This window comes from Lemur catta, chromosome 18 (genome assembly GCF_020740605.2).
Source record: "Lemur catta isolate mLemCat1 chromosome 18, mLemCat1.pri, whole genome shotgun sequence".
NCBI classification, from domain to species: Eukaryota; Metazoa; Chordata; class Mammalia; order Primates; family Lemuridae; genus Lemur; species Lemur catta.
The window spans coordinates 22,084,002-22,329,552 of NC_059145.1; the positions used below are offsets into that span (position 1 = coordinate 22,084,002).

Genomic DNA, 245,551 nt, shown 5'->3' on the forward strand with positions numbered 1-245,551 from the left:
CTTGCTTTCCTCTTTCCCTTATAAAAACCCTTGTGGTTACATTGGGCCCATTTGGGTAATCCAGAAAACTCTCCCCATCTCAAGATCCTTAACTTAATCACATCTGCAAAATCCCTTTTGCCATGCAAAGGTAATGTATTCAGAGGTTCCAAGGATTAGGACGTGGACATCTTTGAGGAGCCTTCATTCTGCCTACCATAGTAGGCAAAGGAGGTTTTAGCTTCCCCAGAGGCCAACAGATGCTGCTTCTTGAAAATAATTTCAAGCACCATGGTTTCAGTTTTGAATTGTATCTCTCTCCTGCAGTTCAGGCTAATGGGCTGGAACCAGGAGGCTCTCAGGCTCTGTCTGGTAGGGAGCGCAGACGAAGGGTGGAGACAGTTCACACGATCATCCCTGTCTCTTCTGGACAAAAGGTCATATTGCCTTTAACCCAGAGCACTGCTGTTTCTGGTTGCCAAGATGCACTCATTGGGGGGAATTGATTTCATCTGATACTTCCAGAGTACGTTTCCATAGGTCACTCTTTACTGTTTGTGTTTTTAAAACAATATGAATAGTGATTATTTCCCTCTTTAGTTCTGAGATCACTGTGCTTTCCATGCTTCATGATAGCAAGTGATTTATTTGCTTTATGGCCTGTGTTCTTGGATTCCCTCCCAGGCTGTGTTTGAATGGACATTATCAGATTTTCCCCATGTTTGTTTTCTTTGCTACAGCATTAGAGAAATGGAACTGAAATACCCATAGTTTTCTTTCTAGACACTTCTTAACCAATTGACTTCACTTCCATATTAAAAAGTTTTTTAAATCTGTATTCATTTCAGTCTCACACGCAATTCTGGGATCTTGTCACTACCTTAAACTTTGGATTAAACGAAAGCCGTTACGGGTCAAAGTTAGCTTTGTTAAGGTTAGAAATTATGCATACTCTGAAGGGCTAGTACAAAAACCAAACTCTCCCCACCCACATATTAGGGCTAGGCAGAGGAGCCCTAAATTTAAGAATGTCATTGGTCAAACCCTAACAGTAGGTACTTTCAAAGCTTTAACCAAATCTTTGGAATTCAAAGGAGACCTGAAATGGAGTTTTGAGGAACAGCTGGGGAGGACTGCATTTCTCTGCATGAGAAAATTGGGAGACTTTCTGTTTTTGTTTTTTATCTCCTGAGAAAACAGCCGTAGACACTATATAAATAAATGAAAGTAATGGTTTTCCAATAAACTTTACAAAAATAGGTGATGGCCCAGATTTGTCCTGTGGGCCATAGTTTGCTGACCCCTGGTCTAGTTCTTTAAGCCAATAAACTCACCACCACCCCCCATTCTCTTGTCTTTTTTGGCTTGAACTAATTTAAGTTGGGGTCCATAAAATTAAATAGTATTTCAGTAAATTTGGTTTCTTTTGTATTTTATTGTATGCATTTAGAAGCATTAATCTGAGGAGTCTATAGTCTTCACCATAATGCCAAAATGGTCCGAAGCATACAAAAGGTAAAGAACCCCTGAATAACACCCCAAAGTGTAAAAACCAGTGCTGTATATGATCTATCCACCTCTCAGGAGCCAATTATTTCTGACAGATTATGTATGAAGAAATTAAGAGTAGGTTGTTAAGAGGCAGGTGGGGAGGTTTCATAGAAACCCTGAGACACGAGAAGGACATTGATGAGAATAGCGTCCACCCTCTCCTTGGAGCAATTGCAAGACTTTGACAATGAAACAGGACAGGCCCCAGGGCTGACCTGAGGGTCTTGCTCCTGATAAGTGTGATTTTATTGCCTTTGAGAGGCAGCATGGGAGCGGTGGAAACCACATGGACCTGGGTAAGCCCGGGGTTCTGGGTTTGAATCCCACTTCTGCCTCTCATTAGCTGGGGGTCCGTGGACAACTTGCTTCATCTCTGTGAGTGTCAGTGTCCATATCTGTCAAACTTTGCAGGCTCATGAGACTCGCAGTGAAGGAAGGACAGGCCTTCAATCCGTGTTTATATGCTCCTCCGCATGCTGTGGTTATTGGCTTGCCTTGGGTGACTGTTTAAAACAGGAGGCTGAAGCACACCGCAAATGCAAGAGAGTGAAGCTGCTCATTTAGCAGTTCAGGTTTTTATTAAGCAACCTGATAAGACGTGTATTCTGTAATTGGTGCATGTTCTTTTTTTGCCTAATGACACTAATCTGTTTTTATCTTAGTCATTTAACTGAGTTTCGTGATTAGCACAGGCAAGGTTTTAGAAATTTAAATCATGTGTTTGATGTTTTTTGCTCTTAGGCATGTTTGATTATTTATTAAAATCGATAAAATCAGCTCTGTCAACTAGCTATTAAAACTATAATTCTTTTGTTGGCTAATACCAGGAGGGCTGAAGCAAATGAAAAACTAAAACATTACATGAATTCTTGATTATGAAGCAAGTTTCTATAGGGGTGGCCTACATACTTTGCATTAACTGAAGCCTGTTTAGAACAAGTCTGTTCTATCTTTAGTCAATAAGGAAAGGACCAAGTGGGTAAGCATATGTGCAACTCATGTTCTAATTTATGCTTTAAAATAAAAACAAGTTTGAAAGAAGCAATGTGTTCTGGTCTTCAGAAAAGAAATACCAAATACTTGCTAAGGGAAAGTAGGGAACAGTATCCAAAGATGGTTTTTCTCAATTCCTTCCCACCCTGTATGTGAATGTCACTCCAGCCATCAAAAGGTAAATTCACTTTCCCTTCCCCTGAATCCAGGCCAGCCTGTGGCCTGCTTTGACCAGTGGAAAATGGTGAAGGTGACAGTCTTCCAGTTCTGGTCAAGGTCTTCAAGAGCCCATTAAGGGCCTCCACTTTCAATGCGGCCAGCCAGATGCCAAGCTGGAAGAAGCTTAGGACAGAATACTAAATGATGAGACACGACATGACGATGGAGGGACACGTGGAGAAGTGCAGAGATGTGATGCCAGACAGATAAGTAGCGTCTTCCTGTAGCTTCCAGCCCAGCCCACCCCAGATGGAACAAAAGAACTGCCCAGATGAGCTCTACCAGCATTCCTGCTGCAAGTACTGTGGATAATAATAAATTTTAAGCTATTAAGTTTTGGGGTGCTCTGTTAACAATAGATAAGAATAGGTAACAGAGGGGAGAGGGATAAAAGAATGAACAGGTTTTCAGATAAGTCCTCAAACTAAAATATTTGGTTGAAGGAATGAGCTTCTATTGGCCTAGGATCATCTATCTCTTCCCTTCAATGAAATTTCAAAACAAAAAGCTTCTCTTCTGAAACATTGCAGGAAAGACAGAGTACACACCACATCACACAGTTGAAAATACATCGATCTAAGGGTCAGAGTTCTGGCTCCAGCTCTGGCTTTGCCACTCAATGAAAAAAATGCTGGGTAAATCAGTTCATTTTCTGGGCATTTCCATTTTGTCATCAGTAAAATAAGAAAGGACGTTCACAGAGCCAACGCGGTTTGAAACGGCAGCTGATGAGGTCACTTGGCCTGGGGTTTACAGCCACAAACAGCATGAGACGTAGATGCTTAAACATGAGCTCTATAATATTATACATAATCAGAGAAAGATACTCAAGGATGGAAAATAGATAATGTTCTCTGTACAACTTTAAATTTGTGTCTCATTATCTGGACTCACTGCCTGTAATGTGGTGTTAGTATTTGTTTTTAAAAACTATAACTTGTGACCAACACAATAACGTTGCATGGTGTTTTGTATGCTCACTAAGAATTTTAATTTGAAAATTTCAAACTTTAAAAAAAATGTAATTTTTGTAAGCCAGTTTGGGTATTTCGTTATTATTAATATATTGAGAATCTTAGAAGATGGCACTTACCCATATCTTTTTCCAAGCTCTAAGAAATCCTGTGTGTTTAGCTGTATTGTCTCTAGGATCCCTTTTAGTGCTAAAAGTTAAATGTCATCCACGTTTTCTTTCATTACTGCATCTGCAGAATAATAAAGTAGGTATTGAATATAATTTGTAATTTTTCTGACATCTTTTGATACCAAGACATCTTTTTGAGAGGCCAAGACACCTTTCTGAATTAATCAGTTTCATCAAGGAATAAAAGTTTGTCCTGTGAAATCAGAGTAACTGTCCAGAATGGTTTAGAACCCTTGGTGGCATTAACAACATGCTTGCTCACATAAAGGACTAATTTATTAGCCATAGGCAGCTCTTAGACAGGTGTTTTGTGTCTTTGCGTGTGCATGGACATATATGCACAATAAATAAATGTTACCAAAAACATATATAGTACTTTAACCTCAGTCATATGAATAATTTAGCCTCTCTGCCTCTCCTGCAAAAAAAAGGGAAAAAGAAAAGAAAAAGATGCTTTTAACATTTTGGAAATTAAGTACCCAAGAGAAGAAAGAAAAAAGGTAGTAAATATATGAAATATATGCAAATTAAAGCAGTATAATACCATTATCGCCTGTCAAACTGGCAAATTAAAAAAATTAATTCCCAATGAAGGCAAAATAAAGACATTTCATTCTAAAAGACTAAAAGAATTTGTCACCAACAGATACTCACTAAAGAATATATTAAAGAGTGCTCTTTAAGCAGAAGGAAGATTATCCCAGATGAAAGAACAGAGATGCAAAAAAAAAGAGTAAAGAGCAACAAAAATGGTAAATATGTGCATGTGTCAAATGGATATTAAGTGTACAAAACAATAATATTTTTCTGGCTTTTGCAATATGCAAAATTAAAATACACAGCACATTAATCAGTAGGAAATAAATAGCATTAAAATGACTAGCATTAGAGTTCACAGAGAGGTTAAAAGTACTAATATTAGACTTTGTTAAGTCAAAGACAGATGTAATAACCATGTTAAATATCAAAAGAATATAAGTAGAACTTCAAACTCCATTTCTAGAGAAAAATATGAGATAATAAATCCAAAATAATACAAAAAATATAAAAAAGAAAAGAAAAAGAAAAAAGAACAGGCTAGACAGATAAAAGACACTCTCTAATATATCAATAATTACATTAACTATAAATGTACTAAATGCTCCACTTAAATGACAAAGACTGCATTTAAAAGCAAAGCCAAAAGAAAAAAATCCCACCATACACTGTTTTAAAGGGATAAATATAATGATTGAAGGAAAAAGATTTTAAAAAGAGGAAAAATGTATGTCATATAAACTAACAAAATGGAAACTAAAATAACACAAAATATATTTTAAGTCAAAAACACAACTAGAGTTGAAGAGAGGCAATGAAATAATAAATATTTCACTCACCAGTAAAATATAATAATTCTAAATTTTATGTACCTAACAACCTAGCCTCAAAATATATGAAGTAAAAATTGACAGAATTATAACAAGAAATAGATAAATCTGTAATCATAGTAGAAAATTTTAACATATATTTCTGTTATTAACAGATCCAGGAACAAAATCAGTAAGTAAGGATGTAAAAGATTTGAACAACACAACCAGCAAACCCAATTTAAAGCAAGTGCATAGAATATTGCCCAAACTAGAGAAAACACACTCTTCACAGGCATGCTTAAAACATAACCACAACTGACTCTGTTCCATGAACATCCCGGAAAATTTCAAAAAGTGGGAACCATAGAGAGTTCTCTGACCACTAGCAAATAAATTAGAAATCAAAAACAAAAAATGAAGTAGAAAATCCACATACAGTATTTTAAGAAATATATTTAGTGGCCTCTACTTCCAGCTGATGGAGTTGCTAGTTGATAACAATTCTCTTCAAAAACAACTACAAAACTGAATTTAAAGAAATGATGATGAGTAAATGTACTTCTACCTCTGTGGGTGAGAATTATGAGTGATCTAGTGGTTGGGTTTTCTTTGTGTTTTTATGTATTTTCCCCACTTAAAATGTAGTATCAGTTACTTTTTCTAAATTCAAGAAAAATTACCTTTTCACTCAGTGACCATAAAGTTATTACAAATAAACTGTCACTAAATTTTTTTTCATTATTTATGCTCTCCATCAGTAATTACTGTTCTCACATGAAGGCCTTTGACACTGTTTGATGTTATTAAAAAATGTACAAATTCTTTGACCCAGTGGTTCTATTTCTAGAAATTTATCCCCAAAAAATACATTCACACATCTGTCCAAAAGTAGATATGCAAGAATCTATATTTGTATAGATGCATATTATGAAATATTTGTTGACAGAACCCTGGACTTAAATGTCCACTTAGACTGATTAAATAAACCATGATACATCCATGTGAAGGAAAGTCATCCAGGCATTAATAAAAAATGAAGTAGGTCTATATGATATACTATATGTCTTTGGTTAAATGTCTTGGGTTACAAGCAACAAAAATTATTTCTGGCTCATGCAACCAAAACCAAAATGAATTGAAACAATATGAGTTGGTCCACAGAATGGACAGGAGCCTAGCGAGCAGGACAGAAATTGGCAACTCCTGACCACTCAGCATCAGGTGCCACTCCATTATCCTGTGCAGATATTGGTAATGCCTTTCAAATGTTGTTTCTGTCCTCGAGTCACTCTGGTTGAGATTGAAACTAAGGAATTGCATATCTAACCCTCCACTACCAGAGGACAGGGGACTTGATTTACAATCCCACAAGGAGTATGCAACAATGGGGAAGAGGTGATTCCCCAAAATAAAACCAAAGTGTTATTTGGAAGGGACAAAGAATGCTATACAGTAAAAAACACACCCTCTACATACTGTTAACAAGAATAACACAAAAGCATATGTACAGTAAATCACTATTTGTGTTTTTTTTTAAATGAGAAGGAGAATACATATTACACGTGTACCTAATAGAACACATTCTTTACAAAAGAACTAGAAACAACCTAACACCTGCATCTCCCATTGAGCCCTCAGTTCCACAAGTGCAAGAAGTGTGCCTGTCCCATTTATTTCTGAATTTCCAGTGGCTAATGTCTTACCCACAGGAAACACAGAGTAAATAGTGGCAGCATGAATGAAAGAATGTAATTCTATAAGCAAGAACAAGGGAACTACAGACAGAAAGAGAGAGACTGACTTTTCATACTTTAATCTTTTTCAAGTGCCTGTAGTTTTTTGCAATTAGAAAAAAGGTAATGAAAATTAACAATAAAAACAAAATTTTTTTCTGGCTCAAAAATTACTCTCTCTCTAAGAATTTGGGGGCATCATCTGCCTCATCACCCCTTTTCCTAAGCCATCTCATTGTGTAGGTGCCCGTGGAGAGAGACAAACAGAAAATGCCTCACTGTCCCATGAAACAAACCAGCTTGGGCTGGAGAAGTTCCCTTCCCGGCAGTGCACACACTGCAGCTCAGCTTGTCAGGGCCTCGGGAAACGACTTGTGGAAAGATAAACAGTCCAGGGTTATTTGGACATCACAAGGAGATCCAGCTTTTTAGAAGTGTACTCTGATAGCAAAACACCGAGTGTCTAAATAATTTGAATGATATTAGTAGAGAGGCTCTGGAAAGAGGAAAACAACAATGACTTGATGACAGCAAGCTGACAATGGAACAGAATTTTGTGGGCTGAGATGATTGTAAAAGCAAACAATGGGGATATTGTCCTTCTGGTGTTATTGTGCAATGCTGTAATTTATGGATGAAGTCAAATTTCAGACAAAATAAACAGGCTTGAATTTGTTAACTAATACAGTAAGCATAGAACATTCTGTTATGTGAGAAGAGAAATGGGAATGTTTTATACACTCCTGCTATTTGCTAAACAGAAATATGTTTATATTTGGCATAAAGCCGTGCTTTTGTTTTTGCTAGCTTCTTGAGAATATCCTTTTTCATTTAATCTTGAACACAGATGTAAAATGTTGTTGAAGGAGGAATATTGTCAATATATGTAACCATACAATTATGTTATACTTTTGTAAGTTAAAAAAAAAAAAGTATATTTCACCAGGCAGAGAAAACTCTTCTGTAAAGGCATCAATGAATGTACCTTTCTCTTTGAAAACCTGATGCTTCTCTGATTACAAAAACTACAGTGATGCAGTGACAACCACCACAACAATAACTGCATTTCTGTCACAAGCAGTCTATGACATCATGTCCAACTATTTGGTTTCAGTTACACTTATAAAAGAGGAGCCACTTCTCTCTAAACTATAAAAAGGAGGCTTATATCTCAGTACGTGTTGTTAATGATAAATTACCCCTATTTATGGAAGTCTTGGATTCACCAAGAGATGAATCACAGCGGGCAAATTATGTATCTTACATCTCAATGTTGGGAATTGTGCCTGACCCATAGCAGGTAATCCGCAAATAGTTGTTGCATGAATAAATAGTCAATTCTTCTACAGGCAAGGTATTGTTCGAAGTCGTGGCTACATCTGTCCAAGACAAAACTAAGTCTGAGACAAAATGAACAAAGGCTGTTTGTTCATAAATTTGTGGCAAGGGAACCCATCTACTGTCACTGTCGTTTCCGCGGGGTTCACGGGTGCTAGAAAGGAGAGTGAATTTTATAAAATATAAAAGGCATGCCTGAGACAGCCTCTGACTGGCAAGGGTTTTGTGCAAGTGGGGTTTCTGGAAGGCAGGATGCATTTCCAATTGGTCTTTGGGTACATTTGACTGTCCTTGGTGGGCTACAAGGGGGCAAGCAGTTTGTGACGTTCTTAAAACGAATGCTGGCGCGAAAGGTTTTCCGTGGCCAGTCATTTCCTGGAACGCATAGTGTTCGATGGGGTGCACTTTTTATAATCAAATTGTCATGGTGGTCCTTATGAGAAGCTGACTGTCATGATAACCAGTTTCTAACATCGAAGTTTTCTCCCACATCTGTATTCTCTCTTTCTCTCCCCATCTCTCCCTCCTCTTTCTCTTTCTTCCCCCCAACCCCTTTCTCTCTCTCTTAGTTGGCAAAAAAACTCCTAGAAAACTTAAATAAAATAAAATTTATAATTAAAATTTCACTACCACCCCAAAATCCTAAATGCAATAAAAATAGGAGTGATACAGCCTCACCTATTCATGAGAATTCATCTGATGCAAGAAAATCTGCAATTTCACATTCAAGCCTTGTTTAATCATAGCTGTGGTTTCAGGACAAAGGTAAGTTCAATATTTTACTGATGTTTGAGTGATATTAGTGAAACATTGTTCTGAAGATTCAGGAACACACTTCTTTATAGGAGTGATTATATTTGCCGTGCAAAATAGCCAACTTAAAAAAAAAAAAGCCTTCTAAGGATTCACAATCTTTCTACTGGTTTTGTCCTTATTTATTAATTCATGAAACCACCATCTGGGGGGACAGTATCAGTGACCATGGGAAACTTTAAGTAGAAATTAAATAGACCTTTGGCTTCATGCCCAGAAAAAAAATGTCAGTCCTGTGTAGAAAACCAGGCGAAAGATAAAAAAGATTCCATTATATCTATAATACAATCTTCTTATGGCTTTAGTACAAGTTTCTTTTCTGCTAACAGAAGTCCCTGCAGAAGGTTTAAACAATCTCAACAATTTCATTATGTGAGCGTAGCTAAATCCAATAATGTAAAAGGGCCTAGAGAGCCTTCCCATCTGCTCACTTCCATACCCTTTCCTTCTCGGGGAAGTCAAAGAACTTGGCTCTCTGGAAACCGATTCTACTCCAATTTGCCCGGAGCACAGATCTTGCTTTGTTGACATCAACGCAAGCTCTCCTGAGGACACACAAAGAAGAGAAGGAGCCATTAGAATTTCTCGTGACCCTATGCTGAGCCAAATCCAGCTTCCCTTAAATGAATGAAAATGCTTGTTACATGGCCCAAGAAGCTACTTTGTCCATTTGAAAATTAATTAGACCGTAGCTAGATGAACAACCCTAAGATGCTTTCACAATGTTCTTAGATGGATGACCCTGGCTGAGTTCCCGATTTTAACAAGTTTACCCCAAAGCAAAAACATGGCCTTTTGGCTAAGCTACTGCTACAGTTATAATGCTTTCCTGAGTGGTAGCAGCTAAGGCACAACCTTGCCAGAAAAGAAAGTTACAAAGAGAGTAGTTAAAACTTTTACGTGCAGTGGTAACAGAAGATGTTTTTAAAGGAAATGTTTTTTTGTCTCCAGGAGCCAATTTAGTTATTCATTTCACAGCTGGACTTGGAGAAAATGTTGAAATCTTGTGTATGTCATGATCCACTCTAGATTAAAACCCCTCGAGGGCACGGATTATGTTTTTCCTTGCCATACTTTACATATAGTGGGGCCAAAGGGTTGGGAGGTTGACTAGAGGCATAAAACACAGATCCAGATGTAAATCTGTTTTTCAAAGTGTCAGCCTGAGAGTGTGCTCACGGCTCGCTACTGGTAAGAAGGAAACTTTGGGTGGGTGAGATTCCCAGCCGCCCCACTCACAAAGAGACTCACAGCCACTTTAAAAACTCATCTGTACATTGCTACATTTAGGGAGGTCCTTCATAAATGTTAGAGATGACAATATAACCGATGCTTGCCTGTCTGTAATGTGGAGGTGAGGGCAGAGAAAATAGGAGTGGGGTACACTATGTGAAAAATAAAACTCCAGAAAGTACTCAAATATAGAGAAAGTTTAGAAAGGATGCCCAAATGACAATTTGTTTATTGATTAAAAAAAAAAAAAAGTCTCGCAAGGTAACTCTATCCCCATCAGAGCTGATGGGGTGAGGGTAGACATCTGATTCTCAAGGAGCTGATTCAGTGCCTGATGGATGACCAGTTACATACCTTCTCTGTCCTTCTGGGCTCTTAATCTCTCTGCACATGCTCTTTCTGGGGTCTTTATGCATATAGACGAATAAACATGGATGCCAGGCAGCCTTTGTAGAGAAGCAGAATAATAGTTCAAGGGTTAAGTGAAGGACAGAGACAAGAGGCCATGTCAAGTTTTGTTTCTTAATACAGAGGAAGACTGTAAAATTCTGAGGAAGAAAAATGGAGCAACCTGTCTCGTACTCTTAAGAATTCTCTCCTCTTGCCTTCCTTCCTCCCCACAAGGAACTTATATGGTTTAAACACAGAGACATCTGCATATAAATGTACTTTTGGGTTTTTCCTAATGTAGCTAATTGTTTTAGGACAGCTTTGCCTGCCCTCCCAAATTCCAGATCATACAAGATCTATATACTTGTATGATCTTAATAGGGATCAATCACCGTCCCTCCATACATCCTCCTAAAGAAAGTTACCTGGGTCTGGGCTTTCAAAAATATAACACTGTCAGAAATCTTCAGGTGGTGCCGTACCATGGATGCCAGAGAGTGGGTAACTCTGAAAAAAGGGGACATTAGATAACTCCCCTCATGCTGTACATTGATTAGGATTTGCATTGATCTATATAAATCTGAGTCAAAACAGAATCCTTTGAACTGAATTAGAGAAGTCACCTTGTTTCCTTTTGTGGGGTCACAGGACTTCTCCAGGATGAAATCTTTCCCAGGTTACATGACACGATTGGCCACTGCTAGGTGGTCTGAAACCACAGGAAGTCACCCCTGCTAGCCAGGAGAGAGGGTTGTGGGCCCATGACTTGGTTTCCTAAAGGCACGTTTACGCTTGGCTGTTCCAGATTTGCTGAGATGTCCCTCTGTCATTTCAATGAACTCCCATTTCCTTAGGCTCACTCATACCCAATTCTGTTCCCAGACTTTTTAAGTGTTTATGGCCTCTGCCCAAACAGCAAAAAACTTTCACAGAACATCCAACAAGTATCCAAAACTGTAGATGGCTTCTAGTTCCTATCTTCTGTACTTCCTCTTCCCCTGACAGAGGGATCATCTCCAGAGAGTGCACTGAGCACCAAATGAGTAGGGAAGGAACAAGGAAGCACCATAGAGAACCCCAGGCGGGCCAGCAGGTGCTACCATAGCATGACAGAGCAAACAGAAGGCCAAATATGACAAATACGCAAACATGACTCATCACAGGCAAATGAAAGTGGTAAATATAAAAACACAAATCAATAACAGTGATAGCAGCTTATGATTTCCATAAGTTTACAGGCTTCAAAGCACTTTTAAATACCTTATCCAGTTGAATCTCACAACAGACTGGGCGGGAGACAGTCTGGTGTTATCGTGCCCAGACTGCAGTTGAAGAAACTGATTCTCCGACAGGTAAGAGACTTCGCCAGCAGAGAGCCAAGCAGGATGGTGGGTCAGGGCACACACTGCAGAGGCAGACCTGGGGTGGAATTTTGGTTTCCACTTCTTTTAGCTGCAGGACTAGAACAAGTTGTTTCATTTGTCTAAGCCTCAGTTTATTTACCTGTAAAACTGGACCAGGTGCCAAGCACTCCTATAAAAGCTACAAATACATTCAATTATTATTCCCCAAAACCACCCTATGAGGTAGGACCCCCATTTTGCAGATAAAGAAACTGAGGCAAGTAAAGATTAAGGAACTTGTTTAAGATTCCTCATCTAGTAAGTGGCAGAGGTGGATTGAAGGCCAGGCAGCGTGTCTCATGTCTCTGCTGTACATCCGCTGTACGGCTTTCATTGGTTGATATGAAGAGCAAATAGCATCATGAGACGATGGTAAGTCCAGCCTGGTGAGAGTTCAGTACATAGTTACCATTAATTCATATTTTTTAAGAGCCCCTCTTATTTACTGGCTGCCTTTCACTGTAGAATGGAAGCGCCACAAGGGCAGAGATGCTAGATTTGTTCACCATTAAAGCTCTAGAACATAGACTAGTGCCTGGTACAAAAGAGGGGCTCTATTCGTAGAGGGAATGAATAAATGAATGAATTGAGCTTCATGCTGAGAAGTCTTTTTAAGAGTTCTAGGAGGAGGGGGCCAGAACAGAAGCATGAGTTAGTCCTCCTGAGTATATTCTCCAAAAGTGGTGCATTTTCAACAATTTTAAAGAAATATCATGAATATGAAATTTAAGGCTCTCATGAAAAGGCATCTTTGGAAGCAGAGGGAAATATAAAATTGAAACCTCAGAGGTCAGACCTTGAGACAGGAGAAAGGTGGTAGGGGGGCTGTTATATGCATGCGTGTACTTGCTCACCCACCAGTGGTGCAAACCCTGCCTCCCTCTTCTTCCTCCACACCCCCCACCAGCTTCACTCACAGCCCACCACAGACTCTGTTCCCCAGAGTTTAGAATCTGGCTGAATCCCTGGATGCACCTGACCAGTTTCAGGGCTGAATGGAACCCAAACCTCCTGACCCCTATCTGAGTTTTCTATCACCCCCCTATGACCTTAAATGCCCTCCAAAGAATTCCATAAATAGACTAAGATCCACATGAAAGAACTAGATTGAACTTAGGCAGAAAAGTGAGAGTGTCCTTTAAATGCCAATAGGCACTGCCTTTGGCCTAACAAAGGAGTTAAAACATAATTAAGATCTGAAGGCTGATTACAGGAATGTGTATGATTATTTTTATTATTTTTCCTCTTTCTATCTTTGTGATACGATGTGATCAACCTCTGCCATGCTCCGTTGCTTAGTAGCAGACAGTCAGAGTTTTAATTATATACTAAAATAAGCTAAAGAACAGAAAACTGCTTTATGTCTAATACGTATATATCAAGAAAGGCATGTGACAGCATCTAAATTGCTTTAGTGCCTGATAAAGAGCGCCTCCGGTAGGCTTGTCATCAAAAGATCACGAATGGAGTAGGAAAGTATTATTAATAAGCTGCTGCTCTATTTATATGTCCTCCATTGTTTGTGATTCCTTGTTAGAAGCTAGAAATGAATTTTTATCTACCACTAATTTCATCAGGGTTTTTTTTTTTTTTTTTTTTGAGTCTGGGGAAAAAAAAAAAAAAAACTTTTGTCAATTCCACTGCCAACCCTAGTTCTCCAAATAGAATTCTTTTCACTCCTCCAGATCTGCAATTCCCAAAATATTATATCTAGCAATAAAAAATTAAAGAAATAGTTCATTCATTCTTTTTAACATTCAACAGAGCAGTGTTCCAGCAGCAAACCCCAGAGGAGTTCTCTGCCCTCATAGAGTTTAGATTTTAAGGGGAGGAAAAGATAATAAACAAATAAAATGGTGAAAAGATAATCACAGACTATAACAAGGGTTATAAAAGAAATAGTGTGTACTACTTAGGATTAGGTTTAGCTGCAAGTGACAGAAAATTCAAAATCATTTGGCTTTAACCAAGCCTGTGATTTAGCCAATATGTATCGAGGTAGCTAAACAGTTTCTTGGTTTTTTTTTTTTTTATCACTGGCATCTATTCTGATTGATCAGCACCCTATTTTGTTTGGTTGGATCAGGTTCATGTGCTGGACTAGTTGCTATATATGTTGAATATTCATTGTGGCTTAAAAAGTTTATTTCTCTTTCTCTCACATTAAAGAAGGTCAGAGATATACTAAAATAAACTAAAGAATCAGTAAGGCAGCTTCACAAATTTATCAAGGGTCTAGATCATCATTCTCAACATATGGCTTCCGCCTCATGGACCAATATGACTGCTTGGGCTCCAGCCATTACATCTGCATGAAGGACAAAGGTGGAAAGAGGGCCATACTTCCTTCCCTTAAGGATAATTTCATGTTTTTCCCAATAGTCAGAATGTAGTCCCTGGCTGCAAGGAAACTTGGAACAGGGAGCATTCATTCTGGGTGGTCATATGCCCACCTAGAAATTAGGCAGTAAAACTAAGGAAAAAGGTAGAGCCGGTAGGTAGTTAACATCGCCACACAGGGTGATGTGATAGGCAGTAACTGGTACAGAGGGGGCTGCTTTAAATAGAGTGGTCAGAGGCCTTCTCAGGAGGTGACAATTGAGCTAAGCCCTAAAGAACACTGGTGAGCTTGCAATATGAACTGGGAGACGAGGGCTCCAGGCAGAAAGAATGTCTCATTTCAGAATAGATTGGACTGCTGCTCACAGAATGATTTTGGCCTCACTTTATAATAATATTATTCACCTATTAACTTTTCCTTGGCTAGGTTGATAACCTGTTTTCTTCCTAATTTTCAGTTCTCCAAACAGAACTGAACAGAGGGTGTTACACCGTGGGCATTTTTGAGTTATGGAAAAAATCAACTACTGTCAGCCTCTAATTTTGAACCTGGTAGGAAGATGATTGAGAACATATTTAGAAGTAAAATACTATTTTATGTATTATTGAGGGGTGTTTCTATGGGGGTGTCGGGGGAGACAGAGGGAGCCAAGCCAAATAAAGTGTGCATGTAGTATGTCTTTGAAACCACCACAAGTGGTGTAAATAACATGCCAGCTTCAGACAAAACTACTTACAAATTAGGATATTAAATCACAACTCACATTACAATAACGTGATTTGGTTTGGTGTTCACTGGAAATAGAGCCGATCGTATGGAACTAATGTGATGTTTTGTGTGAATGTCACATTAGTTATGCATTTGTTACGTGATTTTCATGGGTGCCAGAACGTAATTCATTGGAATAAACAGAAGAGCCTAGTGGCATTAAAGTCGAAAGCTCTAAAGGGGAATTTGCCTTCATTAAAACTTCCCATACTGTAATTAAGGTGACATTATATCCAGTGCATTTTCTAAATGAATACCTTGCACTGACACCAAACAAAAGAAGAAATGGGTAATACTATTTATTTCTGAAGATTTTGTGTGAACAAAGATCAGTATAAAGTAAGTAGTTTTTGTCTAAACATATCATACAATGGCAACACGCCCTACTAACAGAATACAGACACTGCATGGGTACATACGCATGTGTTTCAAAGCTTTCTCTTTAGTTTGTTGACCAACCCATAGGAGGAAGGAATTGCCACAGAAATTATTGTGTGTTTGTAGGAAGAAGCTCCAAGAGTATACTTTTTCTAAACTGCCCAGATTTCTCACACATTGGCATATGTCTACTTATGAAACTAGGACCTAGTTATGGGACAAAGAAATTATGTCTGTTCTAAAGCTGTTTGAGTGTGAGCTTCATTTTCAAGGGCAAAGACTATGTCCTTTTCACTTCTGTAACTCCAATACCTAACACAATGTTTGACATGTAGTAGGTGCTCAGTGAGGTTTGAATGCATGAATGGCAACTCCCACTTGGAATGATTTCCATTTCCCTAACAGCTCTCTAAGACCCTTTTGATGCATTTGATAAAAATCCAATATATGATAACATTTCAAGACAACAGAAATCAGAATTGGTTATAAAGAAACCAATGCCGTATTGTATTCTATTGTATACACTCACTTCTCTCTGGAAACCTCTATCAATATGAAACAATAAAAATACTCGGTGAATGAATTGCAGTACACACATTTAGGTGTGCAAAACAATTTTACTTGCTTTATTCTTCTAAAACTAGATGATTTCTAATTTAAGCCTACTACCTCTTATTGAGGAGGTTGAAGGTGAATCTTTGTAACTTCCCTTTCCTGTTGCTTTCTATGTTTCAAGGGAGTCTGGAAAGGAGCCGTTGCAGAAGGCCAGGTGCCTGGTCCACAAGGACATTCTCTCCGGTCCTGGTGATGGACCCACGTGGGTTACTGATGAGCCTTTCTAATCCCCCTCTGCAAGGTTCTTCCATGATTGGCTGTTTCCTTCTTTAATTCCAGGTCTTTCTAAGTGGGTGGTTAGGCTGTTTAAGGCCTCATGATGCCTGAATACAATTGTTGTGTTTTTAAAGGTATTCTTGTCTCTCCAGGGACTTTCCTGGAAACAGCTTCAGGTCCTCTCTGCTCTCAGATCCCATCAAATGATGTGGGATTTTGCCATCTCTCTAAGCTTTGACCAAAGTAATAGTGCACAAAGCCCATCTCTCTGGTACCTGCCAATATCTCTCTTCTCATTACTCTCTCTGGTCTTCTCTTCTCCCCTAACTGGGTATTCTTTATGGAGTTTGCTAAGGGAATCTTTGTACCCAAATATCTGTGCTATGCTGTGAGGTTTTTTGCTATTTTCCTAGGAAGAGCTGCCTCTGTTTTCCACTTTTCTGAAGACACATCCCTCCTCTGAGTCCATAAGCATAGAAGATTCGAGCTTCGCGAAGTTGTGGATAGACCCAGGAGGAAGTTATAACACTGAGGGAAGGTCTGGTTAGCATTACAACAGATGTCATTCCACCCAGTGGCTTTTCTGTAGTCAGCTGGAGCTCGTGCAAAGAAAGCGGGTGTGAGGCAGGGTTTGTGGAGTGGGCAGCCACAGGGAATGTTGTGTGGGCCGTGGGAAGAGCAGCAGGGGTTAACAGAAGGATGCTTAGAGTTCCAACCTTAGGGATTAGGGTATGTCAAAGCAGCAGAGCAATTGAGAAAGAACAGGAACCAGTAACCAGAAGAACTTGGGTAAGAAGTGCTGTAGATAAAACAGAGACAGCTATATTGGAGGAAAGTTTTAAAAAAGAAAGAAAAAAGACCTGAAATCTTTGACACTTCTCCCAGCTGGAATAGCATTTGCCTCCCCTCCCCTTGAATCAGAAGAGGGCTTGTGACTGCCTGGGTCAGTAGAGTATGGTGGAATGTTCCCCGATGTCACAAAAGACCGTGCAGCTTCAGTCTGGGTTTTTGGAACACTCGCTCTGGGCTTGCTCCCTCTTAGAAACCAGCCACCATGCTGAGAGAAACCCAAGCCACATGGAAAGGACACGTGTAGGCACTTGGCTCACCAGTCCCAGCACAGCCAAGTCTTTGAGTCATGCCAGCCCAGGCGCCAGACTGGTGAGTGAAGGAGCCTCCAGATGATTCCAGCCCTCTGCCATGGAGTCACCGCTCCCTTGGAGTCTTCCCAGCTGAGGCCCCAGACATCATGGAATCACAGAATAGAGACAAGATAAGCCACACCCCCACCCCTGTGCCCTGTTCGCTTCTTGGCTCACAGAAGCTGTGGGCGTAATAAAATTTCTTTTGTCTTATGCCAGTTTTGGGTTGCTTTGTTATGCAGCAATAGGTAAGTGGAACAGTTGAGAAACAGAAAGAAAAACACTGGAAAACTAGTGGGCTGGAGCTACCCATTGCTAGATTAGAAGGCCAGTCCAAGAAAAAAAAAAAAAAATCAGCTTCTGCGGCACAGTAAGAGCTAATATTAGTAGAATGTTATTCTGTGACAGGCAGAGGTCCTTTGACATGTATTGATTCATTTATCTCACAACTGTCTGAGGCAAGGGGTATTATGTAGCTCCATTTTACAGATGAGGAAAAGAGAGGTTAGATACCTGCTCAGGGTTATAGAATTCAAACTCAATCTACCTACAGCATCTTCACCATAACATTATAGAGCCTGGTGTGGTCCAGAACCTGTGTGGGTCGTGTAGAAAAATCTGCAGGGTTCGAGAATGTTCTATTAGCATATTTGATGAAAGAAAAACAACTACTGGCATTTTCCCTGACGAAACTCTATGTGAAAGCTTTATCTTTTTATCATAAAAAAAAAAAAAAACAAATTTGACATCGGATACCTTTTAAACACTACAACCAAATGCTGTTTGGGCTTTACAGTCTCTAACCAAGATATGTTGGCCAATAAGACAGTTATCTTTGGCAAAGAAAAGACAACTATTGTTTGAAAGAAAACATCATGGTACAAACACAGCTGAAGAGAAAATAACAACAGTCATCAGGTGTTGCCAAGTGTGGAAATAAATGTTTTCTATATTTTCTCTCATTAATCTTCACATAAAGCCTCTGAGACAGGTATTTTTCTTCCATTTTCTAGATGAGGAAACTAAAACCCAGAAAGCTTAAATTATTTGTCTAAGGTTGCATGGTAAGTGACAGACCCTTATAACTCAAAACCCTGTGTTCTACCTATACTTGATGTTTTAACAATAAAGTCAAGCAAACAATGAATATGTAAGATCCAAAGCTCTTCTCACCAGGGTTTCTTCCCTGTCAGATAACCCCTGAGCCATATCTGGAATTGCAAAGGAATTACATTAACCAGGTTGAGGATTCCATAAGTCAATAATTTTTCAAGAAAATCTGGATGAACATTGGCATCCTATTTTTTAAATTTGTAAAATAAAGGTAATTTTAACAACAAAAATGATAAAGTATATTATTTCAGAATACAGCCTAGACCCTTAAACTAAATAGTTTTAGATTTATGGAAAGCTCAAACAATTGTCCTGATTTTTCTCACTTTGCCATAAATACCTGTATGTGAATGTCCTGTTTTGGACAAGCCTTATTTTGTGGAATGATATTTGAGAACCAATTGTTTAGTCGACTTCAATAATTTCTTTTTGTGTTGTTTTGGCACGTGCGTACATGAGTGCTCGTGCAAGGGTGGGGCATGCACGTGTGTTGCCAGAATAGGGAAAAAAATCCATATTTCAGGCTAATTTATATTTCAACTGGTGGCTCATGACACACCATTACCAACCACAACCCAACTAAATGACTAAACTAGTCTAGCCTAGCATTTTCAGTTACATGCAAAGGACTAAATATTACATGAAACCAACATCATTATTGATGAAATTTTTGTATGATCTCATGGCAAAAAACAAACCAAGGAACACAAACACAACCAGTGTTTATGAAATAGAATATCACCATGGTATCATGACAATATTTCATCTTCAAAGTTTACTTGGTTTTTGACAAATGAAGAAAGAGTCTGTATTAGGCAAGAGTTTGTTCATGAGGAAACATGAACGAAAACACTATTTATCCCTGATTTGGATGACATTACAATTATGACAGAGATGAAGGTTTTCCCTCCCTTCTGCTTCCTAACATAAACTTTGCTTCATCCCCCGTGTCCACCCATAACTCGGGAACAAACTTAACCCCTAGAAGCTGCCACCCAAATCCCACTTTCCCATCCACCGTGCCCTCTTCCTCTCCTACACTGGCTTTCCACCCAGCTTCCTGCTTTGCCTGCCCTTGGTAGGATCCTTTTCCCACTAGAAGTTGTGAAGCAATCTTCTCTCTACCTTAAAACAACTGTTCCCCAGCCTAAAACAACTCTTTTGTTTCTCTCTACTTTCTTTTTTCCCCCAACTTTAAAAATTAAGATAAAACTCACAAAACGTAAAATCTGCCATCTTGAAGTGTACAATTCAGCAGAGTTGGGTATATTTGCAATGTTATGTGACCACTGCCACTCTCTCATTCCAGAACATTCTCATCATCCCCAAAGAACCCTGTACCCATTAAGCAGTGACTCCCTATCCATCCTCCCCCCACCCTTCTCCCTACCTTCTTGTCTTGACCGATAGCTTGTCTTCTCTAACCCATGAATCCCAGCGTATTAACCATGTTTCCAGCTTCTTTAACATCTGTCCTACAGGTATAAGCTGGACGTGACTTGTCCTGGACAACCTGATAATATGCCTGAGCCACCATGTCTTGGCCCCCTGCCTCCCTCCTTTTTGGGAAGAGCCCTCCTCCCAGGAGTGCACTTTTCAAATACAAACCAGCCAAGCCAGGCTCCACACCTCCAACTACCACTCTTAGTGAGCTCTCATGCCTCTGGCTACTACCCACCTGCCCCAACCACCACAAGGCCAGCATTAGAAAACTAGGGACAGCTCCTCTGCCTGGAACCCACTGACATTACTCAGACCAGCTGATTCTAAGCCTGTGTTCCCTGCCTTGCCCATCCCTTCCCATGGAAACCACAATAAAGGCTCTTTCCCATCATTCCTCGCTCTCATTCTGTTTTGTAACTCACCCCAGGGCTTCCTTATGCAGCCCCACATGGCATGGAATGCCCCCTGCCTTGATACTATACCAAACTATCTTTTCAGTTGCCATCATCTTCTAATCTGTTGGTCTTACCATACCTCAAGATCTCTAATACACAAATGTTTTAATAATTTTAAAACACTCTGTTGCCATCTCTCATGCTGGCCTCACTAACACAAAGTCAGGAAATAAGGTACTGGTTCAAGAAGAAGCTGTGTGACCTTAGGGAAGCCCATTAACCTCTCTGGGCCCATTTCTTTATCTGTAAATTGATGAGCATTTCTTTATATTTTATAACACATATCCCCTTTTGGGAACAGACGACCCTTATACTTAGAAATTCCACTAAGAACATAACAGATATACAACACATTTTACCAAAATCATCACACATCATCATTCATTTACTCATTCATTCAAATATTTATTGATGGGCCGGACACAGTGGCTCATGCCTGTAATCCTAGCACTCTGGGAGGCCGAGACAGGTGGATTGTTTGAGCTCAGGAGTTCAAGACCAGCCTGAGCAAGAGCGAGACCCCCGCCCGTCTCTACTAAAAATAGAAAGAAATTATATGGACATCTAAAAATATATATAGAAAAAATTAGCCAGGCATGGTGACACATACCTATAGTCCCAGCTACTCGGGAGGCTGAGGCAGGAGGATCGCTTGAGCCCAGGAGTTTGAGGTTGCTGTGAGCTAGGCTGACGTCACGGCACTCTAGCCCAGGCAGCAAAGTAAGACTCTGTCTGAAAAAAAAATAAATATTTATCGAGAACCTATTATATGTCAGGTTCTTGATTAAATACTAGGGACACAAACATGAAAGGCATGTGAATAACTGGTATTGAAATGTCTTGGATCTAGAGTGAGAAGTAACTATGTTCCCCCATATTTGTAGGTTTAACATAGGAATGCTACCTATGACAAGCAAAGGTGTAAAATGTGACACACATTCTTTTTGGGTGTTGGGAGAAGAAGTTATCTACCTGTGATCCTGACACTGGGCCAGGTGACAAAGCTTAGTAGCATCTTATATGGTAAGACAATTTGTGAACCAGATACATTCTCCTAAATACATGCCTTTTTCACCAAGTAGATTAGAGCTGGAAGATAGGTTTCGCTTTCAGAAACAACTGTGATCAATCAGCTGTGGCTGCCAAGAACATTGTTTTTGTGAATTGTGAAGCCACTTCCAGACTGAGTAATACCAGCCATGGAAGTGGCTTCAGGAAGTAGTGACGTGGGAACCATGTTTTGCCACCCTTGAGCTAGATTTTCCATAGCACAGAAAGATTGCTCATGCCACTTCATACTCAGAAACACTTAGAAAGTGGGGATAAGAGAGAACAAAGTGGAAAGCCACGGTGATGTTAGACATTACAAGGGTGTGATCCTTCTTATATATCAGATTTCTGGGGAGATATCAAGCGTGGGGGGAGAGGGGGGACCTGATCTTAGTTATCACATATCCCATAGCCAAAAATTTAAAAAAAAAAATGTTAAAAATACCATTTATAGCCATCTTTTCCTGCAGTGAACCATAGACAACAGCATTTGTGCTAGTTTCATTGCTTCTGATATATTTTTCAATTTTGTACAATGTGCATGTAAAACTCTACCATCAGCAGTTCCTCATCTCAAACTAGATACGATTAAAGAGAAAGTTCACGTGACGACAAAAGAAATAAATATTAAATACTGTTATCCAGTCTTTTACAGTAATCTCAATAAACAGATAAAAATCTGCCTGCAGGTTTCACAAGCCAAAGTAAGATACACTTCCCGTGTTTTTTGCTTCCCGCTATTACAAAAGAACAACTACAGCTCATTAGCTTTGTTTAGGAAACATATAAAATCCTTAGATAGCTTTTAAATTCAAACTCGACTATTCTTATCCAGGCTACAAAGGGGACTTTAATTTGTTTTTGCTTAAGCAGAGAAAACCTCATTAATTTAGATTATCTGAGTTGTAAGACCAGTAGGAAATAGTGAAAATTTGGAATTAATACCATTGAAGAAAAGGACAAAGAAGAGGACCAGGAAAAGGAGGAAACTGAAGGAAAGGGGAAAAAATTCTTACTTGTAAGTGTAGAGAACGTAATGCATTTGTCATCGCAGCTAAGCTGTTATAACAAAAGATCCAAAACACAGGCCTTAAGTAAGATGACTGTTTCCCCGTTTTTCACACAGGCGTCCAGAGACGCAAGGTGGAACATTCAACACAGGGCATCTGTCTCTGCATCCAAGGAGGTTGCTTCAGCTCCCACACCTTCCTGGGCAGTAAGAATTCAGAGATGGAGGGTGCTCACATCCCATTATGCGGAATTTAATGGTATGGTCACACCTAGTTGCAAGGGAGGCCGGGAAACATGAAACCCAGCAGTCTGGCTACATGCTGAGCTAAGAGGGCATTGTATAGCTAAAAGGAAGAAGAGAAAACCTATTGGGCGACAATCACTAGTCTCTGCAACAGTCTAGGGTTAGGAAGCTATGACTTACAGGCCAAACCTAGCCTGCCAATTGTTCTTGAACAGCCTGCGAGTTAAGAGTGGCTTTTACACATTAACATTCACGATCAATTTGAGGGTTGGGAATGCTAACTTTGAACCCCAAATAAGGAAAATGTTATTGCCCCCCCCAAAGAATTCCATTCTTCTCTTTAGTAGATCTGTGTTACAAACATTATATTAATCATACTTTTAATTTATTATACTTTGACTTTCATTATTAAAAATATTTGAAAATTTATTTTCTCTTATTATATAAGTACCAACATAATAATATCCTTGATTTTTGCCTTTTGGCCTGCAAATCCTAAGTAATTACTTTCTGGCTTTTTATAGAAAAGTTTGGCAACACATGTCCTAGTCTGAGTTGAACTAAACTGGTAGAATTCCTGCAAAGTATAGAAAAAATGGCTTTCAAGTGGCTTCACAAAACAGAATGACCCTTTAGGAGTCTGACCTGTGTTTCTAATTATAGCAGAACTTCTTTAACTAGGTCACACATTCAGCAACTGCTATTAGCCAAAGTCCAGTGGAAAATAGGAAATGAGGGGACAGAGAAGTTTCTGAGTAGCCCAAATCAAAGCACTGAAAGCTTATGAATTCATTGCACATCTAAGAAATGCCCGGACATTTACACGGACACGTTTTCCTCCTACAGGACACAATTCTGTTGACTGCCAATGACTGAACTGGATAGCAGTTCCCCCAAGCCCACAGCAGAGCTGCCGCAGTCAATCTGAAGGGGTTGGGATGATGGGAGACAGAGGGAAAGTGCTGCTCTCTGGGGGCCTCTTCACCTTCATTACACCTCTGAAGCCCCTCCAGGTCACCACGGTATTACAGCTCATTGTCATAATGATCTCAAAGATGACCCTGTGCCACCAAGCACAGGAAGAATTATGTTCATTATTTTCTGTTTTGAGTGGCAGAGAATAATACACTTGAGAAAGCCTACTATCAAAAACAGCGAAGATAAAATTTTGGCCATTTAAAGAGATAAGTTCAGCTACCTGTAAGTTAATTCATATGTAAGTTTTATTCTCATGTAAATGAGATGTGATGACATGCTGCTTGTATACAAATATTTCCGAAGTCCTAGCAAACAGATTCTCTCTCTTTTTTTTTTTTTAGACAGAGTCTCACTCTGTTGCCCCAGCGCAGTGGCGTCATAGCTCTCACTACAATCTCAAACTCCTGGGCTCAAGGGATCCTGCTGCCTCGGATTCCAGAGCAGCTGGGACTACAGGCACATGCCACTACTCCTGGCTAATTATTCTATTTTTAGTAGAGATGGGGTCTTGCTCTTGCTCAGGCTGGTGTCAGAATTCTGGCCTCAAGCAATCCTCCCACCTTGGCCTCCCAAAGTATTAGGACTACAGGTGTGAGTCACCATGCCTGGTTGCGAACCTAGGACTTTCATCTATGGTTTTTTAAATAAAATTATATTTTATTGACAATATTGTGGCAAAACTTGCCAGCCCTTGTCTACTGATCATGAATATGAATATTTTATAAGCAAGGGACAGGGAACCAGCTCAAATTGGTTTAAGAAAAAAAGGGTCAGGCACGATGCCTCACGCCTATCCCAGCACTTTGGGAGGCCAAGGTGGGAGGATTGCTTGAGGCTAGGATCCTGTTCGAGACCAGCCTGGGTAAAAGAGCAACACTCTATCTCTACAAAATATAGGAAGAATAATAAAAAAAAAAGAATTATCTGAGCATGGTGGTGTATGCCTATAGTCCTAGCTATTCAAGAGGATTTCTTGAGCCCAGGAGTTCGAGGCTGCCAAGAGCTATGATTGCATCACTGTACTCCAGCCTGGGCAACAGAGTGAGACCCCACTGGCCAATTTGGGCCAGTGAGACTCTGGGAGGAGAGAAACACTCTCCTTCCAAGCTGGTTGATAAGCTGGAAGGGTGTGTTAAGGCCATCAGCCATTGTGCCACCTCATAGGAGAGTCTGCCTAAGAATGAGGCCAACACGAAGGAGAGGAGGTATAAGTAGGAGAGAGAGCAGCCAATTCATGTCATTGTCATTTGACTACCTGAAGTCACCATTCTGAGTTCCAGCCCTGGAGTTTTTGTTATATAAACCAATACATTCCCCTTTTTTTAATTTAAGCCAAATGGAGTTTGGTTTCTGCCATGGCAGCTGAAAACATCCTGACAACCCTGTGGCCTTTGGAAATGACAGAAGTCGAGTCCACTTGTATTTAGAGGAACATGTGCTTGGTGAACCCTCTGAATATAGTCATGCATCCCTTAAAGACGATGGGAATACACTGAGAAATGTGTCGCTGGGCAATTTTGTTGCTGTGTGAACATCATAGAGCATATTTACACAACCTAGATGGTATGGCCTGGGACACACCTAGGTTATAGGGTAGAGCTTATTGCTCCCAAGCTACGAGCCTGTACAGCATGTGACTGTACTGAATATTGTAGGCAATTGTAACATAATGGCAAGTATTTGTGTATCTAAACATCTGAACATAGAAAAGGTACAGTAATGATAAGGTATAAAAAACTAAAAAATGGCACACCTGCATAGGGCACTTCCCATGAACGGAGTCTGCAGGACGGGAAGCTGCTCTGGGTGAGGCAGTGAGGGAGTCGCGAGTGAATGTGGAGGCCGAGGACGTCGCTGTGCATTACTGCAGACTTTATAAACATTGGACACTTAGGCTACACTAAATTTATAAAAAAAATATTTTCTTTGGCAATAAGCTTGACTTACTATAACTTTTTAACTTTATAAACTTTTTGATGTTTTTAAACTTTTTGACTTTTGTAATAACACTTAGCATAAAACAAACACATTGTACTACGGTACAAAATATTTTCTTTCTTTATATCCTTATTCTGTAAGGTTTTTTTCTATTTTTAAAATTTTTTATTTTTTGCTATGTAAACTTTTTTTTACAAACTAGGACACCAACACACACATAAGCCTAGGCCTACACAGGGTCTTCCACCTCCACATCTTGTCCCACTGGAAGGTCTTCAGGGGACAATAACATGCACGGAGCTGTCACCTCCTGTGATAACACCACCTTCTTCTGGAACACCTCGTGAAGGACCTGCCTGAGGCTGTTTTGCAGTTAACTTTTTCCCACTAATAGAAGTACATGCTAAAATAATGATAAATAGAATAGCAAATGCATAAATCTGATAAATCTGTAATATTGTTGTTTACTACCATTATCGAGTATTATGTATTGTACATAATTGTATTGCTAGACTTTTACAGAACTGGCAGCACGGCAGGTTTGTTTGCACCAGCATCACCACAAACACGTGAGTAATACTTTGCCCTATGACATTACAATGACTGCAGTGTCACTGGGTGACGATAGGAATTTTTCAGCTCCATTATAATCTTATGGGATCACCATCATATATGTGCCTGTTGTTATGTGGCTCATGATTGTATTTTACTGCAAAGCTTGGGTCTTCGGATCTCCATCTGGTAGAGTATTGAGTAGGGGTAAGAGGTGGAGAGTTGTTTATGAAAAACTAGCCATGAATGATGAAGAGGAGGGAGATACAGCTATGGGGATTTAATACCTTCCTTCCCTTCCTTTCCATCACCCTGGGGCTAAGGGTAGAGGAGAGGAAGGACAAATCGCAAATCGATATATCTGGGAGGGACAAAAGACTGGCAAAGGTAGTTTGTCCAGTGCTCTTGCCATTTACAACAATGCATGTCTGTTGTCCTGCCTGCCCAGAATCTTCTTCACCCCCTTCTGGGAGAAGTGCTCCCCTTTGGAGTCCGGGTGAGTCCCCCTCCTTTTCTCTTGGTCCACAAGATGTAGGTGCTGCTGAGTGAATCCAGCGGAGCAGACATGTGACCCAGCCCTGGCCAGCTGGCAGGTCCCATCTCTGGGCCCTGGTGACCACACCCAAATAGGCCTGATCAGAACTAATAGAGGGACTTTGCCATTGCAACTGGAAAAGAGGTGCTGGCTTTCCGCTGGACTTGGAAATTGCCAGAGGAAACCTGTGGGGAAGACCTGCCTGCAAAGAGGAGGGCAGAGCCAAAGAAATTAAGAGACAGGCAGATCAAATGCCTTGTTTGAGCCCTTGAACCCAGGCATTCGTGAAGTTACATTTACCACTAGGACCTTATGTTACTATGAGCCAATGAATTCCTCTGTTCCACTGGAGTGAAATTCCTCCGTTCACCATTTATTCTCCGGCAAAGAGCAGAGGCTGAAAAAATGTATTTTGAAAAAGACATTGAATGAAAAAATATCTCCGATCTCATCTGTAAGAAGTGGAAAAGATGTGCTAATGTGTTTTCCCTAGCGCTTCATAATACAGGGTGTTTAAATTCTAGAACGGTCTTAGTAAGTACTATAATATACTGCAGGCATATAATGATTAATGTAGCTTTTGTGGGCTGCCTACAACCAATTAACAACCGAACTTTTGAGATATAACCTGGTCCATCTGTTAGGACTTGCCTGTGTTAAAAAAGAAGTCCTTGACAACACTATGTCAATTGTGAATACTATGCAATTCTTTCTAACGTCCTTCCACCAAAAACCAATAAGTAGGACCTAAAATTATAAACCAATTATGCTGTAGCTGAGATCTCCACTCTACTTCCTAAACACTAGGTTGTCCATATTGAAGGGGGTAGGAGACATTCAATATAAAAGACATTTTATTTTACCATTCATAGAAAAGGTACACTGAATGTGTGCATAACTAGAATTTATATTTTCATTGAAAATAAAAACATGTTATTTTTTAAATTCAGGAATAATAATTCTTTAATGGCAAAGGTTTCCTTCATCAGAATTTTACATTGTCATTGGAGATGAAAACCTAAGCTAATTTGTTTTTTCAGGAATAATAATTTTTTAATGACAATGACTTTTTTACCTGCAGCGTCATAAACAAATGTAAGCATACTTACCTTAGAAAAACAAAAGAAATTATCTTCATCAACTTTACATAATTTCTGCAAAATCACCAGAATTTCCTAAACTATGTTCTTTGGAACCATTAACAGGTGTCTTACACACACACACACACAATCCTGTAGCCAAATAAGATTGGGAAACATTACATATTTAATGCCATTCCCCTGAGAACTCTCAAGGCACATTAGCATACTTCAGAATGTGAGAAGTCTTGCAGTAGAGATAACTGTTCAAATTTCTTTAGCCCAGCATTTCCCAAAGTTAACTTTCTCAAAATTAATGATGGCAAACCTTTTCCCATTCCAGCCCCACCTCCAAACCCCCATTCCTCAAAGCAACTTTTGGAACAATTTGTGGAGCTAGTTCCATAAAGCGAAAGTTTGGGAAACACAAGATTCGTGGTTTCTATCTACACAGATTTTGCTGTCTGAATAATATGTAAGGAATTTTGAGTGACAATTGCACCCATTTGGATATATCTTCAACTGACTCCATAATTAGAAATTTAAAATTCAAATTTTTCAAAAGCAAACTGTCTTTACCATTTTGACGTGTTGCTAAGATTTATTTGGTTTTGTCTATAGTATACTCATGTTACTTTCTAGTATATCTGGTATAGGTAATAGGCTCAAAAGACCTACAAATATGGAACACAAATGCAATTAACTATGTCTAAATTTTATGTATACACAGGGCCTTGACAATTTTAATATGACAGATATACTCTTTCCTTTTTTGGGGGTGTGGGTGGGGGTAACACCTCTTGGGAAAACTGGGATAATGGAAGCTTCTTCATTTACACTCTGTCCAAGATGTACATTATGGATTCATGTTATTATGGGTGAAGACATAAAGCCATTGCTATTGAGCCTCAGATGTGGCAGCAAAGAATTAAGAGATCATCATCACTTCTCTCAAAATATAATGAAAATCTAACTTTACAACACTCCTCTTAAACGAGCTTTCCTCATGCTACTTGGCTATGCATTAAATCTTGGCATACATAAAAAAATAAAAACAGGGTAATTCTAACAGTTCATTTACGTTGGCTGGATTATGAAGATTAACTTCTCAGATGGTGTTCCAAAGTCATCATCAAATGTAAGTACAATTGAAACTAAAACCCTGGAAAACATTTCAATATTGATAGGAAACTGAAGACAGGATATAGTTAAGACACCACTCTTAGCTGCATAACATCAGTGTGTATCACAAAGGATTAAAAAGTTTAATTCTCTGGGGAACATAATAGAGATGTCAGGTTCAGCAAGGCATATTTTCTGGAAATAGTGTAATTATTCTCATGGCAGAAGCACACATGCAGAATACACAGGTTTAATACAATTTCAATTTTAGGTCATCTCTGCTGAAGATATTTTTAAATGTGATAGATTGGGTTTATTATTAATTCTGTAAAGCACTCTAACCCCAGGTCTTACATAGAGCAAGTTTCCTTTCTCCAAAGTAGCCTGTGTGGTTCCTGTCACCTTACCAGTCCATACAAATCTTAGACCTATGTTATAATGCAGTATTTTGCCAAATGTGGTGTGCATGTCACTGCTGATATATATGATGATTTTAGATGGTCCAGGAAGTATTTTCTGTCTTAGTAATGAAGATGATTACGACAATAATATTAAAAACAGATACCATTTACTGAGCACTTACTATGTGCCACCAAGCAAAAACTCTAGTGTACTAACTTGAATCTTCATGAGGCCATTGTGTGGTAGCTGCTCTTAAAGCACATGGAGGCTAAGTAACTTGCTCAAAATCACCTCCCTGGAAATGGGCAGAAATAAGATGCAAACCCAGGAAGTTTGGCAGAGAGGCCATACTTTGGCATTTTATGGAGATAATTTTTGTTAAAAGTGAATGGGCTTAAAAAGTTGTTTTAAATGTAAGTCTGTGGCTATAAAGTCATACAAGTTAGGTGAATGTCTGATCTTCAGGTAACACTGCTGTAACACATAATTGGGGGTGGGGAGGGGGGAGAATCCAGACATTCAGCGTCCTCAAGGGCTGTGAAATGACTGTCACCAGGGAAGTAACAGGACAGAAACTTGGGTGAAGGAGCTGCTGGAGATCTGCAGACCCCTGGAGATGACAACTTCCAGTTTTCAACTTACCTGCTTTTGATTTCACCCAGAAAATTCTCGTTTCAGTTAGAAAATCTTCCTACTTTTACATGTTTCTAAGACATCACACAGTCATATTTCTAGGGGAAATATAAATAATTCAAATAACTCTGAAAAAGAAAGGCCTAGATTATTGTATATTACAACTCGAGAAAAAAATTAAACTTAAGAAAAAGCTGACAGTCAGATCAGAGGCATTATAGGAAGTTTCTTGCTCATTTTCTCCAGAGGTTAAACTAGAATATTTTTTTGTAAAAGGGCAGAAGTTTAAGGTCTAGCTAGGGAATAAAGACATGTTTTGTCTGACACTTTCCAATTCAAATCCAACATTTATCAAATGATTCTTAAGTACTGTATTAAAAAAAAAACAGCCAGGAGCTGGCAGCCTGGGTATATTAAGCTTTCATTATTGTAAATTTGTATTTTAAAAACCCAATATCTTTTCTGTAAATATGCAAGGGTTTCTCTGACAATTTCTCTTTTTGTAAAGCCACCTCTCACTGAAACATTTAAAATAAAACTCCTATATCTAAAATGAAGTCTTGGCATTTGGGAGTTTAAAATCTCCCCAAATTCAGAGGGGGGGGGTAAGCTGCATAATTATAGTTCATCTGAGTGCAAGTCATAAAGTAATAAAAAATGTTTAAAACTAAAAAGTAACATCTTAGAGTAGCATTTAAAACAAAAAAAAAGTACTTACTGGCATTTTAAAAATTTTCATGCAATTTGTTATTCATTAAATCAGAAGAAAATGTGCACTACCGTTTTTTTTGATAAGGCAAATAACATTCAAAATTGGCATTAACTAAACACAATTGGCCACCACTATGTGAAAAACCAAATGCTTTAATGAGGCTATCAAGAACAACAGTTCAATTATTCCATTGGATACATTAATATCGATCCATAATATACAGTGCTATGGACCACACAGAAATTATTGCTGCATCCAACAGCAGGTGACTATTATTAACATTACAGTACCAAGCGTCCACAAGAGACAGTCATTTGTCATTTTTATCAAGAAATAGGGTTTTTTATACTGTTATCGACATCAACTTTTTCCCAGTGCATTTTTAAAAAATATTAATAAGTGCATTCCTTTGTGCTTTATTTTATATCTTTTAACTTCCTATGTATTTTATTTGTTCTTATTGCTTTATTGTTTAAAAACAACCAGAAAGTACTTTGTCATCCTATGTATGACCAGGTTGGTTGTATGGTTTTTGGCAAAGTCAGAAGGTTTGGTATTTCCATTGCCCTACCCAGAGGCAGGTGGACAATTCTGGCATTTTGGTCACTCCAGACGGAGGCCCAACCCCGAGTCACAGTTCTGCACCCAGGGATCGGGGGAGTGGTGTGGATCACTCTCTTGTTACAAACGACAAGCCCAAACCACTGCCTCTTGGCTTAACTAGTCCCTAAAATGATTCCACACTCTATTTGGCAACAAAGAAATAAATAAAACCACCCCCAAGGTTGCAGCATTCTCCTGGGCTTGCTTACCTGCCACTTTCAGAAATTGTCTCTTAAGAAGAAGGGGACGGGGAAGCAGGCATTGGCAAAGTCAGGAGTTGCAAGAGTCAGGGCAGCAGTACAAGATGCCATACTTTCTCTCAACAAAGCTTTCCATGAGGTTGCTTAACTGTGGCCACATTCCCTTGGCCATGGGTCAGTCAACCTTGCTTTATTATTAAAACCCCTCAAAATCAGCTAAGGAAAACTAGCATCATAGCATCACGATCTTTGACTTTCATATCCAGCTCCCTCCCCCCATATAAATATGAAGAGAAAAATAGACAATGCTATGATTGTATCGATGAACACTATGGTACAATTAGCTGTTCATGCAGATTTGCATCACTATTCTAGGAAAAGAGCTGTACAATTAAGGGGGTTGAAAGAATGGGAACTAATTTTCCCTACCCCCTTAAGGAATAAAGCTATAAAACTGATAGCATCATCAATGTTTCCAAGGATTCTCATTGCCCACTGTGCAGTTGATTATTTTCACCTAAACCATCCATTCACACATCTGATAAGCACTCCTTCTCTCTGAACCCTCCATCACCCATCACCAATTCATGTCTGACATTTAAACATTTAAAAAAAAAAACCCTCCTGAATAAGGTTTCCTGATGAAAGAAGTTGGCACTCTGTCACTAAAATATATTTAATATTAAAAAATATCTGAAGGAAAATTGGAAGCTCTTATATTGTCTACATAGGCACCATGCTACATGTTCCTCTTTGACTACAGATACCATCTTGAAACTTTCTCCTACATTACAGTTCAGTCAGTGCTAGTCCGAAAAAGACTACTGCTATATGTAAGGCACTTCATTCTGAATGGATATGCTTTATGCCACTTGCTATTCAATTGTAGGCTGCTACTGAGAAATTCCATTCAACAGCCTGGCTCATAACACTATATGGCATCTGTATAAAACATCTAGGCTTGATACATGTAACACTACTGTTATTGCATAGGACTACACAAGTAGATAATGCACTGAAACTAACTTTACAACGTTGCTGCTCAGTTAAAACATTGTTATCAAGTAACAGTAATTTGCCAATACAGTATTTCTCTCTTTCAAAAAAAAATTCAGCAAGTTTGCTGAAATAAACCCCAATTGAAATGACCATAATGGGCACATTAATGCTATGGTTATCAGTCTCCAAGAATATTGCTATTTGTATATCCTAAAAATAAATATGTAAGTTTATTCTTTCTAGAAAGCTTGGTTTTAACCTATTAATACTATACCTTAAATGTGTCAAAAAACAGTTCCGGAGTGAGACTGCAATATACAAAATATTCGCAAAGCTCTCTTTAAACACAAGACCTTGCATAAAAGTTTTCTTTCGTGGGCGTACAAAGAATGCGGAAAACCACCAGTGAGCTGTAAAAATATCGAAAACTTGCCATTTTAAGATGCATCTTCTTACAAATTAATACAAACATATTGAAAAGAACGATGATATTAAAGAATCTGTACAAATCAAATGAACAGTAAAACATAATTTAAAAATAAAAATAGTAAAGCCAATTAGAAATATGCCCAGTTCAGCTTTCTTATCAAAAGCAAAAATGAAAAAAAAAAAAAAGTAAAACAAAGTTTTCAGTGCTCCTCAATATTTTACTCTGAGAGGACATTCACTTCCATTTCAAAATAAAATATATCTTATGAAAAACTGAATCACACTCATGGATGAAGAAAACTGGAATAGCACAGAGTGAAGATTAGACTCTGTATTTCAGAGCCTTGGTCTAACTAACTCCCTTTAATTTCAGTTGGTATCAGTTACATTTTCTAACCAGACAATCCTCAGGAAAAGGCTGCAGTTTTGTTTTCTCTCTCTCTCTCTTTTTTTTTTTTTTTTTTTTGGTCTTTTACAGAATATAGTATTTCTTTAAATAGTTTGCAGTATAAAGACTAAACAATGCTAGAAAGGTACTGTATCTTTAAGGCAGTACCAATGAATTAATTCATTTATAAAATGGAAAAGGGTTAGTATGGATTTCTTTTCCTCCTTTTTTTTTCTTTTTTCTTTTTTTTTGGTTGCTTTACATTCTTTCAATTAAATGTTACATTTAATTTCCAAGGAAGTCACAGGCATAAAAATCTCAAATCACGTTTCCCCTGAATAAAAATGGACAGACATTTCTCTGATGCAAAATCCTCTTGCTCAGAAAGCTAAAGTCTGTGGTGAATTCAGTTCACAGATACTGCACACTTGCTGTACAATACTTTGGAGGCATTTGTAGTTGTAAAATAGAATATACAAGTCTGTTTCACAAAATTCTAAAAATAAAATATATCCTGGGCTATTGATAAAGCATGAAAAAAAAATTTCATATTAAAGGAAAATTATCAAGAAAACCCCTTCAGGTAAATTATTAAATCTACTAATCAAGAAAGGAAGCAGTCTGGCGAGTGCAGAGCAGGGCGCGTTCGCTAACAAGCATGCTCCGTCTCTTCCATGCTCATGCTGCTCCTCCGGCTGCTGGTTTTGGAAGCTCCCGGGGACACTGACGAAAGGAGTGGGTCAGTTACGCCAACAGGAGAAAGAGTATCGTCCATCAGGATGTCTTCCAGTTTGGATCCCATTTTGGTGGGGACGCCGTAGGCTTGGCCGCCCTCGGTCCCCGTTCCGAGGCTGTTGTTGAAGGTGATGGTGCCATCCGTGAGATCAAGAGTTGTTGTACAAGTCAGGTCTGCGTGGTGCTGGAGGAGGTCTTGGTTGCAGTTCTCAAGGACCGGTTCTTGCTTGATGATCCGATTCACCAAATCTGGGGAGCAGAGACCCGTGGATGGAATAAGGGAAAGTCCATGAGCTCGAGCCTGCATTTCGAGTTCCTATAATAAAAGTAAAAATCAAACACTGAAAATAGGCAGAACACAGAGGATTTTTAGGACAGTCAGACTACTCTGTATGATACTATAAGGGCGGGTGTGTGTCATTATACTTTTGTCCAGATCCATAAAATGTATAACACCAAGAGTGAATGTAAACTATGGGTTTTGGAGGATAATAAAATGTCAATGTGAGTTCATCGATTCTAATTAATGCACCACTCTGGGGGAGGATGTTGATAATGGGGGAGGCCGTGCATGTGTAGGGGCAGGAGGTATATGGGAGATATCTGTAGCTTCCTCCCAATTTTACTATGAACATAAAACTGCTCTAAAAAATAGTCTATTTAAAAAATCAGACACTAAGAGGCAAAACAATAAATTCTCAAAATGAAAGTGTTTTGCTCTTTTAAATGAACAAACTGTATTTCCTTAAGGCCAGGAGAGGCGCCACTGGTAGGGGAATGAATTTTTAGGTGTTTTATGGATTATATTATGTATTGAAAATAGAGACAGTCTCTCAGATATTAATGTTCACAATGAGGATAAGTTTAAAAATATAAAAATAAAATTTTTAAGTGTGAGCTGAAAAAAGGAAAATATTAAGTAAACAGTAATATAGTTTCATGGTCCCTAAACTGTGAACTGAAGTACCCAGGGGTGCTGCAATGAACTCATAGGGCACTAGGAAAATTTTAAAATTTCAAGGGAAGTAGTGATACTACCTCAAGAACTACTAAAGTCAGTTGCAGCATTAGATTGTGCTACATACTTTTCAATCACATCATCACATCCTATCGTTGCAAAGCTGGGCTTTTGTCAGTTGCTGTGATATATGTATAAAAAAAAAACAAGTACTACATGAACATCAGTGAAGAATGGGAAATAAGTGTGGTGGTATCCAATCTGATTTCAAGGCTTTAGAAGTTGTGCAGTGCCCAACAGGCACACAAGTCCTGTTAGTAAGTAATACAGTTATTTAACAACAAAATTAAAATGCTATTTTTCTGTCAACTTACATATTTTATTTTTTCAAATAGCTACTAAGTCATTAGAACCCAAATACTTAATAAGTTGTTTGAACCTAACAAAAATGGTAGGTATTTCTTTTGGTCTGGGGGGCAGTGAAAAGGTTGCTAAGACACTAAGGGCAGCATGAATTTAAAAAGTTTGTATAGTGATGGCAAAAGTTGTGAAGGTCCTATGCAAGTGGCTAAAGTTTTAGAAGCATCATTTAGCCATCTCACCAGAGCAAAGGGAAATTATTATTTCTTTAATTTAACAAGTAAGTTCTCATCTATAAGATAAATAATTTCTTCCTTTACTTTTTTCACACACCTTCCTATTACGGGCTGAACTGTGTTCCTGAAAAAATTTACATATTGAAGTCCTAACCACCAGTACCTTGGAATGTGACTGTGTTTGGACATAGGGCCTTTAAAGAGGTAATTAAGGTAAAATAAGGTCATACGGTGGGCCCTAACCCAATAGGACTGGTGTCTTTATAAGAAGAGGAGACTGGGACACAGACACACAGAAAGGGAAGACCATGGAAGATATAGGGAGAAGATGGCTATCTACAAGCCAAGGAGACAGGCCTCAGTAGGAACCTGCTAACATCTTGATCTGGGTCTACTGGGCTCCAGAATTGTGAGGAAATATAATAACATTCTGTTGTTTAAACCACCCAATTGGTGGTACTTTGCTATAGCAGCACTAGCTAATATATTTCCTAAATGTCAGTGACGCCCCCAGTACCTCATCGCAAAATGCCTTCCAAGCAAGCTCTTTCCCTTTTTCCTTTCTGAGTGTCCCTGGACATGCCTAAAATGAACCATGGAGACCCCAGCTTGTCCCAGACAAACATTCTGCTTCTACATTCCAATGCCGTTCTTCCTATGTTTACGATACGATAATATATAAACATGGTATAAATTTGAAGCAAGTCACTTTGGCTCATCAGAGAGGGAAAGTACTCTCCACATGACACGGCCTCTCAACCTTTGCCCAAAAGCCTAGAAAGTCTGTGCCTGAAAAGTCGTTTCAGTCTACATTCAAGGCTGTTGGATCTGCAAGAGCCTTCTCTGCATGCAATTCAAGGAAGAGCTGGGAGCTTCAGATGCCACACAAGTATCTGCAAGTTCTTTTACGCAATCTCCAGAATCACAAGTCTCTTCAGGCATCATTTTAAAGCCCTGGGCTGTTTAATAAAATGGCAGTTCCACTGATATTAAGGCTTCATGCTCTTTCTTCTGTGAACGTTTTTGCATGCATCACTTAGAGTGAAAATGAAAGGAAGCCCTTAGGCCCAAGCTGAAAACATGGACTCTTGTAAATCTACACCAACATGCTAATAAGAACAGTACCTCCACATATGCAGTTTGTCTTTAAAAAATAATAACAATAATAAATTTGGATGAAGAGAGGCAAACATCTTACTCTAATCCTTTGTTGTTTAATTAAAAATGTTTATCAGCTGATTAGAGCGTTACTTAGATTTCTAAATAAGGTGATAAATCTCATCTGGAGAACTCCGGCTTCACTGCATCACAGAGCTTTCCTAATTAATAATGTTTTCTATGATATGCAAAAGTTCTAAAGGCTGCCTCACACCATCACTGGAAGAAAACCAAGATATTGTCACCATGGAATTTCCAATGCATATATTTCACAATATTCGGATTTCACATGAATATACATGTTTGGAACCTTAAAATAAAACAAAACCTAGCTTCTTTTTCAAAGTAGTTATTACATTTTAATACTTGTGTGAGGAAATGACACATTAGTATAAGCTGCTTTTATAAATGGGTACACTAAGTTCAAGAGATTAAATACCTATGGCTACTTATTCAAGAGACAGAACGTAAAACAAACAACAAAAGCCAAAGAAGGTGAGGGGAAGAGGAAAGGAGGATTTTCAAATTCCATATAACCTCTACTTCACCACCCAGAGTCTAAAACACAGCCCTGGAGAAGAGATGCCTTCTGCCTCCCCGCCCCACGGCTGAGGATCGCTGCAGTGAACGAGCCAGGTGACATCTCGAAATATAACTGCTGTGGAGCATTCAGAAGAATGGAGACCATTATCATAAATGAATTGCTCTGCTCAGTAAGTTCAACGTCCAGGATGGACACCACTAGGCGAAACACGATGGTCTCTAAGGTGTCATCCTTTGCATTATCCTTCCATGAAACTTAACTCCATAAATATTAATGGTTGCACTGGAAATCTGAAAAACAACCCTTGCTCTATGGCAAAACCTAGTAAAAGGTGGGTCCCTCTACTCAAGAAGAAGATAACAGTGTCACTGACTCTTACAGATAGGTTGCACTCAAAGTCAGCAAGTAAGTTAAAATTACCCTTGCAAACCTCTTCTGTCAATAACAGAGTCAGTTTTTGAGGACAGTTGCAGAGGAAGTTGTGTCCTTGTACTCAGCATGAGAGGCTGAACTCCTGAGAGAGGTACCAGGACCTGGTGCTAAAGAGGGACCCCCATCTCCTGCTCACACTGGTGCATATACTCACCGAATGAGATGACAGACGAATTGCACATATCGATAAAATTAATATGTCTCCTTCTGAAGGTGTATAGTTTAAGTTAGAGATACATATGGTATAATTCCACTATCTATAACTATTTCTGAGAATTATATCCTTATATAACATCCTCCAGGTATCCCCAAGGTCCCCATCAACATGGGCTCTGACCATCAACTGCTTCCCCACCATGCAAATACTAAGGCATTTTTTAAATTTAACATGTACAGTCAATGCTCATTATGTTATGTTCTATAAAATCACCATGAACTCTGAATTAGTGAGTACTGAAGCACTGTTCCTAGGGGAAATACAAGGTTAGGTTCCTGAGAGCCTCTGGTCATGACACTTAACCTTGTTTCTGCTTAAAATCATCTTATTTAATATATATTATTGATTTGTAAACATTGAACTCACAGCCAGGAGCACTGTAACTCATACCTGAGTGAAGCTTATCTAACACGTGTGTTTTCTCCGTAAGGCACTTCACAGTCTTCTTGCCCTTAGGAACACTAGCCAGCACTTCAGCCCTCAGCTTGGGGCTCATTTTAAATAGAGAAATCAGCAACAGACCACACGACATTGTAGAAAACATGAGACTTAACAGATAATGAACGAAACACTTGTTTATAGTGCAAAAGCTGAGACAAGAAAGTAGAGCATTCACATCGGCAGAGCTGTTCGACCTCACCTGGAAACCAGCTCAATGGGCAGCTCGAATTTGTACACATCCAAGAACAACCGTGAACAGGGCACAAATATTCATTTTGAGGTTACAAGCAGGCAAATTCTCACATACAGAATCCACTAATACTAAGGATCCACTACATTAGGATCACGTAAGGCAACTCCCTTATGGCTCATTATGTGTTTCCTTCTCTATCTTGAAGTCAGTAGCAGGTTGGGAACTTTACACGACACAGGCCACGTACCTGTATTCTGAGCAGCAAATGCCGGTTGGCATGCTCCAGTTTCTTCTGCCGGTTTTCAAGTTCTTTCGCGCGTTGCTGTTCTCGTTGCAACTTTCGGATGTAGTCCACGGATGCTTTTAAAATGGTTCCCTTGTTCCAGCGCATGTCTCTGTGATAAAAAAAGGAGGAAAATAGACTGTTTTAAGGATTTAAGGCTGAATAAAAATTTAGTCTTCAAAGCATTCAATTTCTAAAGACGTGGTAAGAATTGTACATTAATAATGGCTATCGTTCACTGAGTGCTTGTCACGCATAGAACAACTGTCCACCCATTCTGTATACACTACCTTACTTAACCCAGACAAGCAGTTTGTAAGGTAGAAACATTGTGTCTATGTTGAAACAGAGACAATTCAACTTCTAGGTCACAGAGCTACTATATAGTGGAGTCAGGACTTTGATTACTATGTTAAATAGTTATAGGTTTCTAGAACTATAAAAGTTTACTCACACAGAATAAGCTATGGTAAAAAAAAAATAAAATTCTGTGAGATCTCACTACTTGATGGCTCGTGACATAAAAGTGGCATCCTTAGATTTTTTATTTTATCATGAATTATCTATCACGGGCAGATTATCTCTCTGTATCAATTTCTTCATCTCAAAATGATGATATTATACTTGTATAAGCAGCCTCATAGGTATGATACTGGAATCAAAGGAGGCACTTTATACAAACGTGCTGTGAAAAGTTTAAAACACAATTGAAATAATGGAGCAGGCACTGTGTTAATAATAATTATAACAGCGATCTTTCAATAGCATTTACTATGTTCCAGGTACTTTTTAAAGTGTTTTACAATTCATTTAATCATTACAATCTCAATGGTTAGGTACTAATATGACCCCCATTTTACTGATTGGAAACTAAGGCACAGAGAGGTTAATCCATTTGCCCAAGGTCACAGAGTTAGGAAATAGCAGAGTCAAGAAGCCCAGAGAACCTGGCTCTAGACCCCCTGTTCTAAACCTTTTCATCACACTTCCTCTTGTGTAATTGAATCCTCAAAACATTTAGACTAGGTAGGATAATTCTGACATCCTCTTTTTTAACAGATGTGAAAAATGAAGCACGAGGATTCAAACATCTTCCCCAAGGTCAGACATCTTGTTTCAGAATTCCAACCCAGGCAGCCTGAGCTTGGTGCCTCGCAGTTCTTAATCAGTTTAGCTCTCACGTACTCATATATGAGAAAATTAAGAACACCATTAAAATGTGGGTGAAAGCACTTTAAAAAATTTAGAGCACTCCAGAAAAATAATAAAGAATGAACTATCATTACAACATTAAGAGGAATGTTTTTGTATGGCTTTGAATTAATCTGAACCTTTTTATAGACAATATTCACCATAATGATGGCAATTATGTTGATGAAAACAAAAACAATTTGCTGTACAGAGAACCATCTACCCCATAATCTATAGCTGCTAAAAGCAGATCGGAAGTATCAGGTGGAACCTGTGAATGGAGGGCCATTAAAACAAGCCACCGAGTAATTGATCCTCACATGGGTTAGATGAAGAACAAAACAGAAGTTCCCCCATGACAGGGACAGTTCCAGCCCCTAGAGAATTCCCTGGGGTTAATCCCTGGGGTCTGAGCACCAAAGATGGCAACCCAGGGAAGTGCCCTGAGATACCCAGAGTAAGCACAGAGACTTAATGTTCGGAGCTAAAACCAAGGTAACAGAAACTTTAGCAGCCAGAGAGAAATGTAATTATAATGAATGATGCCTTACCTAGGCCAGCAAGGTGAGAAACCAGTAATGGAACACACAAGCAGTCACTCAGTTTTTAAGAAGTGATTATTTCAAGCATTTATCCTGGGTTTTGCTTCCTTGTGAGACCCAATCAATCAATTATATTTCTGGGCTTAAAGGAAGGGTTTTCAAACTTTTTTTTTTTTTTATGATGAGAGGGACTCTTTTTACATACAGAAATGTACATAGATCTCCAATATATAAAATCAACAAAAGCAGACTTACTCTGGGGGAAGAAAGGGTATGGGGCTGAGACCCTGATCAGTAAGGATGTCTCTATAGCAGGCACATTCTAGAAAGCCAGTATGGGAAAACCACCATATAGATTATAGTCTGTTTTATCTTAAAACAATGCCTACAATTAAAGATCATATCGGTTCAGATTATAAACACGTAAGTATTCTAATACAATGGAGAAAGGAGATATGCAAATAGAGGCTTTCACTGCAGTCCCATAGTTTCATAATATGTTACTAAAGAGATTCACATGCTACAGTTTAAAAGAATATGCTAAAAAGTGAAAGCTGATAAAGAACAGGAAAATGGGAATTCAATTTCAACTATCATGCAAGACTGACTATAGGAAATGAAGGTCACAGCCCTTTAGTAGGATAAATTTGTGCTGCAGAACTGAGAATTTGAATGTTTCGAGTTTGAAAATGCCTTTCCTTGAAACCCGGGGAAGCAAAATGTTGCAGATGGAATTGTGCTTGCACATTCCTCAAAACCACCTCACAATAGGTAATGATTGTATTTTATTTTGTTACACATTCTCTAACAATAATGTGAATAGTACATTTAATAAGCTTTGCATGAATAATGCTTGATTTCATCTTTACATTTTATTAGGTAGCTAAAAGGTCATGTTCAAAGGCTAATTTTATAGAATGCCTGTGGGGCCATTAAAATGTATACATTCTCTAGCCCTTTACTTTAAATGGGCCGATTTCTAATAGATAACGATTTTGTATTTGTTGTCCTATTTGCTGATGTTGTAGGCAACTGTAAGGCTGGTAGGAAAGACTTGAGAAAATTATCTTTACAGCTGTTGTCTCTGAAAGGGAGGGCAGAGGGAGACCAAAAGCTGAAATCCAAATTAGCTGACTTGTACTTAGTAAGAGGATTAAACATTACTGTTTTCCCCTTAGATTGGTAAAACACACAAAGAATACGCAAGTTTTCATAAAAACAATTGACCTTTTTGTCTATTGAATATCACTAAACTTGAAGTCTCCTGTATCTGTTCATCAGTGCCTATTTAGAGATATTATACAAGTTGAAGAGCAAATAGTCAACAAATTTTGCTTTAACAGCTATTGAAATCTCTGTACTACACGAACTGCTAAAAGAAATCGTTTTTAGTAGCTCAGTATTTGTCAGGAATTCTCAGATTTCAGAAAGCCACCTCCTCAAACCCAAAGCTAACCATCTCATATCCAACAATCCTTTTATGCAATTCAGTATATTTCTCTTGAAATTTTAGTTTGATGAGACTAACAAAAAGAAAGGTTTAACAAGCATTTAGGAATGGAACCAAAGGGACAGGGAGACGTCTTTAGTTTCTGTAACTGCATTTTTTTTGCAACATATGAAAAAACATTAAGGTATGAAAAATATATGATGCAGATTAACATGCAATTGTACTCACGGATCATTTGACTTGGGAATCAAAGTACCTAGTTCTTTAATGCGGTCATTTATGTTAAATCTTCTTCTTCGTTCAACTTCAAGAAAAGAGCACAGGAAAGGGCTATTAGTAACAGTGACACGATGCATTTAGCATATCTCATTAAAGGCATGTGCATATTAACTTCACCAGGTCAAGACAATGGAAACTTGAACCTAATTTTTCCCTGTTTTTACCATGTTTTTGGTACTGAGGTTAAAGCACTAAAATAATGAGCTACCTTTGTACAGAGCTTTACCATTTACAAAGCCCTTAGACATACACTTTCTCACTTGCTGTTATAACAACACTGAAATCAGAGTTACTACCCTCAGTTAAGAATGACAAAACTGCCTTGGAGATACAGGTATCAGTGACTTGGCAAGGACACCCAGCAAAAAGTGGTAAATAGCACAAACTTAAAGCTAACCCTATAGGAGCAGGAGTCGGCAAACTTTCCAAAGGGCTGGACAGTGAGTGCTTCTATACTTGCAGGCCAAGTAGCAAAATTGAGGATATTATGTAGGCACTTAACATAAGCAGAGAGACATCAAATTTCCACAAATTTTTTACTGACAAAATTAAAAAAATAACAACTGAGTACAATTTTTTTGCAAGAAAAGTCTGCAAATGAAAGCATTAGAATTTACTTGTGATGTTGACATTTGCATTTTATATAATTTTCACTTGTCACAAAATATTAATCTTCTAATTTTTCTTAACCATTTAAAAATATAAAAAACATTCTTCACTCATGGGCCACACAAAAACCCTCACTCTAGCTCAGTGCTGTCCAGTGAAAACATAATACAAATTACATAGTAAGTTTAAATTTTCTAGTGGCCATAATAAAAAGTACAAAGGGGTGAAATTAACTTTAACATTTTGTTAAACTCGTTCTATCCAAAATATAATTTCAACAGGAAATCAATATAAAAATTTATAAAATTAGATATTTAACATTCTTTCCTTCATACTAAGCTTTTGGAACCCAGGGTGTATTTAATACTCACAGCACATCACAATTTGGACCAATCATATTTCAAGGTGGTAAATGGCTACTGTACTGGATAGACAGCCCTGGAACTTAAGTCTAGCCTTTTTAACTATACTATGCCTCTTCACAGCATTCTCATTTTATAAGTCCAGTTGTAAGTTCAACTAAATTATCATCTTGTTAGGGGAGGATGACATAGTTAAGCATATGAGATAGTAAATGTTTCTATAATAATTTATGTCATCTAGCAAATAAATTCCAAACAACTTAAGATCTAAAAAATTAGATTAAAGTTGTTAATATTTCACTTTTTTTTTCCCCCCCCCGAGACAAGAGTCTCTCTCTGTTGCCCTGGCTAGAGTGCAGCAGTATGGTCATAGCTCACTGTAGCTCTGAACTCCTGGGCTCAAGCAATCCTCCATCCTCAGCCTCCTGAGTAGCTAAGACTGCAGGTGTGTGCCACCATGCCCAGCTAAGTTTTTCATTTTTTGTAGAGAGAGGGGTCTTTCTATGTTGCCCAGGCTGATCTCAAACTTCTGGCTTCAAGTGATCCTCCCTCCTCAGCCTCCCAAAGTGCTGGGATTACAGGTATGAGCCATCATGCCTGGCCAATATTTTACTTTAAATACCCTAATATATATTTATATTTAACCCATAATATTCTGTACACTTAGACAAATAATGTTGTTCACTGCTTTGCCAATATATATTGCAGTTTGTCTTGGCTGCGCAATTATTCCAATGATTAAATCAATTATATACAGTATTAAGTCTTATCTTTAAACTTTTATAAAATGGAAACCCTATGTGATGGCTGACAGTTTTGCAGAAGAAATTTTGGGATCCCTGATCCACTAACTAACCTCTTCCAAAACTCTGAAGCAGGGCATTTTCTTGCTATTTTTTCCAAGCATAGAATAATCATAAAAATTCAAATAATATTGAAATATATGAAGTGAAATAAAATTACCCTATGATCCACTGTTAAGTTTCTTATATATCCCTTACGATGATTTTTATGCTTTGAAAATAACCACACATGCGATGACATAGCTGTACAACCATATACTGACGAATCCCATACTTCTATTTCCAGCCCAGACATCTCCCTGCAACTCCAGACTCACGTCTGACTGATGACTAGCTGTCTCCATATACAGGTCTAATGGACAGACCAAATCATCCCAATGTAAGCTCCTGATCTTTCCACTCAAATCTGCTCCATCTACAGGCTTAAGAGTAACTCGCCTTACTTAAAGGTAACTATTAATACATCCTTCCAGTTGTTGAGGCCAGAACTGTGGAATCAGTACTGAGCCTTTCTCCCTCTCACAACCCACATTGGATCCATTGTCAAATCTGTTGGCTCTACCTTCAAAATATTTCCAGACTTTGTCCACTTCCAACTTCCATGGCTACCCAAGATGCCACTGTCATCTCTTCCTTGGATTATTTAATCCTTCTAACTGGTATCGCTACCTCACTCATGCTCCTGGCTTCCTGCTTCCTTTGGTCTATCTAGAACACAGTATCTAGACGGATCCTATTAAAACATAAGTCAGAGCATGTCAACCCTTTGCTCAAAACCCTCCAAACACTTTGCACCCGAGGCATCCTCCAAGGGTCTGGTGGGCTCCTACCCTGACCTGGTTTTCTATTCCCCCACTCTGACCACAGCTCCTATACTGATACACTGTGTTCTTATCCTTTAGCCCCACCGGCTCCTTGAGATTCCTCAGCCACGCCAGATGCGCCCCCATCTGTGGACACATGGCTGCTCCGGGACTCTCTTCCTCCAGATGCCTGAATGGCCCTACCCTCAACTCCCTCAGGCAGTGACTCAAATTTACCTAACAGACTTCCCTGGTCACCCTCTTTGAAATGGATCCACCACCTCCCGTGCCCACGCTGACACTGTAGCCTCTTGGCCACCCTTTTTCTCCTCATAGAACTTTCTACCATCTAATACTTAACATACTTCATTCATTCATTCATTCATTGTGTTTATTCACTGTTGCGCTCCAAACAACTGTGTGCCTAGCACATAGTAGGCCCTCAACAAATGTGTTGCATGAAGAATGATACATTTAAAGTGGAGTTACTCTAAAAATATTCTGCCTCTCTCTTTTTTTACTCAGCAGCATATTGTTGACATCTCTCACCGTCAACATTTAGATGTACCACATTTTATTTTTGGTTCAGTGACTTCCCTCTCCAATGATCTATTACGAAGGTGATATAAGCTGGTAAATTTTCTCAAAAAATACAAAAGTGTATAAAGGAAAAAGGAAAAGCCAACTCTTTACAACACCCAACATCTCTATGGGGAAACTGTCACTGATGAGGGGTGATGTCCAAACCTTTTCCCATGCACATACACGTCCATATAACACACACACACACACACACACACACACACACACACACACACACACACACACTAGCATAGCCCTGTATAGGATGTTCTTTTCACACAATAGGATATTATACATATTATTCTGCCACTTGCTTGTCTCACTCAGTAATATATAGTAGGCGACCCACGATTCATAGGTAAGCTCCTAAGGGTGGGAAACCCATTTGTCTGACTCCCATTTCGAAAAAAGTGCCTCATTCAAAATGGGGGCTCAACAAATAGAAACGGCCAAATGAATGAGTGGATAAATGAACAACATATTCTTTTGCACATTTTGGAAAATATTCTTACAAAATAAATTTGTAGAAAAGGAAGAGCCAGGTCAAGGGGCAATCTAACCTTGGATATTATTTTCTAACGGTTAGATAAGACTTTCAGATTGTTTTATAGCCCTCAGAGTTTGAACTAATCATGTTTGCACTTCACTGAGAACCCTGAACTTGACAGTTCAGGTGCCTCATTAAAGGTGTCTATTGTTTTTGACAAGATCCAACTTAGTTTTCCACATCCCAGTTAAGTTTTAGATAATACTTAATTATCTTATTTCTAAGGTGTTTTACAAGAAGAAATACCTTAGAGTAAAATTACTTGGAAGCTGGAGGAGGCCTTAGAGATACTTAGTCCATACCTTTTGGTTAGAAGATGAGGAAAAGATGTCAGCTCTCATACCTGACATGAAACTGGGTTTAAAAATAAAAACTAATACCCTCAGGGCCTCAGCAATTCCATTTCTCAGTAACACTAACCTAGAGAAACACACTCTCCTATACACAAACAGGCAGGTATAAAAATGTTCACTGTGGCACTGTTTATAATAGAAAAAAACCAGAAACAGCATGAACACAGAGCAGTAGGGGAATTACTAAATATTATACAATCACACTGTGGAATACTATGCAGTCATTTTTTAAAAGTAGACAGATGTAGATTTCTAACAGTAGAAGATCTTTAGGACATATTGTTTAGTAAAAAAGCACGCAACAGTGGAATATGGACAATACGATATTATTTGTGTTACAACATACACAAAACCATGTTATTTATTTTCTGTGTGTATATTCTTAAATACGTAGAAAAAGGTCAGGAAGAGCAATACCAAATTAAAACAAACCTGCATATTGCTGGGAATTAAAAGAGAACTTTGGCTTATTCTATCACTTTCATAAGGAGAAAGTGTTTATATATGACTCATATTCTTAAAAGTCCATTTAGGAAAAAGAGAATGATGTTATGAGATAAGAAACTCACACACAGACTATTTCCAAACTTAATTCTTTTATTATTATTATTATTATTATTATTATTATTATTGCTGTGTAGTTTCTCTGTCTTGTTTATATTACAAAAAAATTAAGTTTTCATAGGAAAAAGTTTAAAGGTTTTATCAAGAGTAAATTAAACATATAAAAAATATTTTAAATGTTACAGGATTTTTTCTTAACTCTCCAGTAAAGGTAGAAATTCAGGAAGCTACCTCATCCATTTACTCCCCTTCAGATGTGTTTCATTTTTGTTTTCTTTCAAATCTCACTGGAGAAGGTGATCCCATAATCCCCTTCTGTTAATAAGTTCCAGTGTGAGTGATATTTATAATTGGGTAGTTGGGGAGTCTCCCTCTCACTTAAAAATAAAAAAAAAAAAGGCAAAACACCCCAACTCACTACTGTAAACAAGAAAAATAAAAACTCTTCAGACACTGAACACAAGTATGTACATAAAATTCAATTTGATTTGAGATAAAAGTGGGGAAAAATATATATCCTGGTTTCTCTGAAATACAATTTCTCCCATAAAAGTTTCCTTTAATAGCTAGAGAAATCAATTTTCCTCCAAAATTTCTGGACACCTTTTTTGATGTAAGGGAGAATATTAAATCCAATATCAAATGTCATGAACATGAATAAAATCAACTTACTCAAGTTGTGATTGTCCTTTTTTTGCCTCTCTTTAGCCAGTGCTCTTGCTTCAGACTCTGTGGGAAAAATACACGCTGTGCACATGAATGAAGCCATTAGAAACTGGAAATGTTCGGGGTACCACCACATCAACTGCAAAACATCTCATTTCCGAAACACAGGGAAGCCGGTCTGACTTGACTCAAAGTAAAAATATTGTTTTTTAAATGACGCCATGTTAAAAGCTTGCACTTTTCAAAAGTCATATATGTCAAATACACAGTCGGCAAAAACTCGGCTTCCACAAAATGGTAAAAGACCAGTAACGATCCATAGCACACCATAAACAAACACAGCTACCAACAAGAATAAAATAAATAACTAGAGAACTATGGAAATTTGCTGTTGATAGTTTATTATCAGGAGTCAATTTTTCTTTTTAGGCCGTAGAACTTTTCAGTCTTTTTTTGATGCCTTTGTAAGGCTGACATGAAACCCTCCCAAGTCGAAAAGCTCCCAAACGGATCTCTGCATCCTCTGGACTGGTTCATAGGAATGAACTCATTTTTTCAGAAACTGGTACCAGATTCCGTCGGAACCTGCTACCATTTAATGACCCTTAGGAGCAACTATTTCCTAGTTTGAGTGCTATAAAAACAAAAAGAGGAATAGTGCACAGAGGCATTTGGTGACAACTCCATGTGGAAAATTCTTTTAATATTTGCATAGCAATTCCTGTGGGCTCTCTGTGATAAGAGATTACTTTTTGCCTTACAGAGAGCAAAACAAAACAAAATTTAAAAAATAAACATGTTGTTCGATCAATCCTGGGATTCAGAAAGCTCTGTTACTTTCTTTTCCGAAGTGATATCCTTAAGCATTACACTATCATAACTTAGAGTTTTACCTCAAAATAGAAATCTCTTTTGCATAACTTATAGCCACTGAAGCATATATCTACACATATATATTTATTATATGAGTGTTATATATGCATATATATGCATATATCCATGTATATATGCATATATATGCATATATGTGTACAATATATATATAATTCACAAGCTAAATTCTCTCAATTGTGATGGTCAATCCAAATCTTTTTCTATTTTCTTTCTAACACAGAAGCATGACAGGCAGCTTTGACTTAACACATCCTCCACTTCAATGATTCTTAAGTTTTTTGTTGTTATAGTATTTTTCCTTTCTAGTAGGGTAAACTACTAGTTTTTTTGATCTTAAATGGCTTTTACTTATTAATTAATTACCTTTTTTAACCTAAATCAATGACTTTTTTTTAAATGTCTTTTTCCTGGTACAACTTTCTGAAATAATTTTTTTAAAAGGCATCCTTGAATAGGACAGGAATTTCCTATCCCAAATCCATACTCCATATTCTCAGTCTGTTCACCCAACTCTGTAGGATGTGAGGACCAAATAATAAAATGGGGGTGAGGGCCATAAACTTCACCATGGTAGATTGCCAATTCTAATACAGCTTCCGTCATGTTTTAATGACCACATGCCTTCCCTAAAGCATTAAGCAAAGTGGCGAAATAGGTAATTTCACACTTGTCTCAAGAACAAACAATACCCATGCCTCCATTTTATAATTTATTTTTTTCTTTTGTGTAATAAATCTTTTACACAAGATACAGCAGAAATAACAGGAGGCATCTGAAGATGTAAGAAATAATATTCTTACATCCCAACTGTGGGCCTGAATGTGTGTCAAGAGAAAATTCAGACCAGGTTTCTCAAACCCAGATGCCTCTCAGGGCTTGGCAAGAAACATAAACACCAGGTTGGGTGGAGACATTTACAGCTGAAAGTGTTGCCTGCTGCCTCCAACCCAAAGGGACCAGCAGCCATAGACACAGTGATTGGCGACATGCAGTAATGGTGGCCCCAATTCCTGGTATCTCAGGAGATACTGGAAACCAGCATTTGCATCTTAAAATACTGCACAATGTTTTCACCACTGCAGAGACCTAAAAAAGTATGTTCATGAGTTCGATATATTCTGGACGTCTCTATATTGATGACGACATCTAATCTGGAAGTGGACATAAATCTACAGTAGGAGGCACATTTGCTAGGTATTTACCTGTGAGCTCCCTTTTTATGTTGGGAAGGTTGGCTGGACAGGAGTTGCTAATGGCGAGGCCTGGAGGTGGCAGGCCTTGGTTTCCGTAAAGATCAATCAAGTTTCCCGAGACAGGTAACTAGAGAGAGAGAAACAATAACAGAAATGAATTGATGAACAATTCCTAAGTTTTTCAGGTAAAAACCACACCCCATTCTAGGCTTTATTTAAGAAAAATGAATTGATATAAAAAGTTTTTTTTTTTAAATAGGAAAACATGAGATATTTACTTTTTCATTCACTCACAGATATTAGAGTTACATGGTCTCCTTAGTTAGTTCCCTTTGAGACAGGAAAAGACAGAGTCTCACCCCAATGATATGGTTATACTACCTAGTTGATGGGTTTATTTTGAGCATGGAAACAACAGATAATATGGCAAATGCATTGTCTAGTACAACTAGTAGGATACATAAAATAGGATTCTATGTGAGATGACCTTTTTCACCAAATTATTTTTTTTCATCAAAGTTAATGTTCTTCCTTCCCTTTCTTCCTCACTCCCTGATTCTCTCTCTTTCTTTTGTAAGGAAAAGCAATAAAAAAATGTTTTCTTATTGGAAAAGAAATTATTTCTTTCCAAAAGAGAAAAGGCAAGTTTCCTTGTAATTGAAATTTTTCACAAAGCCACAAGAGGGAGCCCAAAGACTTTAAAAAAGAACAAAAATTTACACTTTAAAAAAAAATAAAAAAGAAGAAAAATATTTAGGTTTCTCAAGCTAACTTAAGAGTTTTTTCTCTAGTTCTGAATTGGATGTTTTAAAGCAGTGAACTCGTTTTTTCCCCAACATTTTGGGACTTCCTTTTGTTGTATATGTATTTTCTTGTAACTAGCTGGTTGCAGTAGTTTTATATGCCTGTATTTGTAGAAGAGGTCCAAGATGATTCCTCTGCCCATGTCATGAAATGAAGTTCGAAATATTAACTATGGAGAAAATAGTTAAGTGACCTTTAATTCTGCTTACAAACACCTAACCGTTTCCAGATTCAAACAATTCCTATAACCATGATTATAGGCAAGACTTTATGTCATTTAGCCCTTCTCTTTCTTGATTTCACACTCTGAATTTTACTCTACATCTGAGAAAAGTAAATTCAGAAAACATGTAAGTGTGAGTAAAGTTTTCAGTGACCAAGAGGTATCTAGTAAAGATTGTACTCAATAGAGTACCTTGCATCCTTTCAAATGACCATTAACATAGAGATGAAAATACACCATGAAATAAAAATAGAATCAAATGTGCTTCCCCTCATTGGTAGCCATTTGCAGCTATTCCTACGATGACTTCTAAACGTATACTCTATGAACTAAAGCCCTAGCTAAAGAGATAGGTGGGGGGGGGGGTGTATGTGGAATAAGGTATTTCCCCAAAGGTGAACCTGACACTGGCTCTAATAGGACTGGGAATTAGGCAGGGAGGACAGACACACCAGCACTGTTCAGCTCTCTCTTTTGCTCGTTTTTGAAGGCAGTATTTACAGTATGTGTATAAAACGTAACACACATAGCCCCTACATACATGAAAAAAAAAATAGACATTGCAGTCATTTAAAATGTCCTTGAACCACATTTCAAGGCCTTCTAACTAAGGAACTGATAAAAAGTGACTTTGATTATTAGCTGTCATTTCACTAAGTGGTTTTATTTGAAATAGGTCACCTTCTCAGGGTCAGCCTTACTCTGTGTGTATTGTTTTATTCTTGTCCAATTTAACACAAAAGCGAAAGGAGCTCATGTGTTTCAACACAGCACTATAAAAGGCCAAAGAGACAAAACTTATAAAGCTGTTATGACATCTGGTAACTCTTCTAGATTCCAAGGCTTTATTCCTGTATCTTCCTCGAGTTTCAGATTTGGGGAGACCTTCTGGGTTTGAATAAACCAAGAGCGTGACTTGAAAACTCAAAGCAATAAGCTAAAAAAACAAAAGTATTCCCATAGTTCTAGAAATGCAAATGTTTTCATATACAAATTTTATGCAAAACATGTAATTGTGTTATTATGATTATTTGTTAGGGATAAATAATAGCAAGTGATACATATCTATAAGTTATCAATGGATCTACACTGAACAGACATCTACTTCTAAGCTGCTCTGAAACAAGAACATATTTTCTAACGATTCTAAAAGATAGTGCACAGACAGGGTGGGAAAGAGAGCAGACTGGGGTTGTAGAGACACATAGGCAGAAATGGACTGAGAGGGGTGAAAAACCACAGAGAGGACTGCTGTGATTAGCATGGACTGACAGCAGTGCCACCAATAGGGGAGATGAGTTAAAATCTCTATAACAAGATGCTTCATCAGGCACTCCATGGAGGTCAGACATAGTTATTTCCAGTCAAAAAAGCAGCTTATATATCTCTCTCTCTACTTCTCTAAAAATTTCCTGCATTGGCTGCTTTTCCAATACTTGCTGATTAAGAGCAGGCTGCTTAGAGCATGCCAGAATATTTTGCTGGGGATCATCTAATTTTGTGGGTGCCTACTTTGGGCCAGGCGCAGAACTAGAATGGCATTTTGCACATGTTATCTTACTGATTTCTACAGAAGGAAAAGCCAAGGTTTTACCAAGGCTGCATGGAGGACCTTGGTAGGAGGCCCATGTTCCATGTCCCATGTTAATAGCAATAATGAGGGGTAATGTCAACATGCTGATGTCAACCAGTCAGACACTACAATTTTCAATTTATCTCCAACTGGGCCTGAGGCAATAAATACCCAGTTGCTCACTGGCCAAATATGGATACTTCAATCTACAAATTAATAGTGCAGAGATGAACAGCCTGTGCTCAGAAGTCAAAGACCCAGATAAAAATCCTGCTTCTGTTACTGACTTGCTATGTGATCTTAGGCAAGTTTTCTGACCTCTCTGAGGTTTAGTGTTCCCATTAGAAAAGTGGCAATCATTCACGTACAGGAGTTTGTAAGATTTAATAGAGATAAAGCAGGTAAAACACAGTGTCTCTAAGTGATCAATACAGTAGCTGCCATAATAATACAGTATTATAATTTTCTAGGAAGTACTGGATTCACACTTTACAGTTTGGACAGTTGAGCTATTTTCACTTTGATCCACAAAACTATCTGCCACATTAATTACTAAGTATACAGTCAATCATTGGACCAATTTTACCAGACTGCAATGCAAATCAAAGTACAGGAATCAGGGAATCTGCAGCGCGAAGGTGACCACTCATTATCCCAAATCAGGGCTTCTCCACAGGGTCAATGTCTGAAGACATTTTTTGTTGTCACACCTGGGGGCGGGTACTGCTGGCATCTAGTGGATAGAAGCCAGGGATGCTGCTAAATGTCCCAAAATGCACAGCAGTGCCCCTACAACAAACACTTATCCATCCCAAATGTCAACAGTGCCACAGTTCAGAAACTATGTCCTTATGGTGGCCTATGTGCTTTGTATTAATGGCTATTATTTGCTGAAGCTACTAAAAGGAAGATTGATTAAAATAGTGTAGCTTTCTAATTAAAAACCAGTCTCCTACTTATGCATTATAATGAAAGGATTCTGTGGTTCTTCTGCTGGGTTAAAGAAATTCACCCATAAATACGGTTAGCATCATAATTAGTTCAAAATAACACCTCTGGAGCTAAGAAAGCGGAAAAGACATCTTCCGTTAACATGGATGTCTTGCATCTTTGCTGGGTTTTTATCCAGCACATTAACCTGATGGACAAGATTTTACTCCCAGAGCATAAGCTGCACAGTGGACAGATGAAAGCCACACAGTCTAATCGGGACAAAGAGAAGGTAAACGTGCCTGGCTCTGTGCCCCAGCCGTGGTCTGAATTGACTTCTTCAATGTGGTGCTCCACCAAAATGAATATTTTTCCAAGTAAACGATAATTGTAAAATGTTATTATTTTTTTCTCTCTGGATGGTCCCCTTCTCTGAATATCAATTGAGCACTGTCAACACGAGCAAACTGGGACTTTTATCCTTTGTTTGTGATGGTACAAGAGGGCCCTTGTGCTCTCAGAATAGTTATTTCTAGACTTCAATTCCCTTAGGATAGTTTCCTCTCTAAGTGTTCCTTCTACTTTATTTTTTTTAAGTAGTGAACTTTAAATAAAGCATTTCAAAGAATCAAACAAAAGAAAAAAAATGCCTAACATGAAGAACATTAAACTTAAACTTTACTGTGGGAAAAAGTTAAAATAGGTTGTAGAAGCTTTTTGTTTGACAACTGAAGCCCAAGTTTAGCAAGAGCCAGCAACCAACCTTTAGTGAGAGTTCATCAGGGCTACACTGTTTTAAATGGTTTTTGTGGATTATCTCTTATAATTTTCACATTAATTCTGTTGCAGTAGATGCTGTGGTCATCCCCACGTTGCAGACAAGGAAACTGAGGCAGTGAGGTGAAATAACTCACTCAGGAGAATGCATTCAGATATCTGGCTCAGAGTGTGGGCTCCTAACCTTGAACTTTTATTGTCTTTCCCCAAATAAGAAAATCTTCCCATAATTTTGCTATAAGAAGACTCCAATGGGGCCATATTTAGCCTTTTATAGCATGGCAATATAGAACAGAAACGGATGCTGGTATAAAGTCAGTGACTTCTTAGGGTGGCTTCTGGGTACTCCTTTCCTGTCTAGGAATTTTTTTTTTTTTCCTTAAGGCAGGGGCTCTCTCTCTATCATCTCTGCCTGGAGTGCAGTGGCCTCATCGAAGCTCACTGCAAACTTGGAACTCCGGGCTCAAGCGATCTTCCCACCTCAGACTTCCGAGTAGCTGAGACTACAGGTACATACCACCATGCCCAGGTAATTTTTCTATTTTTTGTAGAGATGGGCTCTTGCTCTTGCTCTGGCTGGTGTCGAACTCCTGGCCTCAAGCGATCCTCCTGCTTCAGCCTCCCAAAGTGCTAGGATTACAGGTGTGAGCCATGGCAGTGCCTGGCCTTGGCTGGGAATTAATTCAACTCTGCCCAGGGGATCTTTCCTATTTGGAAATTCCCTGGAGATGACCTCTCTGTTCCTGAATTATCCTTCTCCACTCGAGGGCAAAAGGAGTCTCCACCTTCTAGACTGGTAAGCCCCATGAGAACAGGGAGCATACCTTACTCACCTTTGCATCCACAGCACCTACCCAGAGCTTGCCATTTTATAGTAATAAATGATAAATCAATCTTTGAAGTAGTTCAGGAGCAGCTAGATAATGAAGGAACAAGACCTCAATGCTAATACGGACTGACTGAAGAGACGTGGGTGCTCATTCTAAAGGAGAGAAGCACACAGGGTCAGGACGACTGTCTTCAGAAGACTTGTCATGTGGAAAAGTTCTCCAAGAAGCAAACTAGGACGCATGCTGGAATTTACAGGGAAACTCATTGTGAGGGATATCTTGATTATTAAGAATGATGTTATTCTAACATAAAGCTTGACACATTATAGTGCATGATGAATATCAACTGCATAAACAAATACTATTAAAATTATTTGAAATTATAATTAATAAATTACATTTAATAATCTAGATAATGTTATTGAGTACCACTTATGTTTCCAATGCTAAATGCTACACATCCTTTATCAGCTGAAATAACCATGTGACATTATTTAACAGCCCCATTTTACAGATGAGGAAACAAGAAACTTCAAGAAGCTAAGCTACCATGCAAGGTCACAGAGCAAATGACAGACTTAGGATTTGAACCTAGGTCTGGTTACAAATTTCTAAATCTGACCATTGTGTTTTACTGCTTCTCTAGGGAGGTAGGGCAGATCCTTCATTGGAGGTTTCCAAGAAAATGGATGCCTGATTTTTTGGTGGGGAGTGTGATGGATATGCAAGAGGAGGTTAATGCATTGAGTACTAGGCTGGATCAGATGACTTCAAAGGTCCTCATAATTGCGCGCGTGCACACACACACACACACACACACACCCAAAGCCAATCAATGATTTTACAAAATCATGTCAATTTTACAGTCTGATCACCCTCACAGAAAAGTTCTTTTGAGATGACTGGGCCATTGCTAATTAATGCTGCTAGAACAGTGAAACATTGTAAATATACCCATGTCTTTGGTTGTATTTATAGATTCCCTAGTGTAAGCTCCCCCAAGTGTTTTGCTCATGTTCACCCTAGGCTTCTGACTGCTGACAAGTAGTTTGTCTCATGGGATGCACCAAGTTGGAAGCAGAAGGGGTCTGTTGAAGTCAGCCAGGGATCCAAGAGGGCAAAAAGAGTCTTGCATAGAAACATTTATCAAAATGGCAGAACATTCGGATCTTCAAAAATCAGGGGATGAGTTTAAATGGGTGGGAAGTAGATAAACTCTAACTATTATAGAAGAAGCTTCGAGGGGAGTCCTCACCCTGCAAGAGTTCAAGGAAGTGAACTTAAGGAACTAAATCAAGATGGAAAAGAAAAGAAAATGCCAACTATAAGACTCAATTTGCTGAAGATTTTGGTGTAAATAAGCAAGGGCTATCTTGTTCCTTGGCCAAGGGAATTTACTATTGGAAGTTAGTCTTCCTTTTAAAAAAATGTTTTATTACAGTAAAAAGTAACCACATAACATAAAATTTGGCATCTTAATCATTTTTAAGTGTACAGTTCAGTTGTGTTACATATATTCACATTGCTGTGAAACAGATCTTCAGAATTTTTCATCTTGCAAATGTGAAACTCCATACCCATTAAACAACAATTCCTCTTCTCCCCCTTCCCCTCAAAAGATGTTAGTCTTTAAAAATTTATTAAGTATTGGTAGTATCACTGCTCTCAGAGAAAACAGAAAACGATTGGCGTGAGCATTCAAAGACCTAGCAAGCAGGCCTGGCTTTGACACATCCAAGCTATGTAATCTTGGGCAAGACTGTCTAACCTAGTTACAAACTAAAACTAAGGGCAATGATATCATCCCAACTTGACTCACTGAATTATTGCAAGGACTAAATAAGATCTGCAGTAGGACTTTGGTAAAACAATAACATCAGAAAAAAATGTAAGGAGTGAAGGAAAATAAATAATATAGGCAAGACTCCAAATTACAGAAAAAAATAAGTAACATACAAGAGTACATATGACCACTGGCTTATGAACTATAATTAAAATAAATTTTGTTGTTGAAGAAAAGTAACCCCAATGGGCCTCTATCACCTATGAATAGTAAAAAAAAAAACACCTTATCTAAAAACTGCATTAACTTTTTCAGGCTAACTAGAATACCACTGTGAATAGTACAATCCACAGTGGTTCCCTTGGCTGCAGTGTATTAAGCCAGGTGTGAGAAGGCAGGGGGAACTGGAATCCTAATGTTCTACTAAAAGTGTTCTTGGACTCCCGGGAATGTTAGAGCTTTATCACAGGGTTACTGATAAACTCATCAAATATTCTTAATTTCCAATGTTAAAGTCACTTACGTGTGATTCTGAGATAACTCTCCATTTTATCATTAGTAAATTTCTTAATGAATATGTTGCAAAGGTAAAGCAAAAGTCTAGGAAAAGAGGACAGAATACTAGAAATATCTCAAGATTTTCTTTAAGAAAAAAGATCAATACCGTATTTGCCATTTGCAAGGCAGGATCCATCAAGCCCAGGATTTCTTCATTATAACTTGATTCTAGGCTAATGATGTCATCAATTACATCATCCATCTGTAGGAAAAAGGGCAATGGAAGAGAGACAGAAATAAACAAAAACCATGCAATGCAACCCAAAAAGAGACCCATGGTCCTTGCTTACCCAAAGCAATAATACTCTTTATTTAGATTCTAAGAACTAACTGTCCTCTTCCCACTGAAGCAAAAATATTACTTAAGACCATTACCACTACTGGGTGATGAGAATGATACTTGCAGCCAGCATTAAATGAATGATTACTAAGTACCAAGCACTGGGCTCAGGGATTTTCATAGGCTAAGTTCTTTCCCCGAACAACAACCCTAGTAGGGCTGGTACTATTGTTATGGTGATTTTCCAGGTGAAATAAATGAGTAGGAGCTTGACTAAAGTCACACATCAAAGGATGGTTGGAGCAAGGATTTAACCCATGTTCTCAACGACTATGCTAAACTGCCTGCCCTAAACAGGAAAGATGAACCGGGAAACTTCATCTTGAATGACAGTTGCCACTTCCTTTTTTCCCTAAACACTATGCCTCGTACCCTTCCCTCACCCTTCTTGGAGAAGGAAAACACAGATGGTAATTCAGTCCTTTGGTTTCATAGGCACGTGTGGAGAATGTGGCTCCCAGGCCACTGGCTAGCCCTGCACCGATCTTACAGTGACTTGTAAAGTAAGTTTCTCTTTGTACAGCTGCCAGTATGCTTGCTACTCCCCAAGGAGTACACAAGGATGAGGTTATCATTACAGTCATGGAGCTGACATTCCCACTAGATCAATTTTATTCCTGAAGTACCAAAACATCAGTTATGATAATAAACAACAGTGATTACATGTGCATTGCAGCAGTTGCAAAGACAAGTCTGTGAAAACATTTCTTCGTAAACACCTTACGTATTTGAGCTAGTTGGTGTGTCTGTGCCTGGGTCTGAATAGTGCTTCGCAGGTATGTGGTGAAATCTCAGGATTCACAGGGATGCTCCTCTGTGTCTTTTTGCCACTTCCATTAAAGAGGAGGAGCTCCAACAGCACAGGGCTGGGGCTGGAATCCTGGTTCTCCCACTTCCTAGCTTAAGGGCAAAGCCTCTAATGGTTAATAGCCTCAGTTTGTCAATCTAGAAAATGGGGCTTAATAATATTTATTGCCTTATTGGATTCTTGTGAGATTTCAGCACAAACCATATAAAGTGTTCACAGTGCCAGGAGTATAGTAAACACTTAAAAAATGAGTCTAATTAAGTGACCCCTGAGAAGAATAATTGGCGACCAGTTAGAAATAACTGCTAGCACCCTGTTTGTTAGGTTCCATTTCTAAGTACACTTTTATTTGTTCTGTTTCTTTAAGAGATGAGTTTCTAATTGAGTTGGTCAAGAAGCAAATAGACCAAGGGACTCAAGAACAAAACCTTTCTTTGTGATTTTTAATTTATTTTGAGGCAAATAAAATTAGTGGGCTTGATGTGTTAGCATTTTTAGAATAATTTTTTTCTCCTATGAAAAAGTAACGCAATTTGATAGGAAATATAGAAAAGGAAAAAAAATGTTTTCTGTTGCTTATTATTCTCTGTCTATACAAACAAATATATAAATGGATACAGCATAATTTTATGTATCCATTAAATAGGATGTTATAGAAGAAACTTTACTTGGGAAAATATCCATTAAATATTATTAAATTAATGAACAAAGTTTCAAAATATATGTTCCATGATATTCCATTTATAAAGCAGCATATAGAACACACACATACTTTTTAGTTTTACTAATATCCTACAAAAATTATTAGCCTACAAATTTGCATAACATACACTGATGATGGTATATAAACGAAACATGGTATTTTATGTCTTATTTATTAAAATTTATGTATTTGAAGCACTTTTTGGTGATTTAAAGCAACTTAGGGGAAAAACACATTTTAAGTTTAATTTCCTTAGTCATTATTTAAGCATGAGATACTATGAAGAAAATGGCCCTGTCCTTAGTTTTCCGATTTAAAAAATTAAAAAACTCAATGGGGGGGAAATTAAGTCATCAGGAAGGTGTGATTAGCCACAAATAGAGATTCTCATCACCAAGTGTTACATCCCTGGGCTGCCAAGTCATTCAGTACCTGCATACACGACGCTCGTGAATGCGTGTTCATGCCTGGGCACTCGCTCTCCGCCCTGCTTTGCTCTTCAAACTTATAAAATCCCTGCAGAAACACAAGCAGAAACAGCCGATGACTTGGATTTGCAAATGGCTTTTCAATGACATGTTCTCACGAGCCTGATGACACAGCAACAAGATGAACTCAGCTTTCAAACAAAGTGGAATCAGACCAAGAGATGAAAGAATGAAGGAAGAACTTGTGTCAAATCATCTTGCTAGATGACAGACACGGACAGAGGAAAATAAGGCGGCTGGTTTGGGCATAGGGGAAAAGACTTAGTCCTTCTAGAAATTAAAATCAATCCAGCCTTAGAAAAGTCACCTCTGAACTTGCATAAACAGTTCAGAGTACAGTAAAATTCCACTGAAATGAAGCTCATCATCTCATAATTTGGAAATAACAGGCATTAAATCACAACTCTCCTCTCAAGTATTTTAATGCTCCAGATTTTGATGCAACAATTAGCTTGAAGGTATGTTTGAGTCTTGTCTCCAATCCAGCCTTTCCAAAAGCAGATTTAATGGGCAGTGGCAATTTTATCATGAAACGGAATGTATCTAGCAATTAAACTTTGGCTTTTCTGTTAAGTCCTCATGTGCTACGGTATTCAAATCCATCCACGTACATTCTACGCTTTTTTTTTTTCCCCAACTCAGGGAGAAATAAAAATAATATTCCAGACATTCACAACAAGCGGAACTTCTAAACCGCCTGTCCCACACCTTTTCTATTTTTGCCTTTCCTTTTCCACCTCCCCTTCTCCTCTCTGCATTTTCACTGCTCCGTAAGCTGAAAGGCATGGACTAGAAGACAGCACTCAGCTAACGAAGAAGGAAGCAAGCGGCAGGACAAAGTGTCCTTGCCTTCACGTTCCACTTAAGAGCAAGCCAGGTCTCCCGTCATAGGCCCTAAACCCAATAACCCAGAGACGGGGACAAGAGGCTGGAATGCCGCAACCACGTTGGCGCATCGGGGACAAAGGCTGTTGAATGTGGCCACGTGGACAGACTCCAGTCCGTAATTAAGTGTGGGAATAATATCCAACAGACAAGTTATTCAGTGTAAGAAAACAGGAGAGGAGAGGAGAGGAGACATGAATTACCTCTTTTTCACAGTTGGAGTTAAGCGTAAGCATAGCCATGGGGCTGTTGGGTGCGCTGCTCCCCGGCACCGGTGGCATGACATGATCGCCAGGCTGGTTTGGACATGGTAAGCTCAGGACTTGGTTGGCATGTTTATTTGCTAAAGTGGTAGAAAGGTACTGCTTTACCTGCTGCCTTTGGGCTTGCTGTATGTGGTACTTGGTGGGGTTTTCGAGGTGGGTCTGCACCTGAACATAGCCATGGGGGGAAAAGAAGACGGTGTTGTTATTTTTGAGATTCAGACAGTTCCTCTTTCAGGCACAAATATGAAACTGACCAGTCTACCAACAGAATAAATTATTAAGCCCCTGTGATGTACCAGGCACTGTGCTAACGGATTTTGATATTATTGCAGTTGAAAGTCTAACTCCTAGGATTTGGGGTAATACTTTGCCCTATTTTATTTCTCTGCTAATTAATTATACATCTCTTTCAAACCTTGTGCCCTTCCTTTCCTATCTAATAATTAAAAGTTTGAAACTATCTGCAGGGCAAAAATTTCCCCAACACACTTGAAAGGGTTTATTAAGATCAAAACAACAATCTAGAAGAAGGCGTTATAACTCAGTTTATTTCACTTTCCTTGGCAAACAGAACAGCTTTCTGTTTAAAAAAAAAAAAAAAAAAACTCCTTAAGAACCAACTGTAAAATGGTTGTAGAAAATAAATAGAAACATTCTGATGATTAAATCAACTAGCTGTGGGTTAATTCCTCCCACTTTCATTTGGACATGATTATTCAACATTTTAATTAAGAAAGAATTCAAGGTAAAAAGCAATTCCACATTAAGCAGTTTCTTTCAAATGCATAACACTTATATGTATGTGTTTTTAAAGGCATAATTATCAGCAAGCCACCAGGATACTTTGTCTCCTTTCCTATAAACATTAATACAGAATTAGAAATGCTTTTATTTCCAAAACCATGATACTCAATTTAAAGTCACTTTTTCCTTGATAAACACAAATTAACTTTATGAGCTATGAACAGGAGCTGATGAAGAGAGAGTATAGCCACACACTGGGGAAAAAACATATCCTTCTAATATTAACGTTCAAAACTACATTGAATTACTTCTTATGTCATCCAACAATAAATAGCATTAGAAGAGTAGATTTGTGCTTATCAAAAACAGTGTGCCTATTACGATAACATAAAAAAGGTGGATTAGTCAATTTATTGCATTATATTTCAGAGACTGAATATGAATAAGAATAAAGCTCACCTGATAGTGATTATATTCTAGCATTTCCAGCATAACAATGTTGTAGGTGGCCCCAATCCAACGAGAAACGGGTAGACTATTCTTCCCTCTACTTTCTGTAATTCCAATTCAAAGACTAACTGGCATAGAGAAGGCACTATAAACAAGGTATCCCGAGACACCACCGGAAACTTTATCACAGCAGCCCTTCTTATAATAACCTAAGCTAATTAGTTATGCATGTAAAAAAAAAAAAAAAGCTCGTTCACACAAGGGGCTTTTTTTTTTTGGAAATCCTACAAGTTTGGTCTTAAATATTGATATCAATTTTTCCCCCTGGCTTGACGTCACGGTTTTTTTCATAAATACAAAAGAACCTTTTTAAGTGATGAGCTATCAAAGTCAAACTCACTGTCAGATCAAGGCCAATTCACTATTCATCTTTAGTTCCAGTATTATTAATAGACAATTGGTATTTCTCTTTCTGTAATAGGTTCCAATAGCTGGATGCCCCCAAAAGCTACCATTACCCTAGATTTTTCTAATGGCCAAATAACTCTGCCACATCCGACTGCAGGACGGCCATCTTTTAGTATGGGAGAGAATCTGTGCTGAACTTTTAAGTCCAAGGCTTCTTCTTGCATCCTGGTCTCAACATGCACCGTACTCTTAGCTGGGTGGATGTGTAACTTGCCTACTGACCTCATATCATGAAGAAGGGGAACGATCCTAAATAGAATGCAACACACACACACACAAACTGGATGCATATTTATGTGGAAAAAAGAAATAAATGTCTCTCCAACTTAACTCTTAAACAAGGAAGCATGAAAATTTTTACTGAAAATATTTACTGAAAATTTTATAATTCTCGGGTCTAGAAAAGAATGAGGTATCATATAGGACAACTGATGCATTTATGTTTGTTCATTCCATTTATTTACTGTTATTGTGTGCTAAACACAATAAAAAACATAGACTAGATATTGTGAACACACAGAAAGCAGATATAATTTCCAGCTTTATGAAACTTATAGTCTGGAGTGAGGCAAAAGCAGAAAAGAGACAAACTGTTAACAATATACATCCAAAAATTATAATAAATGCTTAATACTCACTGCTCAAATGGAGAGATGATATTTTAAGCACAAAAGTCTGAAATTCGATAATTTTTGTCTACATGCCCAGGATAATGAAGTCCTTTAGGTTGACAATCTCAAATTATTTCAAATGACTGATTTAACATGCACACAGAGGTTCACAGAGACGTTTTAAGTTTCATAAAAGGGTCCAGACACGATAATGATGAGGACAATAGACATTACTAAAATAAACATAAAATGAGGGCAATGAGTGTAATGTGCTTATTTCACTATTACACTTAAAAAAGAAAGAGCTACACATTTAAAAATAAATGTTAATTCACTGGCAGATCCTTATTCTTTAATGAATCAGAACATAATGCTTCACTAAGAAAAAAAGCAACTTGCTCCCTATTTGTTGCTGTCAGTGAGGTCTTTACTACAAACAGGATTGGGTAAGCAGAGTGGGATGTATTTTGTTCTTTTATTGCCAGTGTCTTTTTAGTTTTCAGGTAAGTTAGAAGCAGATGGCCTATTAACACTATGCAGCAGACAGAACATCTCCAGCTGTTTCTAACCCAAACTGCTCAAACAAGTAACATAAATGAGGGAAATGAGCTGTGAGGTAATAAGGAGTAGTGAGGTCTGTGGCAAACCAGAGGACACATGTCTCATCTAAGAGGAATAGCAGATCTAAGCTGCAGCCGCTTATGGCCATGTGGGAATACCGGTTCAGTCTAGCTAGATCTCCCAATTTTTCAAGGGTAGCTGGCAATCTGAACTTCTTTTGTAAGTGAAATCCTCTTAAGTTGAGAAAATGGACACCCCATTGTTTTGTTTTTCATACAGTACAAGACTCAGCCCACAAACCACTAGTACATGGTCTCTGTTTTACATCGTCTATGAGGATATTCTTCACATTGACATTCCCGGGGCGATGGCCCAGATTTTCAGAAGACATTCCTCTTCTGAGAAGTTAATGTCCAAATCCAGGCGTTTCTTGGCACTTCTTTGAGAAATAACATGTCTGACAACAGTCAGCAGAGTAGTTAAGAACTGGAAACCTGGGTTCGAATTTTGGCTTTGCAACTTACTACTGATGTGACCTTCTGCAAGTCATTAACTTCTCCAGGCCTTCCTCTCCTCATGCATTCAAGGGGAACAATAATTGCACCTTTTTCATTGGGGTGTTTTCAGCATTAAGTGAGATCATGTCTCTAACAGGCTTAGCAAATATCTAAACAGCTGTTCTCAAACTTTTTTGTCTTAGGACCCTTTTACACTCCTCAAATTTATTGTGTTCCTATGGATCACATCTATCAATAGTTATCATATTAGGAATTAAAACTGAGAAATTTTGAAAACACAAGACTACATACACTAGCACATATCTCACTGGATGTCAGAATGATGACATCTTAACACGTCATATTCCCTCTGAAAAACTCACTGTATATTTGTGAGACGAGAGTGAAAAAGAAAAATAACATCTTAGTATTATTCTGAAACAGTTTCAACCTGGCAGAACCTCTGCAAGGGTCTTGGAAACCAGCAGGGCTCTCTGATCACACTTGGAGAACCACTGACCTAGAATACGGTTAGCAGCATCACTGCCCCTGTGGACAGGTGGCATGTGACAGAGCCTCTGCTGGTCCCACCTCCCTCACCCAGAGGATGCTACAGAAAGATACTAAGCCAGTCTGAACTCTCTCAAAGCATTATTGTGAGGCTGTACAGCCCTTTGACAATTTTAAAAGCCATATAAATATGACTTTCTATCTTCTACCATCCTAATTCATAGATTTTTAGTCAATACTTTGCTCTCATTAATTTTAAAACAGCCAGTCAAACAAGCATGCAAATGAGAACATATATGTAGCATTAAAGAGGACGGAAACATCTTCATGATTTCCTGATAATTTCTGCATGTTTTTGACCTTCAAATCAACCACCCACATTCAGGAATTCAGGTTGCAAAGGTTGGGTGTTGCTGACCAGTTGAAGCACAGAACACAAAATAAAGCTAGGATACTTCATACTCTAATCAGAATACAGCACTGATTGATATAATTTTTATTTCATATAAATTATGTTAGCTATCTGAATTAAAGTGCAAGAATCCAAAGGCTTTGAAACTTTTCTTCTTTGTTACTGCTTCTATCTTTTTGCCTCTTTTCCCTTTTTTCATTCAGATGTTGAATTGATAGCAGGAGAATTGGAACGGATCGCCTCCTAACTGTTACACATTAGCTTCGCCACTTCTTGGATAGCACTGACAGGTTATTTTCCATCCGCCTCATTCTAAAGAGATCCTGGTGCACATCACAATGCCAGTGGAAGATGGTGGCTGTAGATACTACCATCTTGACTGACAAAAGAATTCACTGGGGGAAAAAAATCCCCATCTGAAAGTCCACTGGTCTTCTACGTCCTCTCCTATTTGTAAACAAGAATCTGAATAAAATTGAGCGAAGATTTCCACAATCTTTTTAGTTTATAATTATTTTTTTTTCTTTTTTCTTTTTCTTTTTTTTTTTAATTTCAGCTCTTCATGGGGGTACAAAAGCTCAGGACTCAGTGGGATGGGCGGGACACGGACAATGTATAATTAATTTTTTTAACAAGTCAACAAAGTATTCGGATTTTTTACTTATGTTTAAGGGAGAGAATTTGTTCTTTTGTTCAGTACGTTTAAAGAAAGTGAAAGGGATTATCATTTAGTCAATTGCTATCCACCAGCACCACCACACCAGTACTCTTTTCATACTGTTTCTTAAATGGCAATTTACAGAGAAGGTCAATTATACAATCATAGTCTCTGAACAAATGGTAAAATAGAAAACGCCAGCCCAGGTGCAGTGGCTCATGCCTATAATCCTAGCACTTTGTGAGGCCTACGTGGGAGGATTGCTTGAGGTCAGGAGTTTGAGATCAGCCTTAGCAAGAGTGAGATCTCTACTAAAAATAGAAAAATTAGCTGGGCGTGGTGGTGTGCACCTGTAGTCTCAGCTACTCAGGAGGCTGAGGCAGGAGGATCCCTTGAGCCCAGGAGTTTGAGGTTGCTGTGAGCTATGATGACACCACTGCACTCTGGCCCAGGTGACAAGAGCAAGACTCTGTCTATAAATAAATAAATAAATAAATAAATAAATAAATAAATAAATAAATAAATAAATAAATAAATAAATAAATAAGGGAGGGAGGGAGGGAGGGAGGGAGGGAGGGAGGAAGGGAGGGAGGGAGGGAGGGAGGAAGGAAGGAAGGAAGGAAGGAAGGAAAAAGAGGAAAAAAAAGCAAAACCAGCTTTCGTAAATGACTCAGGCAAAGCCTAGTACAGGGTCATATCTGATAAATGTCAAGGTTCTTTTCAGTCCCACGATGATAATGTAATGCAATGTGTGTATATGCCAGAAAAAACAGACATATGTTCTCAAGAGACATAGTCTTGTTTTCTATACAATCTGTACAAAGGTATCCTTAACAAAAAAAAAGGAACAACAAGGATATGAATCCTGTCCTAAGAGAGAAGAATCAAAATCAAATGCAAAGAAAAAGCAAAAACTAAGGAGTACCTGAATAAAGGAAGATTAGAAATGACTAAGATGGATAAGTCCAAGGCCTTTTCTCTGTAACAGTGGTCTGCCCATCAGCCCAGCCTGGTATGCTGCCTGTTTTTGTATGGCCCATAAACTAAGAATGGATTTTACATTTTTAAATAGTTGGAAAAAAAATCAAAAGAAGAATGGTATTTCATGACCCATGAAAATTATATGATATTCAAATTTCAATGTCGATAAATAAAGTTTGATCAGAACATAGCCACAGCACTGGTTTACACATCATCCATGGCTGCTCTCTTGCCACCAATTGCTGCATCGAGTAGTGGTGACAGAGTCCACGTGGTCCCCAAAGCCTAAAACATCTACTCTCTGTCTTTCTATAGAAAATGCTGACCCCTCTACTCTAGGAAAGTTTTATTGAACTAGAATGGAACTTGCCTACGAAGTAAAAGTTTCAGCAAGGTTTGGAGGAAAGAATGAGGTGGTTTTCATACCAAAAGTTTGTAGATGCATACATAATTTTGTAGTTGTTTTTCCAAATATTGTCTTAACTGGACAAGCATACATGTTAAGAACACACAATGTGCTTAATTATCCCCATTTTAAAGATAAAGAAACAGAAACTCTGAGAAGAAAGTTAAGAGACTTGCCAGGATTGGAAAGCATATCCAGGCCTCAGTTAATCTGCCCATAATGATGAATGACAGAAAACTTTAAAATATTCTTTCATCTTTCCCTTGCAGTACTTTTTCTATGGCGCCTTCACTGTTGATCAATCTCATCTACGGCTTTAACTGAGTAAAGAGGGAAAGATTAAACTGTAAAGCCAGAGGTGTACTTACATACCCTATATGTGCACAAATAAACAGATACGAATTTACATTGCATATTTATGGGTCTGTATACTTGTACACCACTCCCTGTCTTATTACTTTGTAGGCTTCTGAATTCAGAGAAATTCAGAGAAATGAGTTGTAAATATGTACAAAAGGAAACAATAATAAATGTACTTTTCAGAAATTTTGATGTTATAATACAATAAACTAGACCAGCCCTACCAAAAATTCCTAGCACAGTTTTTATCCTTAGCTAATGGCCTATGAAACAGTGTGCATATAAACTGCAAGATGGGTCTGCTTTGGTTTTAGGACAAATGACATTTAGTAGCCTCAGAAAAAAAGGCATCATCATAAGAAAAATCCCAATATATGCATTATTTTTTTCCTCTCCCAGACACAAATAAGCCAAAGATCATGGGAATAAAAAGAATAGTAAGTTTTTTATATCAGTCAAATAGAAGTAGGAGGGATTTAGGAGTGGTAGCTGTCTGCCTGCAGAGTATTTATAATCTGAAAATGAAAACACTACTTTCAGAATCAAATTTCTATGGGAAAGAAAGCAGCAAGACACAAAAAACTTAACCCATCACTCACTCTAAGAGAAAACCATTTCTCTAAAGATCCTACAAGTCATTAATGCATGGATATAACATATTAAACAGCAAGATTTTTTAAAATATAAAAAAAACAGAATTAACATTCATTCTCTCAAATTTGTCTCTATGTACCAGACGCTATACATTTTATATTCTCTCCTAACTTAGGTCAATTCAAAATCAAACTAAGAAAGAAGTAATTTGAATAACTATATAAAATATTTTTTCAAGTCCCTGCCCACAGTTGTGTTGTGTGTTTAAATTATACGATGACAACTTCTGACTGAATACAGAAACAACTATTGAAGAGATTTGGTTTTGATAGTTTTAACTTCTTCGTTTGAGTTGTTGCCACACTCTTGCCATACATAGAAAATTAAATACAGGACTGGGTGCAAATCTTAATGTGTATACAAATCACTTGGGGATCTTGTTAAATGCAGAGTGTGATTCCATAGGTCAGGGCTGGAGCCCAAGATCCTACATTTGTAACAAGTTCCCAGCGATGCTGACCCAGCTGGTCTAGGGAACACACCGTACTCTGAGTAGCAAGGCTACATATGTTCTCACCTGGACTTCTGCTTTCATCAAGAGTTACACGTTCACCATTCATTTTGTAAATATTACCTGAACATCAGCTAGATGCCAGGCAACTCTGCTGATCTTACACTGATTGTTCACGGACTGGCTTCACAGAAAATGTGACATTTAAGCACAGACCGAAAATTGGTGAGATGAGCCAAGCAGACTGGCAGGAACAACATCCCAGCCCAGTGCGAAAGCCCTCAGGTGTGAACAAGCCTTGCATGTTCGAGGAACCGCAAGGAGGCTCTTAATACACGTTCTTTACTTGGCTTCCAATTCAACACACTTGCCTGGTTTTCCTCTCACCTCCTTCATTTCTTCTCACTCTCCGAGAGCTAGTTTTCTCCTCTTCTCTGCCTCTTAAATGTCAGAGTGCCTCAAGGCTCAGAACTTGATTTTTATCTATCTACACTCACGGCTCTGGTGATCTAACCCAGTCTCATAGATTTAAACACCCCAGCTCAGACTTCTTAGAACTCCAAACCCAGCTCTGCCTCTTTATGCAAAAACACCATTTGCAGGCATCTCAAACTTAGTCTGCTCATCATCCCCTCCAAATTGTTTCCTCCCATGGTCTTCTCCATCTTAATAGTTGCCAATCTCCATCTTAATAGTTGCCAACTCCATTTTTTTCTATTAGGATGGAACATATGAAATTGCCATTTTTTTGCAGGTCAAAAAATGGTCTTCATATAGTTCATCCTAGTTACTCATTCCAAAAACTTTGGTCATCTTTGACTCCATTCTTTCCTTCAAACCCTATATCCAACCCTTCAAGGAGTACTGGATCCGTTTTCAGAATACATCCAGAATTTGACTGATTTTTACCCTCTACTGTTACTACCCAATCCAAGCCATCATCTTTTCTCACTTAGATGACTGAAATTGTGACTCTTCTACCTTTTCGATACAATGACTAGAGAGATCCTTATAATACTGTCAGATCATGTCACTCCTCTGCAAAAAAAAAAAAAAAAAAAAAACCAAAAAACCAACACCTCTGTAGTGGTTCCTTATCTCTGAGAAAAAACAAAGTACTTACAAGTCCCTATACCAATGCTATTCACAGTGCTTGTTAGAAATGCACATTCTGGGGCCCCACTCCAGAGCTAATGAGTCAGAATCCCTAGGTGTGGTGCCCAGAAATCTCCGCTAGCTAATTAGGTCTCAGGGTGGATTCCTATATGCACCAAGGTTTGAGAACCCCTGCCCAGTATGCCCACTTCCCTACCCTGCCCCATTCCAGGATCATTACCCCTTTGACCTTGTCTCCCACAACTATCCTAAGGACTTACTTAAATTCCCACTCCACACCCTGCCAGTGCTCCTGGTCCAATGTGGCTGGCACGCATGGAAAAGGGGGAGAAAAGAAACTAAGAATAAAGGGCCAGATTATGTAGGCCCTTGCAGGATTTGTAGGCTAGAATTCTCACAGCCTCTGGAAATGTCCTGAGGAAATGGAGATTTGACAGTCCCTCACTCCTTCTGACTAAGTCAGACAGCTCCGAAGAAGCTAAGTCTCCAGGCCAGGTGGCTGATTGATAGGCTGCCACCCTATTCCACGAGACAAAGCTTCTTGTTCTATCAGGGTCTGCCCCCAAAGATTGCCGATTCTTACAGCTGGCATCTAGGAGTGCTAGAGGCCAGTAAGGCCTTGAGGGTCTCCACCACATGGCCAGGAGCCTGGAGATCTCTAGCTGCAGACCACTTGGTAAGTCACAGTTTAAAGCAAAGGGACCCAAGCTGGTGGCCCACAGATACAGTCCACAGGTATGGCTTACTGGCTACACAATGTTTAGTGTTCTAGAATTTGTCACCAACAATTAAAAATTGGGAGTTTTCACACCAAAATGTGGATTTCTGGTTTTCCAAACCTGCTTTTGGGTTTCTCTTTTTTGGTTGATAAATCAGAAACTCTGGCAACACTGAACTGCAACTCTAGCGGGCCAGCAACTGCACAGAGTTCTGCAAAAGCGGCAGCTCTTCACATGAAGAACATGAGCACATATTCTTCATTTTGCCACATCCCCACCACTCTTTATTCTGACACGGACAACTGGCCTGCTTCACTCATTAACCTGTCTGATTGCTGAAGACACTGAAATCTGTAAGCCCTGCCTGACCCTTTCACACTCCACATCCCTGGAGGGGGCTTCAGATCTGATGGAACGGTAGTGGCATGAGGGGATTCAGAAAGCCACATTAAATGAATAATCTCATATGAGAAAATAAATTGGTAGAACTGTGACATATAAAATAAAAGCCTATAAACTTGTAAAAGGTACACACTTGTCCATCCAGCAATGGTACTTTTCTAAGGAGATCATCAGATATAGGGCAAAGATTTAGCTACAAGCATGTCATCAGAGCATTATCTCTAACAGGAGTGGGCAGGCTACTGCTCTAGGGCATGCTGTCTATTTTTGTCAATAAAGTTTTATTGGAACACAGCCGCTCCCATTTATTTATGTATAATTGATGACTGCTCTGAAGCTATAACAGCATAAGAACCTAATTCAGTAATAGATCTGGTGGCCCAAAAAGCCTAAAATATTTACTATCTGGTCCTTGGGTGAAGTGTGTGAAAAAACATTTGTCACCCATTAATTTCCAATAACAAAAACATCGGAAACAAATATCCAATAACAGGCCATGGCTTAAATTAATTATGAGGCAGCCATATGGTTCAGGCTTTTCAACCTCAGGACTATTGACACTGGAGCCAGATACTTCTTTTTTTGGCCTATGCTGTGGGGGATGATCTGTGTGCTGTACAATGTCTAGCAGCATCTCAGGCCTCCACCCACTGGATGCCAGTAGCACCAATTGAAACAACCGCAGTTGAAACAACCAAAAACATCTCCAGACATCGCTAAATGCCTCCTTGGGGTCAAAATTGCCCCTAGTTGAAAGCCACTACGTATAGATGGATAGATCCTATGCAGTCATTAAAATTCTTATTTATTTAGCAATATTTAACAAGAGGGAAAGTTCATAATGTAAATGAGCATACACAGCAGGTTAAAAACACTATATACACTGCTATCCTAAACTGATTTCAAAGTGTTATTTCTACATACACATAGGCCAAAAAAAGACGAATGACAAATCATTCAGCAAAGTCCTAACAACCACTATCCCAGAATGGTAAAATTACCAGTGATTGCTATTTTATTTGTTCTTTTTCTATATTTTCTATAATGTATATGGCACTAACTTTGTAATTTAAAAAAACCTATATATTCCACAGAAATGGAAGCCCATACATCTAGGTAAATAAAATGATATTCAGGCAGAATTCCTCTATTAAAAATTGTGCAAACAACAAATATACCCATAAAGTGGTTACACAATGGTAAAATTTTCCTTGTTTCAATTTTTTTCTTGAAATGTTTGATCAGATTAAAAGGATCCTGTTATTTATGAAATTTTTAGTCTAACATTCAAGCCCGGGCAGCTTGCGTTTGCACAATATTTGACACATTTTTTATGGTTTTGGAAAGGGCCACGATTACGTGGTCAACGGCGCCCTTATAATGGCCCATTGTGAGGACCGCAGCTTCCCCCTCCTCATGGGAGTTGCAAGTGCAGCATTCCACATGCTAGAACTTTTCCACGTGCCCCAGTTTAGCACTGCTTCAGAATCGCAGACGTCTTTTTGTTTTAGCATTTCCCCCCTCAAATGCCCCCATTGTTTGCAGTTTATCGGGTATTAGAGATGATTACAGCCCAGGCAGAACAACTTCTTCTCATAAGGACGGCCACTCGTAAGAAACTGGCAGTGGTCAAGTTTGTCAGAGATGAAAACATTGCCCTGGGCTTAAGAAAAAGGTCAGTCAGAAAGCCCCCAGTCAGAGATGAGAGCTGAATGCTGCTGGTTTGAAGGTCAAGTCCACACGAGCTGAAAATTGGCAAAAAGTAGCTGCCTCATCTTAACAGACTTCAGGGTCTATATCATGAGACTGAGGGGTCCTCCTGGTTTTTGAGGCACTGCATTGTCTTGGACAATTCTGAAGACCTGCTTTAGAGATGATGTGATGATACAATTCCACATTGGAATTAACCCTGCCAATAACAGCCACAGCTCAGGAGCGCTTTCCAACTGTGTCAGGCACTGTGCTGAGAGCTTTGCACCCAGGCTTACTGCAACCACCCCCATGTAACAGCCCACTCATTCATTCATTCAACCAGTATTTACTATGCACTTGTCCAGGTGCTGAGCGTTGAGCGGCAACTAAAGAAAAGCCCCCGATCATATGGAAATCAAATTTAAGTCAGGGAAGCAGAGACAAACACAAAGTAAATAAACCAACAACGAAATAAGAATCTCATACAGTGACAAGTGCAGTGCAGAAAATAAAACAAAAAAGCCACTGGGAGACAGAAAGCTACTCTGTGGAGGCACATTCTGGCTGGAACCTGAGTGATAAGAGAACAATAGTTATGCTGAGTTCCAGAAGGGCTTAGATCCTGAGGTAGGAAGCAGCTCAGCACATTGGAGGAACAAGAAAGAGACCAACAGCCACAAAGCCAGCACGGCTGAAGCAGTGACCAGGTCAGTGAGTGTCCTGAGAGAGGCAGTTGGGGCCAGATGTTGTGGAGCTTTGTAGGCATCTGAAAGGGATTTGATTTTTCTTCTCCGCTACTTGAAAGATGCCATTGAGAGGTTTTAACAGAGAAGCGATATGATCTGATGATCATTTTAAAAATGTCATTCTGGGGTCAATGTGGACGTTTAGTAAGAGTAGACACAAGAGGAATAATTAGGAATGTCCTACAGCCATATATATGAGAGATCGTGGTACCTTAGACAAAAATGTTAAGACAGTTGGATCTGAGATAGATGGTGCCAGATCTTGTCTCTGGCTTCTTCTTGGCTTGCATGAAATCTAATTTAAAAATAATACACACACTAAAGGACTTTCTTAAACAATGCCCTCAAATGCCTCATACCACCATGAATAAGTTATTACAAATGAAGCACACAGCTGTAAAATATCCCACATCCCTGCTTGGGAAACACACCACTAAGACATGGCCCACTGTGAGAATGAAATGGAGAGAGGCAGTTTAGACTTGTTAAACTTCTGGCTGGAATTGCAGACAGATATGAGTTCCAATCCTGGGCCAGCTGCTTAAATGCTTTGAAACCTCAGTTTTCTATCTGCAAAATGGGCTCATGGATCCTAAACACCTAATAGTTGCTGGAGATGAGGATAAATTTTTAATTGACAAAATGCATGAAAAGTTCTTGGCACACAGTAAATGCTCAATAAATAAATAATATTCGCTATTATTGTTAGTCTTGGAATTTTTGCTCTCACGTCAAAGTAGATCAGTGTTAAATCATATAGCTCATCAATCTCAGGAAAATATAAAGTCACCTTGAAGGAAAGGAGAGAGGAAAAGGGGAGGGGACATATTCAGCCTCTTTCAGGCATCCCTTTATCTATTCTCTCTGTTTTTGTACACATTTGAGACAACCTATATACATTAACACAGGGCATATACATTTATGCATTCAATATTTTATTTTTATTCATTTTCTATCTTCTTTTTCCATAAAAGAAAAGTTCCATCATAGCATATTTATTAAGCAAGCACATAATCTACTAACCTACCACAAGCATAAAATGTCTGCTTGCTATTCTGGACCTGTGCCTGCAATTTTCTTCTAAAAGAGCTGACTTTATGTAGTATGAATTGATCATGGATTCAATATGATTCCTGTGGTTTTATGAGCATGAGTATTGTGAGCATGAGAACTTCTCAGGGAAACATCTTGTTAACATACAAAATAAGCTGGATCTGCCCATGGCTTAGATTTGCTCTCAGTGATCAAATCTCACTGATCAAATCAGGAGTGCACATTTTAGCCACAAATGAAACTTTAAAAAAAAAAAAAACTTGCGCATAGGATACAGAACTGAATTCATATTGACCTTTTCAGATCAAACCAGAGGTCAAAAATCAGGACTACTACTTTCAAACAAAATGACCAATGCATGTATGTCATATAAAAATGTAATCAACCAAAATCTAAGCTTATATAGGTATTTAGGTAGAGTTTTGTTTTTCTTCACTACAAAAAAAAATGATTAATCACACTCTACAAAGCAAATTATCGGAGGGATTTAAAATTTTTTGCAAATCTATAAAAATCTATGTAGGTAGGACACATTTACACAAGATCAATACATGTGGTGTGGATAGTCCCATTTGGATGTGTGTGATAAAAATAAAAGATAAAGGGTATAAAGAGGAAAAGGGCAGAGTATGTCACTGGAGAACAAAGGTAGGAATTTTGAAAGAGATAGGAAAATGGGAATATATTAAGACTTCTCATAATTAAGAGAAAGAATTAAAAAGTAAAAACGAAGCAATTACTGAGTGCTTATTACGTTATAGGTAGTTTTTCTAAAAGTTTCAATGGATTCACTCATTTAATCTTCACTACAATTCCATGAGGGAGGGGATGTTATTATGCCCATTTTCAGGATGAGAAAACTGGGGTTTACTCCTAATCACTTTACCAAACACTGCCATGTTATGAGTTACTATAGAATTCATATTTTCAATATAATATTTCTGGTTCTGAAACTATACACAGATGTACAGTTTCAAATGTACTAATTCAAATGTAATAATTATATCTCCTGAGTATTTCTTTTTGTATTTCTTTATAAATAAGCCTTCTTAAAATACAGTCCTCACATGAGTGGACCCTGGTGTTAAACCAAAGCTCTACCCTGTTTCTAAGTAGAGGGAAGCAGCCCCTCAAGCCCGCAGTGAGTCAACAAAGATAGGACTTAACAACAGAGAAAGTCAAAGTGAACATTTGTTCTGGGAAAACTGCCTTAGGACTTGCGGTAATTTAAGGATTTTTTTTCTTTCTTTCTTTTCTTATAGGGGAGGGGGGGGTTGTCAGTCGGCAGGCAAACAAAATTTTCCAGACTCAATAGGAATTTTTGTTAACCAAAAGCATCTCAGTATCATGGGATTTGTAAAGCAAAGGTTAAAATACTCTATGATTATAGTAATGTCTTTTACAAGAAAGAAAATAGGCTACTGTATCACTGAAATGCCAGCTGCCATATATTCAATTGTAAACCAGTATCACAAAATTAGGGAAGAAGAGAAATGTTCGGCTTGCTTTTTTGTTAAAAACTCACTATATTATGCGACTTGGATAAAAACAAAACCAAAAGCTATGGTCTACTCAATCCCCCCAAGTGTACATACCGTGTAGTAGACAGAAAGAAGGACATCAACATGAAAGAAAACACCTCATTTTTGTCTTCAAGGAGCTTACAATTAGAAGGTCAGGGTAGGGGACCATGGGGAGGGTGACACACACAGAAATTTGCATAAGGTGCTCCTACCCTTTAAGACAATGGCTCAACTCTACAGGCAATTTTTCCCTTTAAGGAACATCATAGGCAACGGCTGGAGACATTTCTGGTTGTCATAACTGGGCGAGGGGTAGGGGTTGCTACTGGCACCTAGCATGCCAGAGGCCAGCTGTGATGCTAAACATCCTGCGATGCACAGGACAGCACCTCACAACAAAGAACTCTCTGGTTCCAATGTCAATAATGCCACAGTATAGAAATCCTACCCTAAGAGAGGCTGTGCTAATTCCCCACTCCTCTCCCCTTGCTGGAAGATTTCAAAAAAAGGCATAGAAACTAGTCAAGCCACAGGAATAGCATAGAAACCTCATGAACTACTGATGTGTTTCCTTCTTACATCTGATGTTCACAGTTATTTCATGTCTAGTCTTGACATGCAAAGGGGACCTTTTTTGTTAATTAGAGGGAGGAGGAAATGTCATCTTCACTGTTAAATAGCCTAATTCAAAACTCAAGACTTCATTTAAACTTGAGTTCTAGACAGTCACATGGATAGGAAAAGCTATGCTATAAATTGAGAATTATCAATTTAACACAGTAATAAACTTTGCCCTAAAATTATACAGAACAAAAAGTAAACAATTCTAATGATTCAAAAAGCATACTGGGAACCTGCTTTTGGTGTTTCTGAGTCATTCTGAACATCAGCTATGAGTGCATGGTTCATATCTGAGAGTGTCACTTAAAAGTCCCTTCTGGCTGATAAAATAGTAAATAAAGGAACATTACTGTACTTGCAAACAAAACCGGAAATTTGCTAATTCTTAGTTTACAATGCTCACAATTAGCTTACAACGCTTCACATACATCTTCCTTACTCTCCCAAATGACCCATAATAAAACAATACATCGTTTTTCGTCTATTCGTTTTCTACATTTTCAAAAAGGAGTTATTTCTTTAAAACATTAATATTTTAAGAACTTTCCAAAGTCATTTTTTTTCCATAATGTTATATAAGACATAAAGACTTTTCCAATTGCAATTAAAAGTATAAATACAAGTGTGGCACATGCTGATGGTTGTTAAAGCTGAGATGGGGGAGGAGGCACGTTGTGCTATTCTTTTGTACTTATTTGAAATCTTCCATAATAAAATGTTAGAAAAACAGAAAAAAGAATAAATAGTTCTTAGACATACATACACACACACACATACACACAAATGTTGGCTTGGTTGTTTACATAATTTAATCCTAACGGCTTCAATGGCAAATTCTTTGGGGTTTTAAAAATTCTAGATCTGGTTTCATTTTGCTATTTGCCTCCCCACATTTAAAAAAAATGTACAAACCACTCAGGAAAAAAAAAGTGCTAAAGTGGTAGAAATAGCATTAAATTAAACAACAGTCTTCCCAGAAAGTTTTGTCTCAAATGATGCTCATGACAGATAAGTATAGACCCAATGACCTTAAATGGACCTCTACTTTTATCAAAATGACAAGTGGATTCAGTTGCCAAACTGAAGCTTTCTTACATTATGTCTGTTATCTAATTAGCACTCTAGAAAATGCTTGCATTGTGGTCACTAAATTGCAGTGTTTTCTTCTCCCCCTTTTGGTATTGAAAGATGGAATGATGCAGTTATACCTTTACTACTCAATGTGCTTAGAAAGTTAACCTTTGATATAAAAGAGAGAGAGGGAGGAAGAGAGAGAGATCCTTAATCATTGCCTTAATAATACAAATGATTAAGGAAAAGCACGTAATAAAAGGCTAAATAACGCAATATTTTTAGTTCATTTTTCCTTATGTACAGAACGTGAGCATTTAATTAACAAGCCTTATAATTTTCCATATTCAGAATGGTTACTGGAGGGTATGAGAATGAGCTGTAACAATTCTCTCCCTCTCTGTTCAGGGAAAAGAAAATTAGAGGGGAAAATTAATTTCAATTGAGCATCTGTTATACACAAGGCATGATGCTCGGGCCTTTGCAGACATTAATCCTACTTTATGCTCACCATAAACATAAGTGCTACAACTAATCTCATTTCACAGATGAGAAAACCGAGGGCAGAGGGTGAAATGACTAGTCCTGATGTCACTTGCCTGCTCTCGTATGACCAGACATCTAAACTCTGGTTTGTTGGACTCCAAACCAACCACAACATACAGGACGCATCACAGCTTCACTTCTCAGGAGTGACCAAGGCCCTGCCACAAGTAATATGGCAAATATGCTTATTTAAAAAGTCCCCAAATTGTTGCCATATAAAAGAACACACCACAGAAAACCTACAGAGGAAAGGGCATTGAACTCACTGCCCTCAAGACCAGGGACAAACAAACATTTTATTACTTTTCTTATGAAAAATGTAATGTATATGGTTGGAGAAAATTTAGAGAAAAAAGATGAGTAAATGGAAGAAAAAATATCACAAATAATCCCATACTGAGAGAGAAATCCTGACATTATGCTATTTATCTTGCTATTGATCAAAGTGTGATTTTAATGTTGTCCCCAGGCAATGTTAGCAGGACTGGAGCAAACGTCCTATTCAAAAAAACCAAGGCTCCATCTTTTCTAAAAGGGGGATTTATACATACCCCTAAAACATAAAACGTACCCACCCTCCTCCCCACTAAGATCCTGCAAGGTTATATCTGATTTATCCTGAGAGTACAGCTCAGATTTCGATTATTAATTTAAATTATATTTTACTACTCTTGACCCTTTAACAATACATTGTAAGATCCCACTCCAGGGGACACTTGGAAGTACAAGTAGCTCTTTGCTAGATTTCAAGGCAGTAGAAGTGGAATTGGCAATGGCAAGGAGAATATAAACAATGCTATTTAAGAAGAGGCTTAATGCTGAAAAATCCTATGCTTTTCCCCAACTCTTCCAGTTTAGTTATACTACTGCCTCTTCTGCATGAGGCCACAAATGCAACCACCCTCACCTAAGAACAGAATTACAGCCCAGAGTGATGTAAACGGCTAACAGCAAAGGAAAAAAAAATTGCAGAAACTGTATCAAACCAAATAAAACCATATTTCAAAGCCAATAATGGTAAACAATACCAAAGAATTTTCCAGACCTCAGTCCTCACCTTGCACACTAACCTAAATGCCAATAACTTAAAGATGCACAAATGAGACTTCAGTCATTCCCAAGAACAGTCTCTTGTGGCTTTTCAAATGCATCCATACACACCCATTCCCTGACTATAACACCACCTACTTGACGGAAGCCCCTCGAAGGAAGGCTAGATGTCCTTCTTGTTCTTGTACTGTTACTTAGTACAATGTGTGACGTGCACTAGACATGCTGAATGAATAAGTGACAATACCAGAATCTTACAGGAGACAGAAAGTCTTCTAAAGATTAGAAATGATAGATTGATAGATTTATCAAGGGGCTGGCTAATAAACTATGGTATGTTCATGTTATGATAATATCATTTAATTCTAAAAGAATCCACTTGGTAAATGCTATAATTGATTCAGAACATCCACAAAGATGACTATCATTCTGAAATATGTGATCCTGATGACATTTTTTACTTTAAAAAATATTGAGGCTAGTGTTAACAACCACAGAACAGTTATAAGCTTATTATACTGCACATCAAATTACTTAGTCCAGCTAAAGGATATTTATGAGGTCATGTATTTGTTTTCCTAATATTAAATTGAAAAGCAATGCTATGTAGTAAATATTTGGTTAACAAACATAGCTTGCCTACATAAAATGTTTTAAAAATTTCTATATAGCCCCAAATTTAACTCACCCACCTCTGTACCCATAAAATTTCACATCAAAGAGAAGATTATGTCTATGTTTAAGTCAATTAATGAAAAGTATAAATTAAACATACTGACTTTTTTACTAAAGAACTGGGGGCTGATAAGATTTCCTTCTAGGTTCTTAACCCTCAAATCCAACATTCAGAGGCCAAAAGCTTTAGATGTGAACATATTCATTACACTATATTTAATATTATAATAATGAAAATGTATCAGCAATCTCTAACATTAGAAGAATGGTCAAGTATATTCATTTGAATTATTATGCAATTATTAAAAATGGTATCTATGGGGTGTATTATAGCAACATAGAAACAAGGTATTAAAAATAAAATGCAGACGTAAACATACACAAGCTATAATTACAATGACACAAAAACATGAATTAGGAAAAACCTAAGATAATTTTATTTTAAAATAGTTTTATATCAGAACAATGGAATATGATATTTTCATCTTCTCTACCTTCCAAATTTTCTGATATAATTATTATAATAACAATTTGATAATTTTTTTGGTTGCTGAGCCAGCCTCCTACTATAGAAGTGGGAAAATATAGGTGTTTCTTTGCCTGCCTCCCTTGCAGCTAGGAAGTAAACATGTAACTCAGGATCCACTAATCAGATGTACCACACAGACTCAGGTGCTAAAGATAAGGGGCAGGGACCACCAAGGGTGGGCAGGGCTGTGGGAAGACTGAGTTCCTTGTGCATAAAGGCAGAGAATCAGGCTTCTGTGGTTGTTCTCCAGACCAATTCTGCAATATGTTTGGAGTACTGCTCCAGGCTCCAAGCATAGTCCTCCTATCTGCCTAGCAATTCAGCAAGTAACCCAATATCTTCCAATACATTTATTTTCCTTTCAAATTAACCAGAGTTGCTTAGTATTGCTAGGTATTAATAAAACTTTAGTCCTGTATCAATTATATAAATTGATATGTATAAATTAATTAATTATATAAATATATGTAATTATATATTCATTTTATAAATCTATAAATGCATGTAATATCTATTTATTTTATAAATATGTACATATTTCAAAATATATATGCATCTATATATAAAAATATTTATTTATATATAAAGGGAGCATTATCATTCATTTATTAATTTTCATGTATTAGGATTTCTTTATACAAACAAGAACTAAGAACTATATGGTATGATTTTTTTTTTTTTTTTTAAGACAAGGTTTCACTATGTGGTCCCGGCTGACCCAGAATTCCTGGGCTCAAGTGATACTTCTGCTTCAGCCTCCTGAGTAGCTGGGACTAAAGGAACGGACCACCACACCCAGCCGTGATTCATTTTCATCATGCTTGATTATGACGTACACTTCTTGTGTTTAATGGGATTCTACTATAGGCTCTGTTTTACAAAAGAATTCTACAATAGGAAAAGCCTCAAATGAATGGATTCTCTCAGATTTCTTCACATTGGAAGCTACTGAAATGAGATTCTAACATTGTTTTCTAGGCTATATTCTACAAGTAAATGTAATATGTGGAGACAGGTAGTATCTCTACTCAGCTTTGGAGAAAAGTATGATTAGTTATGTTTGACACCTACTTTTGTATCTATGTATTGCCCAGTGACTAACCTACAGAAGAGTTATCTGTAATATAAAGGAATACATTCTCTTTGGGTGTTTACATTTCATTACAACGTACTAAACAGGGCTTTATATCTCCCTGCTATGCTCAATACATTACTCATAGCAGATGTTCAATAAATATCTATTCAAATGCTGAATTTATACAAACTGTCCTGAATTGCTCATTATTTTTAATACAGTTTAAGCTCCCCAGTTCCTTGGGAATATATCCATACAGTATAATTGGCCTTAACTGCTAAAGAAAAACGTCAGACAAAAGGAGGTCTCTGGTTGCAAAGGAAGAAGTCAGGCTCAGAATTCCTCTTCTTAATCTCCTATTTTAACAACCAGGCAACTATCACAACCCACTCCCCCTACAGAACTACCTAGCCCTTGGCAATCACCTTTCTGCAGTACTTACTCATCCAGCCCAATGCTGGGGACCTGGGGGAAGGTAAGTGTCACTACTGCCTCCTCACAAGTGGATTAAGTATCCCTAAGCCAGAGCAAGTACTAATTTGGACGAAGACAGACAATAAATACACAATGAAACATCAAGTTCATCTCTTGGGGAGTTTTCACTACATGACTCAATTGAAATATCCTCTTCTGGAACACAAAATTGTTCTTTGAAAACAAAATTGTTCAATACTAATAGCAAGATTTGATGAGTATGAAATGTGTGTGTGTGTGAGACAGTCTGTCTGTCTAGAGAAGGGTGGAACAGGAGGGCGACCACGGCAGAAACAAATGGAGAAGGCCATGAAAACAGCTTCTACTGAGAATAAGCATTTTGTTCATTCATATTTCAAAAAGGAAGAAAATTCCCCTTCTCATTTAAATTGCCATAATCCACTGTGTCACAGTTAATAAAAAGCACAATATCAAATCTATTGCGTTCCCGAAAGCCTGTTACAGCTTTATGTCGTCTTGGATATGGGAAGGTTGAGCAGGCACCACCACCACCAAAACAATCCAAGGGCCTTTGTTTTATCATGCTATTAACACGTTCGTTAGGACGATGTAAAATCACTGGCTTAGTTTACACACCGATGACAACCAGAGAAATACCCCGCTCTCCCGTCCTGTCCAATGAGCTGTGCTATTATTCATATCTGAGGAGCGTCACTGGCACCATCATAAATGAGATGCAGTCAATCACTGTGCATGATGATTGAGCACCTCCAGGGCTGAAATCTGAGTCACCTTCATGCAAATTCAACTATGCACCATCGTCACTGCTCCATTACCTCAGCTTTCTTTGGAGTCTTAGAAAAACCCGAGATTACTAACACAGAGCAAATGAGATCTCTCAAAGAAGAATTCATCTCCTAAAGAAAAATAGCGGTGTAAAACATGAAACACAACACATGACATCCTTCCTTCACATTTTTAGGAGGAAATGTCATTCAAACCTCAGTAATTCTACTGATATTGTTCATTAAAAATGATAAAAGCAGCTCATCACAAAAAATAACAAAGACACTTTTATTTCTACTTTCTAGAAGTAATCAATTTTAGAGTTTACATGTTTTCTCTACATTTATTTCTAGCCTAACACAAATATAATAGAATTAAATAAAAATATAATCACAATTACATATATTCAATACATGCATTCAAAACAAACAACTGGTTATGCAATACATATTTTTCTGTAGCTTGTTTTTGTAAAAATAATAATCTAACATTGATAACTATCCATGTCAATACACCTCTATCTACCTTTCTTTTTAAAAGCAGCACCTAGTAGTGTTCCATCCTATTAGTAAAAATTTATAATCATTCCCAGATTCAAGGGCATTGAGATTGTTCCCAATTTTCATTATTATAAGTAATGTAGAACTGAATATTCTTACATTATGAATGTATTGCATCATTATGTAAATTTCTGTGGGGCAGGGTCTTTGAGGCAGAAAATAGTTGGGCAAAGACAGTACCTGTTTTCTATTTTGATAGATGCTGCCCAAATTCTCTGCAAAAGATTATTCCACTTATATTCCAGCCAACAGAGGATCGAAGTGCTCATTTCCCCACACTTTCCTCCACGCTGACCCCAGCACATTTGTGAAGCTTTGTAACAATTTCTGTGAGTCACTTATAGAATCATTATCACATTTTCTTCAGTAAATAGCATGAGGCTCGGCTTCAAAGAAATCATACGTAAAGTTACTGCCCTGCAAGACAATGACATTGGGAGGGGAACCGGCAACAGAGGCAACTAGAACGCATGCAAAGAAGCTAACCAAGCAAACACAGAGATGGCAAGCTTCTGATGGGCACTTTGGTTGAGCTGCACCTCATGACTTTTATTTCCTTTAAAGTGTTCCCTCCCTGTTTTGTTAATTTTTTTAAAAACATGTGCAGAATGATATAACTGCCATCTTCCTACCACCTAGAATGAAAAAAAAATTAAAATAAAATATTGCCATGCTTGTTCTGGATTAAATACTAGAAATAATAATAAGCTCTGTTAAGTTCACCTCTCTCCCTCCCCAGAGGCAACTGTTACCCAGAACTTGCTGCATATCTATACAGTCCATGTTTTTATGCATTTATAACATAGCATCTATAAAGTGCCTATGTTACTCTGTGTGATTTTCTTTAAAAATTACATAATTGTTGACCATATGTATGTCTGAACAAACTTGCTTTTATCACTTAATATTCAGTTTCTGAAATCTAGCCATGATGATACACACCCATCTGATCCACTTCTTTTCTCCATTTTATGATGTTCCATGTATGTACTGGTGGACATTCAGGGTGATTGCAGTTTGTTGCAATCACAAACAGTGCTGCCTGCAGTGAACACCCCTGTGCACGTGTCCTTTACAGTTTCTTTGGGGTATAAACCTTGAAGTGGAATCACTAGATGGTAGGTTACACACGTTGAAAACTTTATTAAATGTTGCCAAATTGTTCCCCAAGGCATTTGTACAATCTATGCTCCCACTAGCAACGTATGAGGGTTCTGATTTCCCTGTTCTCTCAAAACATGGCATCACCAGGCTCTCTAAATTTTGCCCATCTGATTGTGTATAAAATAGTACCCGTGTGTTACTTTAATTTGCAATTCTCTCATTACAAATCAGGCTGAACTTTTGTGAATTCCCTACCTATATTCTTTGCCTCCTCCCTCACTCCACTGTTTTCTTATTGATTTTCAAGTGTTCTTTATATAGTCTAGGTATCAATTGTATGCCTGTCATTTGTTATCAATATTGTTTTCCTATTTATTGCTTGTCTTTTAACTTTATCTTTCTAATTAATACCATCTCCCAGAAGTGTGATTAAAAACCTAACAGAATTTAGCAGCTGGTAAAGGAAATCATCGTATCCTGTAACTATAAGCATCAAAGATATTTTCTAAGGCCTTATTTCATATTAAACAAGTTTTATCCCATAAATAAACTCAAAAGCAAAAGTGACAGTACAAAGGAATTAACTTCAATATAAATCTTAAGAAATTGTGTTAGCTCATGTAGGAACAAATACTCTCAGATTGCTGCTTATTCCTTTCTCCTAAGGAAAAAAAAATAAATCCCAAGTGGAATTACCAGATAGAAGGATATAAAAATCACTGAAGCTTCTGATGCATTTTGCTAAATTTTCTTCTAGGAAAATTGTACCAATTACATTATTACCAGCAGTATTTGTGTGTTCATTTTCCCACATCTTCATAGGAGACTGAATTACAATGTGGTGAAACAAACACCAATACAAAATATCAGTGGGGTAAGGAAACAAAAAAAACCCTTACTATTATTTTCATATGATTTTTTAAACACAATGATTTTATGTTTGTTAAAGTGCAACTATTTTTTTAATTGTCAAATAAAAACAATCTCTACTATCTAGTAATTTCTTTTTTAAAAAGGTGGGGGTGGTGAAAAAGGAAACTATTAGTTTGAAAACTCAGGCCAAAAAAGGAGTGATACATGCTATAAGAGAGGTTTTTGGTTTTGCTTTTTTTTTTTTTATTAATTTCATCAAGCAGAACAGAAAACGGAAATCATTCTTTACTTTTCTTTTTGTTTTTTCATTTCATTTCAGAATATGATGAGTGTACAAACACTTTGGTTACATATATTGCCTTTGCACCACCCAAGTCAGAGCTACAAGCGTGCCCATCCCCCAGACAGCACGCACGACACCCATTAGGTGTGAATTTACCCATCCCCTCCTCCCCAACACCCAATGAATGTTACTTCCCGCATGTGCACATAAGTGTTGATTAGTTAGTGCCAATTTAATGGTGAGTACATGTGGTGCTTGTTTTTCCATTCTTGTGATACTTGACTTAGAAGAATGGGCTCCAGCTCCATCCAGGATAATATAAGAGGTATTAGTTCACCATTGTTTTTTGTGGCTGAGTAGTACTCCATGATATACATATATTAATACCACATTTTATTAATCCACTCATGTATTAATGGCACTTGGGTTGTTTCCACATCTTTATAATTGTGAATCGTGCTGCTATAAACATTCAAGTGCAAATGTCTTTATTTTAGAATGTCTTTTTTTCCTTTGGGCAAATACCCACTAGCGGGATTGCTGGATCAAATGGTAGTTCTACTTTTAGTTCTTTGAGGTATCTCCATATTACCTTCCATAGAGATTGTATCATTCTTCACTTTTCAACTGCATTAGAGATATATAAAGGCATACCTACGCCCCAGGAAAACATAGCTCCTTTTGGAATGTTTTCTTGATGTTTAAATGGTACAAAGTTTAGTCACACCTTCAGAGTTAATTGGGTAACACAACCAACCACTTTGAGAACATTTCTGTTATCTTTCCATCTCAGGTATCCATCCTAGATTACACAACAAGACCAAAAGGCAAAAGGGTAGGGAAAATACTGCAAGACCTCCTACAAAAAAGTTCTAGAAGAAAAAAGACCTGTATACTTTGGTTCACTTTTCTCACTCTTGAAATAAAACCATTAAAATAACAGATAAATCATTTCCTTCTTCCTTTCAAAAAATCATTTGTGAAGTTTACTGTTTTTAAGCCTCTTCTGAGACAACTTTGAGAAACTCTCTTTGAGCCCAAATGAAATATGTTTTTTCTTGTGTTCATACAGACACTGTTTTTTCCTCAAGAGCAATTACTGTGTTTTCCAGGGTTTGCTCCATACATTTAAAAGGTCTGTGGAGAGATGGGTGGTCTGGGGAAAATCCACTACTGGGAAAAAGAGTCAATGATCTAAGCTTAGGTAAAGCAGATGGTCTACCCAAGCTTAACAGCACTCAAAACTACCAGGGACAGACAGGTGAGTCGCCTATCTGAAATCAAAGGTGATTTCAATGACAAGTTTCGGCACTGTAATACAGGCCATTAGACTGGGATCTGAGGAGGACACACCTCCTGCTTGTGAACTCATTTCATCCACACTATCTCAAAGTTGTCCATCATACGTCTCTCCCCAGTAAAATACAACCTTCATGAAAAAAGGACCTCTGTTTTGGTTTGTTTGCTTATTTTGCTACAGTATCCTCAGCACCTATAACAATGTCTGGCACATAGATATGCAATAGGACTGTGTTGAATTACTCAATGATTAAATGATTCATTTATTTATTCAGTCAGTTTGACCCACAAGGCTCCACCTCTAAATACCACATGACATTTTCATCCAGTGGTTCAGAAGAAATCATATATGGGAAAGTTCTGGACATAGAAAGTAGGAATTCCAGAGACCAATGGACTATTAATATTTCTAGATTGAACCCTTCATTCTTAGTACCAAGGGTGTGATAGCATGGTGATTAGAAACACGAGATTAGGGAGGGAGAGGATCAGATTCTAGCTCCATTACCTCTAATTGTGTGTCCTTGGGCAAGCTGTTAAACCTCTCTCAAGCAAAACAGGTATTTATGGTGTCTATTTCACATTGACAACATAAGTACCAAGTGTGACAATTTGTGTAAAGTATTCAGCACGGTGACCAGCATATGTTAGGCAGACAATAAATAAAAGCTGCTGATTTTATTGCGCACACATGGTCAACCAAAGAAGTAGAAAGGGAGGGTGTTAGAACTCCTATTGTAAGTAGTACTCAACAGTCTATGGTAGTACTCAACAGTCTATAGTAAGTAGTACTCAACAGTCTATAGATTGCCAGTCTCTATTCTAGACACTCTCCATTTGGGCATCTTATAAAATAAGCAAACAAAAACCCAGTCATAATCCTCCTGGATAAATTTTACAATCCACTTCAGAATCTCCCAGGGTATTTTAATCAGTCTTGTCACAAGCACTCTGAAGTCACTTGCTAAATGTTAAATAACTACAGCATTACGGACCATGTAAAATAAGACTCAGAAAAAGTTAAAGATTATACAAGTGCACTTGTACATAACTCATCCCTCTGCTATTTGGGAAAATTCTAAAATGCCTCAGATTAATTACTTTAAAAGAAAGACAACTAGTGGAATGCCAAATCATGGCATTTATTAACCAGAGCAATAAAGCAAAATTTCAGTTTCACCTCTCTAAAGATTGACATAATAAACAAAATCATTACCCATTAAATTTTACTATAAAAACTAATAACAAAAGACAAATTGGAGGTCAGACTATACCTGACTCCAAGACTTACTAGAATGCTACAGTAATCAAGACAACTTGTTACTGGTGTCAAGATAGACAAACAGACCAAGAGAACAGTACACAGAGTCCAGAAATAGACCCACACATTTGATCAACTGATTTTAACAAAGGTACAAAGGCAATGTGAGGGAAAAGGATGGTCTTTTCAACAAATGATGTTGGAACAATTGGACATAGATATGTAAAAAAAAACTTCAATCCATATCTTACAATATATGTAAAAATTAACTCAAAATGAAAACCTGTAAGACTCCTAGAAGAAAATAGAGAGAATATTTACGACCTCAGGTTAGGCAAAGAATTCTTACACATGACATCAAAAGTATGACTAAAAAAACTCCAATAAATTTGGCTCCATCAAAATCAAAAACCTCTGTTCTTCAAAAGACACTATTAATAGAAAAAAAATACAAACCACAAAGTAGGAGAAAATATTTGAAAATCATACATTTGATGGATCCAGAACAAACAAGGAACTCTCAAAACACATTAAGACAAACAACTCAATTTAAAAATGGGCAAATGATTCTCACAGACACTTTACCAAAAGAAGATACAAGAATGGCAAGTACGCTCACAATAATATGTTCTACATCATCAGTGACTGGGGAAATGCAAATTAAAATCACAATGAAATAGTATTATATACCCATCAGTATAAAAAACAAAATTAAAAGACTGACCATACCAAGTGCTAGAGAGGATATAAGGAAATGGAACTGTCATACATTGCCAGTGAGAATATAAATGATAAAATCATTTTGGAAAAAAGTGTGGCACTCTCTTAAAAAGTTAAAGATATGCTTAACGTATGATTCAGCTGTTCTACTCCCAGATATTCACCCAAGAGAAATGAAGGAATGCATCCATACAAAGACCTGTACACAAATATTCATAGGAACTTAACTTGTAATATTCCAAGACTGGAAATAACCCCAAATGTCCATCAAGGGCCAAAAACAGAAACAAACTGTGGTATATCTACACAAAGGAATACTACTCAGCGCTGCATGGCAAATTATACTGAGTGAAAGAAGCCAGGCCCCTTCCTACAAAAAATACATATTATATGAATCCATATTTATTAAACTCTGAAAATTACAAACTCACCTCTAGTGAGTGGTTGCCTGGGGGTGAGGGGAGAGGGCTGAGGTGGGAAGGAAGAAGTTACAAAGAGGCACGAGGATATACACGTGCATTATCTTGACTGTGGGAATCAGTTCACAGAGGGATAATGTGTCCAAATCAGATTTTTCATATTTATCAGATTGTACACTTTCAACATGTGCACTTTATCATATGCCAGTTAGGCATCAATAAAGCTGTCTAAAAAAATAACAATAACTAGTGTGTTTTCTACACTATACTATGAATGTGCTGTGCTAACCCTTCTATTTTTGTGTATTGTCTCACATAGTCTTACCAGCCTGGGAAGCAGGTATATTTACTCCTAATTTACAGAGAGTCAAGAGAGGAAAATATCATTTGTAGACTGAAATTTCCTTTTCTATCTCAATAAACTCTGCATCACACTGACTACTTAATATATACGAGGGACTGTCCTAACAGCCAGGGGCGTGCAAGATGTGGAAGCCATGTGGTCCTACTCTCACGTTACTTACAGTCTACAAGGGTCAAAATAACTAATGGTAGAAGAAAGGATAAATTGCTACGGACCATAAAGGAAATACAAGCAAAATTCTATGACGGAAGTGGGTGGAGAGTGGAGGAGAGAAAGGAGCTGGGAAGAGGAGGAAAAGCTGGGGAACGTCTCACATAAAAAGCAATGTTTGAGCTGGGCCTTATTGGTTGGACAGGATTTGGCCAATAATGGATGGAGACAGAGGACTGACCAAGAGAAGACACATGGAGCAAATTATCAGCATTTCTGCTGCTATGTTTCATGCTGGTCAGTACCCAGTATATGCAAACACACAAAAATCTAAAAATGATAACAAAGTTCTTCGCTCAGTCTTTAGTACGGTTAAATGGTGGGGCTGTTAAAAGGCAGTGAAGTGTCAATTTTTAAATTACCATTTATGTTTTGTCTCTTTTGTTCACTAGTGTATCTCCAGTGCGTAGGACCCTGCTTGGCAAATAGTAAGTGCTAAATAAATATCTATGAAATGAATGAATACACTAAAATTCCAGAGAGTATAGAGGAGGCAATAATTAATAAACAATTATGGACGATATTGCTTCAAGCTAAACACAAGTTGTTTCTAGAATTCTTATTCAAAATTTGTAGTAATAACAGCAGCCACTGACATTTACTGAGGGCTTGCCTTTTTGCTTGCACTGGCATCATCTCATTTAGCCCCCTCAACAACCTTGTATTATTATTGTTGCTTTCTTGCCAACACGAAAACAGGCTCTCAGAGGTTAAGTCGTTTTGCTTCCAAGATCACACACACCTAGCTCATGGCAGCAGCAGAACCAGAACCCAGGCAATCTGATCCCAGTGCTTCCTGCTCGCATGCTGCCAAAACACCTCCCACACCAAGGCAGAATTAGAAGCTATGCCTTCTAGCAGCGAGGGCTGGCTTTCTGAATCCCAACTCCAGGGGATACTGGAAAAGATCTGTGAGTCTCAATTAGTTGGCAATTCAACAACATTGCTTTTGATGACCACCAATTAAAAAAAATAATAATAAAGGACAAATTAAGAAAGAAGCCCCCAATGACAAGGCCGCTGTCTGGCATGGGGCACAAAATCAGTTGCCCTTAGAGGAGATGATCCCAGTTGCCTCATCATCTAAGGTATTTTTTATGGTAGTCAAATTGGATCTAGGCTGAAGGCCTCCCCGGTGCACACTCTCTTACCTACACCCCATCGAGAATATCGATCTCTAAGCTGGTGATCAGGCTCGGATGCAGATCTCCGGTCACAGAGCAGCATACAATCAATAGGCCAACCGATAAATCATACCCATGACCTTGAACTTCCTGATTCCTAAACCAGAATTTGCTCACCATCTGAGACCACCAGGGAGTCTTTTAGAAATACACATTGCAAGACCCTGTCTCTATTTAAAAAAATGAAAATCAAAAATATATCCATTTCATGGATATATGGTATTTAATTTCCAGGACAATTAATCATTTGTTTAATGTTTTGTATTTAATTTTTGGTTTTATGACATTGAGTTCAGACGATATGGCCTATTTATTCCCTTTCTACTTGGGGAAGAACTTCTTGAGATTTTCTTTTCTCAGTATAATAAATTTCTGAAAATATTTCACAAACATTTAAAAAATAAAAATAAATAAAAAAAATAAAAATACACATTGCAAGGCCACTGCCAGACTACAAGTCCAGACATAGCTATTTTTATGCTTAAAAGCTCACCAGGGTACTCCAAAGATTAGCTAATTTGAAAATCACCATTCTCAACCACAAACTATATCCACATCACAGAGGAAAATTGCTCTTATGATATACATTGAATTTTCATCTTTATGGTTTCATAATAATTACAGTGAAAACTCATAGTATGTGGTCAACTTAAAAGGAAGCTCTAGTTCCTAAACTCTTTGAAGTCCCAGAGACTTATAATCTCTACAAAGAAAACTGGAAATAATAAAACATGATAGAAAATGCCATTATTGCATTCTTCTAATTACTCTATATTTTTGTAAAACAAAAATAAGGTAATTTATTTTAAAATTAAAAAACAAACCCATTTGGGTTTCATTTTGTTTGCTTTTTATCTTAAAAAATAAAGTACGCATTAAAATGTTTCAGAGGCCATTCCAACTAAATATTATGAGCTGCCAATAACCAAGTCAAAGACAAAGAATTGAGGCCTGGCATGGTGGCTCAAATCTGTAATCCCAGCAATCTGGGAGGCTGAGGTCAGAGGATCACTTGAGGCCAGGAGTCCAAGACCAGCCTGGGCAACAAAGTGAAACCTTGTCTCTAGAAAAAATTAAAAAATAAACAATAAAAAAAAGTAACCAGGCACAGTGGCATGCACCTGTAGTCCTAGCTACTCAGGAGGCTGAGGCAGTAGGATTGCTTAAGTCCAGGAGTTCAAGGCTGTAGTAAGCTATAATCTCACCACTGCACTCCAGCCTGGATGACAGAGCGAGACCCTGTCTCTAAAAAAAAAAAAAGGGTTAATTGAATATGGTAACAATCTCTGTGTCCTGGAGGTTAAGAGTGTAACTAAAGACTGCACAGTAATTAAAAGTAGTATTTTTGTCTGAAGATCAAACCAGGATGCTATATTTAAAAAAAGAAAGAAAGACAAAGGGCCTCAGACTGGTTTTCAAAGGGTCTATTTTATACCAGAATAACCTATGAGCTGTTTAAACCTTCATGTGGAGGAAAACATAAATCATGTAGACAAGCCCACTGGACAGCAAGGCACTCAGACATAAGAATCAAGGGGGGAGAATGAATCATGAATTAAACTGCACTTTCATTTAATAAGTATCTATTGAGTCTGCGGTATATCCCTATATTCTTTTAGGTGCTGGGGACCCGGCCATAAACCAAATAGACATGTTCTCATGAAGTTCAAACTGATCTTGAAGTACAAATATATATTAAGGAAGGCATTAGCTGTCATGGCCTTAGGCATTTATGTATATGGGGAAAAATTTGGGGCCCATAAGAGATGATAAGGATTGCCCATCATTGGAGAAACAAAAGAAAAACTGAAGAAAGGAACCACCACAAAACATGAATGTTATTTGTTCCTAGTAGATACTCGGACTTTGACATGGAAAGTCTCAAGTCCATTGATGGCCCCCTCTCCATTTTGATTTTCACCAAACACAGGGTTCCCTCTCCACTACCAGTGGGATTGGGTCTACAACTAAATTTCCAATGCAAAGCGAACAGTTATAAAGCAAATGTGCTCCCCCTGGCCCCCCACTCTTCCTGACTGGGCCAGGGCTCCAGCTCCCCCTGCTCTTCCCCCTCTGGTTATAACCTATGCAGAAGTGTGGAGCTACTCAGAGGACAAGACAGTTGTTCTGTCTCTAATGTGCAGTTAGACCATGGGCCACTGGGAAAAAAATAATTAAGCAACAGCAAACTTCTGTGGGCTCAGACTCCATTCATTCTAAGTGCACTCTGACAAAGATAGTGTTCACTGAAAAAATTAATAAGGTTTATACTTTGGAAAAAAAGGGAGCTTTATGTCTCATAAAGAGCAGCAGCCCATTGGGGGGCCATTCCAACAGGCTGGAAAGCAGAGCCCAGCCAGAACCCAGGGACACGTGCTGCAAAGACAAAAGGAACAAGATTCTATACTGAGCAAGGTGGTCAAATAGTACATATTCAACAAGCTATAGGAGGAGTGATGAATATTTATGAAGAGAAATCATGCCCATGTATAATTGCTAAGAACTTGGGTTCTTAAGTTGAAAGGGCTGTTCTTTAGCTCACAAGACTTACCTAAATCTTGGCAAAATGGAAATGGTAAAAATGTATTAAAAAACATAACTTTTTTTCAAAAGAGCCAAAACACTTGCATTATTAATAACACACTATTCATATTTAGCAAAATGGTTCTCAGTGATGCTAAATACTACAAATTTTAACACAGAGGCAAAGTCTGATGAGATATATTGGTTTTTTAAAAAATCACATTAGTATATATTGCTGCTAGCTTGGTTAAAGAGCCATTTTTTTTCCCATCTAGCTAGTCTAGGAGTTTGCTGCTTGAAATTACAACCAAAACCCAAGTCATGGATATATAAAAGATTATACTGTAGCAACTTTCATCCAAAGAGCTCAACGTACTTCACACATATCTCATTCCACACTCACAGGTTTTTTTGTTTTTTAATTGAAAACAACTTTTCCGGGGAGATGTACAAAGGGTGGCTTCTGGTGCTTAATATATTTCAGACCCATTTTTCCTCTCTAAGGTATTACTTTTCCAGCTAAAGTCTTCTAATTTTAAGAGGTAACAAATTCAGAAATTTCAGAAGGTAATATCTCTAAAATAGATATTGTATAATCCTTTTTTACTCTATCCATCTACCTCATTTTCCCTGAATGAGCATTGTACTTCATCCTCTATTTGCCTTAATTATATCACTTTTGTTCTTGAACAAACTATCTAGTCAAATATTCCCAAAGTATTCGAAGCAGAACTTCCTCTTAATATATTTACCTACGCCGCTGCCTCCTTAATAAAGAAAGGGCTGGCTTCAGGCTTCTGTCTACCCTTTTTTACCCTATTCTATCAGCTTTTGTCAACTCCAGCTCAAAAAGAAGGTCACTGGTTTGCCAAGTGTCAGCCAGTGTCACCTCATGAGTCAATCAGGATGAGCACAAAAGAACAAAGCTGTGGGAGGTGTTGGGTTAAACAGGGCCAGGAAGGAGGAGAAGAAATGCAGGTAATTATACCGCAGGTTTTATGCAAAATGAACTAAAACAAAAGAGAAAGAAAAAGAGAGAGAGAGAGAGAGAGAGAGAGAGAGAGAGAATTCAGAAACAGGAAAATGTAGGCAAGAACAACATTGTAATATCATAATTCCCCCTGCCACAGTAATCAAGTCCTCCTACTATGCAAAGACTTCTTTGCATACGTGCAAGTAAGTTACTCTTAGCAAGGCTTTCTTGATTCATCAAATCTGAGGGCAGGAGAGTGCAGAAGCAGAAAGATGTAGAAATGGCTTTTAAAGGGAGAGATCTCTGACACCGCTTGTCTGCCTGTCTGCAGACTCCAAAGAGAGACACTAACCAGAGATAACTCAAGCCTAAAGCCATTCCTCTCAGAAGTCACCTGCAATTTTTTTCTTTTTGCTTGCAGTTGGTTGGTCCAGAAATTCACATCTCCTGAAATTACAGCTTACACAATCCCTGGAGAACATTATTCTCCCCAGGAGAATTTTCTCCAAGTGGGTTTCAGGAGAAACTTTCATGTTCTTCTGCCAAGGCAGGCTTAAGTTATATCTGAGCTGATGGTTCTCTGAGGAGCTTAGGTGAATCCAGTCTCAGAAGATGAAATGAAATTCCCCTGAGATGAGCATCCTTCTGGGGCCATCTGCTCAGGTTGGTTCAGAAAGTTCTCACAGACTCACGCTCTCTCGACAGACAGTAGACTACACTTCTCAAAACTCAAGTGTGGCTCCCTCAGCCTTTACTTTTGCATGGCTCTTGGGACAAAGACAAGAATCCTTAAGATGGTCAATAACACTCTCAGCACTCTGGTTCCTGCCCACCTTTTGCTTTCTACACACCTAATTCTCACCCTCACTCTCCACAAGCAACTACCTTGGACTTCAACTCTTGTTTCCTGGGGCTGCTCAGCCCTCAGACACCACAGGACCTGGGCACCTGCATTTCTTTACTCCCTGAGATGTTCTCTTACCACAGACTTCACCTGGTTAACACCTACGCTTCCTTCGGCTCCCACATCACTTTGTCAGAAAACTCTTCTGTGCCCAAACACTTCCTCCCTCCTTTGCTATATATTCCCCCAGAACATTCTTTCTTTCCTTTATAGCAGCAGTCCCTGACCTTTTTGGTACCAGGGATCAGTTTCATGGAAGACAATTTTTTCCAGGGACCAGGGTTGTCGGGGGGTGGTTTCGGGATGATTCAAGCGCATCACATTTATTGTGCAGTCAAACCTCTCTGCTAATGATAACTGATATTTGCAGCTGCTCCCCAGTGCTAGCATCACCACCTCAGCTCCACCTCAGCTCATCAGGCATGAGATTCTCATAAGGAGCGAGCAACCTAGATCCCTCACGTGCACAGTTTATAGTAAGGTTCACACTCCTATGAGAATCTAATGCCACCACTGATCTGACAGGAGGCGGAGCTTATGCAGTGATGCAAGCAATGGGGAGCGGCTGTAAACACAGATGAAGCTTTGCTTGCTCACCTGCCACTCACCTCCTGCTATATGGCCTGGTTTCTAACAGGCATGGACCAATCCCGGTCCGTGACCTGGGGGTTGGGGACCACCGCTTTATAGCACTTACCATAACCTTTATTGTCCACTCACCTTTTTGGGTGGTACAGGGGGAGATTATTTGACTAAGTACCCATCTCCCTACTTCACAGTAAGGCCCAGGAGACCAAGGACCTTGTGTGTTTTTGCTCACCATTAGATCCCTAATACATAGCTGCTCAACAACTATTTGTTGAATAAACGAACAAATATGTGTTTATTTTCCATTTCCCCTCTGCCCATTCATTCAACAAATTAGCAGCTCCAGCCATCCCCCTCCATTCTCTCAAACCTGCTCTTTCCTTTGGACCATCCAAAGGACCAATCCAATGGACACTTTTCAATCCTTAACTTCCTGGACACATATGCCATAAACTTCTATCTCCAAACTTTCCTGCCACATCAGGTTCTCCAAGTTTTGTTCCTAGTCTTTTGCATCTCTTCATAAGTTCTTCCCCTCTGGCCTACATTCTACTGGCATGCTCCAGAGTTCTTCTCAGGGCCCTCATCTTCTCCCACAACACTCTCTCTGGTGACCTCATACTCTTCCCGGACTACAACACCTACTCTACAGCTGAGTCCCAGACTTGTAGCTCACATTCAGACTTGTCTTGAGAAGCAGACGGATTTCCCTATCCTGATCACAAGACCCCTGCCTATCTCTTCAGCCTCCCTCCTTACCATCATCCCCTTTCTGGACACACCTCCAACAAGGCTATCCTTCTTTTTGATCTTTGCCTACTTTCTCCTGTCACAGGGCCTTTGCACATGCAGTTCCTTCTGCCTGAAATACCTACATCCCTTTAAAGTCCTTCAGATCACAGGGCAAGTGAATACAGGAAAGCCTTCTCAGACTCTTTACATCAAATCCTCCCATCACGAGCTCCCATAACACTGTGTCCCTCTCCTGTCTGGTACCTGTTGAAGCTGCAACTGTACATTCATTTCTGTGATTATTTAAATAACATTTGTCTTCCCTATTAGCAGTGAGTTCCGTAAGGGCACATAAAAATCTGTTTGGCATTGTATCTGAAAACCAAGAACAATAACTTGTACACTTCTGACACTCAATAAATCTTTGTTTTATACACTAACTCCCAATCAACATCCTTCTAAGAATCAGTACAGAATAATAATCAATAGCACAGGTTGTGAATTAAGTAGACTTTATTAGTTTATTCATTCATTCATACTCATGTATTCATTAATTCAATAAATGTTAATTTATGAGGACTTGGACACAAGGTAAAATGTCCGGGATACAAGAGGTGAACAAAGGAGCTATGATCCCAACTCTCAAAAATTTGAGTTCCACATTTACTACTTATTAGCCATGCACACAGACTGGTGGTCAGCACACTTTCCCTAAAAAGGTCCAGAGAGTAATTATTTTCAGCTTTGTGGGCCATGAGGTCTCTGTTGTACTACTTACATCTGCCATGGTAGTATAAATGCACCCACAGACCATATAAAAGTGAGTGAGTATGACTGTATTCTAAGGAGGTGGACCATGGACATTGTTTGTCAACTTGTGGTATAGACTAATTTCTAACTTTCTACTGTGTTCACTTTTCTTCTATGTGAAATGTATATTGTATTATGCCTTCTTCCTTCTCCATTTCATTTAACAATGTTCTATTTTCTTTAGCCCTTAATGTTTTTTAACCAGTGCTTTCTTATCTTCTAAGACTTCTGAAACCAATGCTTTTGTCATTTATTCTCAAAATCTTTTTGATTGACTCCCCACTTCCAACTGTATTTCTCTAAAACTGATACCCTCACTTCTGTCAGCTCCCAGAAACGTCTACCTTAGCATCCCTCTTCTTCTCTAAAAGGAAAATAAATGAACACACAAAGGGCAACAAAAGCAAACACATGCTGCATGTGGCTACCCAACACCAAATGCTTCTAATCCAAGCTCCTGGCCTCTGCTCATGAATCAGCTTCAGTTCCCAAAACCCTCTCGGTTCCACTTTCTATAACACTACCTTGCATTCACAACAAAATCCAGAATGTGTCTTGTTGCTTCATTCCTCTCCTCATGCCACGCTCTCTCAGCATAGTCTTTCAAGTTTCCACTCAACATTAACCACTTCGGGAATATGCCCCTCACCTTTTGAGTCTGAACCGCAGTTCCTCTGTGTGCCCACGGCACTGCCCCTCAAGGGAGACCAATTGCCTTCATCATTGGAGAAGCAAAGAATTCAGTGTTAGAAGAGTTCAATAGTACTAATACTGATTGAGTGCTTTCCTAATTGTCCTTCAAGATTCAGCTCAAAGACAAGCAGCTCGGGAGCTGTGCTAGGTACTTCACAAACATGAATTCATTTAACTGCCCCAACTCTGAAGTTGGTTAAGGTTATTGTGCTCTAACTCCATCTCTAAAGTCCTGAGAAAACATCACATTCTATAAAAATCACATAATATGCATAACAGGGCATATAGGAAAAAAGAATGTTAGGGCAGATCCCTGAAAACCTACAGACCTTTGTAACCAGAGCACGAATAACAACAATCGGTAAACCCTAATTCAACACCAGCTGGTTAAATATCTACTGGCATCTGCAGCCGGCATCACAGACAGCGTTAAACACTGAGACTCCTGCTTCTTCCTCTCTCAAAACGTAGATCATGGATGGCAAGTGCTTCTAATGTTGATCATTTTTTAAAAATTAAAATCTGATCCTGGATTCAGCCTTCTCTACAAGTTCACTGTGTGAGCACAGAGAGCAATGTCTTTGCAGGGCTGCCTCTGCACTCTCAGCTTCTCCAGAGAGCAGAGCCCGTGGAAAGCCAAGTAGTTCCTGAAGCTCAGATCCCACTAAACCTGCAGGCAGGGCAGATGCTTTGTAGACACTAGCTTGTTTTTCTTAAAGCCTTCATCTATGGTTAAGGCCATCTTATCATACCTTTAAATACGATGAAGGTTGCCTCTGACTGCTTCAAACATTAACATGCTGTGGGAAATGAACCAAAAGGAATTTCATGTTGTACTCACAGGACTTTCTTATTTATCAATAACATTTGAGGTTTTCATATTAAAGAAGCACACTACAACAGAACAGGGAATGCCCATTTTACAGATGAGGAAACTAAGGTTTAGACTAGAGACTAAGCACCTACCCAAGATTATCTAAGAACAGAGCTAGGATTCAAAGTCAGGCCGTGTAATTCCAGATTCGTGCATTTAAGGAAGGAACGGAGAGGGAGAAGGAAAAAGGGAGGGATAATATCATCTATAAAGGTGTCCTCCAAGAGGGAAAAAGAGAAAAAGCTGAAAGATCACTGAAAAAGGAAAGCCTTTCAGAGAAAAATAGTGCGCACGCACACACACACACACAAAGTCTCTCTTAAGGAGAGAATTAAAATCAGCGTTAACATACAAGCTCAAAGAAAGTGAGGATAATATATATACAGAAGTGAATCACATTTTAAATCCCCTTTCTCCTGTCCTCATACTCACTGACCAAACATAAAAAAAGAAAAAAAATCCTTAGTCTCTATTTGTTTTCTCCTTAATAAAGGAATAAAGGAAAATAAAAGCTACATCACATCCTGTGACCTCAAATCATGAGGGAGATGAATTTTATTATAACATTAGAGATTTAGCAAACCTGAGAATTAAATATTTAATATGGGTTTTAAGACATTCATATAAATAAACTCATAGCACATTGGCTGACTTCCCCATCTTCTATTCCTAATAAGTCTGTGCTCAATCTCTGCTTAAAAGACCTTCAGAAAAGTCTCACAAATGCAATAAGCGATAGCTAGGCTTAACGCTATTTTTCTAATTAGCAAAATACACTTAGAAAAAAATAATAGAATGTCTAAATAATGATAAAAGAGATTTTCCTGACTCACTTTTTGCCACCCTTAAGGAGACACTGGAAGTATCATGAAGTTCATTATCATGACAACTGTTTTATGCACCTAATACTTAAAACAAACCTAATGTTTCTTTCAAAGTCCTTTGTTGCTTTCGTCTTAACGCCAATAAACTCCAGTGATCTGCAGGTAAGTGCCTCTCAAGGAAAAAGAAAACAAACAGTTCCCTGACTGTCAGGGCTGGGAGGGAAGTCTGAGACTACTCAGATGGAAAGGAAGTTACGTCCCCAAGGTCATACTACAGGGCCCACACAGAGGCATGTTTTGATTCCATGGCTGTAGTGTCAATTTTAAAGTAGTGAATTTTGCAAGATCGGTTGAAGAGAAAGGATAGTATATACCATGGAAGTAAGATAAATGGTTTAATAGCAAAAATAAAGGTCAGCAGAGTAGTTAGCATTGCCTACAGAACACTCAAGGTGACACGTTTCTAAAAGGTAAAAAATAAAAAGGAAAAAATTAAAAGATTACATTTGTACATAAATTATAAGAGATGGGGGGGGTTGGAGTAGGATAGCAGGATCTTAGATCAGAAAAAAATATGGACCTACCATATAAAGAAGAAATCAGGTAATACCAGAGCAAATGAATCAAAACACTGAGAGACTAGAAAACAATGATTATGTAATTTGATTAGGGATGAAAACTCTCTGAACACAGATCATTTGTTTCTATCAGTTGACTGGTTCTGTAATGTGGGCTTAGGGGTGAGAGACTGTGGTTAAATGTATTTGGAACCTCTCCTTGCCTAAAAATGATAATACTTTACCGAGTGAACAATTAAGAAAAGCATGCATGGGCACTCACATTTAACCACAGCTCCAGAATCAAAATTGTTGGCTTCTCAGCTTATAAGTAAAGTTTAACAGGAAATATTTTGATAGCCTGATGTCTGTGAATTTTTCTTGAAAATATAACCCCAATATTTACCACTTTTCCCAGAATTTTCAATAAGTAAGGCTTTAACTATTGCCTAATTTGGCGTCAAACATCAAAACAACTTCTAAGACTTTTAAGTAACGAGTATAATTGTGGGGGAAGTTAAAAACTGTGGCCAAGTATCTCACTATTCCTCTCCCCCCAAAAAATTAGTATAAGAAGAACCTACATAGCCAGGCGGTTTTTAAGAATTAAAATTCCTTCCTGCTGAAACGTAATACAATAGTAATTGGTTAAAAGAATCTTTATATATCCCATGCGTCTCTAGAGAAATTAATTCTAGACCGTAGGTAGAATCAACTTTCCTGACCTTTTGCCAAAGCATTAACCTTTTAGTCATTTCTCAAGAACCCATTATGTGGCTCAATTACTGCGGACTGTAGGTCTCCAGTTGAAATGCTCATGACAGTGATCAGCATTAAAAAGTATTGTGCCAGGCACCATGCTAAGTGCTTTGCAAGCATCATGTCACTTATTCCTCACAGCAATACCATGAGCCGGGGACTTTATTATCCCTGTTATGCAGACAAGGGAACTGAGGTTCAGAAAGGATATGGACACTATGCATCTAACCCTGGAGCCCAAGCCTTTAAACATATATACTACAACCAAATAGCGGGTTGTAGTTCATAATCAAACGCCTTTGAGCAGGAGTTCTTTGAGTGAATTTTGGTTGAAAAATGGAAACCCTAAGAGAAAAGCAAAGTAGGTCTAGAAAACAAGGTTCATGATCTAGTGCAGAAGTCTCCAGGGGGCATCTTAGGGTGGTTTCTGATTTTCTCCTCTTACTAGTTGACTATAAGCATGAAGAGGGAGGTAAGAAGGTAAGAAGGCAATTGGTGTTTTCTGGTGCAAGAAAAGTGTACTCCATGGTTCATGTAGGAGCCGTGCCTCTTCGAAGGTTGGGCTTGGGGTGGCGTGCTGGATGTGCATGTTAAGGACACCAGCATCAGAAAGGGTTGGTCTTTCCCGTGGAGCTTCCTAAAATGACCATTTGTTTTATTCCAACCAGAGGGGCAAGCTGGCCACATGCACTGGATATACTGCCTTCAGGCATAAAACTAATACAAAAAAAGAAAAGAGAAAGGAAGAAAAACACTTTCTCTTGATGTCAATGCTCCAGTGTAAAAGGCAAAGTCAAGACTCTGGCCACGTCAGCAGAAAGACCTTTGATGTCAGGGACTGACCATCAAGGACCTGCTGTCTGTGAAATTATAGATGTCAGGGGTCTGCAGACTCTGAAAGGGCCATTTTGTGTTACCATTTAACTAAATCCAAGTTTTTTAAGAAACAGTAGATGATTCCAAAAGTAGAATTTAAATAACCCCTGATAGTTTAAAAAACAAAAGATTTCCTAAAGAGAAGTGGCTTTTCACTTCGGCGGAGCAGGCAGAGCACAGAGGATTTTCAAGGCAGTAAAAATACTGTGTACGACACCATAATGGTGGACTCATGTCATTATATGTTTTTCCAAATCCATTGAATATACAACACCAAGAGTGATATATAATATAAAGAATGGGCTTTGGATGATGATGGTGTGTCAATGTAGGTTCATTAATTGCAACAAATGTCCCACTCTGGTGGGGATTGTTGACAATGGGGGAGGCTGTGCATGGGTGGGCACAGGGTACATGGGAAATCTCTGTACCTTTCTCTTAATTTTGCTGTAAACCTCAAACTGCTCTTATAATAAAATATTTTTCTTAAGTAACTTTTAACCAGGTTTAAAAATCAAATATTTCAAGGCCCCATTTGGTTGGGAGTTGTGCTTTTGGGTTTTGTTGATAGAGAAAATGCCTAAAAACAAGAAAAAAAATGGAATGTATGTCTTTGGTATCAATTTGTACTTTATTACAGCAGCATCTACATTTATTTGAAAAAGAGATGTGTGGCATATATGTGAAGTATATATCTAATTTACAAAGGTTTGTAGACAAGTGGATTCCTTGACCCCTCAGAGCTCCCAGAAAGGTCCAATGGTTTCAGTAGCTTAAAGCAGGAACCACCAAAACAAGTAAGTTTAGAGTTTCTTATAGTTGCTTTATCCTCAAATTACCTCCTCAAGATTTGACAGAATTAATCTATTTGTTATCAACTTTGCATAAATATATGCATATAATATTATAGAATAATATATCCCCATGTACAAAATGCCCTAAATAGCTATTAGATATTTTACAACTTTCATTGATCAATGAAATTTACATTTCTAACAGGGTCCCAGGTGATGCAGGGCCTACAGATTCTAGACCCACTTTGAGAACCATTGAGCTACAGAATGATACTTAATATCATTTTTTTTTAAGAGATGGGGCCTCACTCTGTCACCCAGGCTGGAGTACAGTGGCAGGATCATAGCTCTCCCCAGCCTTGAATTCCTGGACATGAGCAATCCTCCTGCCTTAGCCTCCCAAGTAGCTGAGACTAAAGCCACACACCACCACGCCTGGATAATTTTTTTTTTTTTTAACTTCTTGTAGAGAGCAGGTCTCGAGGTCTTGCTATGTTGCCCAGGCTGGTCTCCAATTCCTGGCCTCGAGCAATCCTCTGGTTAAATTCTAAACACCTTAGCTTCATGTCAAACTAATGAACAAAGATTTTATATCAAAATAGAGGTCCTTTCAGAATGTTCAATTTGTCTTCCTTGTCTATGGGATACCAGTAGTCCTCGTGTCAATAAAAATGGGCACAATTACCCATAGTCATAACATTGTTATGAATTCTATCAAGATTATGCTAAATAATGAATTGAAAAAATTCTTTAGGTATGCAATTATATTATAATACAAAACGGAAAAGCTACTAGGAAATCAAAATCAACATTGCAATGGACTGAATGTTTATTAACATATTATTTGAAGATAAGAAAATATTAAAATAAATAATGAACACTGAGAAAATATACATGACTTCAAACTAAGAATATCATGATACCTGACAACGTAATCATTTTTCTTTCTGGAAGTCATAGCATACTTAGCATTTTTGTTCTCTTGGCTTTCTTGCCTATTGTAATTGCACAAGAATGTGACTTTATAGGCTCTTAGTATTATGTGAAGAACACATTAAATCTCTCCAACACAGTTTACTAATGCCAATATAATCAACTTATTGTTTTCATTAGAAATGACAAGGTGCCTAAAAAAATATAAATTATCATTTTAGGAATTATTTCTGGCTTCATAGATGATCAAAAATGACTATCAAAACAGAAAACTTGGGTGCCTGACAAATAAGAAAAGGAGAAAAACTATTTCATTGTAGTATGAGCTATGCTGAAATTTCCAAAAAATACACTATAAGTTAACTGAGAAAGAAAATTGCCTCAGCGACACTAGTGCAAATAAAAATCATATATAAAATTCCACCAAAAAAAAAACCCACCCAATTTTCAATATCCTTCATGTTAATTAAGCTACTGTGGAATGTATCTTAAAGAACAGCCTAGGATTAACTAATCTCCTTGTCCCTCAATGTCTGTTTTGCACCAAGAACACGGATGGAATGCTTATATATTTCCAAGGTTTTAGACAACTTTAACACGCTGGACAAGTGCTATGTAAGTGTGATATGTGTAGGTTTGAAAAGAACCTGGATTGAGAGCATGAATAAGACGTGTGACTCACAAGTCAAGAGCTGTCGCCACGCTCAAGCCTGACGGGAAGGCTATCGGCAGAGACAAGTCAAAATGCCATGTTACCAAAGGTGACTCTTCACTGCCGTCTCCTGCAAGAGGCTGTTTTGACAGGAAACATCAACCATACATGAGATAGGTCAGCTAATCCAGGCTCCAAATTATGAGAAAGAAAATAATGACTAAAATTTTGTTTGTTTTCTTTGAGGGGCCAGTAGGAAAACAATAGTATTAGGTAAGTATAATAGTGGCATATGAAGATAGCAATTTGGAGCTGATGATAATAATTACTATATTCAGATTATTAATAATTATAGATTATTATGTTATTATCAACAATAATAAAGCAAAATTCTTTTCTGAGCACTGTCCATCCACCCAGCACTAGCTCTGGGCTGCCCAGGGCAAAGGCCACAGGCCACGTGTGGCTGTTGAGCTCTGGACATGTGGCTAGTTCAGACGAGGAACTGAAATTTTTTTATATATTATTTAATTTAAATCAAAATTTAAGAACATAGGCAACTTAGTTATTAGAAATCTTTTAAATATGTTTGAAACAACTTTGGTATATGAATCTACTTTTTCAACTGCAAATTTTATAAAATCTAAACATAGGTCAAGTAATTCTGATGAAAATTTAGCGTTCAAATTGAGACGTGCTGGAGTTCTAAAATGCACACCTAATTTTGAAGATAGTATGAAAGACCTAACACAAAGACTTAGCATGAAAAAAAAGAAATGCAAAAAATCTCGGTACTATCAATAATTCTTATATTGATTACATGTTGAAACAATAATATTTTAGAGATACTGTGTTAAATAAAATGTACTAAAAGTAACTTCACTTGCTTCTTTTTACTGTTTTTAATAAGAGTACTAGAAAATCTGAATTTACGAACATGGCTCACATTCTATTTTTATTAGACAGCACTGCTTTAGTGAATTATCTCATTTAACTCTCAGGAAATCTCCCCAGAGCAGGCACTATTACCCCCATTTTATAGATGTGAACACTGAGGCCCACAGGGAATAGGAAACGTGCCCAAGTTCACACAGTGAAGTACCAAAGTCAGCCTAACTCCTAGATTTTCAACAAGGACACCGATTATGGTCACATCTCAGAGCATAATGAGGTATGTCACTTAGCATTAATGGGAATTTGGAATCCAAATTATAATTTACTATGGTGCTTGGATACCAGGACTACAAGGCCAAAGTCATAAGGTTCTGTGCTTCTCATAAATTCAGTCTTTTAAGATTAACCTGGCTGTCATAAATATTACCAAATATTTAACAATGCAAAAAAAAAAATCCCAAAGGCCATTACTACAGCCTGTCTTACCAGACGAAGGATTCAAATTAAATTCCATCAAACCACACTAAGCCAACATACTTTGACAAGCACCTCACATCCAAACCTCTAAGAGACTAGATTTTTGTTTTGTTTTGTTTTAAATTTGCTCCCCCTTTCTCTTCACCAAGACACAAAAGAAAGCCCAGTAAAATGCTGAATGGGGGTAAAGGAAAATGCAACAAAGTTAATAGGGGATGATAGATGGCCCTTCAGAATTTGTAAAAACACAAAAACAAGAGGGCGCATTTCCATCACTGCACAATATTGCTTTTGTTTAAGAGCCAAGTCCCAGTCTTGAAACGTGTGGGTAATAAATCAGCAGGCATTATTTTAAATCAACCGGTTTTATAAAATAAGCCAAGAGTTGAAAGAGGCAGGACTAATTACCAACATTCCTTGATGAATTACTTAGCGGCGTGTGCTAAATCAATGTACGTCTACGTCTTGATCCCCAATTTTATCCTGTACTTATTTCCCAGGAGGTAAAAAGAACATGTGGCTAATTAAGGCACCACTCTCCACAGCCAGAAGTACTCAAGGTAAGATTTCTTTCAAGAAAAAAAGAAAAAGAAAAGGTTCTTTGCCTGGTACTTGTTAATCTAATTTTTACTACTTCACTAGAAAAACAGAGCTAATCTTGTCACCTTTAGGCAGTCTGAACTACCATGCAGTGTTCAGAAAAAATGTTACATATTTGTAATTTAGCCAATAAGAATTTCTTAAGCCTTTCCTAACCGGCAGGAATGTCTCTGGTTTGTCACTTCTAATTAAGTCTCAACAAAATTTCCAGCCCCTAAATTTTAATCATACAAAACCTAGAGCCAACAGGGGAGATTACAACAAATTTATGGGTGGTAAGGCAGTAGAAATTTGAATTCTGCTTTTCATTGTGGGCCTCTTAACTACTTTTTAAAATTATTCACAACTGGGTGGGTGGTTCAAATCCTTTTGCTTATTTTTAATTTTCAGGATCCCTATACCTTGTTATCTCTCTTCTAGGAAATACCACCAGAGTTACATAATGTGCATAAGCTACCTGACAAAAGAATTGTGCTCCTCAGAAAGTTGTGGGTGACTCTTACATAAAATGCATTAGAGACATCCACTTTAATTACATGAAGAACCCAACCATATGCTCTCCTAGTTAAAAATAAATAAAGCCCTTTGACTATACCAGCACCTCCAATCCTAATACTCATTCCAGAGATAACTAGTGGAAGCAATTTGGTATAGATTCATTTAAATTCTTCTCTAGAACATTCTCCATTGCTTAAAAGAGTGATTAAAACCATTTCTTTTCTAGAACCATTCTCTAACAGATCCCAACTTTATCTGATTCATACGTTTCAATTTTGGTCCATTTTTTCACAAAGTTATAAATTAATTACACAAAAACATCTAATTTTATAAACAAGATCTGAAAGACTGACTTATTATTGGGAGCTAAATTTTTCTCAAAGTTCAGGCTGATACTCTGAGAAGTCAATAAAAAGAGACACATTCAGGGCAAAAGCCAATATTCCAGTACTGATTGCAGCCATAACCTTGAGCAAAGCTGCTGCACTGATTTACATGGTTTTTAACACAGATCCTACCCACTTATTTTAGTAGGGCAAAGTTAAAATTAGATTTTGCTTACATATGTCCGCAATCTCTGTCAAAAGCATACCTATAGAAGGGTAGCCAATCAGTGCTCTTTCAAACCTACATCCTTTCTTTAATTATTGGGATTAAGTAGGTAACATTTATGAAGGAGACTCATGACCTTTACATAGAATAATGCAAGATTTATTACCACTGACATTCACTTACAAGCAAATAGAAAAACAGCCAAATGTGTAGGTCCAGTTTAAGTGCTAAAATATGGCAAAAGTTCAGGGGTGTGCAGGAAGAAAAACTAAACATGCAACCAGAATTTCAGGAGAAAATTCATATTAAAAGTGGTGTGTGAGTCTATTAAATTGAACCTTTCAAAAATCATTTACAATACAAATATTATTATTAAAATATGCAAAACTGTAAAGCATATGAATTGTGACGGCCTGGGCCATCGAGATCTTTAGAACATAAGTGATCTTGAGTTACGATTTTTGGATGTTGTTAGAGAAACTTTCACTAGAGTGCTTCTTAGCCCACAATGATGACTATCACTAAGCCATAAATCCATGTGGCCAGGCAGTCTTTTTACACAGTAAAAACACATCCAGTTCTTTTATCTGGCATATTATGGAGACTCATGGAGCTACTTTAATTATTCCACAGAGAAGGCCCTTACTAATTCCAAATGCCTAAGATCTTGTATCTTTCCATTTTAAGCCGGTGAGATCCCCTCTGCAGTTTCTCTCTGACCTCCCACTTGCTCTAACACATTCTGTCACATATTCTGGTGAGTCTTCAGAAATGTTTGGAGCATATCCTTAAGCTCTGCAGAAAACACAGGCGACAGCAGGTGTGTGGCTGTAAGTAAACAGGTAGGGTGTGCAGTCTAACTATGTTACCAGGGGCCAGTGATAACCTCTCTATGCCTCCGTTTCCCTATCTGGAAGATGAGGCTTATTCTCCCTGTCCCATAGTGTTGCTAAAAGGATAAATGAGCAAGAGGATATGAAAGTGTTCATCCTACCACCCCAAACACCCCATAATTAATGTCCATGCAGTCAAGGAGGCACCATTGCCTTTTCTCTTCCAAGTTGCTTTAGGTGGAACCACATTCACACCAGTAATTCCTACAAAAGTTTTAAGCCACGGCCTGAAGCTCTGTAATAAACATTTGCTATAGGCCCCAGGCTCCCATGTCGTTGGAGAGGTTGAACATTGCTACCTCTCCCAAAAATTTAGGCAAATTTGACCTTCTTCAGCCAGCATTGCATTACTAGTCACTAAAAGTAGCGGAGACAGAAAAATCAAGTCTAACATTAATCACTAAGCACTCCCTGAGATTCTTGTACTACCGAGCCTGTGTTCAATTTGACTTTACCAATGGAAACCAACTCTAGGGAGCACCTTCTTGCACCAGCCCTGAGATAACTAAATCCTTAACCACACAGGGTGGGAAAGCAGCCTGAGAAGCAAATGGGCTGCCCGTCAGTGCCCTGCAGGCTGGTACACACTTGTCCACCAGAACAATCAAACTGCTTTCAAGACACAGAGCAAGAAGTCCCCACTCTGCCTAGGGAAGAGTGAAGCCTGAAGCAGTATTCTCAAAAGTAGAGACAACCCAGTAGGAGAAAAAATTCTATTTCATTTGTTCCATTTGCAAAAGTGAATAAAGAGAAATAGAGGGTTTATGTCTACCTGATCAAAACTGCCTAATACATTTCATCAGACCTCACTCCCACAAAAGGCAACTGTAAGGCTGGAAAACCGAACATGCCAGGAGGGCTGCACCCTCCCTGCAGAAAGCGTGATGTAGAGGCGGCAGCCGTAGGCAGGAACAGTTTCCTGTTGGATTATTCTTCTGCATTGTTCGAATCTGTTAAAAGTTAACAGGTATTGTCTGCAATTAAAAAAATCAATAAAATCAGTTTTAAAGAGAGAGCAAATTACCTTATGTGTGACACTGAATGATTCTGAATCATTCAAAGACTGCAAGGAAAAGAGGTCTCTGGTAGGATAAAGAGCTGTTTGTGGGACCTGGAAACTGAGTCCCTTTTTCCCCCTGAATGAAACTGTGGCCTTGCAGACACCAAATCTGATCAAAAACAAAAGCACACCAATGTCTGTAAATGATCCCTGAATTCAAGGCTGGCAGACTGTTTGCGGAAGTCACACTACCGGGGACACAAGTGTATGGTGGCCCATGTATGAATGGACTATGCATGGTATTAGAAGAACTCTCACACGTAGCAGGTCCTTATCTTCTGGGGACAACACCTATAGCAACATATCCCCCAACCAAGGGGACCGACGCAAGCTGATCTGAGACATGCTGCATCTGCTCTGGCTTCTTGCAGCCACCGTGATGCTATTCAGGATTTGCATTCCTGGCTAAATAAATCAGAAACAAAATCTAAACATTGGGGTGGGAGAAATCCTTTCTGCCAATCTGTAACCCATCAACCTACCTGTAACTCTATATGCTCTTTTTCATGTTTCTGTATTATAACAAAAAAAGTCACACCTTGAAAATTCTACTCCATGTAGATTTCATAATTTACAGAGAGAGACAAGCAATTCAGCCATCAACCCTTTCCCTCACTCGTGAAATCTCACTGAATGCCGGCTGTGGAACAGGGTGACAAGGATGCAGAACTTTCATTCCAACCCACTAGAATCTCTATGCAAACAGGGTGCAACACAAATGAAGTCACCACCAAATAAATGCCCAAGTAAATTTAGTTGACAACGTAGAAGGTCCTGGCAAAAAGGGTTTCTGTATTTGGCAAACAGTAAACATCATTTCTAACTGCAGAGCAATTTGCCCAACTCTTGAGATGATTTGGAAAAAAGGGAAAATTTAAAAATAAATTTCTTCAGACTACTTAAAATAAGATATCCAAAAGTAAATTCATATAACCAAAAGTTAAACTCATATAGCCTTTCTCCTTAGCAGAACAGAAAAATTCAACGTACAATGTCTTCCAGAGAGAGCACCTTGCCTTTAAAATTTCAAATTCTTAGGAGGAAGGAAGGAAGGAAGGAATGAAAGAAGGAAGGAAGGAAGGAAGGAAGGAAGGAAGGAAGGAAGGAAGGAAGGAAGGAAGGAAGGGAGGGAGGGAGGGAGGGAGGGAGGGAGGGAGGGAGAGAAAGAGGAGGCAATAGGAAATCCTTGGCAGTTCTTTACAAATTTCTGAACAGAGAAGCATTTTCAAACTGCAAACTAAGGTTTTCAAGCTATAAACTGTCAGAGTCCGTGCTGGGGAAGGGAGTAGGGAAAGAAATCTTGATGAACTTGGCCAGTCCAGAATCTGAGCAACCCAAGTGCTTCTATAATCAGTCAAAGTCAGAGAGATGAGACCGTGAAAACAGATGTCTGAGGAGAGTCCAAATGATAACACAGTGGCTGGTACCATAGTGCTGCTTTAGCTCTCAGGCCCGACACATTTGCAAGGTCTGTCCCTGGTTACTCTGCTTTTGTTTGAAAGCTAAATCAAATTTCAAACCTCAGGTTTGTATGACTCACATGTCCACAAAATCTACCTGTAAAAGAAACCACTTCAATTAATAGTTCCTAATGATTTTCTTTTTTAATTCACAGTTCAAAATACAGAGTGTGTTCACTACTGAGGAAAAAGGCATTACACACTCCAAATGTTGGTTAACTTATGGTAAAGAAGCATCCTTAAATTACTATACCCAACTAGTTAAAGTTGCTCTTAAGAAACTTAGAGAAATAGCTTTAGTATGTAAATATACGGCAGTAAGATTAGGCATTCCATGTCACTCAAGATAAAAATCAATAAGAGGAATAAATCTATAAATTATGAAATCAATATAAGAACCAGAGGCCAATCCTGCAAAGCTTTACAAGCTTACTGACTGATGACCATGTATTGAGGAATGCGTGATGCAAATTTCTGACATCTAATACGAATTCTGACTCGTCCTAAGTTTGCCAGATTTCGACAATTTTTAAACATGCTTTATAAAGCTTCATATTTTAAGTTTAACTCTGCCAAAGAAAGAGATTAACCTGAAAATACTAATTTAGCTTTTCGAAATCCATAGTTCAACCCACAGAGAGTGGAATGCAGGTAACTTAAGTGTGTGTGAGATAGTAAGAGAGAGAGAAGGACAGAGAGAGAGAAAACTAAACTATGACCTTACTTCTATCAGGTTCTTGCAAACCAGTTGGCAGATGGAAGGATTTAACCAGATTTTCTAGCACATGCTAGCGTGTCTAATTGTACACATCTTCCTCCATTGAGAAGCAGGTATGCTGTTTTAGCAAATTAAACCTTTAGAAATTAAATGAAAAATTTACTCAGGCTATATTATGAGAAAATATTTATTCAGTATAATCTGCATGATAATGCACTCAATTAGTATACTTGGTTTTACCATTTTTGGAAAATGTGTATTCATGGAAAAATGGTCCAAGATTAAGTAAATTAACTATTTTGCTATTAACTATTTGTTTAATAAAACTGCTTATGATTTTAAAACTATAAAAAAGGAAAGAAAAAAATGACCTCTCATTTATCTTTCTATAATAAGTATTCCATAATATTTTTATTATACAAAACTTTTGAAAATATGCAAACCATTTTTATAAAGTAGTAAGTCTTTAAGTATCTGAAGCAATCACTTATCCTCTCTTTTAAAATGTTACTTGAATTTCTTAGAATATCATCTTATATTAAATCATATATTCTTCACTTAAGGGTACTAAAATTTGTCTAAATAGCTTTCAAATATGGCTATGCCAACAATTCTTTTTTTTTAATTTATATGACATGCTTCACTAGTTTAAATAATTGAAGTATAAAGAAGCAAAAGTTAAGCAGAGATAAACTATATTCGGCAGAAAATATAAATTTACCAATTACTTATTTTTAGTTAGGGTATGTATTCCAGCTGTAATAATTTATTTGTGTTTTAACTTTAGACATTTTTCTGGCATACCTAAATTGGGGATTGCAGCTTAGTCCAATGACACCAGGCCAGGGTAACATATAAAGAAAAATGGGCATGTTATTCAAACCATTTAATGTAGATTTTAATTTTAATCATTCTCAAAAATAATATATTTAAAGTAATAAAAACATTTAGAAATTCTGCCCATTTTTAAGATGATATGGAAATGATGTTTCAACACATTTGTATTTGGGTCATTTCCCCACCATCAGATGTAACTGCCTTAATAGGAATATTGATTTCACTTAATATACTTAAATATAGTTTCAAACATTACCTTCATATTGGACATAAACCCCTACTCACCCGAATCCATGTCAACTCTTTTAAAATTTGCCCTTCAGATTAAAATAGTAAACTATTATGACTAATAAAATACATATTTCTCTACCTCTTACTACTATTAATTCATACAACTTTAAACGACCTAAAGTATAGACAGAACATTTATGATTCTTACAAACACAGGACAACTTAAATCTTAAATAAATCTTAAATCTATAATAACTTCATGACTGTCAATTTTCACCCAAGCAGAACAGGAAGATTCAATGTATAATCTATCCCAGGGAGAAAAACCTTGGCTTTACTTGAAAGGGGGGTTAAAAAAAAAAAAGGAGTCAAAGATCCATTAATTCTGGCAGTATCCAGAATTTCAAACAATCACATTAGAGTAAAATTTTATGCTAAACCATATGGAACATTTTTGCCCTAACAGAATTTCAGTTGGTTTCTCTATCAAAAAGTTCCATTTGTCCGTCACTACATTTTAAAAGAATCTTTACAAAGAATAAATAATTGACTTTGAATTTGTTTTTAAAGAATCCCTTTCCTACTTCCTGGTAAGGATTACATATTGATTTCTGATTATAAAACATCATCTCTCTATTTGCTTTAGTAGTAAACTTTAAATAGTGGGAGACGTTTTTTTTCCTGAGCACCCAAATCAATGCAAAGATCAATAAATAATGAATCACAGGCATGTAAAGTTCACATTGTTTAATGAACAGTAACACTTGGGGCTCTTCAGAAGGAATCCCCTGGGTGAGTAGGTAAAAAAATTAAAAATGAATAAAAAGTAAGGAAGTCTCCCTACTTTAACTTTCCTTGAATCAGTCATATTTAAGAATTGAAATGTTTATCTTTAAACAAGGAGTATCTCCTTCTGTGATGTGGAAGACATGTGTGAGATGGAATTATATTCTTAGACTTGTTACTATTTTCTCTAGTAATTAGGAAGCTATATGTCCCTGATAGAATGATGCTAACAAGCTCCCGCAGTTTCTACTCTAGCAAGAAATCAAAGAGACCCAAAGCAGACTACTCGCTTCAGTAAAAGGATTATGCAGTCTGGTTATTAAAGCGCAGAGAGCTCTTCTCCAGTTTTACATCTGAAGAGACTTTCTAAAAGACTTTCAGATTCTATAGTCAACATTATCTGCCAAATAAAGAGAAAATTAAAGAGTCGTCATGGAATGTATTTAAGAAAAAAATATATATAAGTTATTAGAAGAGGTCTGTTTCAGGTAACTTGCACATTTTGAAACTTTCCCAAAGAAAGATTGAAAGATGTCATTACAACAAACATCTATCTATTCCTTCTTGCAATTCATCATGGAGCACTGACACTTTTCTGCCATTTGTTGAGGGTTACTATTACAGTTACAGTTAGTTTCTTTTAAAATACAAAGCCACATAGGAATCAATGGAGTTGGCGTTTAGAAATATGATTCTGATGGGTCAGTATAACCAAATACATATTCAGATAAACAAAATACCTTGCAAATGGGAAATGGAAGAAGGTTTGGTCCAACCAACAAGAGCAACACTCACATACCTTAAGGACTTCCATTGGCACCTGGGTGGCAGAGGGTAGGGTGGTGGGCACACTGACGTTGATGGCTGGTGTCTGACTCACGGGCACTCTCTGTTGCATGAACTGGGCCGCCTGCAGCTTCTGCTGCTGCTCCCTGCGCTCCTGCTCCTGCATCTGCTCACGCATGAGTTGCTGGCGTAGCAAGATGCGTGATGTCATACTGGAGGAGCTTATCGGAGGCTTGGAGGCCCCAGGATGCTCCGCGGAACTGCTGTGGGAAAACCAAAAGGCACACAACATTTAGTTTCCTAATGAGACCCTTCGCTTGCACTTTGGGGTATCCTAAATTGCACCAAAGTATAAAATGAGCCTGTGCAAATATAATCAAGGCGCAGAGTGGTACTCCATATAATTGAAAATCAAGAGGTGACAGGATTTCAGTCATTAGTAGTTGAATTAAAATAAGTCAGCTTGATTGCACTAGGCATTTTTATCAGGCGGCTTAATTTTTTTTTGACATTTTATCCTGCACACTACTCATCACCACCAAATATAGCGCCGCCATATGTACTGCCAAGAAGCAGTGTGTCTTAATGGCGCCCAAATTTCCACATTTAAAAATAAATTGCTTGATTTGCTTTTTTTTTTTTTACAACTGAATCTAACCAAATAACTACTCCTACGTGTTATCTAAATTCCTTAAAGATGTCTAAAATGTTTACTAACAAGGAATTATTTAAAGGTAAAGGTGAGTTTTGCCAAGAAGAAACTTTTCTAAGATGTGGGAAGTAAAAATCATTAGTGAAGGAAGCAATATTTGGACCAGAATGTTAACACTGAACTCGACCCCAGTCTTTGGGCAAGGGGGCAAAAGACAAGCTGGTTTGACAACCCAATTCTTCTCTGCCTGGTTTTCTTTGTGCCATCTTTTCTTCTGATTCACCTTGGCATGCCCTCTACTATGCGTTCTCTGCACCTTGCCCATGAGAGCTACCCTCTACTCAAAATTCTTTAAAACGCTGAAACATTAGTCATGAGTTAGGAAAAAAAGATTTCCTAATTTTCCTAAATATGGTTTCTGATTGCTTATCTTGCCAGCTCTATGATGTCAAAAATAAAATAAAATAACAATAATTTTTTACCCACTTACCTGTTTACAAAAATAGGAGGCATTTTTAAAAATTTCTATCTATTGCATCACTTATATTTTAAGGCCTACTTCTGGGGGATTTTATGAGGGTTTAATAAAACAATGCACATAAATATTGTAGTACAATGAGTACCATGTAGTACTGCCTCAATAAATGTTTGCTGTTGAGCTTATTATTGTCTAGATAATTTCATTGTTTATTTCTCCCAATATAATTTTTTTTTAAAATCTCTGTTCGGGGCAAACAGTACCAAACCTTAGCATCTGGAAATAGAAAAAGAAACATTTGAATAAATATCTGCTCTTGAGAAAGTCATGCTTCAAGGGCAGTATTTGTACCTTGAGCTTCCTTCCTTGAGTATAAACCCCAGTATTGTGTTGATCTTCTAATGAAAAGCAAAATAAAGCCTATAAATCATTGACCATTTTTATGAACTCCTTAAAGATAGGAACCTTCAAACTCTACAGGTAACAAAACATGCCAGAATATGAAGAAGTGTTAGTTTCACCCTCACATCTTCCCAGAAAAGCTACATAATAACAATTATACTAGCAATTCACTTATTTTCACAACAGGAAATTGGTTCAGTGAATTGTGATCAGTTCATATAATGTAATGCAATGCAGTCATTAAAAATGGTGTAGAATATATTTATTTATATTAATAAAACTACACAACATAATGAACTTAGAAAAGCCAGATAGCATACCATAAAATAGCATTTATGGTATGATCTAAGTTTAAAAAAAAAAAAACATTCAAGACAAGAAAAAGTACAATGATAATGTTACTCTGGGCTATTGCTGGTGTATATATTATTATAATCCTTTAAGAAAACAACAATGTTATCAAAAAGCTATAAAGTTGTTCATACAATTTGATTCAGAAATTTCATTTTGATAGACAAGTTTCCGAAGTACATAAATGTGCAAAAACTGAGATTACAAAGCTCTTTACAAATTTCAAAATATTTGAATCATCTGCGTTTGCCCCATAAGAATGGTTAAGTAAATTATGATGCTTGAATTCAATAAAATATTACCTGTTTTTTAAAAAGACTGCACAACTACAGAGCACAGTGGGAAATGCATGCAATAAGAGTAAATTAAAAAGTATGATTCAAAAGTGTATTTATATTCTGATTTAAAATAAGTACGGCGTGTGTATGTACACAAACACCCAAAATGATGAGCAGGGAATCTATAAAGATGATCACAGTTGCAAGAATAAGAATGGAATTACAGGTAAATTTATTTTTATTTCCTTTTTCTCTCCTTAACTATAATAAAGCCATAATATTTTTTTTCCAGTGGAAGAATATATGCCACTAGACACTAACTTAAGAACACGGAGACATGACTTGAATGATCAAAGTCACCATTTGGCTAGAAGAAAGGAGACTACACCATAATAGACAATATTTTGACAATAAGATGGGAAAGTGATGACTGTATCCAGCATATTGGTTCTCCTGGAAGTCCTCAACAACCCAGAAAACACAAACTCTCTTCCCTTTATTTTTTTCTTCCTACATTTCCTACAGACACACACAAAATTGAACAATGTTAATACAGTGCTTATTATTTTAATATCATGCACTCATCCTCACGATAAGAATACCTAGCCACGACTCTATTCACTTAAAATCATCTATTCACTAGCTAAGGCTCTACTAAAAGAGCATCAAAAGAAAATGTATTTTCCCACTTTTGAGTATGCGTTCAAAGTTCAAATGTACTTTCCTAAGCCAAGAAAAGAAGGTGGGGGGGGGCGGCTATTTAAAAATAAATAAATAAATAAGCGGCCTCACTATTCAAAGCCTGTCAGGTTAAAACATTCCCAGAGAGACTGATCCTTTTGATAAAAACAGGAGCAAACCTTTGTGCTGTAGCAAATGCAGCTGTGGAATAATCGTACTAATTAGCTGCTCAAGACAAGTCATTGGCTGTGATACTGGGGGGAAAAATCCTTTCAATTAACAGTAAAGCATTCTTGAGACATCTTAAATTAAAATTGCTAGTTATCAACCACGCTAAGGCTTCCCTTTAAAGTCGACAACAGTATCATTTAAAGCATTTTCTGAAATATCCTGTCGGGGGGGCGGGAATTACATATTTATACAGTATACCAGTATAAATTCAAATCCCACTAAAGAAAATATAGCAAATATATCTTTATATTTATATACATATAGCAAAGCTCAGCTAATTGACTGTTTTTAACACATCTTCCCACCAAAAAAAAAAGTGCAGAGGAAGCACTTGGAGTCGCTTGATCGCACACACTCTCTACAGGACGTTTCCATGTTGTTAAAGATCACTCCCAGATTCTCAGTTTTGCTCCATATCTTCTAAACATCCCTTTCTCTTAGAAGTAATTGAATCTGCAATTATCACCTTATAGACAAAAATGAGGATGTCTACACTTCACAGTGTTAGCAGGACAAATGAGCGTTAACGTTTTAAACTCAAAATTGAGGTTTCCGTGATAATATTACAGGTGGCTACAGAGGTTATTTTTAAAAACAAGGACCTGATGCTGAAGCTACTAATGATACAGCAAGGAGAGACATCCAAAGGCATTTAATTTTAAAAGCTAACGGAACTCATCCCAGGCCCATGAAGCTCAATCTTTGCTAGATAATCCTAATGCCATGAGTCTGATTCCTTTTAATCAGATTATGTAAAGGTCATTTATTCAACAAATAGTTATTGCCAGGTGCTGGGAATACCTGGTTTCTAATCTCATAGAGTTTAAAGCCACGGTCACATAATTCTTCTGAGATGCCTTAAAATTAAGTCAATTATCTAGATTATAGGACTCGGATGGAGTTCCATGTGGGAAGGTGTGCATCTTCCCATCAGAAATCACCCTTTGAAAGCCAACTGGCGGAGAGGCAAATGCCTTTATTGGCACTAACCCGAATCACTGGAGTCAGACACACAACACCCCTGAGAGCTGGGAATCGCTCAACACTGACTTAAGAGGAACCCCATCAACTGGACTCAAGTTCTAGCTCAGTCACTGCTGAGCACAGTCATTTTTAATGAGCCACTTAACCTCTCTGAGCGTCCCCAAAACCCAGCCCCTAAATGCGCCGCAGGGATCATGTGAGCTAATGTAAGCTCAATTAAAGTGCTCAGAACCACGGCTGGAATGCAGTATATGGACAATAGGTGGTCACTAAATACGACCTGAGTCCCTACTTCTATGGCTGAATTTACATTTTTTGTTTTTCTTGGCCCCAAAAGATTCTTAAGAATTTCTTTTTGCTGATACAACAGACTGCTTGGGGGCAGTTTCTATAGATTCAGCCTATAAGTTCCTTTTTATTTATGACAAAGTAGTTTTGCTAAAGATCCATTGGCAGCTTTTGGACAGATATTTTTGTTTGGTTTCATAGCCCATTTGGCAGGAGTGAATACTCCTTCCTGTTCCATCCCATCTAACATGTTGAATCCAGCATAAGAAGGACTCTTCAGAATTGTGGTCAGGCCCATTGGGAGGGAGGAATGGACTATGGAGTTCCTCAGACATGGAAGTAAGTGTTCTGGTCTGAGAGTTAGAGATGGGGGTTCATGTTCCAGTGCTCCTGCTAAACAGGTGGGTGATCTTGGGTGTTTTAGTATTAGCTTCCAAACATGGCCCAGTATCAGAATCAGCTGCACAATTTTGTAGACATATTGATTCCTGGGCCTTACCTAAACTAAAATCAGAATTTCCAGGAATGAGACTGGGCATTTTTATTTTAGACGAAGTCCTCAGCTGATTTTTTTTTTTTTTTTTTTGCAGCCAGCCTTTTGCATCTGGAAACCCATGTATCTTAACCTATCCATGACGTAGCTTTCTTCTCTGTACAAGAGGTTAGTACTGTTGTACCTTCCTGTGTCCCCACTATGTATTTGACCATCAGCCACGTGCTTTCCTGGACATAAGTAAATTGTACCCCACTGCAAGCGAATGCTAGGCTTTGAGTTCTGTCACCCAAATGACCATAATGAAGATTATTTTTCAGGGAAAAATGCTACGATTTTTATTTTATGGCTTGTGAGAGAATTGCAGAATAAATTATCTTCTCTCTCCATCCCTACAAAACTTTGTCAAATTCTCTGAATCAAATAGGGATTGCCTAAAATTTATAAGACGTATTTTCTATGGTCCAGACTTGCATATAAGCTTATAATAAATTGATTCCTTATATCAAAAAGAAGTAGCATGTTTATGGTTAAATATTATTTTTACCATTCATTTTTGAACTATATTCCAGTTATTGGACCATGCTCTAGTCATTGTACTAAACTTTTTATATTGAGTACAAATTTTAATCCTCCCACAATGCTGAGAGGCAGGTGTATTAAACACCCTTTATAAATAAGGAAAATCAAAGCTCAAAGAGATAGACTAACTTGGCCACGGTCACGGGTTAGTAAACGGCAGAGCTGGACTGTGTCTGAGAAATGAAGAGAAGAAATGCAGGGAAAAGTTTGATAATTCCTTCAGCCTCTCTAGGTTTCAAGTGACGACCAGATTCCTGCCTTGGAGGACTATGATAGTGAGACCAAAGACAGATTCATATGGGCCAGTAAGGGGTATTGGCTTTAGTGTCAGGGGAAGGGTGGCCAGTCAGATGTTGTTTGGATGCCAGGGCACTGGATTTAATGGAATTTCTGATGTATTTAAGTGGTTGATGAAGGCAGTGGAATAAACTATTTTCATTTAGGAATACGCCAGATAATTCAGAGCCTATGTCCAGAATATACTTATACCATCAAAGAGAAGGAGGCAGCTTTGGAGCTTAAAAATGTAAATTCAGGCTGGGTGTGGTGGCTTATGCCTGTAATCTTAGCACTTTAGGAGCTGAGGCTAGACAATTGCTTGAGGCCAGGAGTTTGAGACCAGCCTGAGCAATACAGGGAGACTCCATCTCTACAAAACTTAAAAAGCAAAAAAAACTAGCCAGGCTTGGTGGCACATGCCTTTCCTACTCAGGAAGCTGAAGCAAGAGATCCCTTGAGCCCAGCAGTTAGAGGCTGCAGGGAGCTATGACCGTGCTACTGCACTCCAGCCTGGGCAACAGGGTAAGTAAGGGCTGTCTCTGAAAAAAAGAATCTTTTGAAACAGCTTCCAAGTGCACAAATTGGACTTGGTAAATGGATTTTTTTTTTTAAATGGTAGTCTGGGTATCTAACATTTCAGAGTGATAAGCACTTCTATTATCTCAATCTTTCCATTCCTTCCAAAGTGATTTGGGATGACTTTTTCACTATGTACGGCAGAAGCAAGTACCAATAAGGAACTGTATTATCCCTTGTACTTAAAATAGCTGGCAGTATAACCTATATAAATGTGAAAATACCAGATATCACAGTTTGGCTTTAGATATTGAGATCTTCTGGACCTCTATCATCACCAAACTTGGGTTTTAGTGGTAAAAAATAACTAATAATAATAATAATAATTTGCCAAAATCCCATCTTTTTCTGGTAGATAATTAGAAGCTCAGATAATAGATACTCCAGGTTGCTGGCACAGAGAAAATAAAAAGGCTTGCAGGACACGCATGTCTTTCTACTCTTCTTTCCTTCTACAAATATTTGAATGCTTTCTAAAGGCCAGGTGCTGCTAGACATTCAGAATAACCTGGTGTCCAAACTGCACAGTGTTCCTCTATCCATCGAGCTTTGTACCTTTCATTGTACAAACGGAGACAAATAGTGTAAAAATTAAGAACCACCAATCATATATAAGATAAAATCTAAAATCTTTACTTTCTAACTTTGATACCCCAATTAGTTGGTAAAAATTAGAAACTCTCCATATCTCTTCAGGACTTTCCATATGCTTTAAGCTGAACCTTCGGCAGGTACCAGATAAGACTAACCTCAATAACTGATCAGTTTGAAATCAAAGAGAACCTTAATAAGACTGCCAATATATCAGTATTTTCCAAAAGAGGGTACCAAAGATGATACCATACAGGAAGGAAAAAAAGGAACTTTTTTCATATTTAATTTTATCTCAACAGTTTTATTTTCTTTTTTGTACATATTATATATGTAATATATTAGCACAATGGCATATTTATTTATAAATAAAATTGCTTTGAAAGGGTTTGCTGGAGAAAAATTAACTAGGAGGGATGATCAAAAATGCTTAGAGACCTCTGGAATATAAGAATAATGCTCTTTTAGGCAACCTGGTGAAAAACATCACCAGATTTTTTTCTTAACTTGTTTCTTTTTACCACTCCCAAAGTGTCTCCCAATTCTATATACTCCAACTAAGGAGAATTTCATGTTCTTGATAAAAGATATTTTAAACCAAGGATATGAAATTTGCCATTTTCTCACTTTATGACCACGACAGAGCTTCATTTTCCACAGATGCCACTATGGGTTGGCACACTCTTAACACTGAATTCCTTTCAAGGAAATCACTTCTAAGAGCCAGTTCATCAAAAGGTTATAAGGCAGATAAAGTTGAAGTGCCCCACACTCAAGTTTTCTGTCTTTCATATCAAGCTTCCTTCCACTAGACCACACTCTAGAATTCTTGCTTCCTCTCTCCAGCTATGGAATCCCATTCACATCTAGCTACCATGTTTTAACACATTAACTGCCATGTGAGTTGTATTTAACTCACGGTAGTTTTGAGCCTAGGGCCTTATGAAACATATGTAACTCATACATCTCTTCATCTTGGGAGCCGCAAAAACTATTTTTAAAGTTGCATATAACTCACTTGCAGAAAACAATAAAAAATAACAAAGTTTTCATTAAATTAGAAAGGATCGTTTTGTTTTTGAAGTTTTTATTCAGTTTTCATAATAAAACACCGTGGCCACAAGGAAAAAAATTTTTTTTCTAGTGTGGCAGTCAATGTGTTAAAAAGCTCTGAAAAATTCATCTCCTGTAAGGTATAAGTAATTGATATGGCATGGCAAGATGCCCCACACACCAAGAGTATTTTAAAAGAAAGAGCATTTTTTTAAATCCAAAACTATGACAATCTAAAAACATTATTCAGACATGAGTGTGAAAGTAAATGGAAGCAACTTTTTAAAGGCAGAAAGCCCTTCTAGCCCTACTCAAATAATTATTCCAATCACAAGCCATGCTTTATCTACTTGTCTAGGCAGCACTGTAACAGGTCGTAGAAGAGCAAAAGCCTTAGACTACCATCACTTAACAATCACTGCATGTCTAGGACATATCTGCCAAGATGCGAAGTTTGCAACATTGTGTTGAAATCAAAACAAAAGAAGGGGGTCACATGGCATTTATATCTGCCCAGCAGCCTGTCCCACTTCTTTGGTCAAGTACCCTGATTTAACTTTGAAGAACCAGCCTCCCTCACTTTCAGTTCATGAGGTTATGGTGTTGCTACTACCTCCAGACATGCAAGGACAACCCAGGCTTGGCCAATCAGTATATCCATTCCTCTAGTCACAAGGACTAACTCAGGAATGTCCCCAGGATTGTCCACCGCTATGCCTCTGACTAGAACTACTGAAGTAAAATAACTCCATACTAAGGTTTGAAAAGCTGGTAGAATATAAATCTGAGAAGAAAGCCAAACTAGATGAAACAGTAAAGAAGGGAGAGGGAACTGAGGAAGAAGAAGGACAAAGAGGAAGCCAGTGTTTAGATGACTTTGAGCATCTGGATCAAGCCATACCTGAAGCCATGATAGCCCTGGACTGACCCTGAACAGTGATTCAAAAGGACCAATCAGTCTCCACTCTGGCTCAAGCCAGCTGGATGTACCCTGGGATACCACAGCTGGGTTTTGTGACATTTTAGAAAGTATCAGTAATTCTGGGGGGAAAAAAATCAAAGTGTTAGCCTAAGAACTACAATTTAAACAGTCTAGCACCCATTCTCCTATTTTCTCCCCACCCACAACATGTCCCAGCTTTCCAGAAGTAGGTGGGCCACATGCTAAGTTTTGCCAATGAGATTTAAGCAGAAATGTGGTACTTCCAGGAAATCTCCTTCAAAAGATAACTTTCCTTGAATCCTCTGCCATCCACTGGCTGGAGCTCCAGAAGCCACTCTGGACCATGAGGATGAGGTCCAGACTTAAAGAGGAGGCAGGTATGTACCTGGTCCTTCATGGTACATCAGCTCCATGGGGGCAGAATCAGCTCCATGGGGGCAGAGATATTTACATATTTCCTCACTCATATATTCCCAAGCACACAGTAAAACAAAACAAAAGTTTGTTCAATGGGTAAATTCGGTGTCTCTCTCCTAACAAAGACTCTACCTTCATTGAATCAAATAATACTAGAACATCAGTGTTGGAGAATCTTTATTCAAATCATTTGCTCGAATCATCCAGGGATGAAGAACTCTGAGCTCTAGGGATCTACCCTATTTCTTTAATTCTAGGAGGAACTTTCCCTCCACATTTTAAGATTTCTCAAGTTAGAAGAGATAGTACAATTAATATATTTTAATATAGTTTTCTCCTGCTCTAAACAGTTGCCTTATAATTAACAGTGAATTGGACTCAAAGAAATACATTTGATAGACAAACACCACGGCATTGGGACTAACTGTGGCCCCTCAAAAGCTCAACTGAGTTATTTATGGTTTGGTAATTCAGAAATCTAAGGATAAGAGAAACCCATTCAAAAAAAAAAAAAAGCAGAGGAAGAAACATAGATTCATATAGTATCTTAAGTGAAAATCCAGAGAATGCAACAGATAAGAGCATAAGCCCTGGAGCCAGAATGCCTGGGTTGAAATCCTAGCTCTATTATTTCTTAGCTGTTTGAGTTCGGCAGGATTTTTTCACCAGCCCAAACCTCAGTTTTCTCATCTGTAAAACAGGGGGTGTGCCTTCCTCACAGAGCAGTTGTGAGAATTAAATGTGTTAATACAGGTAAGATGCTTAGAATGATCCACAAACAATGGAGACAATGAGTAAAGGGCAATGAATTCATCTATACTGGGTTTTGATTCCTAAAATGGTATCCTCTCAACATCTTAATATCTAAAAACTAGTGAAAACTGACAAGTTACTTTCTAGGGAGCCAACATTCTAGAATGTTGCCTTCTGCTATCCTATTCCTTTGCTTTCCTAGAGGAAAATACAAAACAAACAATTCACAGTGTGTGCCCTCCTAAAAAAAAAAACAGGTGCAAAGAAGTTAATGGGCAACAGCCCAGTGAGCAAGCTTTGTCAAAGATATTTGCCAAGAATTTCATTCTGAGAGTTTATAAGGGAAGCAAGCTCCTATGATAAGTATTTTAATTAACTAAAAAAAGAAATTTAAAATTAAGAATTAATTTGGGTGTAAATTCAGGTTTGACATTACTACTGCTCTTATGCCGTATCAGAATGGCAAGTTTCATCCGTTCATGCCATCCATTAAGTAGCTTAAAATTAATATTTAAAAAACCCAGTAAGTTATACAGTACATTCTTATAGGGTATGAATCACAAAGAGCAGACATCATCTCCCCAACTCTTATCTGATTTATATGGCAAAATTTACAACATTTCTAGCATAATGACATTTTAAATACAAAATTACAGATACTTTGTCCACAAAATGCTCCCTCATTTTATAGAAATGAGTAATTAAACTGTTTTAAAGACACACAGAATGAAAAAAAACTGAAGCATCTATTAAAGCACACTAAATACAGCAAACACAGAAGCATAAGAAATTAGAAATCATTTTTAAAACTACCTTTTATAACACCTTTTAAAGATGTATCTACTGAGAACGATGAACCCATACTTAAACTTAGGGGAGCTTTATTTTTTTAAGAATCAAATTCTAAAAATAGTTCTGCTACACCTAGTATTTTTCCATTATTCTTGCCGTCTTTAAACACACCTTCACAAGCTGCTGAACATAATGCTTTTCTGCCTTAATCAGAACCTCTCTCATGACCCAGGAACGTTCAGTAAATAATTATTAAGCTCCAGAGGTGGCTTTTGCATAAGTTGATTTGCTTGAATGCCTATTCACTTAGGGACACAGCTTTCAGTATTGTTTTCAAATCTTATCAGCTAACAGTGAAAGTAAATGTTAAAGGGGGAGGAGGGGGGGGACTGTCATCCATTTACTATTTCTCCATTTCAGTATTTCCTTGAAACTGCCAATTTCAAACTTGTTCTACATATATATGCCAGGCCGATGATTCTGATGTTTGGATGTTTTGTTTTCCCATCAACGAAAAAAAGAATCAATATACAAAAATGCAAATGAGGTGTTTATTAACACAATTGTTACTGTTGCACAGCCAGAAAAAAAGGAGGGGGGCGTAGAAACTAAAAATCCAAAGAGTTTACAATGGAACAGTTTTGACAAATGTTACTACTGTACTAAGCACACTATTTTCCTGAAGAAAATTCTTTTTTATTCCTAACAAAGCTGTTCTGCAGTCTATCTTGCAATCATAAATCAAGCTCTGTTCTCACTCAGATTTTTTAAGCAGTCAGGGTTTTTGGTCATTATTAACTTAAGACCAACATTCCATTTTAAACAAGAAGGCACAGATAATGGGCTAGCATTTCCATTCCCCCCACCCCACAAATTAGTTGTAATCCTTGTCATATCCACCTATCAGAGGTTACAGCTGAAGCTGATTAAAGCCAGTCACAAAGTAACAGCTTCAGTATTTTTAACTCCCAATAAAACATTCCCTTCCTCTAACCTCCCCCTTAAAAAGAAAAAAACCGCTCCTGTTAAGTGGTCCCAGGATTATTACCAGAATAAAACTTCACTTACAGATATAAGCTTTCAAAGGAGCATGGCATGAACATCTGAACTCTAAGAGCCTCCATCTTTTTTCCTTTAAGGTGTTCTGCAAGCCCTTGGCGAAGAGTGAAAGTCAAAGTTAGTTCTGGCACTGGCTGTGTCACTAGGGGTGGCTCCTGATAAGGCCCTGGAAACTCCAATCCAAACACAGCTCTGTGCTAGAACAGTGCCTGGTGTCTGTCTGCAACAGCAGACCTGTTTAATCCAGTACCTACTGTACCTGCAGGACAAAAAATGCTGCCTCACACCACAAAGGGGGCTACTCAAGGACCCAGGCACAGCCAGAAATAAAACCCAGCAGCACCTTAGGATGCTTATTTAGCCTTCCCCAGCTCAGGTACCGGTTGAGGCTTGCAGGGACTGCACGTTATTAGAGAACTTGAAAAGAGAGGTAATTTCACATACCGGTGAATTTTTAACACTTAATGGAGTCACACAACCTAGGAGGGAGGGTTGTGGGATTGTTCATGTCCCTTTTCAGTTTGGGACATCTCCGGCATCAACTCATCACACACTTCTAGCTGTTTTGCATCCGTGCACAGGCATTTTTGGAGCTCGATAATTGAACATGCCCTCCTGCTGACAGGCTACAGATCCGACACAGCGTTTCTTAACCCCCAGACTCCAAGAATATTGGGAGGGCTGTCCTTGCCCGGTCCTGGTGCAAGTATTAATAAAACACAAATTGCTTCAAATTGTGGGCACCATCTTCCAGAACACACAAATCTTTAGGCCACATTTCTGGGTATTCTTAGGCTGTCGTCCAACCCAATTCTGAACGCAGAGATATACAAGAAGAAAAAAAATAAAAATAGCCATACATGTTCTCAAAACACACTTTTAAGATGCAGACATGACAACATCAATATTTTCAAATAGCGATGCAGCTCCTACAGACAGCACACCAAAGATGCCCTGCAGAGTTACAAAAACACTATATGTGTCCCTACACACGATTCGAAGGTCAGAACAAAGGCATCTGACGCTGACTAGCTGTGTACTCTGGGCAAGTTATTTCACCTCTCTGTGCCTAAGTTTATCTCCAGAATAAATGGTTGGAAAATAATGCAAACTTTATAAGCCATAATCAAACTAACTTCCCTCTAAAAATAGGAAATATCCAGCAAGGAGTCTCAGCCAAACTACTTCTGGCTCTGTTTCTTCTTTGCTCATTTATTCATTCATTCTTGCTTTTATTCCATAAATATTCATGGAATACCTACTACGTCCCAGGCACTGTGGAAACACTTAGAGTTTACAGTCTAGTGGGAAACACATATTAATTAATCACATAAATATATAATGATAAATGTAATAACTGCTCCAGAGAGGTAAAAGACTTAAAATTTAAGGGTCAGAAAAGGCTTTCCTTTGGCAGGGACCTCTGGGCTGAGCTTTAAGTGAGGGAGAGGGGAGTATGGAAGAAGAGGCTTCCAAGCAGTAGTACCAACACATGCAAGGACTCTGAGGTGGGTAGTTAGCAAGAGGACCTGCTGTGGTTGGAGGATGTAGAGTGTGGAAAAATCATAGTACCCATGATACCTAAGCAGTGACCAGGGTCAGACTAGGCAAGATCTGGTAGGACAGGGAAAGGTCACTGATTTTGTTCCAAGATGAACAAGAAACCGCTGAGAGATTGCACGCAGGGGAATGATGAGCTCAGATTTGAGTTTTTAGAAAGGTCTCTGTGGGCTGCTATGTTGACAGCCAACTGGAAGACAGGCAAGATTAACTACCGCAATGGTTCTGGTAGGAAGTGATGATAGCTCATGGAGAGTGGGGGAGGGGTAGACCACTGGGGGTGAGGAGAAAAGGTGCAAAGTGGAGAACAGTGGGCAGATTACTGGTAAACCTAAGGACCAATAAATAGAAGGAATAAGAGAGAAAAACATCCAGGTGCAATAACTGCATTCATCGACAGCAGCCATTGAGCACTTTCTACATGTCAGGCACTGCTCTGGGTACTGGGAGATGCCACACTATTTCTCTTACTAACCTTCCCTACCTCCCTTCTTCTGTCTCTAGCAAAGTTAGGCATAAAAATTAAGAATCCAGATTACAGTTGATTTATCCAGATTCGAATCCCACGGCTTGCTAATTCTTTGACCTTATGCAAATTTGCTGAACTTTCTGTGCCCCGGTTTCTTCATCTAAGAAAGGAGAAATGATAAATGACTACCCCATAGGCCATTGTTAGAACTGAGTGAGATAACATGTGTTTGGCATGGTCTCTGACACATATTAGATGCTCAATTTTATAAAGACTCTTAGGGATTGTGGTTAGTGATAGCTATGCTGGATTAATATTGACTGATTGAGAGAACAAAGGAAAATGGTACAGAGTGAAAAAACAACAAAAAAAATTGAAAAAGTGAAAGATCAAGGAAGAAAGAGAGGATAGGCAATTACCATATCAAGACCTTTAAGAGATTATTTTTTAAAGAAGCAAGCCAGTCAGGGTGGAGTGCACCTGTAGTCTCAGCTACTCAGGCGGTTGAAGTAGGAGGATTATGTGAGCCCAGGAGTTTGAGTTCAGCCTGGGCAACATAGCAAGACCCATCTTTAAAAAAAGAAAAATTTTTTTTTAAATAAAGTAACTAAAAGATCAAGCCAGACTCTCTCCCGCCTTGGGTACTATCTTAAGCTGAATTAAGCTACAAGGTACTGGGTAAATTTTAGAACTGAAATCCTGATTTATTACATGCTCACACAAAGGGAAAATCTGCACCCTCCATGGGTTCTCAAATGTTGACCATGAAACCAATGGTATCAATTCCAGCCATTCCCGAAGGGGACACAATGTGGTGCCAAATGTTCCCCTGCTATGTTCAGCCAATAACATGATCTGACTTATCCTGGACAATCCACCACTCCAAGAAAGATTTCTATTGACCATTTACATAAGTGTTTAAATAAAATTACCTTTAAGGGACATATGTTCAATTTGCTAATGGTACTTTAGAAAGATCTAGCTTACACTAGAGTTCTGAGGGAAACTTCTTGGACACAGCAATGAAATGTCCACCAGCAAATGGACTAAAGCTTGACTTAAATGTGATCACATGCCACCATCTACAAAATTCATGAAATCTTACATGCATTTCTCCAGTACAAAAATACTACCCTTCAAGTCATCACCCAAAACATTCAACAAATGTCTTCTGGGGGTCAAGAACCACGTCTGTTTGGTTTGCCATTATATCCCAGAACCCAGTAGAATAAACAGTCTATGGTTTGATATTCAATAAATATCTTTAAAATGAATCAATTTATAATGTATAAGCAACTCTCTCGTGTACATCTGTACTATCCAGATGTGTATCCTAAGTCTGCATACATATGTATTATATGCACATAAATACACACACAAACACAAAGAAACAGAAAATGCTTCAGGTGATGGACATCCCAATTATCCTGGATTTGATCATTACACATTGTATGCTTATATCAAAATATCACGTGTACCCTATAAATATGTACAACTATTATAATCCATAGTAATTAAAAATAATTTTTTTAAAAATCCTAAATTTAAACACAAACTAAGAAGTGGCAGTGGGAGGGGGAATAATATTAAAAAAATAAAGCACAGAACACAGAATAAAAACATTATAAAAACATTACCTGTCCTCCATTGCTTTACAAACTGCAATTACTACTCCTTGCCCTAAATTGCACCAAATCGACTATAGTCATCAGAATTCTTAATGCCCCTTTAAAAGCTGAACCTTAACTAAACTGGAATTTAAAACAATCAACCATCCAAGTGACAGCCAACTTTTACTTTGGAAGCTAATTGGCCTTTGGAATCTTTTTAGAAGGAAAAATTCAATCACTATTTTGAACAGGTTAGAGAAGAGATTAAGAGATTTTACTCATTATCCTATCCAAAACTTAGCTGAAGAAAAGTAAAGCTACTGTTTTATCACAGCTCAGAATTCTTATTTTATTTGGGCATTGAGTGTTTTATCGCTCCCCCGAAGTGTATCATTTTCTTACATTTTTGCTTTTGACAATCATTGTTCTTTCAGGAAACTCTTCTACTCACCAGCCTCACAATAGTTAACATTTGAGAGTTTACTATATGCCAGGCACTATACTCACCCATCAAGTACATACAATTTAGGAAGCATCTACCTAGTCTTGAAATGTTTCATTATGATCCCAGCCAATGGTTCTCAAACCTGCATTCCTATCAGAAGCACCCGGGGCACCTTTTCCCTAGCCTACCCCCTTAAAATAAATACAGAGGATTTTAAAAGCATAAATGTTAAGGATCTTTCCCCAAACAGATGACTGAATGAGACTCTGTAGGGGTATGGTTTTGAATTCCGTTGCTTTTAGAAAAGATTCTCTTAAGATTCTAAAATGAAATCAGGTCTGGAAACGACTAATACATAACATAACGTATTATAATATACATACATAATTATATATAATATTGTCTATGTAAATTCTCTCTTTAGGAGTGGCAAGAAAATACTCAAGAAGGAAAGCTGCTTTTATTTGTTGAATTAAAAAGTTACTCGTACGTTTTAATTCTTTAAAGTGTAATACCTACTTGGAATTACTCTAGACATGCTTTGAACGTTCCATGAAAGGCTTATGGTGGGGTAATTAAAGAGTTTCATGAACGTAGAAATGAAACTCAAAAAGTACGCTCAAGAGTAACACACATCTCTTCTCCCCACATGCCATCATCCTCACGATCTGGGAAAAGTGAGATGCCACCAAAAGGTCCTTTAACCCAAACATTTATTAAGCTGCCCAGCATGCCTGTGAGAGGGAGTGTTCTCAGTGCTGTGGAGAAGACAAAAGGCGAGTACCTTCAAAATACTCCCCAGGGGCTCACACCGGAGAAACCCAAGAGACACCCACCCCTATGCTAAGAGTGTGTGGGAGGTCACAAGGCCCTTTTTCCCTGGGCTGGCTCCCCTCCTCTGGTAGAGGAAGTCTTGCAGGTCTTACCTTTCCTGCTCAGACAGGTCTTCCCAGACCATCCTTCCTAAAGCAGAAACACTCACATTTGTTTTCTGTTCTTTCAGCAAGTGTCTGTTTCTTTCTTTTATAGCACTTAATCCAACTTGTAATCATTTTATTTGTTTATTTATTTGTCCTTTCTTCTTGAAGGACAGGTCTGTGGTACTTATTTTATTCTCAGCGGTATACAGTAAGCACTCAAATATTTGCTGAACGGTGGGTGGACAGAGGGAAAGAAGAGTGGATAAATGAGTGACAAAATGAAAAAAGATCAGGCACAGAAGGATCTATGAAGTATAATCTGAGTATGAAATGGAATTAGAAAGGAAGTCAACAGGCATAAATTAGACACACAACTGTATACTCTATTTATAAGTTTTTAGTGGCTGAACACAACTCCCTTTCATGGATAGAGTAGTGGGGTACAAAGTTACAAGGAACTGGTCCTGTAATTCTAATTTGAGACCATCACAGCATGACTGAAGAAAATTTTTAATGACTACCTATCTGCAGAAATAACTATTCAGTACCATTCAATCACTTTTATCTCTTTCATCCTGTTTCTATTTTTTCCTCCTACCAAAAACAGATCTCCCTGTAGTAGTGATATTACAGCATCCTCTCAAAGACAGCTCATTGTACCTTCAAAATACACCCAAAGAAGCCCTTCAAGGTTAAAAAGAAAATACAGAAAACTTGATCTGGACGTATCCCAACATTATTGAAGAAATCCAGAGAGAAAAATGTTTTTTTTTAAGTTGTTTAGAAAAATCTATCCTGAGAATAAAAATGTCATCCACAAAGAAGCATCTCAAATTCTGTCTCAAGTGAATATTTAAGTAATTAATGAAGGAAAAATATATAAAATATTAGCAGGGCTCTTTCACTTAATAATCAATGCAACATATTAATCCCTTACCTTAAATTCTCTGATATTCTCAGTCTTAGGGTTCATTTCAAGAGAAATACTTGTTCCTGCATTAAAAGGTGATTCAAACGCCTTTCTATGTTATCTATAAATGGCAACCAGTATTTGTTGTAATAAGCAGGCTACAATCTACAATACAAGGCAAGTAGGTGAGACAGCACAAAGTTGGAGAGAGAAACACTGATGAAATTATGCTGATTTCATAATCTCTTCAAATGAGAAATGTAATAAAATTGCAATTTTCTTTCATATCAAGGTAAATAAACAGGGAAAGATAAGGCTGTCATCAGAATTGGCAGGGGGAGGGCAAAGTTATTCACAATAGGACTTTACAGTAAATAAAATCTTCCACTTTGAGACTTGAAAATCATGGTGTTTAGTGGTTAACTTTGAACTCATTTGAAAAGAAAAATATGGACATCTCTTTCACTGTTAGTGTTAGGTAGATAGGATCTCTGGCTCTTCTCCGGACAAGGGTTCCTTGTTTTGGTGCTGTTTCCAGCAGTTGCTCCACCTGGGAAGAAGGATAAGGGTAGACACTCCATTTTGGTGGTGTCCCACTCTAATCCTATCCCAAGAAACTGCTACACCTGGGGAAGGAGGGCATGCTTTATCAACCTAGGAATTCCCCAGCCCAGGCATAATAAGATTTAGAACGTGACCTAGAGTAACCTAAGAGTAATTAATATGCCATTAGCTTGAATCTGCATTGCAGTTCATCACCCCCCCAAATGAGCTTTCTTAGAGGGGGCTCTTATAGGTAGATGGAATTTTGAGGATACCTGTCCATCATTTGATAACATCCTACACCTCCCAAAATCCCTCCTCCAGACTGGGCTAATAAAAGGAAACAATCTGAGAAGTAAAGAAGTGAGTGGGTCAGTCAATTAGTGAGTTGGTCTGTCTTTCTCCACTCGATGAGACAGACCCATTTTATGCTACAATAAAGAGCTGCTCTTGTGAAACTGCTCCCTGCCTAAGGTTACTCTGTCATATTGGGCTTGCTGGTGATTTTTCCAAGCAAGGAGTCAGAGGACCGGGATAATAGTCTGGATTTGACACTTGGTGTCTGGTCATTCTTCGGCCAAGAGCACACCAAGAACCAAGGGCAGACTCCCACCCTGACATCTTTGGTGCCGAAACCCAGGATTCCAACATTAGTAACTTTTTTTTAATAATGAAAGATTGAAGAGCAAATAAGAATATGGATGTCTCTGCCTGTCTTTTAAGGGTGTTGCCAACAGAAACAAAAGAGTATATCACCATCATCTTCATCTATATCAATTTCTTTCTTCTTCCAAGCAAGAGTTAAGATATTACAATATTTTAAAGCAACATAAAATACAGCTTTTAGAAGTGACCTCCATAGAACACCTTAGCTAAGGTGTAGCTGCTGTGGAAGATGGATCCAACCTTCCCTTGCTACCATCTCAGAATGAGATATCAGGACATTAGCAGTTCAAAGAACCACCTAAATCCTTTATGGTCCAAGGAGGAGCTAGAAAAAAGGACTGAGATGAAGAAAGAGATATTCATCAGCTAGATTTTTTAGTCTATTCATATAAATTAAATATGTGTACTCCTCCAAAGAGTGAGCTGAAGGTAGAGAGAGACTATTTCTTATAGACAATGATGCTATTGTAGAAGGTGGTATGGAAGTCACTGAAGTACAAAAAATCCAGTTTGTACAAGATGCAGTAAGGATCCAGGACAATGGTTTCAACCTGTGGGCAACAAACCTATAAAAGGTCCACTATTTTATAAATGCACGAATAACTGATATGTCACTCCTACAGATATAAACTTAGCACCATTTTTCCAACTGGAGACAGCATACTGTGGTGATTGAATGTAGATACGCGCGCGCGCGCGCACACACACACACACACACACACACACACACACACACCCCAACATACCCCACTCTGTTCATATCCTAGCTTTACCCTGGCTAAGTCATTTAACTTCTGAGTATCAAGATCTGCATCTATAAAATGGGGGTATTAATATCACCTATTTCATAGATTAATGTGATGATTAAATGAGGTGAGGTATGAAAAGTACTTAGCATGGTGTGTGAAAAATAGCACTCAATCAATGTTATGCAAGAACAACCAGTTCTATTTCAGAATACTGTTAGGTAATGAAAAATCAGCCCTTAGAGCCTTAAAGAACTTCCAGTTCTAGGGCAAATAAAAGTTATTAATTGGAGACAATGGTTGAGATATTTTTAAAACTTGGTATCTGAAGAGAGTGTACAGATTCAAAATACACGTAAGTTCGGGAAAGGTCCAGATAAACTTGTGAATAATATATTCATAATGAATAACTAAGTACTAAATGTTGATGGTTATCTGTAACTTCTGATAGTAGACAACTAACTATGACTTTTCAATGGTTGTCTTAGCTACAAATCAAATTCGAACCCAGGGAACCTTCTGCTCTGATTCAGGGTGTTAATTACGACTTTAATTTGTATTTTTACTATGTAAACATAACCAGGAGTCAAGCAGGAAACCATGTATTTAAATGAGCAAAACTATAAGAAATCCACCCTCTTTGTGCCCAATAGATTATGTTAAATTTGTGTTAATTGTCAAATTTCCCAAACTTTCAAAGCATCTCAAATACTCTCACACTAATGACATCCTGTTTCAGTTATGCTGAGCAAACAAGATTTAAAATGAGAAAAATAATATTTGCACAAAAATCCTTCCTGTCTGTTGATTAATCATAATAAACCCCAATCAATCATAATAAACTCAATACACATTAGCTTTCTGTATCTAATTCACACTCTAGGGAGTCTTTCCTATAATAGACGTGTATATTTATGTTGATATTAAAATGTTAAGATAACCAGTACTTTAAATTAATAGTCTATGTAATTTCAAGTAATGTTGCCATAAAGAAAACTTAAATTTTAACTTAAAAAAATAAATTCAATGTCCTCAAAAAAAAATAAATAATGCCTAGCAAAGCTACTTAATTCTCCCTTAAACATTTACTAAGTATTAATTACCTGCCAGATATTATAGGCAAGGCTGATAATACAGAGAATAGTAAGCCTCCAATTCAAGCTTATCTGGCTCCTAATATCAAACAATATTGGTTCATTTTTAAAGGATGTGAACCAAATCATAAAAAGAGAGAAGAATCAAAATATTCTCATTAAAACTCACTCATTCAGTCAATAAATATTCACTGAACCACTACTATGTCCCAAGCACTGTTCAATAGGCTTGAAATACATCCAGAGATCTATCACAATTCTTAAGAAAGAAATGTTTTGGGCTAACTCTCAATGTTCAAATCATTTATTACTTTACATAGACAACTTAAAAAGCCCGTGGATTTGCAATCATTCATGGCTATCCACAATGATATTCCCATTAACAAGGATGTTTGGTTTCTAACAGTGGATCAGGGATCAATACATTTCCATTCCCTAGCGTGCAGTGCAGGAAATTTGAAAATTTGAGAAAACAAATGAGATCATGTCTCTGCCTCATTTAATGAAAGAGGAGGGAGGAGAGAAGAGACATGGAGAATTCTTCAGCATATTGTCACACTGACAACTGTACCTCTTATTTGCATATCACACCCTCATGAGTATTATCAAATAAATCTTTTCATTTCAATAAAGAAATTGACGGACAGGCAGCAAGGTGAGTAACCTGCCAAGGTTGAGACATTAATGAGCACAGATCTGGGGTTTGAAACTCCAGGGCCCACGCTCTCCTCGCTATGGCTGTCTGCTCCAAGTTTACGTAAGCTACCCAATGATCACCAAAGCAAACTGTTAATGATTCTAAAATTAGAACCTTGTGCTGGAGTTGCCTCTTCACTTGTCTGTGCCCCGCACCCCACACTAGATTCTGAATTCCACAGAGGCATGAACCATGTCTGTTGAGTTCACTACCTCCCTCCATCACCATGTACAATTTCAGATGCAGAGAAGGCACTCAGTAACTATTCCTCAATGGGTTAAATCATTAACTGATTGATCATGGAGCTTTTTCTGGCCACCTCTGACCATGATCTGACTTAAAAAAACAAACAGAGGGGGAAGCAGCCTTCCCTGAATATTTAGACCAAGCATGAGTTAAATTAATGGCATTTACTAGAAACACAAAAATGAAAAAACGTTTGTCCTCAAAGAACTTAATCTGGTTGGAAAAGAGATTAAAGAAAATGTGAAATTACAAGGAAGAAAAAAAAAAGTAACCCAATATATCAGCACAATTTATACTTGTTAATGGGAGAAAAAGTGAGGATGTTCCCAAAAAAGGAAAGAATCATTCAAACAGGCTTTCTAGGGGCAACAAGGTCTTTGGAAATTTGCGGGTGAATGATAGACATCCTTTGGCAAACACGGTAAATCTTGAGCAAAGTTTCCCAAAGTGTGGGATGCAAGATGATCTCAAATCAAGACATCTAGACTCCACATTAAATAACCATGGAATCACACAGTGAGAAAGGCCCTTTCAAATTTCTTTCATCTCAGAGAAAAGTCTCTGTTTGATGCTAATATGTCTTCAATCTCTCAACACTTGCCCTTTGTTAATAATAAAGCTCAGACCTCAGACTAGGGCCATTCCAAACAATAGACCTAGCAAGATTCTTAACAATTTTCTTCCAGTTTCATTATATTCATTTGACATGTACGTCCACTTGTGGCTTCCACGTATTATAACATTTTCTTTAAGATATATGTTTAAAATTTTAGCCACTGATATCTCTGTTTGATTAAAAAAAAAAGAAAGAAAAAATAATAAAATAAAATTTTAAGCCCCATGTAGCATCTGGGGGCAAAAGTAGTGAAGTTAGAATGAAAATAGCTAAAATTTAGGCAACACTGATGGACAGAAATAAAGAATGTGCCAGAATCCTTCGGCGGAAACAAGATTAAACACAGCCCAGAAATAGTGGCCTACTCTATTATTGTAGTGAGAAGCTAACAGCTCTGAAGAATTTCAGTCTGATAAAGAAAACCACGTACGGTTCTGAAATCATAGTGAGTGAACCTAGCCCTAATCTCTCACTAACTGTGGAAAATGAGCATGACTCTCAGATATGATTCCATACAGGAAAAGTGGGGAGCCAGCCAAGTAGGACTGAGAATATCACAATGGAAGTGACACGCCACATTTTGTTGATACCACCTGTAAACAAGCCCTGTGTCCAGAAAAAAACGGCAAGGCTGTTAGAACAAAATGTCAGGCATGCTTGAGTTGATGCTTCAATATACAAAGACCTCCTCTGATGCTGGGAAGGGTGCTGCTGGCTGTTGTCTCCTAGAGCACAAATTTAGCTTACACGTCCACTTTTGTTTGGGTTTGGTTTTTTTCTAATGCCATAACAAAGTACCGAAAGAGATTCCTAGTACGAATTTTTTTTTCCCCCTTAGCTATATAATACTTTCATACACTAGATGGAGCCAACTTTATAGTGCTTGGGATTCACGCACCGGTTTTACGTTGTGCTTAAAAAAAAAAATCCATACACAAAGCTATGGGAGACCTGTGTATTAACTCAATATATTTTAATTTAAATGTTTTAGATTTTCATTTTAGAGGTCAAAAGGTCCCATCATTTTAGCATTCTGCATATTTTCTGTAACTCTTAAGCCTGAATTAATATCGAAGTATCAATAGTATATATTTCAAATATGTAATATCTTACAACTTATTTGTATTTAGCTGATTTATTAACATGTATTTCTTATTATATAGCTTTTAATACTGACAAGGTCAAAAAAATGTGGTTTTCCTTTTTTTTTTTTCTGTTTGGGGGAAATGGAAGCAATTTATAAATGCAGTGAGCATGATTGTCTCATCAAACCTACAAAATAAAGACTACTTCCAGGCGAGGGCAAAGAGAGCCACAAGCAGGCAGAATGTAGACCTGCAGTCCATGAGAACATAGAAATGGGCCCCAGCATGGGGTAAAACTGCCAACGTGCTTGCAACAGGAGAGGGCTGCTACCAAAAGACAACAGAAAATACCACTGTTCACAGTCGCTGACCTGGGGCTGGGATAGGGCAGCAGGTAAATACTAAGAGGAAGGTGAGAGCCATGATTCTCTCCAGCCAGTCGTGGTAACGCAATGTCTTCCCACTGAATCCCAATACTTTAAAGGAGTGATGCTCAACAAGGGTCAGTTTTGCCCCGGGGGACATTTGACAATGTCTGGAGACACTTTTGGTTTTTACAAATGGGGAACTGGGTGCTATTGGCATCTAGTACGTAGAAAACAGGGCTGCTGCTAAACATCCTACAGTGCATAGTAGAGCCCCCCCAAGAAAGAATATCTGGCCCCAAATGTCAACAGTGCCCAGGGTGAGCAACTCAACTGAAGAGTGAGCACCTCTCCCATACAGAAGGCAAAGCACAGTCGGCCCTTCACATCCACGGGTCCCACATCCATGGATCTTGCCAACCACGGATTGAAAATATTCAGAAAAAAACAAAAACAAATGAAAAACAATACAACAGTAAAAAATAACACAAATAAAAAACAATATAGTATAACAACTATTTGCATAGCATTTCCATTGAATTAGATATTATAACTAATGTGGAGATGATTTAAGGAATACAGGAGGATGTGCATAGTTTATATACAAATACTATGCCATTTTATAGCAGGGACTTGAGCATCTGCAGATTTTGGTATCCAAGAGGGTCCTAGAACCAACGCCCCAAGGATACCTAGGGACGACTGTCGTTCCAACTCACTGTAAGCATTAAAATATTCACCAAACCTGTCAATGTGCTTATAAAACAGCGTTTAAGTCTGTGGGACACAATACATGGATGTATTTGAGTCTATCACATATGCTATAGTATTTGGGTCAATGTGCCAAGGGATTAAAGATTAACAGGGAACAGATCAATAAATGGAGGAATAATATTGACACAATGGACCTCTACACAACAGGGAACATTAGTGAACTACAACTGTATGCCTCTACACAGATAAAATCAAAACAAATGTTGAGTGAAAAAAGACACATCAGACAGAATACTGCCATATGATCCCATTTATTTAAAGTTCAAAGTACATTTAGAGATGTATTCACAGGTGCTAAAACCATAGTGAAAAGCAAAGAAGTGATTAGAACAAAATTCAGGATGGTAGTTAACTCGGTGGGGAGTAAAGAGGAGGATGCGATCAAAGACAAGGCTTCCAGAGGGTTCTATCTTTAAGATGGATGGTGGTTATTCATTTTACTGTTGTTTACTAAACCGATGGGTTTTAGTAATCATGAAAAATATTAAAAATAAGGAGCGTAAAGGAAGTAAAGCAATGGAGACAGCAAGTGTAAGTATAAGTTGTTCATTCAAGGCATTAAGAAAGTTAACAGTGAATTTTGACATAAATGGCTAAGGTACCACCCACCAGGGTCAGAACATCTCTTACTTTTCCTTCCCCCCTCAACCCTCCACTGAGCAGTCACTAATCACATCTTATCTCTCAACCATCAAACTGCATCTTCTCTGTCCTCACACATATTCTGACATGGTTCAGCTCTGGCCTGCACTGCTAAATTGTTCTGCGAACTTCCCCCAGTGCATCCCACATTTACTACTGGATAACCCTTCCTAAAGCATGGTTTTACTGTTTTCATGCAATTACTTTAAGAAAATCAATGGTCCATCAACATACAATGAAAGGATTTTTTTAAATGGTTTATTTTGACTAGCAATCAAGAGTCCACTTACCTTTCTAGTATTACTTATTGTAACAATTCCAACCAATGTGAACAACTTCCTCCTTCTTTAACTCTAGCTGTATACACTTGCTTGGGTTGTTCTCTTGCCTGGAGTACCCTTCATGCACTGACCATTCCTTTCCATGTATATATATATATATAAAAAAAAAAAACCTACACATTCTTCAATAAAATGAAACAGAGATGTATTACCAAATGCTGATGAGGAAGAGAGCAACTGGAATACTCAGCAGCTGCTGCTGAGGGTGTAAATTCATAAAAAGACTTTTGGAAAATGGTTTGCAGATCTACCAAAGCTGAACATGTGCATGCTTTATAACCCAGTAATTCCACTTCTTACTACATACTGAACAGAAATGTATATATATGCTCACCAAAAAGCATTTAGCAATAATATTCATAGCAACACTGCCCAGAATAGTGCAAACTGTAGGCAAACCAAATGCCCATCAATGGTAGAATAAATAATGATAATAATTACACAATAGAATAGTCTATGTGAATAAACTATTTCCACATACTAACAAGGGATGAATCTCACATACATAATGTTGAGCAAAAGGATACAGATGTGGGAATACATGCTATATTATTCCATTTGTATGAAGTTAAATAAAATCCAGACAGTGTTCATCTATGGTGTTAGAAGTCAGGATAGTGATTATACTTAGAGGCAGGGTCGACTAAGAGGAGGCACAAGGGTCCTAGTGATGCCCAAGTTTATAGACTGGGTGTTGGGTGAAAAGTCATCAGGCAGTGCACGTAAGATTTGCATACTTTTCTGTAAGAATGTTATACTTCAATTAAAAGTTTACTAAGGCTGAGCGCATGGCTCACACCTGTAATCCTAGCACTTTGGGAGGCTGAGGCAGGAGGATCACTTGAGGCCAGGAGTTCAACACCAGCCTGGGTCAACATAGCAAGATCCTGTCTCTACAAAAAAATAAAATAAAAAAAATTAGCCAGGCATGGTAGCACATGCCTGTAGTCCCAGCTACTGGGGGGGGGGGGGGGGGGGGCTGAGGCAGGAGGATGGCTTGAGCCCAGGAGTTTGAGGTTGCAGTGAGCTATGATCACTCCACTACACTCCAGCCTGGGTGACAGAGCAAGATCACATCTTAAAAAAAAAAGAAGTTTACTAAAACATATTTAAAAATCTACCTACTCTTCAAGATTATTCCTTGACAAACCTTCCTTCACTTTCTTAACAAAAAAATCTTCCTTCCCTGATCCCAAATAGATGCCTCTTACTCATCTAATCTCCCATGATATAATTATTAATAGAACTTTAAAATTACCTTAGTTTGTGCATGTTTATCAAAGGAGACTGTTATATCACTGAGTGCATGGGTCAGTATTTCCTTTATGAATTCCCATAAAAGCAGTGCATTATAGCAGCTACTCAATAAATGTTTTTGGGATTCAAATTACATGTGTTGCCCTTTTCAAAGCAACATTTCTCTGTGAGCATGTTGGATAGATGTTATCATCCCTTTTTTATTCTTTTATTTATATACATTAAAACTCATCTTTCTTGGTGTACAGTTCTATAAGTTCTGAAATGCACAGAGTCATGCAACCAGCACCATATTCAATAAACAGAACAGTTCTATCACCCTAACCTTTGTAGTCAAAACCACCCTCAACCCCAACCCCCAGAAACCACGTATCAGTTTTCTGCTCTTACAGTTCCGCCTTTTCCAGAATGGCATATGAAAAGAACCATATAGTATATAGATTTTTGAGTCTGCTTTCTTTCCCTTAGCAAGCGTATTTGATTGAGATTCATCCATGTTACTGCAGGTGCCAGTAACTTGTTCCTTTTTATCACTAATTAGTATTCCATTATACGGATGAACCACAGCTTGTTTCTCCTTTCACTAGTGCTAGGATATTCAGGCTGTTTCCAGTTTCTGATAGTTACGAATAAAGCTGCTATCCATTTTTAAGACTCACCAAAAAAAAGGATATTTGCAAGTGACTCTGTCAAGGTCACACAGTTACCAGTGATAAAAAGAAATGGTGTACACTTAAAAGAAACCTATAGGAAAAGTGTAAGTGGACAATTTTCCCCCTTATGCCAGTGAAATCCAGCTCACAATATATTTTCCATAAAGAGACTTTGAATTACCTTTTCTATATTTAGTGCACATTAATGGGCCAGAGTTCAGAAGTATCTAACCAAAGCACCTTTCTAAAGGCTCCTTCTTGCCAATGTGACCCTGGTGACCAGATTATTATAAATAACTTGTATGTCTTGATCTATGTAAAACTATTCATCACTGCTGTGTAAATAAGTGATGATGCCGGGTCGGCCTCTGCCTTTCATCTGACCTACTGTACTCATCTGCGATGCACAGAAAGGATGACAAGTGACGGGCCCAGCACTCGGGGACCCCGAGAACATGCAAGGAAAAGGGCTACTTCAATGATTATGCAGAGGGGTGGCTACAGTTGCACTTTTTTTTTGTTGATTTAAACACAAAAAACATATGTCCAAATTCTCGGGGGCAGAGTGCCCCATCACAAAGTTTCCATTAGCTGGCATTTTGGGTGTCTGTCTTTGGAACCTTGGCCACTGTTCTTCCAGGGTCAAGGCCGCAGGGAAAGGAAATGCCCAAGAAAAACATTCCAGGGAGGTACTGCCCTGCACCTGCCACCATGGCTAAAGACAGCACATTGGTTCTGGGTCTTCAAGACTCAAGAGCGGCATGAAAACTCTTTGTTTTGAAGGTTTTAGTTTCTCTGTAATAGTCACTGGGAAAAATCAAGAGAACTCATTCTTTGTTCCCTTTCAAAAGTTCCTAAATAATAATAATAACAGCTAATTATGGAAGGTATGCTATGTGTTCCCATGCTAAGCATTTCACATATATTATCTTATTTTAATCTTTAATAACAACCTTCTACCCTTAATGCTATTATGATGTTCCTTTTGCCGATGAGGAGAATGAGGCTTTGAGAGATTCTATCACTTGCTGAAGGGTTTGGAAAGAAGGAATTCAACCCAAGGCACAATCTGAATCTGAATCCCATATTCTTAACCCATAAGCTATACCACCCCATAGTCCTACTAATAAATACATTCATTTATCCAGACAATCAAAAATTATCACAATATCCATACAGAGAAATAAACATGAGTAAGAGATGCTCCTTTCCTCTAGGTACTCATTACTTATGAGAGGACGGGAATCCTATAGACAATAATATCTTAACCTTTTTGACCAAATACTTTGCTAAGACTTGCATGAAAACTACAGACCTTCCAGAGAAAATTCACACAGGCAAAGACACACAAAACTCAACTGAATGCGTGGACCATAGGTTTGGAATTCCAGGAATGTTTAAGTAGCTGACTATAAGCTGCCCAGGGTTTTGATTAAAATAGGAACAGAGAATTATAAGAATTCAAAGGAGAAAACCCAGGGTAGGGCAATTCTGAAGATTGAGAGGTATAAGCCAGGCAAAGCAGCAAGGAAGGTGGACCCTCAACGGAGAAGTACATGATACGGGAAGCTGGTGTCAGGGAAAAGATCTAAAGAGAAAAGAGCAAGAAAGCAAGACAATAGGCAACAGGCACTGAAACAGTCCAGGCAAGAGTTTCCTACTTCTAGAAAGGATGTGGTGAGAATGAGGTGTCAGAGCCCGGACTCTGGGGCATCAGAAAGAACTCGGCTCCAAGCCAACCTCCCTTCCTTTTGCATTAGCTGTGCACCTGTGGGGAAATTATTCAACCCCTCTAAGCTTCAGTTTCCTCATCCACAAAACTGAGATGAGGACAGTCCCAACATCACAGGCTGTTGTGAGATAACTCATGGAATAATGCCTGGCATGCACTTGGCACCGAACTTAAAGCCCAAGCACTGAATACATTGTAGCCACTGTTATTAACAACATTATCATCACTACTGTCATCACCAACACCACCACCATGGTCACCATGACCTGCTGCTAACATGGCCTCACAAAAGGAACTCCTCCAAAACAGCACCATAACTGAACTCCCTGATTTACATCTGTGCCATTCTGCTGCATTCATAGACACACAAGATACTACAGAAGGACCTTTACCCGAGTAAAACCCCAGCACAAAAAGCCAACTCTCAACCTACCTTCCTTGTAAACTCACACCATATTATTTTTTCTCATTAATCACACAAAAATATGAGAAGCATATTCTAGAGAAGGGGAAAAAACAGAAATTATTACAATCTTGGGATGTCTGTGGTGGGTTTGTTTTCAAATATCATCAGTGTCTGCTCTTTCCTTATGTGAGAATAGAGATCTCACGAGCTAAATGAATGTCACATATGATTGTCACTGCCATCGTGTCCACAACAAGCATCTGAAAACATAAACTTTTGCAAAGCCCTTTTGCACTCAGTTCATCTTCGTCACCCCTCTGAGCACAGTATTACTACTCAGAAAGGGGAAAATGGTATAAAGTATTCTACTCAATTCTTGTTAATCGTTGTGTTTTCAGTACGCTTTATTTTCAACTCTTCACGTGGTCTAGGAGCTGACATAAAAGTAATATACTGGAATCCGTCCATGAGTGCTCGAGGAAATGTGTGGAGAATATTTTGTTTTGATTCCTCAGCCATGGTAATAGACAGAACATTCACAAAACCCTTGCTCTTTAAAATGTTCCACGGCCAGCCAATATTTGCCAGAGTGACATTAACATAGAGTCAGCTCTGGAAAAATAAAGTCATGAGAAACACAACCATTTTCATCTTCCCCAAAAAGCTGGCCAGAATGTCTGCTTATCTCTGCCATCTACGCTGACACCATCTACAAAAATCACGACGTTCCCTTCCCTTTAGAGCACACACACGAAAGGAAAACGTAGGGATTCCAACGATCCTCTCTGAACCCAACAGACGGTTCCAAATTCGTCCAGCCACCTTCCAGCTTTAAATGTGTTCTCCTGAAAAAGCATAGTAGTACATGAGTTCATTCTCTCCACGGTGAAAATAAGCAGTAGAAAAGCTAGTTGTTTGAGAATAAGAAGTAGAATCTGCCCATAGAGACAGAGACAAAAGGGAGGAGGTGAGGCTGATGAGAGGATAACGGGGCTGGCACATCGTTAAACGTGAACCTGACGGAGCGCTCTTGGGCTGTGAAGCACATGGGAACGGGAATAGGGCAGTCAGAAAATTCCTATGTCTTATCTGAATCAAAACAAAGGTTCATGTTAGGCACGGATTCCCCAATGGCTTTCATAAAACCTGATAGAACATCAAGAAATTGCACTACTAACAGAGTCCATTTAGCCTAAGTGAATTCATGCTTCTGTTTCTGTACCTGCTAAGTTATCCTCTGTAAGGAACATCTTAGAGTTACGAACACTTTCTAGCTCTGATCTCGATTTCCCCATCTGTAAATGAAGATAACCAAAGAAGTTTAAAGCAAATAAGACATTACCACTAGGCGTAGCCTTAACATCATTTTAGTCTTTTTAATCACCTCTAGCTCTAGTGAGCTCTTCGTGGGAAGAAAACAGGCAGAATGTGTGATATCTTTCCAGTGTGACTCCAACACTGCCTTCTGAAAGGGTTTGAAAATGTGTGCTTGCTTTGATTTCATTCACTCTTTACCAAATATTTATCAAGCTCTTACTAGAAGCTCACAGGCACTATGCTAGAAGCTGGGATATACCAATGAACAACAGATACAACTAAGGCACAATCCCAGCTCTCAGTCTGGTTCTCACTATCACTCTGAGGGTGACCAATATTTAGTCAAATTTAAAGGATCCTCTCCCAATCAGTCATGCTAATGCCATTAAGGGGAAATAGTCAAAAAAATCCCAGGTCCCTTTCCTGGGTCATGATAGTCCCCAATTTGATTTGTAGATGTATCTTGTTAAGTATAGCAAACATGATCATCATCATTATGATGATGATTTGTGCACAAATCAAAAGATAAATTCCTTGTGCACATTCTTCAGAACTAGCCATTTTTCTTGTCATTAGTCTCTGGGATTGTGATACACACTTAGCTAAGACCCTGCTTTTGTTGCTGTTGTTGTTTTTGTTTTTTAGAGACAGGGTCCTGCTCTGTCACCCAGGCTGAAGTGTAGTGGTGTGATCATAGATCACTGCAACCTCAACCTTCTAGGCTCTAGCAATCCTCCTGCCTCAGCCTCCAGAATAGGTAGGACTCCAGGCACCTGTCACCACGCCCAGATAATTTTTTTTTTTTATTCTTTGTAGAGACAACGGTCTTGTTTATGTTGTCCAGGCTGTTCTGGAATTTGTGGGCTCAAGCAATCCACTCGCCTCAGCCTCTCAAAGTGCTCTGATTACAGGTATGAGCCACCACCAGGCCCAGCCAGATTCTGTTTTTGAGATGCATTATATTCTTTTTAAACCACCGCTGTATCCATCTGTTAATGGCACACATATTTACCAAAGGATTCCCAAGAGACAGGGACTTGGCAATGGGTAGAAACTAGTAAGAAGGGCATTGTCACTCTCCCATGCAGAATCTTAGCATTTTAGAGATGAGTTCCCAGACACAGGAACTCAGAGCATTAGCAACTGGTCCCGGTTCACACCATCAGGAGAGGCAGCACTTGAAATAAAAGCTTTGTCTAATGCCAAATCCCATACGTTCTTTCCTCAGCAATTTTATTATTTTGCCACTCCTTGGCCCACCATGCTCTTCCCCAAACAGCTACATGGCCCATTCCTCTAAGAATTCAGATCTTTGTTCAAACGGAACCTCGGCATCAAAGTCTAACCTATCAGCCTCCAATTAGAGAGGAAGCTCTCCAGGCTTTATTTTGCTTCATAGTACTTAAACCACTCCCCACCAGAATGCAAATTCCAGTAGGGTACATTACCTTTGCCTGTTTTATTTACTGCTCTATCCCCAGCACTGGAATAGTTCTTGGCACACAGTAGGTGCCAACAAATATCTGTTGATTGAATGGACCCAGTGTTCTCTGTACCTGCACACACACCCATGACACTCCTGCTGAGGAAGCTTACAACCCTGAGAAGTGGGACATTAAAGAAAATCCAATCCGGTGACTGCCAAAGAGTGGGGTATGCTTCACAGCAAGATTAGCTGGGATGGTAGACCAACATGGCATTAAATAACAATGGGTGACATACCACGGAAATGGAGGAGCACAGGGCAAGTGGCACTCAGCTGCAGTCTCATGGGGACAATGGGGAGGGAGAGAGGGAGGGAGGGATGTAGTAAAGTATCCACAAACCCTTCCAAGGATGAATGTTGGCTCTTTGGATTTCTCAAGGGAATATGGAAATCCTGAATTGTAAGTGAAAAGTAATGATTCCACATATTAATCAACTTAGCGTTGTTCTCAACACTGCTCAGGCTACAGTAAATATACCTAACAGCAAGATTCAGAACAGCAAGTCTACAGGCCAGCAGCAGCCACTGTCTTCCCTGACACTTTTCCCAGGAGCCACAGCAGTGCCCATACGTACAGCATCGAAGGATGACTTCTCAGAGTCTTTGCAGTCAGTAGATACCTTTCAAGGAGGTTTGCAGTATCCTAATCCTTCCTCTTCGGGCTAAATGAACAATTCTTCTGACTTAGCTCTTCAGCTCTGAAGGCAAGATCATGGAAAGTCAACCAACCTTAGGTAAAAAACAACTTTGTGTGCTGAATACCTCATGTTTTCTCAGAGTCTGTAAGAGGAAAGAAAGGAAGGAAGGGAGCAAGGAAGAAAGGAAAGAAAAAAAAGAAAACAAAGAATGGCAGAGCTCTGAATGGTACTAGAATCAAGTAGATTACTAAAATAGGTTAGAGGAAAAAGCTGCAATCATTTTAAACTTACCAGGCAAAATTAAAAATAAAATGATCGGGGGTGGAGGGAGTCATTCTCCTATTTTTATTTATTTATTTATATCTTGTTTCTTCTCAAAAGGACTTAAGGAAGCTTATGAAAAACCACACAACATCCCAAGATGAAACAACAGAAAATTAATGTAGGTGGATGGGGGAAAGAGTATTCAAGAAATAAATAAATAAAATAAAATGACCTCAGGAATAAGATCAGTACACAAATGCAAATAAAATCTGCACATTTTCTAGAGGTTGGTCACAAATTGCTTTCTAAGCCAGAGGGCTTAGAGTTAAACATCTACAAGGTCCAGGCAGGTAAAATAAAAAACTAAAACAAACTGAAGAGTGCCTGTTCTATTTTAAGGAAAATGGCAGTACTTCTTCATTGGATCCCATGGTTGCCATAGAGACATGAGACCCCAACGTTGCCAGATCTGATTTTTCAATAGATGCTGGTAATTCAAACACACTTGTGTGAATATTCTCATTCCAATGTTGGCAAATAGTTTTTCTTTTGGTTAAAAAAAGTGTGGGTCAAAGAAAACATGTCTGTGGCCATAAAGAGGAAGAAAACATGATCAGTTACATGACTAACTATACCCATAAAATGAAAACCCAAAGTTGTGTAGAAGTACAGTCATTTGTGGTATTGAAGCCAGAGAGACATTTTTCCCAAGAGGCTTCATAAAGAGGACATTGTAACACTCACAAGATGGGCACCCCACACAATCAAGATTTATAAGGCTCTATCTTACAATGATCTTCAGTGGGGGCTGAGGCATAAACTAAGTATAATTTAGCCAAACTAATTTCAAGAGGCTTAGGGAGGGGACACAAATTCTCAGATATATCAAAAATCTCAGAATAGAGATTTCTGCTGGTCTAGATTATTTCAGGTATATATTTTACAGTAGATTTCCTTTAACTACTTTATAACCAATGACCCCTTTTAGTAAATGTAAAATTCTCACACCTTCCTTAAACATCGACACCTCGGAAAATGACTTTTCAAACGACATACCCTTCCTCCCTCATTGTTTTAGAGTATCCAGAGAAACGAATGAACCTCTGTCCTTCACGCTGTAATCCATAAATATTGCTTTTTCGAAGCAGCATTTGATAAGTATTGAGTAGCACTGTGTTCAAGGTTAGACTCCCCGGCAAGGACCCGGAGTGAGGTATTCCATGGGGTTTTAAGTTCAAGGCCATTTGCTTTACTGGACAGCCCATCTGGCAGTGGAACTGAAGTTGTGAACTCTGAAGCACTTGGCATGCCTCCAGTTACCAGCCAGGGAGGAATACACAGGTAGGACTGAATGTCTTCACAAGAAAAATATCATTCTGTATTCATTCCAGGTCACACACCAAAGGACAATCAGGCTCACACCATACAGTGATGCTCCATGGAACCCCTCGGGTGATGATGGGGAGTTTGGGTTTCACCCCAGGTTTCTGACATACCTGCCACTAGAGCAGCTTTATTGCATCTGTCTCATACACAGTCAGTTCTGCCATAATGCTTGTTTTGAACAGCAAACTTGTTCCGACCTGATTGATACTTTAGGAAACAATTTGAGCATAACCCCAATAAATTTTGGTTTGTTTATGCATGATTTTGCCCACAAGAAACACTAGGTGATCACAGAAAATGACACCCAGCTGTATCAAACACACACTTCAGTGTACTGTGCATGTTACGCATCACACCCATCCACATCTGGTGTTACAACTTTTGGTCCGATTTGGATAAACTTCCTTCCACCACTTCATAATAACTCACAAGCTGCAACTCTTCTGAGGCCACTTCCACAAGCAAACTCCAGGTCTTATTCAAGGAAAAATAGCAAGTTTACTGTTGTATTGATGTACCGCTTCACCATTTAACAAGTGTAAAACTGTCTGCCATGTTTATTAGCTGCCTATCTTATCTTTGTTAAGATGTCACCAATGAAGTTTTTGAGTATTGTGCTCCTAATCCCATTTTTCCTATCCACCCTGTGGCATCCACTGCATGATTTTGCAATAGCCTGATGATATTTTAGAAACACATATGTTGTGTTTTAGCAGAACTGACTATACTGGGATTTTATACAATCATAATATATTATTTGAAAAATTGATTTCGCTAGAATGTAAGTTCCACTCAAACCAACTATGCTGCCCAACCCCAGGAGATACCACTCACATTGTATTTGACATATATCATATCTATTATGAATTTATCAACTCAAGATTCAACAGAGTTATGTAAAACTTCGTATGTGTCATGGAAATACTATGCTCCAAAGAATGTATTTGTTCACCGTGGAAAATTAAAGGCAAACAAAAATGTATAAAAAATAAAAATCACTCACCATCTTAGTATGTAAACATTTTGATACTTTTCCATTCAGTCTTTTTTCTTTGTACCTATAACAATATTATCCCTGCTACGTGCACTACTTCACTTGACCTACTTATCTTAACTTGGCTTTAAAATTGACCTGCCACTTCTAAATTAAATATGCTTATTTTTCTGATTCAAACAGAAGTATCACCAAATTGATTCCATCATTTAACATTAATTAATTAACATGAACTTAAGATAGCACATGCTGTCTGCTCAGCACTTTGCTCTGTGACATACAAATTAGAATATTCAATAGAATGTGCTTAACCACCAAGAGGACATCTGAAAGTTTCCAAATTTGCCATAGCTGCAACATTTCTTATCCTTAAGATTAATTACTATTTTCATTCTTGTTCTAAGATTTGTTAAAAATATAAATTATATAAATAGCACATTCAGAAAAGACAATGGACTTGTATAATTAGTCTCCTGCAAACTACAGCTTTGAGAATTGCACCCTGTCTTTTTATCTATCACCTTTTCAAATATTGTGCCACCAAAATTAACTACATAAAACAAAGCTGTGCTTGAGTTTTTTAAGTAGTAAATATATGCATTAAGTGTCATGAAGATTGCCTACTATTTTTCCCTTTTTTCTCCCAGAAAAGTTATTTTAAGATTTGATTTGTTTTTGTATGTGTTAATATGGATTTAAGAGTCTTGTAAATTACAGGGAAGATATATGTGTTTAATCCCAGTCTTGAGTTTTTTCTCTCCTACAAAAGGTAAAGTACGTCTGTCATTCTATCTGCCTGATTAAATTTCCTAACTGGCAACACACAACTAGGTGTAAAAAGCAGTTTGGGGTTTCATCCCCTTTCACCTTTCAAAGAGCTGTCGAGAGACACTGTCAAATGAAGAAACAGGATGAAATCAAGAGGCAGGATAATCCATACATATCATAATCTGCTCTGAAATCACTGATAATTAATTTTCCCTTCTTTAAAAAAAAGCTGCTTGGTAAGTCATTAACGGAGGCTCAAGAAAGGGTGAGGAGGGGACACTGGAAAAGGTTGCTGGGTGACATCTCTAGGTGCCATTCTCCACCACGTCTCTCTTCCTTTTCTCACATTGAAAGAAACAACTGCCTTATTCTAACAATTTCCTGGCAGTAGTGAAGCCTTCCATCGAGATTCCTCTCCCTTTCAAAGCACCTCTATGCATGCATGACGTGATGGATTACCTGTTCCAGCTCACCCCGGGCAGTAAGTTTTCTCAAACTGCACAGTGGCTCACCTGGTTGTAGCCACAGAAGCATTGCTGGAACGGCTGTGTTTGAGAAGGGGTGAACGTGAACTCCATTAGTTTTCAACCAAAGCACATCTCACGGCAGAAAACAGAGGACCACCCGGGCAAGGAGGACCCAAAGCAAGGTCTAGGAGCCCAGTCTGCACTCAACCTCAGCCAGGGAGACATCTCTTTACAGCTTCATATTTCATCTCACATTCCACTTCCTAATATACCCTTGCTTACATCAGCATGAAAAAGTTCCTAAGCGACTGATCAGTGGAATTAGGACACTTTTGCACTGCTATCCCATGTATTCAAAAACCACTTGCGTCCCAGAAAGATAGGCCACATTAACCTCCAACTTCACACAGCCCTGGGCATAGGACTTCAGACTGGGGAGGGGTGCAAGTATTTCTATGTGAGATCCACAGCACTAAGAATAATAGATGCTTTTATTCTACAAAGTCCTAATGTGAATGTTTTCATTTAAAAAAAAAAAATCAACTGAAATTCCCTCATTCTTTTTCATATATCAGTCTTTCTTGAAATAGGATTGCATTTAGAGCAGATCAATGTTCTCTTCTGTGGGTATTGAACATTAATGAATGAAAATCTTGAGGCAAATTCCCTTCTGAGTCTCCACATAGCTGTCCCTGCCACTCAGAGAAGCAGTCGACCACAGACGTGCCCCAGCCCCTCACAGTGACCTCCATGGGCCGGAGAGAAGAGGGTAGCACCACATCCAGCCCATGACTGACAGGACACAACTGGGCTCTTCCCTTGAGAGCGCTACTCAGAACCCCATTACTCATCAGAGCATGCTACAAGACACAAGAAGATAAAGTCCTCCACTGTGCTAGACACCGGAAGAAAAAAAGTAGCCAAAAACTGAAAACTGCCTTTAAAAAGTGATTATGGTTAAACTTTAAAAAAAAAAAAAAATCACATGATTTTGTTCCTCGTACTATAGCTAATGAAAAGGGGCATTTAACATCCAGTGGGAAAAGCAGTGTTTTTGTCATTTCATCAGCGATGACTACAAAGCTCATTTGTAAGAGCCTGGTGAATCTTTACTTTTGTCCTGACCTCAAGAACCAACATTCTGGAGTCAGAATCCAGGGACTTATTCTAAAGTCAAATGTTTTCCCAAGTCCCTTTAAAAGAAAAAAAGAAAATGAACTTCACATTGACTGATGCATGACATTGTTTCAGTACAAAAAAAAAAGTGCAGGTTGAAACCATTATTACATGTCATAAAGCATCAGCAATGGCCACTCAGCAAAACCTGAACAATTTTTAAGGTCATAAACAAGCACATAAAGTGTGCTACACTAATTTATTGGAAACCTCCTCTTTAAAAGAAAGGGTCATGAAGGCTACAGCTCAATCATATTGCTCTCCACACTCCAGCCACAGAACTTACATACGACCTTTGCAATTCCCCTTGCCAATCCTTTCAGCATTGGGGCATTCGACTTTAAAAATTAGGGGGAGGTGAGGCAAAGCTATAAAAATCAGTAGCAGGAACACCAGAATATGCTGGAATATGATAAATGTCTTTTTCATAGAAGAAATACAGGCACTGCTGATTTACAGAATCCAATGCAAAAGGCAGCTAGTCAGTTCTCCCTTACCACTATATTTTAAACCCAGAAAAGCAAAATCAGACTTACCCTGGAAAGCCATCCTATAGGCTGACTCAGAAAAGTAGCCTGTTGACAAGCCAAAAAAACAGCTACAAACCAATGCTCCAAAAACTCACTGGGTCTAATCCTCCCATCCACCTACTAACCCCTGCTACTACGTATGCATCTGGCTTTTGTTAAAGAACTTCTGCAAACGTACAGTGGATGAGTAATCCTTCAGACTTCGTACAACATGCCAAACCCATCACTAATAACAGTAGTTTCATTTACTCATCACATTTCTGTGTGCTTTTTTTTTTTTTTTTTTAAGCAAAATTGGTGCTTTTGCTGATGCAAATTCTCTGCCACTAGAGCGTACACACATTGTCCAAAAGGCAGGAGGCTGCCTGTGGTGTGTGTAACTTTTTTTGGGCCTTTGTCAGCAGTCAGTATGTTGAACTAATATGTAAAGGCACAACCTACTTAACTAACCATCTTTTAAAATTAATATTACCATTATTTTGCTAAACACATTAAAATTTTCCATTCAATTCTCTTCCATTAAAAAGGTAATTATATTAATTAGTAGAAATGCTTAAGAATATAAAGCATAAATTTATTTCTCACTGTTTCCCCATTGAATCCTTTCCCTTAGAGATAACCACTGTGGACAGTTTTGAATGTACCCTTCCAGAACTTTCTATGTACATATAATGCAAGTGTGTATATACACACACATACCCACTTCAAAAAAATCCTTGGGGACTGATGAGTCTTGATCATCAGAATTTTTCCAGATTTCGTCAAGATAATAGAGGTCATATACAGTATAATATCCCCAGTGAGATCAGGGAAACAGCTTGTAATCAAACGCATTAATATTTCTGCCAGGAAACATATGAATATCCAGTTGGATAATAAAGACTATAAATAGCCTCATGTCATTTCAGGTCAGGTAAATCTGCCAAATGAGGTATCAGGGGAAAAAAATCCTTCAACATTCAGAGACTTTTGAATTTTAGGATTGTAGATAAGGGATTTCAGACCTATAGTTTTTCTTCCAGTTACTTAGTAAGTTTTGGCAATTTTAACTATTTTTAAATGTTCATGATTGGACATTTTTTAAATATACATCATAGAATTGGAGTCACCTGTAAAATCCCACCACACGGAGAATTGAGCTTTTATTCACTCATGTATTGAGTGCCTCCTGGGGGTGCAGGCTCAGTACTGTGCAGGTGCATTAAAAAATTAACACAAACACAATCCTGGTTTTCAAACAAGGTAGAAAGTAATACATGTTTTAAAAGGTTAGAAGCCACTATCATACCAAAGTTCAAAAGAGGTTCTGTGTGCACACATATTATTTTTTAGCCTACCCAACACCTTTTAAGACTTCCTGTGTTTGAAGAGTTCCCTTAAGAGTTCGGAGGGAGTTAAAGACGGTTTCTACTGTAGAAGCCAAAGGCTCACTTTCCCACACTCCCTTGCAGCTAGGACGAAGACATGTGCCTTTAGCTCTCCCAAGCAGACAGTATGAAACTGTGCCCTGGCAAGGAAAGAGGCAACTCTATCTGGAAGGCCTCAGGGCCAGGGGCTTGGCTGTGTGATGGTCCCCACCAGTGATGTCAATGGTACAGGCTTTGGTATCTGTGCCCAGCAATGGCAATGTCAATATCCCCATTGGTGCATCAGTTCTACAATGTGCTAGGGGCAGAGATTCTGGCTACTCAGCCTCTGGTCTGTTTTTCTGTCCTCCCAGGGATCCTGAACTCCCAAAAATCCTTTAATAAACTCTCTTTCTGCTTAAACTCAGGAGAGTTCAGTTTTCTGTTGATACAACTACAAGGAGAGGCAGCATGATGTAGTGAAAAGAACAGAAAGGTAACTGAAAGCCAAAAAGAGCAGTTTCAAAATTTGACTCTTAACCCCACCCTGTACTAACTGGCTCTGGGCTCATGGACAAGCTTATTAGATTATTTGAACATCATATCTGTAAACTAATAATATCCATCTTGCAAAACGGTTCATGTGAGAGAAATGAGCTCTTTCATTTTTCACTCTTTCATTCATTCAAACATTTATTGAGCTTCTACGATGTGCTACACACTCTACTAAGTAGCAGGGACTAGGGTCGCCAGATTTAGCAAATAAAACTACCAGATATCTGGTTAAATCTGAGTTTCAGAAAAACTATGAATAATTTTTCAGTGTAAGTATATCCATATTTGGGATATACTTATACTAAAATATTATTTGTTCAGTAAAATTGCAGAATATAAAATCAACATACAAAAAATCAGTAGCAGTTCTATGCCCTAATAGTGAACTATCTGAAAAAAAAAATCAAGAAAATAATTTCATTTACAATAGCTACCAAATAAAAAGATATCTAGGAATAATCTTAACCAAGCCGAGGGGAAAGATCACTACACTGAAAACTGTAAAACAATGATGAAAGAAATTGAAGCAGACACAAATAAATGAAAATATATTCCATGTTCATGAATTGGAAGAATAAATATTTTTAAAATAGCCATAGCACTCAAACTCATCTACAGATTTAATGTGATCCCTAACAAAATACCAATGACAATCTTTATAGAAATAGAAAAAACAATCCTAAAATTCATATGAAACCACAAAAGACCTGGAAGAGTCAAAGCAATCCTGAGCAAAAAGAACACAACACACTATCTGACTTCAAAATATACTACAAAGTTATAATAATCAAAACATCATGGTATTGGCATAAAAACAAATACATAGACCAATGAAACAAAATAAACTGCCCAGAAAAAAATTCACACACCTACAGCCAAATGATTTTTGACAAAGGTGCCAAGAACACACATTGGGAAAAGGACAATCTCTTCAGTAAATGGTGCTGGGAAAATTTAATATCCACACGCAGAAGAATGAGACTAAACCCCTATATCTCACCATATAAAATCAACTCAAAATGGATTAAAAACTTAAATGTAAAGCTAAAAACTATGAAACTTCTAGAAGAAAACAGAGGAAATGCTTTATGACATTGGGCTTGGCAAAGATTTTTTAAATAAGACCTCAAAAGCAGGTAACAAAAGCAAAAATAGACAAATTGGACTACAGCAAACTAAAAAGCTTTTGCACAGCAAAGGACAATTAAAAGAGTGAAGAGACAACCTACAGAATGAGAGAAAATATTTACAAAGTATACACCTGACAAGTGGTTAACATCCAGAATATATAAGCAACTTAACAGCAAAAAATAAATGATCCAATTTTTAAAATGGCCAAAAGACCTTAATAGACATTTCTCAGTAGAAGCCATAAAAATGGCCAACAGATACGAAAAAATGTTCAACATCACTAATCATTAGGGAAATGCAAATCAAAATCACAATGAGATACCACCTCACTTCAGTTAGAATGGTTATTATCAAAAAGACAAAAGAAAACAAGTATTGGCCAGGATGTAGAGAAAAGGGAACACCTACACACTGCTGGTTGGTGGGATTGTAAATCAGTACAGCCATTATGGAAAAATAGTATGGAGGTTCCTCATAAAATTCAAAATAGAACTACCACAGGATCCAGCAATCCCACTACTGAGATTGAAAGGAAATGAAATCAGTATGTCAAAGAGATATCTGCATCCCCATGTTTACTGAAGCACTATTTACACTAGACAAGATATGGAATCAATCTAAGTGTCTAACAGCAAATGAACAGATGAAAAAATGTGACATATGTATATACACACACACACACACACACACACACACACACACATTGGAATATTATTCAGCCATAAAAAAGAATGAAATACTGTCATTTGTGACAACATGGATGAACCTGGGCATCATATTAAGTGAAATAAGCTAGACACAGAAAGACAAATATCACATAATATCACTCATCTATGTAATCTTAAAAAAAAAGGTTGATGTCATAGAAGTAGAGAATAAAACAGTAGTTATAAGAGACTGGGAGGACCAAGGGGAGGAGAGGATTGGGAGAGGTTGGTCAAGGGGTACTAAGTTATAATTAGGAGGAATAAATTCTGGTGTTCTATTCTATGGTAGGGCAACTATGGTTAACAGTAAGGTATTGTATTAATATATTATAAAATTGCTAGAAAAGAGGTTTCTAAATGTTCTCACCACAAAGAAATGATAAATACATGAGGTGATGGATACACTAATTATATTGATTTGATCATTATACAACATATATATGTATCAAAACATCAAACTGTATCCCATAAATATATGCAATTACAATGTGTCCATTAAAATATAAAATAATAAAAGAAAAGTGTTATTTGTTTTGACCCACAATTCAAATTTCTCTGAGCATCCAAATTTCATCTGGTAACTCCACTGGGTGCACAGTCGTGCACAAAAGAGTCATAGCTGTTGCCGTCACAGACCTTCAGTGAGAGAGCCTGGGGGAAGGCAGGCGGACAGGCAATCAGTAGGCAAACAGCTCCACACAGGATAAATAGGCAAGAAATTCCATGCAGTGTAAATAGGGAAACAGAGCCATGAAGGTGATCAATGGACGATAAGATGAAACTAAAGACGCAAGCACAAAGATAGGGTAGATAAGGAAAGGTGTTGTCTAGGAACCTAACCATGAAAAACAAGATCATGTTAAAGGGATTAAAATACCTCCTATAACCACAGAGCATCCGGCCCAAGGCCTACCACATAGTAGATGCTCAATAAATGCTCATTTCCTTTCTCGGCAGGGCCAGACCCTGAGAAAAAGTGTCCCCTTCATTCTGAGGTCTCTTTTGCCTCGCCTGCCCTATCCTCGGCCCTTGAGATGGAGAAAGATGATAAGCAGGGGAATAAATTGACCACCAATGGCTTCCTCCTCCTGAAGATCTGGGAGCCACCCTCTGTCTACAACCTCATGAGAGTCCCTGAGCCAGAAGTGCTCATCCCAGCCCTCCAGAATGCCTGACCCAGAGACAGCACGAGAGAGAATAAAACGATAGGTATTGTATTCACTCACTAAGTTCGGGCATGATTTGTGATGCAGCAAGAGTAACCAAGTGTTGGCAAGAACAGGGAGCAGCCAGAACGCTTGGACACTGCCAATGGAAGCGTAAATTAGGCACCCGCTCTGGGACACTGGGTGGCTGCACCTAGGGAAGCTGGGCATGCACACACCCTGGGTACCACCCTCGCTCCCACGCCCACGGGCACCGTTCCACTTCTGGTTCTTGCTGATTCCCACGACATACCCTCCCTCCCTTCTCTGCTGGCTTTGTAACACCCTCTCTGCCAATCATGCACACAGCCCCCAGATTAATCTTTCTAAAGCTCACCTTTCACCATGTCATTTTGCTCTTCAAATAGTCCTCCATGTATATACTTAATAAGCATTTGCTGATTGATTAACTGTAAGATTCAAATCTGGGGAGTTTTACTAACCTGGCACTAAGGGGTAAAAGAAAGCAAGGAAATAACCCAGGCATTCAGCAATCTACAAGGCAGCTCCTTGAAATGCCCTCCACAAAAAACGAAACCCCTTGCCAGAAATCAAGATTGTTGTGACATACATATGCAGAAATATGTTGAGGACCCAGACAAGTTACCTATTGCTATCTATTCAAACAGAAATTCACAAAAAAGATTTAAGAGTCTGATGACAGTGACAACCAACATCACAGCACACAGCAAAGAACAGATTTTAAATCTGAAAGGTCTTCCATTGCATGCCAAAGAGAGATAAAGTTTATCCCCATTCATGGAAATGGAAGAGAAAGAAAAGGGAAAGACAGTCAACTCTTAATCTTCTCTAGATATTTTTTGCTAGTGCCTTACTCTCTGGTGATTGTCTGGGACCATATCATTAATGATGATAATAATGGGGTAAAACAACAATTGTTAACAGCTGCCACTTACTCTGTGCCTACCACGTGCCAGGCATCATGCTGAGCTATAATATACTTACATCTTCATTAGCGTGACCGCAACCAATATTTATGTTGGGCAATGTGCTAACCACTTGACACTCATCACCTCATTTCACCCTCCTTGCAACCCTGCAAGGTTGCATATCATTATTCCCATTTTACAGATGAGGAAACTGAGGGGTGGAGAAGTCAACTAACTGGCCTAAGGTCTCATCCATGAATTCTTTGAGGGTATAGGACAATGTAAGATAAAGCAGACAGAGAAAATCAATAAGAAAAAGATGAAAATCCCTCAAGAGACTATTTGAAACCTGGAAAGAAAAATAAAGAGATACATTAAAAGTCAATTTATGGCACCATAAGACATGAGATTCATGAAACCATAATCAAGGGGATGGAATATACACGAAATAACATGAGGCATCTCAGCTAAACTGGCTGAATTTAAAATTCATGCTGTACAATCTGAAAAGGACTACCAGAGCTCATATCCATTCATTCATTCATTGACCAAATATTTACTGAGCACCCACTATGTGCCAGACACTGTTCGAGGTGCTGGGGATACAGCAGTGAGAAAAAAGACAAACATTCCACATGATGGAGCATCAGGATGAGGCAGGGAATTTGAATCATAAACCTGGTGAGTATCTAAGCTATACAAAATGTTCAAGGCAGCACGTGCTGGGGGTACAAATGAAGCAGAGCAAGAAGCATCCCAAAGGCCAAGATGGGACAGGAGAGGGATGTAATTTTAAATACGGTAGTCAGGGTAGGCCCAGAGGGTGACATCTGAGCACAGGCTTCAAGGAGGCCAGGAGATGAGCTCCATGCATAGCGGGAGGTCAGCGTTCCAGGCAGAGCACATCCAGGTGGGCTAGTGCGAGGCACAGCACGACAGGGCAACAGTGAGGAGGCCAGTCTAGCTGCAGCAGGGAAGCTCAGGGGGAGAACAGGAGATGAAACCAGATTGAGTCATAGGGGCCAAACTGCAGAAGGCTTGAGACCACTGCACACCACGATTCTTCAGCTTTCGAGGTCAGGAACCACTTGTAGACTCTGATGAAATTAAGGGACCCTCACCCCAGAAAAGTGCACATGCACAAAACGCTCCCGACATTCCATCCTACAATCACAGAATTGGAACATTGTCCTGCAGAAGGTCACAGTCCCCCCCGCTGAACCAAAGAAACATACTGTATCTAACTCCCTCTTTTGAGATGTCCCAAAGGGGGAACAGCGATTCAAGGCAGTGAATGCCAAGGTTCTTCCACTGCCTGAGGCTCCTTTTGTTCCATTGTCATTACCAAACTGGTGAGGCTGTCTTCAAGCATCAATGGCCATAAGGAAGGCCACCTATACTCATTACCCAGTACTTACTTTGTTAGCCCAAAATCACATCAATAGTGATCTTAATATCAATAGAGTAGAAGAATGCATGCATTAGTAGTCCAAGTGGAATCGAATGACACTTGGAGCTAATCTACCACCTCACAGTTCCTGTGTGTATGTAGGTGTACATTTGTGTGTATGTTTTATTTATATTTTCATATTAGCTAAATATTTTCATGTTAGCTAAAAGGGAGCAAGGATTGTTTATTTGTTTTGTTACTGCTGAATTCTCAGTGCTTGGGGTAGTACTGGGCACAGAGTAGCTGCTCAATAAATCCAAAGAATTACTTCTTTGCACATCAGTCTAGGAAATGTGTAGATCGAAATGTCACAATTAAATACAATAGTTATACTGGAAATGTTCAGGGACATGGCTTAAAGTTAGGGAACATGTGCCGGGCGCAGTGGTTCATGTCTGTAATCCTAGCACTTTGGGAGGTTGAGGCAAGAGGATTTCTTAAGGTCAGGAGTTCAAGACCATCCTGAGAAAGAGTGAGACCCCATGTCTACAAAAAATATAAAAATCAGCTGGATGTGGTAGTGCACGCCTGTAGTTCCAGCTACTAGAGAGGCTGAGGCAGGAGGATCACTTGAGCCTAAGAGGTTGAGGTTGCAGTGAGCTATGATAATGCTACTGTACTCTAGCCCAGGTGACAGACTGAGACTCTGTCTCAAAAAAAAAAAAGTTAGGAGACAAGGATTTAAAAAGCTCAATGTAACATGAGCCATAGTACTCCATGTCACGAATCATGCTTATGGAATAGTAGAAATTACGCCACATTCTGTCACCGTGATGCAGGTTCCTCACCAATGCTTTTCAAACCATCTGTGGCACCAGTTTGTCTTTTTAATTTCAAATCCATTACAGACTGATACTTTTATAGACTGCAATAAAAATGAATTCTTAACAAATGAAAAATAGACACACAAATATGCAAGCCCCAATTTGTATTATCAGATTCAACAGACCTAAAATTACTCTTTCTGATTGCTATAAAAGTTTCTGAACACTCTCAATTTTTGTTCTTACATATTGCAATGCACAGTTCATGAAACAGTCCAATGTATGGATCACACTTTGACTAGCATAACTCTTTGCCATACACACGCACAGCAGACTCTGGTATTCAGCTCAGATGCCAATGTTTTTGCTCTCTAGCTGATAATGAGAAAATTAAAGTTCTGCTTCCTATTAAATTTCTGTCACATACTTATGTAAACCATCAAGGAATAAAATTAGCAAGTTCATGATGCTCATAATATCAGATGCCAAGAATATGTTAATATACGATTATGCCTAACTTCAAATCATCCCAAGATTTAAACATAGAAATGAGGGTCAGATTGTTCATTTTATAACAAGTTGTACACTTAGTAGAATAATTATAATCAGATTCATTTTATATATCTAAATACCATAGTGATTTTATGTTAACTATTTATAGATTATAATCTTTATATATTTATCTTCTATATTTATATATCTATAGTTTTATAGAAACATATTTATTGTGTAGTCTAGTATAGTGAAGTTTTTTTAAAAGCTACTAAAATGACTAAAATGATGTATACTTACGCCACAAGTGGCTTCCTTTATCTCTAGGTAAGTTAACATTACCTACTTGAAAATTATCCTACACAACCTACAGAAAACTTGATTAGATATAACCTATAAACAAAACTTACATATTACTTCTCTAAGATGAAACAGGTCATCCTTTTTTATTATTATTAAAATAGCTCCAGATTAATGAAGGATGCTGGCTAATCTTCTTAAATTATTCTTCATCTTAAAATACAACCTTTGAAACTATATACACATAATCCTGAAATCTCCAGTCAAAGCTCCTTAAGTCAGGGCGAGTTAATGATTTTCCTCAAAGTCCATCCAAACATGCATTCCAGAGGAAAGCATGATTAAGGCTAAACATGGTGTCGACACTGACTGATTTACTTATTAGCAGGCACCTACACCAGTAATTGTACTATGAGCCAATTGTATAGAAAGGTGAGGATACACCTGATCATATTTATAACAAAAGAATTTTCTAGAGGCAGAACTCAAGACCGTCACCTTGAAGCTTCACAAAGCCTCCATCACATCATCTGTCAGAAGGAATAACCATTTATTGAATTACGAAATGGAACTGTTGACTCTTCATTTCTTATAGCCTGCCGAGGTCACTGATGCCCAGGCATACTTTTGTGAAAAATAGGAAGTCATGGCGGTGCCTGGGCCCCTGACGTGTGGCCTTGCTCTTCTGTATGTCTTGTACACTGCCTGTTTGCTGGTTCGACAGTACACTGATGTGAAGGTCAAAAAAAAAAAAAAAGAAAAAAGTAAGAAAAAAAGAGAATGAAGCCGTTGAATAAAACGGACAAGGGAAAACAATTTGGGAATTATATCCCAAAGGTCACATCCACTGATTCAATGGAAGTGTGTCAAACATGACTGTGCTGTCCTCCGTGCCAAGTCCCTGCCTACCGACTGCTCCCTCTGGGAGGTTCATATTTCCCTCCCCATTGATATCGGGCTTGACGAGTCGTGGCCAAACAAATGTGAGTACGAGTGACATGTGCCACTTCCCAGCAGAAGTTCTAAGAGTCACTCTGTTGTTCCGCCATTTCCCTTGTCCTTCTATTCAAGGGAGATGGGTCCCAAATAGATGCTGCTCGTTAAGACTTAGTTTCAGAAGGAAGAAGACAAAGAGCAGAGCCACTGTCAATCTGTGGTTTTTGTAAACCACTAAAATTTTGGATTCTTTTGATAACGCAGCAGAACTTAGTCTCAGCTGACTGATACAATGGCTTTGTCTCACTGTGTATCCACATCTGCAAGAGAAAAGCCCTGTACCACAGTGCTTGTTGAAGACTCCCTGGTAAAGTTGAATTATCTTACGTTCTCACTATAGCAATGAATTGGCAGCAGCAGTACTGGAGAAAAGCTAAGCGAACAGTAAAAACTGACAAGAAAACTCAGGAATGAATTGTGTCTGGTAAAAACTCTCTTATTGAATTCCTGTCCCCTATACCTGGAATGTAACAGGCAGGTAATAATTGTGGCAGAGGGGAAGGGAGAGGGGCAATAAAGAAGATTCAAACATTATTCCATAGATAAAGCAGGTGCAAGTTCTGAGAAAATGAAAAACCACTGTACAAGCAAAAGGATACAAATAGTAAACTATGTAAGTCCTTTGCTACAATTTATAATAATTTAAAAAATAATAGCAACTCCCCTTCTCTGAGTACTTATTATGTGCCAAGCACTGTGTGGAGTATCCATCATTTCATTCCATTTTTTCTAAACCCCCCCAAGACTGGTATCAGTAGGTTCATTACAAAGGAGGCTCAAGAACATAAAGAACTAGACCAAGATCACACAGTTAAAATCATTATGACAAATGTTCATAGTCTCATTATTTGTAATGCCTCAAACTAGAAAAGTCCCCAAATACCCATCAACAATAGAACGGATAAATAAATCCTAGTAGCATCACATAATGAAATACTACTGGTAATGAAAATGAATGAACTGTAACTACCCACAGCAATGTAGACGAATCTCTCAAACATAATCATGATCAAAAGATGCCAGGCCCAGGGGAGTACCTACTATGACTGAATGGCTGATTCTAGTTCTATAAAGCACAAAACAAGCAAAATTAATCTATGCTGCTAGGAGTCAAGGTAATGGTTACCTTTGGGAGGGGTAGCAAATAAAAGGCACAGGCAGGAGGCATCTAGCATGCAGGTAATATTCAATTAATTGATCTGAGGGCTGGTTAATAGGAGTCCAGTTTGTAAAAAATTCATCACACTGTACACTTATGTACATTTTTCTCTACACATATTACACGTCAATAGAATATTTTTAAAATTAAAAAATGCACCTATGCAAGACATTTTCCAATCTATCCTTTTAATGTATTTAGATTCTAATATTCTTTAATAAAGCATAGACTATACTTTCCCAAGATTTGTAAATCTTAAGTATCAATATAAGAAAATAAATCGTTAGAGATTAAAAAGTAAATAGATTAGAGTTAGGGGAAAACAGTCAACTAGGAATCAGAAGATCTATTTTACTGTATTTTTGTGTTCTCTAACTAGGTGCATCCTCTTGAGAGGAAGGCACTTGACCTCACCTGTGGTCAGTTTCCCCATCTCAAAAATGAAGGGATCAGACCAAATAATCCTCAAGGCACCTCATTCTGGTCTTTTCTTTTTTTCTGAGTCTTACACTTGCCCGTATCACACTGCTGCAGGATTCAGACAAAAAAAGGGGAACAAAAGAACAACTGCTTACAGCCCTATCGCAAGATACAAGGGTAGAAGGAAACATTTGACATGCACATTTAATCAACTTATGATTATCAACACAGATATTACAGCTCTGCAGACAATCCCCAGAAACTGAATTAGCACTCATTAACTGGGTCCTTCAGCAGCCTTGTTGGCAGATCTTGAAGCTCATACCCAAAGTGGAATGGTCAATTTGTCAGACGAAATCTTTGGTGGATTTTTTACTCTACTAACATCAGAACCACTGTCCTCCTCCTACACTACAGATATCTGCAAAATTCCAGATTTTCCTAAAAGTTATTCAATCAGAAGAATGCAGGGAAATATATAATAGCACATACATTCTTATTTCATGCTCCTTCGCACAAATCCATTAGACTCTCTTTTACTCACTTCCTTCTTGCAATGCAAGCACAGAACCTAAATCTAGTGATGGGATCCTATATTAGAGTCCAATCAGGAGAGACAAAGCACTCAGTAGTTTGAAAATAGAAAGTTTAATAGAAGAAATTATTAACTACAATAGTACCTAGCTAGTAAGAAGCTATAAGAACCTTAAAGAATCTTCAAGAATATAGAAATGGCAGATACAAGGAGCAGCCACTACCCCTAGGACAGAGATACAGGGCCCAAGGGAGAGCCTTCTTTCTCAGAGCTGAGTTCTAGATCCTATGGGCTTCCTATAGGCAGGGAAGTCACCTGTGTAGCTTATTGGAATCCAACTTTTAGGGTGCCAGAGAAAGCTGTTCAGAGGGAAGTGTCCCACCAGAGGTACCCTGACACAAAACAGCCTGAGGAGGGATGGCAGGGGAGGCTGCTGGTTACCAGGTACAGCTCTGGCCACCATGCATCACAAGAGCCAGGCACTGGCGGAAATTGGTGCTGGAGAAGCCACAAGTACTTGGGAAACAAGCACTGGGGATCTCTCCCATGCTGTAGCAGCCCAGCCCTGGAGAAGTCATGAATGCTGCATGCATGTGACCATGCATACCAGAGTGAAGAAGGAAAATGCCTTTCTCCAGTGGCATCCTTCCAGCACCCTTTCCTGAGAAACCTTAACATCATGCCATTTAAAGAGTCCAGATCCATTTTCACAGCACAGGCAATCAAGGGTGAATTTGGACCTGAGAGGCAATAAACTGGTAACCATCACAGAGCCTACAGCAAGAAACTACAATTAAGTTCCAAGAGCCCAACACCTTACATGCACGCCACAGATATTAACATGTTCTTGTGAGCACTACCCTGGTTACAAAAGACAAAACTGATTTAGAGGGAGGAAAATCTCTTGTCAAGATGCAAACAACTCTGGTAGCGCCAAGAATAATAGAACTACTTCTGAGTCAAGTGCAGGGCTCTTGTTTCTTGGGATACATCCAAATTTTCTTCTTTTCACCACTGTATGCTGAGTTCATACCAAATCACTTTTTAGATGGTCCTAATCTGGCACAGCCATTGATAATACCAGTCTTCTGACAAATGCTGACAGACTTCAAATATCAAATCTCTCACTGAGCCACAAATAATGTTGCTCATATTTTGACCTTCACTTAGCCATTTACATGAATGTGGCAACTGTTTGGTAACAGTGTAACTTCAGGCCTGCATGTATTTGGAATGTGTCAGTCGTGGCCTTTTGTCCAAGCTCTGGTCATTCTGCTAACCAAAACACAGGCTAGAGGGCATATTTTGAACCACAAAAGAAATCATAGTCAACTACTCAGTATGCTTAGGAGAGCAGGATTAATGACCTGTAGTGTCACAAAGGATTCTAACAGGAAAGATCCAAAATAAAGGAAAACAGCAAACAAACATTCATCTGTAACTGACTTTGGTGCAAATCACAAAACACTGGCTTTTTAGAGAACATCAGAACTGGGGAAAGACCCTGATGCTAAAAGAAATAAAATAAGTATAATCCATGTTTACAAAAGAAAGGGGAAAAAAAGCACAAGAGATTGTTATGTGCTAAATGTTTGTGTCCTCCCAAAATTCAATGTTAAAGCCCTGATCCCAACGTGATGGGATTAGGGTGGGGGTAGGGAGGTAACTGGGTTTAGATGAGGTCATGAGGGTGGGGCCCTCAGGATAGGATTGGAACCCTTAAGATAAGAGATATCAGAGAGCTTCTAGCGCTGACACAGCCAGAAGTGAGGCCATCTGCAAGCCAGGAAGAGAGCCCTTACCAAGAATCAAATCTGCCAGCACCTTGATCTTGAACTTCCCGACTTTCAGAGCTGTGAGAAATAAATGTGCTGTTTAAGCCACCCAGTACGGTACTTTGGGATAGCAGCCTGAGCTAAGACAAAGACTAAGGTTCAAAGCCCAACTGAAGGCCAGGCACGGTGGCTCACGCCTATAATCCCAGCACTCTGGGAGGCCGAGGCGGGTGGATCGCTTGAGCTCAGGAGTTCAAGACCAGCCTGAGCAAGAGTGAGACCCCATCTCTACTAAAAATAGAAAGAAATTATATGGACATCTAATACACAGAGGAAAAAAAATTAGCCAGGCATGGTGGCGCATGCCTGTAGTCCCAGCTACTCGGGAGGCTGAGGCAGGAGGATGGCTTGGACACTCTAGCCTGGGCAACAGAGTGAGACTCTGTCTCAAAAAAAAAAAAAAAACACACCAGCTGAAGAACAATCCTTCAGTATAAAGATCAGTATAAAGACACAGACAGGCTGATTGAACAATTGTTGAAATAAATATACCTTGCAAACACCAACCTAAGGCACTCAACAGAACTGGGTTGAATAATGAATTTCTGCTGGGGCTAAAAGAGACTTTGGGAAAAAAATAAAAAATGAGGAAACAACTTGGAAAGCAAGCATTTTGTGTTTGTGCATGGGTGGGTGAATTCAAAGTCTGGGAAATAACTTAGTCACCATTCCATAGCACAGCACAAGGAGGGAAGGACAGAGGGTGAGACACACAAAATTCCCTCTGCTATTCTCTTGTACTCAGCTGGCTTGTCTTCCCGGTACCTCATTTTGCAGTTTCTTGTTTCTGTTTGGTTGGGTTAGGTTTGGCCTTTTTTCTCCACAGGAATGTAAGCTCTGTGATGGTAAAGACGCGTCACTTTTTAAACTTCATTTCCCCAGTACCTAAGACGGTGCCAGGAATGGAGCTGATATTCGAGAAATATTTGTTGGGTGAATTAACAAAATCCAAGAAAGGAACACTTTTTTATTCAATTATATATTTAACAGCACATGTTGCACAACAAGTACATTCTAAACCAGGGGTCAGCAAGCTTTTTAAAAAAGGGCCAGATACTAAATATTTTAGGCTTGGTGGGCCAGGAATGCTCACTACTGCATATTCTTTGTTTGTTTGTTTTTTCAATTTTAAATGGTTGGAAAACTATAGTAAATGTAATAACTAAGTTATTTCCCAGATTTTGCATTCACCCACCCACATACAAACATAAAACACTTAGTTTTAGGGCCATCCATGAACAGGTACAGGCCAGATGTGGGTTATCGTTTGCTGGCCCCTATCATAAAATATCATATATAAACTCAAAATATGACAGCAAAATATTTTTGAGAGAGAGACTATCAAGAAAATCCAGCTTGTACTTTTGCTCTCATAGACAGATTTTTTTTCCCCTCCTATTCTAAATGGAGAATTCAGGATCCTAATATTAGCTTTGATGGCTACCCATTTATGTTTTTTTTTTTTTCAATCTAGGTCTAATTTGATCCTATTGCAGGAAAAAAAATAAATTCAAGGACCTGGAACAATAAAATGCAAAGTGAGCAAGTTGCCCGGCTGCAATAGAAGCATCTTGAATCGAAGCGTATGGTTTCTGCCATCTCTCATTGTTTCCCATATATCCTACCAATTAGATTTTAAGTTTCAGCAACCTCATTAGTTTTTCAGGCTTTATGACTCAAGCTTAGGGGGTGGGGAGGGGAAGGGCAGTGACCCACAAAACAAAGACTTCAATGTCTCTGGAAGCTGAGAAAATTCCAGCATTGTCAGGGCAGATACTATTTATAACCCATTTAATGTGTACGCTCCCGAATGCATTTTCTACGCAGAGCATCCGACCTACACTTCTGAATTCCTGGCTTTAGCAATAGTGAAGAAGGCAAGCAGCTAAAACTCTGACGATTCAAGGGAAGGAAATGAACTCCTTGCAAGTATTCTGCATCATGTGACAAACAGAACTAAAGGGTTCCTGTTTTTGACTCACCTTTGACCATAAAGTGCCTCACTGCTATGAGTTTTGAGCTCAAATTACTGGAAAACGTGGGGTCGGAAAATATCCTGCAACTAGGCTGATAGAAAAAGAAGTTGTGGAAAACCTCATTTAACTTTTTTCCAGAACACACACATGCATGAGCAAGCACACACACACACACACACACACACACACACACACACGCAAGAATAAATGCCAAGTAATTTTATTGTATATATCTATACGTGACCTGTAATTACAGATGTTCTAGTTCTATGTTTATGCTTTTCTCTTACTGCACAGGAGCAGGATACCAGGAAGGTATCTTGACATGACGCTGCCCAAAGTGAGGGGTGTTGGGCAACCCAGCGTCGCAGCAAAACCTCTACAATGATTGATTACAACAGACTCTGCAAGCCGTGCACATTACCTCCCTTCCATTCATGGATCCCAACCAAATTAATTTTCTCCTGTGCCAATTCTATCACATCCCCTGGGTCTACAAAGAAGTTTTACCAGGCCATCAGAACCCAAAAGGGACTAAACATTTTTGTCCAGGCAGAAACTTAAAATAGAATTTAAAAATAAAACAATGAGAATGAATTTTAAGCTCTGCAAAGCTCTTAGTTTCTAGAAATTTCTTTCATAATAGAAAAAAAATCCTACGCTTATTTTCATTGCTACATTTAAACTGTAAGCTACTAAGAAATAAGCTTAAAAATTGCAAGGTTTTGATTCCATATCTGAGCTGATATATTTAAGAATATATAGTCACATCAAAGCATAATTTGGACCAAGTTCCATGTGCATTCCTGGTAAAGACTGCCCCTAAAGCAGCACCATCCAGAAATATAAAATGAGCCACATATATATATTTAAATTTTCTCATATTCATATTAAAAAGAAAAAAAAATAAAGCAGGTGGAATCAATTTTATTATATTATTTAACTCAATGTACCCAAAACATTATTTCAACATTACTCTATATTAAAAATTATTAAGGCTAGCCGCGGTGGCTCACACCAGTAATCCTAGCTCTCTGGGAGGCCGAGGCGGGAGGATTGCTTGAGCTCAGGAGTTCAAGACCAGCCTGAGCAAGAGCGAGACCCCGTCTCTACTAAAAATAGAAAGAAATTATCTGGACAACAAAAAATACATAGAAAAAATTAGCCGGGCATGGTGGCGCATGCCTGTAGTCCCAGCTACTTGGGAGGCTAAGGCAGAAGGATTGCTTGAACCCAGGAGTTTGAGGTTGCTGTGAGCTATGATGACGCCACTACAGTCTAGCCCAGGCAACAGAGTGAGACTCTGTCTCAAAATAAATAAATAAATAAAAATAAAAATTATTAACAAGATATTTAACTTTCTTTTTCTTATACTAAATCCATAAAATTCTGGTGTGCATTTTACACACGCCATGCATGTCTATCTGGGCTGGCCACATTCCAAGTGTTCAACCGTCACACGTGGCTAGTGCTACCATCTTGGATAATACAGCTCTAAGACTTCTTTTATGTTTCTTTGAGTTTACTCTTCCAACTCAGAAAGTTCTAGCTGCAATGATGTAGCTGTTATCAGGAGAAGATATTCTGAGAAGTGTTTCAACTTCCTGGACAAGTTCACACTCGGGCTTCACTCTCTGACACAGCCATGTTTCGGACCATCTGTTATGGAACGATCCCTGGATGAAGAAGTTACCAGCTTCCAGAACCAGACATGCAACCACAGCAAGAAGATTCTCCTAGCTTAAGCAATTCCAAATTCTGAACTTCTGAACTTCATTTTTCCCAGATGTTGCATCTGGACATTTAGCAGGGCTTAAATTAGTACCATTTTTGAGATACTCTCTTTGGAAAGAGAGGGGAAGAAAGCAAAGCTGAATCTTTTTTAGGATGGGCCTTTGAGGAAGAAGGTTACAGGAAAAACAAGCTAATACTGGAAGAGTAACTGTGCCCTTTAGATGGCATTTTTTAAAAACAAATCATGACTTTAAAAAGTCCCTTTTGTGTGAACCTTTATTCTCATCCTACCTTCAACTCAATAACCGTAGTTGCTTTTCGTAAATCAATATAGTATTCTGATATACATATGCACATTTTGCTTCTTGAAGATGAATCTTACTGAAATATTAACCTATTAATTAGTTAATAGTGAGGCATACGATTACTGCTTTTCATTTCAAACACTTCAGTCCTCTTTGACTTTTTCCACATACATGTACTGCTTATAACAAAAATTTTAATTTAAAGAAGAAAATTAACCTATTAATGCCTATGGAATCTTACCTTGCTTCCCTTGTGAGTAAACACTTCTTTGACTTAAAAATATACCTTTGACCCCAAATCCTCTGAATATTATGAAAATATTCACGAAAATATTCATAAAAGTTTTACTTAAATCCCGTACTTCCCATTAAAAATGGTAAATATCTAGTGACTATAGGTACGTCAAAAGCCCAAACTGTACTTCACTCATGTATTCATTCAAAAAAATATGTACACAGTGCCTATGTTGTGAGTGCTACTTAGGGCACTAGGGAAATGGAAATAAACATGATTTCTCTCTAACAGAGCTTAAAATGTAGACTGGAAAGATCGGTAAGTCAGTGACAATAGTAAGGATATGAGCATTAATACTGCGGAAGTACAGAAAGCAAATGATAATGGAATCCGTATGGCTCCACTGGGATGCTGAAACTAGGATTTGATGGATGTATTATATAAGGGTCAACCAGAAGAACTGAGGGAAGGTGGAGGCAGTTACAGGTGAAGGGGAAATCAATGCCTGGAATGAAAGCAAGGTAATGAGCAGGATGCCTAAGAGAAACAGAAGAAGAAGAAAAGTCAAGGCCGGGCACGGTGGCTCACGCCTGTAATCCTAGCACTCTGGGAGGCCGAGGCGGGTGGATTGCTCGAGGTCAGGAGTTCGAGACCAGCAAGAGCGAGACCCCATCTATACTAAAAATAGAAAGAAATTATATGGCCAACTAAAAGTCTATATAGTAAAAATTAGCCAGGCATAGTGGCGCATGCCTGTAGTCCCAGCTACTCGGGAGGCTGAGGCAGTAGGATCGCTTAAGCCAAGGAGTCTGAGGTTGCTGTGAGCTAGGCTGACACCACGGCACTCATTCTAGCCTGGGCAACAAAGTGAGACTCTGTCTCAAAAAAAAAAAAAAAGAAAAGAAAAGTCAAATAAGGTTGCATGACAAAAAGAAAGAGGACAGGGTGGTCGGAGGAGCAACAGGGAGAAAAGAGGGAGGGCTTCCTAGGTCCCCTGAAGCTACATGGACTTTGTCTTAGTAATGAGAAGCCATCTGGGGCTTTAGGATTTGATCTGCTCAAAAGGGAACAGATCAGACTGAGAGCACAGGAAAGAAGTCCCTGCATTAAGATTTTCAAAATTCATACTTAGGTAGACCACCAGCCAAGTTTCATCGTAACAATAACTACTGCAAATATATATCAAGAAGGAGAGGTGTTCTTGACCCTTCAGCACAACTTTATACCATAAGGTTGTCCCAGAGTAAGATACGATGTAGGATATTATAATCACTTCTCTGAAAATAATGCCAAAAGCCTTGATACTGATATTAATAGAACATGAACTAAGCCCCTAAAGCCACTGAGTTTTAATTCCATCTCCAACTTGAACATTATTGCTATTATACTTGTTTTTAAGATATATACTAAACATATACAAAAACAGAGAGAAGAGTACAACAAATACCGATATATGCACCATCCAGATTTTAAAATGCTACTTGGAATATGTGATTCTTTTTAGAAATAAAATATCATGGATTCAATTTAAGACTGTTTTGTATTATTATCTGCTCTCCCTCCCATCTCTCTCCTCAGAAAAGAATTGCTTTCCTAAAGTTCATGTTTCTTTCCAAACCAAGGCTTTCATGCACACACACACACACACACACACACACACACACACACACATCCCTCGAGAGTATATGATAATGTTCTACATATTTAAAACTTTACCTCAGTGGGACCTATGGTATATATCATACTGAAACTTGCATGTTTAATTCAATATTTTAAAATTTATATACATTAGGACAATTTGAGGGGGCAAGATAGGTTTTTAAAATTATGAAACATTTCAGGTATATCAAAATACCAAAAAGAATTAAGAAAAATATACTAAACACACCCATGTATGTACCACACAGCTTAAAAAGTAAGACATTAAGGATATAATCAGGTTCACTGTTAAAGGCATTTTCAATACAGTCTTTAGCAGCTTTGTATTCCTAAAGGTCATATGAGTAGTTTTAGCACAAGAACAACTCTTCTGGCCACCACACCCAGAAGTCATCAATGAATTTTTCTCTAACTTCTCTGACAGTTCTGCAAGCAGTGAAAAGGAAAAGTCTGTGCTCTCCTTGATGCTATCGCACTGGTGACAATTAACTGCCACCAGATTTGCAGTACTCTGACTTTCTAACATGAGAAAACCATTTTTTTCTATGTAACATCCTCACTTATAGTGAAAATACAGACAGCCAAATACCACCACCACCATCATCATCATCAAGGAACGAGCTTTAACATTTGTCAGGAGCTATACCAAGCATTTTATTACTTGCACTATCACAAATAATGTGCATAAAACCCTATGAATTAGAAATTGTTATGCTTATTTGACAGATAAAGCCGCTAAATCAAAGAGATGGTAACCGCCAAAGATCAAAAGATAGCAAATGCTGGAGACCAAATTTGAACCCCATGTGTCTGATTTTCAAACCCCTGGTCTTAACTATTACAAAAAAATTATGTTAGAATAAATTTCACTTCTAATCATGCAGAGTAACTGGTACCAGATTATCTCTCCCACTATAATTAACTACAAAGGTAGAAAAAAATATATGAAACAGCAGTTTTCAGTTATTAAACAACAGGCATTGCATGACTGTGGATTACTGAAGAAAGAGAAACAAATGAGATGAGCAGTTTGATCACTTCAGCTTTCCACCCAGAAATACTTTCCAGATAGCGAGGCAGAGAGAGAAAACCTCAGCAGAGCATAGAAACCTCAATGAGTGTGAGAAGAAAAAGTTTAGAATTTGGAGAGAATGAGGTGGTTGGAATACATAGGCCATAGTACAAGAAAGGAAGGAGCTACGCAAAGGAAGAGATTTAGAAATCGTCATAGACGTCTCCCTTGAGTCTTTGGCTAAACAGCAACATGCATATGCAAAGGGTGAGACTTCATGACACTGGGCAATGGACAACTACTAGAGAAAGAATGACTATCAGGACCCGGTGGCTCACACCTGTAATCCTAGCACTCTGGGAGGCCGAGATGGGAGGATTATTTGAGCTCAGGAGTCCAAGACCAGCCTGAGCAAGAGCAAGACCAAGACCCCGTCTCTACTAAAAATAGAAAAAATTAGCCAGGCATCTAAAAATAGAAACAAAAAATTAGCTGGACATGGTGGTGAGAGGCTGTAGTCCCAGCTACTCGGGAGGCTGAGGCAGGAGGATCGCTTGAGCCTAGGAATTTGAGGTTGCTGTGAGCTAGGTTGATGCCACGGCACTCACTCGCTCATTCTAGCCCGGGCAACAAAGTGAGACTCTGTCTCACAGAAAAAAAAGAAAGAAAGAAAGAAGAAAGGAAAAAAGAATGACTACCAGGAAAAAAACATCTTATAGCGAAGCGAAGCTATAAGCTGAACAACTTTAGAGCCAACAAAGGGCTGGGAGACTGTAAGCTCTGACCCACCAAAGTGGAGAGGCTTCATTAAACATCCGGAGCATTAAGTAGAGACCCTGGAAAGGCCACACTTTGGGAATAGGGCTACATTAAACCTACAATAAGGCTACTCTAGATCCACTATCAGAAAGTTTAAACCAAACAATCAAGCTGATCCTCAAGTAAAAGTAAATACCTACCAGGACAAAATTCAACACTCCTTAAAGGAAGACAACAAAGTCCAGAGACACACAGCATAATATTCACAATGACTAGCATCCAATAAAATACAGCTGACCCTTGAACAATGTCAGAATCCCTCCTTCACAACCGCACAGTCAAAAATCCACATATAACTTTTTTTTTTGAAACAGAGTCTCACTGTGACACCCAGGCTAGAGTGCAGCTGACCGGTAGCCTTACTGATAATATAAGCAGTGGATTAATGCATATTTTGCATGTGTTTTAAATATATATGTGTGTGTGTGTGTGTGTGTGTGTATACACACACACACACACACACACACACACACATATATACCATACTCCTATAATAAAGTAAACTAGACGAAAGAAAATGTTATTAAGAAAATCGTAAAGAAAATATATTTACTCTTCATTAAACGGAAGTGGATCATAAGTCTTCATCCTCATTACCTTCATGTTGAGTAGGCAGAGGAGGAGGCGGAGGAGGGGTTGGTCTGGTCTCGAAGGTGGCAGAGGCAGAAGAAGAGCCATGTACGAGTGGACCTGCACAGTTCAAACCCAGGTTGTTCAAGGAGCAACTACATGACTGCACAGGTGAGTAGAAAAGCGTTAACTCAGAAGGCCTCAGTAGTTAAAACCCTGCACATTCCAAAGAAAGGCCTGCCTTCAGGACTGGCCCTTATTGGCTCCTAGGAGATAACCTCTGAGCCCTTGGAATATTCTGCTTGATAAAGAGTGTTTTTGTATGTCTGAGGTCTGGGCCATGCTGTGTTTATGGTAAACTCCTGTTTTTGTATGCCTGAGCCCTTGGGCCATGCTATACCTGTTTACTAAAAAAGTTTATCCTCACTATGTGATTTAGGGAAAATGCTTGTTTTGGCTCAGGGGGAGGAAGGAACTGAAGTGTAAGTAGCTGAGATCAGTCACACAGATCCTGTGTGACCTCTAATAAAAACCCTGAACACCAAAGTTCTAGTGAGCTTTCCTGGTTAGCAACACTTTTCAGATGTTACCACATATTGTTTCTGGGAAAATTAAGTGAATTCCCATGTGACTCTGCTCGAAGATGATACCTGGAAACTTGCACCATTTCTACAGGCAACAACAGATTAACAACTGGCACATCTCTGTAAGTATACCAAGATACTAAAATTTCAGACTACACAAAAAATGGCAGTAAAGTCAACAGGTTAAAAATATAAAATGAGAAAAGACTTATTATAATAAATGAATAAGTAAATGATTCAATACTTCACTTGTACCTTATAAAATACACCACAAGGCTAGGTCACCAAACACTGTGAACTCATCACATTTGGGAAGATGATCAAAAGTCTATGGAGAATTGATTCTTTAAGAAGGAAACCAGCCAGGCACAGTGACCCACGCCTATAATCCCATCACTTTAAGAGGCTGAGGCAGGAGAATCACTTGAGGCCAGCAGTTTAACACCAGCCCAGGCAACACAGCAAGACCTCATCTCTACAAAAAATTTAAAAATTAGCCAGGCATGGTGGCACACCTGTAGTCCCAGCCACCCAGGAGGCTGACGCAGGAGGATCACTTGAGACCAGCAGTTCAAGGTTACAACAAGCTATGATCTTGCCACTGTATACCCACCTGGGTGACAGGGTGAGATACTGTCTCAAAAAAAAAAAGGAGGAGGAGGAGAAGGAAACCAAGAAGCTGTCCTACCACACAGTGACCTCAACAATGGTATGCAATGCTTTTCCCAGTTTCCAAGAGAACCATACCACATTTATCCCACAGATTGAAGGTAAGATGAAACAATGATGAATCATATTGTTCATAAGCATCTACGATATCTATATCATAAGCATCTATAATATCTTCCAGGAATACTTAAATACCTAGTGACCCTCCATTAAGTTTCTGTAGTTCTTAATAGGTCCCTAGAAAATAACAGATTAGCAATCCTCTTTCAGCACCTAGTTAAGCCTATTTCAGAATTTCCCCTAAGATCCTTAAGCATTCTCACTTTTTGTTCGTAACACAAATCAAAAAAAGGCACCCTTTAAAAATTACTGATTTTCCACTGAACTTAATTCTATAAATGCTAATCAACCTGTCAGTAAGTTGTTAAAAAGAACAGTATTGCAAACTCCATTCATACTTCATTGCAAATGATGAACTTTACACCTTTTAAAGACATCTCAAATATTAGAAGCTGGGTAACTCCAAAAAAGCTGCTAATGATTGAAGAGACTTGTGATCTAATGTTAGATCTACGAGCTGCATTAGATGATTTTCCTTTCCCAGTAAAGCAATGCAAAACAATCTGGGATGCAAGAAAAACTGACCTAGCTCTTTCCAGCAATGGAAGCTACCAAAAATCCTTACACTTTTGACTGTCACATAAAGTGAATTTGTAAGAGCCTCCGAGAAAGGGAATGATATTAATGCCTAAATGTACTGAGACGTATCACAGCACTTCCAGGAGAGAGAATTATTCCACTTGGTGTAAATGCATAAAGGAGGGAAAAGATAGGAAAGCTTTTGTACACATTCTACCTAATAACAGATCCAATCTGCTTTGATTTTTAACGTATCTTTGTTTAGCTACCTGCCTAGCTCAATGTGAAGTTATCTTCAAGAGTGACAAGGAAGAATGAGAAAACCTTGTCTGAGTCAGGTTTAATGGTGTCCAAATGCTAAGCATGTTCACTGCAAGGCCAATTTTCCTCAGTCTTGAACCCTGACACCCTCACTGTTCCAATCGCAAGCCTTTCCCATTGTCTGCTCAATCTACTGAGAGACCACAAAATGATTTTAGGATGTGCCAACTGAGGACACGAAGGCCGACCAACCAAATCATTTACATTCATGCTCCAATTCTGGCTCTTCACTGAGCACAAAGAAAGAAAAACAATCACTTTATCACTAATTCATAACACACAGAACTCTGTCACCCATGGTTTCAGCAAAACCTCATGAAAAAAATGAACTATATCTAAATATATATATATGAAAAACTCTGAGACCATTTAGGCAGCAAATAATTAGAAATTCTGAGAATGAAATATTAATAATAAGCAGTGGGAGAAAAAGCAAGCTGTGAAAATGACCGAAGGAAAGAAGTATTCAGTTTAGAATTAAAGGAACACTTGAAAACTTGGCCCCTCAGGCATATTTTATAACTAAGCTTCTCTTCTCTACTGTCTCTGTCTCCGAGAGCAAACATCTCCAAACTCCCATTCTCCGAGTATCTGCCAACACGGTGATGCCCTCACTGACATGCCCTTTTACCTTTTCAAAGCATTTCTACAACTATAATCTATTTTTTTTCATTACACCATCCCTATGAGATTGCACCATTCCTATTTCAGACAAACCTGGTAGTGTCAAGCACCTTGGATAAGGTCCCTGAGCTATTTTGGGACAGAGCTAAGACTGTAACTTGCTATCTTCATTCTTTCTACAATGTCACAATATTTTGCTTATTTCTCCTTACCCCATTTCTATTTTTAGTACTGCCCCCATTGGTTACTGGAAAGTTTCTACCAACCTAATGTTGTAACAACTCAAGGCATTTGAAGTTGGAAAAGGACAGACAATCACTGAAGGAAGTACAAGGAAGGAGAAATGATAAGGAAACAGCAGGAAATCTCACAGTGGCCCAAGGACAGGAATTAATTCAGCTGGGGCCCTGGGGACTGGAACACGAACCAGATCCGAGACAAAGGTCTCCTGGCCATCTCTATCTCATGGGCCATCTGGGTACATCCTTGTGTAATCTGCACCTCACCTTGCACACCTATTCCATGAGTCTCTCTTTGCACCCAGTCTTTCCCAGCTCACCCACGGTCCAAGGCAATCATCAACCTCTCCATCCCTTCCTTATGGCTCTATGCTTCCCAGATGATAATGACTTTTGTGTCATTATTCAAACTCTGTCAAGAGTGAGTTAGCTATGTGTTGGCCAGGTGATGATCTGGCTGGCTTTGGCCTAGTGTCCACCACTGGCTTGATTAGCCGTGGGAAAGGAGGGGAATAAGGCAACAGGCCAGGAAATCTTCTGGTAACAGGTACATAATTCAGATCCTGGGGCATTAAATCAATACACTGTGGAATAGCTGGTAGGCACCCTCATTGCATTTACCCAAACCTTTTATGATGAGAATACTGAGGTTTACATGGTAAAGTGACACAGCTAAGGTGACACAGATACACTGTGGTTGACTAAAGACACACATTTTGCTCTGAAACCTATCATTAAACTTGGCCAATCCATCGCTAATGGCATAGCTCTTCTCTCACATCAAGCTATGTACCTTGATATATGAATAGTAAATCTATCATTAACCACAACATGTAAATACTTATAAAGCTATTCCAGTGAGTCTCAACCCTAGCTGCCCAACAGAATTGCCTTAGGAGCTTTTCGAAAAATATCCATCCCCCACCTTAGACAAAACGTCAGAATCTCTGAAGGTGGCTTCCCCACGTTGGTACCATAGGTCATCCCAATGTGCAGAGTTGAGAACCAACGCTTTGGAACCTTACGTTAATGTCAGAATATATCTACAGAATCTCTTCAACATCTCTATTTTAATTCCAAGTCACAATGAGGAAAGTTGTGAAATCATTCAGCAACATATATTAGATTGCCAGTTTAGGACAAATTTTAGGTAATGGCAATTAAAGCTACCATGTACTGATCATCTATAATGTGCTTTACAAATATGAAGTAGAACATAAGCTGCATGAAGGCAAGGACTTGGTTCTGTTGTCTGTCATATGCCCAGTGCCTAGTACGGTGCCTTGTACATTGCAGATACTTAATAATTATCTGTTAAATGAACAAATGAATGAATGATCACACTTATCCTCATAGTGGCCCTTAGAGGTAGGAATTATTATTTCCTTGTTACCAATAGGGATTTCTAGGCTAAGAAAAACTAATAGACAAAGAGACATATGTATCCTATCTATCACATAGATAATGTTGAGAGTACATGTCTTTTCACAGAGTTAATCAAAACTGATCTTCTGATCAACGATCAAAACCAGTATGCTAAAAAGGTTAATCTGAATACTAGCTCTATTATTTAATTTCAAAAGCTGAGCACACTGCCATCAAATAAAGCTTTGGACTCTCCAAGATCGTAACAGACAATAATCCAAGAACACAGCTTACAGCAAACGCAGTTTGAACTATAGCCACGTGTCCAATCTACTGTGAAAGGTTTTACAAACTGAATGGAAAAAATTAACCACATTTAATATAAAATGTGACTCAATGCTTAGTAAAGGAATGAACTGACAAGCAGTAATCAAAACCACCAGAACCATCGCTGAACACCGGCCTTGGTCATTCTCAGGACCGAATCCCACAATAAGGTATCAAAAACTGTACTAAACTTCTGAAAAATAACATCCAGTTCTTCTGGCCAGTCAATGACAGGCTCAGGACAAAAGACCAAAGATAGATGAGCCTGCTTAAAATGAATACTCAGCGTAGAACACATAAAAGAAAACTGAAAAGGAAAGAGACAGCAGGTAAAAATGAAATTTCTAAAAACATTCTTCCTCACCTCCACGCAAGCCAAAAAGACTGCTAATGGAAACTGCATACCTCCATATAAATTGGAGTAGAAATTTCCTGATTTGTCAAGATTAGAGGGCTAAACAAAAGAAATAAAGAAAAACCCATGAAAGAGTCTCTGCTCCTTATTTAATTGAAACAATATTTTTGGAAGAATGTTCAAGATACCATCTTAAAAATTTTAGAATGGCCGGGCGCGGTGGCTCACGCCTGTAATCCTAGCACTCTGGGAGGCTGAGGCGGGTGGATCACTTGAGGTCAGGAGTTCGAGATCAGCCTGAGCAACAGCGAGACCCCATCGCTACTAAAAATAGAAAGAAATTATCTAGCCAACTAAAATATATAGGGGAAAAAATTAGCCGGGCATGGTGGCGCATGCCTGTAGTCCCAGCTACTCGGGAGGCTGAGGCAGTAGGATTGCTTAAGCCCAGGAGTTTGAGGTTGCTGTGAGCTAGGCTGATGCCACGGCACTCACTCTAGCCAGGGCAACAAAGTGACACTCTGTCTCAAAAAAAAAAAAAAAAAAGAATTTTAGGATGCCATAAAATTGATAGTTAATTTTGAAAGAGTAAACAGAATTTTGCTTGTTAATATAAATTTTGATGTTGTTAGTAGTATCCAAGCTAAGATTTCAAGATGACTCAAGAGATAGGCCTATTCAACTGTTGCTAAAAGCCACGTAAGCAGTAAAAGGTAGGATGAATAAAACAAGGACCTTGAGTCTGTGAAAGAAGCATACTATGACATTCCATCATTTGGCAAACATTTACACTTAAATACCATTGTCAGCCTGATGCTATGCCTTGTGGGAAAGCAAGGGTCTTCTACCCAAAGATACACTTAGTTCACTGGTACCTGTACACACTCACGTGACCCTGTGGGTTTCTATTTTTAATTCATAAGCTCCATTACATCACACTTTCATAGGAGCAACAGCCTTACAAAAGAATCATGTGATAAACCAGTTGGGCCCAATGTCTAAGATGCTCCCTGATCATAGATAAAGCGTCTGGAAACCCTTACCTTAACCCCTTCAATGCACTAGGGTATTATTAGAAAATTATTGTTCTGGCATCCTAATTGATACCTTAGTCATGCTGCCCAACGGGGTAATTGAGGAGAGATCAGGGTAAGAAAACAATGACACAGCAATACTGGTTGAGATCAGGCTACAGTTTAACTCTTGCGTAAGAGTTCAAAAAGCTGTCCTCTGCCCCATGCTCAGCGCACTCCTTAAGCCATTCTTCCACCACACACTATGTGGTACCCTGGTGGTACCAAATAATTAAGATATTTCCTGAGTTTCTGACTTCTCAGAAACTATCACAGTCACTGAGGGATTATCTCAGAAGTCAGCGAAGCTAGCTCAGCCTCTTCTGTGGTTTCTGCTCAGCACTCCCATTTTTATTTACAAAACAGACTGACCAGATACAACAGAACTGTCTATCACTATAGGAAGACACAAAAGAATTTTAAACACCTTTCATTCCCCATAACATTCTGTTTCCAAGTCCTGTTGATTTTTGCTCCTGAATACCTCTTAAGTCTATCCATTTTCTCCAGCTCCACTGTTACTAACCTCAGTCACCATAGTCTCTCAGTTGGATTAATGCAAGAGCCACTGAACCACTCTCCTCTAGTTTACTCTTGTCCCTGGCCTCACACCACCACACTCATCCCTGCTCAATCTCTTCTCCACACTGAAGCCCAAATGATCTTTTCAGAAAGCACATCTGATCACACGATCCACCCACCTACATATCCCTGGGCCCTTCAAACTCTATAATGGCTTCCCACTACAGTTAGTGTAGATCTAAATGCTTACCAAGGTGGTCAAGGTCCTGCATGGTGTTGACCCTCCCCAGCTTCCTAGCCTTGTCCCACACCTGATGTCCGAGCTCAAGTTGCTCTGGTCTTCCGGCAGTCCCTTGGTCACACCATACTCCCTTATCTACTACTCCACTCCTACTCTTCTTCCCGATCTCAGCACAAATTTTACTTCCCTAGGGAGCCTTCCCTAACCCATCAACAGGTCAACTTCCCTTACTATATGCTCTTTTATCATTGTTTTTACAGCTGTAAATTGGCATGTATTATGTGATTGTTGGCTTCATCCATGTGTCCTCCATGGCCTGCAGGGACAGAGCCTCCATTGCCATGATAGAGACCATGTCGGTTTGAACTAGGATGATCATTCACCCCAGCTTGCCTGAGACAGTTCCAGTTTACACCTGCTGTCCCAGAATAAGTAAGAGTGCCTCCTTTGACTCTCAAAGTATCCAACTGAACTAAAATTTACATGGCTATTCTAGTTTTAGTTCATCACTGAATCCCCAGTAACTACTACTACTACAACAACTACATAATCAGTAAATACTGATTGAATTATTAATAAGTACAAATCTTGGGATGGTACTTTAATTTTATATATGCATATCTTTATATATTTTATGTTATATATAAATATATAGGTCTATATATTATTTATATATATCATTTATCTATCTATATGTGTATATTCAAGAAAAAAACCAAGAGATCAACCAACCAAGTAGCTTTCCAATCTATCAGACTGCTAAACAGAGAGAACCATCAAATATACAGCCAGCTCTTGACAGTCTCTGGCAGTAAGAATCACCAGGCTTAGTTACCAAACATGCAACACTTTAGATAAACTCTAGAGAAGTATCATTGCGTCCATATTACTCCAAAATGGGTCACTGAAAAATTAACTGCTTCAATAAGCTCAGTGCTCCAAAGGCTGTAAGAAGAACATTTTGACCCAAATAATGGTATTAAAGTGGTTTATCCACCACAGAAGTTCAGTAAAAAGTGCTATGCCTTAAAAACTGCACTTAGTAAATGAAGGTGGTATCTGTATATATACTGTTATAGACAAGCAAGACTCACCAAATTCAACCATCGGTGTAGAGAAATGAAATTACATTTTCATTTATTAATCGGTTTTAATCAACATAAAGGGTCTTTGTTCAACAATTGCCTTTGAGAAGGGAAATGTAAAATTAAGCACAGTTCATGAATCTACTTTGAGCATCAGCCAATATTTTATCATTAATTCCATCAAAGCAATAATAGCTCAGGCAAACTATTTTCTAACTATAGTTCTGAATTTCCCATTAATCAGATTAAAGAAGTAAGAAATCTTTAGGTTGTCAAAGACCAGAAAATAACATCCAAGAGTTCCCCAGGTCAGGGTGTACTATGTCATCCCTAACATGGCTCCAGAGAGCTATAATGTACCACAGGAATTTTAAATAAAAGAAAAGTCAAGTAATAAAACCACCAACCAACATGACAGGTGAAATCATGTAACTTAAGAGAATCTGATCAAGCCAGAAATGCCTTCTTGGGAAGCTTCCCCAAGAAAAGGCAGACCACTTTAGTTGTTTTCCTTTGGGTTGAGAAGTCTAAACAATCTAGGCAGCCAAGATAAGAATCTTCAACAGAGAACTAGACAGGAATTAATGTGTAAAACCATCTTCAAAAGGAAGCTGTGTCAGAACTTCCTTGCATTACTCATTTTACTGGCTTGTACTTTTTCCTGACTTTAATTACACATGGAAACAAACTAATTGTGGTTTTGATTACAAATCCATAGGCTCACAGTTTTAAGTAAAAGAGCCCCATCTTTAAATCAGAATCCTATTATTTATAGAAACATCTCATAGAGAATGGAGGCAAGAAATTAAATCCCTCAGTAGATAGCATTCGCCTCGCTTTGCTTCTGACACATTTGTCTTACATGTTCTGCAAGAATTATCAACCTCATATATCACTGAAAATCCAATCTAAAAATTAAGTGGGCCCATTGCATATAGGTTCTTAGCCCAGGTTCTTAGCATATGGGTTCAAGGACCTACCTATAAAGTTCCATAAATCTGATGATTATATGCACAAATTTATAATGGGCTAAATAAATTTTTCTGGAAAAAGGATGCTTATCTTCAAATTGTAAATGGTTCTTGATTCCCAAAGTTTAAAACTTTTCTTATTATCAAATTAATTCATCATTTAAAAAAAAGCTCTCAGTTAAAAGAATGGTAAAATGAATCAATAAGTTTAAAAAATTAAGTTTAGTTCTGCTATCAGATACCTCGCACCCAAAATTTGCTTTGCAAAGTAGGTTTTCACCTAACTAGTCTACATTTAATGGACTAAATTATAATGCCTCTATATCCATTCTTCTAAAAATGCATTTTTTCACTCACCAAATAGTTACTGCATGTCTATTATATACCATGCGCATTTTAAGTATTGGAGTATTGTGAACAAAATTGACATTATTCCTGCCCTTACAGCATGTAGTGGAAAAGAAGACCAATAAGTAAATACATAGATGATTAAAATACATGATCAGAATTGTTCTTAATCACTATGGAAGAAACCAAGAAACCTGCAGATAGCTGTCATTTAGTATAACATCCGATGGTCAGGAAGACCTCATTCTTTTTCACTCTAGCTAAGAAAAAGAGGACAAATCTTTAAAAAATCAATTAGAGAGGACTTTATAAAATACCTTAAAATATCAAGTTACCATTAAAAATTCAATTGGAATTGTAAATGGTCATCAAAATATTAGTTACTTTAAAATTCTAGTTTCCTTCTAACCAAGAACAAAAAAATTATAAATGGGGAAGAAAGGGAGAGGAGGTTAAGAAACATGAGAGCAATTATTTTTCTAATTTAAATTGGCTAGCTAAAAGGAAATTAAAAAGTCATAAAAAAAATTACAAGACAAAATTATGTCATTTTATAAACTTGCTTCCTTGTTAGTTTAAATAGAAAAAGCATGAAGAGTCATCAAATAATCTATAACATGTCTCCACAATATACCCGGAAAATGACAAGCTTTATTTGAAAACTAGATTCAGAACCAAGAGCAATACACGTGTGCTGGAGGGGTGTGTGTTATCTATACCCTAATGTGGGTTCATGGCAGAACAGTTATCGCATAGCTTTTCACATCAAAAGGACAGGATTCGGCATGATGAAGTCTAAAACTGCATCCTGCTGACCTTCCACAGGATAGCCAACTCCTATCTCTTCCTTCACTTACAGCTCCCTCACTGAGGATGGTCTCTCCCCTCCAGGCCACTCTGAGACCCTGCAGAGGCTCTTAAAAAGCAGAACAACAACGACAACAACAACAAAGTTGAAAGTATACATGTTAGGGTCAAATAAAAAATCTTGCCCTCATAAATCACAAAAGCAAATTGCATCTTGAAACCATCAACTCTTAATTGTACTTTCATATATAAACTTTCTAAAATTCAAGAAAAAAGAATAAACATAAGAATAATATCAAGTGCTAGTGTATATTTTTTAAAGAGATTTAATCATAAAAATGTATTAAATGTTGGGCATGGAAGAATCATAGAAATAAAAGGTAAGTGCTAAAGAATATGGAAAAAGATGGAGAAAGCAGAATAAAAGAGGCCTCAACCCCAAAAGGCTGCAAAGGATTTAAAGAGAGAGGAGAGAGAAGATGGCAAACCAAACTATCAAAAATTTATCAAGAAACAAAATATTATATTATCTGTCATAACAAATGCTTATGCATTTTTGAAACTTCAGAAAGACCGTAGTTGGCTGTTCCATGAGCGAAAGAATTAAACTGTTCAGACAGTACAAGTTCGTTTAAACTGTTTAAATGGTTCAGACTACACAAGAGTGAACAATGAAACTGTGCTTTGCGGTGCTGAGCATACGATCTTCCATGAGGATAGCACAGGGTACATCTGTCTCATGGATTCTCTCTTTTAATTTATTAAGACAACAGAAATGAAAAAGAAAAAAAAAAATACCAGCCTAGCTCATCCATGATGACTCTACACTTCTAAGAAAGGGACTTCCCAACCTCAAGGAAACTGTTGACCTCTTCCTCACTGTGGGAAGATTTGTGGTTAATTAAAAAAAAACCAACACCATGGGTTATTGGATCAATGTAGTTCATAAAAATAATAATAGCAACAGCAATTCTTGTTCTTTCATAGGATAGAAGTGTAAACTGTTGGGAATCAAGGCTTTAGATTCATATTTTTGGCTGTGTGCGTCTATGTGCTTGTTTTCTGTCATTAAAGAAATTTCTACTGTAATAGACACATTTTTTAAAAGTTAGAGTTACTTTATTGAATTCAATCTTTTTTATAAGTCAAGCATTTATTTTTCTTTGGGGAAATTAGATACTTTATGACATGTCCCACAAAACCCAGCAAACTATTTCACACCAAAATAATGATTAAAAGTAAACCACGGGGCTCAGTAACTATCCGGGGAGGGTTCTTCCTTTTCCAACCATCAACCTCAATTCCCAAAGTCCTCAGAGACACAGACAGATACAGCCCCTGTTTCTGAGAGGATTTTTACTGGTAATGAAATGAGAAAACTGCAAACAAACCTAGGGGTTTATGGAAAGAACAAAAAGACAACGGAGTTCCTTGAGCATACAGTGTCAGACCTATCACAGTTCCCAGCAAGAAGATGCCAGTGCATAAATGTCTTTGAATCGTCAGTGAATAAATGAGCAAAGATCAATGTGAGGTCTCCAAACACATAACGTCTTACACTGGATTTTTGTATATTGAGCAGTTTTTTCATTTCTTACGTTACATTTCAGAAATGTTACCTTTCATGTCTGAGTAAAGTTTGCTGGCAAAATAGAAGCTGCATGGGAATATGGACCATGGCCTAGCACACAGCAGGTGCTCACTTAGTGTTTAGAGAATTAATGATCAAAAACAAATCAACACATGAATGAATGGTGAAAAATGAATGGATGGAATTCCCTTGCACATCACCTCAATTTCCCTGGACTTGGCTTGCCAGGATTTCTCAACTAAGGGGTGGCTGACATTTTGACCTAGCTTTGCTGCAGAGGGTGTCCTGTGCATTCCAGAATGTTCAGCAGCATTCCTGGCCTTTACCCAGTATGTGCCAATAACACCCTGTACTCCCAATTGTGAACACCAAAAACATCTCTTCAGACATTGCCAAATGCCTCCTGGGAGCTAAAATCATCCCCAGGCGAAAACTACTGCTCCAGGCAAACCTCTGGATTACTTATGCCTCATTTTCTCATAGGAAAAAGTGTGTGACACCACTGTCCTTAAGTAATGGTTGTAATAATTAAATTATAAAAACAGCAATAACAAACGATACTAACAATAATAAGGCCCATATTTATTGAGTGTCCATTACATTCCAGGCATGAAACAGAGGACTTAAATAACTTGATTCTCTCCAATCCTCACAACAATCATATGGAGTTTGGCACTCAACTCTCACCAGAAGCACACAAATAGCAGTCGTCACAGCCAACATGCAAACTGAAGCCATCTGATTCCAAAGCCCCAAACCTCTAAACCACCAGACTCCACAGCCAACCTCCCAATGCAGTTTGTCACCCCATACGCCCTCGACAAATATTTGTCTCCCTCCAACATTTTTCACAAGTTTCTGTTCCCAGAATAATCAGAGTTTGGTACATCTTCCTACTGCATGAAATCTGGAATGGTCTCTTAAAATCCGCATGTAAACTATATCACAGTGGCCTCTTCCAACTTTACAATTAATGACTTCCTCCTGCCTTGGTATTTGCTGTAAATGCTTGACATCCCATAATATCTCTTGGCATCAATTGGCTTTCTGTATTCAACTGTAAGTTCCCTGAGATCAGAGACCATAAATGAAGTACTCATTACATGTTTCTGGGTGATGGTGGTGACCTTGGATAGTAAGAAAAATATATTGTTATTGATTTGATATTATCATGGTTTATAATGAAAAGGCCACATTCAGAATTCTAGAAAAGTTTGAAACAGCTGGACTTCAACTGAAGTTGAATAATTTTATTTTTTTCAATACTAAATTACATCTAATGAATGGGAGGAAAAGGAATCTATAATTATTGAAGCCTCTTAATGCTGGGTCTTTAGCTGTGATGTTTTATCCACTTGAAACAATGGAATACAAAATGGGGTTGACTAATGTGAACAGAGCTTTTTCTACAGGGTTTCAAGGATCTTATAAGATTACTCTACAAATAAATAATCTTCATGGTAACAGTATATGAGGAATAGTATTTAAAGGTTAAAAAAAAAAATCAAGTTACACAGGGAAAATACCAAACCATAGAGAGAAATTGTTATTACCCAAATTTCCTTTTTTAACTCTTTTTTTTTTCTGTAATGATAAGGTTTCTGTAATTCATACATGTGAATATTTACTTAAGGTCTCCTTTGGTAGAATAAATCCTAACTTGTAGGCCATAACTGCCTTTTTCTGGTTTAGTTACTTTCTCTAAGCATGTTGTTTCCCGATAATAAAGAAGTATTTCAAATACTATTTGAGATTCCCTCAGTCCTAGAGAAGGCCCATTTCAAAATCTAGTTCTAATAAAAATGACAAGAATAATACATATTTTTTTAATGAAAGGAGGGAAGGAACTAATCAAGGCCACCAAGAGCCACCATAAAAAAATACAGACACTATGACCACTTCACACACACTAGGATGGCTATAATCAAAAAACTGAGCATAACAAGTATTGGAAAGGATATGGAGAAATGGGAAGTGGCATCCTAGCACACTGCTAGCAGGAATGTAAAATGGTTCAACTGCTGCAGCAAATAGCATGACAGTTCCTCAAAAGGTTAAATATAGTTACCCTGCCACCCAGCAACTCCACTCTTTGGCATACACCCAAAAGAACTGAAAACACATGTTCACACAAAAACTTGCACAAGAATGTTCACAGCAGTGTTATTCATAATAGCCAACAAGTAGAAGTTACTCAAATATCCATCAGCTGGGGAATGAATAAACAAAATGTAGTTAGTATATCCACACACGGGACTATTACTTGGCTATAAAAAGGAATGCAGGATTGTTACACGCTACAACAAGGATGAGCCTTGAAAATACTATGCTAAGCGAAAGAAGCCAGACACAAAGGCCACGTAATGTACAATCTCATTTATATGAAATGTCCAGTAGGTAAAACCCTAAAGATAGAAAGTAGATTAATGGTTGCCAGGGAGTTAACAGGAGGGGGGCCTGGAACCAACTGCTAATAGGTTTGGAGCTGCTTCTTGGGGTAATGGAAATGTTTTGGAATTAGATAATGGTGATGGCTACACAACATAGTCCATATAATAAAAACCACTGAAGTGTACACTTTAAAAGGATGAATTCCATGTAGGTGAATTATATCTCATTTTAAACTAATGCTAATAGAAAAAGTTAGAGACCGAAAAAGAAAAACACTAAACTTACAGAGGTCCAGTTACTTCCTCACCCCCTGCAACCACACAGCACCTGACAGTGGTCTCAGCGAGGTTTCTTCTGTGAACAATCTCCCCGCTCACTTAAGTGACACAAACAAGGAAAATGAGAAGCCAGTGCTGGAAAACGTAAACAATTAAGGAGAGTTTACCCTGGGAGCATGCTAAGATCACATCAGAGAGTAAAGAATTATTAATACAAGAAAACAATAGTGGATTTTTGCCCAAAGAAATAATAAGACAGTGAAAGAAACCGATGAAAAGGAGGGAGTGTTTGACCTAGCGAAGGAAGACAAGATAAAGGCTAAACTGCTATTGCTGCTTTGCTCATTTTTGGTATTTAAGTTTGTCTGCATAAAAAAATAGACACGGCATCCTAGGGACAAAGAGAATATCATAAATTAGACTAAAAAAAAAAACAAAAAACAAAAAAAGAGCAAGGTGACAAGTGTATAAATCAGAAAAACAAGAACTGGAGCAAAGGAAATAAATGCACCAATTTTCTATCAAGTCACTTCCCAGTTATTTCCTCTTTCCAACACTCCACAACTATTTCCTGCTGAGCTTCTTCCTTCCTCCCCGCATTTCTTCCTTTATACTGTTCTTCCTCCTGCATCCACACACCCTTCTTCCTCCATGGAATACCAAACCATTAGCAACTCTGCCTTCTCTCTATGCATACTCCTAGGGACGAAACTTGCACCCCACAACCTCCCCGATTTCCACAAATGTTGCCCAGATATTTTCTGTTACCATATTAATCATTCATTCATTTACTCACTTACTCCCTCAACAAGTGAGTGTGGCAGGGAACTAAACAAACATACAACGGTAATCCAAACCTGACATTATCTCTGCTGGATCAGAACCTACAGTCTAGGGTGAGACATAGAATTCACCAAATGATCACACAGATAAACGTAAAATAACAAGTAACTTAAATAATTAAGTACTAGGCAAAATTAAGATGAGGTACCAGGACGTATGAGAGTATTAACAAGGGGATGAGTAGGAGAATGAAAGGGTAGAAGAGGAGGTGGAAAGAGGTCAGACAGCTCCAAGAAGAAAAAACAGCACATGCAAATGCCCTGTGCAGGGAAAGAGCATGATGCATTTGAAGGAATAAATGAAGTCCATTGTCAGTGCATCACAGAAAGCACGTGGGGAGGCAATGTGGGACCCCAGAGAGGTTGGCAAAAGCCAGACTATGTGGGGCCCTTACAGAAATGCAGGGAGAAAGGTTAGAGGGCTGTTGCAATAATCCAGAGATGATAGCTGGGCAATAAAAATAGTAGCCAACATATTGAGATGTGGATATATAGTCAAATAATAATAAAAATGATAATCACCACCACCATAATAATAGCAGAGCTATCATTTGCGGAATGCTTCTTAGATGCCAAGAACCATGCTATGTATTTTAAATGTATTATTGTTTTTCCTCACAACAACTCTGAATGATAAACAGTATGACCCCATTTTGCATGTGAGGAAACCAAGACTCAGAGGAGGTTAAGCGACTTAAGTTACCTGGCTGGGACCATGCAGCTGGCATGTGTACACAACAGGAATTGAATGAAGTCTACCTGCCTGGCTTTCAACACAGTTTCCTTAGCATAAAAATAAGAACATCAGCTACTCTGCAGCCAGGAATTGTGCTAGGCACATTTCTATCATCTGGGCATTTAATCCTCCCAACAACTATGCGATGTGGGTGGCATTATTTCCACTTTACAGACAGGGAGACTGAGGCAGAGCCAGGTCAGCTGAGGGCCTATTTCTGGGTACACAGATATTCCCAGCCCAGGAAGTCACAGAACTGGGATTCAGACCCACTGAAGCCAACAAAGTTCTGGATGGTTTTTTCCACTTCAATTTGGACGCTGATTAATTAGGAACTAAAACGATGAGTCACCACTTTATCTGTGATCAGTTTAAAGCCCTCTGTAAAAATCTAAAATGTATGTTGCTTCTGCAATCAACATTGCTATTTATTGTAATCTCTGACCCACAGCATTGGAGACCCAGATTTGTATCACTGTGTTACCATGCCAATGACAGTTCATAAAGATAATATCAGTTTCTGAAGAAAAATATCAACTATTTCCACCAAAATGAGCAGAAGAAATGACTCTGATAATCAAGTCATTTATGGAGACTCATATTATTTTTCATAAAATGTATAGTGAAAGTATCAGCATTCTAAAAATCAGACTGACAAATGTTCCTTTCAACCAAACTAGACAATATTAGACTATGAGAATTCAAGAAAACAGAAAAAAATGAAATAGGATCCCTGAATTCTTAACTATGCCACCATCATACCTATCTTCCTTCAAAAATCTAATGCAGCAATAAGATTTTGTTATTATTATTTTTTCCCATTGAGTCCACTAAAATAGAAAACCTTTTCTGTTTGGCCAAAAGAATCCTTTCTTTTTTCTGTAATCTAGTCATTCTTTCCCCAAACTTACTTAATGATGATCTTTAGTAAGATATTATACTAAATCTTCATTTATATGATTTGTAGGTATTTCCATCCAGGCAAAAAATACCTCTCTGAATATGTACAATCCAAGAATACAGATTTAAAAAAACTCAAAACTACTTGGGCATAAAGATTGGTATTTTCAGTTTCCTGTATCACTCCAACCTTTAGCAACTGGGACAGGTGTAATATAATTTTCTATTTATATGTGGCATTACATTGGTTTGAAGAAAGCCAAATAATTAGAGGTATACCCTTTGGACTAAAATACAGTGCAAATACCTCCATAATGCTATTCAAAATAATTTGTAAACTTAGAAAGATTTTCTCTTTGCTAATGCATTTAGCTTACATTAGAGTCAGAAAACCCACAATAAAAATCTCCTGTAAAATAAGTATGGTTTCTGCAACCTTTATCATATAAACGTGGTCTTGGTGGTTCTGCTTTAACTACTTAGCCCCTATACCTCACTTGTTTGTGGCATTTGCCCAACTATTTTGAAATGTTTAGTTTGTTGCCAAGGCAACAGAAGTGGCCTAAGTAACAAGTCAGCCTGTCCCAGGTTTTGTTTCATGGCTATCCTAAAAAGACAGAATTCGTAAGCTTCGCAAACTGCAGTGCATCCAAGGGGCATTAAAGGCTTTACTACCTACAAAACTATTTCAGGAGATTTCTCATAGGCACTAAAAGAAGAAAAATCCTTTCAGATTAGATTCCCTTTTCCAACCAAAAAAGGATAAATTTACTCCTTAAATGAATAGAAACTAAATCCAATCTTTAAAAATAACAGAATATTAAAATTGTGCTTCCTAACAATGGATTTTATCTGATTATGATATAAGGGACCACTATTTTATAAACTAGTACACACATAAACAAACATAAAGAGAAATCAGAGATAATCTAAAAATACATATTGTATACTTATAATTTTTATAAGATTGATTTAAAATATATTAGCTATGCATGAGAAAAACTGCGGAGACACATTTAAATTTTGTGAATAGCTTTATTTTTATATAATGTAAGAAAATTCATTATTTTTTAAAAACCAGATGTGATCTTTCTGTAATATCCAGAGTAATCACATAATTTTCTGTATGTTTTATAAAAAGTGGAAGTGTTCTATATCAGGCTTTCTTAAAAAGAGTCAAATATTAATTTTAATGCATGCTACATGATATCTATCAAAATATACTAAACTTTGCAAATGAAAATACATTACTTGGGAAAAAAGGAAAATGTTTATAGAAAATCTATTTACAACAGCATCAAAAAATTCAAATAACTAGGAATAAATCTAACAAAACGTGAGCTAACCATTCCACTGTAAAGAGTAAGAAGACATGTACAAAGATGTTCAGGGCAGCTGTGTTCCTCAGAGCCCTACATGGGAAAGTACCCAAATGCCCACCACAAAGAGTCAAAAGATTAAATAAATTGTGATATACTCATATATAGCCTACCATACACAAGCATCAAAAATCCCAGACTATTCTGTGGAACCAGGACACGTGAAAACAAACAAACAAAAGAATCCCAGACTACTGCTGTGAGCCACAACATGAATGCACCTCACAGACATAATGTTAAACAAAAGAAGCCAGTCACGAAAGAACAACTACTGTTTGATTCTATTTCCGTGGAGTTCAAGAACAGGCAAAACTAAGAGGGACTGAGGTCAGACTAGTAGTTTCTTTTGGGAGGTGCTTAGTGGCTGAGAGGGGCACAAGCAAACCTTCTGAAATGCTGCAAATGTTCTAATTCTTGATCTGGGCAGTAGCTACATGGGTGTGTATGTATGCATAATTAAACTGATAAATCACAAATGCAAAGCAGCCTGGATGAAATAGCTATTTTTTAAATGCCTGTGAATTTGAATGTTTCTCCATTACCTTGATAACCAAGCTACCACAACTAAAATGCCAAACAAAGACACTGAGACTTGATTCCCAATCAGCTTAGCTTGCTATTAAGGCACAAGAAGGGAGATACACAAAGTTTACAGCTCAGTCCATAGATTTATCAGGTCATCTTTATAGACACCTATTTGGAAAAGGCACTAAGTCAAACAACACAAGGCCATCTGACGTTTTGTAAAAACAAAAAACAATGCTTTAATAAGAGGTCACATTTGTGATAAACAACCTGATGCCTGACTTTGTTCGGATACAACACCACCACACCCTATTTAATTAAGCAAATCAACCACAAATAGCCACTTGTAAAATGTGAAGAAATGTAAAGAATTATACAGTGCCTCTTTTTGCATAAAAAATTATAGAATATGTTGAAAGGGCAGTTCCCTCAGGGATCCTCCAAAGTGGGGCTATTTTGCTCCAGGCCGGAAGTTGCAGAGACTCTATAGAAAAGAAACAAGGAGGGGCAAGAGGTGACCGGGCCACTGCCTCCTACACACTTCATATATCCAGGGTGGCATGGGTGGCACAATGTGCACCTTGTGAATTGCCCGATTCCCAGTCGAACAAAATGATACAAGACTCAAATGGCATTCCCATCTCATTTGAGTAGGTGTTGCCCTAACCACGGCCAGAACATACACCAACTGTCTGATTAAGATAGCACAGTTTAAACAAGGACACAGTATCTATGCACCAGTATGGACACCAAAATGACATAAACTAAAGAGCATTTTATACATGAGCTAACTGAAGTTCATTATTTGGAACCCAGTATTGAGATTCAGTTCTAATGTTATGTGATATTAGGCTCGTGTTGTCAAGTGTATAGGAAAAATGGTGTTCTGTCACATACCTGGGTTTTTAAATATATACTTTATATGCATTATTCATTATACCAGTGGTTTTCAACAGGGGCAATTTTGTCACCCAAGGAAGATCTAGCAGTGCCTGAAGACATTCATCACAATTTGAGGAGAGGGGTACATGCTGCTTGCACCTAAAGGGTAGAAGCCAAGGATGCTCAGTACCTACCATGCACAGGACAGCCCCCCACAACAAAGAACTATCTGACCCAAAATGACAACAAAGCCAAGGTTAAGAAATCCTACATTATCACATAGTTAGCCATAATGCAAAGATTCCAACAGAAAAATCAACAAATTAGAAAAGCTAAAGACTTTAGCTCATAAACAAGATGAAATTATAAAGTAATAAATAAAAGCAAAACAAAACACAAGGAACTCTTAAACTTCCTCTTCAACTATCACACAGGGTGGTAAAGACTTTTAAAAAAATGTAGTTAAAATATGCAGCACTATTTACTTTAATGGGGAGAAGGAAAACTATAAATAACCTAAATCAACCAATAAGGGATTTTGTGAATAAACTGTGATAAAACTATACTATAAAATATGTTGTGGTCATTAAACACAATGATTTTGAGCTAAATGTACTGATTTGGAGAGATGCCCATAAAACAATGCCAGGGAAATTAAGAAAGTTACAAGATAGTGTATATGGCATGAGTCCACTTCTATAAAAATTTTCACAAACAAATTTCTTGGGATACATACATTGTTTGCATAGGTAGGGGAAAGGATCGTCGATACAAACCGAACTGGTCAGATTGATTTCTTTGGAAGGGGAGGATTGGGGATGGTGAGGAAGAAAAGTAACTTTTTATTTATATAGTATTGTCATTCTTTCAGATTTGAAAAATCATGTAAAGTAAGTCTGAGCTTAAGAAGAGAGGGAGGGAAAAAGAAAACAGGCAGGAGATAAGGGGAAAGAGAAGAGAGCATCACTGTAACAGCAGCTAGGAAAGCTTGAGTCTGTCGTTCCTGTTTTTACCAGCGAGTGTTGCTGTTGACCAACTTAACACATAAAAGTGAAATAAAATTGGAGAAAGCAACTCCAAACATCTGGCACTTTATTCACTGTCAGGCCCCTTCAGCTAGCAACGCAGAGTTTGGTTCAACTGGCTTGTTTTGTTTCTCTGATCTACTACTCATCTTCGAAAATTCTGCATCAGATAGTGACGGAATCAATACAGTCATATCTCTTTTCAAAAACAGAAACACCAACTGCGCTGGATGACAGCCTCACTTCTGGCAAGTGTAGATAAGGATTCAGCACATCCATCTCTCCTTCCAGGAGCAACTCTCAGGGCACAGCAACTTCATTACCCAAGTCTCATTACCAGAAAATTCCGCTGCTCCACCAGTCCTTCAAAGGAAGGTCTCCCTCTACTGTTGTTCAATATCATTCAAAGCATGAAACTGCGTTTTTCAAGTTCTACTGCACAAATGTAACCGATCCAGCACGAAACATACAGGCATCTCTAATAATGTCTCATGCGTACGCACTTTCACGCATGCACATCAATGTCATGCCGTGTGTAGCTTTGAAAAACATACAGCTGCTGCATTCCAGTATTTTGCTCCCACTTGCATTGGACACCGCTAGCCCTCTCTTGAAAAACAACAGAATAAGATTTAAAAACTAACAGATAAAAAGTTAAGCTAGTTTTAACTTTCAAATACCCAAGATTTTTATATTTTACATAAGTAACTCCATTCTGGAGACCAAAGAGGTAGCCCCGTGGGTCTCCAGAATCCTTTCTATAGACAGGCATTTTCTTACAGCTTACACGTAAAGAATTGCAACACATGATTTGTTTTTGCTTGAAAAATAATGATTTAATACCATACAATTAATCCAGTACTAGTAAAATGAACTAAGAAACATGTATTTATCTTTTCTAAGTTATGACACTCAAAGAACCACCACCGCCACCACCCCGTTAAGAAGAAAACAACTTGGAGAGCTCTTCAGTGGTTGCAGAGTTTTCTTTCATCCTAGAGTTGAATCACAGTTGCACAGGCCGATTTCACAATCCCCCCAGGGACTACAAGGACTGGCGCCAATCATAGCATTTCCCCTGATTAGCAAACTGGCTTTAGACCCATCAAAAACTTTCGCATTTGAAATTTAACACATCTATATTTAGAACATGACTTGTAGGACAACATTTGCTGCAATGCAAAACAGCAAAAGAAAAAAGGGCACTGAGGCTATATTTATTCCTATAGAAAGACAGAGATCCTAACTCTAGGATCTCAAACAGAACAGAAAACCCAGAGATTAGGGACTCTAATAAGTAGTTAGCGTAGGGGCATCCCCCATCCACGGCATATTGTTGCAGGAGGCGTTTGGAATTAAGAAGTTTAATATTTTAAAACTATAAATACTGTGGCCAGAAAGTTAGTATAAATGCATGAGGACTGGGGCCTGGTATAAGAAATCAGGGAGTGAAAGAAATGTAGTCTCAATTCCATGCCCGGTCTGAAGAGGAGGTGGCTACTCCTCAGCTCCAGCCATTCATTGACTGGACAAAATAGGAGCCCAGTTTCCAGATTTTCCAGTTTTCCAAGAGAAGCTAGAAATAGGGACTTTCTGTATATGAAAGATCCCAATTTTTTTAAAAAGTTGACCACTATTTCATATTTTGTCAAAACAAAAGAAGAAACTGTCAGTTCATCTGAATGTGTCTATGGGCCACATTCAGCCTGTGGGCTTGGGGTTTGCAAGTTCAAGTAAGACGTTCAAATATTCAATGAAGTAGTAAATTAGTACCAGGTAACAAACACTAAAAATTTTTTTAATTGTGCTAAAAAAAAAACCATATCACGTAAAACTTATCATCTTAACTATTTGTAAGTATACAGTTCAGCGATGTTAAGTACATTCTCATTGCTGTACAATAGATCTCCAGAACTTTTTCATCTTGCAACACTGAAACTATACCCATTAAATACCACTCCCCTTTCTCCCTACCCCAGGCCCGGGCAACCACCATTCTTCTTTCTGTCTCTGTAAGTCTGACTACCCTACATACCTCATATAAGTGGAATCATACAGTGGTTTTCTTTTTGTCACTGGCTTATTTAATATAATGTCCTCAAGCAAGGTTCATCCACGTTGTAGCATGTGACAGGATTCCCTCCCTTTTTATGGCTGAATAATGCTGCATTGTATGTACATAGCACGTTTGCTTATCCATTCATCCACTGGCGGACATTTGGTTTGCTTCCATCTCTTGGTCATTATGAATAGCACTGCTAAGGACAAACATGGGTGTGCATATATCTCTATGAGACCCTGCCTTTAATTCTTTTGGACATATACCCAGAAGTGGGATTGCTGGATCGTATGGTTCTATTTTTAATTTTTGAGGAAACTCCATATTGTTTCCCATAGCTATTGCACCATTTTATAATCTCAGAAACAGTGCACAAGGGTTCCAATTTCTCCACAACCTCACAAACACTTGTTACATTTTTTAATAGCCATCCTAAAGGGTATGAAGTGATACTTCACTGTGGTTTTGGTTTGCACTTCTCTGATGATTAGTGATGATGAGCATTTTTTTCATGCATTTGCTGACCACTCGTATATCACCTTTGGAGAAATGTTATTCATGTTTTTACCCATTTTTTAAATCAGATCATTTGATTTCTTGTTGTTGAGTTGTAGTAGCTCTTTATATATTGTGGATATTAACCTCTTGTCAGTTATATGATTTGCAGTTATTTCCTACCATTCCATAAGTAGCCTTGGCACTCTAATGATTGTGTCATTTGATGCACAAAAGTGTTTAAGTTTGTGTATTTGTCTATTTTTTCTTTTGTCACCTGAGCTTTTGGTGTCATACCCAAGAAATCATTGCCAAGTCTAATATCATGAAGTTTTTCCCCTATGTTTTCTTCTGGGAGTTTTATAGTTTTGGGTCTTACACTTAGGTCTTTAATTTGAGTTAATTTTTATATATGGTGTAAGGTAAGGTCCAACTTCATTCCTTTGCATGTGGATATCCTATTTTCCCATTTGTTGAAGAGACTATCCTTCATCACTGAATCTTCCTGGCACCTTTGTCAAAAATCTCTTGGCTGTATATGTGACGGTTCATTTCTGGGCTCTCTATTTATTCCAGTGGTCTATTTGTGTATCTTTATGTTAGTACCATATTATTTTGATTACTGTAGCTTTGTAATATGCTCTGAAATCAGAAAGTATGAGTCCTCAAAATCTGTTCCTTTTTTTTTTTTTTGCTATTTGGGTAAATGCAAATTTTTGGTAAAAAATGTCTGGGTCAGGTTTTTCCAAGATCCAAGGTGGTAAATGCTCTTTTCAATCCTCTACCATTACTAGTATTGTAGAGGCACTAACTTCAGAAGCACCTACAGAGATAAGGCAACTTCCAAGAAATTTCAAACTTAATATCAGGTAAAACAGACTCGAAGTATCCAGGCTTTGATAGTGGAGGGAATAGTGGTTAAAAGCACAGGTCCCAAAGTGAAAGACATTTGGGTTCCAGTTTTGGCTCCACCACTTCCTCTCTATGTATTTAACCTCAGTTTTCCCATCTTCAAAATGGAGGCAACAGCAGCACCTCCTTCACAGGGCTGCTGTGATGAATAAACAGAACAACACAAATAATGTACTTGGCACAACGCTCACCCAGCACACAGTCAGCACTCAGTAACTGCTGGCTACTACTATCATCTGTGTTAGTTATGTCTTCCAATATTAACTATTTTATCAGTGGTATAATTTTTGTCGATTAAAATGTTATGTCAAATACTTAGGAGATCCATGTGGAAACAGATATCTGTTATTTATTAAAGCATGAAGCTCAAGGTCAGAAGCAAGGAGCAGTCACACTGAGATCAGTAAGAAGAAAAAAGAAATAAAGAGTAATTTATGCTATCTTAATGAAACCTCAGATTTGCTCATCCAAAAGGCATTTGGAATAGAAAACCACTGACCAGATACAGACTCAATTTAATACTTTACACATTCAAAACCAAAACACCAACCAAGACTTTTCAATAAGCTAAAAGAAAGAGAACCCCTCCATTTGGTCTAGTCTAGCCTATTCTACTAAGAAATGGTGACGCACTTGAAAACAAATCTTTTAGAAGTTAAATCTTGATCTAATCTTTTATTCATTAAGAGACCAGTTGCACACATAACTGCTAACATGTGTGTATAAAAGAAAACTATCAGGTAAATTGTGTCATGAGTCTTAACTATTTATATCTGTGTCCATTCTCACTGACTTTGGAAACTACCCTGATTTTCCTCGAAGATCTACACTTTCTTTGGCAAAGCTCACTACACCATAGACTCTCAGAGTAGAACATGGTGCCCGTGTCTATACTAATCAGCTAACCCATTACTTCATGTCCTTGCTATTCTGAAAGAGCTTTCAGAAATATATTTCTGTCTCTTTCCCTTCCTCTCTCTCTCTCTCTTGCTCTTGCTCTCGCTCTCTGTCTCTCAATGTGGAGGAAGGAATAAGTAGCCCTAGGAGTATTTGGCAGACATCCTAACATCATCAGTCTAAAGGTGACATGACACCATGAAGACAGAGTAGATTGGATCAGAAACCAAGTAAAAACCAACCTTTGAAGTTCAAACCAAGTACAAAAGAACCTGGACTCTTCACCTAAATGAACCAATAAATCTCCTTTGTTGGTTCAGTTGGACTTTCTTTCATGTATAACTGAATGGATTTTTACCGGATACACTAATCAAACTCTGATTCTAAAACAAAACTTTTAAAATAACACATATCTCCAAGGATGTATGCCCCAGACGTATATATTTGGGGCTCTGGCCCCAAATATTTGGCCTTCAAAAGGATAAGACCATACAAGCAAACATACATATAAGGCTTCCACAGTCTTATATGAAATTCAGTATTAATGTTACCCAAGCATTGTCACCAATCATCTCAATGCCACCCATAAGAACTTGAAAATTGGACTCCTGGGAGCAATAAACATTTTCCAGATATATTTCCTTTCCTCCCTCAAGCTAAAGCTATTTAATCTGTCCTAAAAGGGTATACATTCATTTTTCAATGCTAACTAAAATGAAGGAACTCTTGATATTTGACATAACATGAGGAAGACCTTAGACTTCAAAAGCTTCTTTCTTCTAAGGAACTTTATACTCATTTATTGTCAACATTCTCATAAAGTACATAGAAGCAGGTATTCATGCTCCTAAAGGTGGCAAGATAAAGCCACTGACAAAGGTCACCAGGCACTGGGCAGTTGCAGAATGAAGCCAGACACTCAGAGAGTCCTTGTTCTATTAAATATTTTGAAAATAAATCATGCCTCAAACCTGTGTTTGAGGTGGAGCAAAGATAGAATAAAATGATCCTCTTTCTGGGTATTTTCCCAAGTGCACACAAGCAGAGACATTCTCCCTTCAACTCTTCTTCCCCTCCAAAACAGGCAGGAGAACTCTGCAGTCAAAAAAAAAATCTGAAAACCACTGGACAAATGTACAAGTTTGTTGATTGATGGACAGTTTAGAAACATCAATATGCTGATGCACATTACAATTGCTGAGGAAGGTAAATGAGTAAACACAAATGCACGTGAAGAACTCAGAACAGGGCCTGGTGCATACACAGGTGCTCAGGCTACGTTACTGAGGCAAGAGCAAATAGGACCCCCGTGTCTGGAACCATACTGCTTAGTCGGGGTCCCAGCTCTGCCACACAGTAGCAGTATGACCTTGCTTTACCTGTGAACTGGGGTTGAAAACAACCCCTACCTTTTAGTGCTGATACATATAAAGTACTTCAAGTGCACACAGGAAGCACTCAGTAAGTGTTATGTGTTGTAGTGCATTCGTTGTTGTTCTCCAAATGGATGTTAGAATGCCCAGTTTCCTAAATTTATTTGATCTCAGAACCTTTTTTGTTTTTCATAAAGCCTCCTATGGCATTAATTATTACCCAGATGACCTCTGAACTCTAGTCCTTAAATTATTAATATATGTATTTAATATCTCTCCTCCTCCCTTATCCAGGGTACAAATCACCCTGGATGTGTCCACCTGTCTGTCTCTTTCTCTCTAACCCAATCCTCCCACCTTTCACCTCTCAGGATTCCTTCACCATTCAGTAGCTGGGCACGGTCTCAGGCAGAAGGCCATGCTGGGTTTCCCAAGGATTAACTTTCCCATGTCATATTTCTCTCTCGCTCAAAATTTCAACTCATGAAAAATAAGGAAAGACAAGCTTCAGGTTACTAGAGCCTAAATTACTAAGAAAAAAACTGGTTATGAAGCGATTTAGCAAAAAAACAAGAGCCAGTAATAAGGTGGACTTCAGTCAAAGAGTGTAGAGCTGCTGTTACATGCATGAATTTAGGCATCCAAGAGATCAGAGTTCAGGCCCCACTTCTACTGCTAGCTAGTCATGTGATTTTGAGATAATTACCTGTAAACCTGGCATGAAAGATGGAACATAGCTCATGGGGTTGCTCTGATTTAAATGAAATAATGCATGGAAGGCACTTAGCAGAGTGCCCAGCATATTGGAAGCATCAATAAACGCTAGTTTACTGCTATTAAATTGCTGCTGCTGTTATTTCAGGATGCAACTGCCCGAGCACGCAATGACTCACTGCTCCACTCAGCCTGCCCTGCCTCAGCCCTCGGGAGGAATGTGCAAGTCCCTCACAGGAGAACCTGAATTATGCTCAGTGCCACAAAGATCAGCTCGTCTCCGCAGCCAAAAGCTCTCCACCGGTAAAAGCTTTTGTGGAAGAGACGGCAGAAAGATAATCAGTTCTTGCTACTAAAAAAAATATATATCCAACCACAGCACTTTGACAAAGATGACCGGCTCTCATGTACATTAACCAGCCCAAACAAACTAAAGCCAGTTAGGTGCTGAAGCCCATCACTCACGCCAGTCTTCCCAGACTGGGACATGGGATCCTTCAGATCTACCTGGGGGTCTGCAAAGAAACACAAACCCTGGACTTACTTGACACCTAAGAAGAAATCACCATAATAGTTTCTTAACTTTATAACACTTAACCATCATTTTCTTATGTTAAGAAGTCTTTTATAAAGAAGAATCTGCCTCTAAAATCGTTGTGTGGATAAATGTGTCTTTAGGGAGTAGCCATCCAAGTCACTAGGAAAATTCCTAATCTCTAATAATCCAACTAGTTATTTGCCATAGATTAAAGGAGAGACTAGTTTGCTAGTTCAGCTTCCTCAACAAAGGAATTTCTCTAATCTGGGGAGTAGGGAAAGAATTTATCTTTCAGGAATACTTTCAGATAAAAACTTTGCATTTTTAAAAATCCATGAAATCCTCTAGCTTTGTAACTGTTTTCTATACTAAAAGATCTCAAAATCTTTGACACTAAACACCAAGGGGGTCATTACTACCTATTTTGAGATCACAGAGAATCCTCAAAATGATTTCTCAAAGAATTCTGATGACTCCCTTCTCTTACCCCAAAAAGTAGCCTCTATAAACTTCAGAAATGTTTTCACTAAATTCTGAGATTTATAACAAGAAGTAATAAATTGCTGAAAAGCATTGATACAATATCCACTAGCAAAGAAAGCTATGGTTCATCCTGAGAAAAGAACAAATGGCATGTTGTTCCTTCCTGGAGATTTGCTGTGGAGAATAGTGGGCATTTAAAACAAAACAAAACAAAACAAAATAAAACAAAACTCTTCCCCAACGGCACTTTTTATACAGACCACAAAGGAAAAGATGGAATTGTGATATTGATAAAATTGACAAAAGCCTTTCATCAACAATAAAAAACATAAGCCATTAGAATAACCCTTAAAATAGTTTTCTTTAACGTATCTGAAGGAGAGGAAGGAGGAAGAGAGACAGGCAAGAGGAAAGTGAAGAACTACCAAAAAAGACAAAATTAAATTGAATCTTTATCCCCATGTTGATACATTTCAGACCATGATTCTCAGAAGCTGATGTGACAAAGAATCACAGAGAAGCTGAGCAAAATGCTGTGTTCCTGAAGCCTCAAATCAATAGAGCTGGAGCCCAAAGACCAGGAGATTTCAAAACAGGTGACTCTCTACACTTCATGAAACACCGGTTTTAGGTACACACACACACAAAAAAAAAATTTCCTGGATAATTTAAAACATCTCCTTATCAGAACTTTCCAAATAAGGATAATAAAGTATCCCATAGTTTTTGAGCAAATACTTCAATCAGAGTAAATAGGTCCTCAGTCACTATTTGTGGTACTGAAAGCCACATCACCCAACTTGGCATTTAATAAAGGATATATATCTATATATCTCCTTTGAATATGTGTGTGTATATCCTTTGAATACACACACACACACACACACACACACACACGCCACATACAAACATTGACTAAGTATACTGTAGGCAAATAAAGCATTTTATCTTCTTTTCTATTTGTCCAACATAAACTGTTAGTCAAGAATAAACCAGGATTATAATAGATGATTCTATCAAATTGTTTGAAATGTAATACTGTGCCGATGGGCAAGAGAGACAAGAAGCATCCAAGCAAAATGTAATTTCTGGGATGTGACTCTCCCCACAATCTGTCAGAGGATACCCAGGTCTCTCTTTTCAAACCAGTACTGTTCTCACACCTGGAAAAGAACCTATCTATTGACATGTGTGAATGTAATGGGACTATCACTCTGATAGAGAAAGAGAATTCTGGTTACCACCTGGGAAAGAGGGAACAAAGCTAAAAGGTGTTTATCAAGGGAACTTGGTCTCTTCCCTCTCACGCTATAGCACATTATACTGAAAGCAGTATAAATTAGATGACAGTGATTTTCCTTATCATTAGTAGGAAACTCTCTGGTGATGCTTAGGTCTCTATTCTCATCTGTGTCAAGGAAATTAGTTAATTTTTATGTTCTCTTAAAACATGCAGCTAGAACATAATCCCGCTCGGCATTTACCATTTGTAATTTCAATTAATACTGATTAAATATTCCTAGATTTACGGAAACAGATAGCAATAAAGAATACCCAAAATTTATCAAAGGGCTGGTGGTTATTTTGAAAGGGTTAAGAAACCTGAAAAATAAGCATAGGTGGAGAATATTTAATCAGGGAATGATCTAGAAGCAAGAAAGGGCCTACAATTGAACAGTCTTTGAATAGTGAATACTGTCACATGCAAACATTCCCCTAAAAATATATTGCACTTTGAAATGCCTCTTGGGTTTGGAAATAAGACAGAAATGGGTTTGAGACACAGCCTGTCACTTAATTAGCTACGTGACTTTGGGTAAGTCACACAACCACACTTAATCTCAGAGTTCTCACCTGTTAAATGGAAGAATAACAGTAACTAATAGAGTTGTTGTGAAGATTGAAATTAGATAATGCATGCAGCATTCTTAGCACATAATAAGCAATCAATAAATATTAGCTACCATTATTCTATTATAAGGGTCAGGTGTGTGGGTAGAAGGGTAATTTGGCCTTGGCATCCACTGATTGATAAAGATGATAAGAAAAAAAATTTAAGAGCTATGATGCTACGGGTCAGAGGTCAACATAAGTATTAATAATTCAAAGTGGCTCATGCATTATATAAAAAATCAGCTCCACAAACACGTAAGTTATTATAGCAGACTGAGAATCTTACAAGGCAGGCCCTCTGGTATGGTCACTCAGGCTGTGCACTGTGCAATGCCAGGGGCTGCCACTCCTAGACCATGATCTGAACACACCCTCAGCAGTTGTACAATGTGGCAAAACTGTCTGGAGCCCACCAACTACCTTCTAGAGATGCAGACCCCCAAATCCCTAGCATAATGAACTGTGCTAGTAGCATGTTCCAAATGAACGTAGGAGCCCATCAATTAGACAGCCAATCTATTATATTCTAGACGCTTCAGGAATGGAGCTCAGTAAAAGGGAGAAAGTACATTTAGGAGAAGGCATGTCAAACCCTCAACATATGCTCTCCCTAAAGGTGTTGGCATCACTAGAATTCAGAAAGGCTGAACGGCAGGAAGTTCAGATGGATGCCTGCCAAGACCTGTTGCTGTGGCTAGAAGGTACACCAACTACTTAAGAGCAGAGATCTTTTAAAACACAAAGCTTTCACCTTTTCTGATTTCTCTAGGCAGTACTTCTAAAACTTTTTTTTAGTTGTCAAAATCTAATGAGAATTTGATTAGCACTAATGGCCCTCTCCTGGAAAAATACACCATACCCCAACATTTCGCACACATTTCAAGGGGCTAACAAGCAAGGGCTACTTCATGGGTGAGAGATCTGTACAATCGCATAGGGCCCTGGACTTGGTTTAATGTTCTGCTTGGTCATCTTGAAATTCTTAACTATTTTGGAACAAGGGGCCCTACACAATCTTTCATACTGGACCCCACAAACTATGTGGCCAGTTCTGAGTCCAAGAACCATAAAAAGTTCCATGATAAAGGGCATGTTAATTGCATTTATTCAGGCTAACAAAGACTCGAGAGTTTTATTTAACAGGCTTTATTTGAGGACCTCTTTTCTAAAGAGATACATGATTATAGACCCAACATTAACAATCTGGTCACATATACTCACCAAAACCAGAACAGATCTGTCTCATAAATTAATAGTATTATTTTTTTTAAGGAATGGAAACCAAATAACTACAAATGAATTATGCTTCCAAAGGAAGTCTTTGTATTAAAAATCAAGTTTCTCCAGAGTCACAGTTACTATAAAAACTTAGGATTATGCAGTTCTCCAAAAATTTCAGAGTAATATGTGCTGTATTTTCTGTCTTCCTCACTTACCTTTGATAAACAGTGTCACCAATACCCGTCCACCTTGACCTCAGCTATAGATAGTCTCCAAAGATAGCTGTCAATGAACCAGGTCTCCCAGCCTTTTGTAGTCCCCTCCCACAATGAGTCTGGGTGGGGGCAACTTGCATTAACTACAGGAAGCTCCCAAGAGTGATGTGATGGCAATTCTGGATCCAGCCTTAAACTGGCAGCTTCTATGTATTCTCTCCTGGAACACTGACCACAGGGACCTTTGAGCCACCACGTAATTGGTCTGGTTACCCTGAGAAAGAGGCGACATGAACACAGAGAGGCCACAAGAGGTCCTGAAACTATATGGAGGAAGAGAAAGTTCCAGTCATCTCAAGGCCCAACACAAGCCTCCAGATGTCTCCAGTCCCAGCCGTCATCCAACTACAGTTCCATGAGAGACCTCCCCAAGCAAGACCAGCAGAAGAACTACCCAGCTGAGCCCAGTCAACCCTCAGAACTGTGAGGGATAAAACGGTTATTGCTTCAAGCCACTAAGTTTATCCAGGGTGGTTTGTTACACAGCAATAAATAACTGAAATAAGCTCTAAACATTCCATCAAGAAAACAGAGGGTGGGAACCCATGAAGTTAATGTAGCCCACAGATGAGTGCTCATGGGTATGCATCTTAAAAAAAAAAATTGTATTAGGTAACATTTAAAAATTGGGAAAATTCAACAACAACAAAAAAAGATTTCCAGCTTCCGTGAAATCAAAATACCAGCCACAAGGGACTACAGTCTCACATGGTAATAACCTGCAGCAGAATAATAATTACCTGCTCTAGACAGGGGTCCTGTCCAGTCTAACACAGTTTCCACCTGGCCACCTTTCCTCAGTTATATCACCCAGTTGCTATTAGATCATCTTTTAACCCCTACAGTACTTAGCAGACTACACGGCACACAACTGATCCTCAATACCTCCTTGCTGAGCAACTGCACAAAACATCAACTTCTCTTATCACCCCTCATGATTGCCAGACAGATATTCCCACCTTTCCAATCATATCACCATTATCTCCATGGCCCCTCTCTTGGGTTATTGCCAGAGCCTCCCAAGGGTGGCCTAGCTTCCATGTTGCTCTTCCAATCCACTATGGTCCACAGCTGCTAAACACGGATTTCAGCATATCGTGGATTCCCCTCAAAAGTCTTCACCTGATTTCCTGGTGAAGGATATTACACTAGATGTTACCACGGGGGGAAACTAGATACAGGGCATGGATGTCTCCATATTTCTTACAACTGCGTGTGAACCCACAATTATCTCAAAATGAGAAGTTTAATTTTTAAAAATCTATGGAAATGTTAACTGTATATATTCCTCAATCCATAAATTCTACTTCTATCAAAATTAAATTTATGTGAATTTTCTTAAAGTCTTCAGTTGCTCCCCATCACCTACAGAACAAAGTCCAAACTCACTGAGCCAGACTTTCAAGGCTCTCCTCATTTTGTCCCTTATCAAAAACAATAAATCCCTAAAATCTTCAAACATGCTCTGCACACTGTTTGCCTCTGTTCATCCTGGGGCCATCCTCCATTATCCTGTAAATCTTCCGCATTGTCCAACATGGAGTTCAAACTTCCTCTCCCACACACAATATCTGCCAGCAGAAATTAATTTTTCTCTATTCTACACCCACCTTATTTTACTTGTCCCAGCTACCCTTGTTTCGGGGTATTTTGTATATGTGTGTGATAGGGACTTTAAAACTATCTCCTGTTCTCATCCCAATTTCATACAACAAACAAGTTCAGACAGGGTAAAGAATATTCTCAAAATCACACAGTTTAAGTGATAGGCTTGAGATGCCTCTTTCCAAAATCTCTGCTCCTTCTGCTCTACCTCAGGGACTGGACATTATTTATTTTCAGAACCACTGTGAGCAAAAACAGTCACTAACAGAATTCTGCATACATTAGGTGGTGAGATTGTCTTGAATTAAACTGCAGTAGAGGAAAAATATTTGCATTTTATGATACCCTGAATAATGTTACCTTTAAAAAGAGTGAACAAACATTCCCCTTCTCTGGTTTTAAACACAGAACAATTATATCCTTCACAGACACAAAAGTCATAGTAAAGCGTATGACATTTTCCATCATACATTCCCTGCTTTTACTTGCACATTAGTTGGCAAACACCAAATGGAATTTTCCACATTTGTTCTAAACCCAAAGAAGTCCTCTGAGAATTCAGGAATAAGGAAGATTTGGAATAAATTTGATAAAAAAATGTCTTTTCAGGTAAAGAATTTTAATCAGATAGGGGGAAAATGTGTTTAATATATTTTAAAGATAATTCAGAGTTATATGTGTTGAAGGTATCTAAGAAAAATATAGTTCAACTTTAAACACATTCCACAATGTATATGTTAATGAGAAATTATAACTTGTTCCCTCTTTTTTTCTTTCCCCTTTTCTTAAAGCAGATGTGATACCAGGAGAAGCAGCAGCCATCTTGTAACTATGAGGTGACAGACATTAGGAAAAGGCCAAGACAAATTGCTGAGATGCTGGTTCTTACACCATAGAGCCACTAAAATAATGGTCATGGTCACAGAAACCTGGGCTTCTCGTATGGGAATAAATAAATCTCTATTTTTTTTTAGAAAAACTATTAATTGCTATTGAGTTTCATGCATGAAAATGCAAACATGATTGATACACAGATTCTACCCCAAGAACAGGATCTGTCCTAAAACTTTATCAAAGGACACCTGCTTCATCTCCCATACACCATGTACAAAAAACTAATATTCACACCAACCTGTTTATCTCCCAAGAGCCCCATCTCTATAAACAGGACCATTGTTCTACTCACTTGCCCATGTAAGAAATCTAAAAGCCGTCCTTCCCACCTCGCTCTCTCTCACCACTTAAGTTCAACCAATCATCCAGCCTATGATTCTCTGCCCCTAGTATCTCTGAGTTCCATCCAATCTCAGTTCCAACACAAATAGGATCCCTTCCCTCCTAATTAAAACCTTTCCATGTCTCTCTATTGGCCTTCAAATAAATCCCACCCTTCTCATTTTGGTTTCAAAGGCCTTCCATTCCATGGCTCCATTGAAAATGAACTTGAACTTTTCATCTCTCTCACCAGGTTCCAGCCTTCAAACTGTGCTATGCTCTCAGCAGATATTTGCACATGCCTAGAGGAAATTCTCCCATATGTTTTTGATTGAATAACTTTGTTTTTCCAGAACATATAATCTAGGAATTTCATCAGCATTTACATATTTTGACTTGAGAATATCTGACACCCAGGTCTTGATCCAGCCATTCACACTCCTCTGCACACCCGGATGCATAGTGCAAGCTCCCACCCTTCATTAAAACACAGGGGACTTCAGGACCAAATGCTAATCAAAGCCCCGCTCCTCTCAAATGCTATTTATAGCTCTGTATTATAATCACATTTTGCTTCCCTACCCTCTTAAAAAAAAAAAAAAAGGAAGTTGAACTTAAAGATATATTGCAAAACAACACAAAGGTTTAAATATGGATATTGTAGCAACAGTGACCCAAATGACTAAAGTGGAAAATGTTACCAACACTGGAATCAGGGCTTATCCTTTTCCTGTGATGCCACCAATGAGATTTAACATCAGAAATTTAGGCCATGTCAAAACTTTACTCTATGAACACAATCGCACTTAAGACAGGAAATAGATACAGACCTGATTTAAACATAATTTATGTGATGACTTTTTCTTTTTTCATTTGGGAAATTTTAGTTCCTCCTGTTTCCTATGAGTCATTTTCCATGAACATAAAACTGTCCACCTAACACCGACCCTGACTTTGATGTTTTGTGACCTATAAAATTGTAAATGCGTGATTATAAGACTTTTACTGGATATTTTTCAATTTGCTAAAACAGCTCCATTTATACAAATACACCAATAGTAACTGTAGACCTCAACATTATTTTCTACATATTAATCATATTCATTTCCATACAGTGTTTGTAGAATCCATCTTAGAATATAAGTCCTATATGAGCCAGAGACATACAAAAAGTAGAACTAAAAATAATGGAAACAATGACAGTAATGGTAGTAGCAATACTAAGAAAAGTCTTCGCTGTATCTCCAACTATTGAGTAGTTTCTCTGTTCCAAGCCCTATGCTAAACACTTTACATATGTATTATCTCATTGATATCTCAGAAAACTTGGCACTACAACTAAAATCATCATCCCTGTATTACAAAAAGAGAAAACTAAGGTTCAAAGGTAAACAACTTCATCACAATCATATACCTGGTGTATGATGAAGTCTGGCTTATGAATCCAGACCATCTGTCTGCAGTACCCAAGCTTCTTAATCACACAACAAATATGTATATAGCACTTACTATGCACCTGGAGTTGTTATCAGCACTTGACAAATACTAACTCAGTTAATCTTCATAATAACCCTACGTAGCAGGTATTATTACTGTCTCCATTTTGCATATGAGGAAACTCAAACATAGGTCTAGTAACTAGCCCAAGATGGCCCTGCCAACAAGCTGCAGATCCAGAATTCAAACCCAGGCCAGGGCCTCCAGAGTCTATGCTCTTAACCACCACCCTATCCACTATACTATTCCCTAAGCAATAATAATAATATCTACAAGGCATTTATACTGTACGGACATTGTGATACTTTCCATACATTGTCTCATGAAATCCTCACAACAACTCTGAAGGCAGATGGTATTTTTATCTCCACTTTACAAATGTGAGTTGTGGGGCTCAGAGAGGGTATTAATAATTCAGTCACCCAGGGTCACACAGCTAACAAAGGCCACATTGGGGAATACAAAGCAGCAACTTCTGGGTTTCACTCTCCCACCTCCCCAGTTATTTTCCTGAGGCATGAGTGGCTGGGAAACGGCATGAATCAGATTTTCCACCTCTTTAAAACTGTTCAGTTAATGTAATTTAGGGTGTGACTATTCATAGATACCTTTGAGCTCATCTTCTGGGAGCCAGTGTAACCACAATGTACACGGCAAAACAATGCAAGCTTTCTCTGTAAATTAAAAATTCCAACCCAGCTTGGGAAGAGCCCATCTTTTTGCTATGAATACGTAGGGCAGTTTAGTTTTAGAAATAAAGAACATTCACTGCTGTTGTTTTTCTTTTTTACACACAGTAGGAAACTCTGCTCTTTCTTCTAGCAAAGGTCCCACTCAGTTTTCTATTCTTACCCTCTTAAAAGTTCCACTTTTAAGATCGCAAGCCAAAACGATCCCTCCAACAAAGCATTATGAATGCTATTAAGGAAAAGCAGTATTTTCTCTACTCATTCTTAAAAAAAAGAATGGGGGGATCCAAATGGCATTAAAACTAATTTCTGGAAACAGAACTAAGGAACAAAAATGCAACTACAGCAAAATAAATTGATCAATCATAGCCCCACACATCAAGTCCACGCCAATTGAAGAATGCTGATTTGCATGTGTCATGGAGTTTTGGGTTTTGCAGAGACAACACTTCATAAAATTCCATAAGGCCACAGACTTAGTTATGTTAGAAATAAAAATTACATCTTCTGCATCCTCAACAATATACAAAATCATAGCAGTTGTTTTACAACCATTATTTATCCATAATAACTAAAAGGGTTTTAAAAAAATTAACAAAAATAAATAAAGTCATTACCTTTAGCTGGGATAGGCATAGACATTTAATATAAACAGGTAAGGGAAAAACCAAAGTCTGCCTTTTAATCATTTATCTTTTCATTTATGGTCTCACTTAACCAACAAATATTTACACACTACCTACCTATGTCAGAGCCTGGCCTAACCTCTGCAAATCAACGATGAACAAAACAACTGTGTTCCTTGGCCTCATGGAGGAGGGAAAGAGGCATTGAAAATACAGATGAACATGGGATAATTACGTCAGTTGTATAAAGGAAAAGATCAGGAAACCATAAAAGAAAAGCACAGCAACCTAATTCAGAGGAGGGGCAAGGAGATGGGGCTAGAAGCAACCTTTAAGTTGAGTCTGAAAGATGAGTACAGAGTAAACAGAGGAATGGGAGGAAAGTGTTTGATATGGTGAGAAAAATGTTTGTAAAGGCCTGAGGTGTAAAAAACCTGAAAGGAGGCAGTGCAATGTGGGAGTCAAGGGCTCTTGGTTCTCGTTTCCAGCTCAACCACTCCCCTGGCAAGTCCCTTCACCCTTCTGGGCCTCAGTTTCCCCTCCAGCTCTAACAGTGTTCTTTGGCATAGTCATCTGCCCCCCAAGCATGCCCACAGGACAGTTCGGGTGTTAAAGGGCTGGCTTCATCCTTCTGAGAGTCATGGCACGGGTAACCACGGTAACTCCCCCCAGCAGCAAGGCCTCTAGCACCCCACTCCCCAACATACACACAGAGACTCCACGGTAGAGCCAGTCTGGGCAAGTAGCAGCCCTCCTACTACTTGGGAAGTTGCTTCCAGAATCCTTGCCCTGGAAACTTAGCAACACTTCTAGGCTGCCCAAGAAGAGGCCAGTTAACAGAACATGAGGAGGTGATTATGTCAGTGGGTAAAATGACTGGGCCTCCACCGACTTAGAGTTCACACGGGAGACCTGAACACAAGGCAAAGCTAAAGCAATACTTTTCCACGGGGATGTAAAGAAACTGACTAGCCACACTACCTAGGGTGCCAGACTATACAGGGCACTAAAACATCACAGGAAGTGGAAGAAATATTCTAATGAAAGCAAAAGGACTGAGATGCCAAAAGGACATTCTTGAGTAATAAAAGACGGTCCCTAAACTACCTTCTAAAAAGGGTTAATTACAGGACCTTGACATGCTTAACATCATGATGCAAGTCTGGGGCTGAGCCAAATTGCTCAGGGCTGTGAAAGAGAGGCTGCCAGGCCTCTGGCACCTCCTACCCTGTGTGGCACTAGGTCTAACTGGGTGTTGGAAACATACTTAAAGAATATTGGTGTGAAGAGGCACCCAAATATTAGTCTGGCTGGGACTCCCATGGCCCTCTTTTCCACCACAAACACTGCTCTGTGGGGTAATACCTTAACTAGGACTCCCTCCTCCTATTCAACTCCTTGAGGGAGGAAGCCATGTCTTGTTTATCACTGTATCCTAATTGATAGCTTAGTATAACACTCAATAAATTAATTCTATTTTCTGTAATAAAAAAATAGCATTAAGGCTATGTGATAAAGTTTATCTGTGTTTACTCATATCATTTAATCTTTAAGCAACCTTTAACATTAATATATAAAATTTCTTCACAATTGGCAAGGTTTTCAATATAAGATGTTTCTGGAAAACTTTTTAAAAACTAAATAAAGTATAGTAAGATGATTTACACATCTGCAGTCCCGTTCTGCATACTCAAAGAGAAATGGAATCAGCCACTTACATGAAATGGTCAAAGGAAAGCAACGAATCCAGAGCAGTAGTGTCAAAACCTGGAAAGTCATTAAAAATTATCCAACCCACAAGCATGGTTTCATAAGAAGAAATAAAAATCGAAGCTAAGAATGCTGAATGCCTTTGTCATTTGTCCCCACCTAGTGACAAAGCCATGACTTACATGACCTCGAAATTCTCACACCACAGTTTTCCCCCACCACACTGGGCTGCTACCCGCATGAATCAGATCATGCTACTCCTCTAGCGGGAAGTCTGCAATGGCTCCCAGTTTTCAGTGAGTAAGAGGCAAAGTCTGCACAAACCCCTACAGGGTCTGCCTCTGCCCGGATCCCATTCCTTTGCTGACCCCAGGATCCTACCTGCCCGAGCCACAGTGTCCATCACACTGTTCCTGACATCAGACACAGTCCTGTCCAGGGACTACGTACTTATCCTTGCTTCTGTCTGCTATGCTTTTCCCCAATCCTCTCTCATCTTCTTCTGGTCTCTCCTCAAATGTCACTTCTCCATTGAAACCTTCCCTGTCCACTCAATTTTAAATTACAAGTCACCCCAAGCTCATCCACACTTTTTCTTTCTCTGTAGCATTTATCACCAGTTAGCATGTTGCGTATTTTACTTATTCACATATTTATTATATTTCTACACGCCCTTTCCCCATGTCAACTCCATGAGCACAAGGACTTTCCACAGTTTGGTCCCCTGCTGTATTCCTCATACCGAGATGAGTGCCTGGCACATAGCAAAACCTCAGTAAATATTAGTTCAATAACTGGTTGTATGGATTGATGGATAGAGTTCAAGAGTGGCCCACATCCAGAGAATTCAAGAGCTGTGAAATGTCTGATAGCGTCTGGCAGCCCACGGGAAGCAGCTGGTGGCATGGGTGTCGTCTACCATCACTATGTGCCCACTCCTGAACTGGCACTCACTGAAACCCTGCATGGAAGCCAGTAAACTAAGGAATGAAGTGACAGAAAGACTTGTCAAAACAATCCCTTTAGCAGCTGCATGACTCTGGGCTGAAGAGTGAACTAGCAAGCCAATATTTTTTATCAGAACCAAGTTGCTCTTACATGTACAGAGGCAGAAATCACCTCTGAATTGCTTCCCTGGGCCCCTCAGCTTAAGAGGGGAAGGGATGGCTTGCTTAGATTGGACATCCTAAAAAAGAGACCAGATTTCAAAAACGTTCTGGCATGAACCAACATTTGCCATTAAGCCTGAATGGCTGGCACAGCTGAACCTCCATGCATAATTCTAAATATAAAACACAAAGCTTCAATTATAACTTAATGACAGATATATAAAGGAAGATATTGAAAGTGGCCAAAAACAAGGCAGTAGAAACCAAGGGTAGATGTTAAAACTACATAATATTTGGCCTGGTTATCAAGGAAAAAAAACTAGTCACATTCAGCCAGACCCAAACTAACATAAACAGTTTATGCTCTTTCATGTTAAAGAACCCAATAAAGCTTTTCATCCAGGCTATATCTTACCCCATCAGTGTCTGAAATAGCAAAAACATTCACAAAGAACAACCTGTCCAAACTTGAAAGACACATCAATCCCAATTGATGAAAATGACATACCAAGGATCACTTTTAAATGCACCACTAATCTTCAGTCTAATCGAGAGCTCTAAAGCCCAACACACATATAAATTAAAAAACAGAAGTTTTTCATTCCCAATCTTAGCAGTCCCTCTCATGCACTGAGCAGGCTACCAAATCCAATTCTCTATGCCCGATCTCTTAACCAATATGAACACCATATGTCTCATTTTAATTCATCTGCTAGAGAAGTTGGGATGATCTCAACAAGTTCCAAGTGCCCAGGCCATTTTTAAATGGCATTGACTTCACATGGAATTGTTTAGAAAGAAAAAAGGAGAAGTACTAGAAAAGAACTGGTGAAAAACATTTTCGCATTTTCTACAATGGTAACTCTTGCTTTCCAGGATTCTAAGTTTCCACAGCTAAATCTAAGATGGGTAGAGCTCTTCTCTTAAATTTACAATGGCTGAAGCTGCTATGTGTGTGCTACATCCCCTCTTTAGAATCCTCCCCGGGTACTAAAGGCACACTGCTGGAGAAACATTTGGAGCCATTCAAAACCATTAAGGCTATTAACTCTGAGTTGGGCCAAATCTAACAAACAAGAGTCATCCAACAGGAAATGAGTTAAGCTGGCTTTTAAATTCATTTAAGCAAATACTCAGAGTGCCTCACAAGATGCTTCTCAGGGAATTCTTCTGCTGTTGATCTTGCCCAGTATAAATCAGTGATCACTGGAAATGTTCATTTCAGGGGGAAAAAAATACTTTCAAATGGAGTGACTTTCACTTGGTTTAAGTGATCACCTATAAGAGTCTCTAAACGTTGCCCAAGTACCTCTAGCCATCTCATACATAGCAACAGCAGGTGCATGATAAATATTTAGGAAACCAACATGGAATGAATCCAGCTCCACCTACATAAAGTCAAGTTTCTGATCTGGAAATCCTAGACCACAGACAGTCACACGTGGGAGAAGAGGTTGCAGTCAGTTGTGGTGGTGCTATATATATTTTTGTCGTGTCTAAGTCACAGGTTCATTTCAAAATGTGGCCACCTCCAGGTATTTGTCAATGATAAGCCTACACCTAGAATATTTCATTTCCCAAATACAGTCATTCTCATCTTTGAATAGTTCCCTCAAATATTACCCTCAAAGAAGCCCTTCCTAATATAAGCCATTCCTACTCTCTCTACTTGGCCTCCAGATTTAATCATTTCCTACATTCAACCATCTGGGACCTGGCTTGACTGGCCTTCAACCCTGACCTTATTTATCCTACCTTTTGTTGTAATTGTTTCTTGCCTTAGTGCTCCATTAAACATTAAGGTTTTGGGGGGCAGGAACTATACTTTGAATTCCTTTCTCTCCATATGCAATTGCTTTATGCACAGGAGATACTCAGTAAATACTAATTGAATTGAAAGGATCTCAGTCTTGGGTGTAACTCTCTCAAAGTCTCCAATTAGTCTAGTAGCTTAAAGACCAACCCTACTTAAAAATTAACTTAAATAGTGAGTACAATGAAATCACTCCAAGTTATTAACCTAAACACTTGACATGTTTATTTTCCTACTTGGAAAACCAGGCCAACCACAGAACGACCTTCCTCAGACAGGTGACTCTAACAGTAATGAGGTAATTTCCTTCAAAGATGATGATGCTGTCAGGATTCTCTGGAATGCATACCTACCCATTACTGTGTCATTATTAATTGTTCTCGTTGGGTAGAAACAACACTAGAACATTCCAAAATTTTCAAGCAACATCACACTATATACTCAAGTGTCAACATGATCTCAATTTGATGGTACTGTGGCTTACACAGGTATAATGAATTAGGAGACAGATTTACTGGAGATACCAGAAAGTACTGCTTCAAATTTGTGTAACTCTTTCTATACTCACGTCCAGGGATTTTAATCGCTATGTTTACACAGGCATCCATATACATCTGAGTGAAGAAAATGAATGAGAGAGTAAAGAGGTATGTTTTACTCCCAAACTAGGGTTGCCAGAATTAGCAAATAAAAATGTAAAGAATGCCCGGTTGAATTTCAGATGAACAAAAATAATTTTTTAGGATAAGTATCTCATGAAATATTTGAAACGTAGAGTAAAAAAAAAAATATTCTTTATCAGAAATTCAAATTTCACTGGACAGCCTGTGTTTTTTCTGGCAACCCTACCCCAAACCCAGAAACTGTATTATTGAGTCTTCAATTAAAAAAAAAAAAAAGAAAAAGAAAAGCATATAGCAATGAATACATTTTGTAAAGCCTTAACTTTCAGAAAGAACAAAATACATAATCAAACAACATTACAGAACATTTTAGAAAGCTCAAGATAATGATGGCAGGAAAAACAGCTGAGTAAGGCATACTGAGCGCTAACTCTGTGCCAGCTACCATGCCAAACCCTCTGTGTGCATGATCTTATTTAATTCTTACCACATCCTTATGAGGTAGGCACTATTATTACTATTATCATTACTATTATTATTACTACTACTACACAGGTAAGGAAACCAAGATACAAAGAGAATAAGTTGCCCAGTGTCACAGAGTAGTACGGCAGAGACTCAGGCAGGTTTAACAAAGGGCTTACACACTTAGCCACTATCTCATTCTATAGGTGAAAAAAGAGAATCTTAGCAATTTGCCCAGACTCACACAGGGACTAATCAGTGCAGCTGAGATTCAAACCTAGGACAATCTGACTCCAGAGGTTTAGCCCTAACAGGCTGTTGTCTTTTCACATCATGCCAAATGGGAAATGTGCACTTCCCACCAAAACCAGCTGCAGTTACCATCCCAATAAATTAGAATGCTTCATCTTCAAAGTACTGTGCCTGAACCTAGACTGGCTTCCTAGGAATTTTTATCAGATCCAATCAGCTAGATTTTTATTTTATACAACTATAGGTGATTCAGGGTTGAATGGCAAACAAGGGGAAAATTTCTATTTGAGGAAGGAATTCGTTGTTACCCGCCTTTTGTGTACCAAAACATCTCTTCAAAATAAACATCTTATCTGATGTCTACCAGTCTTGCTGCCTTGAGGCACATTCTTGCTCCTGCGCACAAATCCCAAACATTCGCAATAACCTGGAACACAGACACGAAGGCTGATTTGAAGTAGCCACCAAAGCCAGCTTCAAGATCCAATTATGTGTGGAAGGACCACAAGAACCAAGACTCTTCTTGGATCCATGATTATTCCACGTATAACATCAGAGCACAGAAAATATGGGAAAATATCCAGAACTTGCCCTGAAGCAGATTTACTTACAGGAATCCTTATATGCCTTATTCTAGGTGCTTGTCTACCTCTGGAATGAAGATAGATGTCTTCAATTGGGGTGCATGTGCACGTGTGTGTGTGTGTGTGTGTGTGTGTGTGTGTATGTGTGTGCGCATGTGCAAGTGTGCACCATAGAAGGTATGGACCTTGAGGCTTACCTGCTTATCTACCTTTATTCTCCAAAACTTCCCAGAGGGAGCAGAGAGCATGTTGTCAGACTATAAATTAGCTGCAGGAAAGGGGGGTGGGGTCTGTGGATAGGATAGACAGAATTTTGCTCATGAATCTTATAAAGAATCTACAGTAATCTATAACTGTCTGTTTGCTTGATTGGGTCTCCCTAAAGGCAGAGACCATGCCTGTTTTATTCAACATTGTGTTTTCCAAGTGCTTGATACAGAACAGGCACCCAACTAAGTGACGAATGAATGAACGAGCAATCACTTTATTGTCACCAGTAAGCAGTGCGCACACAGACTTACTTTTGTCCTCATTGCCCTTGAAATCCGTGACAGAGGTTTTTTGCCCTCTTGCAGTCACAACCTATCTTCGGGGCTCCGCAGCGCATGCGTATCATCGTTCCTCACAAAGACAGTTCAGCTGGAACCATCCTAACTGGCCTCTGTGACACCAGCTCTGGCCACTCTCCAGCCCATTCTTCATTTGGCAGCCCGAGCATGCGTAAAACCGGCCACGCTCCCTGATGCTCCAGCCACGCTAGACGCTCACACTGGCCCAGAGGTGCCACACTATGCTGTGCCTCTGTGCCTTGGGCCACATGGAATGCTTTTCTCTTATTTGCTTGGTAGTCATCTTTCAATAATGAACTCAAGAACCAACCCCTCCATCTCTTGTCCTTAAAGGACAGACCTAACATCATATTTATGTCACCGTGAGTTACAAGAAGGCAGAGCCCATGTCTTAAGGGCCAGCCATTTTATGACTAGCACAGTATCTGGCACACAGTAGGTACTCAGTCATCATAAGCCGGGCAGATGAATGGGCTTCGGAGAGTAAACATGAAAAACTGTTAATCTCATGATTTCTTGGTATCTTACTCCATTAGACGAATACCATCTAGACCCATTCATTAAGTTCTACCTATACATGCTAAATCTACCAGAAAAATTATTGCATGGTGGGACAATGGTGCATGCTGTTGTCATCACTATCGTTTAAGTGAATACCTGCTGACCAACAAACTTCAGAGAATATTGTCTACTTCTATGGCTCATGATTAACTGGGCTTGAGGTATCAAAAACAAACGGAGAAGGTACCACTACGAGGTAGCAAGGAAGATTCACCTCTCATATCCATGGTGAGGCACAGAGCCCCGTACACTGAATTCAGAAGGACCCAAGGCTCCTCCTGGGTTCATAGGAAAGGGCAAGGTGATGGCTGGCAATCTTCACCATGGCGCAGCAGAGGGAAGGAGCAGCACGGTTCCACATGGTCATCCCTGATCCAGTCTTTACCCTTTATTGTACACAGGAGGAGACAGATCCCCCATAAATGGTCAGCCAGGGTCCCATAGTTAGTATGTAGCACAGCTGGGCCTGCAACCAGGTCTTCCAATACATATATCCATTCATTCAATATTTACTGAGGAATTACTAGGTCCAGCATGGTGGTATTTGCTGGGATAAAATCATGAAGAAAACCATTCACGGTCACCAGCCTTGTGAAATTTATAGTTTATTTAATGCCTAATCCACAGTTCCTCTTACAACCTCATGATATGTTTCCAATTCCTACTTCCCTTCAGCTATTAAATTCCTATTTTATTATATTTAGTGACATTTCCTAGATAAATATAAAAACTTTTTTAAAAATACTTCATCCCAAGCAATTCAACCAATTCATAACTATTCTTTCTTTCCGTCTCTCTATTCTATCTATCAAACTTCTAAAACTCACATTTAACCAAAAATTCCACAATGGCATTTGAAATATTCTCCAGATAGCTATACCATCCCAAAGTCTCAATTCAAAGAACTTATCATTGCAATGTTAGAAGGAAATGTTGGCTAACTGTATACATATCTTACAATGAAAATTTTCCAGAGGTTAGACAATCATAACTTACCCTCAGGAACTCAAATCAGTGCTTAAAACACTGACTGCCACAATAAAAAAAAAAAAAAAATTTTTTTCCTTGGGGCCATGGTGTTTTATTATGAAAATGGAATAAAAACTTCAAAAACAAAATGATTCTTTCCGATTTAATGAAAAATTTGTTATTTGTTACTATTGTCCGTGTGTGAGTTATATGCAACTTGAAAAATAGTTCTCAACGTTCCCAAGATGAAGAGACGTGTAAGTTACATAGGCTTCACGAGGCCCAGGGCTCAAAACCAGTGTGAGTTAAATACAACTCCCATGGCAGTTAATGTGTTAATAGTTCTTACAGTAAGGAAATTCTATTTTTAATTCCTAACACAAACCTTACTATTAACACTAACAGTTAAACTAAATCTACTCTATCATGAAAGACAACAGAAAAGAACCAGTCATCACCTTACAGCAAATATTATACTACATGTGATTTTGGTCTGTAATTCTTCTGTTTAATCTTGTTTTTCTCTTTTAAAATGAGAGAAATTAATTTGTGGAAAAATTAACCAGGAAAACAGATTGCTCTGAAATCTTAAATAATTCAGTCAAAAAAATTTTTTCAAAGAAAGTAAATGACCCAAGATGGAAATATCTATATAAATTTTCACTAAAGTGTTTCTATTTTGACTCTGGAATAAACATATGACTTTTCAAATTCATGTTGGTTTGCAAAATTCCAAGGCACCAAGTAGCAGTCATTTCCATAAAGTAAAAAGACACATTCTGGTCTTATTCTAATCAGGCCACCAGAAAACAAAACTAATACTGTGAACAAACAAATCTTAGCTAAAACTCATTGAAATAATCCAAATGGTTTCCATTCCAGGGAAAATAGTAAGTCAGCAGTTTGCATATGGCTACCTTTTCTAAATACACAAAATAAGCAAAAACGCCACCAGAGGAAAGTGCAAATGCTGAACCCTTTCTATTTCTGTTTCCACGGGACTGCAATTCAATCAATACGGCCCAGGGGCACTCAGCCATCCTGTGTGCACACTTCCAGGTGGCTTCAGCGTCCAGCCCAGAAGCCCAGAGAACTCCCAGGAGAAGGTTCATGGAGCCATCACTCAGACCACAAAGCAAGTGACAAAGAAAGCCTGGGGCCCAGATTCCCAGTGTCAGAACACGGAGAAGGAAGCCAGAAAAATTAATTGTTAGAGGGTGTGGAGCAATCAAAACTGTCACAAATAACACTGAGATTCTAAACAAGAAAACAATGGGAACACAGCTAAGCATTCCTTTAAAGAACAAAAGGCTCTGAACAAAGGAATAAATGAATCACAACCCTTCACCTAATACCAGTAACCGTCTGGAGTTAGAGAAAAACTGTTGAGTAAAAATATTCTATATAAGGAAACTTACTTAAGGGAAGTATTCAAAACCCTTCACCCAGGGTAGAAGACAGGACAAAGTGCAAAATCAGGAGTGAGAAAACTCTGTCTGGGGTTAATAAAGGGCACATAAGAGTAGCATCCTAAGCACTACAGTATTTTTGAAGAGCAACAGAAAAATGAAGATGAAAACTGCTGTTTAAACTTTCAGACAAAAAATTTATTTCCAAATCCCCCTGCTCCTATAGGACTTGAAAGGACAATAATCAGTCAAGAAAACAGCAAAATGAGGAAGTGGTATTCTCTTACAATTTCTGTTAATCCCCACCAGCTGTAATTTAAGAAATTCAGTGACATCAGCATTTATATTTGAGCCAGCAAGAATGACAGAAGGACAACTGCAGAATCATCTGAAAGGGGGAAAAGAAATTTGGGGGTGACTGGAAAAGGCATTTGGAAACCTGGAAAATTAATTCACTTTGCAGTGAATCACTTCTACAGCTTCAAACACCAACACCGCCAAAAATAACATAAAAAGTGGAAAAGGAAGCATAAGCACTCCAAACCCAACCAAATGATCCAGTGGAACTTCTGAAAAAATAGTCACTGAAACAAGTGAAGTGAACATTTCTGAAAACAAACAGAAAGTGATCTAGCCATTTATGAATGACGAGAACCAATGATCCCATATGATACAAAGATTGACAATCCTTAAAAAAAAAAAAAACCAAACATGCTGCAGAAGAACCTGTAAACTGAGGTACTTTGGTTATCATTTGTATTACTTTCTGGAAAACAGGCACAGAGTCAATTCCATGGTCTCCTTTTTGTAGATAGAGAAAATACCTCGTGGGAAAACCACTGAACTATTTTTGGGGCATCCCATTCGACTTCAGAGACAGAGCGGGAATAGGTATGAATTCCCAACATAAACACCAACCATTAGCTTTTACTAGGGTCAGAAGCTAAGGGAGAAGGAAACCACACCAAACTGCACTGACCAAACAACCAAGAGAAGAGAATTAGAACCACTCACCAGGGCCACCTCGACCCCCTGGCTGAACATTGGATCCACTGGACCGTCTCAAAAAGGAGATTATTATGAAGATATGACTGCAGCCGCTCTGCCATACGCTTACATGCACCTTCTCTCAACACTAGGAAGGCTAAATTAGAGACAGAGTGATAATTAACAGGATCCTTGGCAGCAGGAGCCGGCTTCTCTAGCAAACCAGTAATTGCTGCCTACTTAAAATGACAGGGAATTCAGCCAGGAAGGAGGGAGGTGCTTGATGGTAATCATAAAAGGTAAAATAGACTTTACATCAACAGGTTACTTGGCTCCCATTCAAAACAACCTCCTTATCTATATATTCTGTTAATAATCGTAGTAAATAAATTCAACACCGTACATAGCAGGACTAAAGATCAATAATCTTTGCGAGGAAATCTGATGAAAACAGATCTCCCCTCCACAAATCCTCCAGTCCCCAAAATGTCTTAATTGCTAATTAGATCATGAAAATAATTTTAAAAATGATTCCCATAGGTGATATATTTTGACTTGGATTTCCTTTGAAAATAGCCAGATGAGAAATTTTTAAAAGCATCCATAGACACAGTTTATGTCCCCTACACTGACATGAAAGCTATTTCCTTGTTTGTAACCTTTCTAGGGAAGAAAAGGTATTTAGCTCAGAAGTTGTTTACCAGAATGACTAAGGATTGCTGAGTAAAGAGGAGAGTTAGCCCACAGTGTCTCTAGGTTAACATCCAGCCCCAGAAAAGAAGACAGCCCATCAACCTATTAAACTGATTACCAAACACTCATCTAGACCATATTCCCAGAAGACCAATACCTACTACATACGCCCCAGCAAGAAGTAAACCAATGTACCTCCAACATCTTTAGATGCCCAGAGACAGAGAGATGAGGATTCAATCTTCTGCCATGGGGAGATGTCTATAGAATAAACAGGGCAGCAGGCACGTAGTTTCATAATGACTAATGCTGACCAAACTCTTCATAAAATCAACTCTGTAGGTAAAGACCTACTTTGTTAGTTCAGGAAAGCCCCGGCTCTCTGATAGTGTTGCAGAGAATTCCCTGATGGTCCTCCAAGAAGAGATCATTACAAGGTTAAGGGTTTTTGATCAGGCTTAAGACGCAGCCCAGGAGTCCCTATTGATAATATCTCATGGAAACCATTAACATTTCATGCTGGTAAAGATACATGAGAAGTAACAAATCAGGAGTAGAATCACTGGAAACGTGGATGGTTTACACTTTTCTTGGTATGTATGAAAATTAAGTCCTTTTTCTGAATTGTTGGTCTTTCCCTTCTCCCACTAATTAAGAGTAAGAATGCTTTTACATGCATTTTGTGAATCTCTAACTCATCACTGGTAGAACCCATGAAGTATATGGCTCACCATTAAAGCCATTAACTAGGATCTTTATAACTTCTTCTTCTCTGTTAGATCATTATATCCTTTTATTGAAAATATTTAAGTCAATACTTTGCAATGACTAATGCTCTTAACACCCACATGTCAAGGCAGAAGTTATGCTCATTACACAACATTATGATGTTTCAAGACCTCTGGCATGCCAAAGATAAATAGTCCAGAATAAAACTGACTGGCTACAACTTTATGAAGACAACACAAAAAAAGCAATTAACACGTCAAGTTAGGAGAAAAAAAGAGAGGGAGAAAGAGAGAAATGAGCGAAAAACATCAAGATGTTAGGAGCTACGTCATGTTCAGTAGTAGAACACAAGGATGGGTGTATAGACAAGACTGCTTGATGTCATCAAATAGCAGCATTCGAAGAAGACCTTTAATAAGGAATGAGGAAAATCTACAACTTACGCACCACACCCTTGTGAATGATTAAGTATCCACCATCCCGTCTTTTGCTACCTTTCTTGGATCCTTCACCACCTATCCCTTTTCCTTTTTCAGAAACAGCTTTGAAAACAAAGAACTATGCAGACAGGCATGCTGTGAGCACCTGTAATAGACATATCTATTTATTTTGGATTCAAATGTTCAACCACACCCTGAGCCCTTTGTCTTTGCTTCATCAGAAACCTAGTCCTCTTTCCACTCCAAAATCAACATGAGTTGCCACCCCTAATCACTTCCTATCCTGCCTTTCCCCCAAACCCCAGTATACATGGTAACCACTGCAGCATGGTGGGTAAGAGGGTGACCTCTGCAGTCAGACAGTCCTCGGTTTGAATATTTGTTCCACCCTTGTTTGAGTGACTTAAGATAGGCAAGTGGCAAAAGACAGATGAATGACAGAAGATAAACAAGCATCAGTTTCTTCATTTATAAACTGGGGTCCTACCTACCTCACATTAGAATTACACTATATAAAGGCTTTAAAATGTTTACTACCACACCTGGTAGATAATAAGTATCGTAACATGTTTATAATTCACCTAGATCTGATTCCTTTTTTTGACACAGGGTCTTGCTCTATTGTCCAGGCTAGAGTGCAGTGGTGTCATCATAGCTCACAGCAACCTCAAACTCCTGGGCTTGAATGATCCTCCTGCCTCAGCCTCCCAAGTAGCTGGGACTACAGGCAAGTGCCACCATGCCCAGCTAATTTTTTTTCTATTTTTTGTAGAGACAGGGTCTCACTCCTGCTCAGGCTGGTCTCAAACTCTTGGCCTCAAGTGAGCCTCCTGCCTCGGCCTCCCAAAGAGCTAGGATTACAGGTGTGAGCCACCATGCCCATTATTAATTATTAATTCTGGCTGTTTCAGCTTCTTGACATTTTTAACATGGAAAAAATGTGAAAAAAATTATATAGGTACCTTCCTTATACTAGTATAATACACAAGGATACTGTATGAAAATATACAAAAGGTAGGCTGAAGCACTAACAAAAGGCACAGCCTATAATGAGGGCTTTAAACAATGTTCCAAACTGCTGCTGTTATTATTTCTCTTTGTGTTCTCTTCATTGTTATTATTTGTGTGATCTATCTGCTATGCAACTTGAAACTACCAAAGCGACTGAAGACAATTCTATTCTCTCTTTTTCTAAAAGAATTCCAAGCACTCCCAGCAAGTACTCAGTTAATGTTTACGATAACAACCACACTGATAACTATAATGTGCTAATTTCCAATGCATGCAGAAGTCAAACTCATCACCTTTATCCTCTAGGCCCTGAGTAGGCTGGGCCTGGTTATCTTCAAAAACTGCCTACACCAGAAATTCTAAGCTATCCTACTGCTTTCTGCTGGATTCTTCACCCATGGCCCATAATTTTTCTGTGCTCTTTTCCTAGGTGCCCACCCTCACACTCTACCTTCCTCAAGAGCAACAGAAACTATATAAAAATAAAAAGTACCATATCTGAAAAGTGAAGCCCCAGCCAGCTTTTAAGATCTGAAAGAGATGGGTCATTTTTACTGGAAGACAAACTAGCAAAAATGAAAGATCAGGTTCCCTGAAAAGCTTTAAAGAAAACAATCTTTAATACAGTCAACGCTCATCATTCATGGATGCTCCATTTGCGAATTCACCTACTCACTAAAATTTATTTGCAACCCCCAAATCAGTATTTGCAGTGTGTTTTCGCAGCCGCGGGCATGCGCAGAACAGCAAGAAATTTGAGTAGCCCAACGAGCACAATCCTAACTGAGGTCAAACAAGGTGATGGTCTGCCTTCTTGTTTAAGCTCTCATATCATACTATGAACAAGTGTCCTTTCACAGTCTAGTTAGTGCTAGGTTTTTTGCATTTGTGTGCTTTTGGTTGGTGACTCCACTATTTCAAACGGCCCCCAAGCATAGCTCTCTACTGTTCCTATGGGCAAGAAAGCCATGATGTGCCTCACAAGAAAATACGGGTTTTAGACAAGTTTCATTCAGGCATGAGTTATAGTACTGTTGGCCATGAGTTCAATATTAGTGAACCAATAAAATACACTAAATAACATGTCTTTAAACAGAAACACACATAAAACAAGGTTATGTATTGATCGGTTGACGAAAACATTGCGAACAGAGGCTCTTTGGAAATTACCCTATATTTCCCTAGTGACAATGGTTCAGCATTTGCTAATTCAATGTCTGTAGTGACTTTATAGAACAGAGATAACAAGAATTGATTATATTTTTAGTATATCTTTAGGATCAATATTAATAACAACAGTTACCCTTATTAATTTAATGTACTAAGGAGTTACATGTGCCAGGCATTTTACACATTATCTTCTAGAATCCTCACTTATCCCAAGAAGGAAATACTATTGTTACCCTCATTTTATAGGTAAGGATACTGAGGCTCAGAAAAACTTAACAAGGGCCTATAGCTATTAAAAGGTAGGTTGAGATAAATCTCTTACACGTTTTCCTAAAGGAGTTTAACAGAGTTCCCAAAAGTTACGGATCCCTCCTGGCACTCCAGAAATACTGCATCTTTCTCGGTCATTCCTTATACAACAAATATTTATTGGACAGTCAGTATCCTGGATCCTTGAGAGGTTCAGTTAAGTAACAAATTCCCTGTTCCTGTGGGAATCGAAAGACAATAAAACAAGTATTACCGATTAGCCTATTTATAAACAAGAAGATATTAATACTTGATTTCCTAAAGTACACATTATTTCTTAAATAAGACCTTCAAGTGAAGTGACGGCTAAAGGCTATTTTCAGTGAATACGAGTTAAAATATATTTCTTTCCCAGGGTAACCAATGTGACCACCAAGCGGGCTTATTTTCTCTCCCAAAAAGACCTCCCCCGAGGCCTTGATCTGGGGTCCACTCCACCACTCAGCAGCCACCCATTCGTCAAAGGCGACAGTGGTTCCGGTTTGACCCTTCTTACCATTATCTCCTGACTCCACAGTAGGCTCAGTAAATATTTATTAAATATTATTTTATCTCACAAGGCAAAGAAAATCTGCCTGAAGATCCTAAAAATAATTCTCAGACCATGCCTATGGGAGTCAGATCTCTCATGTGCACCTATTTAGATGCCCTGAGAAGTAAATCTACTCTGAAAATATCCAGAACTACGTTTTCCGTCTCCAATAGCTGGCCCTTCCCTGAGTTCTGAGTGCCCTAACTCTCACCTCCAGCCCACACACCAGATTCATCCCGTTCTCTCGCTAACACGCAGAGCTCAGAAGCCCATCAGACCCGCCCATTTCTGACCAATCCTTCTCAGGCTTTCTTCTCTCCTTCTCGGAACACGTTAGCACTCACTCTAAAGCACCTAGCTCTACATGTCTTTTGCTTCTTTTATTCACATAGAAAGAGGGGAACTTTCGTTTTCCCCTCTTTCCTTATAAAACTCGGAATAGGAACCCTGCCTTGAGAATTCCATGTTTGTATCAATGTATGGTTGGATTCTGGTAGAAGATATATCCATTAATTAGTAATGAAATTCATTCCCATTCCTGTGTACACGACAGCTGACAGTTAGGGAAAGTAGCCTGGAAGATTCCTGGGCTACACCCAAATGCTACTATAGGTTTAAAAACTTCCTGCGTATATCCCAAGCATTTGGGAACTGACTAATGGTTGGAGTTTTCTTAAGCTATGGAGAATCAGATTGTTACTCATTTACTTAACAGTGACAAAATAAGGGGAGAATCAACACCACCACACACAGAAATGTTTCTGTGATTAACTACTTCTTCCATTCTTAGGCAAACCCCTAAGTTTTAATGGCAATGACACCCGTAGTAGCACAAACCTGCAAAAACTGGTGGAGACTGGCAATAACTGTACCATAGTAGGAGTAGCAGTAATCTTGACACCAGCAGCAGCAGCTGGTGTCTACCGCATCTTTACTTGGTATTATCTCATTACTTCACTGAATCTTCACACTGATCCTACGAAGCAGGCAAGTTGCTATCCAGTTACTAAACTGTAACTGATGAAGGCATCCACATACATGTGCAATACAACAGGAATTTTTCCCCTAAGAAAGATGGGTACTACTTGGGCTAATCCCCCTTTCTGCTTTCTAGTGACTAGTCTGGCCATAAGTGCTAGGAGGGAAAGCACTGATGATCAAGACAAGCAACCTATCATATTAGTGTGGAGAAAAAGACACACTTAAAACTTAGATTTTGGTCTCTAAAGTAGCTATATATTGCTCTTATCAAAAAAAAAATTCTAGAAGAGTGAAAGATACAAAGCTTTTGAGGCTCAAGAATACAGGGCATTATGCCTTATACTGGATAAAGATAACTACAGAGAGAGGCTGTGAAAAGATAAAGCAGGAAGTCCCCATAGGCCAGGCTGAAACATGACAGTTAGGAATGAGAGATGTCCAGGTTGAGACAGCAGGAGAGCCGAGCTGCTACACTGCCACAGTATCATTGTACAACCCCAATTAGTGCACCTTATAATTTATTCCTCCACCTAGCTATAGTCTATAATTATGATGAAAGGAAACATGTTGATAAAGATAAAAATTGTCTGGCAACAAAAATAATGCCTTGCATGTAAATAGCACGTGCCGTCCTTAAATACCTTAGCCATCCCCCATTCACCACTATTTGACCTGCATCAACTCCCAAAGATCCTGATGCTGATTATCTAACTTGAGGATTATGTAGGCCCCCACCCCATCTCTTCTCTGGATTCTGTTCTTTTCCCAATGATTGCCTTTAAGTTGTTTTTTCTTTACTAAGGTGCCTAAAACTAAAAATCCGTTTCAAGTCAACAAACTTGTTGATGCTGTGGATACAGAGGTAACCAGAAGAAGGGAACCGAGAGCCAGGCCTTGGGCTGAGCACTGTACCCACACATTTCTTTTAATCCACATCCTCACCCTATAACTTAGATCTTATTATTATCCACTGCCCCCTATTACCCCTCTTTTGAAACAGAAGCCACAAGAACAATTTGCCCAAAGACATATAGCAAGGAGGTGGACAAATTGGAATTTAAGTTCAAATCTGTCTTACTCTGAAGTTCAGACTTAGGAGACTAGTTAGAACTCTTTAGTGGTTTATAATAAGAACATCAGGATTCTCTCTCTGGAGAAGGCAAGCATGCATCAAAAGAAAAAACAATCACGATGCTTGGGTCTAAGTGGATTAAACACAGGAGCAGGTTGAATTTCCTAGTAAATAAGGAATCCGGAAATTTTCCATCAGCTTTATATGTCTGACACGACGTTGGGCTGGCCCTTCCCTCTCACAGTCTATACCTCACCCTCGGGGAAGTGAATGGCTTGGGGAGATTCAAAACAAGGAACGACTCCATTATGTCAGGACACCCTTGTGTGTGACGAAACAGACGCTGGCTGGTTGCATCCCATTCCGCCCCTCTGTTTTGGAAGCTCCCACTCTCTACAAACTGTCTGGAATTCATTAAGACAGGAAAACAGGCTGACAGTCGTATTTCTGCAGAAGTTTTGTGAAAAACAATTTGGTCATGTGGACATGCCCCAAACCACCATCACCCTGTTTCTTAAACAAATCATTCAGTCAAGTGACTGCAGTATGTTTCAAGTTCCACACCACAGTTCTAGAGTCTAGATTAAACTACAAACCCCGTTTGAGCTTTGGATCAGGGCTCCTTGTGGTAGTAAAGCTAAGTTAACTTCTAGTCACTCAGAGATCACATTTACACAACCAAGAATCCTATTGTTGGAAGGCCTAGTTATCCCTATTGTTGGATTTTTCTGTTATTTAACCGTAAACTTTTCTGATTAAAAGAAAAACCCATGGTTAATTTAGGTTTTCTGTCACCAGACAGCAAACTGCCCAAGCTTCTACATTGTTTGCATCCCAACTCTACATAATGCTTTCTATGCCAAGTTCATTGGTCAAAATCACACCACCACCACCTTATTGCAATGGTTTTCAAAGTGTGACCCCCAAGCCAACAATCTGAGCATCACTTAGAACTTGCTAGAAATGCGAATTCTCAGACCCTACCCAGACCTACGAATCAGAAGCCAGAGCGGTCAGTATGTCTCAGCAGTCAGTTTTAATAAGCCTTCCAGGAGATGCTGACGCACATTCAAGTTTGAGAACCACTGCCCTAATGCTTTTACCATAAATCTGATGTCTCCGTATTGAATTATTCTTATATTGCTGTTTTGGAATGAAAAATTCCCTGGAACAGAATCCATTTAGTAAAAAAAAAAAAAAAAAAAAAAGGCATGGGGAGAGATGCTGCTTGTATTGTCAGGCCAGAGATAATCATTCATAATAATTTCTCACTGGTTAAAAAAAAAGAAAAAGGAAAGTTCCCTCTAGAAAGTTAGTTATCAGATCTACATTAGTGATGTGGTAGCACCCAAGCTAACCCTGGGATTCTCTTTGGCTAGACAACCTGCACCTCCCTGGAACCAACCCCTGTGATAAGGACATGTGGCCAGGCCTGTATCAAATTTTCCATTTCTGGATCCATGAAATTAAACTACACAGGTTGAGCACATGGAAGGGGTTGTTATAAGAATTTGGAAAAGAGATTATTAGCAGGCAAAATAAAAGCACCCACTTGAAGAAATATGTAAGGAAAGGGAAGTTGGCTGCCAGTGAAAACTATTTAGTAAGATGTCAAGTATATGAACCCAAAAGTGAGAAAGAGGGATGCACTAGGAAGATTCCCTAAGGCCAGCAGAGTGACAATGTAGTATTGCTGACCCGCAAAAAGAAAACCCAATTAATTGTCCTTGCAGTTCACCTCTCTGCCATTAAATCATGCATTTCAGTGACTTTGATACTACAACCAAGCAAGCACCATCAAACCCTCTCATTCATTTCTAAATCAACAAAGATTTAAAGCTTCCATATATAATGAGTATCTAATTGCACTCTAAGATCCCATCATTTAGCATTTACTCATCTAGCATTTACCTATGTAAAAATATTATTAGTGGTTCCAAAAAGTCTACACACTGATTGTCCAATACACCCTAAGCCAGCAGCCAACCGCTTACGAGTTACCCTCCAAGCATACCTCCTTGCAGAAAACAGGCAAGCTTTTATTTGGAATGTCACCAGGAAACCTGCCAGCTGCTTATATTTTTAGGGATTGTTTCACATAAGCTACTGTAAACTCTTCCTTTAAAAATAAATAAAGAGAATTTTCAAGAATGCATAGTTGGGGTCATCCTCTTCCCTTGAAAGTAAATGACCTTAACTGGCCAATACTATTTTAATGTTTATTCATAATCATTCTCTGTCAAAAGCATTATAAATTAGTTGCAAAGGGTTCTATTGGCCAAGATGCCAACATCCTAAATTTAGATGGTACAACCAGCAGGCTCCGTAATACAACAGAACAAAGCTAACACTGAAATCATACCTTTCCATCTTTTGCTGAAAAATTTCGAAAGCTAAAAAAATTAAAACAAAAATATACCCAATCTTTTTGATGGAGGGGATTATTACAATTTGACCACTGACTATCTGTGTGTCAATTCATGGACTCAATTGCAGATCACTATCTCCACCAGTTTGGGATAGATCCCAGGCAAGAGGAACAACGTGGCCACATCTTACTGAGGTCCTCTAGTACTACAGTCCCCAACCCCCAGGCCACAGACCAGTACCAGTCTGTGGCCTGTTAGGAACTGAGCCACACAGCAGGAGGTGAGTGGTGGGCAAGCACATCACCATATAAGCTCCGCCTCCTGTCAGATCAGCAGGGGCATTAGATTCTCATAGGAGCACAATCCCTAAAGTGCACATGCAAGAGATCTAGGATGCGTGCTCCTTACGAGAATCTCATGCCTAATGATATGAGGTGGGGCTGAGGCAGTGATGCTAGCACTGGGGAGCAGCTGCAAATACAGATTATCATTAGCAGAGAGGTTTGACTATACAAGAAATGTACTGCATTTGAATCATCAATAAATCATCCCCTACCCCCACTCCATGGAAAAATTGGCTCCCATGAAACCAAACAAACCTTTTGGTCCCAGGTGCGAAAAAGGTTGGGGACTGCTGCTCTTATAGACTTCACCAGGATTGCACTAGGTCTCGAGATAAACAAGAAAATCATCTTTAGGATTTCCCTGAGCATTTCCTTTCAACAAATTCCAAATCTCCAGTTACAAACTTAAAATCTATGTTTTGAAAACCATGCTTCCTAGAACCAGTTAGTATTTAGGAACATTTTATGGTAAAGGTACCAAAGTAAACATAGTATTCCTGTATGTCATTTCATAATTTTATGTATAACCACAGCCCTCAGGCTAAATGAATCTTCTCTGCCTCAAATTTTCTTCCCATTAAGGCAAGTTAAGCTTCCCAGAAAGAAAACCTATTCTACAAATACAAGCCATGCATTCTCCCAACAGTGGGGACAACCACTTTTCCGATGCTGCTCTTGATCACATGGGAAAACAGATGAACGTGTGTGAATGATTCAGCAAGTTATCCCACTTTGGAGAAGAAGCAGGGGTGGGGAGGATGAAGACCACAGATGCCTTCCTGAAATTGCTCAATGAGCCACAACTTCTTATATGACAGGATTCTACCAGTGTCCCCTATAGACCTATAACATTTGGATTTAAAATATCTGCTCTCACGTCATCCAAGATTTTCCCTTTTGAAGTAACCACTCCATGTATACTTGAATCAAAGAAATAGCCACGGGAATCCAAATGCTTTGAAGATTTTTTTTAAGTCGTTGAATTAAAACCACGCCATTGCCTGTGGATGTCAAAGTTACTGAACACTTGGGGTGGAGTGTGGGAGGACAGCTTCTTCTTCTTCATTTCTGTGTCAACACTGACATTTTCACATCAGAGTGGACAGGAAGTGTGATCTCAGGACCGAAACACAGGACTAGGAGTCAGGAGTTCTGGTGCTGGCTCTCTGTTCCTGGTGGAAGTGTATATTTTGTTAAATCAATCTTAGGCTTTCCTTTTTAATCCTTGGTTAGGTGGACCTCTCCTTTACACCAAAAAAGTAAATCCAGCCAAAAAAAAAAAAAAAAACCATTCCTAGGCTAAGGATGGTCAGACATGAATAATCTCAGGCAACACCAGCAAGCAGAGCAAGAGACAGTATCAAGTAGGATGATTCTAGAACAAAGAAAGGATAATAAAAATAACAAGACCCACAAGACCCGCCTCCTCTCTTTGTCCAGGGTTAGGTTTATAAAGACAAACATGAATCTCTGACTCACTCACTCAACATTAGGAAAATGCTTAAGATCAAGTAATAAACACTCCTAATGAAGATTAATGTCTGTATTTCTTTTTCCATTATTCATATATTACCTTAAACCGGTCCTATGGGTATTCCTAAACACCTACTAAGCATCGAGCCTGATGTTAGCAGCTTTGTATACATTACCTTTTACCTTTGCACCAGACTTACAAGGTGGCTATTACCCCATTTTACAGAAGAGGCAATTCAAGTTCAGAGATGTTGAGTAACTTTTCCAAAGACACAGAGCTAGTGAGTGGTAGTACCAAGATTTGTACCTATGTCAGACATTCAGGTCTTGCCTCAAAATAACTTCCTCCAAGAGGTCATTCCTGATCATCCAACCTAAAAAAGCCCCCTTCTTTCACAATCACCCTCTACCGATAACATCCTGTTCAGTTTTCATAGCAGTTAGCCAAAATTATCTTGTTCCTTTATTTGGTTCATTATTAACTGTGCCCCACCTCCAAGAAGCCAGCACCATCTAGCAGGAACCTTGCCTGTCTAGTTCTCCATGTGATCCCCTGTGGCCACAGCAGAGCCTCCCACACAGTGCCCAGCACTTGAGAAGCCCCCAGAAAGCCTGACCCTTGGAGGTAAGAGCCTCATCACTGTGACTCTCAGGACAGATGTCTTACACAGACACTTCGAATGTGTGCTTCTTTATTCTTCACAGCATGCATGAAAGGCCACAGGAGGGAAAGAAGAAACAAACAAATTAAGGAAGCCATGTCTAAAAACCAGGCTAGAGAAATGGGTTGACCACTGAGAAGCCAAACTTGGGCCTCCTCTCAAAATCGTTGGCAACAGAAACAGGCAATGGAGAAATTCCCACAGAGATCACAGACCTCCTTGCAGGTCTTCTTGACCTGGTTTGTCTCAATAAAGACACAGACTTATGTCTTGGTGTGATTCCTTTCCTCAGAGAACACAATGTTCACTAGACTCACAAAAACCTTATAAACTGCAAACTTGTCTTTACAATATCAAAAGCTTGGGATGACTGCATTTAATATCTTTGACCTGCCTCCTTGATTATTTTCTCCCAATAATGCATACTTGGAGTATAGTCAAACACATTTTTATAATTTATTCTGATTAGACAAACCCTCAGCAAAGTGCAAGTTCTATTTCACACACACACAACAAATAAAACTCTTGCCTATTGTCCGTGAAAGATGACAAAAAAAAAAATTAACCAGAGACTTTTTTTCCATTTATTTATCCTGATACTGCCAGTTCTGAAACAAAGCAGTTGGAGGGAGAAATTTAGTAACTTTGATTTGTCCCAAGATACATTTTTTTACACTGAGGTCCTATTCCTGACAGTAAGCACATGTGATCTGTTCTAAAAAAAGGATATTTTCCACTTCTTGCACAACTGGAGCAGATATAAACATCAGCCTGTGCAAACTGCACTGCAGAACTCAAAAGGAATTAAACATACATCCACTTAAATAAAATCTATAATTAGTAGTAACTGGGAAAAGGAAATCTCCAATAACACAAAAAACCAATATGTAGAATTCCACTTTAATCAAGTGTTCCATCTAATCATACCACAAAACAAATCTGCATAATAAGATTTGAACACCTGCCAGGTGAAGGCACCTCAATCTCGTCTATTTTGTTTCAGATACATGATTCTATTCATGTTTTAGTTGTTATTATGAGGAGCAAAAAAAAATTGCATCGTGGTAAAATTCTACTAGAAAAAAGGAATTAATTGCATTTACTAACAGTGCTAGGCACTGTGCTTAGCATGTTTACACATTTTTGCCTCAGTTTTAAAACTTCTACCAACCCTAAGGGGATGGATTCTATTGATCTCATTTTATAGGTAAAGAAATTGAGACTCCAAGAGGTTAAGAATCTTGAACACAGACACAGTAGTTAAGTGGTAAAGCCCTGACCATAGTGCTTAAACTAGGCTCCCTCTAAACTTCCCCGTGTGTATCCAGTCTCTCCACCATGAGATGCCACCAAGTGCCTGGAGACCATGAGGAAGAGCAGGGAGTCTGATTAGAAGCTTAAAAGGCAAACGAAAACCCTAAACCCTAGGATTATGCCCTCCAAGGCGTCTAGCATTCTATTTAATATTGTAAAGAAACGTGTTTGAGTATTGCTCACCTTGAAGAACACTCCCCATCCCTACTTATGAAAAAAACTGCCCCACCAACTTGCCTTCCTTTATTAAATTCCCACTGCTGCTGTCCCCCACCCCAACAGGGACCACATTCTGTCTTATATGATTAACTGTATCCACGTGTTCTCTTTCCCTCATCCCACCAGGAGTTTTAGAGAAAGCACAGCAGATGCATCTTTGGATTTTGCACAATCGTGCACAGTACAGACTAGAAGACAAGAGCACAAGGCTGGAGCTAGACCACCTTAGTTTAAATCCAGGTCCCATCCACTTGGCATGCCTCAATTTCCTTCTGAGAATAAAAAAAATACAGACACCCAAGGTTGAAATGAGAATTACCTGAGTTGATGTAAGTAAAATATTCAGAGTAGTGCTTGGCACATAGTAATAAGCACAAGGTAAGTGTTAAATGTTTTTTAAATGATAATTAATATCATTACTGCTTTTATTATTATGATCACCTCATGAGGGCATTGCAAAGATTAAGTACATTTTATATATGTAAAAACCCTAAGAATGGGCTGACATACAGTACATACCCAATAAATGTTAGCCATCATTATTGGTAATAATTGCACATACTAGGACTCAATAAATACATGTTGAATATGAATTTTTATATGTGCACTAATGTCACAACTGCTAGGGGTTTTTTTAGCCAGCATAAAAGAATTGTTATGGATTGGATCAAAAATATAAAATGCAAAAAATTTATCTGGACACCTCATTAGGAGGAAAGCAAAAAGGAATTTACTAATATCAAAGGAATTTTATTGCATAACAACACTTGCCTTAGAGAAGATAACCACAATCAACCAAATTGCAAACACCTTCCAGGATGCCAGAGCCCAGAGGTAAGTAATGTAGAAAATAACAACAAGAACATCTGCTAACATTTACACTTACCATGTACCAGGCCCCCTGCTAACACTTTCCCACACTCAATGTCATAGTTAATATTCTAAGACCCCTAGGAGGCAGGGCCCCATTTGCCAGATGAGGAAACTGAAATTAGAGGTCACCCAGGCTGCCCAAGGTCACCTGGCTAGTTAGGGACAGACACCAATGCCAGAACAAGGGTCTTCATCTCTATGCAAGTAGTTCCCTGCAGGTTGGACAGACCAGAAAAATTAAGAAAACTTTCAGAAACCAAACAAAAAAGATTCACAGTTTTTGTTTTAGCAAGAATGGATTATCATTTCATAAAAGAAAGGGCATTTTTTAATATGATGACAAGAAGGAAAATCTCAGCATAAGTCCAAGAAATGGAAGTGGCCTTATACTCAAATATGCATGCATGAGTATGCGTGTGACACAACAGTCTTTGTCTTTTCATGTCACCCCAAACCTGGGAAAACTTCACACACCTCTCTATGAATCAGCATTTGGGGATCACTGCTCTATCTTGTCCTGCCGTGATAAACCTAACACTCACTTCATTCCCATTTCTAATTTGCAGGAAGTTTAATAATAGCTGTCTGAACAGTACTAAAAAGTTAAGAAGAAATGGCAATTAAGTTAAGCCAATTCTGAAGCCTGTCTAGGAAAAGGTCATTAGCAACTACAAAGCCACAGACTTTAGCACTGAGTACACCAAACCAAAGCACCCTGAGCCTTAAAGATGCTACCATGTTTTAAAATGTTGTTTCCGGGTCTGAAAGGCCTAGAGAGAAACCCCTCACTCCGATGAACTCACGCAAGAGTTCCACATTTGTCTTCCTGCCGTGACTATGCCTGTGTGAGCTCTGGGTTCACTCCAGATCTTCAGCACTCTTCCTCTGCCACCCAAAGTTCAGAACTCATTCCCAGGAGAACACACAAAGGTTTTAAAAACCTTGTTGGGAGGACCAAAGTGCAAATAATTCTTCATTAGAACCTTTTCCCATAGCATGTGTCTTCCTAGGATACAGCCTTACCCATCAATATGACCAAAATGGGGTTTGCATAACCTAAATCCAGCAACTTCAGGTTCCTGAAGGCAAAAAGGACTGGGTTCAGAATGAAACTTGTCTCTCCTCATCAAACACTTGAATATCTGACTTAGTCCCAATGAAGGATACATAAATTCCTCTTTGGAGAGAGCCTGGTAGATATCTATTTTTAAAGGATTGCAAAAACAAAAATCAAACACCTTACCCTGAGTGAGATACAGTACTAAGGGACAAAGCAACACATATTCAAACAAATATTTATTGTGCCAGGCATTGTTCTAGGTCAGTGGTTCTGAAATGGGGGGTGATTTTGCCTACCATGGGACCTCTGACAATGTCTGGAGACATTTTCGATTGTCACAGCTGGAGGTGGCAGTACTGGTCTCTAGCAGGAAGAGGCCAGGGATGCTGCTAAACATCCTGCAATGCACAGGACAGCTCTACAGCAAAGAACTATCTAGATGGCCCAAAATGTCAATAGCAGGGAGGATGAGAAACTGTTCTAGGCTCTGGGGATACAACAGTGAACAAGGAACAGACAGAAATCCCTGCTCCCTTGGAGCTTGTAGTCTAGTGTGAAGAAACACATAATAAACATATTGGAAAATTACATGGTAGGTTATAACATAAGTACTATGGAAAAACTACAGCTGGGCAAGGAAGACTGAGATTTTAGAGGGATAGTAACTATAAATAGGTGGTCAAGGAAGGCCACACTATCAGGGTGATGGGAATGATATTTAAACAAGACTCAAAGTTGGTGGGGGAGTAGCGTTGTGGCTGTCTGGGCAAAGAATGTTCCAGGCCAAGGGAACAGCAAGTGCAATATACAAAAGCCCAGAGGTGGAAGGGCCTGGAGTCTTCCGGGAACAATGAGGAGACCAGCCTGGCTGGAGCAGAGGGAGCCAGGAGGGGGACAGCAAGAGATACCATCTTGTACCATCTTCAGGAACTTAAGTTTTATTGAGAGAAACCAGAAGCCATTGGAGAGTCCTGAGCAGAGAATGACACGCTCTGACTTAAGGTTTAACACAGGGTTTCTTAATGTCAGTGCTATTAACAATTGGGGGGCCAGATAATTCTTTGTTGTGGGGGCTGTCCTGTGCTCTGTAGAATGTTTAGCAGCATTTCTGGCCTCTAGAAGTCAGTAAAGATCCCCTTCCATTGTGACAATCATAAATGTTTCCAGATACTGCCAAATGACCCCAGGGCGGGAGACAAAATCGTCCCCTGGTTGAGAACCAGTTTTAAGAGGAACACTGTGGCTGCTCTCTTGAAAATCCACAGAAAGCAGACATGGGTAGAAAGCAGGAGACCAGGTAAGAGACTACTGCAATGACCTAGGCAAAGGGTGATGGTGACTTGGCCCTAACGGGTAGCAGAGGAATTGGTGAGAAGTGGGCAGATTCTGGACGTACTTTCAACTTAAACAGATAATCTGGAGGAATCCAAGTGATAGACAAAATGGCCACAGCATTCTTAACCTTTTAATTTTAACTTTTTCCAACCAAGACATACAAGAGGTGAAGCGCCCCACCCAAAAAAGACTTAAGACAACAAAGCACTGAGAAGACCCCGAACGATGTGTAGCCCTTTAAAAATCACACAACAGATGTCGATGACAATACCATTAGACAACTGTGGAAAACAGTATAGGGAAATGTTGCCAACTCCATATATTTACTCACAGATTTTATTTAACTGGTTTATTTCAAAGTGCATGTGTCTGCTTCACATACAAGTTTTACAACAACTTTTTTAATTTAGCCTTCCGCTGGTTCGGGCCCGCACCTGTTTCTAGCATCAACGTGTGAAGCCATTTCTTCCCACGTACCCACTTTTTTCCTGACACGTGCTTGCTAGCTAGCTACCCAGGACGTTCACCCTTGCAAGAAATTTTTGCTGACTTTGATAAAGAACAGGCCCCCATCCTTCAACATGAGTTTCGTGGCACTCATTTGGGTTTTTCCAGATGGTATTTTCCTCACTCTCTCAAACTCATTTAATGTTATGTATCAGCTACCATCAAAAATGTTCCAAACAGTCCAGTTAATTCATTTCTTTCAGGATTCCACACACACTCGCTCCCTCATTCTGGCCATGTAAGCATTTGCTTATAGAAGCAAAAGCTGAGACTGCTCAGTAAAACACTGGTCCCTTCAGCCGAATGCAGATAATGCCCCAATGAGCATAACCAACAATACCCTTTACACACTATTACTCAAAACCCCCAGCCCCCAACACACACAATCTATGTTCACACACAAAACAGCCATTATGAAGAAAAACCACCAACTAAAGGCTGGTTTTATGCGTCTAACTGCTTAGGAGGTTTCCTTCCAATCTGTGTTAAGCATCTACAAAGAGGCTGCTTCAGCAACTGCAGTCAGTAGGGCTGCTGTGCCCAGATTTTCTTCCCCAACTTGGATTCAGATGCCTGCCACAGCCCTGAAGGAAAGAACCCTGGCTCCACTGCCCACTAGAGCAACGACCAGCAGGGTGCTCTCCAGAAGCAAAGACTACACCACCTCACTTCCTGACTCAGTTGCCCCTTTTCATTCACCCTGATTTCTGGACCCTCTTCTCCTCCACCAGGCAGGCCCATTCACCCAGGCCCTGCCCACAGTGAAGGACAGGGCAGGGAGGGTCAGACGTGGGCAGAGCAGGGCTGCATGCTTCCTTATCTCACCTCACAGCCGAGATGGGGGAAATAAACCCTTCCCTGCTATCACGGCCTCAACTGACCGTCACCCTCTTAGTAAACACTGGAAATGAGAAGTGCGAGGTATCCCGAGTGGACACAGGAAGATAATGAGAAAGGAAGACACTCGTTCCATTCCAACAGACAAGCAGGAATGCAGGCGGCAAAAGAGGGTAGCAAAGAAAGGGGGCACTCCAGGTTGTAGGGCGCCAGACCAGCAGATAGCTTCACTCCTCGTCTACAAAGTTTTTGAAGTCCCCAACGAATTAAACACGTGTCGCTGCCAAGCAGGGGACGCTCCCAATAACCCCCAGGCCCAAGGTTCCCCCCACCCCCCCACCCCCCGCTCAGAGAAGGCCTGGATGCGAATGGGACTCTATTTCCAGGGAGCTCAACCTGGCCTGGGAGACACGCCCACCCGCCGCGGCCCCTCCCGCGCCCGCGAGCAGCGGTCTGGGAGGTGACAGGCGGGGCCCAGCCAAACCTCACCTGGAGGCGGCTGGGGGCTGGTTTTCCCAGAGGGGCCGGACTCCTAAGAGGCGACTACAAGCGAGCTAATTGCTTCCCTCCCACGTCGCATCTCGACCCACCCAGAGCTTTCCCTCTCCGAGCCCTCCTCAGCCCGCTGGGATCTTCAGAAAACGGGTTCACTAAAAAACTCTATTTCCCTCATCCCACCGGGACAGCGTCCCAGCGCGGCGCTCCTCCTCCCCCTTCTCGCGCCTGGTCGCTCCCCAGCCCCCACCCAGTCTCAGCAGCTGGCATCCCCGGCCGAGGGTCCCCGCGCCCGGATGCGCCATCCCCGGCGACCCCCGGCGCCCCGAAGTGCGCTCCGTAGGAGCCTCCTAGAAGCGCACTGGCCGGGCGGGCGCGGCCCCCAGCTGCGGGGGGCAGCTCGCCCTCTGCCCCGGGGCAAGGGCACGGGGTCCTTGTCCCAGAGCTCGGACGACCGGCTCTCCTCGCCCCAGACTGGGAGACGCAGTGCCCCGCGGCCGTCTGCCGCGCCTCCTTCCAGCTGTCACCACTCACCTGCTCTTCAGGGGTTGACTTTTGAGTTCGTAATAGGTTTTGGGCTCTTCATGAAACTCCTCCCCGACTTCGAAATCCGGCACTATCCCGGATTCCGACTGCATGGCTCTCGCTTCCCTTCCTCCCACTGCCCGAAAGTAAGAACCGAGCCCGGGGGCGGAGGGAGGGTGGCGGGGCCTGGGTCCCCCGAGCCGTGCGCCCCCGCGCAGTGCCCAGCTCAGCCCGCTCGCCCGCGCGCCGCCGCCGCCGGCCCCAGCGCGGTGAGTTTACACTCGCAGCCGGGCGGGAGGGGCCGGCGGCCGGGCGCTGCCTGGGAGCTGTAGTTCGGCCCTGGCGGGGCATCCCGGCTCGCGGCGGGAGCCGCTCCCGCGAAAACTACAACTCCCAGAAGGCCAAGCGCGGGGAGGCGGCGTGGCGGACAGCGCTAGAGCAACTCCTGTTTGGATTCATTGTCAATGTCAGCAGCTCCTCTCCCTCCTCTCTCCCCGCTTGCTTCAAGGGTACAGACTTGGCTATTTAACATTAATAAGAACGGGCTCGGCCTGCGCTCCTACCGTCACCACCCCCCTCCCAGCCCAGACGTTTGCGAGGGCATGCCAAGTGCTTACTCTAAAAATAAAATAGTAAAGGGTTTGGGCACTGAAAAGTTTTAGCGTTCAAGTCTGTCTTAAAATATAAATAAAAGGATTTCTATCAACCCGCATGCTTCCCTAGGCTGCTGCGACACATCACCTTGTCCTCGGATTGGAACAGCGTGGAGGAACTTTCCTGCACTTTGCAGTGAAAACGTTGTTGCAGAAATTGGTTCCTGTTCTGCAACTAACTCATGCGGGGCTTTTACAGGACTATTCAGCCGCTGAATGGCTTTCTTTCCCCTGTATCCAATTAACTACTTTAATGTAAAGCAGTACTTGAAAGATTCGGTTAATTTTAAAAGGCACAAAGTTACAAAACAATGTCGTCGCTCTCTGCTTTTAATTTCTCAGTTGGCTGGTAGTTCAAATGCGATTGTCCTAACATTTCAGGAGTGAAGTTATAGGGCACATAAACCGCACAAGTGTCAAACTTCCTAAGCTTCCCAGCATCACTTAAGGAACAGAATTTTTTAAAACTCTCCTTTATGGCTGATTTGTACTTTCAGTCCTTCCCTCTGATTAGTTCTAGCAGAATGTGTACCTTCTTTTAAAAGTGTCTTGAGGCGTCAGAGAGGCGGGATAGAGTTGCAGAGTGGCATTTAAAGGTGTAAGACTCAGAGTTGAAATCTCAAGTCTTTCTAAGAAGCGCTGTGCAATCTTGAGCAAGTCCCTTGATTCCTAGAAGCCTCGATTTCTTCATCTGTAAAAGGAGATTGGAAAATCAGTTTTAGAAGGTTTTGCAAAGTCAAATGTAAGAGAAAGTTATTTGTACTCTATAAAATAGCTGCTCAGTCAGTGGTTGTTCTTTATTAGATCTTGAAGATATTGCTTTCACACTAACATCTCATCTTTGTGTTTGTGCTTTCAGAAGTAATAAACTAAATGATCATCCTAGGAGAAAACTCTTAGGAAGCTACACTAATGATTGGGCACCTCCTAAGAGTTGCTTGCACTTCTTGCCTTACAATGAAACATTTTAATTTCACATCAGAAAACAGCACTGGTGGCATGGGTTGATTTTAGAGCTGGGAATCTCAAGGAGACTTAGAAAAACTACAGGAGGCACACTGTGTTGCAGTAGCAATTACCAAAATCCCATAATTAAATTTAGCCCCGAAATAGTGCTTTTAGGTCCTCCGCTATAACTATTAAAATATGACAGAATACCTGAGAACAACCCCTGAAGACGACAGGCCTACTGGCTCATGCCTGTAATCCTAGCACTCTGGGAGGTCAAGGCAGGAGCATGGCTTGAGCCCAGGAGTTGCTGTAAGCTAGGCTGATGCCACAGCACTCTAGCCTGGGTGACAGAGTGAGACTCTGTCAAAAGGAAGGGGGAAGGGAGAAGGGAAAGGAAAGGGAGGGAAAGTAGAAAGGAAGAAAGAAAGAAGGAAGGAGGAAGGAAGGAAGGAGGGAGGGAGGGAGGGAGGGAGGGAAAGAAAGAAAGAAAGAAAGAAAGAAAGAAAGAAAGAAAGAAAGAAAGAAAGAAAGAAAGAAAGAAAGAAAGAAAGAAAGAAAGAAAGAAAGAAAGAAAATCACAATTAAAATAAAAAGAAAGTGAGCATTTTATGTTCATGAATGTGGGATCCCAGATTCCTTGATAGACAGACTACTGGAAATTAGATGTCAAAAGTAAAGAAGCGTTAACTCTCTACCAGAGAAAGAAGAAAGGTAAAATATGACGTGAACATGCAATCTTGTTTCTAATCTCATCTGAGTTCTCAACTACCAGCGCTCAGAATATGGGAGGCAGGGTTGATTGTTTTAACAACTTGGGGATGTTACAGGCACTTACAGAGGATAGGCCAGAGACACTAAACATCTTGCACAATAATAAATTTTCTTGTCCAAATGTCAGTGGTATCCCTATTAAGAAACACTGGAGGCTTCTTAATCTTTTGGCTCAGCAGAAGATTTTTAATCCAAGGAAATTTATGGATACTCTCCTTAGGAAATACAGATGTAAACAAAACTCTGTGCATAATTTTGGACTGCTGATCCCCTGAAGGGTATCACAGACTTCACGTGAGAACAGCGGCTTGCAACCTCTTTAGAAGTGTCACAAAACAGTCCATTACATCATTTGTTCTATCAAACAGTGACCTACCAGACCTAAGGGACCAGCCTCGAAGAAGGGAAAAAACTGTCAGGAAAGCCAAGACCCTTGAACTAACCTTCAACTAAGTATACCTTCCAGAGAGATCTCTGGGGTGCCGAGGTCTGAGCTGAGGTTGCCCTGAGGTACACACAGATAGCTGCTATTTTCCCTTCTACACCTTTTTCTCTGGTCTCATCCTACTCTTTTTTCAGGAAAACTTCTTTTCCATTACATGTGGCAGGGTTATCCATCACAGTGCCATCTGCCAACCAACAGGAGTGGGTATGTGACCTAATCCTGACCAGCATGAGAAGGCTCCATTTCCTTAGCCACAGTGATTCCTCTAGGAATGGACAGGGACCCCAACATGACTAGAAGTCCTCTTTGGGACTTTTTTGCTAGGGCAGCTGAAGAAGGATGCTTTGGAAGCATGATACTGGGAGGAAGAGAACCTGGAGCTACTTACTCTTGGCCACTTAGGGAAGCTGATTGAAGATGGGAGAGAATGAGATGAGATCAACAAAGAGAAACAGAAAAAAAGCAAAGATAAGAAGTAGAGAGAAAAATACAATAACATCGTTTCACTTCCTTGTTCCAAC

The 245,551-nt window shown here is 38.7% G+C and overlaps 1 protein-coding gene across 7 annotated transcripts; it reads right to left on the reverse strand.

Annotated features, from left to right (window-relative positions):
- Nucleotides 1–31,004: 31,004 nt before the first annotated feature.
- On the reverse strand, nt 31,005–242,483 carry MITF (melanocyte inducing transcription factor). 7 transcript variants are annotated; one of them, XM_045529645.1, is made up of 11 exons: nt 242,220–242,458; nt 114,231–114,480; nt 60,960–61,019; nt 60,792–60,884; nt 59,648–59,731; nt 57,471–57,566; nt 49,896–50,013; nt 47,806–47,880; nt 42,460–42,535; nt 39,013–39,160; nt 31,005–34,542 (listed from the first exon to the last, which is right to left on the reverse strand). In XM_045529645.1, the coding sequence occupies exons 1-11, from the start codon at nt 242,321–242,323 to the stop codon at nt 34,141–34,143; spliced, it is 1,506 nt and encodes a 501-aa protein (XP_045385601.1). In that variant the 5' UTR covers nt 242,324–242,458; the 3' UTR covers nt 31,005–34,140. The 7 variants fall into 7 exon arrangements, with proteins under 7 accessions (XP_045385601.1, XP_045385597.1, XP_045385598.1 ...); XM_045529641.1 differs by having other exon boundaries at nt 60,792–61,019; nt 242,220–242,483; XM_045529642.1 differs by having other exon boundaries at nt 47,806–47,862; nt 60,792–61,019.
- Between the last annotated feature and the right edge of the window lie 3,068 nt (nt 242,484–245,551).

Excerpts from the sequence above, each read along its gene's own strand:
- MITF (XM_045529641.1), bottom strand. The coding sequence starts at position 242,323 with ATGCAGTCGGAATCCGGGATAGTGCCGGATTTCGAAGTCGGGGAGGAG. Across the intron at positions 61,020-114,230 it reads TGCCAATGGAAGTCCTTAAG|GTGCAGACCCACCTCGAAAA; the intron begins GTATGTGAGTGT and ends GGCTATGTTCAG. Across the intron at positions 42,536-47,805 it reads AAAGGACAATCACAACTTGA|TTGAACGAAGAAGAAGATTT; the intron begins GTAAGTTGATTT and ends CTTTTCTTGAAG.